Genomic DNA, 258,829 nt, shown 5'->3' with positions numbered 1-258,829 from the left:
AAAAAGGTGTTTTCTGACAATCTGAACATCAAAATGCAGCTCCTCATGGTGGCCAAGCCAAAGCAGTCTTTAGACTCAGCTATGTGGAGTGAACAGTGCTCAAAGTGGATTTCATGCTCACACGTCCTCCTTTGTGTTGGTGAAAAGAGAGGCTCCTGCCCAATGCGGGGCGGCGGGACTCGGATGCCATTCCCAAAGTGGGCTGGCTGCGAGGCTGCCGCTCTCCCTGCGCTGCCTGCTCTCAGAGAGAGACGGTTTTGTTGTCATCTGCAATTTCAATGCTTTTCAGAGAGCTGCAAATCCCTTGTAGAAAAGTCGTCGTCATAAAAGTCAATTTTACAGTCAACGGTTGTAAGAGCTCGCAGGCGGGTTGCTATTTTAGTCAGCTAGGATCATGTGGGGCTCCTGCAACAGCTGGTTTGTTTGTGGAGTCTTTTTAAAATTCAGACTTTGATATAATTTTTAAAATATTTCTTCTCATTTTTCAGTTAGGATAAGAAGAAATAAAGGGAGAGCTGGGCTGAGCATCTTCCCTAGGAAGTAATGAATTTTGTATCTTAAGCCAAGTTGTTCTCATCAAGCTGGATTTAATGATGATTTGCTTTCTGAGGGACCAGATGGTTTTGATGCCTGTCTGAACTTTGTCATTATCTTCTCAATCTCCAGGTGTAACCTCTGACCCTTCTCCTAGGCATCTTTTTGCTGCCAAACCTGAAATCCCAGTTGCTAGCTACCTCACTCAGGTTGTTTTCAATTCTAATTCCTTAGCTTTTGGGTGAGCCAGTAAAACCCAGGTCCATTTTGCTTCTTTCTGTTGTGAAGGGCACGCTGCCATTTTCCAACAGTTTGGCATTCTCAGCAAGTTCTGTTTTGTAATCACCCAGGCTAACACTCTGGAAAACCGATTTGGTCATTTCTTTCTTAAAAAGCAACTCAATTTCTTACTACAGTTACCTCAAGCAGTTCTGTGGCCGTTTCACAGTTATCGCAATCATTAGGAATGTTCATTATTTCATTCTTTATCGTACTTGGCGTTTAGTCAGACATTAAATACACATCGCTCTCTGAAACTTTGCAGCTCTCTTTGTGCGTTGTGTGACCCCATACCTGGACCTTTAATCAGGCTGTGGGAGTGCTCTTGTATTGCACTTCCTGAGATGAAGAATAGGGCTCTGTAAGAGAAAGTGACTCAGGATCAAAGATTAATAATCACCCTTTCATTGTTGCTCTTGCCATTTGTCCATTTCAGAATAAAAGGCATAGGATTCAAGGGGAGGGAAGGCAGAATTTCAGGCAATGTGATTTATTCCTTACTGTATTTTTAGATTTCTTTATGTATTTTAGTCAAAAAGCTAGAGCTCACAACCAGCTCAGAGGTAGAAGTCCATTTACAGTAGAAATATTCTGGCTCCTAAAGGCAGATCCAGATCTAAACTTTTGCAAAGCTTTGAGGTGGGCTTTGGTTCAGACTTGTGGCCAGTTATTATTTGCTATTACAGCAGATATTGGCCCCTGCTGAGATCAGAGCTTCCTTTTGCTAAGTAGTTCATATAAATTAAGAGACAGTTTCACAATATGAAGAAAAAGGACAGAACAAGAGTGCAAGAAAGGAAACATTATTTTCCTTTGTGTATTTGTAAGATGACAACTGGGTCTGAAAGTTTATGAAATATTTGGGAACTGAACTTATGTCCCCAGGCCAGTGTTCAATCATAAGATATCCTTCCTCTGGTTTTTTTTTTTTTTTGTATTTACTGCATGGTTGAGATGAGAGTAGAGTGAAATAAGCTCTGAAGCTACATTGAGTGTGTTTGGCAGCTCTTTCTTGAGCTCCCTTCAGTGTATGTGTTTCTCTTTGCCCTTGGTCCCTGTTCCCATACATTGAAATTTCACTGCTGCAAAATATCAGTGCTCCAGTAACAAACAAAGTTGTTCTGAAAAATGACAAGTGACAGATAAAGTAAAGGTCTCTGTCTGGCCTTTCACCCTGCCAGAATTTGTCATTTTTGTCTGCGAGTAAAATATAAACTTGAGGGGTTTTATTAAACTTCACATTCTGCTGTGTTAGTTCTTAGAAATAGAATAATTTTGGCTGTTAGCTTTATAGACTATAATCCTGAATTGGATATCACTATGTATGTTATACTCTTCTTTTGCCCCCACCCCTTTTATTCTTATTGGCCTTGAGTTATGTGATTAGGCCAGACTGCCAGATTTTGTCTGAAAATGAAATGCTTCCAGTTCTCAGTAGGGTGGTTAGAGTGCGAACCTAGGGCTTGAAAACAGAAAGCCCAGAAATCAAAGATTCTCAGCTTTTTATTTTTTAATCAAAAGATTTCTAAACTGTTACTGTTGTTTTCAGGGACTGACTCAAGTTTGAATACGCAGGTTTGGTAATACTGTGTTGTATGTCCCTTCTCAAAACAGTGCCCGAAATACAGTGACGTGTGCTGGGCTGTGACCCCTTTATTTCATGTAACACTAGGGCACGAAGCGGGCACTGGGCTTCGCTGGTGGATGCCCTTGACACAGAGTGCTCCACCACAGGGCACTGAGCCTGTTCTAGCAGCTCATCCTTCACACAGCAAGCCCAGGCAGGGTGGGACAAGGAGAGATGTTAAGAGCAAGGAGCAGCCCAGCTATGGTATCTTTGCTTTCCTATGCACAACTGATAAAGCCAACTGCAAATTACATCAGCCGTAGGGGGTAAAAGTTTTGGCTAGAGTAGACCACAGTGTTTGTATAAAAATGAGGAAAAGCTGGGAATGAGTGTGTTCAGGCAGCAAATACAGGTTGTGTGTCTTGCCAAGGCAGTGGAAATATCTTTTTTTCCTAGATGTCTTTTCAGTCAAGTAATAAAGGCAACCTCAGGCAAATGGTTTCTGTTTCCATTCATCTAACGTACATATTTTAAGACCTACTCTCATGGGAAGTTTTACCTGCCTTAATAATGTCCCTTTTATTGTTGTCTTTGTCCTCTGTGTCCCCTGTCACCGAGAGCAGTGTGCCAGGATAATGGGAACTGGGGCATGGATCACATCACAGTTATCAGTGGGAATTATGTTCGTGCATCAGAGGGAAAACTTCAAAATCTTAGAAGCAGAGATATTCTTGATCTCCGGTACAGAAAAGTGCATTGTATTTAATTTATGTTGTCATCTCGCGTTGTCCTCACGTCCTCACAGTATCAGGGAGGGATAAACGCTTCTTTCAGATTTACCAGACTAAACCCACAGTAGTTATGCTGAAAGTGTATGAAACTTGACCTAGAATATGTGCTAGTGTTGGGTCTCCGTTAGCATAGTATATAATCTGAGTGCTGCATATGACAGGAGCTATAGGGTAACAGCCTTGCAACAGGGAAACTTTGCTTAGAAAAGTTTTAGAATGTCTTTTCTCCTGCTGTCTAAGACTTTCCCAGGGGCTGGTGTCATGGATCGTTAGAGAATACACTGAATGCACCTCATGTAGGCCAGCAGGTAAACTGATGTAATTTCAATAAATTGGCTTGGATAAGCAAGAACAACAGCAGGCAGTATCCTTTGCTAACCTTGGAACTGATTAGTATGGAAACTATGTATTCATCTCAGAAGGTGCCTGATAACCCAAAATGAATTCACACCATGATCATTAAGTAGAAAATTAGATCTTGGAGAGACATTTTGGCATAGTCATGGGTAGGATTACTCAGACATACCATTGATTGTCCTCTAGTTTTACATACATATACCAAAACCAGATTTCATATTGCCTCTTCCTCTGATTGGTGACATAGTTTCTTTGGTTAGAGAACATGACAATGACATCTTCTGAACAGGGCACTCTGGCAAGCCCTGTTCCCTTTGCCAGGGGTTTCAAGGAGGTGCAGCTGGCCTGCCTGCCTTCCGCAGCATTACTGGGGGAGCCAGCGACAATCCAGTCCTGCTAGTGTCTTTTTAAGTGTGATGCACTAAGCTCTGCAAGGGGTGCACATGCTGCTAGAAAACTCAGCACTGCCCGGGTGGAAGACTTCAGCAGAGGGAGAGCTGGGGACTTTGTACTCGGCAGCATCAGGGCAGCTGCCCCAGAACAGTCGTCTCCGCAAACCGAGATGCCAGGACTCCTTGGCTTCTTGTAGATGCAGACAAGTCAGACCTGTGTAATGAGCTTTGGTGTGTTCACATTGTGTGTGTTGTGAAGGGATGAACTTTGATGGGCTCCTAAAGTGATAGTATAGGTCCACATGTGAAACAGGTACATGGGCAACTTTTGAACTGTTATCTAGACAGCTTGTTTCACTGAGAGGGAGGGTGGGTTTCTGATGACAGCATGAGGTCTGTTTTGTCCGTAGATCTACATGTACACGAAAAGTGTTTTGCTATGACAGTTTACTGGATGAGTGAAGCAATTCTGTTGTGCATAAAGCCTTGAACCTCCTTGTCTCACAGCATGCAACATTTTACTTTTCCGGGAACGTTTTTACGTGTATGTCTGGATGGCAGCTACCAGCTGCTTGGCTCTCATCTCACCTCTCCTTTTCTCAGTCAGAGGAGGTGCTGGGAGTCTCTGTATTAAATCTGCTTCATGAAGGCAAAATTACAGTTGGTCATGGCAAGGAGTTTGCAGAGTGTGGCTGAAAACAGTCTTGTGAATTTAACTAGGACGCTAGCTCCTGGGCTGCTGCTTAAAGCCCACGGTAAAAAGCTGTTGGCCAGTGCTGAGAGGTATTAGTGAGGGTGGACCATAAGCTTTAGGTTCATTGCATATCACTCCTTTATATTATTCTATCTCCATGAGGCCTGGTGGTGCAATAAACTCACGTTCTTTAATCATCTGATTTACATGCCAAGTGTTTTCACTTGGCTCATTAGAAGCTGCACTTCAAAACCTACTTGTTATAGGGAAAGAGGATGTAAGAATTAAAACTAGTAGCAAATCAGGTTTTCTGGGCTCTACTCTATAAGGGTCAGTGTGTTCCTTTAAAAACAGATATTGTGAACTTCAGGCATAGGAAACTGGGAAAAATGCCAGTACAGGATAGAATGAAGATTAATGCAGGCAGCTCCTAGGCAGGTTTTCCACATGTCCTTTACAGGATGTCAATATGCTAAAATTATTTATGAATTTATATAGGATATTATTGTAAAGGCTGCCAATAAAGGCTCTGCTTCTTAACTAAACTGTAGCAGTTCTTATGTTTCAGTGTGAGGCTTCTCCAGCACAGAGCTGCTACTGTGCTGAGCAGTGTTCATGTGAAGAGAATACATTTCTGAAAGGATTATGCTGAAATTGCCCAACTTGTTTCCCTTAGGCTTAAGCTAGATTTAAATTTTGGCTTGTGGATGTGAAAAACAAACACATTGATTTGCGGAATTTCTTCCTGTTCCCAGGAATAAAATAAAGATGAAATTCTTTTAACGCTCTTTTGCTCACACCCCTAAATATAGGGGTGAGCTCCTATGAACAGAAACAAATCTGCCACGTTAGGATAAATATTAGCACCTCACACGTACCATGTCCCAGTTTTTTGCAGATGCTCCAGTTTTTCTATTGTAACCAATTATGTTTGAAACTAGCAGTTTGTCCCAGTTTCCCTAAAATAACACATTACATTTATGAAGTGCCTGTTACCTCAAGTTCTTCCAGCACTTTACAAATGACAAAAATACCTCTTAATACCTGTACAAGCTGGTGGGAGATGGAGGTGGCAATTGGAAATGGAATTACAAAGACAATAACACTGATAAGAAAAACCAAAGTATGGTACTTTGAATTGTTGGAATTAATGAATAAGTTTGAATCTACTTGCATTTTACAGTGTCTGAGATCAAATACTGAGTCAAAGTCTAGAAGAGCAGAAAATGTTAAGGTTCTTTCTTTACATTTCTGTCAGAAATACCTTTGATTGCAGGACAAAAAAACCCAATGAGGGTTGCCAGGATTCCCTGTGGATTTCTATTACGTCTTCTAGTAAAAATCCATTGTTCTAACGCTTTTTAACTATGGGATTTCTTCACTTTTAGTCGATTTTATCAGCTTAATGAGAAAGCTACTGTTCTGTCTTTATTTGGCAGACTGTGTCTGCCAAATGAAAGTTCTTCACAAATTAATTAAAGATTATTTCCTGCTTTGCCTGGCATTCCTCAGTAATAATGCCATTTTTTTCGGAATTCATGCATGACCTTCTCAGTGAAGCTCTGTTGAGCAAAAAAACCCCTAAAGCTTGTCATAAGTGTATCTTTGACTCAGTGCTATTCAACACAACACAGTTCCATTTCTTATTTTCTTTATTCATTGGTGAGACAGGATTATGCTTAATCCTCTCAACAGCCTCATATTTGTGATGTGCTGGCATCTTTTCCATGTATTGTGCTCTGTCAATTATTACAGAGGCTATTAAAGAGATGTGTATAGGACATTTCAAATTGTTGAGCTGGCAAATGTTTACTCCAAGTGCCTTTTGATTCCTAAGGAAATTCCAAGGGGATTTGAATTGGTCCTTCGCTGGTTGCCTTGCATGTTAATTTTCTGCTGTGGTGGGGTTTTTTTGGCAGGGGTATACTAAATATTTATGTCAATGAAACTGTTAGATGAAAAATGCCACCAAACGTAAATCAAAGTGTTTTGCAAAGCAATTTTAGTAAAGCACAAACGAACTTCACAAATAATCCACAGTGTAACCACCCTTTTGTAGCTAAATTTCTCTTCTATCCACACAGGAACAGTGTTATCCCACTTCAGAGATACTAGAAATTGTAGGTGGCCTTAACACAGCTGTAAAAGTTGCATTTAATTATTTTCAACTTGAGATTTGAAATATTGTTCAGCAGAAATGATATGGCGAGTTGCAGAAGGCCAACAAGGCGATGGGTTCCCTTTTCAGTGAAAACAGCAGAAATATTGCTTTTTTCACAGAAACTTCTCCCCACTTCGCAGAATTTCCCAAATCTCCAAGAAGGTTTTTAGTATGTTTGAAACCGTTGCTTCAAAGAATGAGCCCATTATTCTCTTCCTTCTTCCACCTCCAGGCCTGTGGAATACAGTTTAGAGCTCAGTAAATATTGTACAACTCTTTCCTGGGAATCTCTCAGATCCTACAGTGGCTGGACTGATGTCCTTCCCTCTGCAGACGATCCGCATGTTGCTCCTTGGTTCAGAAGTTCTGCGTTGTTCTGTATCTATCCCTGGGTCCTGATACCTGCCAAAATCCAGTTGAAGTGGACTTCCACTGAATGGTTTTTGAAGAATTGAAGGTGGAAGGAAGAGAAGTGAGCCAAACGAGTGAGTTAGTAGAGAGGGCATCCTCCTGACATACACTCAGGAGGCTGCATTTGCCTCTGAATGGTAACACACCTCTTGGAGCAGTTCCTTTCCATCTCTATTCTTGCTTTTTGTCTAGCTTGTCTTTTAAAAGGCATATACTCTTCCAAATAGGAATGGTCTATGTTTTCATGGCTCGTTGTCAGTAGCACCATGATTGCAATTAAGGTCTCTAGTCACTATAGTGCCACAAGTAACAGCCTGCTCTGTCTCCCTGCTGCTAGGAATTGTGGATGCATTGCCATCCCTGAAAATATTATCTCCCTTCTCCTTCTTTTTCCAAGATTGTTTTGTGTCTGAGAAATGGAGTGAGGATGGAGAAGAGTGGTTTTTTTAATCCTTTTCTTCTTTCTTGCTTTGTGATATTTTCTTATTCTCTTGGCAAAGGAGACGTTACGTGGCAGTGACTGCCCTGGCCCTGCTGGCTCAGGCGCTTGTCTCCAAGCTTCAGCAATCCAGCCACGGAAGCCACGTAGGAGCACGTGTGTTGGCTAATGTGTAACTAGCATTTTTCTGCTGCTGTTCTTCCTGAGCCTCAGCTCCTTTTTTTGCAGGACTTCAGTGTTTTCATTTTCTTTCTTTCTTTGAAATATAGGACCTCTTGGATCATTGCATCCAGCCTACTGCTATCACAGGTACAGCAGCATTCAGTCTTTTTCCTAAACCTGCCAAATTGTGTCTTAAACCCAGTTACAATTACTCCCACTGGAATGCTGTTATAAAACCTGCGTATCTCACATTTGTGAGTATTATTAGTTTGCACTGGTGCAGCTGGGATAGCAGAGGGCCATACCAAAGATGCGGCATGTGACAGAGGGAAGTATTTCTGCTGGGCTTATTTCCCCACTTTCCTGAAAGCCGTAAAGTAAGCCAACAAAATATTCTGTGATTTTGCCACTGTAGCCATATAAGATAAGGTGTGGGGTTTTTTTCACATTCTTAGCTGACATACTGTACCATCAAAGCTTTGCAGAATAGACTGAGCCTTATCTGCAGATAACAATGGTACCATTTTGCAGCTGCATTGTTTTTGGAAGTTGCTTCAAGGTATGGGTCAAGTCTGAAGGCAGGATTTCTCTGGGAAGGAAGGGGATAAGGGAGGAGAGAATTTAGGTCACTGTAAGGTGGAGAGAGAAATGTTGGAGTGCCTCAGGTCACCTGCAAGGACTGAGAAATGCCACACAAGTGGCCTGGGGAAAGAACAGCAATTTTTTTCACTTGCAGGTAAAGTGGAGATGCTGTTTAGCCCCCCAAATCTTTTCTCCATTGCTGTGCTGGTGTCACGGGCACATTGACCAAATGGGACTGGTAACAAGCTGTAACTGTGCCCTTAGCTTGCCTCAGCTGTATATTGCATTGCTGTCATAACTGGATCCTCCTCAGTCGTGTGCCTTTGCTCTTGGTAAAAACAATACATCTGTTTTTTCAGACCGTCTTGAATAATCTGACATGCCCCCAAAGGAGGAGAATAGCACTTTACCAAATAAGTTGCTAAACAGATTTACTTACATTGACATTTCTTTATGTGAACAAAGCCTTAGTAGATGCTTAAGCTTGAAATGTTCTAGAAAACATTGACTGTGCTCTTTGGTAGGCATTTGATTTTTCTCGTTCCTTGAAGAAGCCTTTCAGAGCTCATTGCTTCAGGGAATGGGAAAGCAGGAAGCTGATCAACAACAGTTTTCTGACATTGATTTACTGCCTCTTTAGATGACGGCTACTTTCACTGAGAGGCTTTCCTGCAGGAGCTCAAAAGCAGGTGCTAGGAATGACAAGCTTGCTTGGGCAAATGTCAAAACAAGAGGATTTTCAAATTGCAGAATAAATTCAGAACATGTAAAACTCAAAATTCAAAGAATGTTGAAAATCTGCCTGAATCCCCCTTGTGTTAGGGAGGAGCTGCATTTCTCATCCTGTTCCCCCTTACCTGTCCTGAAAGCGCTTTCCTCACTTGTCGCTCTGCACCTGCTCTTTGCTCTCAGGTCATGAGGCACCCCTTGTGTGACATGATTACAAATATTTGCACTTGTTGTGCCAATATATATTGCATTGATCAGTAGAGACAGCTAAGCTTGTGTCTGCTTTTGTGGAGGCTGCATCTTTAAAAGCACCCACAAGAATGAACCCTGGACACAGAGCTGCAGCACATGCTGGTACCACAAGATGCTTTTAATCACCAGAGGTGCCAGGAGTGCCCAGAATACACAGAGGAATGTAACTGAGTAATCTTTAAGGTGTGCAAAATAGGTGTGAAGTTCCAAAATTCTTCCCCCGTGCACCTGATACCTCTGCCAGCCGTGGCCAAATGTTTTGGAAGGTGCATAGCACAGATTTTCTTGTAGGAGAATGGAAATAAGTCACAGAATCCTTTTATATGTTGGGAGACAATTGAGACCGTGAGACCCTGATGCTCTAGGCATCTGTATGCATACCTTGTGTTACCTGGGTGAACATCCTCATTGACTTCCAAGGCTGAATCTATGTAAAGTTAATCACGCACTTCAGTGTCTCCAGGGCTGAAGACAGCTTTGGTTGTCCTAACAGTAAATTTAGAAAGACTAATCATGCTGTCTTTATAGCAGATGAGATAAACTACACCTCGACTTGTTTAAGTCAGGATGAAAAGAACTTCAGGTAAAGTTGGGCTTTTTTTTTTTCCCCCAGCACTGACTACTTGTGTTTAATTGGTTAACTCCCTTCATTTCAATCCCTCTGTGAACTCAGGTCAGTAATGTGATTAATTAATATTACTTAGAAGGGCTTGAGACTTATTAATATTCCTTAGATGGGTGGAATGTGCTGTGTGTTATCTGCTACTGGTAATAGTAGACACAGACATATTCTGAACAGATTCATGACAAACCACTGCCTTTTATTTAAGCAGATAAATTGGTTGCATGTCTTTGTGTCTCTGCCTATCCATCTAACCACTCTGATGTTCTCCACAGAGTTTCTGCATATTTTCAAAATATTTTAAAAGATGAGATTTGAATACACTTTCTCAACAGTGGTCAGGATGTTCCCACCCCCCAAGGAGTTGAAGTGAAGGTGGTGGTTATTTTTTAATTCACATCTCATTTGTCTGGAATACTTTAAGTAAGTGATTTTCTGTAAAATGTCATACATGCTTTATTATGCATTTACAGTGTGATTCAATATTAAGCATTCACAAGGAATTGTATATTTGTCACAGCTGTGGTAAAGCAGCAATGATGCAATTGAGAACAGTGTTGGGCTGTTACAGTAATTTATCCTGGGTATTTGGAATGCTGGAGTATACTGGTTATCTGGATGCATGGCTTTTATTCTGGACTGATGCAAAATTAATTATAATTCCTGATGTTTTATGTGCAGCTGTTTTCCCTTGAGAAAAAGATAATCCCTTTGGGGGCAAAAACTTCAAAAGAACACTGAAAGATCATTGGAATTGGCACTTGTGTTTGCAAGAATCTGAATAACTTCACAAGTAGAACAAGAATAAAAATCTTTAATGTTCCAATTGCAAAAAGCAGTAACTCCAAGAGGAAATCATTAGACATGACCTTCTTGCAAACAGGAATTAATAAAATGTAATCTTAGGCTACAACACATTTTAATTAACTTAATGCTTCTTTCTGATAGATGCTAGTTTCTATAAATATTATCTGCATATACATTACTGCTACGGAAATTGGTATAATCTTGAATTCCAGTCATGTTTCTCCTGAGCAACTTTTTTGATATTTTTATTTTTCCTTCCCAACAGAATGCAGTCTCCACACTGACCCCTAGTTATTAGATTATATTTCAGCCGAACTAGTTACTATGCCTGGCTAACGAGGAAAAATGGCATTTAACTTCAAAGTTGCCTATTTAACAGAAAGAATGTAACAATAATTTGTATCTTTCTGCGTCCATAAGGCTGCCATGAACCAGTAACAACTTTACTTTTTGTTGGGACATTGGCATTGATGCATATAATATAAACTGTAGGTTCTCTTGTGTCCCAAGATGCAGTAGAAGCCACGTATGAGGAAAGTAGGAGCTGCTGCAGAAATAGCCACCATTTACAGGTGTGGGAGAGATGAACTAATGAAAAGAAAGGTGTGAGATGTTAAAAGCCAAGGTTCTGCCTTTCTTGACTTCTCATTTATTGTGCACAGTGAGATGTAGAAATACAGTGTTTGGGCAACAGTTAGTTAACATGGGAAGAAGGACTACTTAATTCTGCAGTGTTTAGTGTGCCTGCTGTTTCTCTTTTCATACTAAAACCTGGTCTTATAAAGTCTTGGATTTCCTCTAGAATTAGTGTAACTATTCTTCACTATCACCAGTGTTATATCAGATTTCGTCATTAGTGATAATGGAACTATCATAGTGTAGAAAGAATGAAAAAAAAATTAGAGCTTAAGAAAACTACCATTTTGGAAATCTTATTTTTTTCACATAGATATTTAACTAGTTAAAAAGGCATAGAGCATCTTTAACAGATGCAATGGTGTTGCAACAATGGGCAAGAGAATCACATCACCAAGCAGGTAGCACATGGAAACATGAGATCACCTTGTTTGCCGCTTCTGCTGGTAGAGGTCTGTTGTATGTCATGCACTTTCAGAAATCTCTGTTCAGAAAGCTGATCTTCCAAGCAGAAACATGGCCATGCAAGGAACAGTTGACTTCAGTAGGGTGCCAAGGTGGTAGAGATGAGCTGAAAGAGCTCAACTCTCCTGGTGTTTCAGCACTTTGTTCTTGATGTTAGTGACAGTGATAAAAGTGCTTGAACTCATGGGACATAGAGAAGAGATTTGGACCGTGTCAGTAAGACAGCTATCATTTTTTAGAAATGAAGAAAAGCTGTTTCCAAAGGGAGAGCTACTGCTACTTGTTTATTCTCTGAGAAGTTCTTTGAGATGTGATGCAGGATTGCCCCATATGGGGAAAATAAGGGTGAAATGGGGTGAAAATAAGAGAAGAGACAAAGTTTCACGACTTTTCCTTTCTCTCTGCACTTCAGAGTGGATTCAGTGGGAAGGAAGCACACTTAGCCTTTCAGCTGGAGAGAACGTTAACAGGGGGCTTTCCTTGCTGGTGAAGTAATACACCCTTCAAATGCACATGTTGATGAGCTTTAGTGGCTTTTTTGAACCAGTAATCTACACTACTTCATTCATTGTAAATGGTATAATGTTTTGCATTTAGAGAGTGCATTTCAGCCAGAGCTTTACAAATACTCATTAAGCCCCGAAACACTGCTCTGGAATAGATGAATAAATTATATGGGGAAAGTAATCATTAGAAACGGTGTTGTTTTGTCGAATGGTGTACAGTTTTCATGTAACCAAGGACTTAAGTGCAGCAAGTCCTTGACACCTATTTTCACTTTCCTATATGAATATTCATTTGGCTTAAGTTAACATTTCATCCCCACATCTTATCAGAATTAAACTTCATCCTCCTCTAATGGAAACTGTGCTGTTTCACTGCTACAGATAATGGTTGGCATCAAATAAATTTGTTCTTTGTTCCAAAACTATGGTTAGAATTCAGTGACTAATCAGATGCTGATAGCAAACACTCAGTTTCCTTTACATCCACGTGACAATACAAAAGACAATTGATATGTGGCTAGCATAAGATTCACTCTTGACATTCCAGGCACACTGGGCTTTGTCAATATACCAATATACAGCTTGTCATTATATGTCGCCTCACTTGGAGTTGTGTTTCTTTTCCCTAGTGCAAAACAGTTGTGCACTGAATTCTATTATAGACGTATCTTAAATACATATATCTTACATATGTCTATATATCTTACACTTGGCTAGTGCTACGTTTTGTTCTTGAAACCCCTCTAGAATGTTAAAACCAAAAGAAAGGGTGCTTCCAGGGACATATGGTGCATTATTAAATGGTTTCTTCTAAAAATCCAGCCTGATCTGGATCTCTGGATGTTTCTCATTACATTAGTATCAGCTTAAATGAAACAAGGTTAGCTGGGTACTCCTATTAAGAAAAAAAGTAGCCATAAGCGTATAATTTTTACTAATTTTCTCAGTGAAGCTAATATTTGAATGGCTGGAGTTGTGGGTGCACTTGATCCTGCCATCAGGTCTTATTACATTGGAACTTAGATGTTCACAGAGCTGAGGGTAAAAGCCTGCAATAACCTAACTCATCTTGTAACTGCTTTATGGAAGCAGTATGCTCTATGTATAATACCTATTTATCTTCATCTTGATTCATTAGCAACAAAATAATCTTAGAAAAGCAAATATTCTCAGAACAGCTACAACTGAAAATTGCAAAGTTGATTTCCCATGTACCAAACTAATTCTTTTCCAGAGTTTACATGCCAGTATCATCATCAATACCATCAGCTGTTTTTTCAGCACTTCCAGAAGGACATAATGCTGATAAAAAGTGGAATTTTTAACGTGATTTTATCTGATTTGCTTCAGCAGCAACAACCCCAAAAGCAGGGTTAATTGGAATAGTGACCTTCGGTTGAAGCATTTCTTGGGAAATTCACCAGAAAGTGGAGAGAATGGCCTGAAGTGAAAATGCCAGCTTGTTATCAATCTCTGGGAATGCCTCAGGCCACCACTGCTGCTGCTCCAGCAAAGCTGCACCCTCCACTCTGGAATTAGCACATTCCCTACAGATTTGCATATAATGGAAGTAGTTGTGATAGTTTCTCAAAAAAGTCTTTGTTTTCACCATGCCTTTGCCAAACCTGAGCCAGAAACGTGTCATCTAAGGAGTCATTTAAGTATTTAAAAAATGAGTACTGCTTTTACACTGTTGCCATGGGACAGCTATAGCAGGAAATGAGCAAAACACCCACATAATTATTGTTGACAGAATACAGTTCCAATTTTATCAACTGTAACCACTATGTGATATGTTGTTAAGGCAGCCATCAACATCTCAGTGAATGAAATACTGATTTGAGAAATGTGCAGTGCCCAAAAGAAATGTACAATTGTTATGCTTGAAAAACAGCACATGTGGAAGACGTCTCCTTGACTGAGATGATACGGGAGTAATTACTGCTAAGTCTCTGAAGAACAATTTGAGTTGTTTTTTATTAAATTTTCGTGTTATGATTGACATTGAAACTGAATGAATCAATATGTAAAACCAGATTACACTGATCTAATGAGATATTGAGAAAGATGATACTTTACAAAACAGTTTTTCTGTGGAAAAACTACACAGTGTAGAGAAAAAACCATAAATTTATCATTTTGCAAACTGCCTTGCTTTTGTTCTGTTTTTGTATTTAATCTGCTTAGCTACTACTTAAATTAGATTTCAGAGAACTCTGTAATTAAGAAGTGGAATATAATTCATCATTTGTAGAGATCACATCCATTAAGTATCTAAATAATAGAAGTTATTTATAACCGTCTTTTATCACAACCTTAGAGAGTTTTAACCATTAATCAGTAACAATGCAGGGATGTCAAAGTATAGAACTGAATCAGGTATAACGATATTCCAGTTTGACAAATATCAGGATATAACTGGCTGATATACATAATTCTGTCTCCTTACTTGCATGGTTACTTACCTCACTGATTAGAAGGAAATCTATTTCAGGTGGGTTTTAGTGTGAATAGTAACAAATTTGTATATTTAAAAGATATATGGAATAGTGCTACTCCCTCAAGAAAGGAAGTCTCAAATAAGAATGAATAATTTTTTGAAAGGTAATATTGCGGTAAACGAAGGTTTCATTTCTTTGATTTATATAAAATAATGAAGTTCACTAGACATCTTTTTGGTACGAATTGAGTCTGTATTGTTTATTTCAACTAGCATATTTTAAAAAGTGGGAATGAAAAGGTGTAACACACATATAAGTGCATTAAATTACTGAACAAAGTTTTGCATCCTGCTGACCTTTTTAGTGGTAAAGTAAGCTGAGGCACTGAGTCTATTTTGGTCTTTTCTGTTGAAGTCCACCTACACAGGCTCTAGAGGAATGAAGAATAGATAAGGGTTAAAAAAAGCATCTGTTTTTTAATACCTTGACTCAGTCCAGACAGATTCAAGAGCTCTTCTCAAGAACTTGCAGAAGGCTCTTCTGTTTGTATCTGTTAAGTTACCTATGCTGTTTTGAATTATTAGAAATTGCTCTCCAGGTTTGTGCAACAGTGAATTGGGTTGCAAGCATCAGCTCATGGCCTTACTGCTTTGGGACCTGAACAGATGTCTTTGGACAGCACAGCACCCCACTGGGGAAAACGTCCTCTGTCCAACCCTTGTTAACCTCCCAAACTGCTCCTGGGGCTCCCTGGGGATCTGCCCCCCCGGTAGCTCCCACTGAGTGGCCTGAGGTGGGGAGCTGCATTGCAGGGGTTGGCTGTGTGTGCACCCAGTGACGCTCAGAGGCTCAGCTGTAATTCTCATCCACAGGGCTGGCTCCTGTGCTGGGCACCATGGCCCTGGGAATCCACCTGCACCCTGGGATTTGGGACTGCAGGTGGAGGATGTGCAGCCAGGCAATGATGCCAGCCTCCATCCCAGGTGAAGCCTTTGGGCGGTGCTGCCCTGAATTCTAATTTGTTAGCCCAAAAGTAATAGCCACGCATCTGCATCCCATCCATCTTTTTGAGGAATATGAGTAACTGTTCAGCCCTGTTACATCTGAGATTGAACTGACTTGCAGACTGAAAGGCGTTGGTCATGCTGGATTGCAGGAAGGGAAGATTACTAAAAGAACAAGACAGTAACAGGGGAACGGTGGAAAATAATTTCACAGCCTACAAGGGTCCTATGGCTGAACCTGTACCAGAAATTAAGGCAGAACTGGGATAGTGACAATTTTGCTTATCCCGGGTTTGCAATTTACGGATTTATTTTTTCTTTTTCTGGGAAAGAGCTGATCTTTTCTTTCTGCTTTTGTTGTATGTGATTATGTATTTATTTTCCTCCTTAAAAGAGGCAGAAGAAAGTTTTTTTTTCTGTCTCACCCAGTTTTGGGTTAGGGGGAGATACAATTAGGTGAAGATGTGCAGGAGGATATTTATGGAACCCTGCAATATTTGGGGATTGGGGAAAAGGTGAGAGATACCTCCCAGATTTTTTTTGTTCCATTTTTGTTTAAAGTATGCTTTTCTGTTACTATAGCTACTGGCTGTGTCATGCTTACATACAGATGCTTTATCACTTTGTCTTTAGAAACTGACTGATTGCTGTTGCAAACCATCGAAGCCAGGAGTGGAGGGGATACAGATGTGTAGCAGGAGACTGGAAAAGCACAGAAGGACCTGAGTCCAGCATAGCAAGAGGCAAAAACAGATGTGGAGGATTGGTAAGAAGGCACACTTGCTAGGCTTGTAACAGAGAAAGCAGGAAAATACAGGAAAGAAGTAGGATACTGAAAAACCTGCGATGAGGTATGTACGCTTTATGTTACCAGAAAAATCGAGTAGCCTTGTTAACCCTCAGTTATCTCCTTCTGGGGACAAGTAGATAACCAAAATTTTAGATTCTCCTGCAAAGGAGTCTTTGAAAGAGGAACTGGGAGACCACCGGGAAGAGATTGCTCTGCCTGGCAAAAGCTTATTTAGGGAAGAGGGCTGAGACCTTGGTGAGTTATAGATCTGCTGAGAAAATATGATCTCTGGAAAGACAGGGCAGAAGATGCTGAAATTGAATCTTGTTTGAGATTTGTGTGGGGATTGTTATTAAGGGATTTCCAGGGTGGGGTCTTGGGATCTTGCAAAGCAAACGAGGAACAAACTTCAGGAGGACCCTGGATACTGATTTCAGGGGTCTTTATTTTCTTTAGAAAAAATGTCTTAGTGAAGGTTACTGGAAATATGTGACATTCTGCCTGCCCTGAGTGTGGTATGTAGTTGCAAAAAAAAAAAAAAAAAAAGAAAGGCAAATATGGTAACGGCAGTTGCCAGAGGTGCTGGAAAAGGGTAATAGCAGTCATGGGCTATTACACAGGATAGCGGACTCAAAACTGGGGAAAAAAGCTTTGACGGGAATACAGAAGTGAGATATCTCATGTTGGGGAAAGGAGTAAAGTGCATAATCAGTGAGGAAACCTTAGAGAATTCAACAGTTCGATTTAAAATTTTAAAGCTTTTAGTCTTAAAGGTCACAGATCTCCATCTTTCAATTTGTCCCATTTCTTATAAAAGGATCTCCTCTTCATTCGCAGGTGCCCATGGCTATGGGATGACATTGAGCCTATTTGTGTTCATAAACATGGAACTGACTTCAAGTGTCTGTTTTAAAACTAACCAAATGTTGATAGTCACAGGTACATAAAAACTGAAGAACTGAGGGTTTTCTCAATGCTGTCAGGCCTACAGTGTCCTATGCCACAAAAAGTAAGAAAAAGACCCTCAACTGTTCATTATAAAAATCTTAGTTAAATTTCTGGAAATTATCCTGTAACTGACTTTGGCATGTAATTGTTTCTTTGTATTTTTTTCCCTTCTACAAATAACTTGAACACTGTGCCGCCATTTCACTATTTCCACTTGTGTTTAGAATGATAACACGTGCCATAACAAAATGATGACTACTTGTTATTTCGTTTAATCATCGATTACCAAATTTCTGTGTGACAGAAAATTGTAAATTACGTAGTCATTAGGAAATGGATTCATTAATTTTTGCTTTTGCATGTATTTTTGTGCATTTCAGGGGACAAGCCTAACGATTCCTGAAATATAAATCTTTGGGGCAACAGGATATACAGGCAACAGAGGTAATTGGATATACTCAGATACTAGCATCTAAAAGGTAGATCAGTAGGATGTCTTTAAAAATGAAGGAGATTTTTAAGGAAAATAGAATTGGTTTGGACATATCTTCTGGATTTCACAAAAGGTATTTTCAGCATGAACACACTTTTACATACTGACAGTATTTTGGAAAAGAAAACTTTTAACTAAAGATAATTACCATTTTTTCTTACTCCTAGGAAAAGTTCAGCATGTTTTGGAAGGAGAAGTTTGGATTTGTTATGCAGCACGATTGTTGCCTTCTCAATGTCATTTTCCCATCTGTCTTGCTCAGCAGTGTAACAGTCTCGGCTGATCCATGTGTGCAGCCATCAGTCAGATCATACTGCATAGTGATACAGTGAGCCTGAAAATTATTCTTGTACAATGTCTGCCACGCTCCATAACTTCCTCAAAGGAACTGTGGATACAATTTGAACTTGTTTATATTCTTTCCAGTGGCCAGGAAAATGAATAATTCCTTTTTCCATATTTGTAATTCCCTCAACAATAGATTTACCATTATTTAATCTTTCTTACTTTATGAGCTATATTTATCTTCTGGTACTCATAGAATTCTTTTGCCTGACACTAGTTCCAAGGAAATTTAGGGAAATGTCTCAATCCTGTGCAAGGAAAACAGGCTCTAAAAATCTTTGTCTAAAATTTGCCATCACTTTCCCCACAGCATAAATTGCACTGTGCACAAAATGCAAAAGATGTTTCATTTAATGTCAGTGCTTATAAAAAGATAAAACACAGTCTATTAGTAACAATGGCTTTCCTGTTCCATTCAAGATTTATTTGGCACTGCAGGCAGTATGTATTAATCCTGTCCTGGAAAGTACTTAGGCTGGAAATGGGTGATATCTTGCAGATGGTTTGCCTAACTTCTGTACATGTCTTGTGACTCTTGCCACCCTTCCTTGTGTCTAGCTCTCCTGAGTTCTGTGGATTGTGTGGTTCAACTGAAAACGTTCCAGATCAAGAATGAGCATGTGCTCTATATTTAGTCATGTCATCAGTAGTACCATTGTGCAAGTTGCTTATCTTTCTTAATTACATCAGGGATTGTCCTTCCTCTTCTTGTAAATAACAGAGATTTTAAAATTCAAATGGTTGCCATGTATTCTTCCTGTGAGCTAGATAGCCACTCAATAATGGTGCTCTTTAGTAGATGATGGTGACGCCAATGTGATGTCATCAGGTGATGACAATTTTTGATGTTCACCTATTTCTAAAAATCTTAACATTTTGAATCAGCTTCTGTTTTCATAGAAACCTAGGCTAAAAGGGATCTTGTGAGATCATCTGTTCATAGCTCCTGATCTGAGAGTTTTGTCTGGACTAGCCTTTAGAAATTGGTGATGTAAGGAATACCATGACATTCCTACTTAGTCTCTTTTACTACTAATTACATTTGGGAAATTTTCTATGTAGTATCCATCTACAAATTTATCTTGGCATAAATCAAGCTGATTTCTACTCGCCTTGAAATGGATGAACATGGAATAAAATGGATTGGTATGTATTAAAAGCCAACAACTATATTTTTATTTTGAAAGAATACAAGAATGATCTTTTTGTCATCTTGTTTGCTTTCCCTACGCAGTAAGGTAATATTTGGTCTTTTGCTTGAATATTCTTAATTTGTCCTCTTCTTGTCAACAATTTTTGGACCTCAGACTTAAAAAAAAAAAAAAAATCTGACTGTGTGTTTGATCTATTTCTTTACAGTGTTCTTTTACCCTACAGCATGACATTGGCTCTAGCTGTTCATGGCCATTTTTTGTTTTTCAAGTTATTGAAGTGTCCTGTTGATGTCACTAATATTTTTATTCTGCACTGAGATACTGACATTAAGTAATCAATTACATATATTCTCTTTTTTTCTTCATAATTCCTTCCGAAGAGACCCTATCCAGAAGTGTCCTAAGTGTCTGAAGTCTACCATTTTTGTGGGTTCAAACTTGCAGCAATCGGGGACTTCAGAATGTCTTTGAGTTGCCTAGGGACAAGGGAATCCATTATTCTTATTGTGCTATTTTTGGAATCATTGATACTGTTTTCTTGAGACGACTTTTTCCCATGTTGTTTGAGAGTTCAACAGTGAAAGTCATTTTCCCTAATTTGAACAAATACACCACATCTACTTAGTGAAGTTCCTCCATCAGCTGAAAAAGTGTTGCAGTTTTGGAGAAACAGCATCAGAAATTTTCTTGGAATGTGGATTTGCCTAATTTCTCCAAGATTCTCCAAGATCTCTTTCATATTTCCCTTGTTATCTGATTAACATATTCTTCTACCTATGTGAATCTGTGTTTTGACTTCTGGTCTCTTAGGCACTTGCCACTGCTGGATGGGAATCTCACAGCACAATCTTGAAGAATAATTCAGTTGCACAATCTATATCTGAGCAATCAGAAAAAGAATTGGGCAAACTGCTCCAAAATTGTCTTGCAAATTGATCTGTCCTACTGTGAAACCTTTTGTGATTTTAATTCTCAGCTGTTCTGAGCAGAGCTGGTAAATCATGCTAAAAGGCATATTAACACATTTCGCATTATGGCTTATGAGCATTCTTAACCATGTTTAATAATTCAGGTTCATTGCTCCTCAAACGCTCGGCCTCTGTCTGGCCTCACACCTTTTACAGGTTGTGCTTGTCCTTTAAAAGATGTACAGGCCTGATGAAAAAGTCCTAACTAGCAGGCTTTTCTATGCATTGTATCTCACTTTGGTTAAGTTTCCCGAAACAGCAGCAGCTTTTGACCTCTAAGACCATCAAATTCAATTATACTCAATTCTCAGGAAATAGATCATTAGAGTACACAGCAGCCTGAAATCCAGCTGTGATTCTGTAACCTCCTAGACACTGGATCTAATTGTGACTGATGGAAATTATACTCCAGGTTTCTTTGGTTGGAGATTCTTATATAGTGTCTCCAGTACTATTTCCAGATTCCTACTCTATGTTTTGTTGAAAAGTTATGGCATATGAAGGGTTGAAAAAGTGCAGGGAAACATGCAGACCTGAATGCGGCAGGGGGTAGTGGTGTGTGTAATAAAAGTGGAAAAAGAGGAAATGAGAAGATTTGGATGTTGGCACTAACAGGGTGAAGCTGAGTTGTAAGGGCAAGGGCTAAAAGAAAGGAAAGGGATGAGGTAGAAAGGATGTTCGTGTTCAGTTGTTTGATTTTATTCCAGAAATAGCAAAGTGTAGATACATATTTTGGCATACTTTAAAATATATCGCTGTTCTCCCAAGGCAGAAGAAACTTAACGGAGTCATCCAACTAAGTTCTACCAGGGGATGCAGACAGAGCAAGCAACACTAATAATGCATTCATATAAAGCTGCCAAATGTGGGTTCCAACTTGCAGTATTCGGGGACTCCAGCATGTCTCCTTGAATTGCCTAGTTATCAACAAAGGGAGCCTTGAATCTTCTAGCTTTTATTAGACCCTTAATCTTGTCAAATGGTGTATTTCACTTCCTTTAGCTGGGTTGCTGATATTGTGGCCTGCAACTCCTAATTTAACCCCAAATAACTTCTTCCAGATAGTGCCTCTAGAGAGCAATGAATGATGTGTAACAGAAAATAAAAGTGGCTGAGATCAGCCAGGGAGGACTGGAACCAGAGCTTGAGAACCAGCTGTATGCAGAAAAAAAATAAATCAAAAGAATCTGGTAATCTTACTAATGAATGATGCCTGGAGGCATTCTTCCTGCAGGGCTCTAAATCACAAACCTACCTGCTGATGAGCCCAATGCAAAGCCAGCTTGTGAACTTTTATGAATTTAGAGTAAGTTTTCATCTTGATCTTACTTTTAGAATAGAGCTCTGTGAGTTACTGTAATAAAACATGCTTTTTCAATAATGCATTTATCTGAAATTAACAGGCACCATGATGCATAAACTCAAAATCTGGTCATGTGACAAGGGTGAGAAATTGAAACAGGGATCTTCTCATTTGATGTAAGGAAAGCTTTTTCACCACAAGAACATGGGAATGAGTTGCTAAGAGAGGCTGTGGAATTTCTGTCCTTGGAGGTTTTTAGATCCTACCTAGACAAATGCCTGAGCCACCTGGTCTAAATTCAGTGCTGAGCCTGCAGGAGGTTACATCAGATGACCACTGCCTTTCATTGCAAGAACTGAAATAGGAGCTGGGTTCAAAACAAACAAAAGGTGGTGATTCTTCACACATAGTTCAGGTAAGATCAGCACTTTGCTGCTGGCTGTTTTGGATGATAGAAGTTATGTGGGCTCTAGTCTGGACAGATCCATTAGGAGTTACATATGGAAGCAACATCTTGCCAGCACAAGCACTAGGTGTAGATACTAGAGTTAAGGGAAGAAACTGGGGAGTTGCATATGATTGTCTGGCTCTTGCACTCTTTTCTGGCACCTACTCTTGTTGAGATCTGAGACAGAATACTAGGGTAAACAGACATTTAGTCTGACCCAGTACAGATGCTTTTAGGACCCGAGATCCACAACACAATAATCTTTATTCAATTGAGTTACTATTCACCACAAGTGGAGAAGCCTATCTTGTCATGCTGGTCTAGTGGCCAAAGCGTGGTGCAGTTACAAGCTAACTTCAATGAGTTCATGCAGCTGACACAGCATGAAACACTTGCTTCAGAGCATCAAGGTAAATTAATCTCTTCAGAGCAAGAGTTTGTCTTATGTCTTCTGCACAGATCTAAACATGCAATGACACTAAGCAACTTGTATTTGATTTGCTCTGTAACTGCATGAGAACTGACCTTATTGAGGGTTCTGTGATAACTCACATCTAATCAAAACATTATCAGAGTGACTCAAAGTGTTAGGGTTTCAAAGAAAAGCAGCACAGAAGTTTTAGTTTTAGAAGTTTTAATCAAAATTTTGATTTAGGATAAAGGACTGGAAGACACTCTCTCCTGCTTTTTAGTTGTGGATTAACTAAAATTCTGTGAATTGTTGGAAGATGACAATATTGAGGAAGAATTTTTGATGGTGCAGTGCAGGGAAATTAGTCTATAGAAGTCAGCAATAGTTCTGCAGGTGTAAGACTCTGCTAGGCTTTCACAAAACCCCCACCAAACTCTTGATTTCAAGCCTATGCTTTCTCATGTGCAACCAAAATCAAACCAACATCTAGCATGTAACATGTCCCACAGTAATGACTATTCTTGGTCTAGTATAGCATCATCTCCAACAGCAGCCAAGCTGGGAGCCCCACACAATGCCATCCTGAGGCACCATACCTGCATGTTGTCTGCTATCAAATAGAGCAAAGTCCCCCCCTCTTCTCATTGCTCCTGCTTGCCTTGCCTCCTACTTTCTTCCGATGATGTCTCTGGGTTATTTAGAAGAAAAAGCACACATGTGTTATTCTCCCTGTGCACTCCCCCCTTTTACACCCTCCCTACTGCATGGGTTCTCCCTCCTCCCCGCAGCCATGCCCTCAGTTCTCCTGTTTTCGTTTACTCACCTGCCCCTAGTCAAGCCCACCTGCCCTTTCCCACCCCTCTTTGCAGCCTGTCTTTCCCCCAGTTAACACTCTCCTTCTATCTGGAGCTAGTGAACAGCCCTTTTCCTGGCTTTTTGATCCTTCTCTCTCCCCAGTACCAGAACAGCAACCCCCCCCCCAGAGCCATGCTTGGCTCTACCACTGCTGACTGTGGGGCTGCTGGCTCTACCACCACCTCGTTGAGAGAGGTGGGTGCAGATTTCCTCACCCTGAGCCCCCCTTGGCTTTCTCAGTCCCCCTCTTCAGCAGCAGTTATTGTCCTGCCGAGGCAATGCTGCGTACCCGGGGCCACCATCGCTCTGCTGGCTGGCACGAAGGGCCAGAGGAAGACGTGTACGGGCCCTGCTGTGTGGCCGCCCTGCCACAGCACCCTCTTGCCTGTCCCAGCTGCTCTGTCCCTAAACCATACTGTCCACCGACGGCAGCTTTGCCTGGAGCACTTGACTCCGTCCTCAGCTCTAGCTTCCCCCTGCACCAGCACCGGCAGCGATCTTGATGTCACAGGTCTGAGCTGGGAGGGCATAATGCGTAGCTTAAGTTCCCCGAGCAGGCTCTCTCGTGTTACCGCTGCCTCCTTTTCTAGGTCATTGAGGAATATGGGGATTGGCCCAGGTCCCCGGCGATATGGTGACAGCTCTACTTTGTCAACTGGCTGTTATTGACTCTCTGCTATCTTTTCACCTTGCAGCGATCGCCCCTTGTACCCGAGGTTCAAAGACCCCACGGCCTTTCCCTCCTCACCTTCCACCCGGGTGGGAGCGCCCCCGGCACGGTGGGAGTCAGGCGCTGTCACACCCGCGCTCCTCCCGCCCTGACACCTCCGGGCGGCCGCGGGGGTCCCGGCCTGGGGCGGGAGCTGCTCGGACTCTCCTTGAGCGGGGAGCGCCTCTGGGGACGCCCCGTCCCCCGCGGTACGCTGCTGGCTCCCGAGGCGTCCCGCCGCCAGGGGACGGGGCCGCCGGCCCACGCGGGACCTGGCGTGAGGGGGCGGGCGCGGGGCGGACAAAGGCGGCCGGCGCCACCGGGGGCTGCCGCCGCCTCCCCCCGCGGCCGGCGCTGCCTCCCGAGGGGCGGGAGGGGTCGCCCCTCGCCCGGGCGCGGCGCCGCCGACGGCCGCGGGGGCGCTGCCGAGCAGAGCCGGGCGCTGGGCGCCGAGCGCCGGCCGCCCGCCCGCCCGCACCCCCTCCCCGGCCGGCTGGCTGGCTGGCTGCGCGCACGGCGAACATGGCGGCGGCGGTGGGGCGGGACACGCTACCTGAGCACTGGTCCTACGGCGTCTGCAAGGACGGGCGGGTCTTCTTCATCGAGTAAGGGGCGCCGGCGGGCGGGGGCGCCGGGGGAGGGCTGCGGGGTTGGGAGGGGGGGCCCGCTCCCGCCGCCCGGCACTAACAGGTGCATGTTTTCCGCTTCTCCCCCGCAGCGACCTGACCCGCACCACCACCTGGCTGCACCCCCGCACCGGGGAGCCCGTCAACTCCGGCCACATGATCCGCTCAGGTGGGTGCCGGGGCCGGCGGGGAGGGGGAGGCCGCCCCCGCCCTGCCCTCACGCCGCGCACCGGTGGCGGCCGCTCCCCCCCCCGCGGTCAGGGAGGCACCTCGGCGGCGCGGGCGAAGTTCTCACCCCCTTCCCGCTTTCTCTCTCCTCTCCCCCCGTCCCCTGCAGACCTGCCCCGCGGATGGGAGGAGGGATTCTCGGAGGAGGGCGCCAGCTACTTCATCGAGTGAGTACTGCCCGGGCGCGGGCCCGGCCGGCGGGGCGCCTCGAGCGGGGGCTGAGGGGGCGCCGGGCCGCCCCCCGCCGCCTCTGCCCCCAGCCTCGCCGAGCCGGCACGTCCGCCGGGTTAATTAACGGTCAGCGCCGGGGAAAGTGACACCGAGGTGTGCGGTTTCGGCGGCGGATGGGGGAAGTTGGGCGGCGGGATGCGGCTCCCTCCGCCCGCCCGCCGCGCTGGCTCGGCGGCTGGCAACAGGTTTCCCCGGAGGCGGCTCTTCAGTTTTTGTTGTTTTCTTTTTTCCCCTCCTCTCTTCCTGGTATTTAAAGTGCGGTTTGTGGCAGGTGGAGCGTTGCATTGCTGAGCGCCGGTCATGGTTGAAGGTGAAGGGTTGTTATTTTATGTTAAATGGCTCGTGGCTGTGGATGCAGCACTGGGAAGTTTTGCAAGAGAAAGGCTTGCAAGTGTTTCTTCCCAGAGACCGGGCTGAGCAGATGCACTTGCCTTGCCTGTGCTGGTGGTGGCTGTCGTATCTTTTACGTAGGATATCTTACTCCGAGAACAGCTAAAAACTTGAGATGTGCTGCCTGTTAAGGCTCTTTTATTCCCTGAGATGCGAGCATGATGCAGTAAAATAGGATAATTAAGAGAGCTTCTTCAAACATTATATATGTCAGGCTTTTACAAAGGTAAACACTGATGTGAAAGAGATTTAATCAAATCAGTGAAACTCTGGTACACCCTCGATATAGAGTTGTGTGTCACTTACGATGTGTTTGCATTTTCCTGTGGAAATCTGAATGCCCAACAAACTCAGTGAAACTAACAGAAAATTCAGACCATCTATTGCTTCAGTGCTGGACTGGAATAGGTAACCCAGGTCATTAAGTATGGTCCCCTATAACAGCTGACACTGTGTCACAGATGTCTGGTTGTTGTGAAATGCCTGCAGAACGTACCCCAAACACCTTTGAGAAACTTGAGGTTTTTAGTAAAGATCAAACTTCAGAACGATACTGGGCCAGGTGAAGGAGGGATTGACTGAAGGCATCATAAATACCTCACATGGTAGGATGTTTGTTAAATAAAATTCTAGATGATCCTAAAATGTCCTTTTTTTCCCTACAAAAGAGGAAAAAGCCCATCAGTCCGTGCTTGGCTGAGCCAGAGAATTCCTTACAGTGCTGGAACAGGCAGTTTGTTCAGCCCTCGACTAATGAACAGAATATAGCAGCAAGGCATTGGAGAGCAGCTGCATACTGCTTAGAGCAGCCACCCTTTAACCTGTCACCAGTGCGTTGAAAGAAGGGAATAAAAGTTCTTCTGGTTACATAGGTGACTGGTGGAACTCTAAAATATGATAACTGTATAGTTTGTAAATGTAGTGCAAACAGATCCTCTACACAGATATATCAACATAAACTTCTTTCTTCTTTGTAGGAATACATCTATTCGTTTTTCTGTCCTTCACAGAAGCTTACTGGTGGAATTTTAGAACAGCTTAGATTCCTTTTCCCAGCTGCTCTGTTTGAAACACCGTTCTCATGTCTTGTTTGTCAGGCAATTACAAAACTTTTAATTTCTGATCCGTTAAATTATAGTTGTGTGTAGTGCATTGTCATAACTTGTGTTAACGGCATTCTTTGGCTTGACCTGGAATTGCTGCAGGAAATGAAATCCACAGTGGAGTGTATATTTTATAGAGCAGTTGGGTAAATTCGACTGTCTTTAGCCAAGCAAAGTTTTGCAAGGAGCAGCAGCAATTTCTTGACTTAGATCTGTTCAGCTGTACTGCTTCACACCAAAGATTCACCTGATACAGTATCCTCTTCAGCAGTGATACTTCCCCTAGAACTGCTTTAGCCTTCTCTCTATTTTCAGCTCAGAGGCTTCCTGAGCCAAGTGGAATTTTCTCAGTTTTTCTTCCATGAACATATTGAGCTCCCCTTCTGCTCATGTAAACATCAGCATCCTTAGACGAGGATATTCATACCTCATTGCTCTGTTCATTCCTCCTATGTTGCTTCCTCGTGATGAGTTCTCAGCTTACAGAAAAGGCTACTGGTCCCTAAATGCATGATTTCACATGTTGTACTACTAAATTCCATTTTCTGGCATTCCAGCTCACAAACCCCGTGAGCTCTTCTGTGTAACTATCCAGTCCTCTTTGCAGTGGCGATAGTTTCTGGTGTGGTGTCATCTACAGAAATTTCATGAGCATGTTCTCACTTCTTGGTTACTAAGTTATTGAAGGGTGTCAGGATGAATGCTATGAGTTAACCCCTCTCTTGTGATAATTTCTGCTTTTAATACAGCCTATTGTAGTTCTTCCTCTTTGGTCAATTTCTTGATGCATCTTGTCTTATTTAAATATTATTTCAGTATTATTTCTTTAATAAAATTATTACTAAGGATGACTTCTATTTTAAATAATTTCACATGGGGGACAGTATCAAACATTTTATTTAAATGTGTATTGGCTAACTCCACTTACATAGCTCATTTCTGGTAGAGCAGTAATCAAAATGTTAGATAAAACATTGGATGTGAGCTGTCTTTGACTTAAAAAATGAATTCTGTGTCCATTTACTTCCATGTCTTTATTACTTCCTTCAATATTATGGACAACCGTGAAACATCGTAGAGTAAAACAAAGGTTTGTAAGCTGATCAAGCTTAATATCAAAACCGGGTAAGCTTTTCTCCCCTTTCTACATACCAGGAGTTTGAAAATTTCCAGAACTCTACTTCTGATGGATAGAAGCTTTCCAAATGAATGTGCTCTGGTTTAGAATGTGGTTTTTTTTGTGTCAGTGCTGTTCTGAAGTTTAAGGGAAACTATTTTCACTTTGGTTATTTACTTGAGATGTTTTTATGAAATCACATCCCCTCTTAGTCATATTTTGCTCAACTAAATAAGCTGGGTTCTTTGTCCAGCCGTTTAAGAAGGGCTCTCCATCTGTTTGATTATCCTGTAGTTCTCTGCACCTCTTGCAATATGAAGTCATCTTTGTTGCATGTGGCTGAACAGAATCGTATGCTGGAATGAGCTTTTGTGAGACTCTCAAACAAAAAAAGTGCTTTCTTGGCTCTAGAAATTTCTCAGCTTTCTGCATTTTAGCTTGTTTGCCTATTTGGGGAAGACACCCACACTGACAGCATATGCGAATGCTACAAATTGTCTGATACATCCAGATCTTTCCTTTACTGCTTTAACTTTTAAGACTGTGATTTATATTAGGAAGCCATGTATGAAGCTGCATTCTAGTTCATCCCATTTATGCACATCTACATCTTCCTGAATGATTTTTCTCTGTTCTGATTATTCTTCAGGTTTTCTTGATAGTGGCAAACCCTATTAGCACAGTCCTGCCTTTTAGCCTAAAATCACTAACGAAACATTAAATAAATGATGTATAAACTGTTTTTTCTGGTTCTCCATTTGGTAATTTTGGTAAAATCTTTCTGTTTCTTTTGCAGCTTATCTGCAACTTAAATAGCTTGTTCTAAGTTAAAAATGGGATAACGTTTTATACAATTTTGTCTTTCCACATACGTAGCCTCAGCATCTTTGTTAATCAAATGAAGACATGGCATAATCAGCTATACTCGATATAGATAGCAAGTATGAAAAGTTGCAATTTGGTCACCACTGCTTGTGAATTGTTAGACCTTTTTCATCAGTGTGACTTATTTCTGCTTTTCTTTGAGCGACAAAAATGTGTAAAAACAACAATTTAACTCTTTTTTTTTTTTTTTAAACCGAAGAATGGAGCCTTCAATTTGCTTGGTATGCCAACCTTCGATCTATTTTAAGAGGAATATTGTTTTAGGCATGTTTCTTTGTCTAAAAGTATCATGGATGTTGCATTTCTAACTTTTGAGGGCTGGGGACAGCTTGTACTACCTCTTTTCCATCTCTTGTTTGTTTTCCCTGCTTATGTTTTTGAAATATGTTGTGTGTGTTGGGCAACTGGTTTATGTTAGAGTCACTGCAGAAGGAATGTTGTTGCTGAGCATATATGGAATTGAATGAGGACTAACACTTGCTGTGGTTTGTTTCTGGTAGTTGGGTTACTGATGTGAAGTGATAAGTGGGATTGACAGACTCTTTTTGGGGAAGGAGATGTAACATGCAGGAAAAATAGTGACTGATGGAAAAACAGTGGGTATATGCATTGTAATTCGGGGTTTTGTTTCCATTTACTTATTTTTCTGATCACCCGAAAGACTTAGGGATGTTGGAAAGCTTTGAAAGTCTGGAATGCTTTTTTGTTGCTTTTTTGTTACCTTCTTATAGCTTTGGAAGATTGAGATGAGCGTTTATGTGAAAGGATCCATTCTTCCAGTTTTAGATACTTAACTGGCTTGTATTGATGTACATTTAAAAAAGTGAACTGCTGCTGTAGAGGTGGTTTTAGAGTGCTGCAATAATGCACATCTCAAGGGTAATTTTGCATTCAAATTGTAGGCTAAAATTAAGAACAAAAAAGTGGAAATAAGAACTTAAATATATGAAATTAACCCTTTGTGTATTTCTGAAATCAGTTTTTTGTCCAGCTTGGCCTCTTCTTTGGGTAACAGTGGATGTACAAGAAACAAAACTTTTTACGAAATCGCCATTGTTCATAGCAGTGGTCTGGAACTGTTTGCACCTGTTATTCTTCTTTTATTTAGCTTTTACTCTCTGTGGGAAATATACATGGTATGTGTTTCAAGTATATGGAAATAGTAAACAAGCAAAGAATACAGAAGTTTGTGAACACCAGACTGAAGTCTGCCTTTGTAACTCTGATTCTGCTGTGCCAAATATGTACATTTAGATACCATGTCAATGAAAACCATACAAGAGCTCAGATTCACATGGTGTGGGCTCTAGATGATACTCAATTAATGATTATTTAATCACAGAAGCCTAAAGGGGACGGGACCATCTGGATTATTGAGTTCAGGCCTTTCAATTATCTGAGAAAATTGTTTTATAATCTCATTAATAACTTTAATCAACAGGTTTCTTCTGCCCTGCAGAAATTCCTGTCCTCCCTGTTCCTAGTAGAATGTTGAAGACTTTCTTTTTAGTGGCTGTTTAGGTGGGCTGAAGGACTGTGTGTGTTTTATGTCCTGCTGTAAATACTTTTTTTTTTTTCCTCTGTTTTCCATGATGCCTATTGCTGTAGAAGCAAAAGGTATTGGAGCGCTTAACTACTGTGAGTAAGGAGTAGTGATGTTCCACATAGTGAGATCTTCAATATAGATTATGTCCTTTGTGGTTCTTGAACCTGTGCTTAGATAAAAGGTCTCAATTAGTGCATAAGTAAGTATGTGAACTGATATGAAATCCACCCGTGAGGAGCTGGCCTGTGAAGTACTTCACTCTGTCGTTGCTCTGTATAACCAGTTTGAGTTGTGTGGAGTTCTTGAAGCGGAATAAAAATTATGTAGCTGGAACCACATGAGAACTTCACCAGCCGAAAGTGAGGGTGTTTACACCGTGACTGGCAAATTTGAGGACAGTCTCTGGCAAAATGAAAGGACTTTGTGTGCTGTAAAATGTCATGCAGAAACTTTTAGGGAAAGAAACCTGGAGTGGTTCTACAGCAGTAGGGAAATCTCTAGTTTTGGTGAGTCTTGAGAGGCATCATATGCAGCAAGCTGTAGGTTATGACTGGTTACTAGAATTCAATCAGGAGTTGCCCTTGAAGGGACTAGACTTTATTGAGGTAATTTGTACGGGTGGAGAAACGGATGTGAAATTGAGAAGTGGAAGAAAAAAGCTCGACCTGGCTTGTGTGTTGAGATGGGAGGTGAGGGGAGCGGTCCCGCCCGCCGGTCCGCAGCAGCGACGGGCGGTCTTGGGCGGCCTCTGCTGGTGCAGTGGCGGGAAATTAGGCCGCAGGGGGAAAGCTGCCAGGAGGGGGGTCAGTCTGCGTTGGGGCTGTTCGTTATTATTGTTTAACCTTCTGTGAGAAAGTGCTCCATTTGGGCAATGGGAAAAAAAGAGCTATATACGGTAAAAGTAAACAGCGTTGGTTGTACGAGTTTCTCTGTATCTCTCCTCCTGTCCTTTGTTCTCCAGGTCTGGGCTTGATCAGACAGCCTGTTTAATAAATTTTGTCCTCCTGGATTGTGAATAGAACTGAGCTGGGAATACTGGACCTGCTGGGTAGATACAGTAGCTACGTTTCATTCAAGTAATTAGGTGTCCTTTTTTGATGGCAGTTAAAATAAGAGATCATTCGTTAAAGACTGAAGTAAATGCTGATAGATTTCTACTCAAGCAGAGGTTGCTGACAATTGCAGACAGCAACAGAGGTGCTTTGTAGTTTAGCTCCCAGAAAGCGGGAAGAGGGTACATAGGTTCATGCTGCCTGAATTGCAGAGTGCCCTCTGGAAGAGCAAGCCTGGAACTGTGCGTAAGGAAAATGCCATGTGCGGTTTGATTCAGCGATGTATATGAATGAAGAGGAACGTTGTGTGCATTCCTTGGAGGGGGGAGGAGTGTAGAAGGGGAGGTGCTGGGTTTTGTTTGTTTTTAAAGCAAGGCTGCACCAAAAAGTACTTAGCTTGGTTTGTCAATCCTTGTTTGCCTTTCTTCCAAAGTACACACATGTTGGAAAACTGAATTTTGACTACCTTAGGAGACCAGCAAGGATAACATACACTTAAACCATAGTTCCCATTAACTTGAGACATTGTTTTGGGTGGTGAACTCTGGGAAACAGAGGAACATTCTTTTGTTCTGCTTCTGGTTGAAACTCAGTTCTGCTACTTGAGTTGTAGCTCAGAAACAAGGGTACGAACTGGTTCTCCAGAGCTGCCAGCATCCACATTTTGTTCAGTACACATTCTACCTTCTTTAACATGAATCTGTCAGAAAAACTTCGTTCATTCAGCCCCTTTCCTGAAATAGAGTCCACTTTGATTTCATTGAATCTTTGTGCAGGTAAACATGTTTTAGGAAGCTGCATATTGCAGTGAGGGTGCCAATATTTCTGAAAGTCCATCTAAAATGTAAAGACTAGAAATAAATACAGTTGTACCAGGTAGGTATTGCTGTAGCCTTAAAAATAGTTTTCAGAAACTGTGTTACATTTCAGACTGATTACTGATTTTAGAAGTGTGCAGTATGTCTGCAACATCAGGTGAGGAAACAGACAATTTATTCAACACTTTTAATTTTAGTTGTTACCCATTATCTACCAGAAAACAGAGAATCTCAAATATTTGGGACAGCTTGATCTTGATATTAATACTACACATTTTGTTGAAGAAGGTTGCTTCTTCAATCTATCAGTAGCTGTTAAACTCTCTAGCAACTGGACCTCGTTAAAAGATTTACCTATCTACAGGCAAAAACATCATGCAAGATGTTTTTATAATGCAGGAAGCAAAGAAGTACCTTTTCCAGGTGAGTCTGGCAATACTAAAGAATCTTATCAAGTGCTTTGGTGAAGAGAGAAGCGTGTGCTGTGAAGTACATGGGTGCAGGTTTTTCTCCTGGGTTCTATGCCCTGCATTTTCCCACCATTCTGTTTGCTGCAGATGGATTGTACTAAAATGAGTTTTCACCTCACTACTAATCAAAGTTTGCCATCATCTCAAATATTTACCTGTCATTGGTACTGATAAAGAGTACTGCTTCAGTATTGTAGTGCTGCATCCCTGCAAAGACCTACTTGAATAATGTGGTGTCAGATTTACTTAATATCACATCTGATTCTATCTGGTATGACTGTAAATTCTAATTTACTGTTAAATCTAATTTGTTTTGTCTTTGCCTCCTAGATGTGCTTTTTAAAAAATGTTTTTTTATGACTTTGGCTAGGATAACAGTAAAGCATGGGGCTAAAACCTCATTTTATTTGTAGTTTAATTGTCTTGTCCTGCAGCATTATTAGACAGTGTTACAAGGTCTGCTCTGAGATATTGTCCTTAGAAGCATAACTTATAATTTAAAAGCAGATTTGTAATTAAAGATGTTAAAATCCAAGAAGAATCTGGTTAAATGCCCAACCCTTTTCTTTTTGATTGTCTGCCATGTAGTACTTGGCAAGAACGTCACTGACTTGCCTAGACAGGTACAAAAGCTTGTTACCAATACATAGTAGGTATTTGCTTTTCTGCCTGAAGTTTTCTGTTTAAACCCTTGTTTTCCTTATTGCTTATCTATATCTTTAAAGGTTTTATCTTTAGTTAAGTTAAAAGTACAACCAAAACCACCCAAACTTTTAAGTTGAGGTTTGGATAGACTGCTGAAATGAAGCATTTGAGTAACACTATATTTTATTTACAATTCTTTTGTCAAGTGAGGACTTTATTTCCTAGAGGCCAAATATCCTGACCTAAGAGCCGAGTACTGAGCTTTTTGAAAATACGTGTTGATTCTGCAACATGCAGTTGATTTTTTTTCCAGGAGCTCTGTATAAACTGTGATTGTCAAATATGACTAAGCAGAAAAGCTGCTGTTAATTTTCTACTCTATTTCATCTGTAAAAAGGGAGAGTTACTAGCTTTCTGCAAGCTGCATATTTGTTCAAAATGTCATAGTTTCACAGTCATCTTCAAACTAGCAAAATGCTTGAGCAGCAACTTTCACTCCATGTTTACTTGATTCTTTGCTTTTTACGTTTATTTCTCTGTCCCTTTTCTAGGGAGAAGAAAGACTGATTTTGACTGGTATTAATGTAATGGAGACCAGTGGAAACCTAGAAGCACTGTTTGTAGATCAAGCAGTATAAATCAGAGGGCAGGAAGCAAATGTTTTCTTTTTAAACAGATGTCTTTAAGCTGATTTTTAGGTGTTTAAATGTGTGCTCTGCAGGTTAACTTCTTAGTGCTTGAGTTCAATGTCTACTTTGGATCAAAGGAAAAGAAATGGGGCTTATCATAATACCTAGAATAATAAATCTGTTAGATCTATTTCAGCAGAATGTTTAAACACATCTGCAGACATAGCTATGCTAATGGGTGTGATTCACTATATGTAGTTTTCAGTGGTTGATAAAGCAGCATTAGTAATATTTTCTTTATATTTTTCTGAAAATCAGGGGTTATGATATTAGGTGTTTGCATGGTGAGGTAAGACTGACAAAATCTAGATGTAGATAGTTGTTTCACAGAGTACATGGTGGTTCAAAACCATGTTGAGTTGCCTGGACTAAATGAAAATTAAATTAATGGAAGTTAGCTGCAAAATGCTGAAAACCCTTTTTGTTAGATGACAGTTATCAAACACTTGATATTATTGTTAAGATCTCAGGATATCAGCCCTCGCTTGTTTATATTTTATTTAAAGAGAGTAATTTGTGAATATGCCAATTTTTTTAATGTGAAGTTGTTGCTTGCTTTCCAGTTAAGACAATGATATTGTCAAGTGGCTTGAGAAAATATTTTTATTTCCTTCCTTGCAAATCATAGATTGATGCCATTCTTTAAATGCTACTTTCGTGCTTTCCTGTTTTAGCCCAGAAATACTTGAATACCTAAAGCTATTTGAGATAGCGATAAGATTTATTAATTCAACACTGTGCATGTTATTACTCCCAGTATTCAATTTTAAATAGCATGACCTCTTTCCTTTTGCTCTTCCAGTTAGCTATGTAGTGAGTTGCAGTTTGAGCTCCTTTATATTTAAAAAAAAAATAATCTATGACTTATTTTTACTTCTCTCATGCAAAATCATTATATGAAATTCTTTTAATAAACAGATTACAGATATCAAGTTGGGCATTGGTATCATCAAGGTGTTAGTATCAGTGTAACAGGTACTCTTCAGTGTCACTGGCTGGTTTTTCTCCTCTTACTGCTAACTTGTTTGAGAGGGTAGACAAGCTAAATCTCCATCTGATAGAGTCTTTCTTCAGAGTTGCATTTCCATGCCTGTGGAGAATATTGAGTTCTCTAAGGAAATACTGATACAACAGAATGGAGGAAGGAAAATTAAGATTACGGGGGTCTATGACAGTGTCCTCTGACAAAGATGCAAAACAGCATTAGCTTTTATGACTCTCAGTAATTTTCCATGTGTGGCATGTGATTGCTGGGCATGAAATTCAGGTTTCGCTTATGCATTTTTGTTGCAGTTGAAGGATTAAAAAACCAACACAGGTAGAAACATAAATTGCAGTTATTCCTGAAGTAAACATTACTAACCCAGAACATCATCCAGTGTCAAGATTAAACACAAGATATGAAAATACACGATTAAGGCATTCAAACATAATACCCAGTATTTGCTATGCAGGAGCTGTCATATTGATGCAGAGTAGTCCTTGTTTGGAGATCTACAAATACTTTTAAACTCTGGTAGTTTCCCTTTCCCTTACTGAGCAGTTTGAAATGCTGCAACAATATTACTGGTTTTGTCAGGTGATCCAGAGAATTTCAGTAGAAGTGTCTTGAAGTTCTGCATGAGATTTGAATAACCCTTGTACTTGATGGATTTCTGCACTGTAAGGAAACATTCACTCCTGTATACTGACTACACTAAGGAATCATAGAATTGTTAATGTTGGGTTGATGGTTGGACTGGATGATCTTCAAGGTCTTTTCCAACCTAGATAATTCTGTGATTCTGTGTTTAGGTTGGAAAAGACCCTTAAGATCATCAAGTCTAACCGTTAACCTGACACTGCCAAGTCCACCTCTAAACCACGTCCCTAAGCACCACGTCTACATGACTTTTAAATACCTCCAGGGGTGGTGACTCAACCACTTCCCTGGGCAGCCTGTTCCCATACTTGGTAACACTTTCGGTGAAGAAATTTTTCCTGATATCCAATCTAAACCTCTCCTGGTGCAACCTGAGGCTGTTTCCTCTTGTCCTATCTCTTGTTACTTGGGAGAAGAGACTGACACCCACCTCGCTACACCCTCCTGTTAGGTAGTTGTAGAGAGCGATAAGGTCTCCCCTCAGCCTCTTCTTCTCCAGACTGAACACCCCCAGTTCCCCCGGCTGCTCCTCATAAGACTTGTGCTCTAGACCCTTCGCCAGCTTCGTTGCCTTTCTTTGGATGCAGAAGATGGGATCTCAGCTGTGACTCCCTGGGGATGGCTGCAGAGTCAGGCGGTGGCTGAACTGCAGTGGCAGTGTCTGAAGTGGTGGTTCCCGGGGGCTGGCTGTGCTGGCCGCACGCCAGTGCCAGCAGTGGGGGGCAAGGGACAGGGTGTGCTATGTGCCGGGCCCAGCGGCTACTCTGAGGGGTAGCTGGCCACTCATGCTGGGCAGGCAGAATCTGCTGTCACAGTTCCAATAATAGTTCTAATAATAATAGTAAAAATCAAGTCCCAAACATTAGAAGTTTGTGAAAACACTGTTTAAACTGAGTTTGCATGAATAAGGTAATCAAGGTTAGCAGAAGAGAAGGAAAGATGAAAAGTAAATTTGGAAATATAGGTAAGTAGTGAATTGAAAGCCTTTTGACATGGATATTTGGATGTGTCTATATATTCACAAAGTAGAAAACAGACGAAGCATTCTGAACAGTCAGCAGTATGAATTTGAAAGGGCCAGAAGCAGGGTTTGTGTTGGATGCTGTAGACAGTTTCAAATACAGTTTCTGGGGGATTTAAAATAGCCCCCACAAATCAGTGTCCTCTTACTGCAACTTCTGTTGCATCAGCAGTGCTTATAAGGAAGCTCACAGTTTTTTATTTTTCCCATTGACCAGATGCAACAGTCAGCTAGCGTGCCCGAAATGCTTGTCCTTTCACAGGTCAAGCCTGTGGTTCTGGTAGCGTAGGGTAGCTGGGTGGTGAGGTGCTTGGAAAGCTGCAGAAAAAGACAAGCAGGCAAGGCGGAATGAGTGAACGATGGAGCTATATATATCAGCCATCTCTGGGGAGAATAAATTCTCGAATGAGCAATGGACAGGATGTAAAATTTAGTGAAGTGGGAGGGATGGAAAACATTGGTTTAAACTAGTTGCAAATAAACTGTTAAATGGTGCTAATAAGATAGTCTAAAGAGAGAAAACTAGGAAAATTGAAGTTTCTGTGTATGGATAATGTGACTTTCTCCTTCCTCACCAGAAAAGTAGCAGTCAGCAAGGAGGGAGCTACAGGAGTTCAGTTTTCTAAAGCTTGTCTCCCTTGATAGGGGCCCTACAGTTAGGAATTTGAGGGGTGTCTCTGATCGCCAGTGTGCTGTTCCTGTGTCACTGTGGTAGGCAGGCAGCAGAAGCTCAGGTAGACTGTCGTTTGTGGAAGTCAGATTACGTGTTGCCTGAAATCTTAAAAAGAAGTAGTTGTGTTTTTAAGTAATGTGAGTGGTAAGGCTACAAGAATTTTTGAATTATTGATGTACAGAAGAGAATTTTGTTTGTGTAGGGAGATGAGAAGACTTGTAAATTTATGTTTAGGTTGTCATACAGCTATTTCCTGAGTGGTTTCTTTAACTATGATGAGGTACATTGTAAATGGGCATGTTAATTTTTTTTTTTTTGGTGGGAATAGGAAAAAAAATTAATTTCACAGGTAATGGCCTGTTAGTGAATATTATGTTTGTTTCCTTTAGAAAGAAAATTTCAGATGCTTTATTTCTGATAATTTTAAAGATTTCTGTGATTAGAAGCACAATAAGAAATTCTATTAATGAGCTGAATAAACTGTGATAATTCCAAATGAGGTAATATAGATGGTGTCAGTTTAAGAATGAAGTTCAGCATCAATAATTTTTGTTTTCCCCAGAATGTTAATGATAAATTAACTTTTTTCCCCTTTCATCTCATCTTTCAGGAGTTCATTAGTGATAACTAACATGTTTTCTACCTGTTATTTTGTCTGTATAATGGTTTTGGATGAAACTGAATTAGAGAAATGTGCTGAGAATGCTGTTCTTAGTGAATTTCAGCATCTGTAAAACATGTAGGTGAAAACATAAAATAAATTGAGCATGATTATATGTTTGATTGATTTAACAAAGTTCGTAAGTGTTCTGTGACAAGGTTTCCTGGTTCTGCTGTAGTACAGAAATCTGAGAGATTGCTGACCTCTGCAAATATATTAAAAATTCTACCCTATTATTGATTTTTGTGTTCTATTTGGCTCAGCAGCTTCCATGCCAATTAATGACATTCCATTTATCTTGGCTACTGAAGTTTGTAGTGAAAATGCTAAATTCCAGGGTAAGACTTGTCTACAAAGGGAGGTAAGTAGAAATACGAAGAAGGTATAAATTCCAGGTTGCTATGGTCTGTGAAGAGTGCCCACGTGAAGAATTAGAGTGGAGCAGTAGTGCTAGGAAACCCCCCATGTTTTCAGCTGATTTGAAGGTAGTGTGCTTGTTTTTCAGTTGTGTTGTGGCTTGCTTTAGGTTGAACTCTAGTTCAAAAGCTAGGAGAAATGTTTAGGAAACATCTGAACCTTCCATGTAGGAATGGATTATTGTAAGAAAACCCACCCTTTCTGGAAGCTTTTAACTATTTGTGGAATAGACAAAAACAATTTCTGTCTAATAATCAAAGAAATTACTGTTTGTGGGGAAGTAGAGAGTCAGTAGAAGTTAGCATGACTTCTACCTATGAAATATACCCTGCTTAACAATGGAAATAGTTTTGCTTACTTGTAGTTTTTTGTGTAATGTTTTGGATTTTTCTGAATTTGTTACAAGAAATCCTTCAGTGATATTTCATGCTGCACCAGTGTTTCCAGAAATGAATATTTGGTGATCTGGAGTAGAGGTCACGAAGTGGCTTAAATTGTGGCAGTAAATATGTGGGCCCCACTTGCATTTTACTTCTGAATTGAGCTAAAATGTCTATTATTAATATGTGATAAAAATGGATTTTTTAAAAATTTCGTTATAGACTTTTTGTTTGAGTGCTTCACATAATTTTAGATAGTAAATCTTGATTTCATTTTCTATTTTCAAATACTGGTTTTAATCTAGAACCATATAAATCTGCTCATCCACTCCTAGCAGGTTATAAATTGCAAAAAGAAAAAGGAGCTTAAATGTGGTCCTAGTAGTTTTTCTCAGCTTCTGACATAGCTGTTAACTGAATTAACTGAGTAAGAGGAGGAAATATTTTCTCTGCCTCCCCAGAAGCTAAAGCATTAAACAAACTTTTGAAAGCAGTTTAGAGGTACAAGAAATACTTTATCACTGTGTGTTATGGGCAAGTTACATTAACAAGGATGTCGTTAAAATGTGGAGTTTCTGATATGACAGGAAAGTTCTGTGTGGCTTTGTTGTGTTGAAATAATCATGGACACATACATTTTGAAAAGTTCCCGACATGGTCTTGCATCAAGATCTTGAAAGCAAGCCTTTCTACTCATCTGCTATTAAGAAAAAACCAAACACAACCCCCCGGAATTTTAAATGCTATATGTAAAAAAAAATAAAAAAAAAAAAATAAAAAAAAAAATTCTTTTGTGTCATTCCGCCTAAGATAGCAATTGCTTTTATAAATGGCTTCCATTCTTTAAGAAAGCTGCAGAACTCTAATCTTGGAAGATTTGGACAGTGAAGTTACTCTACCTAATCAGTTTGTGTCAAAATGCATTTATGCTAAAATACATTTATAATGAAGTAGCTAACAGCTGCTCCCCTCCCCCTGCAAAAAGTATTCATGAAGCTGAAGCACGTCAAAGACTTGTAGTGAAAGCTTTTTTGTATCTCATGCTGGATGGGTAAATCTTCTGAGAGGTGAGCTCTTGCCATCCTCATAAGACATAAATATGCTACTTACTGAGACAAATGACTTTGAGGAAATATTTCTGTATTGGGTATTTTTCTTGATGCTAGGAAAAAAAAGTATCTCTTTTTCAAAACCTTTGGAAAACGGTTGGAGCAATTCTGTCATAAGTCTCTCCTGGAGTTTATGCCATTTTGGCTGTTAAAAGGTCAGTCAGAAGTTTGCAGTAAACTTTTAGCTTGTAGATGTTCTGTTAATTTTCCTTCTTTTTTTAAAGTGTGGACCTTTATCATTGACTGGGGTAAAGAGTCCTTTCAGTAATTCAGTATTCAAATAGACTAGGGTAACTCGTACAGTGAAGCTTTTAAATTATTTATTTATTTTTAAAGTGGCTTATCATGAGGATGGCTACTTTCTTGTCAGCAGGACTAACAATTAGAGGAAGGAGTTTGTACTTAATCTGAAATATGACCGGAGAGGAATGTCCTTTAGAGCTTTCTAGCTCTTAGGTTGATACCTCCCCTGCACCCAGTGTTGATAGAAGTTTCTACAGGGCATGAAAAACAGGTTTATAGTTAGGTAATGCTTTTCTGGAAATAAACTGTAAAAAGACTATCCTGAAAACAGCTTTTAGAGATGTTCTATTTTGGAAAGCAACAGTTTGATTTCTTGGAAGAAAGGCAGACCAACCTACTCAAATGGGCTACTGCTTAGTATGTACTTAATAGTAATGTGTTTTGTGTTGTGGTTTTTTTTTTTTTTTTTTTTAGTAAGTGTAGGCTTCTCCTTAGAGTGCCTGCTAAAGAAGTTTATCCGAAATGTTACAGCTGCCATTTTAAAGTTGACTTACATAAGGATATTCTGTATAATACGTTGTCTTAATTGCTCAGAGTAGCTGCAAACAACTAAGGGAACTACAACAGACAGCTGAATACTTGCCGCCTTTACAGAATTGGTACTAGCAGTGGCATAGGTACTGCAACTGATGGGACAGTGTTCCTAGTTTCAAGAAAATTTAGGTACTTGTGACCTGTGTAATCAATACCGTTTGTTTAAACATGCATACATTGAAGTGAAATTGTAAATGACGGTCCCCCTTAGCATTCAACTGCTCAAGGATTATGAGGAGTTATTTCCTGTAGGGGTTGGGAAACGGTGTTCTCTGCCGGAATGGGTAGGCTGGCGCTCTGGAGAGGCGGCTTGCTGAGTCAAGATGGGTGGGTACGGAGATTGAGAATTTCCTTCCAGGGTCAGAAGACAGAGAGGCTAAGAGAGCTGCAGACATCCTGGGACAGCACAGGTTAGTGATCTGGGCTAAATTTTTGTTGTGGTATGTCTGAGGAAGGCTGCTTGAAGAGGAAGCCTCTCTCAAGGCTGCATACTACTGGTTGCAGACTTCTCTCTCCCAGTCTTAGGTGTGGCTTAATAGCTATTCTCAGGTAATAAGGAAACTTGGTGATTTCTTTTTCTTGTCTTCCCCAACCCATATCGCTCCTTTTAGATGGGTGTGTACATGTTTTTCTTACATTCAGCAGGCAGTGGAGGAGAACCACGTACAACCATATGAAAGACTGCAGCTTTGATAGGTTGGGATCTTGACCAGATAACTGGTTTTGTAGATCTTCCTATGGCTTGGTTTTACTTAGCTGTCTGATAGTTAACTTTTCCTTTTAGGTAGCAATACCAGGATGTATAACGTAGACACAAGTTAGGATGAGTCTGAAAGGAAATACTGATTTATTGCTTTCAAAAGGGATGAAAAACATGGTTGTACTTCGAAAGAAAAGGGCTGTTGGACTAGGATACCTGTAAGAATGTGTCTTAATGACTCTTGATTCTCTTCTGTTTGCAAATCTTTACTGGAAATACTGCATGAGGAAAATGATCAAAAATATCTCAAATCCTACTGATTTCCCATGTTGTCATGCTGGGTTGGTAAACTCTCTTGCCATAATCCTGTGTAGTGTCTGAACTGTCTGAGTAGCTTTGCAGCATGGCTAATAGGGCTTTGTCCCGAGGAATCTGCTCGTATGTTCAGTGTCAGCCGTGTGTGCGTTTCCATGAGCATTGTGTAAAGCGTTGTCATCTGGGGGGCCCAGGCTGCTACAAAAACATGGGATACAGATAAGCCCATAGTGCATGCGTCTGACCCTTCACAGGAAGACTTGCATCTCTGCTACATACAAAGTTTTGTGAAAAAGCTTGGTAACACTTGTCAAAAAGGATTTTTTGTTTAAGTTTACATCTGTGCTCTTACGCTATGTCATTTCACTAAGGATTGCATGATAACTTTATTTTAAAAGACACTTTTTATAAGAAGTGTTTAAAAAAAATTTCTCTGAACTTGAAACTTCAATTGAAAACTTTAGAAATGCCTTTGTATAAACCAAACGTGGGTGGTTTCTGTCTGAAAAGAATTATTTCAGTATCTGAAACTTTCTAAAATGTTTTCTAAGGTTGTCTGAATATTCTAACTGAAATTTTGGGCTTGATTGAGGATTTATAATAGGCTGTGAAAATATTTTGTGTGTTTTTTCTTGTTTTTAATTATTGCACTGAGGTAAAACTATTGGTTGAATATTTTCCTGTTTGACCAAAGTGTGTTGTTTTTTTTCCTCTCAGACGTAACACTTTCAAACTTGCCTGTTCGCTCACCTGTTCTGCTGCGCAGTGCTGCGTATGCCGCTACTGGCTCCGTCCGAGTGCTTGTAGTGGGCACGTGTTAGTGAAATACCACCATGCTCTAGGTTCTTGCAGATTAACTGGCAGCTGAAATATGGTATTCCCGTGCTTACAAACAATTGTTTCCTACTTGAGCTGTGTTTTGAAAAAAACAGAGTACCACCTTTCACAGCAGACTGTTTGCACGGGAGCAGGATGAGGGAAACAAGCTGTTGGTGACTATCCTGCCGAATAACGTGGCAGGCTGCCAAGCAGCCCGAGTTGCCATCGCTTGGGAAAATGCAACCGAGAGTGATCTGTTAAAGAATGTGCTCTTAACTGTGCTGTATTGTGGACGCGAGATGGGAGACTCTCCCCCTCGCTGGGCATCAGGATTTCAGTGCCCGCTGAGGTTTGGCTTCAGTTGAAAGGCTTTCTTAGTGGTTTTTGGCTTGCTTGCAAATGAACCACTATGTTAGTGTCATTTTGGCAGACCACAAGTTATAAAGCAGCAAAAATAAAACCTGTGTGAAAGATGCTGCTTTCAAATAAGGAAATCAAAGCTGTCACAGTCACATTTCTATTAACAGAAAAATTTGTAGTGTGTTATCTTTGCTGCATGGGAGAACAAATCTGTTGATTGTGGTTGTCTGTTGATTGTTCCTCTTATGTTCAGTGGTACACCTCTGAGAATTAGTGTGTGGGGATGAGAGCCTTGCAAGTTGTCACCTATTGTTGGAGATGTCTAAGTGCACTGCTATCTTCCCAGTGAAAGTGTTTTTATGCATATTCTTTAATAAAAGATTTCAAAGAGCATGAAGATTCCCCTTTCAGGAATCTGCCGAAGTGACAGTGCTCTGTTCCCAGAACAGCTTTCCCCAGGCATTTCATTGTGCTTAGATTTACAGGAGGGACCAGATGTTCTCACTACTTACACTCAAAAAAATGAATATGAAAGAACCACATACAGAAACTGGGTTCAAGCCTTCGTTCAAACTCTGAACAATGACTGCAGTTTTAGTTTAGCTTATTATGTGCTTTCCTATCTCGTTTTAGTTTCAAAATAAGCCCTGAGTAATACATTCTTATTTTAAAAGTTAAGTTGAAAGAACTGAGGGCAGCCTCTGCAGGGTTCTGCTGTGCCACAAGAGGGCATTTTTGGTGCCAACTCTGCAACTATTAAGGAATAAATGCATTTTTAAATGTCTCACTTTGGATGAATTAACCTTGAAAAGTGGAATTGAAGTGATGCATCTTTTCTCTAAGCTCCTTAGTTTCATAACTAAGAAAGAACAGTTTGAGATCTTTGTTTTCCTAGTTAACATGGAATTGTTGAATGATTTTTGTAATTACATAAAGCCTGAGAATTCAAAGTAGAATTGTGTTAGATTCAGAATTTTGTGCCTGTTGAAGTTTATTTAAACAATCTGCCAAGTACTGATTACAAGGAATTAAGTTGGACAATAAAGAAAATATGATGCTAGAACTGTTTTCCTTTTAGGACTAGTAATTTAAAATAATGTGGTTCAGTGTGGAAGATTGAGATCATAAGAGGTGTATCCTTCTGTTCTGTTTATATGGCATACAAGACTAATAAAGCCAGAGGAAATGTACTATAAATACAGCATAAAGTAGTTTAAATAATGCAAGATACTGTCATGCTAACATGTTATAGAGTTTGCATTTTATCACTGAATATCAGTAGTATTATAAATGGGAGAAAAAAACGTGCCTAGTAAGTTTGACTTGCCGTTTAATTCAGAGATGCCTGCCCTTTGTAGTGAGATGGTCCAGTTTCTTTCAGTAAGCCTTAGAAGACCTATGCCTGTTGCTGCCTCCTTGTGCATGAGGATGTCTGCATGAGATTGCCTCATGCCGAGCCTGGGACGTGCGTGTGCCTGTTACCGTGAGTGCATACGCTCTTAACAACACAGAGGCGTCCTCCAGCGTGTGCTCTTCTCAGGTGAGAGGATACATTCATGCACTTCAGTTGTTTATCTTGATTCCCAAACCTGTCATGTGATAAGGGGGCTCTTTACTCATGAAAGAAAGTTGCAGGAGCAGAATGTGAGAAGAGTTTATCTTCTGGTTGAAATATGTCTGGTTTTGAGCATTCGTCAGGAAATATGACCGCAAGGAACAGCATAAAAGACAGATGAATTGTTCTGGCAGGTTCGGTTTGTTATGCCAGCTCAACTAATATTCAGGGGCTTTCCGATCCAACTGAACACAAACCAAAATTGTTGTAGGATTTTGTTTGTTTGTTTTTTAAAATGTGGCAATTTAAGCCTTGTGAACCCTTGCTTGTGCTCTCAGGTTGGTGGGCCAAGCTTAGGGTGAAGACATTAGCAAATACTAGAAAAACAACATTGAGACTTTGAAAAGTTAACACAAAAATTCTATCTGCAGCAAAACTTGGCTAGATTGTTTTATGTTATTTTTACTCCACCAAATTCACATTTAAAATAAAAAAAAACCTTATTTCTTTAATAACCAAACCATGCATTATTAACGTTAAAGATAATATTAGCTCTCTGTCCGTATGAAAATACCTGTAGCTTTATTTACTTCAGTCCCTTGGCATTTTTTGCTGCCATAGCAACATTCTAAAATACTCGAATTCATAAATCAAAATTGTTCTGAAATTGTGCCTTTAAAAGTCAGTGGAATGTTCTGCATCAGAAAAACAGTCAACTGTGTTTTTGTCATTTGGTTCTGCAGCATCTCTGCATGATTATGCAAAGGATGGTTGAAGCCTTCTGAATACTTCATGTGGAGGGGTATGGTGGCACCAATAATTTTTGTACATCAGTTAAATAATGTGGACGCTTATTTTTAATAATGCTATTCAGTTAGATTTGTCATGGTTCATTATTAAAAAACATTAATTATTCTTCTGATCTAGTTACCTATTGGAAAATTTTTTTATTGTGCTGTATGTTTTTCCTGAAATTTATGTGCTTTTGTATATGATGTGCCTGTTTTTGTGGCTTGCTTGCCAGTAATTACATTACTTGATTGCTTGGTTTGTTTTTGCTGTTTTTTTTTTTCCTCCTTTAAAAGAAAATCTACTTGATTGACTTTTTTTAAAAAATAATAAAAATTTTTGAAATCACCATTGTAGTGCATGTGCTTTGAAAGAGGAAGTAGCAAACTGAGTACATGCTGACAGAAAGAATATCTTTAACTTTCTTTTTTTTAAAACTGTCTTCTACAGTGCCCCTGTGTCTTCTGACAACATAATTTTGAGGTTGTTACAGAATTTTAATCTTTTTGCAGTGAGAAAGTGTCTGTGCTGGTGACTCTATTGTTTACCTTTATGGAACAGTGTTTTAGTCATTAGAAAGAATTATTAATGCTAGAATGGCAATTAAAAACGTTCTACCTTTTTAAACCAGTCTGAAACTAAAGCTCTATTCTTTTCATAGTGTTAGGGGTGACAATAAAAAATGTAGAAAGCTGCTGGAGATTTGGGTTTATATGTGTTTTTACAGAGACTCTGCTGAATGTATAAAGACTAAGTATTTGCAGTCTTTGGCTAGCCCTTCTTGGATTCTTAAAGTGTGTTCATATAAGAAGTACTGTCATAATTGGCACCAAGTAATTGTTGTTTTGAAAGTCTTAATTGAGGCTTGGCTTGGATTACTCATGGAATCTCTGTTGTTTTCCTCTATAAATTCTGGTATAAATTGGTGTTAAACTGCAGGGGAAGCTGGTAGAAGTCCAAAGTTATACACCTATGCAACAGATGTACTTGCCTGCAGATACATACATGACTTGGAACTCCTACTGCCAATAAAACACTTTCCAAAAACCCTTCTGTTCTATATCTAGAGTCTGGGAAGTATGACAAGTTGTGCTAGCTGTATTTAAAAACAAACATACCCTCCCTCTTCCCACACATGCATGTGTAGGAATGACAGAACATTTGCATCAGCGTAGAACTACAGAACTTGTATCCATACATGTGAGGAGAAAACCATGCTGGATTTGTAGAAAATAAGACATTAACTGTCTTGTCAGAAGTCATGTTTTGGATGGTAAGGTTTTACAAAGATGTTGCTACTAGAGTAAATATTTCCAGTGGAGACCTATCCAAAAAATCAAGCAGTAGATTCCAGAGAAGTTCCATTAAAACTTCATTGTTACTTCAAATTGGTAGAGCTCTTGGATAGTACAATAAAGGGCCTGTTGTAGTGTAAAGTATTTGCAGTCAGCCTTATTCAGACAAGACAGTGGTTGCTTTTGTTCGCATGTGTAATGTAAATGGCACTTTTCATATAATGATATTTAACTTCTGGTGCCTTCAGAATGGCTTTGGAAAATAATATCTTCCACTAAGATGATTGTACTTTATGGGCTGGATATTTTTCAGGATAGTTTTCTAATTTAACACTAACTTCTTTAGAAAGATACTTGTTTGAAACATTTTTAAATATACATGCTTTTTATGTTTTAGAACTGTTAGAGCAGGTAATGGTGTGTTTGTGTGCTGCCCAAGAAATTTTTACTTTTTGCAATTTGTTACAGGAGAGGGAAGGAATTAGTGAAGGGATGTGTACAGAATGTGAGTGATTGTTTCTAAACACGTAATGTTTGGACATGAGCTTTTCCAAGAAATTGTTAGGAGATTACTTAGCTGTATACTGGTCTATAAATGAGTAAACATTGGTCCATACTGTGATTGCTGTATTAACTGGTGTGGAAAAAATACAGTAGTGATCAAAACAAACAGTATAGCATGACAGGATGTAACTAGAGCATGTCTGCTTTGTGGTTTAAAGTCAGGGCCAAATCCTGGGAATGTTGATTTGGCCGTGATGCACATGTTCTTACTTGCAGTGCTTTTGAATATGTCATGTGCTGCCATTCTATTGCAGACAGAATTGTTTGGTGTAGAGAGTACAGTACCTCACCCTATGCATCATACTTGTGTAAAATCCTCTATGTGTGACATTCCAGGGTTTTGAAAAGGAGAGACAAAGGGAGAACAGTTTTATTTAACCTGGAGAAAATAACTATTTGACTGGAACTAAATATCTTTGCGTGTATTCCTTAAATATGTGAATGGCTTGCAATTTCTGAACTTAAAGAACAAAACTAGAACAATTAAAACACCATATATATCAAAGTTTGCTTGTTTAAAAAGTGTCTCCTACAAATACTTAATAAATAGAAAAATAATGAAGTTGTTAAAACCAATAAAAGTTTTTTTTCCTATTAGTGCATGTATTTGTTTCTTTCCTCCTTTATCTCCAAATTGTTTATTATCTTTGGCACAAAATGACAGTGTCTACTGTCTACATGTCTACTGTTACAGATGCGGCAGTGCATTTACTGGCCTGTTTCCCTCGTGGTTATTATGGGAGGGGGAATCTTGAAATATAGCAGATGATGTCTGTATTGGTTAATGAATGTGAACATTATTTAGTGATGATTCAGCTGTTGACCTTGAGAGTACCTTTTTAGAAAATTGAATTTCTTTAGCAGTTAATGTTCAAACTTGTTGTCTATTTTGAGGCATTTGTTTAGGCCTTTTGTTTTTAAGCTAAATAATGAAATTAGATTATAGATTGTATGTTCACAATTTTGAATCTTACTAGAGTTGGGCTTCTGTCGGTACTTAAAAAGGTCAAATTTATATAGCTAAAATACTCTAAGAAGATAGCTATTGCTGTTTATTTCTGAAGAATATAATAACCATAGGTGTTTCTTGGGTAATTAGAACCTAGTCTGAAACTTTGTAGAAAGACAATATGTTGGTTTTGTATATGTGCATTTAATTTTATGTAGAAGACTTAATCTAAACCGTGGCAAGATGGTTTACCTAAATCATCTTAGTACGCCTTACAGTAGTACTGATGTGCATGTTTGTCCCGTCTTACCTCTTTTACTGTCACTGTAGTATACTTGTTGCTTTGTGCATGAGGATTTGCTAGGTCTGTGTAATTGTTACAGTAGCTGAAATTTTGTGTGACCATAAATTCAGTTGCACCATGTGAATATAATTAACTCTCATTATGTGTGCCTCATAAGTTCCATTCAGTTACGTGAGTTGTAATACGCTGCAAAAGTAGTGGAGATACTCTATTCGGCAGCCACGCAGAAGAAATGTAGGAATGTGTAAACAGTGGTCTGATTTGCATTGGGAAGTGCTGGCCAGCATAGAGTAGCCCTCCAGGGCAAGCAAACTGAGAATCTAGCAAAGACAGAATAGGTATCAGTAAGTCAGAACAGTATTGACTGAGATTGCACATAGAAGGAAACACACAGGAAAATGTTAAACAGCTGTCAAAATACCATCAGCAGGAGTATCTAAGTGAAGGACAAAGAACTAGAGTGATTGAAGTCAGAAAACCCATGAATAAAGCATTAAGGGTACTGCAGTACCTATTTTGAAAGTTACATTATTAAAAAACACTTCTCCATTTTTTCCTTCAATAGGTGTCTTTGTTTACCTTTTTCAGGTTATAAAACATATGGAGAGAAGAACCAAGACTTTTGAAAACAACTGCTTGGGTCATTTTGTACTCTTGTCTTCTGTTTGGTACCATTTCCCAAGTCCGCTCCCCTCACCCCGTCATAGGCATATGCATTGTGGATTCTGAGAAGTTTTAAATGGTGCCCTGAAAAGTTTTTTGTTTCCTCTTAAAACTTGGAAGGAATTTCTTTCTTAGGCTACTGTTTTTATTGGGGGGGTATTATGTGCTTGGTTGAAGTAGTTGTTGCCACCAGACAGTGGGCTACTTACCAGTGTGTGGGAGTAGAAGAGTCAAAGGAATTAACATGTGCCTGTTTTTGAGCATTTCTGTGGAAACAAAGGACAAGAAAAGTAAATTACGTGCTTTCACCACTCTAGGTCATTAAAGGTCTAATCTGAAGCTTGCTGATTTTGGTGAGTTTTGGATTACTGCCTGGCTCAGTCAGAGGCCAATTAGTTCAACTTCTTCACTTCCATTACAAGAAAAAGGTGTGAAGTTCTATCCTGATTGCTGTGGATGAGAACACCACCAATTGACTAGATAAAAAGTTTCATGAGGGGCTTAAGTTAATCTAAAAATGAGCTGTCAGTGAAAGGGATGCTACATTTCCACCGTATCTTTCCTTTGCAGCCCATTTCTGATCAGTCCTGGAACACTTGTTCAGCAGCCTGATGCTCCAGCTCACTTCTTTGATCTAGCTGAAAAACACATCCTATGGGAGACTGATTTCAGCTGAATAACTTGCCCTTCACTTTGCTGCATGGCTGCACACGCAGCAATGCTGGTGCACAGGAAGCATTGGGAAGGGAAGACATGGGACTGTTCCTTTCAGTAGCAATGGTATCTTAGTTGGACTTAAGCTCTTTAGAAGATTATACATTCAGTGGAACTGCATGGCAGGTGAGAATTAAGTAGAGCACATCTTAGAGATTTACGCCTTCCAAGAGACGAGACATTCCTTGAGATTTGGCAGTTGTCCTTAAAGAGTTTGGTTTGTATGCTTCCCATCTGAAGTAATTAATTTTACTTTACTTTTATTTCACATTCATTTTCTTAAATACCTCTTACCTAACCTTTGCTTTTTACGCCTGTCACATCACTGAACAGAACTAAAATAGCTCCAGTTAACTAAAAACAATGTATAATTAAAATGAAATAGATCTACCTGTGAAAGCTTACCTTGGATTTCATGTGAACTTTGAAATGAAGTTACTGTGCCAAAAGTCCTTTGACAGAGATAGGAAAAATTAACAATTTGCTAAACGACATCTATGTTTAAGCTTTATTGGAAGAGCATTAAGCTTTTGTTTTTAAAAATGGGCACTTTACAAATGCTTATAGACAATGAATGCCTTGTGGAGTTTTGAATACAGATATGCATGCTTTTAACATAGTTTAGGCTTTAAAGTACCATTTATGGAGTCGTGAGTGTTATATAAGGATACGCAGAAACCCAGGCTAGATCACTGATATGTTCTGATACATTTTGTGGTACACAGACTTTCCGGGGGAGATGTGATAGTGCTTGGCACTTGGTTTGCTACACTTTGAGATTGGGAAACTGAGTAAACTTGCTTTTCAAGAACTTTGCAAAATACCAAGTCATTGTTTTGGTGCATGGAGAGTTACTTTTGTAAAAAATTGGGTATTTTTGTCCTTTTTTTCCAAACAAGGAATACAAAGGAACATTCAAATCTGCAGCTGTGGTGGGAGGATGTGGTTTCTGCAGGGACACCATGTACATTCCATCTCATGGAATGCACTTGGTATGACATTTAACAGAATGTGTTGCTTAACAGCTTCGAGAAAGACCAGCTTAATTGTAAAGATGTATGCAGCGGGAGCCCTTCCTTAAGATGTCATGCCTTTCCTACACTCCAACAGAAGACATTTATTGCCAAGGTAGAGAATGGGATTGTGCTCCTGGAGAGTGTTCTCGGAGTATTTGTGGCTTAAACCAAATAACAGGAGGCACACTTCTGTGTGTCTCAGAAAGCAGAAGGATTCCCTGACCTTATATAGTTCCTGATGAGCAAATTGAAATGATTAATTTGAATAAGTAAGGTGAATTGTTTATTGTTCTTCAAATGTTTATGTAGTCATGTTGAAAACTGAGCTAATCTGCAGTCTTCTCCTGTCTGCTTTTTATGCTAATACAGTGTTATTTGCAAAGGTCTAGGAAGGACGCCTGTTATTGGGCTTATTGGTATTTGTATTGACTAGCTGCAGAATAGTTTCCATAGATGGCAAACCAAACTCGTATTTCTAACTTGAGGTGGTGAATTTGGATGTTGTCCTACTTCTTAATGAAATCCAACAAAGAGCATAGGAATTCTGAGTTGGTTTTTGGTGTTTTGTTGCTTTTTTGTTGTTGTTGTTCTTTTATAACAAACCTTACCAAACTATTTGTTAGTATTTGATGAAGTGTGTATATTTTTGTTTGTGGGAGGGGGACTGTTGGTAACAGTAACTTTTTTATCTCCAGAAAGAAACAATGTGCGTAGAATGTGGTGGTAACTATGGCACTTAATCAGTGAGACATAATTACAAATGTAAGCTCCAATGTATCAGCTGTGAGGACTTCTAAATAATAGAAGTGTCTAATGTAAAAGTAAACAATTTTTATAGGACTGATGGATTTCCTAAAGATCTGCCTGTCATGCACTCTATTCCCTGCATTTCTTCCTCACTGGAAATACCAGGCTGTAATTAATGCAAGATGACAATTATTTTAGGTGTCTATTTTGATGAGGGGCTAGAATTTTCAATATTACAAAAATAGTTCAGAAATAATTTAATAAAATTACAGAAGCAAACAAGATAAAATTTAGACAAAATCTGTCTTCAGAAATGGCAGTCAGGAAGAGTATAAAAATTGATGTTTAAAAGTGTGTCTCAAAGAATACAGGTTTAAGGCAAGAAGATTTCTTGGTGACTCTGTAGAATACAGTGGTGTATGGTTATATCTAGGGTTCATGAGTATTCCTGAGACATTAGGAGAACAGCAATACTGAAATAAGATTTAATTAAAAAAATTATTTTCCAAGCCTGTTTTAGAGGAACATCATATGTTTGAAAAGTAGAAATGACTTGTAAATCTTCATACTTCAGAGAGCTCAATGTCTGTACCTCTCTCAGATAGGCAATGAGCATCAATAACGTAATCTTACTTTCTGTCTTTGTTAAAGCTTCATTTTTACTCTGAAAGGGAACACTCAGCTTCTTGAAGATAATGGGAGCGTGCTAGTCTTCTGGAGAGTACAGCTCAAGCACTAAAGGAGCTCTGTGTGTGTGTGGGGGGGTCTTTTTAGAAACTACAGAAGCTGAACCTCATTGAAACTGATTTTTGTCAGACCTGTTTCCAGGTGATAGAGACGAAGAACTTCTAGTCGGCACAGTATGTCGAGGCTTCTGTAATTGTTTTTGTCAGCCTGTGCTTTTCTGCAAGAGCACGTCAGTTCTTATTAGTGAACCAGCTTATTTTGTTGTGCTAGTTTGTGGTTTGGAGACAAGGGCTATCTGTTTCTTTCTCCAGCTTTCCTGGTATTGCTTGTTCTAGAAGACTTAAAGGTGTGTAATAATCTCTTGGTGTAGATTCTGTCTTTTGTTGTTTGTTTTCTGCATTTCCCTGCTGTAATGTAGTGGAGAACTCAAGATCTAGAATGGAAATTGTGTAATCAATAAATTGTGTTCAACTTCTTCACCAGGACCCATAGGTCCCTTTGTACAAAGCTGTTCTCTAGCCAGTTGGCCTCCAACCTTAACTGCTGTATGGGCTTACTCCGTCCCAGGTGTATGTGCCTGCATCTGTCTGAATGTCATGAGGTTTCTTGTCAGCATATTTCTGCAGCCAGTCAAGAGACCTCCAAATGGCAGCTCTGCCCTCTGGTCTAGTGTTGTTTAAAACAGACTTTTGCAGTATATTTAGAAGGTTTATTAAGCATGGCTTTTGGCCAGCTTTTGTGTCGGTTTCCTCTTTAGTTCTATGTTGTGAAGAATGACTATAAGAAAGTATGGTAAATCAGCAGCCTTAAAGACAAGCCTGAATTTTAGCATCTTACTGCACTAGTGCACAAAGTGCTCATCTATTCTGTCTCAGGTTGCTTATATAACATAGTACAATTATGGAACTTTGTAAATTTGACAAAGATGGATGCTTGGCATATAGGATTTTTTTGTGTGTGTGTTCAAAGAATGGTATAGATCTCTAAGAGAGATTAATGTTGAAATCCTCATTGCTTACTGTGCTTTCCTGTGTATGAGCTCAAATATTTGTAAGTAAATATTTAAGCTTTCAAAAAACTGTTGTTTTTTTCAATCAAACCACTGTTACTGAAGAACTCAATTACTAACAGTGATGCTATAGCAAAACTTCAAGCCAAGTTACAGTCGAGATAGAAATGCTGGTGCAGGCATCTGTGATTGTCTTGCTCTAATTTTTCTTCAATCCTTTACTGTGCTTGGCTCAACTGGTTAGTTTTATGTGTGTGCATTTTGATCTTCATTGTGACGGACTATGACAGCTTTGTGAGAAAATCACCAAATAGCCTTTTCTTGTTCATGGAATTTGCTTGAATAGAAGTTTTTGCACTGCTTATGTCTACAGTTTACATGGCTTGCTTCTTTTTAAGAGGATATATAGTAGAGGAATGGAAATGGGAGATAGATGGGGCAGCTGAGAAACAGTGAAAGCAAAGGATTGCACTGGTTTTATTTAAATCCATTTTGAGCTACATTCTCTACAAGGTCAAATTTTGAATTTTTGTTGGGAAGGAAGGTAGAAGAACACACAAAGGAAATAGGGTTTAAGAGTTAAAAATCTTCTGAGTAAAATGTGGAAAAAGGATTTTAAAAATAGCATATTTGTGGGCCTTATTAGAATTTATTTGTGGAGTCAGTAGAACGTTTGGAATCTATACTTCTTATGTAGAATTACTTAATGGTTTCTAGATTCGCTGGGCTCTTTATTTATATCTCTTTCCTGAGCCTCTTCAGGGCCTATTTTTTCTCTCTTAGACTATGAATATTAGGAACATCTTTACAAGATGAAAGCAGGCATACTTAAGTCATTACATGATTCCAGAAGCCAAGGTCTTAATAAAGATGCTAAATATCATCACTGTTTGCAAGTGGCAGCTCAGAAGTGCCCGCCAAAACCTTTTAGTTGGATTAAAGGCAAGCCTGGCCCAAAATATTGGAAATATGTATCTCCCTGACTAATGCCACTGTACATTACTCTTCTTGCTGAAGCGCTAACGAGCAAGTGCCTCTTAGCCAAGTATATTCTGGTGTGATTGTTCTTGTCAGCTGTTCTAAGACCAAGTCTGGTACTTATGTTGGATTGGTTAAAAATATATTAATGTTTCATTTGGCTTAATACTTATTTCTAGCATAGATAAGAGCTTAGCAAATCTATCCTCTCCCCCCCACCACTTTTGACAAATGCACACTTAAGAAAACCTGTTCTTGGGTGCTTTGGGGCCTGAAGGGGCTGTGTAGGCACTGCTGTCTACTGTCCAAGTACAGCATTCACAAGCCTTCACCGTCATCCGCGATCAGCCAGAAAGGCAATTCTTCATTGTGAAAGCAATTAAACATTGGAGTAGGTTCCCTAGAGGAGGAGTGGGATCTCCCTTGCTGGAATTATTCAAGACTCAGTTTGGATGACCCTGGATCACCTAATCTAAGGCCTTGCTTTCAGCAGAAGGTTGGTGTGGTGGTTTAGCCCCTGCCGGGGTCTGAGACCACGAGGCCGCTGCCCCTCCCCCACAAAGGGAGTGAAATACAAAGCCCCAAGACTGAAATAAGGAGAGGTTTAATACAACAGTGCAATAGCAACACAACCAACAATAACAATAACAGTAATAGTGATAGCAATTAACAGAGCAAAATAGCTACCAAATACAGCAGTTTGAAGCACGATGTACAAAACCACAAGTGCACCGCGCTCTGCGCCAGGAAAAATGTGACCTGCCAGGATGTGACATCCGCATGGTATCTGAATAACCCGGCTAGAGCTCCCCCCCTCTGCTGGGGAAACTTAACCCTATCCTGGTTAAACCAGGACAGTTGGACCAGAGGATTGCCTGAAACCCCTTCCAGTCTAGGCTTTTTTATGTCTCTGATTCTTCACTGGGAAAGGGTAATGCTTATACACCAAAGTCTCCCTCAGATTAGTTTGGGGCAAGATTTTGCGTATTGCTAGTTGTCCTTTTATGGATGAAGCAGGGATTTCTTCCTTTCTCTAGATTTAGTTTAATCTTTTGAAGCTTTTAACATCCTTTTCTCAGCAGATCAGTCATGCTGGGTGTATAGGTTGAACTGCAACAAAATGGGTTTTATACTTTTGGGAGAATCTAATGATTCCACAGGAAGCTGGGATTCCTGACATTCGGGACTTAAGATCATATCAGAAGAAGGTATATTCTTAATGAGATTGTGTATGATAGTTGTGGCCCTACTTTGCCAGCAAGAAGAAAATGCCCTTTGTCATTCATCTGGTTGGAGGGTAGGAAGAGAGAGATTCCACTACCATTACTGGAACCATGTTGATGGAGGCAGGCATTCAGGTTAGATTCCTTTGCTGGACTGAAGAGACCGCAGATGGAAGATAACTAGCACTTGTTGAGTTTTTACTGGGTAACCCCATGTATATTAATTTAAAAAAAAAAAGTTACTTCCTAGCTGAGGAAGACATCATCGTTTCTCTGAGGCATCCAGCTGGACAGATGTTGAACTCTCTTGATCCAAGAAACATGCATTGCCCAATTAGAACTTTGTGTGTAAGTAGACTATTGTGGGTGTAAAGTAATTGTTTTCAGAATCTAAGCAGTTTTTAAGTATTACATAATGTAATACCCTCATGACATGGGAAAACTTTTTTTTTTTTCAGCAACTAAAACATTAAGTTTTAAGAATTTGCTGATCTCTGCTCTACAGTAATGCTTGTTAGCTCTTGCTTAGGGCTTATTTAAAGGGCAGTTTAAAAAAAAAAAGAGAAAAAAATAGAGTTAAATCTTAGTTTGCATAGTAGTTTAGCATGGTAAACTCATAACAGGTTCTCTTCTAGTATGCTACAGCTCAGAGACTTCTTTTAAATATTCTTGATTCAGAAGTTTTGAAGTTCACGAGTAGGTGTTTGCACAATTGGATAAGTTTCATAGCTTCAGAAATATAGTAGAATCCAAAATATTTATTGATATTTACAAACAGCCATGAATTCTTTGCAGGAACAGTGCTATCAAATACTAGTAAATGTATGAATTATCGTTTGATTGTAATTTTTGCAGACAATAGGCTGGTGTCTGCAAAAAGGTATTGACTCAATCATGTCGTCAGATTTTCACTACATCATTTAAATTGTCTTATGGACTAATTAATCTGCAACTGTTTTATATGTATGTTTGTTTTTTCTTCCTTTGGCCTGTATGTACCAGATTGTGTTAGAAATTTTGGGAACTCTGTTTTAAGCTCTGACTTGTATTAACTAGTTGCAATCTGGTATCAGTTGGTCTCTTGCCATTCCTGTTGTTTGACAAAGGCAACTTTTCCCTTCTCTGGTATTTGTATTACTGGTTGGTTTGTTTGTTTTTAAACAGCAGTCCTACACCCTACAAAATAAAGGGTTGAATAAGCTTCATGTTAACGCATGTCTACACTGTGCCGTGGGTTGAAGATGAGGCCCAGCTCGTATACCTGTGTAGCACAGTGCAAGTCAGTGGCATTAGTTTTCAGCCAAAAGCAGTGTAGTCACATCTGCATGATGATGTGCCTGGGCTATCAGGTGTCTCGGAGTGTTCCACCTTCAGTCAGTCTGGTTCAGACACTAGCTTGCCTTGCTTTTAGCTCAAGTTTCTGTGCCTTGTGCTACGTTTTACAGAGTAGATGTGCCCTAGCTTGTTGCAATTGGCGGAGTACTTGATGTGTCCTGATCTCTTCCCCACATACAGGAAGTTGTTCTTTTTACATGCACCTATTTGATGTTTTCTAAATCTGGATTATCTAGAATGGTGCATGATACTCTTGATATCTTCAGCAAAGTCTTGCTGAAACACAGTTAAAGACTGCTTAAAATATTTCCTTGTCTCTCTGGAAATACTTGTCATGATGTATCCTGGCACTGAATTGTGTCTTTTTTCTCTGCCATATTACAATGGTGGCTCATGCTAGGGTACCTCCTGCTTACCGATCAGTTTACTGTCGGACATACATTATGCATTGTCTTGGCATTTCTGTACTTTCAGCTGCTAGGTCATGTTTTGGATCTAATTTTGAACGTTGTATTTCCCTTGCTTTTTAAAACTTCTTTTGTTGTTGTGTGTTTTTTTTTTCCTTAAACTTCTGTTTGACTAATTATCCCCTACATATGAAACCTTTTGTCTGATAATTGAAAAAACTTATTCATGCTATATTTATTGCACAGTTGCATCTCCATAAAATTAGTATTTTTTGCTAGTCTCTACCAACGAGAGACAAGACTAGAGGAAAAAATAATTTGGGAGTGAAAATTTGTCTTGCCAAACACACCTTTTTACTGGATTTTTTTATTCTTTTTTAATTGACAGGCTGTCATGCAATTCCTCTTGCTTAAGTTGGTTGTAGGCTCTTCTGTCACAATATGGTCATGAATATTTCATTATATGTTTGAAGAAGTGCCTTGCTGAAGATAGTAGAAGTCGTGGTTTCTAATTACATCTGGGTAGTTCCTTCACACAACTCAATTGACCTCATCGTGTCACTCTTGAATTCAACTAACATTACTTAAAGGAACAAAAAGCTGTAATTCATGTAGGACTCCTGTTATTACAATGTTGTTATGTAACAATGCACACAAATGTACATACCAGCAGCAGAGTCTTGATTTTAGGCTGTGAAGTTTTAAACCTAGTAACTTTTCTTTTAAATGAATAACTTGGCTTTTTCCTCTGCTTGATCTATTCTGTTTATTGCTACTGGTAATGAGGCAATCCTCTTCTGAAGCTCCAGCTCTTCCCAGTCTTTGTTGCTCATTTGAAAAATCCTGTTAGCAGAGGAAATGTGGTAAAGTTCTGCTTCAGTCGTGGCCAAAATAGGTGTACTGTAAGGGTGTATGGAGAAGAAAATGGGAGGTTTCTGGAGGAATAATAATTCTGTTAGAAACCATAAATGCTCGGGAGATGGGCTTTTATTATAAAGCTACTTTTTCTTTGATGTGGTAAATATCTGTTTGCTATTCAGCGAGTATATTGCTTAAAAACAAAGATGCTGCTGGTTTGTTTTAATCTGCTTATTGTAAACCCTCAAATTAAGATCTTTTCAGTCAGTGTAATCTGAGTCTGATTTGAGAAAATTGGTGTTAACCACCCTCCTTACCATAGTGGAGATAAAACTGCCAAGACATCAAAAAATATAGTTAAGGAGAAGCTTAACTACAGCCAAAAAACCTTCACTGCTGCTTTTGGCTGTTACATCTGTGTGCAAGCATGTCTGTTTGCTCTGTCCAGGAATGCCAAGTCACATGAACCGCCAAGTCGTATAGGCTGTAGTATTTATTGCAACATGTGCTGCGAGTTAAGGTTCTGGAATGAATACATCCGTTCTGTGTTTCAGGGGTTAGAAACGCATTTCATTTGTGTTACTTCTAGCTTCTATTTTATCTAAAACAGACTGAAATTTTTTTTTTGTCTTTTTCCTTTCCTTCTGAATGTTTGTTCTTTCAGTCTTTATTAACATCTAGAAATAGGGTGAGTGGCAGTTTCTCTTCAGTTTGATGGAGTCTCAAGATTGCTCCCTTTAAGCAGTTGGTGATTAATCAGAGATGGTGTAAAACTACAAATTGGTAAGTTTTTTAGGTATATTTAAACACGACTAGTCAGTAATATGAAGATGAAATAAAGATGCACTTCTGATGTTTAAACTTTGTGTAGGTGTTCTAAGAGTGGGGTCCTAGTGCACTTTGAAAGGCTGTAGACAGATAATGAAACTTGCAGCTGAGCAGGAGATTGAGGTGGTCAGTCATTCTTACTTGTCTGTCTTTTCTCCTCCTCGAGTTTACTGTCCCCTTGGATTAGCCAGCATAACTCTGGGTGTTGTCTCTTCCTAATCTGGTGTCTCAATGATCTGGGTTACTTTGCACTCCATGGTTTTAAAAAACTAAGATTATTTTGATAGAACTGGGTTAAGGAACAACTACATGCACAGTTATGGTGGCTGATCTGCGGTGATGAGCTTTTGGAGGTAGTAGCCTCAGCAATGCCTTGCTTGCAGCACAGTCTGAAAGAGTGAATTGCCCTAGTAATAGCCTTTAAACAAAGTCTTTCCAAGCATGGTGATCTTTTTAATCTCAAACCTCTTCTTAATCAACACAGACTTAATTGATATAATTTATTTATAAGCTGAATTTTTGCAGATTTTGAACTCAGTGAATTTCACACTTTATAAAGGATGCAACTGGCTATAAATCTTTGTAATTTATATACTGTGGAAGGTCAGTAAGGTAAAATGCAAGATATTCACAGAATCACAGAATCGTTTAGGTTGGAAAAGACCTTGAAGATCATCCAGTCCAACCATTAACCTAACATTGACAGTTCCCAACTACACCAGATCCCTCAGCGCTATGTTGACTCTACTCTTAAACACCTCCAGGGATGGGGACTCCACCACCTCCCTGGGCAGCCCATTCCAACGCCTAACAACCCGTTCTGTAAAGAAATGCTTTCTAATATCTAGTCTAAACCTTCCCTGGCGCAGCTTGAGGCCATTACCTCAGAATCCCTCTGGCCAGTTTTGAAATTACTGTTGCTTCCAAGAAAATAACAGGGTCTTTGAAGTCATGATATTGTCGTCTTTGTAATGCAGAAACATTAAAAGCAATCAACTTGATGGAAGATCTTCTTCAGAAGAACTTCATAGATCTTGCTTGTAGCCTCAATTTAGTGATTCATGCAAACACACGGATTGGGCGGTTGTCAGACTTTTCAAAATAGGATACACAAATGATGCAGAATCTAATGGAGTGTATGGGGTAGATGCATAAAATTAAATATCACTTGTCAAAATACTTGGTAGTGTGGTACCTCCTCTATATGTGTGAAGTAGAATAATACTCCTGTGGCATTCTGGGGACTAAATAAGAAGACTGTAAAGTAGTGTAGAAATGGCAATGTGAAGAGGGAGAAAAATAAAAGTAGTGAACACTATTTCTAGAACAGTTGAGATCTCGCTGTTTTGTATGAGTAGGAATGTGTATTGCCATTTAGCACTTCCTCGGAATGGCTTATGCTGCCATCGTGAGGAAATTTTATTATAAGTAGCTACTTCTACACCGTGGTACTTGTTCATCATTTAAAGAATTCTAAGTTAAGACTGTTGAAGCTCTTTTTAAATTTCCTTGACTATGCCTACAGAATTAATAGCATATTTTGGATAATCAAATTAGTTAAAAAAAAATCTTTAAAAATCTTTCAAGTGCAAGCTTTTGGAAATGAGATGAAGTGTAAAAGAGAATCTGGGTAGGTCTGGTGTTCAGGTTGCTACGCTTTTGGTGATCTTTATTTTTTTAAAAGAAATCCAGTGAAGCATGCAGTATACTTCTCTTCTGATATTTTGAATTAACAACTACAGGACATCTGTAGTCTTCTAGATCCTTACTATGCTGGATTTAGCCTGCAATGCAGAAGGAAAAATCTTCTAGAATAACACATCATTCATAATGTGAAGTTTACGATGTATGTTTAGGCTGAACAAACACTTGGAAGTTAATGGAATTGCAGTGCTTTTCTCTCTTTTAGACGGCAAGATGAATCTGTTGAAACACAAGTAAACTGGGAATGGTGTTGACATTTTGGGATGTTAAATCAAGAATAAATCAGAATTTCAAGTATCATGTATGGTCTTAGAGGGTAGTAGTTTCACACAGTCTCTGGTGTTTCAGCTGTAATTTATTTATAGTACCAAACATGTCATGCATGAGGGGAAATGTTTTCTTGGTCTAGAGAAACCCATCGGAGCATTTTTTTTAATGTCTTTAAATACTCCTAAAGCCATTATCAGTTTAATCTGAGCTTCTTACAAAATTAGTTTTTCTGTGCCAAAAGCTTAAATCTTATGAAAGCTGTTCACAGAGCTTCACATAGCTTCAAAGTATTTCTCTATGCAGAAAAGCTGTTTGGCATATTGATACTTCCCTGGGTCTATTCCATTTTGGATGACATACCAAAACTGGGAAACAGGTCCACAAAGCGTTACAGGCATCACATCTTTAAAGGACATTAGTAACACAGATCCCATAGGTCAAGGTTCCCATCTATTAACTTATTATAATAGCCCGTTGGAAATTTGAAAATTGTATCTCATTTTATGCTTAATGTTTCCTTTTTCCTCATTAGTATAAAGACTAATGTGTCTCTTCCTCCTTTAAGTGAGAAAACCATTTAAGTGTAATAGAGTAAACACAAAGTAAGTTTGGGATCTTTATCTTGTTGAATCTAAATGGTGTGGGAGAAGTGGTCCTCTTTCATGGGATTTTTTGTAGTATATTTTTCAATTATTCCCTTTTACAATTTAAAATTAGCATATAAAAGTTGTGTACTTCTTGTTAATGAGAGAGGTCTGATTTTTGAGGAGTGTTAAAGATATGAACCTTAGCATTCTCCATGAAGCCAAAATTAAACTTGAAATGGGTTGAGAAGAAATACTTCCATTAGGAATGGCCAGGATTTCTTAGTCTTGTGTAAAAAAAATTCTGATTTGTGAATATGATAAGAAGATTTCATGTTATAGACAGTTCCTAAATTTGGAAGGTGCCAGGGACAGAAGCAGCAGCTGAAGTATTGGGGAGATCACAAGGAGTCTTGGAAAAGGGAACAGGAAAAAGAGTGAGTCATGAGGATGATGAAGTTGTAATTGGGAGAATCTGGGAAGAGAAGTGATTGCTTAAATATCCAAAATAATTGGATAGAGCAATCTAAAAAACATTACTTGGCAGATGTGTTGATCAAAAATTTCTATAGGCAAAAGACCTCCTTGCAACCAGGGGTTGTAAGAATTGATTTTACTGGTAGCTCAGTGTGGGGAAGGCATTTAGGGCCAATTCTTAAAAGTGATCAGAAGGAAGGGACACTGGGATTTCAGCAGTTATGTATAGTGCTGCAGGAAGAAATTAATCTCCTTCTGTGTCATGTAGTTTGTGGGAATGAACAATGTGGGAACTGGTGTCAGGTTATGCGAGTAATTACTGTTACATTTGTATAAAATAGCAGAGTGAAAATTTGTCAGCGCTGTGCAGCTGAAATACAACAGCTTCTTTCTGATGTTGCTCTAAACCTTGTATGCGCTTGTTTCTGGTTTTAATGTACCCTTAGGAAGTACTGTCTGGGACATGTTCCCTGGTGTAACATTATGTAAATATTATTTCAAAGCAAAAATAAGTTACTGGTGACTAATTAATATTATGACTCCAGCTTAAAATATTTTCTAGTAAGCAGAGATCAATGTTATTTTTTAAACTTTGTGAGCACCTGCAATTAAATGTAAAGTAATTAAAAACAAATGTTCAGTTAGGATGGGTTGTCACTTACTCGAGCTCATCTTCTGTTAGGCTTTAGTGGAGGTACTTGTATAGCATTAACTCCTAGAACCACTTCTTTGCATGTATTTTCATATCTCGTTTAGAAGGTAAATAAGGAGTAATGGGAGTATTTCCAAACTTTGAAGTTTTTGATCCTGTGGTGATGAGTAAAATAAAAGCTTAGGAAAAAGTTTAATTTCTCACTCCATGTTTGGTGAACTGGAAAGGAAGTGGCAGGCTTGCAAATTTACAGATTTTTATTTTATTTTATCTTATTTTTAAAATTATGTCCCTTAATAAAAAGAGCATGGTTCTTTTGCCTTTTATAGTTTGCACTGCATTTTATTTCAGTCAAATCATTTTTGTTTTTAAATGAATACTATATGTAAATATAGCTAATAGATGCTAAAGCTATAAAGATGGACCTCTTCTGGTTTTGCGTCATGCCTTGCATATTGCTTTTTTGAGCACAGCCGTAATACAAATACAGATAACAGCGAAGATCACAAGAGCTGTGAAGAGCGTTTTAGTGATGAGAGTAAAGTCATAGGAGCTTCCTGATAAATAACACCCCCCTTCAGCTCCTTCTCCTCCCAAATATGGAAAGAATTTCAGTTGTGTAGTTGTAAATGGTGGTATTTTCACAAAGGCTTCTCTGTGTATCTGCAGCATAAGAAAATTAGTATAAAATACATCTTCTGTACTTTAATATAGCACAGAATGTGTTGAGTCTCTCAAAGACTGTGGATTGCCTATTATATACTTGTAAATGAACAATTTTTTAGAGAAAATAAAGCAAACATTTCTCTCACAACTAATTTATTAGGAAGAGCTTTAAGGCAAATCTGATAGAAACAGTGTGACCTACTTCAATTAGCGTAACATGTTAGATAATTGTTTTAACACAGCATATTGTTGAGACAAAATTTAGTTACCAAGAGCAGTTACAGTGAGTATTCTGATTGTGTGGAAGTATTTACAAAAAAGTTTTAAACTTATTGAAGCAATTGGACCAGAATTCATTTTGTGATAGGCAGTATTTTGAAGACAGTTTTAAAATAAAGCATAATAAATCCTGATAATTTAGTTACTTTGCCGTAGGAGTCATGGAACATGTCAAGGCTCTTTTAATAAATTTTATATCTCACAAAACTGCGGAGATTTTTAATTCATACCTCTGAGGAGAAATTTATAGATTTAATCCACCCATCCTGAAAGTGCTCCAATTCTATAAGAACTTTCATAAAATCGTGCTTGCAATGTTTCTGCTTTGCTTCAAGTGATTAATCTGAGGAGGGATATTTTCCTGAAAGATTATATTTAATTTGGTTTTATATAACAAGATGATTAATTTGTTCTAGATGGGAGGAAACCCAGAAGGTGATTGTCTGCAAATGTAATTATGCAAATTGTAGCCATAGAAGTTGCGTGGCCAAGGACTAATGTTGAGAGCTAATTAAAATAATGCAACTCTATTAAAACATCAGTTTCCTGTTTTTAGAAATTATCTGGGATATAATATCATAATTATAGTTTCTTGATATTTCGTATTTAAATGTTTTGCCTTTATCTTGAAACACATGAAAGAATGATGGCACTAAATGGAATTGGTCATGTTAGGGCATCTCCAGGAGTGGGTGGTTTTATCATCAGTGTAAAATCAACTAACATTAAATGTTCAAACTTATATCAGTTACATAAAACGAGCTAATTATGGTTTGTTTCTCTTAAGCCAGTCTGAACACTGGAACAGATTTAGAGACCTGTTTTAGTCCTTTTTCTATGTGTGGATGACCTGTTGAGAGGAAGTGATGGCTGTGAGGTAGGCGGTATTCTGCTCTAATCTTCTTCCCTCCCCTTTCTTTCTTTCCCTAGGCGGAAAGAGAGGAGTAAAGGCGTTAATGATTTTTTTTTCAGCAAATGAGGAGAGGGCAAGTGTGGTCCTTTTTAATGATTGTGCTTCACTTTTGAGTGCTTATGAATACTTCAGGCTTAATCACGAGAATGGTTAATGACTGACTGAAGCTGATGGTCTGTAAACAGTGCTATGAAAAAGTACTATCTTCGGTATGTATCAGTGTTCAGTCCTTCCAAAAAGATTGTAATGTTTCACATTTGAAACCCTGTATTTTTTCCTGTGTTTCATGTACTAAATGCCCGAGATAATATAAGGATTTTGTACTGATCTCTTGCTAACCTTTTTCGGGTTTTCCATTCTGTAACTTTAAATGTGCAGTGTTTATTTAGTGCCATGTTTTTCAAGTTTGCTTTGTGACTAGAATACCTGCCTGAAAGTTGAGTACTGTTATCTTAAATAATTAGGGCAGTGGATGTTGGATGTTCTTGACACATACTGTTAACACTGGCTTTCCATCAGGACTTACATTCCAGGTTTGTGAAAGATCCTGATGAGAAGGGTAGGATTGTTCCTTGGTCATTGTGGACTTTGCTTTCAAAGTGATGGTTAATTCTTATCAAAGAGAACACATATTTGCATTATTTCAAAAGTGTTTAAACAGACTTTTTTACAAGGGATGAAGAGTGGAAGTATTTGTAATGCCTTCTGAAGTAATGAAATTGTTCTAGCAGTCAAAAGCTTGATTGCAAATGAAATCATGCCTTATCTTGGAAAATATGTAGCTATTTCTTATAATGGCAAATCATAGGTTTGAGTCTGTATCTCAGTGCTTTTAGGTATTTCATTTTTTTGTGTTTCCATAAATCTCATTGTTCTTTTAGGATTCTATGCAGTCCATTCAGTTCTTAACAGTGTGACCGTGATTCAAATGTGTGTTGTATTTTCTATAATTTCATTGTTAAGTTTAATTTCTTCCCTTTCAAGGTGGTGTATGATAATGGAAATCATAAGAATGTAACATAATGTAAAGGATTCCTTAGCATTATTTTATTCTGAGGTTAAAGTGACACACCAAGGAATATGCCAAAATTAAATAAATAAAATATGTTCTTACACCAGCACAGAGTGAAGAGTTTAAACTGTTGACTGTTTAAAAAGACGGGTATGAAATATTTACATTTCAGAGAATAGGTTACATTTTTCTCTACTTCAGTTCGCAGTGCTGAGTTGTCATTTAGTGGCACGTGAATTGACCTAGCAAATGAAGAAGTTTTGCTATGCAAATTAAATTTCTTAAGTGCAGTGAACAAATACAAGTATAATAAAAAGTGCCATCTGTCTAATTAAGCAAATTAAATATTTCTTCAGGGAGGCTGGGATGGCATAGACTTGATTAAAACTATGTATACAATGTTTCTGGCTTTTAACTAAAAAAACACTCACCTTGCATTTAGTAGTTCAGGTGTGCCTGTGGGGACAAATAAGTAGAATTCAGCAGATGTAATCCAAGAACTGATGGGTACGTTGTTTCTTTTTTTAATGTGCAGATTATAAAACATTAAGATAATTATAAACAAAAAATCTTGAACTGATTTAAGTCAGAGTTCTAAAATATTTTGTGTAGTTTTAGGAATGAATTTCTTAACTTTCCTGTGTCTGAACTTTATTTTTTTTTCATCCTCATAATGACCTTCAACTGGTTTTAATATGCTGAAGTCGATACTAAAAATATTTTATCAAGAATATTTCAGATTACTTGTAACTGTGATATTAACTGAATGCAGGCCAGCTCTGGTTTAGAAGTCTTAATTAGGAAAGCTTATTTTGGAAGTGGTTTCATTTATCACTCTGACCTCAGGAGTTTGTATACCCTACAGTTTCTCTTTACTCTTGTTCTTTTGAGGCACGTGGAATTATACAAATTGCCAACTTTAAAGTGAAATGACAATGTTTCCTTTGCCTCTAATTGTAATGTTTTTCTGTAATCTCATACATGATTTGCACAATTTATAAGGCATTGTAGTTACAGTTTATTTGCTAGTAAGAATCTTGAATAGGTTATTCTTATAGATAAGAATTCATCAGGGCTGGTAAGATAAAATGTCTGAGTTAAAAAGGACACTGTATGACAGTCCTCTTATGTAGAAGACTGTGTGTGATTTATCCTGAAGATGAAAAATAGACTCAGCCTTCCTTATTTGCAGTTTTACGAGATGCACATTATATACTCTGGAGCTTCATCAGGGGCCAGCAAGCTGAAGTTTGAATGCCATTAAATAGGCATCTATTTAGTTTGTATTAATGACTTATGTCTTCTGGAGAGAGAAACTTACTATGTTCTGGTAGCTCAAGTAAATTAAGATTTATTTGGGTCACGATAGAGAGGAACCTGTCTTCTAAATTCAAAGTAATTTTAAAAATTGCTTATAATATCAGCATTCTGGCTTCTACATATGTTTGTAGTGACTGTGTTTATTAAAAAAAAAAAAAAGCAAAAGTTTATTCCTTTAAAGTTTATTTGGATGACTATTTTTTTTTTTACTCAACCATGTTGGTTAGTTTTTTTTATTCAATATTTTCATGTCACTTGGCAGTAAATATTTGTCTCTATCCAGTATAATTCATTTTTAAGTAGAATAAAGTAGCTTAATCCCATTTCAGGCTCTGCATATTTTTTTACATAATAATGTCATGTCTTCATGAATGCTTTTTGTTGTTGCTGTTTAGAAGTTATTTCAGATTTAAGAATATGGAATTATTTCATACAGCGAGAGAATGTAATTTGATTTCCTGATTTTTCTTTGAACTGAGGTGTGGAATACCTGATAATTCTACAGCACACAAGATTTATACTCTTGTATTTACACAGAAAATGGAATGATCACTTCCAAATGGTCTTTGAAGATAGTCATTACCTGGTACAGGCCTTAAAAATTTGCTCTGTAGAACTGTTTGGAAAAATCTTGTATAGACAGGTGAAGTTGATGAAATTTTTATGAGGAACTAGGTGGGTTTGGTCAGGGCTTCTTTAAGTTTTTGGTTTTTTTTTTTTTTTCCCATTTTTTTCTTGGATGTGTTCTGGAATTCTCTCTTTTTCTGGCCAGTGGTGATGCTGGTATGGGTTCACGCAGCTGTGATGCAGCTCTGATGGCGCATGGTTTCAGGCAGGTGAATCCTGCAGCCTTTCTCCACCAGACTGTTATACCTGACCTGAGCTTCCTCAGTGTATTGCAGGTGCAGCCCGTATGACTTGTGTATGCTGTAAAGCTGAGGGCATGAGGTGTTTAGTCCTTAGCCACCTCCTTCCAAAGCCAGTGTGAGGGCAGTGCCAGGGCAGCCAGACTCCAGTGATGAAATGCTGTGCCACTGCTGCAGCCCATGCTGTGGCCTGTGAACCTCTTGCTTTCCAGCAAGAGCAGCCTCCTTCTTCCAGCCTACTGGCAGGTGATGGATTGCTGGCAATGTCTGTGTGGCCAGGTGATATGTTTACTTTGTTTCCTGGGTCAAGGTCATGGGGATGATACAGAGTGAACCTGCTGGTGGAAGGTAATTTTTTCTGCTAGCATCGAGGATGAGATCATCCCCCAGAGTTTACTTAGGTTAAAATTCAGAGATGTACAGTACAGACTGTTTATGTGCACAGGTACAGAGTAACTAACTCTGACTGCTGGTACCAATTAAGTGATCTTGGGTGTTAGTTTTCAATTGCAGGTTACTTGTGGCTAATTGTTTCATCTGGAATTTGCAGTTAGAGAGGAAGGCAAGGGCATAAGGAGGGTACTTCCCCCTTCCTGTCTGTGTCATGGTCAAGGGCTTTATGTTTGTGAGGTTTCATGACTTGCAGTAGGTTAATTTACAGCCCAGGTATTTCTATCCTGCCCCAGAAGACATCCTGATGTTTTATTGTTGACAAGAATTTTTCTTGCCCTTTCTGCAAATTGTGGACTAATTTAGCCAGCTGTGGGGCAGAATGGCCTGGTTGAGAACAGGATACCTGGGGACATGGCAACTTCATTGTGATTTTATGTTTGCAGGCAGGAAGATTCACTGCTCTAGTTCAACAGGACAGGGTTATCTCTCTGACAGGCAGGATGCCAACCGTGTTCAGTTGCTCATGAATCAATTGAGAACCTTTGGCCACAATAAAGAGTTGTTTAGCTTCTGCCTGAACACTTGCTAAATGGTAAAGAAACATGCATTGGTTATCTGACATCTAGATCAAGATTGCAGTTTATTAATCTCCGTTCTAGTACACGCTTTCTTCTGGTATTTGCTATCACACAATATTAGTGAGAGGCACTGAGAATTCAGTGGTAAAAGTTACTTGAGTAAGTGAAATAATTATGTCAAACAAAATGTGGCCGTTATGGCTCCAGGCTCTCTAAATGGCTCATTTTGGTCTATGAGCTTTAGGTTTTTGCTCACAATTGATTAGTTACCTATCCTGCCTCCTATGTTCAGAATAAAACTGTGAAAAATAAGTGCTGTAACTGAAAACAGAAACTGAGTTCTGTTTTTTGTTTAAAGTCTCTGAAGGTGTGATGTGTGAGGAACAGGGAAGCTGCGGTGTAAAGCACAGTATTGCACAGGAGTTGCAGGGTGGTGATTGTTTCTGGATCTGAGAGCTTCTGGTTTGGCTCTTCAGTGATGCTGGTTTTACACACAACAGCATGTCTCCTTTTGCTTTGAGGTACAGTAGTAAACAACACTGTTCTGGCTACCTCCCTGAACAGAGACTTTGCCATAAAGGATCCTTTTGTGAACAGGGCTAAGCTGCTGCTGGAATATACCTCCACATGGCCCTCCAGCCATTCTGTTTTGGTCACTGTTACAGAGCAGCGTGCTAGAACCTGGTGTCTGTAGGTGCCACGGGGCATTACTACAGAGGGGTGATGGTAGTAGTAATATGTGAAGCCTGAAGGATCCTGACTCTTGAGCACCCAGAGGAGAGTAGAAGGAATGGAGCCTTAAACTACTTATAAATGGAGAGTGGCAACTTCCAGGAAGAGTGGAAGAGGCAAGAGAGGGAGGTGTGCCACCTCCAGTTTGGGCATAAAGGCTAGGAAGATGTGCTTTCAAGTACTAATGGTGATGTGTGATTAGTACTTAAGCTGTGATTTTTGACTTGATATAGAATTGGAATGTGTCAGGTCAATGGAGTCTGTGCAGGCTGCACCGTAACTGCTTGTAGCTGGAATGGCTTTTGGGTAATGCTGTTTAGATTGTCTTGCAAGCCAGGGCCCTGGTTGTGGATTTTGGAGAATCTTTACAGCCTGTCTAGTAGTTAAAAACATTATTTGTTAATCCAAGTAAGAATGTCTGGAAGGACTAAGGTAGCAAACAGACATATCAGTCCTAGTAACTTCACTATAAATTCTCAAATGTTTAGAGTAAATTCTAGGCTTTGTTTCAGGTGTAGGAATTTTTAAAACCTAGGTTCAGACTCTGACAGAAGGACTCTACCCAGACTTAGTATTTTTTTAAATCTACCAAATAAAGTATTCATTGTGGGATTCTTCCAAATGCAATGTTTTTTGAAGTTCATTTTGTCAAGTAGTGTTTAGCTTTTTACTGTACGTTTTTAATGACTGGTTCCTGGAACAATGTTCAGAACACGTGGAAGCTGGTGTCTATGTAGAGGACTAGTTTTCAGCCAGTGCTGCTGATGTCTCTGTGTGACTTCTGTGCCTCTGAAGAGGAGCAAGGAATGAAACAGAATTGTTTGGTTTCATATGTGGCATCTTAAGATTAGGCTTCTGGATGCAGAAATGTGTCTACCTAAAATAAAACCTACTGCTGTATCTTGCAGTTACTTTTACTTCTCTAGGCCTTGAAGGACAAATCCTTAATGGAAACAAATTCCTTAAAGTTCGTATACTTTATACTTCAAGGCCCTAATTATTTCTACTGTATAGATTTCCATCACACATACTAGCCTGCATGGTCACAGAGAGGAGTGTGTTGGCATTTTGTCTTGCAAAAGATGCTTTTCTCAAGAATTTCATGTGATATGCAAGTTTCTTCAAAGGAACCTTTTAGCAAATTGAGTGATGTAGAAATAGCTGAAAGCCAGGTCCTATATGACTGTTACATGTTTTCATATCTGGAAAATTAGGTTTGAGAACACATTTTGCTTTCTTTAAAGTGTATGCAAGTGAAAATGCAGGCGTTCTGCCACTGAGAGGCTTCCCTAAAGTGAAGGAAAGAATGACCTAGAATAGCTAGATTTTAAATTTCTGTGCTCTGGTTTGCATCCCAGAGTAGACTCTCCTAACTGCTGTACAGGGTGGTTGGGCAATGGCTCTGTTCTCTGGAGAGTGCCAAGCTCCACCTGTGATGCCTGGTTGAGAGGAACAAAGAAAGACTTACTGGGACAGATGATGGAGGATTGCATAGTGCTTGAAAAGTCTTAAAACCTGTATGTTGTTTCTGGTATTTGGTAATAGCCAGTGGAGTTGAAATTTCACACCTGGCTACCAAGCAAAGAGTTAAGTAGGTCTCTCTCTCCCCACCCTCAGTACTTTTTCATCTGACCTACCCAGCGTTTCAATGGCTAACATAGGACCCAACTGCAAATTCAAAGCTCCTTCCAAAGGAGATTTCACTTACTTTTGTATCATAAGAGATGCTAACTTTGTGTTCCAGTGTTCAGTTTGAGAGGGTAGCTTTACACTCACTATTTCCTTCTAAAAATAAATAAGACAAGCTTGAGAAACTAAGTAGAAATTCTTGCTTTTCTTGGAAATCTTGCCTTTTGAATTGGTTTTGTGTCTGCATCACATATTTCAGGAGGTGACAGTGTATGGACAGAGAGTGTGGGGAAAATGTGGGGAAACTTCTGTGTCCTTGTGAAGTGTGCGGCACAGTTGTTAATCAACTGTTGCTTGCTTTTTGGGATGTTTACTTCTTTTTAAAGATCTTGCTGGGAATGATGTAAAGCTGATGGAGGATGAGGATGGGTAAGAGGCATCTCTAGGCTCGTTAAATGGGCTGTCATGCTGAACAAGCTTGTAATAGGCCTGCTGGGATAGTGCCATGCATATGGCAAGAAAGCTGCTTTAACAGCAGGAGGGAAAGACAGGCTGGAGAAATGGAAAGCTGCTGAAAGGCAAACAGAGCAACCAGGTATTAGGAGGGCAGATAAATGGGAAATTTTAAAGACTAGAAGGTGGGTTAGGAGAGGGGGAGAAGGTAGATGTGTGTTTTGCTTTCGAGAACGCAGTTTAATTAAAGTCAGAATACAAACATCTTCATGTGCTGCATATTTTCTTTTGGAGGTTGCTCACTTCTCTTTATTTTTTTCACTAGGTAGCCTACCTAAAAACAACAAGTAACCTGCTTATTCTATATCTGCTTATGTAACAACGATCACTTCAGTTTTCTTGGGAAACTAGGTTGAAAAAAATAAATCTTACTTCAGTTGTTTGACCAACAAGTTTAGGAGTGGCAGCAGAGATTATGCATTATCACTGGACGAACTAGTCTGCCTCAGAAAAGAGTGAAAGACGTGCTTTGGGACCTAGGTTAGATTGCTTTTTCACATGGATGCTTTCTTCCATGTTCTGGTGTTGTCTTCAAGTCCTCCTTCAAGTCCTTCTGGTGCTTTTCTGATATCACTTCTAGGTTGTTTTGTTTTGTTTTTCCCTATATACATATCCAGTTAGTCTTTAACTCTGGATGAGTTTTGAGTTTTCAACAATAGTGTTCTTCCTCAGTTTCAAATTTGCCATTGTTTTTCAGTGTTGTTGAATATTTACCTATTCTTGTGTTTCGTACAGAAAGGAGGAAAAGACTTTTACCATTATGTCTTCTAAGTACCTTTCAGTATATTGAGTATTGTTGTAATATTTTCTTTGTAAGTAATACTGTTATTGTCGAACTCCATGTAATGATTTTTCCTACATTTCCTGTAGTATTTTTTTCCCTTCTATTTTAGTGTCTAATATATTTTGTAGCAGGAAGGGAAAATATCAAATACAATACTTTGTATGGGAGTAAATTACTGATTTATGGTATTGATGTTACAATAATTTCTGCATGACACTTCATTCTATATTTATGAATACTAAACATTTTATATGCATTTTGATATATCATCACATAACTGTCTACAATGAGCCTGCTTTCACTTCTAGACTTGATGAACTTGATTTAGGTTCCAGTAATGAGGTTAGTTTCTATTTCTCCTTCAGTCTGCCTTTTTAGTTTAAACAAATTTTCCATTAGTTTACCAAGGATGCTACTTGTTTGAAATATCTGAACGTGGTCATGAGTTTTTCTCCAGTCTTTCAGCCTATCCTTGCTTTTTGAAGAGCCGTTACACCTCAGTTAAGTATTGCATACCTTTTCAAGTAGCAGCATTAAATGCTGTAATGGCTAATAGGTCAGTTACTTCACTATTGAGGTCACTGTAAATTCTGGAACGTACAATATTTGTGCCTCAATCTTATTTTCTGTGTTTAATTTTGTTCCAGCAAAGTACGTGTCATGCTATGCCAAACAATACTAATGTGGTTATTTTTAAGTAAGTTTGTTGGCAGTAAAACACGGAAGTAAAATTCAGACAAACATGACGGCAGTTGGAATGAAGCCCACTTGCCTCTTTTATTGGAGGTGGTGTTTGGCAAGTAGGTCTGGATCCCAGAGGTAGTTCTGTACTGCAATCAAGCCTGCATGTGGAAAGAAATGAAAGGGGCACTTGGGAAATGTTGGGTATCATTATGTGGAGGCTTTCTCTTTGGTCCTTACCAGATTTTCTCTTTCTCCGTTCTCCCTCTTATGCCACACTTTCCCTTCCTGGTTCCAAATCTGGTATGATGCCTACCAATGAAGGGTTCTGTAAAGATCATCTTAACTTTAGTTTTTGTCTGCCTGTTGTCATTTTGCTTATCCCCATCTTTAAATGCTGTGTAATGCTGTCCACCCATTTAAAAACTCTGTAGTTTCCACCACATTTTAAAATTTAAATGGCTTTTATATTTAAATTGAAATTTCAGAGCAATAACGCTTCTGTTGTGTTACAGCTAGGAGCAGGAGACAAAAAGAAAGCTCTATTCTGAATATTCCCACACATCTTTTCCCTCAAATGCTACAGCTGTTTTATCCCTTCATAAATCTTTAATCAGAGGATTTCAATACTTAATTACAAAAAAAATTTATCCTCACATCATTCCTTTGCTGTCAGCCAGTATTTTCCTTATTATGTGGCTAAGCTAGGCATTAAGGGGCTAAGTGATCTTTGCAAAATGGCATGGTGAGCCACTGGCAGCCTTTAAGACTCCTGGTTTATAAGCCTGTAATCTGCTGACTTGACACTAACATTCTTTTCAGTTGGCAAATCAAACGGAAACACCCTAAATCCTGGTTGGAACTAAGAAGAGTTATCCTGAGATGAGAATTACTGCATAAATGCGTTAATGCTGTGATTATCAGTGTCACAGAGGCACCAAATAAAAAGTGAGTAAATATGCAGGATAGAAACATAAGTGCTTCAGGGCTGTGCGCACGAGGTGACTCCTCAGGCCCAACCACAGCAGGGTGGCAGGATGGCTTACATGGCCCGCAGCGGCTGTGGCAGCAGGGGTGAAAGCCAGCAGTGCTTACCCGATCATCCTCGACTGGGCGGTAGGGAAAGGTGACTTGGACAGGCCTCGTAGCGTTTTCCTCTCACACGCGCACAACTTTTTTTGCTGTTACCTGTGTGGTTTTTTGGGTCGTGGGTTTTGGATGCTCTCTCATGCTAGACATGAGAGAGATTATGTTTATAAAAGCTGCTTTTTCAAGTCTGTTTGTAAATGTTCAGCTGATACCACAACATCATTTGTGCTTGAATTGCCTTTTCAAGCTTTTTCTTTACAGCCAGGAGAGGTATAAAAATTTCTGCAGAATTACCTGCCCAGAAGGTTGTTTGTTTCTTCCAGATATATCAGTTGGGCTAATAAAAAATATTACTTCTCTGGGAAAACCGTGCTCTCTTTGTGTTATCCTGGTGTTTTTATAGGGCTTCAGAAATTGGTACTGTATGCAGCGACCTATGATATCTGCATGTTATTCAGTGTGCAAGTGTACATTGCATTTATTGTGTAAAATGGCCAATGATTCCCCAAGCTGTAGCTGGTGGAACAGTCAATTACTTGACTGAGCTCTATGTGTGACAGTGTCCAGAGCTAATTAATAAGTATTCCTATGTTTTTGAGATCTAAGCCCTTATTCTGTAGTGTGTGATTGTTTGGGGTTTATTTTTCCCTACTGTTTTATCTCTGTTTTAAATGTTGTTATCATGTTTCACAAATAAACCACCCTTTTTTTACACCTTGACAAATAACAGGCAATGTAAAACACCACAGTGCTGTTAAAACACTGTAAAACCATCTGAGTTAAATGAACAAGAAACTAAATGTTTTGCTGTGATCAGATTTAGTTTTAAATTAAGGTACATTTAAGGTAGACGAACAAGCTCCCATTCGTTCATGTCAGACTTTAAAAGGTACCTAGCATAGTGACAAAGTTTTGTACTGTTTCTCTAATGACAGAGGTGTTGATTGCAAACTTGTGATAAACCAAGTGAAACCGATTCAGTCTTTTTCCAAAACTGAGAGACAAAATAAAATAATACAAGAGTAAATAATATGTCACAGGGTAGAGGTATTAAATTCAATATTTGTCCCGAGTTCAAACCACAACAATATTATAATGTTTTCCAGTACAGCTAGCAGAGATAATGAAATAATTTAAAAATCTGTTCTATTTTATATTTTGCTTAAACTAAGGAAGTCTTCATGTGAAGGCACTGTGTACACCTTCTTTACTCTAAGAGTAGTGTAGGTAGATAATCATTAAGTCTATTTGTCATTAGTTATGCCACTAGGCTGTACTGTGGCTGTTCACGTCTTCCTACTTTCCAGTTGTCTTTTCCTCTCCTGAGGAAGGCATGCCCAAATAAACTTTCACGTAACTTGCCATTGTACTGTATATCAAAAGAAATCTTGCTTTTGATATTTCTTTGATTTAAGCTGTAGTAAAATACTACAGGAATGTATGCACATAATTTTATTTCTATATTCAGTAGCTTAAATAATGTGGTTTAAGGTTCTACCTCCTATCTTTCCCTCCTGCTTTCCCATAGTTGAGAGCGTAGCATGACAGGATTCTTTTTTAGCAGGGGAAGACTCAATATGATTTTTCATACTACTGTAACGTGCAATGCAATCTGATGTTGCTTATAAAACAGTAGTATGCATTGTACATCTAACTGAAATTTTTAGAAGAAATTTTTGTCACTAAGTTCAAGGTCATGGATCTCATGCATTTTCAAGGAAATTCTTGTCATGGGCTAAAATCGTGTTCCACCTGCAGTCTGGATCTTCATTAGCTGATAGGAGGGATTTGCGGCATTGGCAATAAGTTCTGCTGGTGGCTGGCTGCCTGCCAAAGCAGGGCTGCTGTTTAAGACAGCAGGGCTCTGCCTTTCGCCAGCCTGAAAGGCACTGTGTTTTCAGGAAGAATGCGGTGCAGGATTTTATGTCGAGTCAAAAACGACGGGCTGTCCTTGCTTTACTGAAACAATTGCATGTTTATGGGTTTGTAGTAAGTGATGTCATGAGGGTGTTGGCTTTTAGGAATTTCACTACTGAGGAAGCAGTTTGAAATGCAGGCAGAATCTTCAAGACCTTCAAATATGCACTTGGTTTCTTTTTAGTTAGCTTTGAACAAATGTACAGATGGATACATACATACATATTTTTTTGGTAAGGAATTAACATATGGAATATAGGAGCGATTTAAGTGGATACCTGAATACCTGAAGGCAATGTCGAGTCAGTCTGGATTTTCAAACTCTGTTCCTCTACCGGGATATCCATTCTACCAGGTGTCATGCAGGTATATCGTGTTTTAAGTTTTATCTTTTAATGCACTTGCATGTATAGAGCTGTGGCATGATGCTTGTGTTAACAGATATTTTTTGTTTCCATTTCTTTGTTCTCTGAAAAAATTTATGAAATTGGACAATTAAGAAGCTGGAAAACATAAATACAGTTTTGGAATGCTTTGTGCCTGACTTTATAATTAGGTTTGAATTCATTTAAAGCAAATATTTTTTATTGCTAAACATACTAAGTATTTTGAGAGTTTTTCTAACTGTAAAAATGAAGTTGTAACCCTGGAAATTTTTGAGTTATATATTCGGATATTTCAGTCATTTATTAGGAACCAGATATCTTTGGTGTTGAGAAATGGAAATTATACAGATTTCTAGAAGCATGAATAATTTTAAGTCTTTTCATGCAGAATTGCATGAGGTAAACAAACAGAAGTACTTATTGTTGTTATGCTTTTAAGACAATTCACAAAAAATGTGCACATGTGGAAAGGTGATAAATGCTGATGTGGTGATCTAGCTTAATCATACAAGCTTTTTATTGTTTGTGTTTTTGACTCAACAGTCCTGTTTTATTAAAAATTCTTCTTTCTGAGAGTGCTGTATAACAGTTTTCTAGTGAATGGGTTGGATTCTAACCATGAAATTACTGTTCCTGCTGTGGAAGACTCTAATATTGCATAATAATTAGAGGGAATGTGTTACAATACTTCTTTGGCTGAAAGATCTCAGGTTTCTGGCACACCTTAATAAAGGAATGTAATCTCTGTTTTATTGTGTCTAAATCTGAAGTCCTTGCCTTTCATGCTGCAACAATAACAGAGGGAGGGGAAAATGGGAGTTGGAACAGGAGTTTTGTGCTATTACTCATCTTTCTGTAACAGATTTAAAGAGTAGGATAAGAGAATAAGTTAATAATTAACATGTTCCTATCCAGAGAATAAACCTGACAAATAATCTTCATAAACTGCAGCATACACAGTCGTATGGGTTAATTTTGTAAGGCTGCAGTGATAGTCGTTTGTGAATAGAAACAAAAGGGGTTCTGCATAGTGTTCATTTTACCACTTTTCTGTGTGTTTCTTGAAATAAATTCCTGCACTTATTTGCATATTTGTACCTCTGCAGTACTACCAGGCTGTCTGGTCAAAGGTACCAGTAGGGTTTTACTGAAACCAGAGTTAGCCATTTAGAGGTCAACCACAATGACTGCTCATGGCTGCTGTCCTTTGGCCTAACTTTGGAGGATGCTGAAGTCTAGTAGCCTTTATCCTTTTTTTCTGGCCCTTTTTGTGATAATAGGCATGAATAAAATGGAAATTAAAGATGACAGAAATTCAGTAAATGGCAGCTGATGTAAAAACCTCCTCTTCCCAAAAGTATGTTAGATGCTTAGTCAAATGCATGCCTTTTCACTCCTGCTCCTCCAGATAAAATGACCAGAGCCTGCCACCCAACCCTCTGGTTTCCACAGTGACCTTCTAGACAGAATGAAGGTCTTGTGAGTGAGTTCCATGTCCTCACCTCTCTATTGTGAAAAGATAGATTGAAGTTCCTGAACTTTTGCATCCCTGTTGTTTAATTGCATTTTGTTTTTTAATTCTCTCCTCTCTTTCTTACATGTTTTTAAGTAGTTATTCTGCATTTCAAGGAAGCCTGTGTTTAATAATTTTCATTTTTTCAGTTTAATTAGTTTCTGTGATATGCAACAGAGATTATTAAATGCTGGTTTATGTATGAAGAGTTGGGTGGACTTACTTCCTCTTGTCACTAAGTCATTCTGACTTTGTGACTCTGTATTTATTCTGGTACCTATAAGGAGAAAATCTTTACATTGTGTACAACCACTGATAACTTGGTAGCTCCAACTATGCAGTCATTTTAGAGCTCATCCTTAGTGCAGAATTTTCTTTCAGAATGGGAACATATGTCTGTTTCTATCTGGGGAGTAATATAGCTTACAGAAACAAGACTGAATTTGGATTTTTATTCAACTCTTGTTATATTCTGGTGAGTGAACATTTTCCAGTAAAATAAATAGGCAGTGAGGCTACCATTTATCATAATTGGTTTGTGCTCTCTATGGAATGGGGAGGGTTAGTATACATTATGCTAAGTTTGTATGTTGGCAGAGACATTAATCTAATGTGGCTTGCGACTGGGATGGCATGAAAGTCTTGAACAGAGTTCTGGAAAAGCTCTGTCTTCAGGAAACTGCCTTTTGTGTAGACAAGATTAATTTTCTAGAGATCAGAATTATCTTTGGAATTGCCTGGTGTTTGAAATGGATTGTGTTTTCTGTTACACATAAGGAGTAATAGTTTTGGTATCATATTTTTGTGGAAATGTGGTCTGAAATATTGGTGATGGCCTCTTCTGGAGGAGTGTGCAATGAGTGTTTTGTTCATTTATGGTTTTTTTAAAGATTGCTCAGGACATTGTTTATAATTTATCTTGGAGATGACCAAGATACAGTCTCTAAAACTAGGTCACTCGTGACATGGTCTCTTCGTCTCTTGGTTGGCTGTTAATTATGGAATTGTATAAATCAGGAGTTCATCTTGGGGACTGTGGTTTTGAGCCATATTGTAACTCATTTTTGGTATCCATGCAATGCAGAATTGGAGTTTCTTGGGAGTTTTTCCATATTTGGACAGAATTTACAGATTAATAAAATTTATGTTGAGCTTGATAATAAATCTCTTTTTGTTTATGGCACAACATTAGAGATCTGATCTAGATATTAGTTGTAGGAAATACTCAATGTGATTCAAAAACACTTCCTCAAGGATTTTATCAGGTTTTTTTTTTTACAGATTTGGTATTTAATGTAGAAATTCAAAGAAAACGTTACCATCTATGATTCCTGTACTTTAAGATAAGTAGCAGCAAATGCGGAACTAATATTGGTGGTTAAGCTTTGAATGGTAGCTGAAGCATGCAAGTAAACCTGCTATGTGCCATCTTACAGCGGCTCGAATGGCATTAGCCAGGTAGCTTGCATTTTTTCACCTGCTTAATGTTGTAATGTTAGGGTTTTTTCATATATAGTGTAGAAGGAAGTCTGTTCAAAAGTTTTTGAAAATATAATGCTTTGATTTTCATTAGCTTAATCAGTAGAGATTAAGAACAAAGTTTTTTCTAGCAGTGCTTGCAAAGACTGCTAAAGTCTTTTTCCAGGTTACCCTGGTATGGCAAGAGACCTTCTTTGTAAGAACACTTGCTATTTTTCATTGCTTTAGGCTTCTAGAGGAGAAGATGGTAGCCTTATGAGTTTCTCTTTGGCAAGTGAAGAGATCTAGGATCCTAGCTATGGTTGACAAGAGAAGCCAGAGCTTTCAGCTCCACTGGGATATTAGCAGATTGGAGCCATTTTAGAAAATATTAATTGTTTTTGTTTGCCTCAAAACCAGTTTTGAGTAGGAGGAGTCACATCTCTCTCCTCACATGGAAACCTGAGATAATACAAAACCCAATCGTGTCTCAGCTACGGAGCAGTTACTAGTGTTTCTGTAATGTAGTTGGAGTTCTGCTGGTGGACTGCGATACTCTTCATAAGCACATACCTCTTCACAAAGAAACTTCTTGTTTCTGTCACAAATGCACAGGGGGCAAGACATGGGTGTTCTGCATAGTTGAGAGATCTTGTAATTTTCAGTAGTTACATTCAAAGTAGCAAAACAGTTTTTAGGGTTTATCAGGGCTGTCATAGTCCTTTGGCCTAGCCAGTACCAGAACCTTCTGCGGCCCTTTGTAATACTGAAATTTCGTCTTCTAGGGAGGTTGATGGAAACCCTGTTCACAACAAAAGGCTGCTGTTCAGATCAAGACTTCCTTGGAATCTCACATGCTATTACACTTTTTCTCTTTGCTAAAAAAGGGGAGCAAAAAAAGTTCTATCCAGTGGGGGTGTGTGGACACTTGTGAATTTTGTGAATTCAAGATGAGTCAATTCAATTGCATCTGTGCAGTTGATTCCAAATGCAGTAATGCAGATCCCATCCAGTCATAGCAATAGTGTAAATAAGCTGTTGTAATTGAAACTAAGCGACAAACTGACAGTGCTTTACCATGGAAAGGGAAGAGATCTTGCAGCATTAAGCTGTTGCTTTTCTTTTGAGGAGGGAGCCACTGCACACTTCGAATGTTGGTCTTTAATTAACATCCATTTCTGAAATTAAAAAAAAAATGATGCTGTATTTTAGATAGAGGAATAAATCTTGATCACCTCCGTGTTGTAGAGTGTTAGGAGACAGCAAGTGCATTTAAAAAACCAAAACAGTTACTGAGTTTTCTTTGTAGCATAATCTGACAAGCTTAGTTAAACTAAAATCTGAGAAATAATGAGGTCAGGCACATATCAATCAAGAATAACAAAAAATTTATTAAAATATTTGCTTGTTTGGTAGTATTAACCAAAGTCCTGGGTAACTATTTTATGTTGCTGTTCTGAATATTCAGCAGTATGCATGTGTATGACAGGGATTTACAGTTTAATTTTTCTTGGAATAACAAATCAGTTGAGCAAAACTTCCTGTATTTTTTGTTCTTTGTTGGTTCAGAGCCATTCCCTTTACCCTGTAGGGAGAAGAGGAGGACAAAGGGGAGGGCAGAGTTTCTGACAAAATTGACAAATATATACAAGAACATGGTGTGCTAAATTCAAGCTGGCTTTAGAAGCTGTTTCCCCATAGAATTTGATTTTTATATATGCCTACAATAAAATGTACCTTTCACATTAGGAGAGGGAGATCAGGCTCTTTTTAGATGGATAATTCCTTTTTCAGGACTTGGGAGGAACTAGTGAAGAAAGCTGGTGCTGCTATGACTAGCTATCTCCTTTATGGCTAAAAAGAATATATTAAATTCAGTTTTAAGTAACAGAGGGAACGATCAAAATCTGAAGAAGACAGTTTTATATATTATATCCTCTGCAATATGTAAAACGTGGGCAGGCTATTTTTATATTAAAATGATATTAAACGTGATATAATTGCTTTACAGGCAAATGTAAATATTGCTTTTAAGCAAAAAAACCCTTTTTTTTTCCAAGGGGCCTCATGATTAGAATGTCAGCAGTTATTTGGGCTTGACAGAACAAACAACGCATTAAAAAGCTTCACATAATAAAAAGTAACTCATTAAGCAAGACTGAACTTGAAAAAAGAGTTTTGCTTGCAGGGAATAAATCTTAAGTACAGGGTGCTCTCTGAGAAGACAAAATGATAGGAAAACTGTTAAAGACGAGGCAGGTTGCAAGATCACCATCTCTAAACTTTGTCCGGAAGAATCAAGCACAAAATTGTGAGTGAGAGATGTTGGTTAAGGTGTGGGCTGGTGGTGCAGTTCCTGCGCGACTTTCCTCAGTTGCTTCCATGGAAAAGTGGAGCTGGGTAAGAAAGCTTTTCTTACAAAATGCCTCTGATGCGGGAAGTCTCTTCTCAATTCCTTATCTCCTACCTCTCGCCTCACCCCCACCCACCCTTTTTTCCTCACTCTATTCACCTTTTTTTCTTAAAATCTCCTCTATTTTGTCGTATCTGAACTGGAAATGAAAAGCTTCAGCTCTGTGTGAGTGACCAGTAGATTAGCACAATCCCGTGCCTGGCTCCCTTGTGATCTACAGGACCAACTGTGAAACTGCGAGTGTGTTGATGCTGTCCCGGTGTTAAACGGAGCCCTTGTGAAACTGTTGGCAGTGGTACGTTGCTAGTTTCGCCTGTGTTGAGTTGCATGCCTTCTTTAGGCATGCGTGTCACTTCTGGCTTCCTTAACACACATTACCTTCTGTCTCCTCAGGTCTCTTTCCACATTCCTAGCATGGCTCGGGTTACACTTGCTGGTAAGGGTGTAATCAGATGAATGCGTGGCAGATTGCAACAATTCATTATAAATCATTCTGTCAGAAAAGAGGAGACTCTGAGGAAAAATGTGAGCATTATGATAATGTTATCTGTTAAGTGTCCTTAAAAGGAGACAAAAGTATAAACTGCATATGATGCAAATAATAGCTCTGATGTGGATTACTTACTTTTCTAATTAATTCTGACTGAAACTTTGAATATTTCTTTTTGTTTATTTTGTGATATCTGGTATTTCAGGCTCTTATGCACAGAAATGTAATTGTAGTTCTTCTAATGACATTGATATTTGGCCAGCAGAACCAGTTGCGACAAGTTCTGTGTTACTTTTTTCTTAACAGCTATTTTCTACCATACTCTTCATGATAAAAAAAGGAAAATATCTAGTTTAACTAGAGGTTCAGGTGTAAAATCTTTTGTACTTGCATTATTCTGAGGATTTCAGCATGAAAGGGCAGTTTGTCTCTTTATTTTTGCAACATTGTGCATTATTTCTGTTGGTTTAGAGGAATTCATGCATGTTTGTGTTCCGAAACAAAATTGCTGTGTTGGTATAAATACAGGCTAATTTGGTTTCCTGAATGGTGCAGGTTGTTCAGAATTCTGTTCACTACTTCTCTTCTTTCCGTTACCATTTCTGCCTCAGCAGTTGACTGACTTACGGAATTATCATAGTTCTTAGTTCAGTAGCGTGCGTCCCAAGATTTACACTGCGATTGCTTCTCTTAGAGCTGAAGCTGCCTGGATACCTCTTGGATCCTTTAAAATCCTGAAATTTGCATGTTATGTTTGGGGGTCCAGTTTATGCAGCAAAATGTACATCAAAGAACCATCCTATAACGCTGAGAGTTTATGCTCTAAATACGTTGGTTTTGAAATTAAATATGGAAACTAACTTTGCGTCTTAGAAGTTGAGCCTAGAGAGGAAGGAGTATTGTTCTTTCTATTGTACATAAAGGAAACTTTGACTTATAATATATCCTGCGGTTTAAAGGATGGTCCTAGAAATTGTCCTGGTTTGTGCAGCATTTAGTTGATGATTTGAGAAATGTAAACTACAGTTACAGTTTGGTTTGGAGAAAAAAAAGTTGAAACGGTGGCAGAAAAATTGTAAGCCATAAATTTGCAAGTTTCTTCTTTATGCAAATTCATAATTTATTAAAACAGAAATGACAGCATTGCAGAAGCTTAAAAGTTATTTTAAAACCAATTAACTATAGGAAAATTATAACCAATATAGTGATTTATGTTAAAATTTGCATACGTGTCAGCTAATATTTGAATTATTGTTAAATATAGATAGTATGTATTGTAGTAAGATGTAGATTATATTTAGTCTCACTTTTTATGCTGTTATTTTGGCAGGTGTATGATTTGTGACATTGTTAATCCAGTTTCATGAGTCCTGAAATTCATTTGAAGGACATCTTCCTGCAGAAGATGAGCATAAATTTGAGCACTTAATAAATGGATACTTATATATTCCATTTTTAGATTTTTTTCCAAAAAATAGACTACTTGTTTCTCACATGCTGAGGAGAGCCATCTTAAATTAAAGACACTTATTTGAAACAGACGGTCAGTCCTGTTGACGTGTAAATGCCTCTGCACACTGCTGAGATGACTGCAATGCAGATAATGCTGATGGTGTTAGCCTTTTCAAAATTTACATCAGGTTTTCAGCTCCTGTGAGAGGTTTCATTTACTCATAACTTTAGGTAAGGAATAATCATCCACTGAAGACAAACAATTATAGTGGAGAAGACTGTAATGGCTGAGATTATGACCTCATGTGGGGAGCATGCCAGGACAGTACATAACCACGCTGCTTCCCCGACATGCTGCCTCAGATATGACTTGTCCCGAGTGACAAATCAGATGGCAATTAAGACCTGTGTCTCAGAAATTAAGACCCGTGTCATTTTCAGACATTGTTGTGCATTAATCTCTTTCCTTGGAAACCCTTGGACGTTGTACTAGTAAGTTTTGCTTGCTGTGACATTGCTGACGTTAGTTCTGTCTTCCCTGTGGCTACCACCTTCTTCTGAAGTGGGACAGCCTCTCTGCCTTTTTCTTTTACTCTTCAAATTCCAATTGTGCCTGCACTTTACTGACCCTTTCCTTAAAATGTTGAAGACCTGTCCCTTCTCCCTTAGGATTTAGAGTCTCCTGTTAGAAGCCTTGTCTTCCTGTAGGGTTATTGTAACTTCGTAGAGCTCTGTCGCCTTTCCTTTCTCTTCCTTATTCCCATGTAAGTAATCCACATTTTACCTACTGCTTTAACTACATCATCCATTTAAAAAATCCGTTTCTTGGCTCTCCTGTTAAACTGCATCAAGTTCAAGCTTGTCTTTCTTGCTTTAAGATGTGTCATTAGCTTTGTCCCCACTCTGGTTTCTTACCAGGTTACTCCCTCTGTTTAAGTCTATTCAAATGTGGCTGTAGTAAAAATTATTTGTTTTATGCTTGTCTGCTGTTGACTAGGTAAGATTTCTAGATTTGAAATATGTCCTGGTTTACAGAATTAGTAACTCTTGCTGTGTAAGAGTAATTATTCACTTATTACTGTTCTGAAAACTTAATTGTTTTGTCTTTCTCAGCTTACTTTAGCTTTTACTGATTTCCCTCCCTTCCTCCTGTCCCCTTTCAGGTAAACGCTAGTGTTTCCTCTTGTTTTCCTACAGCCATTCTGTCTTTTCCATTGCTCTAAAAGTTGCCAGAAGGGAAGTAAAAGAGAAACTTGGAGCATTACCTGTAACTGTGGAGTCCTTTAATTGTGCATTTGTCTTCTGTTGGCATGATGTGGGGAAAGGTGGGTTCCAGGTGATGTCAGAGATCCAGAAACATTGTTCACAAGAGTTTAGCTGTTGTAAATTGTTGACACTAATAAGTCAGCATGTGTATATTGATTAGAGAAATGTGCGTAAATTGACTTGCGGATCAAGTGGATTTTAATGAGAATGATTTTCAGGTGTGTCCACAAGATACTTTTGTTTTAACTCCCGCTTTTGTGCCATTGTTATGTCTGAAGAACAGTAGCAAGTGTTGATACAGCTTTTGGATGGCGAAAGATGCAGCCAAGATTTTGTTCCAGTTCTGGCTATTCATGTGGAAACCTTACAGGCAGGTTTGTTTTCTCACAGCACTGTGTTACCATAGATGGATAAAATACAGAATATTTAGTATGTGGCCTTTGTCAACTTGTAATACTAAAATCTCAGTTCACAATTCAGAATTGTTGCCATTGAGGAAAAGCAGCACAGGTCTATTAATGCCTACTAAGTGTCTTTTATGTTCCTGCACTGGCAGAATGTTTTTCTTTTATGGATTTATTGCTGCTGTCTGCTGGGCCTGCTTTATTTCCATGTGCTGAAAACATTAGGCAAATCTGCAGTGGATTTGCTAATGTAAACTTTTCTATTGCTATGCACCATAGGCCTTGATTTCACTCCATTGTGTTTTCTCTATATATTCTTTTCTGCCCACTCTCACCCTGCTGGGTCATGGTTTGCTGTATTTCAGATGCTAAAAGCTCCTAAAGATAAGCCCCTTATTTTTAAGCACAAGCTGTTCTGAAAATCTCAGTTGCCTAAATGTCAGAATTTTACATGTTTTAATACCTAAATTTTCCTAACAACTAAGCTATTGAATGTACTTAGTAAGTTTTCATAGTCCACTTACTGCAGTGATTTGAAAGAAACTTCCTGTGTAGTTTACTAATATTAATGTATATTAAAATATTCTTCTAAAATATTCTCTAATCTTTCTAGATTCAGTTTAAGGTTGAGTAGAGTATGGTTTATCAAAGTTCACAAGAATACTCCTGTAATCTCTCTTTTTTATATTCTGACTGTGAATATTTAGAAGTTGGAAGCATTATAGATATGTAATAAGTTGCAGCATTTATTCTTTTCTACTTCAGTATTGGATGGGTCGGGAACTGCAGTATGTGTTTGGGGTTAGGTTCTTTGAAGCAATGCTGTTGCCTAGTTAGTTCTGCTAAGTAGCTGCATCCCAATACATGAATCCATTCTCTGCTCTGTTGTTTTTAAACTATTGGTTGTTTTTCCAGTTGTGAATATTCTCATGCTGTTTGTTTTTCTTGACAGTTTATTCAGCTTCTCATTGCATCATGTATAGCATATTAAGCCCAGATTGAATACTAGCCAGAACTTTTTTGGTGGAGTGGTCATTGTTAATCTGCTGATCATTAAATTCACTGATTTGGAAGTAGAGATCAGTAAGTGCTCGGACATGTGTCTTGGATCCAAGCCATAAACGTTTATATACTTCATAGAAATCTGATGTAATATTGGCACCTTTCACTGGAGCCCAGCTGGAGGCACCATGTATTTATTGTACAAGCTTATGTGGTTTGAGTTTAGAAATACAACTCAGTTGAATTAGTTTTTTCAAAGAAAGATTCCCTTTCTGGGCAGTGGAGGGAAAAACTGCTTTAGAGCAAACTCATGAACTCGTATGGCATGAATTGTCCCATATCAATCTAGAGAAACTAGTTTGAATGCAAGAGTTGCTTTTACTGGGCCATTAAACTGTCAGCCTTCTGATACGTGACAATATGTATCTTTAAAACATGGAAGTCGGAGGTGTGCAACAAGTCAGTACTAAGGCCATCCTTTTGAGCTTAAAACATCATCATTTGTTTCCAATTGACATCTGTCGCTTCCTTTCAGCTGTTGATTTATTCTGGATTCAAAGTTGTCATCACAGGGCGCAGGTCATGATGTGCTCATTTGTGCACATTGCTGTGTTCTTGTATGGAGAATTCTCACATACGCAGCAGCTGAGGAAGTTTTCTTTGGTGATAAAGAAAGGGCAGAAAGCAGAAATAGGAGATGCCTCTAGGACACAGGTGATTTTGCAATCTTCATATTAGACAACTGTAAAGCTGCTGCATGGCCTTAATATTTTCACAAAGACCCCCATAATTCTATTCCCTTGGTCAGATGGGGTTGGTTATTTGGTTTTTGCCTAAGCAGGCATGCTCTTGCACTCTCCTGGAAAAATGCTGCCAAAGTAGTGAGAGCAATAACACAAATGGTGTTTGAAGAAGAATTGAAGGTCGCTTCCTTTCCCTGTGTCCTGAATCTCTCTACCATTATGCTTCCCATCCAACTTGCTCTTCTGTTGCTCCTCTTAGATTTAGTCTGGGTTTGGGTTTTTTTAATGAAAATGGTAATAGTTTAGTCTTAACAAATTACATGTAACACACTTTTCTTTTGCGAAGCACCAATGCCCTGCAAGCATGTTTCAAAGAATGTATAGTCTGTTTACTGCTAATTCGGATCACTTTTTGGTGCTAGTACCTGAAATTACATGGGAATCTAATCTGATAGTAAATGTATGTGCCGTCACTGAATAATCACTAGGAACTGTCTTGCTGAGAGTATCTTCAGATTAATTCCTGGAGAATTTCTTTTGTAGTTTGATCAGTGAAGAGCAAAAGCTTTTACTAAGACGTAGTGCAAATGTGGAGTCAAAAGGACTTTTACATGAGAAGCAACAGATAATATGTCTGAATACAGTTTTGAGGCAGATAGTTTTGTGGTGTAAGCAAAGGAAGAACTTTTTCTCTAAGTATTAGAAGTGCTAAGTATACAACAACTTAAAATGTACCATTTTTCTATTTGCTACTCTGAAAGAGCTGGTTATAATTTTAACTTGGAGCTTGCTTTCCCTAAAATTATGATACATGCTGAAATTTTGCACCCTTAAAGATCTAAATTTGTATTTTGCTCCTGATATGCTACTTGTATAACATGTATCCTGATGTTTGTGAATTTGGAAATTGTTTACATTTAAGATTGTTCAGGAAAATGAGATCATGATTGAAATAATTTCAGTTTTCTACTTGGGCTAGAAGTATATATTCTGGTTAATATTACTGGTAACTGGAAGCTATTGTTTCTGAGTCACTGCTCCTTTCTACTAGTAAAACTAAGTTAAATGCTCCTGTGCATAGTACAAATGGCAGCATTTATAGGATTTGATGAATTGCCAAATATGAGGGCTTTATAATTCAACAAATAAAATTGGAATTGCTTACTGGCTCTTTTTTTTTTTAGTTTAGTATTATGAGTGCATGTTGATACTGGCTTCCATCACTTCATAATTTTATCAATAAACTTTAAAATATAAGGAATCCAACATAAAAGTGTTGTAGAGCACAAATAAATGTAATTAGATATTGCTAATAGATGAGGTCTGTTTCTCAGAACAGAGGAGAGCCAAAGATTGCAGTAACGGAATCGTTCTTCTTATCCCTTTTATGTATTATGTAGATGGTATATGATTAAGGTGCAAGTCAAAGTGCTAAAGATAGTCAGCAAAATGTTTAGAATTATTTAAGCTAATAATTAGGTAGTTGGCAGGATGAAAGTTTATTCCTTTATTTTAGATATGACTTTCAGGAATGCTTCATTTTCAGTTAATTAAAGGTATAGTAAATCTCTGTGGAGCTAAGATAACTTCTTTCTCCCCTGACTTGTAATACTGGTTAAGCTTTAAATAATGTAGGAACAAATTCTAGTACCAAAAGGAAAGCGCAGCTGTGAGATATAAGTGTGTGTGCATGTGTATAAATGTTGTTATTTTTATTATCATTTTAATGGTGATATCTAAAGATATAACTCTAAAACCACTTATTACAATGTGGATTGTTCATCTTGAATTCTGATCTGTTTATTTTGCTTCACTAGAAATCTTACGCATTGTTGAAGTGAAATCCACTGCATTGTAGCAGATTAGGTGTACCATAATACAAGTAACTTGAACATCTCTGTATTTCTCCCTAGTAAGCACAGCTATGAGTGATCAGCTCTAAGACAAATAGTTCTGACACTTCTTGAAAAGGCTTGGATTTCTCAAGTGGTACTGGCAATTGATATCACTTGAGGCTTTGATCACATTAATATTTCATAAAAAAAACTCTGTTCAGGCACTGTATGTTAGTGATTTACTGTCTTTATCAATCCAGTCTGGACTCAAGATACTGATGTAAATAATTCCATTAGTCCCCCTGAGTCATTTTGATGAGAAATTTTGATTTAAATCAGTGTTGGTGATAAAGCCTCTACAGGTTTTGATCATTAACCTCCTTGACATGATGGTTTAAACAAAGTAAATACAAGTTATTAATGCTACAGGTTTTTATTTAATTGATTTTTCTAATTAATATACATGCCAGAAGTTTTTTGGTGCTAATCTAGAACATTCTGCCTGTAGAATTTGTTAAGTGTGTGAATAAGCCTGCCATTGTTAAATGGTGCATTTTAGAAAGATAATCAGCACTCACCGTTGCTTGGTCGTGATTTGGAACAATACATAAAAATAAAGGGCTTTGACTTCCTACCTCTTCTTGCCCTTGCAGTAATAAGTAATTCAACACTAACTCTTCATAGAAGAACGCCTTTTTTTTTTTTTTAAATATGTACATATTTTCTGAGAGTAGTCAACTCTACTTTTTGTCCTTTGCTATTTGATTGAGTGCATTAATGAATGCTGGATGGCACTAGAAATGATGCCCTTGATTTAGAAAAAATAACAAACCAAAAACCGTTCAGCTGCATAGGAAATTAAATACTGAGACAAGAAATTTTTTTATGTACTGTATTTATCAGCAGTGGACTACTTAACATGTACTGTTCTTCCTGCAAAAAAGCTCTTGGGATGGTGTATCTAGACAGATTTGAGGCTTCTGCAATACTTGTGAAATACTTTGCTTCAGTGCTGCACTTTTGGTACTCTTGATCAGGCTTGCTATGTATTTGTGGTATTCGTGAAACTGTATGTTTGGTTCAGACTTCAGTTCCTCAAATGCTCAATGTCATGCTTCCAAAATTTTGAGTTTCCAGTCATCTCTTTTACTTTCAAGAGATCAATAACTAATTCATGATTCTCTATCATGATGTAACACTGTCTTCACTGATGTGAAGATATTACTGATCAATAAAAACTTACTTTTTCTCACTGTATTGAACTCATTTTTGTTCCCCCCCATTGAACTTTTCAGTATTGATGGTTTCCAAGTGTCCTTGAATATTTGTTTCAGAAATCTTTCACCAGAAGTGCTTGTCTAGATTGAATCCATATGTCCTATTCAGGACAACCTGTAATATCAGAATAGGTAACTTTTCTTTGTTCCTTTGTACTTTTTTTCTGTTGCTTTGTTTTGGTCTTTGTATTGCAAGTTCATCATGTTGGCTGTAGTCTGTGCTTAAAATGTCCATCTAGGCTTCATGTCCTGGAGAATTTTAATTCATTCTCATTCATTGTGCCTTACTCTTCATCTTTTTTGTTGGTTTTTTTTTTTTTTTTTTGTAAACAACTGCTGTTGTTTACTTGTTTTGTTTGTTGAAGCAAGGGATTGAAGATGTCATCTATTCACATATTCTGTGAAGATTACACACATTTCTGTCTCTGTAAATGTACATATCAGTGTATAACAGAATGATTTTTTGGCATCCGTGAATACTTAAGAATCTGTATGAATGCAACTGTTAACTTCAAATGGGTGTGTATGTTTAAAAAGACATGGGAGGAAGAATCCTGACACTTTACTGATTAGGATAGGATAGCATAATCTAAATTTACATGCCCAGTGGTCCAGTTTTTGGGTTTGTGTGGTTTTTTTTTCTTGTGGTGAAATGTCCTTAATATCAAAAGTAATTTTTTTTTTTTTTGCCTGGGCAATCTAACTACATTGATTCATATCTCTTATTTGAATATTATAAAATTTCAAAGCAAAGTGATTACTATAAAACCTGTATAAATACAGTTTTTCTGCCATTTTGCATTTTTATCTTTATATATTTTTGCATCATAGGAGTGGGTTTTTTTTTACATTTCCTGATAGGACATGTCATGGTGGGTTTAGGCCATGAAGTACACTTTTCTTCTGTGTTCCGTGATCTAACCTGATGTTCCAAATGTACCTCGAATATTTGAATTATACTATATGAACAGCTACAAATAATGACAAATTATGAGATTATCAAACTGTATCCTTGTGCCAGCATGTTAGAGAAAAACATTGCTAGGTGGTTATACAAAATAACTCCTGTAGTTTGTGTTTTGTGGTAGCATGGTGAACAATTACCACCAAATGCTCCTCTCTTTATGCCCTTGTATATTTTTACTAGGGAGCTGAAAATATTTTCTAATCTCCAGGACTGTTTATGGATGCTGTGACTAAGGAATGGCCTTGTCAAGTTAGAGGTTTATGGTTAAGAATCTGCAGGATCCAAAACATGATGGCTTTAAATCTAATCTTTTTCAAAACAGTATCTAGAATGTTATTTTTTAAAAACCCACAGCAGCGCTTAGAATTCTTTATTTTTCCCCAAAATTAAAATGTTACATGCTGTTGGTAACAATTGGAAAGGACATGAGATGCTTTACCTCCGGTCTTTTGCAGTTAGCCAATTTGTGGTGATACTGACTGAGCCAAGTCAGTCCCTGATAAACATTCAAGATTTCCTACTGAGGTGACTTATAAAATTTAGTCTGCATTGACATGAAAAGAATTCAGCCAGCCATCCTAAAATTCATATTCACCAAAGTAGTTGGTAAATAGCAAATGTGAGAGCTAAATGTGGGGAAAAAATTTAAGAGCAGGATGTTTTTGGGGAAAAAATTGTATTATTCTTGAAATCTTAAACTGTATTTGTATTTTTTTTTAGAGAGCAGAATTTTGTTTTGCTCAAACTGTCAGTAGAATGAATGTCAGTAATTAAAATTCTTATTGTTCTTCTCAAGGCGTGAAAAGGTTTTTGTTGTTGTCATGGTGACAGTTGAGTGACATCTGCGAAGTGAGTAATTGCTACTGAGAGCTCCATTATGAACATTTACAATGTTTCAGAAAGGATATCAGGAGGAAATAGGATTTCTTTACTGGGCTTTCAAAACATCTTTTTTTAACCTGATGTTTTTGTGTAAAGTAGTAGTATCTAGGTGACTTTGTTTCTGAAGGTTCTTTTTAAGAGCCATGTGAAATATAACTGCTAATTGCTTTTGCTTGCCCTGCTCTGATGAGGAGGGCGGAATTCACAGGACCCATGAGCTGATGCTGTTGGTGAGACTGCACAGGACCCTGCAGGACCCTTGTATTGAATTGCTCTCTAACATCCTTTCCTTTCACAGCGGGGTGTGCACGCGTTTCATCCTAGAAGATGCATGTACAGCCTGTATATATACTGTTGTATTTACTGCCTTTTGATGATTTGTAATGTGTTTAAGGCGGTAAGTTTTAATGGATAATTTGTGAAAAGAATAGCATTGGATTATAAAGATTTTCTAATGTGTACAAAACCGTTATAAATTCCTTTTTGGAAGCCTGTATTGGAGAAGCTAGTTTAGAGTTATAGTTGGTTTTCAGAGCCTGCTGTGAATCCCAGTTCTGAATAGTGGAAGTTTTACACTTCGCAGAGGAAGTTCTGTATAATTGATTTCACAGTCTCCGCAGTGCTTATCAATGGAACTATCAATTCCACAATTTTAAGATTGATGAGGGAACTGAGATGTACAAGGTATAAGCGTGTTTGTAAATTGTGATTTACATTAGATGGTACTGCACTAAAGTGTGTGTTTGTCTTAAAATACTGTATGCAACAGTAATCCTGTTATGTATGTCCTTGTTACCACATACCTGTCTTTCTTCAAATCTAAGATACTTTCTTAAGTTCTGAGAGTTGTTTTAGGAAAAATATTTTAATTCCTGAAGATAGTTATTGTGTGTTCACCTGGTTGCCTGAGTTTTGTGTTCTTCTTACCATGGGTAAACAGGGATTAATTTATAGTACTTTACTGATATATCAGCTTTCTGATAATAAGCTGAATTGAAGGTTTCTCTTGGATTTTAACTGCTTCACTCCATCCTTTATAGTGATTCTTAGATTTGTATGCTTTGATACCTTTATTCTAAAAGGCATTGTATTTAATTACATGAGCACATTATAATCAAAACCTATATGCTGTTCCTAAATACGTGAAAGATCAACTTTGTGGATTTAAAAAATTTTAACCTTTAGGAAATCTGCCTAACTTCTGATGTGTCTAGAGCCTCAAAATGAAAACCTCAAGTGTGCACATGTGCTCACACATGCACACATTTTACACGTGTGTGTGTGTATATATATATATAAAAGTACAAGTAAATGTATCAGTAAACATATATTTGTTTGGTTTCTTTTTCTTCTTAGCAAAAACAGCAAAAGGGAATAATTTTAATTTTTGTTTTTGTCCACAAAGTAGTTAGGTAACCTTGTTAGCCTTACTTTCTGCAGACTGTCACTGCAGCAGTTGGAGAGCTGAACAACTACTGTGTTTGTGGAGGAAAACTCTGTTGAGACTATGCAATGACATTTTCTCCATAACTCTGAATTTGATCAAGTTGGTCAGATTTTTCTCAGAGATGATGACGTATTTTAGATCTGAGCTGTCATTCTATGCTCGGTCAACCCTGACAGGGTTTGGTTTCATGTGCCAAGGAGAAAGTGAACTAAGGATGTTCAAAGTATTTTTCTGTTTTCTTTTTGAAACTGAAACTTTTTGAGCTCAGTTTAGAATATATTCTTACATGAAAAGTACTGTTTAATAATTAGGTTGAATACATTAAGAGCACTGAAGTATTTTTTTACTGCATTTTAAGCTTGAAATACCACTGTTTTCTGTATGTTCTGTAAGTAGACTTGCGCTGTCTAAGATTCCCTTTCTCTGTTTTAACTCATCCTACGAGTATTGATTCTTAAGATGTCTTTTTACAAAAAAGCTCATAAGAATCCCTTACAGACTGACAAAAGGAAACATGCTGCTTGGTATCCATTGATATTAATTCTCCAAACAATGACAAATGTGAGTTGTCCCATTTGAAGTGTTTGTAAATTAAGCATGTCTTTAATCAGATTTTATATTGTAGTACATAAATGACATCCCAGTTTTTTCAGGTTTCATTTTTGCTGATCTGTGTGTCTATTAAGTAATTCAAATAGTATCAGTGCCGTAATTTAGACTTTCAGGGGATATCATTGATAGGTCTCAGCTATGCAAAGGGTATTATTGCACTGTTGTAAAAGTCTTGCTGTTCCTTGGGACTCACCGATTCTGTCACTGCATAAGTTTTTTCCTTCCCCATGAAGGCAATACACTTTCTGGTTAATCATTTAAACATTATTCTGTTTGTTTTAAACTATGTTTTGTATATGTGTGTTTTATTTTCTTACCAGCAAAATTACTTCTACTCATAGTGCCTGTTATAATTAGTTTACATTAAGAGAGTTTTTAGTGTGATGAGTCATTTCTAGGTGTTTTAACTCAAATAATGTACAGAGTACTGATTCAGAAAATACAGTGGGTGATTCTAGTGTTGTCTTGGATACAGTGAGGAAGAGAATGCGCACAGAAATTTGTAATTTAAAGAAAAAGAAATGGAAGTATTTCAAAACAAAGTTTCTTTTAATGTGGTGATTATATGCAATATGAAGAAGTACTGTTTTGTCATACAGTCAGCAAGTGATATGACCTTTGCTTTTTGTGTAAAATAACCATATTTCACGTTGGAAAATGCTAATAAGAGCCTATAACCCTAATTCCTTCATTTCCTGTAGGAAATCTGCTTCTTGCCAGTTAAAATAATGTGATTAGACATTTAAGTACAAAATATTAGATGGACAAAAGCACACACAAGCCAAGAAAAATTGGCATCTTACAAGTTCTACCTTAATCTGTACTTTGCTGCCTGCATTGTAGTAATTCTTAATTTATGATCAGGAAGAGTTACTTACTGTAATTCAGGTTTTTGAGGATGTTTAAGTGAATTATATGGGTTTAGTTGTAACAAATTTTATTAGCTGTTAAAATTTGTTCTTAGAAACTCCACAGTGGAAATACTGAGATGCTCTAGTAGTTTTCTCTCTTTGGTCATTCTGATTTTTCAGTAACAAGAAAATGTTTGTGACCAAAACTAGCTCAATATCTAAAATGGTACTCATAATAGAGACGAAGAAAACGGAATAAGGAAGAGGAGGTTTGCCAGAGCAATGTTATTCAGTAACTCAGGGGCTTACTTTCTGTTTCTCTCTGTACATTTTGGTGCCAGCTTGTTGCAGATGTCTGATAGTTCACGATGAGTGAAGAGTGTGGAAAGTTAGTAGGAAATATTCTTAAGAAACGTTGAGACAGATGTGTCTTGAACTTCAGCTGTTTTTTGGAAGATAAAATATGTCTCTGCAGTCTGTCTGTTTCTAATTCAGGATTTCTGTAGTGACCACAGTGGTATGACAGGCTGGTTGGACTAAAAGTAGTGCAAAGTGAAAATCCTGCTCGGAGGTGAATAGTTTGAAGAGATTGGGGATGGGAGAGTCTGGAGCAAGATGCACGCAGCATTGTTATAATATTTCTCATTTACAAAATAATACTGTACATACAGGCCCTGAGAATATTTAAGATGAAAAGTTTTCTGAGTCTATTGTGTTATAGACATTGCAGTACAAGCCATGTCGTGAAGACTGAATTAATAATCCCATTTTAATTATTTCCTGAGAAATCTGCTAATTGGTACCATTGAGGTTTAATTTGCAGAAACAGCTACTGCTGCTAATGCCCCACATTCAGCATTTTGAATATCTGCATTTTAAAAAGTCTGCTCCATTTGGAATCTCATAGGTCAATTAATACTTTGGTTTGATTCTTGAATTTATAAATATATAGTGAAGTTGTTGTGAAAGTTGTATATATATTAATATAACATATATGGTTATAAAATGATTATGATATGGTTATACATTAGTTCTTGTGTGAAGAAGAGGACAGGATATTTCTCAGAAGAGCTAGAATTACCTGTACTTCCAGCCCCAGGGAACAGTTGGGAGCTCAAGGAACAGAAGAGAAGATCTCAGTTGCAGAGGATTAGGAAGCAAGGAAAATCCCTGTAGTGCTTATCTGACTTTTTTTAGTTGCTGGAATTTGGTTCGCCTAAGGGAAAGTCCTGTGAAAAGCCAGTGACCTGGGCTGTGTGTATTGCAGTGCCCCATGTCTGTTGAAGGACATACAATTTCTTGCTAGTCCGGTCCCTCATATGGTGGTTTTAGGTAGTAGCTGGTTTCCGAGCTCCAATGATAATTTTCCTGTAATAGAGTGAGAACTCTCATGAACCTTTTTTTCCTTCCTCGGTGGCAACTGCACAGAATTCATTTTTGTCGTGGGCATTCAGCATTTTGCAGCCCTGTCTCCTTCCCGTCTCCTTGCATGTACTGTTCCTTATTGCTCCTGCATCCTCACTCTTGCTTCTTTACTCAACTGCTCCCACTGCAAGATGGCATAACTCAAAAAGTGCAGATAAAATTTAAAATCTCTAGCTGTCTTGAAAATGTTGTGAGAAGAATTTGTGGAACACCTAGTTTATGAACTGTACATGATGCTTGGATACTTTTATCAAGTATAGGAGATCTTGAGCAATCTAGAATACAGTTGTCATTGATAAGAATATGTGCAGACAATCTGTGTTACATGAACACTGGTCAAAATACATTTTAAATGAACTTTGTGAAATATCAGTGGGAAAACTGTGGTTAGCCTGTCAAGGGAGGGGATTCCCCCCCTCTGCTCTGCTCTCATGAGACCCCACCTGCAGTGCTGTGTCCAGCTCTGGGGCCCTCAACACTAGAAGGACATGGACCTGCTTGAGCAGGTCCAGAGGAGGCCACCAAGATGACTGGAGGGCTGGAGCACCTCCCCTGTGAGGACCGGCTGAGAGAGTTGGGGTTGTTCAGCTGGAGAAGAGAAGGCTCTGGGGAGACCTTACAGCGGCCTCCCAGTACTTAAAGGGGCTACAGGAAAGCTGGGGAGGGACTCTTTATCAGGGAGTGTAGGGATAGGATGAGGGGTGATGGTTTTAAACTGAAAGAGGGCAGATTTAGATCAGATACAAAGAAGAAATTCTTTCCTGTGAGGGTGGTGAGACACTGGTACAGGTTGCCCAGAGAAGCTGTGGCTGCCCCCTCCCTGGAAGGGTTCAAGGCCAGGTTGGACGGGGCTTTGAGCAACCTGGTCTAGTGGAAGGTGTCCCTGCCCATGGCAGGGGGGTTGGAACTAGATGATCTTTAAGGTCCCTTCCAACCCAAACCATTCTATGATGTGATTCTATGAAAGGACAGTCCCTAAAAAACTTCAGTTATTCCCTTGTATTTATTTGTTGATTGGCTTATTAATGATTTCATGAAAGAAATCTTTAAGGTTTTTTCTCTTCTGTTGGTAAGCAGTTAGAAACCTGGCATCTTGCATGTGTCTTTGATACATGCCACTTGGCATTAGATGAAGCTTCCTTGCTTTCAGAATTAGTTGGTGTTACATGTCATGTATATGGGCGCTTTTTTTTCCCTCAAGAATCTATTCTAAACTGTAGCAGGAAATATCTTTAAAATGGGACCACGCTCCTTATCCTGCCCACAAAATCACAAATGTAAGACCGCTTAATAAAAATAGTACACTTCTCTTTTTTTCTTCCTTCAGATAACTTCCAGGGAAGACTATTAAGAAACATAACATGATTCTTGGTCCTGCTGTCAAGATTATTTTTAATTTTTTTTTTTTACACCAATGACTTTTCAATATAAAATGCAGGGAGGTAGTCTCACAATTCATAGCAAAGTACCTGGTGATTTCTTATTTTTGTTGTCCTTCCCTCTAGGGCATACTGACTAATCAGAAACATTAGTGTTGAAACTTCAATCAAGTACATTGTTTATTTTCTTTAGATCATGTTATTTAAAACAAAAATATAACTGACTATTTCTAAGTAGAATTCTAGTGGGTTGTTTTTCTTCCCACAGTAACTCTCAGTTGTCATTTTCTAATATATCAACAAAATAACTTTGGTGTCTATTTTCTAGTTGTCATGCAGATAAAATTTACATTCATGTCAATAGAAATATTTGAGAGTGAAAACAGGTATGTAGGTATGTAAGATATGTAGGACCAGACATTTCAAGGTGCCAGAAAGTTTGGGCTGCTTTTTCTTAATGTCTTAAGAATGCAACGTCTTACTCTGCAAACTGTTCGCGTCAGAAGAATGTAGAATATGCACATGGTATTTGCAGAATTTGTGAGCTGAATAGTTAAATTCAGAGGTATTAAAACTTAAAGTCATGGCATATAACATGAAAGTCCCAGAATCCTGGATATAAACCAAAATCTGCAGCATACAAGATAAGAATAATTAATTTTATTTTTCCTAGAGAGCATGTTATTCAGAAACAGGGCATTTTCCCTCCTTCAACTGTGATTTGACAGTAATTTGCATTACAGTGTAGTGTTGTACTTTGAGATTAATGAATATTGCCACTCATCGGTTCTGGAATTTAATCTATTGTATTAGCATCGCTAATTTAGATTTAGAGTCTGAGACTGTTTTCAAAGAACAGTAATAAGATCACAGTATGTGATACCATAAAAGCAAATGTATTCTGGGGCGTGTTAGGCTGAACTTGATGTTTCAGTGTAGTTATTTATAAGTCATACCTGTGTGAATTAAGTTGATTAGCAACTAGGAAGTAAGTAACGGAGCAGAAAGATTTTGACTAGTATAGGAAAGTTAATCTTTGAGTGAATTTAGTTTTGGAGACTTACATTTGGAGATGCAAGTTTTCAGACGGCGTGTTGATTGGTTCAGTTTTGAAGAACTGCACTGGCAATTTAATCTTGCCAAATAATTTTGCTAAACTTGCTTTCTGGGTATTGTAATGCATCAGGCTTTATTATGTTTGTACAAATTGTATCCTGGTTTACAGTGTGTTACCTCACAGATGTGAAAACGTACACTAGTATAAAAGACAGTCACCTTCTTTGCACGTCCATACACTTGATACTTCAAGTGAAAAGAATAATTGATGTAGCCAACATGTTGTCTTCAGAATAAAGATGATTCTATGTTGGATATAAATATTTTAAAGAACAGACTTCTAAGCATTGGAAGATACTTTCTGTAAATCTGTAAACAATTAAACTTGGAAGGCACCAATGTGGCTTGTTTAGCTAGATTCAGAAATTCCAGCCTGTTCTCGCTTCCCAGGTTTGCTGGAATTCTTTGGGAAGGTCAAGGTAGTCCTTTCTACTATTGAAAAACAATGAATGTTTTTGCTTGTATGTACTACAGTAGCACACCAAAAGCTTCAAATGACATTAAGATTCTAAATTGGTAGACACCTTTTCTCTCTTTTGGAAGTCTTAAATGTTAATAAAACGGTGATTTTACAAAAATAGAATTACTCCACAAGGTCATACAAGCAATCTGTTTCAGAGCTAAGATCTGAATCCTGATCTCCCAAATCCCAATGTAGTAGTGCCCAAAACTATTAACTTCTTTTATCTTTTAATGATGCAGAAAAGTTTACTGCACTTCAGGTTTTGAAAATTTAACCACTTCTTTCTCTTTTCTTGTGGGAGAACCCCATTTCTCTGTAAAGACAGAGACTTCTTAGACTAGATATTAGGAAGTATTTCTTTGAGAACGAGTTGTTAGGTGTTGGAACGGGCTGCCCAGGGAGGTGGTGGAGTCCCCATCCCTGGAGGGGTTGAAGAGTCGGGTTGACCCAGTGCTGAGGGATCTGGTGTAGTTGGAAACTGTCAGTGTGAGGTTAATGGTTGGACTGGATGATCTTCAAGGTCCTTTCCAACCGAGATGATTCTGTGATTCTGTGACACATTTCCAAGTCCTGATCCAGTATCCAAAATAACTGAAATGTCATAACTCAATGAATTCAAATTGTTTCAACCTTATAATGCAAAACTGATGAATATAACCTCGACGCAGAATCACTCTGTGAGTCAGTGATGACTTACTTTGTAAAAATCAGTCACTCTTTTCTTTGCTTCATAGAGTTTTGTTTTTTTTTTTTTATAGTAGTGTAATTGCAGTGATTATTAAGTTACATTTTAGAAATAAGTGTCATTTGTTGGTCACTATTAGAATTAAATAAGTATGGGCAGCAAATGTTCAGAGTAATGATTTGAGACCTTGATTAGTTCCAATAGCTGATTCGAAGAAATTAAAATAGAAATTAGTCTGAAATTTAAGTTTCTATATGCAAAACATAAGAAGTCCTCGGGAGGAAATAATATGGGGTTTGTCCAGTTACTTAGTGTTCTCTAAGAGGAGCTGTTTCCAGTTTGGAGGTTTTGACTTTCTGTAACCAGGTAAAGTCCCAGAGAAGGTGCATGTGGCAATCACAGATAACCAGCTTCCAAACAACAGGTCTGGAGCTTTTTCGCTTTTTGTTGTAGGTTATTGCTGTAAGCTACAGCTTTTTCATGAGCATGCAGAATTCATGTGGAAGAATGGGAGTCAAGTGAGTGGCTGCACAGACAAATTATTCTAGTCTTTGTAACTAGTTAGGAAAGCAGATAGGACTCTTGAAAAAGAGTAGTTAACATTTTTACAGTTGTACAAGTGAAAAGCAAATAAACATAAGTACATTTTTGTGATGCTAAACCTAAAAATTTTTAATGTAGTGCAGCACGCTGTCCAAGAAGGTAGAAATAAATCTTAGCTTCAGTTTCCATTGCTGTAATGTCAAATGTAGGTTTGGAGAGGAGGGGAAGATCCCAAGAGTTCTTGAGAAAATCCTTGCGATGTTGATGGTTTAATTGTACAGAATAGTCAGTATGTACAAAACCAAAACAAACACACCAGAAAAACCCTGCAACAACTGAATCTTCTTTGCAAATAATTAAATTGCTAGATTATACATTTATCTAAGCATTTTTTAAAACATTGTGCATTTTCTATAATTAGTAACTTAAAATGCAACTGAAGCACTGAAAACATGAAAAGGTACTGTGCTGCTTGCAGTCCTCTTGATCAAATATATATGCATATAGTACTCATCATGTTGCACTTGAGGTTTTTTTTGCATTTTAAAAGTTAGCATTGAATAAAACCATTTTTACTATAGTGCTGGTCTGAACTTATCTGGAGTGTCTGGCTCTGCTCAGTCATGTGCTTTGGAGCACTATTTTTGATGTTGATGCATCTGAAGGGGAAAAAACCTTTTAATTCCCTGAAGAGTGAAGGACTATTTAATACCTGTATTTTCAAGAGATTACAAAGTTTTCTGTAAGTGGAAGATGCACGTTTTCCAAAGGCATTCTGTCATTGTATGTATTGTTAAATAATTACCTAAAGAACAAATACTATTTCATGTGAAGTTACTTCACGTTCATAGCTGCCAAGTTTCAGTCACGTGCTTGATAGAGACTTGCTCGTCATTGAAAGGACTTAATGCAGGATCTGAAGAAGTTTTTGGAATTTATTCCGATCTCTAATCCTGCCAGTGCTCCCCATCTTCACCCCAGGCCGTGTCAGCAACGTGAGAGCCTGCCTGCTGCCAGATTCTCTCGCTTCAGCGTTGCCCTTGCCTGCGTGTCGGCTGACTGGAGGAAAGCAGCCGAGCAGCCAGAAGTGTGAACCGGAGCGCTCCCCGAGTGGTGCGTGTCCTCTGCGCCGGCCGTGTTACCTGACAGCGGCAAACAGTGATGGTGGATTGAGGTCAGAAAGTGAACTGACATGGACTGTCCTCCCAGCTCACTGGCCGGTTTGGGGAGATGGCAGAGAACTAGTCCTTCTGTTGCAAAGGTGTGAGGTGGGTAATGCTGTAGGTCCTCTGGCTGAGGTCTTGCTTAAAGCCGTATTTCTCTGATATTCAGCTGTGTGAGCTCTGTTGTGGAGCTGTGTAGGCTGTGAAAACCCTGGCAATAAAGCAGCAGCAGAAGCAGTGCTGTTGTACTCTTGGAGGTGTTATCTGCACCGGCTTCACGCTGGTGAGAATGGAGGGCTCTGGTGGGGGCGTCAGTACGGTGGAGCTACAGGACAAGAAGCAGACAAAGCGGCTGTAACATGCTGCTCAAGCGGTGCAGGAGGAATGTAGCTGATAGCTCCACTATATATAGTGATGTGCTAAGAGCTGTCTTTTGGCTGGCTTTCGCTGCAGCCTTGTTCCCTGAACCAAAGTTAAGGAGCCTGATGTCATCTGTCTTGCCTGCTGATATTTTTGGCTGTTGACTTCCAGGCTTATTGTGAAAGGTGGTAGTTGCTTCATCCTTCCAGTTACTTTGAAAAATAATAGCACTCTTGATGTAGTTAAGGAAGGAGTTTTCATCTTTCCCAATGGGATAATGTGGTTTCACACAGAGTCTAATTGAGAGCTGATTTGGAAGTTGCATGCTGTCCCCAGATGACTGCATGCTATCCAATAATGCATATTGATGTTTGCAGATATAAATGAAACCTCCAACCACTTCATAGAAAACCAGCAAAGTAGTTTTAAAAATGTGTTTGCTAGCTAAAGGTATTTTTGAGATGGAAAGAGTGAAAATGTGTTTGTTTATACATTCCTTGTGCCATTTTCCTTAGGCACTAGATCTTCATATTGTCATCAGTTGTATCTACTGTGGGCTTTTTCTGAGCTGGCTCTTTGGGCAGTTATAATGTGTCTACTTAGTGATAGTAAGAAAATGCAAATGTTTTTTCCATGGCTGAGTTGTTTTCAGTGCCACTCTTCTCACAGCTGCCTGATTGTCTTTTATTTTAATACTTTACTCTCAAATTTTCACCCTCTGATAGTGCAATATGTTGATTCAAGAAATGAAACCCAGAATTATATAAACTCAGAAATTTATATTAAACCCAGAATTATATATGTGATTATATGAGAGTTTTCTTAGATTAGATTTATGTTTGGATCACATACTTAGTCATTCAGTACACTAAACATAATTTGTGCCAATAATGTAAATTGTTGTTAACCCATTGCTATAGTTTATATTGTGATTTGACATACTTTGATCACATAGTGCTGGGTTTCAGGGCTGCGGAGGAGATATGGAATGACTGAGAAGAATTGCTGCCTTTCTGTAGAATTACTTCATTGGTTTATGTTTAGCAAAGAAAATTCTGGCATTGTACACACCAAAATAGTTCATTTTCAAAACAGCTTGCTTGAGTTTCTGCACTGAGTAAAATAATGAGTATTAAAAGCAGAAAAGTTTTAGAGGTTGGAATTGTTTAGTACAATGTTGACATTCTCAGTGCCTTAATGTTTGTTTTCTTCTTTGGTTGTATAAAGCTTGTCTAGTAGTGTTACGTATATTTTAGCATATTTTCTGTTCTATAGATGCCAAAGAGAATACTTTAAATTAATTCTACAGATATATTTCTGTGATTGTTAGGAAATCTCTTAGGAGTTTCTTTGCTGTCTGACTTGGGGCCACTGAGTATTTCCACATCTCTGTAAGGACGAGTTGGCTCTAGGTTATTTCTTTCACGAAGCTTGACTCAAGTTGTCAACAACTGATATAACTAGAAATTCCTTTTTTAATGGTGAAGAGCTTTTTGTTGAATTAAAAAGACGTTTCTGGATAATTTATAAACTCTGTGCATAATCTAAAAAGAGAATCTGTTTTACAGTTGGAATCCCTAAAATATTAGTCTGGAATTAGTTTTAGGTTATGAATCATAGTGAGCTTCTCGCTACACAGTGAGGTAACTTACATGATGGAAACATTTGGGTAAATAGCATTTTAGTAAAGTTTTATCTGCTTTATAGATTTGGCCTCAACCATTTTATATGAGATTTGAAAGAGTGTGATTAATACACGGTAACTCATAATACTGTATTGATTAACGTGATTTTTAAAAATACATTTTTTAAGAGATACTAGTCTTTGACAGTGCAAATAACCCCTTTCTGTAATCTTTGAATTTTTGTGTAATGGCACTGGCAGCTCTAATGTGTTGGGTTTTTTTTCTAACTGGTGGGGGTCAGTGCACACAGGTATGGTGGGTGTGCTGTGGGCCCGGCTTTGTGCCTGTGGGCCTGAGACCCGCACTGCAGGCAGCAGCGGGGAAAGGCCCGGAAAGAGGGCGTGAGGAACTTCTGCTGGGAGTGGCTCCCACTGCCCCTGTTAATGGGCCTTCTGTTGGTTTTAGCTGTGGAGTGTAAGTTTGGCTCTTGTTTGGCATGGATTTGTGTGGGACTTACAGTAGCGTTCTGTGAACTGATGTAACGTCATGGCTTCCTTACGTGTCAGTATTTCTGTGCTGTAGGTGCTGGGCTTCTCTGGAACGGAAAGTAACCAGTAGGTGTGCAGTTCAGAGCTCCGAAGAGTTGGTCAGATAAACTCCGTTAATTTATATTTGTTGATCTTGTATTACTTGTCTTCTCTCAAGCAAAAGCTTGATGTTACGTGCCTTTCAGGAGTACTGTAGTCCATTTTATACTTAAGATTTGAGAGGAAAAAATTTCACAAGTGCATTTAAATTTGGAGGAGATGCATCATAATTTATCTCACACAGTGAGTTGAATGAGACTGGAGAAGGAGGAACTCCTTTAAAATAATCAAGAATCACACAAACCAAAGGAAATAACTTTGTTGCTGTAACTTTTTATTTTTGGCTTAAGCTGTGTATGAATAGAGTTTGAAGTGTTTCAGAATTAACCACAAGATAGGCTGGAAGAGTTTGTTACTAATGAAGAAACTTTTATTAATATATATGCCAGTAAACGCGAACAGCCAACACACAAGAATAGGTGTGTGCTGTGGGAATTGTGGTTTCTTCATATTAAGCGGTACTTCAGTGAATATGATGCTAATATCCTTGTTTATTCTTTAGCCTTGTGTCTGAAAGGGATGAGGTTTGTAGGATTACAGTCAGTACCTCAACAGCATTGTGAAGCAGTGGGGGACATGGGTAGGGCTAGAGAGGGACTGAGACAGACCCATGCGTGTTTTGAATGTCCTTAACTACAGGAAAGGCTTCGGTTGGAACATGCATCCTATTAGATAAAAAGCACGTAACCACAGGAACCCAGGCTGCATAAATTCTCTTCTTTCATGGAATATTTAATAGTAGAATGTAAATGGACTTTGGATTTAATTATTTGGTGATGTTAGTTAATTATTATTAAGTTATTAAGAGTTGAAGGAAGAAACCAGGTTTTAATGCTGTTTTGAGTTTTTCTTCCTAAATGATGTGGAGTTTTTACATTATTCTGTTAGCCTGATCTGTTCTGTGGAACTGTTTTGGTCGTTTTAGGTTTTGATTATGGTTTTTTGGCTTTGTGGTAGAAGTAGGAACTATACCCAACCTTATGGTTGTAGGACAACTTGGATTGGGTGAGACCTCAGGAGGCCTCTAGTGCAACCTTCTGCTCAAAGCAGGGTCAGTAGTGAGGTCAGACTGGGTTGCTCAGGTCTTCCTCCACTCTAGTGTTGAAAACCTCCAAGGATGGAGACTGCACAACCTCTCTGGGCAGCCTGTTCCAGTTCTTTACCATCCTAAAGGTGAAACAGCTTCTCCTACACGCAGTCTGAAGCTCTCTTGTTTCAGTCTGAAGCTCTCTTGTCCTACCTACTGGTAGGACACCCTGAAGCTGTCCTTTCTCCAGGCTGAGCAAGGCCGGCTCCCTCAGCCCCTCCTCACAGAGCAGGTGCTTCTGAGCATCTCAGTGACCCTCTGCTGAACTCGCTTCAGTTTGTTGATGCCTTTCCTGTATGAGGACATCCAAAATTGGATGCAGTATTCTGGACTGCAGCCCTGAGACAACTTGATGGATACCAGCTATAATTCTTTAATTCTATTCTGGGCACTCATGATATTGTAAGACAGTATTTGATTAAAACTTCATTTCCATGGCATAGGTTGTGGATAAAGTGTTTCTATTTTATGGAAAGGGGAAAAGGGCAGTGTGTTTCCATATTGTCCAAAGGCACGTGCAGCAGCCCAGCAAGGTCTCAGTCTTGCAGTATTGTCCTCTGATAATCACTTTTTCGTATTATGCAAGAAATTCTATAAATAATAAATGAGCAGTGCATTTGTCTTAAGAGATTGAAATCTGTCTTCATTAAAAAGCTGATGAAGAGAAAATGTTTTGCAGTTATATGTCTTACATGGCAGAGGAATAAAATTTTTTAAAGCTGTTTTATTCAGTTTTCATAGCTGTTGTATTAAACTGTTTCAGCTTTCTACACTGTATGAATTGCTACTAGGATGAAAGCTCAATGCTGGACAACTTGTATTTGCTTTCTTATTCAGAACAATGTGGATTGTTGTGTCTTTATTATGTAAGTCTTTGCATCAAAGTAAAATATGTTCAAATAGGACTGGTGAAGTTTTTCAGCCTCCACTGGTAAATTTAGATGTTGTGCATATAAATATCTCTTGTATTGTAACCAGTTTTGTTATGGATTAAAAACTGAGATATATAATATTTTTATGTAAAGCTTCTCTTAAATACTTTTTCCAAAGTAATGTCCTTCTGTGGCAATGCTTGAGGGCGGCTTCCTGGCTAAACTCTTAAATTGTGGTTGACATTGGAATTTAAGGTATGCTGCTTTTACCAGGGTGTTTTAATCACGTTACTTGGTGATATCACCACTTTCTTTTTTTATTAGAGAATGAATTTATTAATTTAGTTTGTGTATCAGATCCAGAATAAATAAATAATGTGATGTGTCACTCTCTACGTTTTCTTGTGGCAGGAATGGTTTATAGCAGCATTACACGTATAACTATTCTGCAGCTGCTACTGAAATATGATTACATTAGGTCTACATAGTTTTCTTCATAGTGTGTGTATTTATATCCCAGATATACACGTATATATGTGTGAAAATTATCACTAATGCATGTATTTAACTACTCCTGTTTGCATTTCAGACTTTCAGATTTTGGCTTAGATTTTCATGTGATTTGTAAGGAATGTGCAATCAATTGAGTCTGCTGTTCACATTTTGATGTTAGTGACATTTCGGTGTCACTAAGAGTCACGATTGTTTTTGTTAGGTAGCAAAGTTCCAAATTAATTTAGATAGATAGTTTTGAAGGTACTACATCTTATTTTGGAGGTTTATGGAGAGTCATCTATCTTCAAATACTATAGCAGGAAAGAAAGGAAGAGTCTTAAGCGAGTTTCAAGCTTGAATTAAGATGATGTGATACAATAATGTGGCCTTTTACCTTTCTAATTTTATTTTGCTATGAACAGAGAATTTTAAATTTATTTTTCAATTTTGAAGGCAGGGACTGTAATTTTTCTAAAACTGCAAAAGTAAGGAAATAGAATCAAATTTCACTTTTCAGGAATGTCCTCTGTTCTAAGGATTTCCTTGTCTTCAAAACTTTAACACATGCTTTCCCCCTTAATTTCAAGTTACTTCAATGTGGTCTTTGTGAGTTGTTAAAATCTTGATGGTGTCTCATGGTATGCATTAAAAGGATTTGTGAATCAGCAGATGACCTCAACCTGTATTACTCATGGAAATCTGCGATGATAGTGTATTCATCCTTTTATTGGTTCTTTTAATGACTGAAAATATCTGTAGTGATTCTATAGCATTTTCCATGTTAGCTTACCATTGATTTATTAGATCTGTTCTTAAAAGGATGTTCATTAACAACAAAATCTTTCCTGCTGATATTACTACTGGGTAGTATAATATCTCGGTTAGTTCATTAAGAAGAAGAAAAATTGTCTCAGTTCCAAAGAAACTTGCAGTTCCCTTTTAACCTCATCATTAGTGAGCTAGGTAGAAGGAAGCACATTACATGAGAGCATGACTGTTGGTTTACTGTTAGTTTCAAGCTTTTCTTGTCTGCAAGCTTTTACAAGGAAAAGTGAAATATAATACACTCTGATGTCATGCCAGCTGTCCCCTTAGCTGTCTTTATAAGCACAGGCTTGTGTTGACTGATTGTAGTCACAGACATAGCTGCTCAGTAGTTACAGAATTGTGTCCTGACTAAATAACTAAACACTTATGAATCCTCAGGGTGATAGTCTAAGGAGGATGTGAGATTTAAGAGAATCACTTTTACTCTGTGATTCTTATGCAATATTTCATAGGTTAAGATGCTAATGAAACTGTATGAGGGGGTGAAATTTTGACCTTACAAAAGTCTCCAGGACAGTGACTACAGTGGAGCAACAATTTTACTGCTATTCTGAGCAGACACTCTACTATTTTAATGTGGATAATGTTGAGTATCTTGGAAAGATGGGGGTTTGTGTGTGTCCAGCTTGCAGTGGGTGCTATTGCTTGTGTAATACAATTAGTTGGTATTGTTCCTAATTCTTTCAAATTATGGCTGTATTAAACTGCATTTTCTTCCAATAATATTATTTGCAGAACTTTGATGGTACTGATTTTCTTGGACTATACATTGATACTCTTTCTAACCAATTCTAAAGGCTAACATCTCAAAAATACTCAGAAGGCAATGCTGAAACTCTTCTGAAGCTATTGATGTGTTTCAGAAATATGTTATGAAATAAAGCTAACTGTGCTTGGCTCTTTGCCAGGTTAGATACAAGTACTTTCTCCTGTTCACAGTTAACAACTCACTGGCTGAACAGCAGTTCTTTACTGCGCGAGTTCTTCTGTCGGCTGCACCCACACCAGTAACTCTCATAGAAGTGTGGGTGCTCACCTGTAACAGTCATCGCCATTTGGGGTATTCAGCATAAAGATGTTCGTGCTTACCTAGTCTTGCAGATAAGTGTAAAAGAGTCAGCCCACATGGAAGATAAATACTGTAGAAATGGCTTGTAATAATTTATAGGACAGTCTGTCCAATGACAACATGAATTTTTCTTGCAATAAATTTGTTGGTAATGTGATGTGGACCCAATCAGTAGTTGATTCACACATTTCAAGGTTCATCTGCCTGGGCATTTAAATTACTCTAGAGGCAATCCATAAACTTGCTTGACTTCAAATGAAAGGTCATCAGCAACCGACATGTCCAAAAGTTAATTATTAAAACTTGGCTTTGATTCGAATACAAAATGAACTGAAAGGAAAAAAAATAAAAAATAGGTGAAGTCATATAAATTGAGTTCTGCGAAAGGATCTGTGCAGGCAAAAGTGCTTGCCTGTGTCAATTATACTGTAGGATTGGAGACTGGATTGTAATTGTGTGGCTTTCTTGTGTTTAGATCAGTTAAATATCATCATGCTATAGGTTGGGTTAGTGCAAACAAATGATAGGCAATGTTAACTTTGCAGACTTGCTTAATCAATTACCTGAGACGTGCTTTGGGTGGCATTCTGATGGTGAGCAGTAAGGTGTTACCAAAGGTTATAGGTGTCTGTCTGCACTCCCACCCACCCAGTAGGATCATAAACAGCATCCACTTTGTACCGTTATCAGGTTCCACCCCTGAGCCCAGGGCCAACTTAGAAGTTACATTAGATGCTCAAGCAGCGTGCTTTCACATGTGGCTTTTGTGAGCCTGATGTGTTAACATTGTCTACATCTTGCAGGTCTTGAGCCTTTCTAAACTGCTACAGTACATTGGTCTTAAGACAGGGGGTGACTATCAGTTCTTATGTTTGTACATGTTGGGTGGGCATGCTGTGAAATGCTAGAATTTCTGTTGCAGTGTCTTAATTGCAAAGAACCGTTGTTCGAACTGTGATTCTGTTATGAAAAGTCTGAGTCTGAACTATTACAAACCAACAGCAAGCCTTGGAAAACAGTGTTTTCTAACTTTGAAATTCAGGATTACTTTTAACAGTCTATAGTGTAATTTAATGATGATGGTAGTGGTAGGTGCTAATGAATGTAATTTTTGTGTGGATTTTTCGTATTTTCATACTTGCTTTGGTTTGGTGGTTCTGTTGACTAGTAATTATACAAAATCAGAATAATACAAATCTGTTAAAATGAAAAGGTTATTGCTAGAAAAAATGCTGTGATTTATCACAGAAAATTTGTAATGCTACTAGAAAAGTTAGCTAGGCATTTCAGATGTGTGGTGCTGTACTAATACAAGTTACATGACATTCAGAATTCACATGGTCAAACATAAACGTTTTCTGTTTTGTTGGGGGTATTAAGTCTTTCTCTAGTGAAAAAAAGGATAAAAGGGGCATGAAGAGTGGAGCAGCATATCGTGCCCTTTTATTAAGGCTCGTTTGTTGTGCCTGTTACACATGGTAGCTCTCTGGACAATAGAAACACATTCAGCAGCTGCTATTTGGAGGAAATACAGGTGATGAACTACCGAGATGCTTGGTTAGCTGATGTGTCTGGAGAAAAACTGTGCCATGTCTTTTCTTAGTCTGTGCCTGGAAAGGAAGGAGGACTTTCACTGCAATAACTTTACTAGATCACTCTCACTGAGACATTGTTATCATTGTTGTGTAAACAGGTATTACTATAAGCAAATGTTTAAAGGACATGAAAACAACAACAAAAAAATCATGATCTAAATCTGAAAATCTAATGTTACAATTTCTCTCTTTCTAATCAAAACAAGGTAACTGCTAATATTCTTGGAATACACCTATTTAAATACCAAGAAAGCTTCAAAGGTACTGTAAGAGTGAAATTATATTTGCAGAGAAGGATTGAGGGAGCAGCAGAGAATGACAGAACAGGTTAATCTAGGTTGGCAGGAACCTCTGGACCCCATCAGATCGAGCCCCTCCTGTTCAGAGCCAGCCCAGCTTCAAAGCTGGAACCACTTACAAAGTTCAGTTCGGTTGCTCAGGGCCTTATCTGGCCATGTTTTGGAGGTTTCCAAGGATGGAGATTCCACAGCCTTGCTAGGCAACCTCTTCCAATGTTTGACTGCTCTCACTGTGGACAAAAATCTCCCTGCTATCTAATCCTTGTTGCAAGGCATTAGCCATCTGTTGTAGAGGTTGTTTTGAATAGTATTGCTTATTCTTAATGAGTCCTATGAGGCAAAACACTTAAACTCTCACTTTTCAAATTCAAATAAACCACTGTCTGCAAAACTAATTGATAGTGGCAGTGGTTTAATTTCTCTCTTCCTAGTCAAGTCCTAAGTACTGAAGCTGCAAATCTGCGGAAAGTTTTGGTTTTGTATGCCTTCTCCTTGACTGTTAAATTGCCACCTGCATTTTGTGTAGTAACAGAACTGTCCTTCCGTTTCTGTGCTTTTACTATTCAAAGTGCAAAACTAAAATGCAATTGCTCAGATATTTAAGTTGAAGTGTTTACTTTCCAGATGAAACTTTTATTATTAGCAAATAATATTGAGTCTATTAGTAATAGACTTGCTCTTTAATTACAGCAGGAGGACTAATTAATCTTCTGAAGGCCTAGTGAATTTATTTCATGGGGAATAATAAAACCTTTGTAAAAGTGCTAGTATGGATAATGGGTAACTTCGTTTCCTAAATAACCCTAGGGCACTGCTGGAATACAGTCCTTTTTCTTAGTCTTAATTGTAGAGTGAGTTATTAAGGACTAAAAGCCTGCAGATGAGAGCTTGTTGACAGTTTGTCTGCCCCTGGAGAACATAGCAGACAAAGTACTTTCATTTTTAAAGCTAACAATGTATTTGCATTTTGGTTAGTAGTCCTAGTCCAAGTATCAAAGGTTAAACAGACTGCTTCTTTTAGCTTAAAACTGGACTGTGTGACAAACATGGAGTTCAATTGTTACTGTTACAATTCCTTTATTATTATCTTTAAAAACATCTGCAAGTTCCTATTCCTTTCTTTGGGTGTATACCCAAAATTAGCATGTAAACTCACGTAAAAGTGCTTCTTTAGAAAACAGTACTCCTCAGTCTTTTGTGAGAAAAAGGTCAGGGTTGCTTTGTAGATGTGAGCACTGCAGGCTTACTGGGAAATGCTTTCTCCTGATCTCTGATTTCATAGGAAAATTGCAGAGGTAGAAACTGCAAAGGTGCTTCATTAACCCACCTCTGTAGCAGTGGTCAGTTCTCACCAGTCTAGGGAGTGAATGCTGTCACTGGTGCCGTGGGGTTCTTGATGGCCTAATATGTTGTTCACTGTTTTTAATGGCTGTAGGTCTAGAATTTTTGTAATAGGTGAGGCTGGTAAAAGTCCTTTTGATGTAACATAAGTTGTCACAGCTTTCAGCTCATCGTTGAAAATGATCATTATATTGGTCCCTTAGGTATGACTTTCTGTAGCCAGGCATATTGGAGAAGGGGTGAAAAGTTTATAACACAGAAAACACTCTCTGCTGTTCATGGTCCAAGTGGGATTTAGTGTGAGCAATTTGTGGGTTTGGTTGTGGGGTTTTTTTGTAGGTTATTTTTGGTTTTGGTGGTGGTTTTTATTTGTTTGGTTTGCTTTTTAAATCAAGGCATATCCTGAGCTATTTACCTTTGAATGTTATGGCTGCATGAGCTGTCTGACTTTTAGCTGCCCTTTACAGAAAGAGTGTTCTCTTTGAAATTTCATTAATTTGAAACGCCAAAATATTTCTTTATGCCTTACTCTGTTTCAGGGGGGACATCCTGCTATGCTAGACAATTAGGTCAAATCTGTAAGACCTGAAATTGCTGGGCATTATGGAGGAAAAAGCCCAAAAGTTCTTTAAAACAAACAAACAAAAAAAGATGAAGTGTTTGGTTTTGGCTCTATGAGGTGTAATTCATTTAATGGCCTTATTATTTTATTTTCTGAATATACTCACAATGTGTTAATATTTTGCTGCATTTGCTGGGAATTCTAGTTTTGGGTGTTCTTTACCTAAATACCATTAACTAAACCCATAAAAATTCAGAACCTTAAATAAGTGAGCTCTTGGTTTATTACTCTCTTGAATTCTAAGGCTCCCTAACAGCATGTCAGCCATGGTCTCTCTAATTCTGAAGTAAAATCTGCAATTTCTTATTTCTTTAAAATTTGTGGTTTTTATAGATTGTTTCTTTGGATAGGGCTTAGTAGATATGAGACTCCATAGAAATTGTCTTGCGTTTGCTATACAACTAATTGAAATTATAGACTTTGGAGAGGAGGGAAGTTTATCTTGAAATAAGCTTTCCTCGTGCCATATTTTTGCATTATATGAGTACAGTTACATAAATAGATAAAATAATTGTCTTTAATGGATAGCAGTATTTCACAGCGGGTAGCAAAACATTAGATAGTACTCTGAGGGGAAAGTTAATAGACAACCCCAATTTTAATTCAACTCAGATGAAATACTAAATTATGTTGTTTTATATAGGCCATGCAACTGAACAACTGAGGTTATATATGATCCTCTGCATGGAGGTGAAAAGAAAAATCATTGAAGAAATACCATACTAGAGAAAAAAAAAGAGCATGCAACAAATGCCTTCCACAGAATCTCTCTCTGATCTCCTTAAGTGTTAAAAATTATGTAAAATGTTGTCCAGCAACATTTTAAATTATTTTACTGGTTCTGTTCTGTGAAATTTAGACATACAAATCAGTAATTTGTGTTGTATAATTTCTATGTTATGTTTAAATAATCTGATAAGTCAGGTGTAAATAATCATAAATTCAAGTGAGTCTTCCTAACTAAGAATTGCAATTAGTTTATTTTTAAGACGTTAACCTGCTTAATGATTAAATGGTACAGTGTGCCACTGGCAAAGTCAACAAGAATGCAGGGAGGAACTGAAAACATTTCTGGCTTGAAAAGTACCTCAGAAATATGTTAAATTTCTGGAGTAGCAGCAGCAAAGCATCAATAGAAACACTTCTGCCTTTTAGAGATCATAGATATATATTTTACTGAGTTTCTCAATATTAATTTCTTATTTTCTTTTTTCTTTTTTTTTTCTTTTCAGCCATAATCAGCAGACCACGTCATTTAGACATCCTGTGACAGGACAGGTTTCTCCAGAAAATATTGAATTTATTTTGCGAGAAGAGTAAGTAGTTTTATACCCATATCAAGAAATCTAAGACAGTAACACGTTTACCTACATCAGTTTAGTAGTTTGACAGTTCTTCGGGTATTGTAGCAAAAATGTCATAGAAATGGTTTATGCTTCAAAATTTAATTCTCATTGTGATAGTATGTTTTTGATTTTAGCACTGTTCCATGTTAGGGCTTGAGGGAAAATCATTACCAAATCTTCATAAAAACCCAATCAACCAAAAACCCCCAAAATAAACAAAAAGACAAGACAATATAAATAGCATACTTAAACAATGATTCTTTAGCCTTACATAAATATCAGATATACAGAACATAAATGTAAAATGTCTTTAGAGCAAACTGGAAGGTTTGACTGAGATGGAAATACACAAAATATTACTAGTTTCCATTGTAATTCCTTGGTTTTCTTATGTTTTAAATTTTCTACATTCCCTGTCTTGAGCTGGTATTTATTAGAATTTTTTTGATTAGGCATTCTTCAATTTGTTCTAGAGAAATAAAATCATATATCTTAGTTTCCAGCATATTCTGTCTTGATTGTCTGATTAAAAAAAAAAAGTGTGTTCGAACTGGTGTATCTGGGCATGTTTGGGTCACTCCCTATTTCATTGTAGGGTTTAGCTACTCCTGTCATCCTTGCTGAATGCTAGATTGCTCCTGGAATCCATTCTGTAATGGGATGACTGGATATCTTCCCTAGACAGAGTCTAGGAGAAAGTTCTACATCACACTTAAAACCACTCCAAAGGGCAAGAGGAATGGAACACCACCAGATAGCTTTTCCTTTTCCAGCGTAGCCTTCCAACAACATTTAAGCAGCCTTTAGGCCTTTGTCCCTCACAAAGGCTGGGCATCATGCTGTAATGGCCTGGATGTGTGGTTTGTGTGGCTGTCTGCATGATTCTGAACACTTTATGTTTCAAGTTATGTGACATTTAATTTGCTTTGCACTTAATTTAAATCAGTGTAGCATTAAGAAAAATGAGGCCCAGAGAAGGACCTTGTGAGGGCTTTGCTGGCAATGTCTTCTACTGTGGACTTGGAGAGGGAGGGAGAAGTAGGGCATGACTGTACAGCCCTCTGCTCAGAGCTTCTGGTACAGCCTTGAGAAGTGCTTCTCAAATGGTTTAAAAAACAAACCAACCAACCAAAACGACAATAGCAAACAAACCCCAACGAAAACGCAACTGAACAGCTGCCAGCCCCCAAGCCCAAAGCAAATCCGAGGGCTAATTCTATGTTAAGGCCCCTGCTGAGAACCAGAACGTTGAACATATCAGTGTGTGGGAGAGGCTTGAGATGAGGTGCGAAGACTGTGGGATAGCTGCTGAGCTGGAGGTCACCCCAGGTGTTACGTTGTACGTGGGTGGCTTGCTGCTTGGGAGGGGTTTGCCTCCTTACAGGTATGCATCAAGCTGCTTCAAGTCATTTAGTGAGGAGAGCAGGTATCTTGCAATGGGGCAAATCTCAAAGATAGTATGGACAACCTGCTGTGCATCTGTGCTCCAACTTCCATCCATTAATTGATTTTTACTTAATCTGTTGTAAAGGTTCAATCTAATTTAATGTAAAGAAAATTTATACATGTGTAAAGGAAAATAGGTGTTTGGATAAAACTCCTTGGAGTGCTTCCCTGGGTTAGTCACAATCCCCTGGGCTGTTACTGGTTTTGTAATCATGGTAGCAGATAAAATATTAAAAGCAGAATTGAAAGAACAACTTGCTGGTGGCACATGGTTTTAGTGATCTTTTGTGTATGTTAGAAACTTTTTGGGAAGAGAACTGGAGGTGTTTATTTGGAGGGCAATCAGATGAACAGGCATAACTTGTCATCTCTAGATTTCAGTTACACTGAGATGGTATCAAAAGCAGGAAGAAGATATTATAATGTAGTAGAATTCATAGAGACAGGTGTGTTTTATTCTAAAAGAAGAGGGAATGACTTGAGGGTTATAGAGAGGAGTATATGTTTGTAGTGACTACTTGGGAAACAGTCTTCGCAAGAATATTTTTCTAAGCTTTATTATTGGCCTGAAGTACATACAGAGTGTTTTAAAAATTAGTTGATTTTAATATATCAGTTACAATGGATTTAAAGATGTCATTTTCAAGTGTGCGGGATGCTCTGGTTTCCTTAGTTGTGTATCACTTCTGTGCGACAGTGTGGGTTTTACACAGATGCTGTTCATCACAGTCATATGTGAGTTCCTGTCAAATGATGCTGTTGACGTATGTGGATATCTCTGCTGAAATCAAAGGAGCTGTTAGCAGCTCCCTGTCTTTAGTCCTAGGAGCTGTAATGGGACTGTGCCATGTTTTCAGTTCTTTTCCCTCAGGCATCAGGGATTTGTATGGAGTCAGTGTTGTTGATAGTGTATGAGTTTGGAATCAGTGTTGTTGATCATCTCTTATGATGAAATGAGTTTCACAAACAGGATGCAATCGAAAAGATAGTCTCTGGATTTGCATGGTCTATGGAAACTTTCCATCATGGGATCCTTTTGAAGTCCTTTTCTCTATAGCTGAAGAATCTTGTCTGAAGTAGTAGCACTCTTAGGGTTTCATAAAATGCGATTTATTTTTCAGTGCTGTTGTGATGTGATTTATTACTTACGGGTTGATTTTAATTTAAGATTAGGGCCAAAGCCAGGAGTTGTCACCAGACGTTGACTTGGGAGCTAGTGGGGAGACATAAGCACAAACTTGTTCAGGCTGCAACAAACATATCTATTAAAAGGACACATTTAACATCAGAAAAGTAGTTTACAGTAACCTAGAAATGATGAGTGTATGGACTGCTCTGGCTATTTCTCATCCAGGAAGCAATGTTCTGGAAGAAGATTTGAAAAGAAGCTTTGGAAAATGATGTCAATAAATGATGTAATCCTAACTTGATTATGAGTCAGTTGTGAACCAAACACCCTTGCCTCACTTGATCAAATGAGAACTGGTTACTGTCAGTAGTAGGCTGAGTCTGTATTTCACTAGTCTTTTAAACAATATCACATCAATTTTGCTTTTTAAGCCAAAATTTGATTTCCTCAACTCCATAGTAACTGAAGGATAAAAACAAAGGGCAGTGCCTGGAACCCGTAACTTCTCAGTTACATTATCTTTTGATCCTTATGTTATTCCTTCTTCCTAAAGGTGTTCTTATTTAGATTTATTTTTTTTTGAGAAATAATGATTAATAATTCCATATTTCCTGACCCATTCTTAGCTGAGACCACTGTCAAATTCTTCCCTCTGGTTCTGTATTTCCAAACTTAGCAGCTTTGGTCACTTAGTGTGTGGGACGTGTGTTCTGTACCTTTCACAGCCCTGCTTGAGAGCTAGATTTTCTGTATGATGCTTTTAGATTTGTCTTCTTTCTGATGGAGGGATTGATTATACATGAATGCAGTATTCAGCGTATGAGCTCATTGGTTTTTATAATAATTTAATTGTACTTTTTCTTCTCTATTTCTTTCCTAATAATTCTTAACAAAATTTGACTACTGCTACTTGTTGTGCTAAGATTTAAAAACATCCTTTCCTCAGATTGCCAACGTTGTATTGAGCGATAAAAGCTGCAGAGACGTTTTTAATTTCTTCCTCCTTTGAATTAGTCTTCTGTTATTGACACTGAATTCAGTTTGGCATCTTATCACATGGTTACTCATATCTGAAGATTATTTTTCTATCTGTTCCTGTCAGAATTTCAGTTTTTGTTCAGAATAATTTTTGTTCTCTATTGATTTGGTGACCTCACAGTTTTCAGGATCACCTCTAAATAATTTGAGCATCTTGGCTGTATGGGAAGTCCCTCTGGTAGCCTCTCTCCATTTCACAGTTCACACTTCACAACTGTCTCTTGATTTCTGTGCTTTGCTTTCATGTTTTTAATGAACCCCTAATCCACAAAAGGTCCCTTCCTAAACAACCAATGGAAAAATGAGTATTAATGAAAAGGCTGTCAGACAGGTGTTAGATCTCATTTAACCACATCATTATATACACACTTGTCTGAAAAATCTGTGATACAATTACATGATAGATGTACATAATGTTTAGATTTCTTCTCTCTTATCTTTCTTTAAATAATTGTATGCAGAAAGGAAGAAGCAGGCCCTTACAGACATGTATCTAATTGCATCTGTTGCCAAACACTAGTAGTTGTGTATTAAAAGCTTTACAATATATTTGTTACAGTGGTGTGTTTGCAAATGACAACATAATACTTCAAAGTTAAAAAAGGTAAGGCTTGAACATAAATGTAGAAATACAGAAAAAAAATAATAATTGTGCTTAATCTAACGAATGTTATCCTCATCTGCCTGGTTTTTATGCAGTTGATAAAGCCTGTATATCACCTCTGGGGAAAGAGCCATCTTATTTTGCCTATTGCATTTGGTTACTATAGCAGCAAAAATCTCAGGTGGAGAGAAAAGAGGAAACCCAAACAACCTCAAAATAAATATTCTATGTTTATATATATAGAAATACTAGGACAGTTGATTTTTTTATCTAGCTGAATAGGAGTAGCTGAATAGGAGATTTATTAGTATTAAAACTAGATTGATGTGTTGTTATTGCATCATATTTTGTTTCAACAATATAAACTTTCTAAGTTGCTGGTATGAATGTGGATCTTCTAAGTCAACTAATCTACATGATTCTTTAGGAAAAGGAATGTTCTCTCGTGAGTATTGCATTTTCAGTATGGGCTACTGGTGTAATAATTTTTTGGTGTTTTTTTGTTCCTTTTTTTTTTTAAGAAACTGAATATTGCCAGTGTAATTCTTTTAGCTGGTAAATGCGATTTCTGTAGACATAGTAGCACTGTTTAAGTAGAGTAGGGAGCTGCTTGAGAGGAGATACTATATAGAGGGTTGTTTGCAAGTATTTTAAAAAGATTTACAAGGGACTGGAGCTTTGAACGTACATACTGTGATTCTCTGTGTGTATGCACATGCCTAGGAGGTGCAGTAAGAAAGCTATCCTGAAAAAAGACGAAAAAGGTCACTATGAAGACAGAAGGGGGTATATTGGATAACAGATATTATCAAACATCTTTGGTAATAGTGAATTTGAACTAATGTTTCTGAATGCACAGAGTTAATGCTATAGTCACTTATTTTTAAAGATGAATCTGTAAATACTATTAGGACAGCGTTAACTCCATTAACATGCTGGGATGTTTCAGGTAATTCTGCATATTCTGCATATATTTATTTGCTTTTAAAAAGAAAATGAGAATATTAATTAGCTATTAAGAGACTTGAATACTTGAGTTTCATTATGTTCTGATTTCATGCAAAAAATCTATTGTATCCTTGAAATACTATATGCAAATACTTAATTTTCAGTATTGTTTGGTGTTTTCTGTTACATCTCAGGTACAGCAAGTTTGGATCACCAGTGTTTACTGCCAAAGATGTTTTCTTAGGAGAATAATAATGTATATTCTCTTTTGATGGACTTACTGTCTCTTTTGCTGGCTATTTGAATTCTTCCCTGTGGCAAAAACCTCACATTTTTTAAAAAACATTTTTCTCCTTGTGAATTTGAAGTTTATCATTTATCTTGGCATTGCTAGAAAAAGAAACTTGATTTATTGTCAGTGATCACTTTGGAAGTGAAAGCAAGTGGAAGAGAAATTGCTAAATGGCCACATAGTAAATGCTTAGAAATTATGCATTTATCATTCTGTATTGCATTATGATTTTCTGATAGTGAAGGTCTTGTTAAAAGCTTATCTTCCTCTGTAGTTGTTGTAAATATTTTTTATTAAAAACTGCAGTATGTTTAAGATACTGTGAAACAGCATTTTATAGAACAGGGAAAATCTGTCCAAACTGAGTTGAATTTGTAGATTAAAAACCATTCCTCTGGGGTTATTTCTCTTTTTATATTAATGTTTTTATTGAAAAAAATAATTTCAATTTGTTGAACCTTAAATTGTGTTTTTCATGTTTGTCTTTCCTGAGAAAGTTAGCTCTCTATGAAATAGCTACTCTAGAAAATAAAGAAACATAATCTAATCAGATTATCTGTAGTCTAGAAAACCTACAGATTTTCTGAACGTGTATGTTATGTACTCTTTCCTCTTCTCTCCACCTTCTCCTTTCATCCCTCCTCGCCCCAGTGAATATCTGGACAATAGTGTGCGACTGTAGTGTCCTACAGTATAAAACTCAATAGTTTGTGGTATGGACACTGTAGAGAATCTAAACCTCAAGGGAAAAAGAAAAGTTTTGTATCTTCTAAGGCCAAACATTTTCCTTGGATGGGTTTTGTTTTCATACTTTTGCGACTTGTTTCTAGCGGCCTTCTTAATGATATCACATCTAATAGTTTAGATTCATTTTGAGGAAGCTGTTAGTGTTCCTCCCTCATCGAAATACCTGCTCTCAATTTAGTTGCCTTGAGCAGGGAAATGGAACCTTTTTCATAAGTATATATTAGGAAAAGGCAAGTAAGATGCAAGCACGTTTTTCTACCTGTTTTGAAAGTTTACAGAGTGGAAAGGGAATAAGTGAGAACAGAGTCAAAAGCAGATAATAAAACTGGTTGATTGATCAACAGAAATAGCTTAGTCAGGCAGTGTTATATATGGGAAGTGTCTTAATCTGCTCTTTGCTGAAACTGGATATTCCTAAAGCTGATTAAATGCTGAAGTAGGATACCTGGTCCATAAGAGGTAAGGCAAGTTGACTCAAGCCGATCTGATGAAGCTCTCATGCATGAAAGGCTGGCCAGGGATTTTAGGGCCTTGCTGTAGTTTGTTCTTGTATCTCATATCTTGGACCTGAATGTATGTATAAAAGCTAGAAAGAAGGGGTTTATGCTAGATAAGCAAGGCATAAAGGAAATGGGATCAAAGTTGTGTTACTTCCTTGAAAGCTTAACTGAAACTGTGTGGTCACAAATGGAAAAATGTGTTTTCCCTGACACCAAATCAACTGTAAAAGCTTTTGGACAGGTAATTGTTCAGGTTTTAACTGAGGAAGAGCAATGGTGGCAAACACTTTCTCCTCAGTTAAACCCTGTGTTGTGCTACTACAATCACAAACTCTTCTCTGTTCTTATGAGTGGTAACTGCTCAGAATTACTCTGTTACATTCAAAATTGGGTTGAATTTCAGTGGTAGCAACAGTAGCGTTTGGCACGGCTTGTGTGTCTTGCCTCTTTTTTTTTTTTTTAAATGGCTTTGGTGAATTATTGAGATGGGAAAAGAAAAATCACAGCTTGTTAATTGTTTTGTTTTTTTCTGATGTGACTGTATTGCTACTTGTTCCTAAAATACAATTCACTAATCTGTGTTGTTAATGATTTTTGAAAAGTCCACCTGTGGGTTTAATTCATAAGTTGGTTTTGTGCTTGGCTGCTAAGGCTTCTCTTCACAACCTGTATGTGGGATTCCAGAGGATTTTGCACTTGTGTTTATCTTCTCATTTCTTCATCTGGGCAGCTGTACTGAATTCTTACTTGTTGAACAGGTTCTTATGGTAGGATTGATCTCACCTATGCTTTAAACAGGTATCTGCATCTGAGCTAGTTATGAAGATGTGTTGAATCTTAGTATGACTCAGAAGTTATTTATTTCTAACAGTATGTGTCATGAATTACACCATTTTGCTTAAAAGGTATTTTAATAATTCATATTGTAGTATGAATCATATTTTTGGCAGGTTCAAAGATCTAACATTAAGTTAGTGAAAGATCTAACAGTAGGCTAGTGTCACTTTGATTTTAAGTAAGAAGCCTGTTACTGCAGTGCTGACTCCTATCCTTCCCTCCCCAATACTGGCCGTTTCACATGTTTGCAGCCAAGCCTCTACATTGGGCACAATTTAGTTTCTCTGCATTAGCCTTATCTTCTCTGAGTGCTCTTTGTTATGTCTTGATTCTCTGTTGGATTTGCAGACAATTTGGCAGGTTTCTTTCTCCTGATACACAGATAAATACCAATCATCAGATGTCACTGGCAGCATCTATTTGAGAAATACCTGAAATCAAAGTAATAGGGGTGATGCAAAGGATGTTGCAGATGTATGGGAAATGTTTGACTAGCCTGTCATTCATTTGCTCGCTGTGGATCTTAAATATAAAAAGGCAAAGCTGGCTGTTTGAAACAATGTGCTTTAGATTATCTGGTTTTGTTTGTTTTCTAGACAGAATTCATCTATGTCCAAGCAACAAATAAACCAAAGACCTTCAAGCATGGTCAGTGAGACGTCCACTGCAGTAACTACATCTGCTGTTGATGCAAAACCTGGCTCTAAGGTAAAGGAAGAAGGCTATTGTTTCAGCTTGATGATTAGAACTTCACTCGCTTTAAATCCAATACTCTTTTAATGCTAATTTTAATAGTGCCATGGGTTTAGCCTAGAAGTCTAGTAACTTACTTAAAAGAAGAGATAATATCTTCTACCTAAGCAAAAACCTTTTACAGCATAGGAGCACCATATACCCACAGGATAGTGTTGAATGATAGTTTGAAAAATAGTGATTATTGTGACATGGAAAGTTTGAGAGGGGTCTTGTGAACAGAAGTAAGTATATGGAATACTAGTATTCCAACAAGTCTTTTGATAGTCCAGTGCATATGGCAAAAAGTGCTGTAGAATACCAGGAATTATAATTTGCAGTGCTTACTTTTCCATGAAACCTTACTGCTGTTGCTCCTTTTAGTCACAACTTAGATCCTTTTCTACCGTCGCTGTAGTGCACAAACAGTGCAGGCACCAAGTTTACACACAGAATGTTTAATAATAGAAAACCCCATTATTTGTCATTGACAAAGGGCCTGTGTTTATTATTGCACAAAATATAATAAAGCTCTGTACTTGAAGTGTCACCAGCTATTTTAACGCTTCTTTGACCTTACAATAAATTACAGTACATTGAGAATGGGAGGGGGCTGGTTAAAAAGAAGCAAAACAATACTGGAAGAATTAGCAGAGACAATATAGATTTCGTAACTTTGCCTGCAGTTTTTAAACTTCTCAGGTATTTTTTAAAAGCAAAAGTGTGAAGCCTGTTAAGTAACTGAGTTGAAGGAAGGACATTGCCAAATTGATTGCAAAGATATTTTTGTTGGGTTGCAATCACTTAAAATGTTTTTCTAATGTTTTGATATGCTTGGGTGAGTATTGGAGAAGATGAAAACAATTTCATGAAAAGGTAAAAAAGAATTTTTTGATTTTTTTTTTTTTTTAGACCCAAAGTGTATAGGTTATTGGACCAACATAAAGATTGTCATGTCCCAAATCTCAAACATACATTTACCTTTGAAGTGCTAGAGGAAGTTATCACTAAAACCAGTAAACTTAGGTTACCTGAATTACTCGATACAATTCTTTTTGATCTTCTAACAGTTGAATTTACCAAAATACTTGGGCATTTGTGTTTACTGTATTTATCTTCCTTATTCTGTTTTTTTTTTCCTAAGCCAGCACTAGAGGCAGAAGGCCCATTTTTTCACCCTTAAAGCCAGCAAACTTAATGGGGATCTGATACTCTGCTTTGAGCTGGGGATTTCTACAGTGGCACAGTTGACTTTAACTTAGCCAGGATCACACTTCTGCCAAAAAGTGTGTATCCTCTCTCACCTGCTCCTGCTTCCCCTTGTCACATGTTCGCACTGATCTAATCAGGCTTTGCAAAGCAGTGAGGTCAAAAATGGTGACTGGATACAGCTCACAGGGCCACCTAAGTGTTAGAGACTAGTTCACTGGAGATGTCAGAACTGCCAGCTAAAGGTGAGGGTAGTGCTCTTTCCACCACAGCTTGGAGAATATCCAGAATCACCTCCCTCGATCTTCAGTTGATCAGGTTTTGGTCTCTGCTTCTGTTTTGTTTGCAGTCTAGTATAAGTGTGGACATGCATGCTTCTGGCAGGCTCCCGGGTGTGACATTTTTTTAATACATGGCAGCTTTAGACTTTGAATAGAGTTCTCGTAGAGGGCTTGCCTGTACTTTGCTTCTCCCCCAAGTTTGTTTATATAAGTTCCATCCTGCTGTGGGCCTTCAATAAATAACTTTACCGGAGTTTTGATTAAGACACAGAATCAGTGTCTTCCTTAACGTATGTTTTGTTTCATCATTGCATGTGTTTCCAGGCTTGAAATCACTCCTCTTGTTCTGTAGGGTCAGAAAATCTGTTGAATTCCTTCCCAGCCTAACACAAAATTAATTCAAATGAACTAGCAATGAGAACAAGGGGTATGAAGTGAATAACCTGTCCTCCATTTTGAGGTTGACTTTTGACACATTGAGAGTAGATTTTAAGATTCTTTCATCTATTTCTAAATGTTTTCTTCCATTAATTCCATGATCATTCTTTCAAAGAGTGAAGTTCCCCAGTGCAAACTTGAGACACAGTCACGAAGCCAGAGACATGTTCTCTTTGTCTTGGCAAAGGTCTCTAGCTACCAATAGCTAAACATTATCTTTTTATGAAATGCTTTCCTAATTTTTTCCTGCAAATGCCATCACAGAACTGTGTAGGTATAGTGTTGGAATCCTTGCCAAATTCAAACTAATTTTTATATAGAGCTGTGTATTGAAGTAATACCAGATCATAAAGTGCAGGAACAGGTACGTGGCTTTCTGCTTGATTCTGCTGCAGAAAGTTGACAGCTAAGAATTGCTGCATTTGGGGTGGAGGGGGAAGGTAAGCTGCCAACTGTACAGCGGATTTGTCATTCTCAGTTCCAGATGAAAGAGATGGAAGACTTCTGGCTTCCTTGTTGCAGTGATCAAGTCTGAACTTGGATTGAATAAAACTTCTGAAATAAAAAGTAATTGCTTGGAAAGAGAATTTCATATGTTCTCTCCAACAATGTCAGTGTAGAGCAAGAATAGCATGTTGGAAAAAAGAAAAAAGACAAAATGATGCTTATACTTAACAAAATGTCCTTATGTTTCACTGATGTGCATATAAATATATAAGACTTCATTTTGTAAGACACATGAGATGGGCAGTTTCGCAGGAGCGCACATAGATTCTTGGGGTGGGTCCCACCATTTTGATGCTGGCATTGTCTGAATAAGTCATCTGAAGACTTCAGACCGATGCAGCCTGCCCTTCATTTTGAAATTTGAGGGGTGTGGAGTTGAGGGAATAAAAAGCAAAAGGGCATTCTGATAAACCACAATTGTACTCTGTCCCAAAGATCTGCTTGTTTGTAGCCAATTCCATTTCATTATTAACCGTATTAAAAGCCATTTATAATGATTACAAATGAAGGATATGGAGGAATAAAGATGTTTCAGTTTGAGAGTAAGGTATGTTTGGAATTTAGTCTGTTAAAGCATCTGATGATGTGAATGGAAGCTTGTAAATGTTACTGTGCTACACAGTACTTTGCCAAGTCAAAAGCAGAAAGGATAGCAGTGTGATGTGCTTATTGCTATCTATGTTTTGAGAGTGTTTTGGATGGATTCTGCGCAAGAGAAGTAATTGAATTGTTGATGACACTGATAGTTGCTGGTATTTTTCCAGGGTGAACTGGTGAGGTTTCCAACAAGTAAATAAAGATCAGGTCTAGCAGCTAAGAGGAACAGGCAATGGTGCCAGCTCTGTGGGACTGTCTGGTGCTGGTGTAAGCACAGGGGTTAGTTCAGGGCCACTGTAGATGAATGCTCAATATTAAGAGCAGGAATTTTTGTGAGTTTCAGTTTTTCGTGTCTGAAAAATAAGGATTTTCTCTAACTTTTTTAGAGATACTGAAAGGATTCATGAGTTCATTTGTTAGTGAAACATTGAGATTTTTTTTAATGGAGGAGTTTGACTGAAACAGGTGGGGTTTTTGTGGGCTGGTTTGGGTTTTTTTTTAATTCCCTGTAGGTTGAAAATTAGGTATTCTCTTATGTGTATATATTTGCATAATTTTACCAAGATTCAGTCTTCCTTTTTTCTATGTAGAAAATCTGTTCCAAATGAAAGGCTGTCTATATTTTCTTTTGACTGTCCAGTTTTAGAAAAAAAAAATTACATTTTATAATTAAGTTAGCAACTTTCCTCCTCAGCTAGAGGCTACTGCAAGGAAGATGACACAGTGATGAAAAGTGATTTCAAAATTTTGACTCTTGACATTTTGAGGTTTTTTTGCAAAAACTTATGAGTCATTCACAAACAAGCCAGCGTAACAAATGTACTGAAGTCAAAAGCAACTTCTTTGTCTTCAGTGACACAGGTGGCTGCTCTGATCTGCATTTTTCAACACACAGCAATGATATCAGAGGATTTTTAAGTTAAGAAAAGACTACTGCTGTACAGACAAATAGTTTTAAAAATATACCTTTTCTTTTAAACTAACTTTTTATTCTAGCCAATGGAAGCAAGGTGTGACATTCAGTATCTGTTATGCTTTGTTTTACTCCAGAGCAGAATGAGATGATTCATACTAAAGATTATATTTAAAGTTTAATTACATAAAGCACCATAAAATGATTTTTTGTTTCCATTGTGGGTATTGTATTGGTATAGAATACACAGCCTTGGGAAAACTTTTCCCCCTCCTGTGTATATAGAAATAGTTTGGTCTTTTGATCAAGTCCAAGGATCACTTTTTCTGCATTGTGGTCTGCATTTTTTTTAAATTGAATCAAGTCAGAGGATCAAAGTGCTTGATCATTGAGAGAGGATCTGATGGAAAAAAAGATTTAAACGCTGCTGTAAGGCTAGATCAGCTATAATTTTAACTGTTCTCAGTTCATCCACCCTTCCTAGAATAAATATGAGAGGAAAAATTAGGAAACTAAATTCTGTACATTTTGTAAATTGATTTCTGTTTAGGTGCAAAGCATAGATTTTTTGACTTTCAGAGCCTTAAACAGTTGGAGCCTCATTATTTTCATCACCCTTGTAGCCGTTGCATCTAACATTTGGCAACAGTTTTTTTTAAATCTTGACTGAATTGATTACTTCTTATTTTTCTTAAAAGAAAATATATATACCTTGGCCTGATGATCATACAATCATGCAGAACTTGGCTGTCCTCATGATACATCTTTGTGTGTTTGTTTAAAGTCATACTTGGACACAGGTTCACAAATTACCTTTTGAAGTATTTTCAATAGCAAACACAAAATGCCTAACATTTTATTTCTTCCTTCCATTAGTGTCAGACTTGCTGCTTGTAGGTCTGTGAGTGAGTACTGAGGGAGATTTTGTGGTCAGAATTGACACGCTGTGTTTGCACAAAGCTGGTGCTCTGCAGCCTGTCAGCTGAGTGCCTGAGCACAGGTATGGCAGAGAAACGGGCTGGGAGATCTTGGTAATACCATCCTCACCTGGCGTTTACTGTGAACCGGTTATGGCCAGCGGCATGGCAGGGCCATCTGCTCAGCAGCCTGTTGCTGGCTACGACCTGGCTTGTTAGGTTTGTGCTAGCCCTAGGGAGCTGCGCTGCTCAGGCGATCTCCTGGGTAAGTTTCATACAGACTCTCACTGAGGGGTTGGGTGAGGTGTCACTCCTAGAGAAAAGCCTGTACTTGGCAGCCTTCCTGGCTCCTAAGTGTCAGGGCATTTCACAGAAATGACCCTGACATGTGGCTCACCTGACTTCTCAGCAGAGATAAAAGCAGCGTGCTGCTTCCTGGTAAACAGACCTTGGGGAAGGTACCTAGTAAAGTCTGCCCTTTGATATCTCATTATAAGCATTAAATCTGTGTTGCTGTTTTATATGCTATAGCACCAAAGAAAAAGTGGATTTTTTTTTTCTTACTGATTGTTATGATTTTAAACCTGCATTAAAATGAGTGTTTATGTCCACTGAAATGTGTGAAATTTGGTGCAGGTTGGTAAAGCCTGGCCTCAAAATTAGCAGAATCCATTTAAAGTTATCATATATTGCTAGAATATTTTATTATTATATATGCTGTCTTCTAGTCCAGATGTTGCCTGACTGGCAGAAGCAGTATGCTGAGATATTTTTATGATGTCATCCCTTATGTATGACAGATATGCTGGTTTCCAGAGCTGCTGTTTGTCTGCAGCTGACAGAGCATCAGTACCCTGACCAGCTGAGAGGAGAGATTCAAACAAGAGAGACATTGTAGGCAGGAGATGGGTGAACCTGGACAGCTCTTTCCTTGGAGAAGTTGGGAGCAACTGTAAGGGTAGTTTGTGCACCTCAGGTTCCTAAAGCAACTGCAGTAGCAAACTGTGCTGACATTGGAAAAGAGCAGACAGATTATTCATCCAGAGATTCTTGCTGTCTTTTTCACAGATTGATAGGCTTTCCTTGTTTGTTTTTGAAATGGTTTTGCCTGTGTGAGTCAAAATGGAGGTTGCAGTAAAACACAAACCATGACCTAGTCCTTGTGATTTCCACTTACTGCTGTCTAGGTCTCTTCCTTAGCAGTGTCACTCTGTCGTCTCCTTTTGTTTACAGGGTCAAAGTCCAAGCATGTTATTAAGCTATCAATGTTGTTTGAATTTAAACAGGAGAGAAAACCAAAACCAACAAAAAAACCCCAAACCAAACAACGAAGAGCAAGAGTAGGATTCATGTGCACAAAGTCCTGTGCGTGTAAGAGACTTGCACCATGTTGCAGAGAGACACTTGCATGCAGCTCTTGTAGTGCACTCAGAAATACTTCCCAAGCATGCCAAGACTTCAGCAGTTCTGTCTTTCTGACTTGAATCACCAGTGCTGCTGCTGTTCAGCTGGGAGTTGGCAGACAGTTCTGGCACTGATATGTTGATAAAAGTGGCAGATTGACTTTGCTATGATGTAAATATCATTGTCTATTTATTTGCCCTTGAAAATGCTATAAATACTTTGTTACTGTGTAATGAAGTAGGAATTACTGCAGTGAGTTATTTGTAATATGAAATTAGTCTCAGTACAGTTTAAAAACCACTGCTACATTATACTTCTTTACAGTTTGTGAAGGCTGGAAACAAAGTTCACAGCTTTGGAAAGAGGGAACAAGCTATCAGGAGGAATCCCAATGTTCCTGTTATAGTAAGAGGCTGGCTACACAAACAGGTAGGCATGTAATCATCTGTTTCTGTTCATATACTTTAACACAATCATCAAGCAAAAGTAAGTGCTTTCCAAGTAACTGAAAAAACAGAAGCTTAAATGTTGGTGATGCAGGGCAGTGCTGGGTACTCCCACAAACTTCTGTAATGAGGGCCTTGTGCTCAGCAAGTGCGAAAACCCAAGTTTTATGTACAGGTTTGATCCAGAAGTGGAAACAATGATAAACGGACATCACTATCATGGTTAAATGTTGAGGCTGTAACGTTGTTGTCTAAATATGGTTATTTTTCCATTTTTTTTATGGTTACCGTATTATAAAAGATCCTGCTGCCTTGCTCAGGTCTCCCTCAGAACACACTATAAACCTGAGGTTGGCTGTGAAGGCCTTTTTCCATCTGCTTGCTTATTCCCTTATACCCTGATCAAGGCTTAATTCCAACCCATATGCCTTTTGTTCTCCAGAAGCAGGAGGGAGAAAATGGAGACAGGAACCCATTCACCACATATTGCCGTCACCAAGCCCAGTGTCCAAGCAAAGGCTGGATTATAGGATTTCATCCAACAAACAGAATTTTACAGCTGCTGCATCTTGAACTCTTAAGCTGACAGGAGCACAGCCTTGAGTGCAAAAAGTAAATAAAGCTGTTTGTTGTATGATACTTCCCTGCTTCTAATTTGGCAGTCAGCGTCCATCAGATTATCACCGGAGATCCAGCAGCTAGGTTTAGGGATGAGTAGGAGAAGGTTGAAATCTAAGGCTTACAATTATGATTCTACATATGCAGGAAAGTGAATCTGGTGAGAGCCATCCGCTTCCTCCGGCACAGAGAGCTGTGTTCTGCTACCAACTCTGTTGACATGCGCTACCCAAGTCCATTGACTTTAGGACAGAATCAGAACTGAGACACAGTATGTGTTGATAGTGTTGTAGCATGAAAAAGGAAAGGGAAAAAAATCCTTGCGTACTTAGTATGCTTGCAGAAAGGAGGAGGGAAATAGTATATACAACATTCCTCTAGCTATTTCCTTCTGTCCCCTTATCTCTACTTGCAAGCGCTTAAAGCCTGAAGATGCTTTCTATGCTGCTGGTCTCATCAGAGCCTACCTCAGTTGAATAAGTTGTACTTGCTTAGGTTACAGTCTGGCAATTTTACAGGCTTCTAAAATTAATTTCAATGTAAATATTACTCATTTTGACAAGGTGATATATATATATAGATCTCCACAGGCATGTTATATTATACTTCATTAAAATTTGCACATTATGCCTCCTGTTTTATTTCCTAAGGAATATTTGATTAAATTACATTTTAGGCATGGGTAACATATGGAAGATCGACTGTAGAATTATAGGGGATCATAGTCTGAAATGTGAGGTCATACTTCACAGCTGTGTAGTGATTTTCATCTTGGTCTGCAGGCAATCCTTGTTGGAGTTTGTGCCATCCAGATGCATACTTTGTTTCTTTATTGCAGATAAAGCTGTCTAGATAAAATATGCATTGGTTGTGTATAAGGTTAATCTGAATGCTGTTTGGATGTGAGTTTAATTACTTAATGAAAATTAGCAGTTTGAATATTTTAGCCTGATTATTTTATAGCTGGATGTTTTCCCTCTTACCTTTCTTTGTACATAATATTTTGCTAAAATATAAACCACTTGTTTTTGCAATTAATTCCATATTTAGGTAAACTACTCACTGGTACAGTATTACTGTTAACTTTCCTTAAATGAAAAGTGTATCACATTTCTTGTATTTCAGGATAGCTCTGGAATGCGATTGTGGAAAAGACGATGGTTTGTGCTTGCTGATTATTGTTTGTTTTACTACAAAGGTGGGTAGATACTAGTTCTTAGTCTGTAACAGTTCACCTGTTCAAATCACACTGCAAGCATAAACGAATTGAACTCTTCAGATATAGTTAGACATTTTGAGAAGATGCATAGTGAGACAGTTACTTATCCATATGTGTTTAATGTGCAGCAAATTTCAGGCCGGAGTTGGGGAACAAGGGGGTGCTGTATGATCTTTTGTCACATAATTTACCTTTGATCTATGCCAAGGTTTATGTTGCAAAACATTTGGCAGCAATACCAGTTTAAGATTTATCCAGTCTCTGGTCTGTGTTGTGTTACCTACTTTCTTGTGCTTGGACAGCTGATTTTTTGAGAATGCACTAGGGCCAAATCAGGGCGTTGATTCAGCTTTAATCCAAGGGACAATGTAAGAATGAGAACTTCAAATCCGGTAATTTACCAAAAAAGGTTAATGTGATCTTAGACTGAACTAGGAATAATGGTATAACATAAGGTTATTCTGAAGTTTTGAATATTGTGTAGCATGTTACAATTTTTGGAAAGCATTACAGAATATGAAACTTGAATTCGTACTTCTAGGCACTGCATTTCTGCTGCTGATCACTTTAGAGCCAGCAGTAATAGAGTTTTCCTGATTATAGCAATTAGCCTAGATGTAGAATGCGAAATGGAAGGTCCGTCATGTTATACAGCCTGTCAGAGTTCATTTGTCACAATAAGCTTTATTCTTGAAGCATATTTTTCTGTCTGAAGCTAAAAAAATCAACCCCCCTCCCCCAAAAAACGCTAAACTGTTTGGTTGGGTTCTTTTCAAAAAAATTCAATCCTGTTTTTTTAAAAATAAAACATTTTTCTGCATGTATTATTAGTGTTGAGTCATAAGAAGATTCAGGTGAGAAGGGACTTCAGGAAGTATCTAGTCCAACGGCCTGGTGAAAGCAGGGCCAGGAAGGAAGTCAGTCTGGGTTGCTCAAGGCTTAATCTAGTCAGGCTTTGGAAACCTCCAAGGATGGAGATGGCACAGCCTCCCTGGTCGGCCTGTTCTGCTGCTCTGTGCTCATGGGGAAAATTATTTTCCTTATAGCCAGTGTGAACTACTCTTCTTTCTACTTAATGCCTGCTTTTTGTATGTCCATAAAGGAGAATGTATTGTTACCCCACTGAAAAGTGCAGTGGATTAGATTCTGTCTTTTTTTTTTCATTCAACAGACAGCAGAGAAGAATCTGTTCTGGGTAGCATACCACTGCCTAGTTACGTAATATCTCCAGTTGGACCTGAAGATCGCATAAATCGCAAATTTTCTTTTAAGGTACAGTTACAAAGCTTATTAGCTAATCATATTTTAAATTTTTTTTTTCATTAGAAAAGCTGCTGTTGTAAACAGAAGCATCATCTGCTTTCCTTTTTTTTTTTTTTAAGTAGACAGGTTTATTGACTGCTCATTCAAATATGACATAGCACTTTTTTGTTGTAAGTGTCTTTAGGGATTAATAACGTGTCTGTGAATAAAGATCCTGTTCTAGAATCAGAAATCAGACTTGATAAGTTGTTCCAGTACTGTTTACAAATTGAAAGAAAAGTTTTGTGTTTTTTTCTTTATAGGGTACTTGATCTCCTAGTGGACTGATGGTTGCTTAGTTTTGGTTTTGCTGGGTTTTTCTAAAAATAAAACAATCAGTTCTCACAGTTAAAAAATGACAACACCGTAGCTTTTGAGATTTAATTTCCTAATGTCAAGGGGAAAAAGGGTAACCAATTTTTTTCTCTTTTTGGGGGGGCGAGCAATAGTTAACCTAAGCGACATGGACTTTTTTAAAGAAAAAATACTCTTGTTTGATATAGTTTGAGGTTGGTTTTGTGTTTTTTCTATTTTTTAAAAAAATTAATTGTATAATTTACAGTTCTATTCTTTGTTATAAAAACCTACAAAAAAGAAATAAAACATACATTCATTCTTGACAGTGGAAAGACCTGACTCCAGTTGATTGTCTGAGCTGCAGCACTAAGGCAAAGTTTAGAAACTTTAGTGTATGTTGCAGATTTAAATTCTACCAATACTTGGAGCAGAATCTGTTTTTCTATCAAGTAAATGATTTATGTACTTTAAAAAAATAAATTTAGAAATCAGGTTTTGATCAGGTATACTTTAGGAGATCTAGAAGGAAACTTTCTGTTTAAATCTTTCCTGTGTTGAAATTACAAAGAACCTTTGCTCAGCTTAGACTTTCCCATTTTGATTTTTGAGGTGTTTTAAAATTGTAAACTGCCTTTTTATTGTTTTTTGTTTCTATTTTCAAGTGTATAAAAGTTTGAAATTTATTGAACAAATATTAACTTGGGAAATGTGTTTAAAAAAAGACCAAGTGCACTTTGTGGAAATGTTTATTGTACTTGTTCAAATGCATTGAACATGAGATAGCAGGACAAGCTACAAAGGAACCTTTGTTTAAGAAAAACATTCACGTAGTTAGCGAGTGTAATTCATAAAGCCCTCCTCTTCTGGAGCCGCCTTCTAGGTAGAAGCACATACTGAAAGAGGAAGACCCAATGTACTTCTAGGCTTCTGGTTCTCTTGAATAACTATTGGTGCAGACTGGGGAAGGAGATAAAGTAGCGATAGTATCTAGTTGCTTCAGAGTTTAAAAAAACCCCCTGCTTTTTATTTAATTGAAAGGGTGTTTTTAAATGTTAATTGAATGTATATTAGTATTGTTAATGAGTTTAACGCTATCAGTGTTAAGGGAGGGGGGGGGGGAACCCCTGTGTGTGTATACATACATATGTAGTTACCAAGCAGTGTGTTCTATAGGCAAGATCTTAAGTCACCACTGCCAAGTTGTGCCTCTCCTTTCCTGTGGAGTAGAATTCATGGTGTGATCATGGTTAAACATTTTCAGAAGCAAATGCAGACTTCCCCTGTTCCTTTTAGGACATCATACTTATATGAGCTCTACCAAGTCTTTAATCTGTGTCTTTTTCAGAAGAAATCAGCTTGAGCCAGTAACCTGAGACTTTCAACATAGGGTCATTACTAAAATGTTGATGTAGAAATAGGGAGTTGATAGCAAAAGGAACTTTATGCTAGAAATCTATATTAAAAAATGTATAACATATATTTGATGTATTGATTTGTTGGGCTGATCTTCTTTTTAGGTGTTTGACAATTGACTGCAGACTTGATGCTGCAGTTTCATTTTATTTAGAACCAACTTCTAGGGCAGCAGGAGGATTTAGTAAGATTCCTGTTTCATGAACCCCATCCAACACTGGTGTTCAATGGTCACGGAGTCGGCACACAGCGACCGGAGCATGGCCATACTGGCATTCCATCACTCACCAGCCATTACCTTATCTAATCTCTTCAGTACACTTTGATATCCAGAGCATAGATGGACATTCTGTCTCATGATGTAGTGCAGCCAGAAATAGAAAACACAAGCAGATTAAACCCAAAATAAAGATAAGACTTTTTTGCCTTTAAGTCCTGAATGAGTGGGAGAATGTGCCATGTCACATTTTACATTTGGCCTGTCATTTATTCAGATTGTTGTAAATCCTCTGTTACAGTAGAGGTATTCCTCTACTATTACAGTAGAGGCTCCCATTTTAAGTGGCTGTTTTAAGTAACTGAGTTTTTGAAGCTAGGGAAGCAGTCAAACTGTGAAAAATTTCAACATTTTGGTTTGTAAAACTAAAGGAAGGAAATCAACTTAGCAAATACCTGGATGCTTTTTGCATATGAGTTAGAAGGAGGTTTGTAAAATACATGCTCACTAGGATATATTTAAACCCTGTTAAAATGTACACCATAGGAGTTCTCAAAATTCTTTTCCTTTCATCATCCCCTGAGGCCCGGCTTTAAGCTTTTGTGTCCCTTTGGGTGTTTAACAATTACAGAACTGCAGAACTGCGTACAGTCTGTTCAAATGCAATCAGAAACCTACTTTGAAGTGTAGCAGTATGTATGTTAAATTGTTTTGTTTAGAAACTCTGCTTTTAAGTTTTTATCTTGACGAATTTTTCACATTGTTTATTTGTCCCAAGCAAAGTGCTGTGACTAGCTGTAAGCTGCTGACATTAACTTGTGTGACAGCATTTTAGAACTCGGGATCCATACTGCATATTGAGTTCGGTAGCTAACATCTTAGATACTTAATCTAATTGCTATATTTTAAAATATAGTAAATTTTTGCTGATAGAAATATGAGGAAACATAAATCCAATGTATAGATTTTAATATGAAAAAGTTAGCACAACATTAATATATAGCTGGAATTGACTGTACTTTTTAGTAATAAGATAATTTTAAACATGAATAGTATCAGTTTATGAAGGTTCATGTCATCGCTGTCTCTTTAGAAGCCTCATTGTCCTTAATCATGAAAACTATTTTTAATTGATCTTATATGTGTTAAAATATATGAGAGAATACTGAAAGTAAACTTATATCAATCTGACAGTAATACAAATTGAGAAACTTGGAAGGCCTACCAACATTTGCTGTACAGAAAACAAAACTTCACACAAAGACAATGTATGCAAGTATGCGTTTGTATTTAGGTTCATATCTTGCTACCAAATAAAGTCAATGAAGGATGTTCTGATGTTCTAGTAAGAGGTAGGAATTAGTGTTGGAGATACAAATTACTCCTTTTTATTTTGATACTACCTTTTACATATTTTCAGAGATACAGCCTTTCAACATGAGGGCATTCAGAGCCTAGGAAGCCAGGCCAAATTATTACTTCCAGAAGATGCTACTGGAGCTTGTTTTTAGACATCTTTTCATTATTAACATTCTAAGATTTACTAATGGAAGCACCTGTTCATTGTGTAGACCTACTGGGACTGGGGCAAACTTCTTAATCTGTTTATTTGGTCTCATGATTTTCCTAAAAATTTTGACGTAGTTTGTTCCTTTATGTTATCTGGTTCATTGTTACTTCCTTAGGCTCCCGTATTGCTTACAAAACTTCTCTGGATCTGGGGAGTCAGGTGAACAAATGTCAAGGGCCATAAATTTAAGAGGTGCCAGTTCAGAATTTGGAAGAGGAAAGGTTCTAGATTCTAGAAGTCCTGAAAAAGCTCAGCATTATTTGAGAGTGAAAGATGAATTAGATTGTAGTGTGCTGTTGCTGTGTTCATAGCGAAGGCTCAGAGTATTATTTCCATTTTTGTTTATAAATGGTTCATAAATATTGAACTTCAGGAGAAGGGAGAATTTCCTCTGTGTTATAGCCTATTGAGAGGGCTAACTTCAAAAGATTACAATTTTTAGAAAACTGATCCCCTCCTCATCCCTTTGTCCTATGAACTGTGGCGGCTTCTCTCCTAGGACTTTTGAATTATTGGAGGTGAAAATAACATGTTGCTCTACGCATTAGTTACTTTTAGTATAGTCTTTTGTTAAGTATTTTCTTTGGAAACATGATTTTTTTCATGATTTTAACTTGTTTAACTTTTTGTCCTTGTCTTGTCCTATTGATATGCTCTTGGGGTTTACTGTCCATTTCTCCTTCTGTGCATTATGGGAGAGAGACTGCTTTTCTTCTCAATCTATCCACATTAAGGCATCTGAATGCATGAATAGGTACCAGTATTATTTTTTCCCCTGTTGTGCGTATGGTGTACATGTGCGCATGTGCTGTGTTTTAGGCTTTTTAGTATGCTGTAGTCATCCTAATAGCTATTGCTTTTAAAAAAACCAAAACAAACAAAAAAACCCCCAGCTAGCTTCTGTGTCTGCTAGCAGTGACAGCTACAGGACATTGGCACAAAGTGGCTTTCTTGCATATAAAACACGCTACTAATAAATAACTGAAATATATTTGAATTTTCCTTTAACCGGTTTTATATATTATAAACTTCAGAATGTCATGTTTGTTGATAATAACACACCATCTCCGTTATCCCTGCTGAAGCTACGAATGTTTATGGCTGGGATCGCTTCAGTCTCTCAAGGGAGAATGGTGCAACATACTTTGCATTTTTATACCGTTTTCACCTACAGCCTCTTAGGCAATGCTTTCAGCTGTGTTCATCGTGCGCTGCTGAAAGAGAACCTGAAAGGCAAATGGGTTATGCTAATCAGGATGTACAGGGCAATTAAGACAGACTGCTGTTAAATCCATTTATTAACATGGTATGCAGTCTCTGCAGTTGTTACCAAAGGTTCTGTTTTTTTTTCAGCAGGTATATAAGCAGTAAATGGTAGGGTCCTACTGTGTCATCGCAACGGGGCATTCGTAGTCTGCTTTTATGGAGGAGTCACTTCACTTCTGAATTCCAGCATCATCTTCTATGGGCTCAATGTGGTCTGTGAAGGAGCCCTGCAGTCATAAGTCTAGTGTTAAAATCACTGTTTTCCTTTACACCTGGAGCTGCCAATTTTTGCTCTCTTCTTACACTGGATGCTAACCATAAATTGCAATGAATTAAATGCTTCTAAATCATATTTGTTTGACCATTTGTAATGGTCCCAAAATGACAAAAAAAAAAAAAAGACGCCAATAACAACAAAGAAAACCCAAACCCAAAGAACTCAACCAGGGAAACATGAAAAAAATCCTTTGATTCCTAAATACCCAATTGATCAGAGCAACTGTTTCATGTCTGTAAGTCCTGTTATCCAGTGTTAAGTTAGGCAGCTAATGGTGGGGAGGGAGAAACCACCTTGTGTTACCTTATTGGCCGAGTGCTGTTGGGAAGCAGAGACTCTTTTGAGGAGGACTTTTTTGTGGAGTTCTCCACATCACCCTTTCCTCCTCTTCCTTCTCCTCCTCCTTTTCCTAGCAGGCTGTTGTGCTGCAGTCTCAGCCTTTCCACTACAGGTGTGATGGCAGGCCAAGGGACTGACCCCCGTGGGGACACTATTACCGCTGTTTTCAAAACGAACTGAGGCTTCCTTGCTTGAGCCGCAGAAAGGAAAGGCCACCTTTCACACGTTTATAAGAACAGATTGCAATAGAAAGGGAGTAAATTTTCCACAAAACTTAAAGCAAGCAAATATATTTTGCTCTTTGGAGTTGTTGATACAAGTCTCTAAGATTATGGTAATTTGGGTAATTCAGGGTAAACAACTGAAATGACAACATTTAGGGAGGCCTGAACTGGATTAAATAGCCTGGGTTTTGTCAAAACTATTGCTGTGTTTCTGAATCCATCTGTGAGGATAGAGTAGGGTTTTCTTTTTTTAATTTGGAATAATGAGGGGGAGAGGATTTCATCAAAATAAAAAGATCAGTCATTTAGGGAAGATTTGTGAATTATGTTTAACCTTTAAAAGATGATGTATCCAGATTAAAAAGTTGAGATATTTTTTTTCCTTTAAAAAAAAAATGCTGTCTCAGCGGTGTTTCATGCCTTTAGCTTTTGTGTGTGATAACAGGTTTAGTTTTATAAAAAGCAGTTTAAATTATTAATTTTGTTTTAATATCATTACAAGAGCTTTCAAGCCAAGTATACTGTCTTCAGTTTTTTGGAAAGTAAGAAAATTAGTCTCTCCCTACTAATCTGAAACACATCTGTAAAGTAGCCGAGGAAATATAGCCAAGTGTTTCAGGACTGATATGCCTTAGTAATACCTATGCTATTGCTTATACAAATGTGGATGAGATTTGATTAAATTCAGCTAGCCTAGAGTTACATTCCATATTGAGTACATTTGAATATTGAATATATTTGTAGAGGAATTTCCAAATACCTCTAGTTTGCAGTGTAATTTCATGGAGTATTTTGGTGTGCAGAGGTACTTGTCAATATTTTATGTGCTGTGATAATTGCATCAGTATTACTAACTTTATCAGTAAGTCTTGTGATTTTTGCAGCTAATACAGAGGTTCAAGTGCACACTTTAACCAAAAGATCATAACATGCATTATAATGACTTCTTAAATAAGCAGCTTAATTGCTTGAATTGTAAGGTTTTTGTCTGTGTTTTGTCTGAATAAATTCCTTTATTAAATGAGCTGGGAAAATTGGCTTGCTTATGTATGTCTTGGTGAGAATTTATTTAATTTGTTTTGTATGGTAATTATGGCAAATGAAATGTGTCAGTTAAAAGAAAATGAAAAGCTGAAATTTCCTACTATCAAAACCAGAAGAGCTGCACTTTTAATAGTGCAAGAGAGAGAGAGGGGAATTTCAGTAAAAATCACAGTGCCATTTGAGTTTGCTGCACTATATTCCATTGTGGCAATGTAATAACTTTACCCAAAATTAAAGAAATGGTCAAAAAAATCTGGAAGGATTTTTTTAAAAGATATCAGGAAAAGTAACAGCAAATTTTCTGGGGGAAAAGATGAAAGGGCTGTCTGACTTTTTTTTTTTTTTTTTTTTTTCCTTCTCCTTACAGGCTGTTCATACAGGTATGCGGGCATATATTTATAATAAGAATTCTGTTATTGGCTCTCAGGCAGAGCATTCAGGGATGCGGACATACTACTTCAGTGCAGATACCCAAGAGGATATGAATGGCTGGATCCGGGCTATGAATCAAGCTGCTCTTATGCAAACACGCTCTTCACTGAAGAGGCAAGTTCAACACTGAAACTGTTAGCTTTTAAAAACTTTTTAAATTGGTCATGATTTCTGAAAGTGATATTTGTAAATGTGTGCATGAAACTCATTCCCATTTTAAATAAATAATTATTTTACTATTACGTTCTATTGCAAATCAGTTAACTAACATTAAGAAAACCTGGTGTTCAGTATTTGCATCTACACACAAATTGTGTGCCCACATTTAGTGACATGGATTAATATAGATATAAACAATTTTTTAGGAAATTTCAGTTAAAAAGTTATAGTTTTTGTGAGCAAATTCATATATTACAACAGCCAGTTGACAGCCTTAAGGAGAGATAAGTAAAAGGGAAAAGACAGAAGAGTAACGAGTTTTTTCAAATGAGTGTTTAGAACTAGGATTAAAATGGTGTTAAGAGGGAAAAGGATATTAAAGATGGATAAATCATAAAGTACATACAGTTATGGATATTAACTAACTTATGCAGGTATTGACTGTTTGTTTTTTGTTTTTTTTTTTTTTACTTAGTTTGGTGGCCTTTAGTACTTGTAGGCATTTTGTATGTTTTTCTCTGTATAGAAAAAAAGCACTGTTACAAAAAGGAGGATGTCCTTTGTCCCGTTGTTCTTAATTAGTGCTAGAGGCAAACAAATTCAGCTGTGCCTTCATGTGCTTCCAGTTTTTCCCTTTTTTTAAAATTGATGTAGCCTCCTTGACATTTTGACTTTGGAATGTGATTTTTTTTTTTTTTTTTCCCTACAACTCCTTGTGAAAGAAGACTGTACTGTAAGACAACCCTGCTCTTAACCCTTGGGGCTGTGAGGATTAGAACGTCACGGTGCAGTTTCTCAAGAGTATCTCACAGTACTGCTTGCTTTTGGAAAATCAAATAAAAGCAAAGGATTAACATCTCATCTAGAGCTTTGCATCCTATATGATTTTGTGTTAAGATTTTCTGGATTTAATTTAAATTTTAAGTAACATGTAACCTGTTACCTGTTTTTTTCTTATCTTTTGTATAAGGATAGGAATAATTGAAAGAAAAATTGGGGAAGTCTGGCATGTTAAAAGTATTGATCCAGTGTCCTTCCTCCCAGTAGACTATTCATTTTGAGACACTAAATAGGCTGAAGTGAAAACAATTGTTTCATTGCACTTACTCAGAACTCACCTTCCATGAAGCTTTAAAGAAGCTGAACTTAGTTTCAGAGAAAGTGAGGTGCCACTCTGACATCAATGATACTCCATTGAATTGTAAGAGAAAAAAATGTTGTCCAGAAGCTTATTACTATAAGGAGATGAAAAAAATCGCAAATGAAGTACGTTATATGTCAAAAGCAACATAAAACTTTTAGGATCCTTAGATATTTATAGTGTGTTGTAAGTTTAATATCAAGATTTCTGGTATGGAATTTTTTGAAATATTTAGACAATAAGGTAAATAAATTCATGTGCATTGCAGCATGTATTAGGAGCAATGGAGAGGGTTTTTTGTTTTATTTTTTGCGGGAATAGTCCCTAGGTTAGAAATTCTGTGGACAATGGTTGTACTGACTCAAATGTAGATTGATTTCCACCCCCCCCCCACCCCGTCCTCTTGGCCAGAAATGACTAGTCCCTGAGGCATCTAGAAAGATATGAAAGACATTTTTGACTTTGAAATGATCAGTTGCCAGTTTGGTTTTGGTTTTTTGGCTTTCAGTGTTTCCCAGGATAGGAAGATTTTCTTCTTTACAGTTGTTTGTACACAAGTTAAACACTTCTTTCATACAATATTAGTATTTTCAGTCACTTTTACACATGCATGTAAACGACTTATTCCTTGATAGCACTGTAAAGGTAACTTTTGTCTAACTGGGATAACAACTGAGTTTTGCTGAGCGTATCTATTTTAACATGTCAAATTTATCACAGCCTGGAGAAGATGCTTTTGTGGGTATACTTTCTAAAATAGTAACAAGACCACATCAAGTTTTTACAATTAAGCAGTGTTCATTACTGACTCTTTTTTTTTTTTCAGAGAAACTGAAAAAGTGGATCAGCAAGCTGTTCCCCAAGTCAATCATGTGGATGCTTGTAAAGAGTGTGTGAGGACAGAGATTACAGATACAAAAGAAAGTCATCAAAAATCAGCTGAAATGCTTGGATATGATAAGCGTGAAGAGATCAGAAGAGAAAAAGAGGAGGAGGAGCGTTATATCCACAGAAAAGAAACTCTGGAAACTAAGAAGGGAAAGGCTAAGCATGCGTTAACAGAAGCTGATTCATTATTTCCAGACTTAACGAATGCATCGAGGTCCCAAGTAGCTCAGCCTCAGCCAGCTGAGAAAAATGGAACACTTCCTAGTTCATTAAGTATGAGTGCTGGCCTGGTGGAGCAGAATGGTACCAGCTCATATAAAAGAGGGTTTGTTCCCAGAACAAATCCAGATAAACAGTTTCAAAGAAAAAGTAACATGGCTCAAGTGGAGCACTGGGTGAAAGTCCAAAAAGGAGATACAAAAAGGTTAGTAATAAGCCCATCTTTAAATAGACTGCCAAATGGCATTTTCTTAAATTAAAGGAGTATGTGTATGAGTGATACATTTAGTGCAAATCAGAATTACAGAGACAATATATAACAAAACTTACTCTCTCCTCCAGTGCAGAATGGTATTTTTTCAGGTGTTTTTCTCACGGGAAAGTCAATATGGGATTGGCTAGTCAAATCCCTTTAGTGTTGTCACTGTATTGCAAGTAGAAAAAGTGAGATTGGAGTGCTTTTTTTTACTGTTTTTAACCACTGTGGATGCTTAAAACTTCTTATAATTTGCTACAACTGAAGAGCCAGAAAGTGAAGTGCAGCTGTCACTTACCTCTTATTCATAAACAGCTACACTGCATAAATTATAGATTATTGTTTGTTTTCCACTTAAAGAATGTTGATTTTTTTTTTTTCCACTCCCTTCTGTTCCTGTTCCAAACATCCAATTTCACTCCTCTACATCAGATCATTGCACTCAAAGTCACAGTGTGTGCGTCATATATTGAAAGGTCTCTGTATATTCATTTAGTTAATCAAGAGGTCCTAGGATGTTCCCATGGTCTCCAGGATTCTCTTTTCCCTTTTCAGTCCCTGAAAATTACCTGATTTGTACCAAGAAGTTGAATGCACACAGGAATGCTTTTGTAATTTGAAAATCTCATAATTGCATTACTTTCAAATTGTGCAGCCACATGAGGTATCAGTTGAAAAAATGAAGTGATGTATGTATGTGTCTGTTCAGAATGTCATCTTGTGTCAAGTGGTGGGAAAGACAGTTGGACTCTATGCTGCATGTGAGGATTTTTCATGTATGGGTAACCTACTGAATTAGTACCTTAGAAATCTGCTAAAACCTAATTATAATAAAGAACAATAGGGGACATTAGCATGTGGGTTTTAGGAGGGAGAAAATATTTGGGGCATTTTTTTAACGCTTATTGAAGCTAACATTTGTCATTTTGGATCCAGTAAGAAATCTAAGTCTTGCTGATTCTGTTTGGAAGTGCATTCTCCTACTCTCTTACCTTTGGAATTACCCTTAAAGAAGCTCTCATACTTCCTGATTTTATTTAACATTCTTCTAGACTGCTAGAGTCAGTTTACTTGCAGCTTTTTTGCTTGGATACCAATCAGTGCTTCCCAAGAGAATATGACTGTAATGAAAACAAGTACTTGGTATGTTAGTTCTTCTTACACCCACACATGTATTAGTTTAAAATAATACAGAAAACTATTGAACTAATTAGCCAGTGCTTAAGAAAACTTCTGTTGATGTTTTTCACATCAAAAGTATAGGCAGTGAACAGGCTTGACTAATAGCTAAATAAGTATTGTTTTCTTCCTAATTACTTTTTTCCAGTAAATCAACTTTAGGCATATATCAGGTATAGTGTTAAGACAGTGCTCTTGCAGCTGCCAACTTTTGTTCTAGATAAAACCAGCTACCTCAGCTGGAGCTGTTAAGTACTCAGTGAAACCTCACAAGAGTCAACTGCAGTGATGTAACCAAAATCTACCTTTATATATAAATTTTCTTCTTACCTTAAGAACTTTCTTTATGTTCTGTTTTAGCTCAGTTGTCCTTGTTTTCTTTGTCTTTCCCTGACAAATGCCTTTATATTCTCTGCATTCAGAAAAAATTGTGCTTTACCTTCCCAAAGATTAATGGATTAATTTTTTTTAAATGGCACCTTCTCTCAACCTGCTGAGATCGTTGCAGTGCACTTAACTGATGGATGAAAGTGGCATATGAGTTGTGAAATGGCATCTTGATTTCAGGATGTAGAAATATAGAGATGATAATTTGATTGACATTCCATTTAGATTTTAGTAAGTATTAGTGGACCACTTAATTTCTTAATGCTCCATGTTTACTGTTATTTCACTTGAAACATTAAAATAAAGAACCTCTGAGGATTTAGAAGGCTTTATAATTTTTGAACACAGAATGAGTACAGCTTTATTTGTTTCCTGGCTCAGGTGTGTGAAGATGCAATGCCTGCCAGCAAGTTGATTATGACAAGAAAGAACTCTTTCAGCTAGAGGCTTCAGACAAATACAGCAGTTGTTTGTATAATTATTTGCAGGGATTGCACCTTTTATATGGATATTCAGATCTTTCAAATAATATTTTACATCCCCTTTTTATAAAGCACTCAGAATCAATTGCTAACCAGTAAATGTTAGCTGTCAATTTGGAAATGCATCTCTTGGACAAGGAACTGCATTGCACTGCAGCTGTGCTGCAGTTACATCCAATGTAGTCATGTAACCCCCTCTGTTCTCAGGAGAGGGGAATACCTGCTTTGGTAAGGTTCATGCCAGCCTTTGAGAGAGATCTAGAGAATTGAATGAGGGTTTGAAAGGTGGCTTTCAGGAGACTTCGGTTTTAAGTAATTAAAGTTCAGGACCAGCAAACAGCAGCTGTCCAGAAGTTACTAGTCTTTGATCTGATTCCAGTGCCTGGATAGACATAGTGAATGCATAATTGTAAAGAATCTGCTATTTTTAACACTTAAAAAATAAAAAAATATATGTATTAACCTGATAAATGTAAGCTTAATATTTCCCAACTAAATGCAGTCATGTTGAGGAATTTCCTTCCTTGCAAATACAGTGTTAAACATTTCTTGTCATGCAGAACTTTCCATTCCTTCCTGATTTGCTTAAGGAAGAAACATTACTTGTCTTTGTTAGCTTCTGTGCATTCCCATGAATGGGCATAGTGTTTCCAATAATTGTATTTGTTTTCTTTTGAACATTTATCTTCTCTTTTTACAGTATCTTCTGTGCAGTTGCTTCCCATTGCAGACCCTGAATGATTTTCATTGCAAATAATCATGTAATATAGCATCACGCCATTTTTTCAGTCTTCAATGTCTGCTTTCCTTTTTATATTCTTTATATGTCATCATTCAAGAAAGGGAGATTCTCAAGAACAGCTGCTTTTGCTCATTTTTACTCGTGATCCCTGAGAAAGCAATTGTCCACAGTCCATTGTGGATTAATTTGAGTCATTCAGGACATTGTTCCTTTCCTGTTAACAGAATTTGGTATGTCGTCTTAGTGCCTATTTTTATATAATGCAAATTATTTTTAAGGGTCTGAAACCTTGTATGGTAGAGATGCCACCTGCTTAAAGCCTGTCATCTTAGCTGGAGGTTTCTCCATGTACTGAGCAATTGCAGCCTGCCTGTATGTAGATAGCCTCAAGTTCAGCTTTCCCTGTGCAATGTAACACACATGCAACTTTGTTCTTTTTTTCTAGCCAGCTGAAGTATTGCCATGAAGCCCGCACTTCCCAGCTACTCAAAGTACTGTTTTCATCCAGTTTTTAGTTCCTCTCAGACAAATTAATCCTTTTCTAGAAGAAAGGGGTGATTTTATTTTTCCCCTCCCCAGATCTCATGGGGTCTTTGTTTTGAGACTGGTTTTGTGCCTAAGGCTGCTAGCCCTGAGTAACTTCATTGACTACCATTAATTCCTGCTGATCTCAATACTTTACCCTTTCATGTTCAATTAGAAAATAACCACACACAGGTGGTTTGCAACATTCAATAGTTTGCTGATGCCTTCACGAGGGCTCCACTAGTTTGGAGTATAGGAATGGTGAAGCCCCCTTCCCTGTTTTTCCACAGAGAAATCACCAAAAAGATCTGTCCTAGCTTCATTTCTGTCTCAGATGTCCTTTTGAAACATTACCTGCTCTAAGCTTTCTCAGTTCTCATTCCGATCCAGAGAAAACACGTTTCTACCAACTGCTTTTTCATGTGGAAAGAATTGGCAGTACAGTACAGAACCTAGAGTACATGATGCAATGAGCTAGACAAATAAAAGAGGTTACTTGACCACTAAATGCTGAATTTGTGAGTTGCCTCTGTTCATACTGCCTGCCTGCTTTAACCTTCATTGTGAAATTCGAAGTAACATCAATCTTACCTCGAATTGTGGTGTGAGAGAGCAGAGCTTTTACAAATTTGTAATCCTCCATGCAGCGCAGGGCAGTTAATTCTGCTTTCTGGTGTGAGGAATTACGTATCCTCTCAAGAGCATCCATATTTCAAGACAGCCCAACAGTGCCAACTCCTGCGAGTAGAAGGAGACGGAGGCAACTACTGAGCAGCAATTACTGGTAGCAATTCTTTTCCCCCTGCTTCTGTTATTCTTGGATGATGAACAAAGATGTTCCTTCCCATCCTGCCCTTTCTTTCATGTGGAATTCCTGCAGTTGCCACACCATCAGGTCTCCCTCTCGTGCAGAGAGTGGAGCCTAGTGATTGGAGTGATGAACATGCTTTGAGTTTCTTTGTTTGTGGTTTTTTGTTGTTTTGATTTATTTTTTGTATTATTGCTCTGTAACAAGTCTAGCAGAATGGTTTTCTGTTTGGAGATCCTGAATCAATGGGCAAATGACTGCAAGTACGTAACGCCCAGGTGTTTAAGTGGAGAATCAGAAATTAAGGCAGGAGAGGGAGCTAACTACACTTTGTGAAAACTTTTGCCAATTCTGTCTTAACTCTCTATCTACTAAAAGATTTAATTTCAATAGTTTAAGTGTATTATGGATGCAGTAGTAAAGTCTCTTTTTATATTCTGGTTTGTCAGTGAGTTTTGTTGCAAAAAGCCTTGTGGTGCTTAAAACGGTAGAATCAGTAGCATTAGGTCAGATGAAAGTAAATCACACAGACATGGGGACTTTGAGCAGTTTCCTACTTTTTTTTTTTTTTGCTTCATTCACATGAACAAAAATTATCTGAGATACTCATTCAGTGATTGGTGAGATTTCTTGCAGTTTAAGGTAATTTTTTATAATGAGCATACATTTGTTGTTCGTAAACTGCACCACCTAGTGGTGAGCAGGCTTTCAGGGAAAAAAAATATTTTAATTCACAGATTTGCTCTTTAAACATAACAATAATTCCTTCCTTCATGTTCTTGACGTTCTTTTTGGTCCAAGTACATAATGCTGCTGTCCCTTAAGTTTATTTCTAGTAGGTCATCCTAGGTTAGACACTAAATTAATTTAAAAGCCTGTATTTATACTATTTGCATCTTTGCATGAATACAGTGTAATGTTTTTGTGCAAGGTAGATTTCATTAATATTACTTTGTTAATATTTCTGTAAATTCTATTTTAAGTGACTCTGGTATCTTGTGTCTTGCAGTTCCTATGCTAATGTCATTAGAGATTTTTTTCTTAACAGTCATTCCTGCTTATCAATGTATGCAAAAATTTACCCTTTTTTCTCCCCTCCTTTACAGCCTCACTTCTGATCAGACTCTTACACGTCAGGGTCCCAATCTACCTTTTCCTGAAAACTATCACACTTTGCCAAAGAATACCAGGCAGCCTTCAGGGAGCTCACCACCACCACCAAACCGCAATTTGCCGAGTGACTACAAATATGCACAAGATCGTGTTAGCCACTTGAAGATGTCCCAGGAGGAAAGGAAAGCAAATAAGGATGGAACTGTTTGGCAGCTGTATGAGTGGCAGCAGAGACAGCAATTTAAACATGGCAGCCCTACTGCCCCACTTTATGTAGGTTCTTCAGACTTTATTGATCGTGGTAAGTCAAAAAGTTCATTAGATGTTCCACGGTCAATATCTGTTCCGCCCTCTCCATCTGATATTCCTCCACCTGGACCTCCAAAAAGCTTTCCCTCAAGGAGACCACATACTCCTGCAGAAAGGCTTACAGTTAAACCATCTGATGAGAGACAAACTGTAGACGTTCCTTTGGCTGGATCACCCAGGAAGATACGAAATCATGCTGTAAAGGTTTGTGTACAGTATAACTGACTTCAAACTATTCTGCATGTGGTGTCATACATTGATCATGTAATTTAGCCATTTTTCATTGCATCCTTCCTATGTATGAAAGATCGTACAAGTTGTAAAAGTTGATACAGTGAATCATTTTCTCCTAAAATTCTTTCTGATCATTTCAGATTTATTAATTTTTGTTGGTTAGGAAAGGAAAATTGGTGGCACATCATGTTGGTTTGAAATATTTTTATTTAAAAACTGGAAGGCATACGTTTATATGTATAAAATACAGAAATTGTAATATTTTAATGTATAGAGTAGGTAGGCAAGAATATAAAACTTAGCAGGATGAACTCTTCCTTGATTATTTACTTATGCTTGACAATTCAGTGTTTGCTGTGTCTGTTTTCTCTACATGTTTTACTACTGTACAGCTGATTCAGTTACTATGTTTTTAGCCATAACTAAAAATCTTTCATGCATTTGATAGTTTAAGCCTTTTGCAGATTCATTAACACTGGACTAACCAAAATCAAATAGTATTGGTCTGAACTTTAACCTTCTGCAGAATTTCAGTGGGGTTTTTTTTGTAAGCACTGTTGAACTCTGTTATCCAGAGGTGACACAGGTTTCCCTATTCAGTACTCCACATGGCTCTCCTTGCCTAAGCAAATTAGGGAGATTCAGGACTGAATCAATATAGAATTTACTTGTCTTAGTAGCTCTTACACTGGAATAAGTGGAAGTGAAAGCCTCTGTATTCACCTAATTCTTTGGCCTCAACCATGGGCCCTGATGGGGAAAGTATTTGCAAAGAAAGAGACTTAAAAATTCAGATACCCAGCGTGAGTTCAGGACCATGACTTTAGGTTGCATGCCAGCTTCATGCAGTTTAGATTTTTTTTTTCCTAGTGTATATGCAGTGTAGCTGTCGGGTGTTTTTCGGTATTTATAGATTTATAATATTCTGTCAGAGGATGAAATAATCTAGTGGTGTGCAGCACTGGAAATTAATACTTTTTTAAGCTCCTGATTATATTATACCAGACATTGGTTTCTCTATATGTAAGTTGAAGGAGCATTACATCCCTTACAAAGGAATGTACAGCAGTCTTTTCCCTTCCTGTGCAATGTAGGTGCATAAATTTTACTCGTGAAATAAAACTCTTTTTATGTCATACTGATTTTACCAATATAGGGAAACACAGTTTTCCTCCTCTGGAAAACTTTTCTGTGAAACTTCTGTAAAAGTTTCTGGAGAGAAATGCTCATGGTTTTATATGTAAGCACACAGCATCATTTTACATTTAAATGTATATGTCTACAGAAATCTGTGATAATCCCCCATCCCTGGAATGCTTTATTAAATTCCATCCAGTTAGACTTAAAAAGAAAGAAAAAAAAGAAGAAGCTGAACAAGACAGCACTTAGTGAAATTCGGACAGGAATAAAAATAAAATAAATTTAGGCTGCCTTGAAGAAAGAAGAAAGCCATAAAAGTTTGGCATTAAGAGAAAGGTGAAAGAATGGATGTGCAGTAGGTTTTCATATTATAAGCAGAAAGGGGCAAATCAAATATGGTTATTTAAAAAAACCCCGGTATTAATGGAATCCATTGCCACAAGGTGTCACTCACGTCAGTAGCTTAGTGTTCCCTGGCTGAAAGAGGCTGTTCACAGTTGTTACTGTATGGAGTACAAGCTGCTCCTGGAGGGTGTAAGCCAGCCAGCCTTTCTCTGGGAAACATTAGGTGGGGGGAACTTGATGAATTTTGTTTTTTATATGCTGGAAGCTACTTTGCCTGTTCTGCCAAAGCATCTTGTGCTGCCGGAATCCGCTGATCTGCCCAGCATCACAAGTGCTAAACTTGCATTTGTTCATTCATAAGTTTTACTTAATCGTGAAAGGATCTGGCTGGCCCGTGAACGTTACCCTGATCTAAGCATGCCGTGAATCCAAATAGAAAATTTGTGGCAGAGGTGCATATCTTGCCTCAAGTGCAACATACCTCTCACTTGAGACAATCCTTACAGTTCTGGCTGTGGCTTCTTACAGAGCTCAACTCACATTGATCGACGCTCTATGCCTGCTATGGGCTACATGACGCATACTGTGAGCGCACCCAGTTTGCATGGCAAGTCGGTAAGTTGAGAGAGCAGTTACTTTTCTTTTGGGTCATCATAGTGTTGTAGTTAAGTTTTAAAATCCTGCTTATTCCATGGTAGCTGTATTTTTATTAGTTAAAACATAAATAACTTGAATGAGAACTTAATCTTAACCAGCTCCTAGTAAAGCCTGTAGGAATTTTGCTGTTATCTGCAATGTGAACAAGGGTGAGCTGTCTGTTATTAGAGGATTCAGCTTTTATTATGTTTATTTGACCAAATGCAGAGTTAATGAAATAATTGCTTAATCATGTCAAGTAACTGCTTTCTGGGCACTGAGGTGAAAAATGTAATTACAGTTACTCTCCCTGAAGACTGCTAATTTCCTCTTTACAATGTGTCTAAATACCTGCAGCCTGAAGAGCTAACATTGCTTCTCATTCGATTAAGGAGACATCAGGCTAAGTTGGCTAGTATACGAAATTACACAATCGCACAATTACTGCAGCACTTGCCAACTAATTCCACCTATCAGGTCAGCTGCTGCGTGGCTCATCTGTGCCGTATGACATTTTGTGACTCTGCAAATGCTTCGTTAGTGGCATGCTTGAGTCTGTGCTTTCTTGCCCATTCTTTGGTATTCTACAATTCCCAGGTCGTTTGCGGTTTTTCTTTGCTACTGTATTTGCTATAAAAGATGAGCATTTTAAGTTACAGGGCACCATGCATATGTTTCAAAGTTTTATGTATACTTCTTTTTTATACTATTTCTGAAATGCTGCATCTTCAGAAATGTGGGTTAAAGTATTAGATAAGTTCATTCTAAAGCAAAACCATTTCTTTGTGCTGCTTTCATGATGGGATTGGCTCCCTGTGCCACATGCTGCGTCACCTGCAAATTGAAATGCATCAGCCAGTTTGTACATTCATCTGAGCTTGTAAGTGTGTCAGTTCTGCAGGTGAATGTTGGTACATAAAAGCTCAGGGGCACCTTGGATCATCAACAGTGCTGTTGATTGCACTGATGTATGAAACTTGTAAATGTGAGATCAAACAGAAATGTACTTACAGAGCTCTTTGGTTCATATTAGAGTCTCAAAAATGAAGCCACCTGGCGATAAAATGTGGTAACTCTTCTTGGAATTGGTGAAGGCTTTATATTGGCCCAAAACTAAAGGAATTTTTGGTAATTTGGAAAAGTTTAAGTTCCCAACTTACCTCACCTACAGAACAATTGCACTAAGATGGGCGATAGTAAGAGAGATTTCTCCAAAAATGGGCAGACTTTCTAGTTGAGTCCTCAGCCAGACTTACAAGCTGATCAGACAAGAATTGTAAGTGAACACCTCTAAAGAAATGCAAGTGTGATCTATTGATTTTATGGCATAAAGGGTTTTCCTTTTTTAACTACACATTCTCATTGGCTCAAAACTTGAGAAAAGGTATAGTTGCGTTTTTCTTTTATTCTGAAATTTAAGGTACCCAGGATATAAAATCCTGTTCAAATAGTATTAAAAATTCTAGGAATTTTGGGGCATTTTGTCTGACTACAAAGCACATTTGCAACAGTTAAACTTTATTTTGTTCTGTATTGCAAATACCTCTTCTGAAAAAAGGAGAAATAACTTTGTTATGACTGCTGTGCATGCTTTTCTTGAAGTGACTGTAATGAAGATGTTGCTAAGTGAATATAACTATAAAATTAAGCTGATAGCAATTACAGGTGAGCCAATGAAAAATAAGGATCAGGTTGAATGCTGTTACTTAAAAGACAAAATGGATTCTCTAATCATATAACTGACATCTTTTTCAGTATTTTATTCCCAAAACTTATTTCATACTTTCCCTGAATAAAGGAATTCATATCTTAAAATGTGTATGAAATGGGATCAAAAGTATTCTAATGATTTTTTTATATGATGGCTTCTAGTTACATCTGACTTTTCTTCTCCCAAAGAGACATATTTGCTAGGGGACAACACCATAACTTTTTCAGTGAAGGGATAGTCAGTAGAAATTGGTCGTGAAAAAATAACTTCTGAAAATCTATTGTTTCAGTTACGTGTCTCATTAGAGGTGGAAAACTCAAATCTCTGATTGGAGGGTGGGCACAAGGTACTAATATTCTTGGGAAATATTTTGCCCATTTTTCAGCTGTAAATAGCAATATGCTGGTGGAGCAAGTGTGCTTTTTTTATGTACTTCCTACCCTGTTGTTTTGTTTCCTGTTTCATCCATTTTCTTATATAACCAATCCAAGTATTCTGAAATTGTTTCAAACATTCAAAGACATTGCATTGGTTTTTTTCCCTATGTACTTACCTGAAGGCGGATGACACTTATATCCAGTTGAAAAAGGATTTGGAATATTTGGATCTAAAGGTAAGAATTTTATTTTTTTTTTTTTTAGGAGTCTACTTCCATTGGTTTTTTTTACCTTTGTACCTACAGGTTTTCGAATCACCTTCTGTTCAGAGATGGAAACTATGTCTTTTGCCAGTTGTGCTTAGAATATTGAGTGTCATTATAGTAGTGACTATACAATTGAAATGCAAACTCAGAAAATGCAATTGCTTCAGCTTGTAGGATGAACTTGTGTTGCTGGTACTCAGATGAATGATATTATGTGGGTTTAGTGAAATCAGAGAAAAAAAATGATTCAAAATGTTTGCCTGCTGTACCATTAGAACCAATATGAAATCAGCTCCTCAAAGTTAAAACAGGGTGTTCTTTTAATCCAGCTTTTTCCCTTTAAATCTTCTTGAGCTGACTTTTTCCTTGTTTTTATCATATGCTGTATTTATAGTGTCTTGCTTTCTTGTGAAAATGTGGTGATTAATTAGCACCTATCATTTTTTTCATATTATTGTAGCTAAGAGATTTCCAATGCACCCATTCATCCATCCATCCAGAGATATAATCTGCCCACCTGATATTTTTCTTAAAAAAAAAAAAAGATAGTGATCATCAAAGCATCTGTCTAAACTAGATTACTTCTGTATCTGGTGCACCTGATAGGTGGCAATTTGATAGCAAATCTAGACTTATTAAGAGCAGGTTTTGAAGAAAAAAACCCAAAAAATATAATCATTCCACTTAGCAAAGCGGTCTACCACTTTCTATGGTGTATAGGATATCGCACCATATATAAAACATATGGTGTTTCTGATAATCAAGGTGGAGTGAAAATTGACGCCTTGTTATCCTCATTGTTTGCATGTACATAGTTCTCACTGATGCCGTGGGCCGTTGCCTTTGTGCAACTAATGAGCTGAGTGGACCTGTTAGTATGCATATTTCAATTTTATCTGATGTTTTAATGGCTGAATATATAACCAAATATATCAATGGAAAATACTAATCATCCATATTATATAAGAATGATGTAATTTCTCAAAATGGGCATTTCTTAATAACGTTCCTTCAGTAGTGGTCTGGAAATGTAAAAATTCAGGTCAGGTTGTTGAGAGATTAAAGAGACCACGTGAAACTTGAGAAGGTGTCTTTGTATTGGTTAAATTTCTGCTTTGCCACTAAACGTAGAGATGCTTTGTTTTGAGTGTGAGGAAAAAAGAATAGAGTGCTGGATGAACTAAGTAAATTACATATTGAATTGGTAATGGTGCAATATGGCAAATTCACAGTTAATATACTTGGTACCTTTCATTTAAGACACTGATGGCTTAGCTAGAAAGCCTGTTAATCCAGGTCTCTCTTTTTACTTCATTGGGCTTTGAGACAGACCCACTCTAATTAAACAATTTCAAATAGGACCAAAGATTTTACAACTGGAGTTAAACTTTTTTTTTTTCTCACTAAATCCATTATTTCTGAAGATCTCTATTCTTAGAGGTTTCAAAATACAATTCTTCAACATGGAATAATGATTAAGCAATTAACTGCATAATGCATGCCATAGTACTAAAACTGATTACAGTAACTGGTTATACAACATTTAGTAATTCATCATTACTGACATGTTTTGTCCCCCTCTTGCTCTTATCCTCTTATATGAGCCTATTTTTTATTATTTAAGTTTAAAAATATTATCTAATAAATAATTTTTATGTTAATAACAAGATTATATTGTTCAACATTATAGTGTATTGTCATAGCATAAGTATAAATTAAATAAAAATGCTTTAGAGATATTAATCCATTTCAGTAGTTTTCCATGCGAGCTAGCTCTGACATTAAAAAAAAGTCTAAAGACTGTTTACTCACACTGTGAGGAAAAATTATTGATAATTTTGAACTTGCCAAATACCACATGTTGTGGAGGTTTCTTTTAACAGTATTGCCCTTAGATTATGAACGTTTTTTTTCCCCCAAATTGTTCAAATATATTCTTTTTTCACTCATGAAATAAAGGTATGTTGGAGCATGAAAGAAATAGTGTACGTGTATGCTATAGCATAACCATGCCTCTTCTGGAAACAGATTTCCACAGTTGTGTTTCCACAGTTAATTTTTTAATCTCTAAAGTGGGTAGACCCTGTATTAGAAAAGCAGACAGGAAGAGCAAAGGAAAGAAAAACTCAATTTTCCCCACAAGCTTCTAAGATGACTTTGCAGATAAGGGGAAATACAAGTGATGAAGCCAGCTTCCCTTTTTGTGACTGTGAAATCAAGTTGTTGAAGGCTACAGGAGGCATGGACGGGCATTATATATGGGCAGAATACTTTGCTGACATTCCCAAGCAGGTTATACAAAATATGGATGAGGAAGTATAGGAAAGTTTGTGTTGCTAAGTACAAATTGTGCAACCAGTCGAAGCAGATCTGGGGCCCTCTAAGTGGTTCAGCAGTGGTCCTGCTTTGTCCTTCTGCAGTCATACTGTAATATCTGAAGCTGCTTAGTTTCTGCTGTAGTTGAAAGAGGTTGCTAGTGTAAGCTTGTGCCACATAGATAATGAAGGGAATAGTGAATGGCAGGTATTTGTTATGGGAAGAAGGGTAAGTGTGATTGAAATAACTTTTTTCACTGAAGTTTTAACTAGGTTGCTCAAATTATCAATATAGAGCTCTTGGTGCAAACGTTACTACATATTACATGGCAGAAAATATCTTACTGGAATTCCCAACACTCTTGAAACTGCAATTGGACAAGTCTGAGCAAATCCTATTTTGTCGTGTGTTTGTATGTATGTTTTGCAAAAGTAAAAAAGTCTTATGGTTGTATGAACAATCTACCCACAACATAACAAGATAGGTAGATATCCAGTTGTAGCCTCTGTAATGGCAGATTATATAGACTATAAACCTCAAGGATCAGTGTGATGTAAGAGCGTGTGATTACTGCTGCTCATGGAGTTTTGAGTTGTAAGGTTTGGGGTTTTTAATTTTTACATCTGTAACAAGCTATTACTAAACTTTTGTTTGAAACAGATAGAAAATAATGGACCTCTGATCAACATGATATACAAAGTGCTAAAGAACTCAGCACAAGGGTTACTATCCAGTATACATGTAAGACTGCTTGCATCTGATATGCACTCATCCCATTGCTTTTTAAAATAGCAGTCAATGTTTACATATTCTGGCTTTTACAGGTGTCTTATGGTAAACAGTAAAGCTTTCTGCAAGACTTTATTTTTTTTCTTTCCTTTTTTTTCCCTTTCCTTCCCCCCCCCCCCCCCCATTTTGGAGTCTGTATGTGAAATTATGGCTGAACTCAGTGTTTGGTTTCATTTTATCATGTTTTGAAAATGATTGTGTCAAGTAGTGATTCCTATGTGTAATTTTGAAAAGTGAAAGCATGCTAAATCTTCATTATGTTCTCATGTTCGCTGCTTGATAATTAGCAAATTCTTTACAGTTCTGATTATGTAATTTAAAATATCCCCAAAATCTGTAGACTGGTTTTTATGTTAATTGCATTGCTTTGAAAAAGGTTTTTGCATTCTCTTAGATTGCAGGTAATTAAATATGCAAAATTATTACTTTGACATGCTAGTATTTATGCTTACATTTAATTATTTGTGGTTATTAAGTAATTCAATTAATACTTTTGAAAGAAAGGCTTTTTCTTATATAAAACACACCTTCGTTGAAAATATCCAAAAATTGAAAGTCTTGAGAGTCAGTAAATGCTTTTGATTTTGGTGGTGGGGAAGTAACATTTCATCACATGAAAACACATAAGTCTTTGAATGGAGTCTGCCATTGGAGGAGAGAAGATGGTAAACCTAAATGATGACCATATTCTTCTGTCTTAAACCTACTTTGTTATTTGAAAATACTCTGTGTAGATGGCTAACTTCATGTAACATGGTAGATGAGAAACTGAGGTTGTATCAAAAATTTATCTACACTTACAGTAAAATTTAATTACTTTAAGAATTAAACTGGCATGATCCTGTTTGTTAAGTTAATAAGTAAACTATGTAGCCTCAAGTCTGGAGATTGCCACTAAGCAACAAAGCAAACTACCCCTTCTACCCCACCAAAAAAGCCAACAACTTCTGCTTTTACATTAAAACCGCTGCTCTTATATTATTAAAGACAATATTTAGGTGAATTTTTCTTCATTAACTCTCACCTTTATATGAATGGAAATATACTGTATATGAGTACTATACTTATAAACACCAGGTGTTTCTATGGTAAGATAGTATTTGCTTTAATGAATCTTTAAAAGTGTTCTAATTTAGTAATACAAAGTCATTAGATTTTAAGGCTTTTAAAAACTGTATGATTAATGAGATGTATTATATTACCATTTTCTTAATCTCATTTATTCACAAAAAAGGTCCCATGTAGACAGTGGAAATAATAAACATTTCTACAGAAATAGACGTGCCTTCATTTTAAGATTGTTGTGAAGGTTGGAAGTATAAAATAGTATAGTTTCTGTACTGATTTAAAAACTGTGTTACGTGAGAAGATAATCTTCGCACCAGAAATTGAATATGAAACTAGTGTTTTATGGAATGAGAGATTTGGTATATTATAAACATGTCAAAATAATTAATTACTTTTAATTCCATTATAGCACTTTTATAGCAGCCTGTCTTTAATAAATTTCACCCTATACTATGGAAGACACTATGCTTTGTAGAATGAAATAGTTGCAAAAAAGTTGTATTTTCAGTCGTTGATTAATGCTGCTATTCTTGCAGCCAGACATTTAAAGGAACTTCCAAGTCCTTTGGCTTCAAGGAAGCCATTAAAGTTGAACTGTTAAAACTATTAGGTTCTGCAGGAACAGAACCTTTGTGACCGTAGACAGGTGGGATTATAATGTTTTGTACAGAATTTTAAGCTACTCTGAGTTATTAAATAACCTCATAAAACCACTAATCCTTTGTGATAACATTTTTTTAAAAGTAAAACCATATTTAGAAAGACTCGTATCCAAAATTTTACTCATCTTTGTTAATAAACATGAATATTTAACAAAACTTTTCATTGTTGAAGCATAATTAGGTTTTAGTTTGCAACAAATTTCTCAGACCTTTAAAACTTGTTTCTCTTAGGTGACAGGGCGTGACACGTTAAAAGAACGAAGTACAAAACCTGTCAAGATTGCAGAAAGTGATACTGATGTAAGTATCAAATACCACTTCAGAACCTCTTGCATTATTCTGAATATTTGTGTTGTACTGTTATGTGTTCACATTATTATGCTATTTGGGGCAAAATATTGCTAGTGGAGACTTTTCTGCTTGGTTTTTAAAATGTAACATTATTTATATGATTTCATTTTCAGGTCAAACTAAGCATTTTCTGCGAGCAGGACAGAATTCTGCAGGATTTGGAGGACAAAATAAGAGCCCTTAAGGAAAATAAAGTTAGTAAATTAAAAAGAGTTTTATAAAATAAATAACAACTTTCATCTAATCATAAAATATGGTATTGCAAACAAAAAAATTAAATTACAGGATGCTGCTTGCATTGTTGTCATTTTCTTTGGACATGTGTATAAACATATAAGGAAAAGAATTGCTTTTTATGTTAGGATTGAGTACCCGCTTTTAGAAAAGATGTTTTTAAAAATGAATGTTTTAAAACCATATACATCTAATTTTCTGGTATTTATTACAAATTGGGGTACATACACTTTCTCTGTAGTTTTGCTTTATGTCTTAATATGTATATGGTGAGAGGCTGAGTCATGTTTCATTTGCAGTTCTGCCCGCTTGCACAAAAATTGTTTGCATAAGTAGCAGCGTGCTACCATATTGAGCTCGCTCTGTAACTTGTGTGGTGTTTTGTTGTTTTGTTTGTTTAAAAAAAATAAAAGAAAAATGAGTGAGAGAAGGGAGAGATTTTCAAATTAGTAAGAATTTCAGAAATGTATGCTGGTTTATATATAGTATAGACTGAAATGCTGAAATATTTTCTGTGACAAGTTTGTAGTTGGAACCCCCCACCTTTCTGCTGTGCCCATTCAAGTCAGAGTTCAAATAGTAAACAATAACAAAATGGTTTGCCTTTCCTAGTCTTTCCTTCCTGTATGTATCTTTATCTGCTTCACTGCCTATGAGCTATAGGTGTCAACAAATTGAGGTGGTGCAGAAAAAATCTATTTTAAAATGAAAGTACTGTCCAGGTTGATCCTTCAGAAGAGCTACTGTGCAAAAATGACTCGGTGTTACTTAGTCCTGACTGAATGAATTGGGCCTACTTCATGTTTTAGACAATATTTTAATCCCTCACGTGGCTAAATCAACTATAGCAGTGAATGAACACCTATCATTAAATAAACAGCTAATGCTGTGCTGTGGTAGGGCTGTCACAGTTCTGCACTGCTTAAGGGAATTTTTCTGAAACTGTAAATTACAGTTTTTTACAGACTATAAATAGAAAAATTCCCTTCTCAGTGCTTTGTGTTTTCCACATTTGGCTACCTAATGGAAAGATTAAATGGAAAATATCAGATAATTTTGGTTATAATAGTTAATTAAGGCTCTTGCACTTTTTCATTTACATCTTAGTCTCCACAACAGGAGGCCAATCCTAACCTCTAGTGGCTTATAGAAAAGACTGGGGGCGTGGAAAACAACTTCTATATTTCGCAGGTAGATCTGTAAAATTCCATGTAAATGTTGAAGCTTACTGCCATCATCTTCTTTTTAGGATCAGCTGGAGTCTGTTTTGGAGGTTTTACACAGGCAGATGGAGCAGTACAAAGACCAACCACAACATGTAGAAAAAATTTCTTACCAGCAGAGACTTTTGCAAGAGGATCTCATACATATTCGGGCTGAAATATCCAAAGTTTCAACGGTATGTGGTTTTGGTTGTTTCAAGAAAACCATAACTAAAACACCAGTTAAGAGTAAAACTGTATTGTTCATTGGATAGGGGAGTTAAGTCCTGTTCTGAACTGATTTGGTTAAGGTACAGGATACTAAACCAGAACAAAAAAATTTAAACGATCTCTCCAGCTTTCCTTTTCAATGCTCCCTTCCCACCGCCTCCCAAACAAAAGCTAAACCCCCTTTTTTATACCTTTTTCCATTTATGTATGGGGCTTAAATTGCAAATCTTTCAGCTAGTACTTTGAAAATATCAATGTGCTTCCATGGTATTTTTCCAGGGGAAAAGGAGTTGAGAAAGTCTGTTGATATTTTAGTCAAAATTTACTGTTGATGTTATGACTTAATAAAATTCAAATGCAATTTCATGTTGCATTTTAATTAATAAGATATTTCTAACAATTGGCCATGAAAGAGAGTATATTGAACCTGGGTGTTGTGTACTCATTATATTATTCCTACTTCTTAATGAATATGGGACTAGCTCTTCATAAGATTGTTTCTAGAATTGCATGAACACTTTTCCTAAACTAAGATCTGATCATTAAAATGCCAATGTTATTTAAATGTGTATATGCAGTATCTTGTGCCTGTAGAAAATGTATGACTTCCACAGACAGCATTTAAACTTTAATCAGGGGTGTAAATAGCAAGTTTACAGAATGGCTGTACTGGTCCAGTCCCAGGCTCCTTCTAGCCCAGGGTTCTGGCTTCAGAAGTGGGCATAAGCAGATGCTTAGGGAAGAGTAAGGATAGGAGACGTGGGTAGTATTTCCTGTCATAACCACTCCAGCTTTGAACTGTTTTCTACTTGGAGAATTCCTGAGATTGGTGGGTTTTTTGTCTATTTAGTAATCCTCAGTAGATCTCATTTCCAAGAACCTGTACAGTCTGCTGTTAAATTGTGTGAATCTTTTGCATCCAAAACATAGTTTGAAAAGGTATTGCACAGATCTTTTTTCCCACTACATGGACAGCCACTTTCTTTTGTTTGTTTTGAGTATGACTCGTACATGTTTCATGTGATAGACCCTTACTCTTGTATGAGAAAGGACGGGGAACAGTCAGTCGTTACCTACTCTCTCCATGCCACTCATGGTTTCAGAGAACTCCATTATTTCTTCCCCTCAACTCCCAAGTGATCTCTTTTCTAGACTTCAGAGAAAAAGCCTATTCCATCATCCCTTACATAAAAATGCTCCAGAAACTTGATTTTTCTCAGTTCTGAGTCAGAAGGCAGACTGTGGTGCCATGGATGCTAGAAATAATCTAAGTCAAGTAAGAGTGATTGGATGGCCTTATTTTCCATGTGTCTGCTTGTTTATTCTCTTCTAATGCCATTACAACACAGCCTGTAGATCTTTTAAAGGGTGACCTGCTTTGTGTTTCAAAACATAAGTTCTGGCTCAGGTGACTGGATTTTAATTATAAACTTGTTTTAAATAGAGAAGTAAAGTAAAAGGAAATGGAACTAGAATAGACTTGATTCCTTCATAGCATATTAGTCATAGTTCAGATTCTATCACATGCCAGTTTTATACTTAAATGGTTTTGTGTGAGGGAGCTGGCCAGAGTTTTTTTAACTAGGAATTCTTGATTTGATCTTACAAGCTATAAAGCATTTTGAAGTTTATCATCAACTCTAAGCAAAAATGTAGACTACAAAAAGGATTTTTTGCTTCTTTTCATAATAGAACACCACCATCTTAAAACCACTTTGGCGCTCAATTAGGGAATGGATAGTGATTTCAAAGTTTATTGTAATGAATTAGAGTATTCCCTCTGTTAACAGGAAATGGAAAATGCCTGGAATGAATATCTGAAATTAGAAAAGGATGTGAGCCAGCTGAAAAAAGCCTTACAGGAACAGATGAATAGTTCATTGGTATCTCAGGTGAGTCCATTTCCAGACACTGGTTTACTTATGAGATGATTTTGTCTGAACTTGAAACAATCATCTCATAAGGGAAATTCTCTGCAATTTTTGCACTGTATTCAACTGTCACGTAGTTTAGTTTGCAAAGTTCAGGCATTGTAACAGTATAGCTGTGCAGTAACTAGCTATCTTGCAGCATGTGTAATAGTTTCTCCTAAATTGTCTATGCAAATTTGTCATTATTTTATTATGTTTTTATTGCATGCTGACATCTTGACATTGATAACGTATTTAATTTATAAGACTATGCAGGACTTCTTAGTCTTCCATTTATTTGATCTGACATTGTTGGCTTCTTTATCCATTTTGAAGAACATCAGTCACTAGCTTGCTATTGTCATTACTTGTTCTTTGTCGTGTTCTTCTATTTATGGAAGATTTATCTCTGTAGATTGTTTTGTGAAGTGGTGTAAGTGTTTAACAGCCATCAGTAATTGAAAGGCATCTTGGTTTTGAATCAGTTACTCAGTTTTGAATCTTACAAAGCTTTGTTCGAAGCTAAATTATTCTGTTTGCTGAACTGGATGTGGCATACCGGATTATTTCTGCACACCTGCTTACAACTGGTGATTTTATTCTTAGAGCAAGGAATACAGCTGTGTTTAAGCCGAACAGTTTTATTTAAAATACAGAACACAAGGAACAAAGCTAATGTATGCATTTTTCTCAAACCTTAGCTTACTTTTCCAAATATCCTGGACCAAAAGAGCTCACCAAATTTATTCATTTGCAATGAATATCTGATCAGATATGAATTGAAGTCTATTTATTTTCACTATTAATGGATAAGTGTTTTGTATCAAAGCAAGAGTTGTAAAACTTCTTTAGATTGCATCTTCAAAGTCTATTTTAGTTTACTTTTGATTTTGGGAGGTGGGGGAGAGTGATTCAGTTTCTAGAGCCAGAATATTATGTAATTGAGTTCAGCTGTAGAATACATACCTCCTAAAATACCCCTGGGATTTTTTGAATAAAATCATCCCTGTATGAAGTTATTTTGTTTAACAAAGGGAAATTACAGGTTTAAATAAAATATACTTTAAGTACTTTAACAAAGAATTTTCAGTTGTGCATTGAGCATGCTTAAAATACTGGATGTATGGATGCGATTCAACACATATAGAAGGGAATGCAGTTTGCACAGGAAATATGTTAACTCAGTTTTATTATCTCATATCACATACATGCATAATTATAAAAAATGCACATGCACACACACACATGCATGATGTGTGTTTTGTGTGTGTATACTTACATATATATGTGTATATATATGTATGCATAGGTAGGTTTGGCTAAGACTTTAAAAAATGTTTCTGAATACCTATTTCAGGGGTACTAAGGGGAGCTGATCTTTTCAGAAAGTACTGAATATTCTTAAAACTCACTTGAAGTATCCATACTAGTTAGAGGGGTTTTTTGATGTCTGCCCAAGGGTATGTAGATTCAAGGTTGTTTATCTAGTATTTTCCAATAGCACTAAATTAATACACACTGTATTTTAAAAGATGCAGTTTTCATGGAATATTATTAAAAATTCAGCAAATTTGCAGGCTCCAGTTGCTGTAGGAAGCAGCTAATGTTATTTCTGTGTAGCACTAGTTAAGAGGTTCAAATCTAAACGTTTCAAGCAGCTTGGTCAGAGTAAATCTTGCTCTTAAGAGTGTAGCTTCATTGTCTTTTGCTTAAGGATTGGAGAGATCTGGGCATGATGAAATTAACTGAGATGTGGTATTTTGTCAGTGATAACTTTTTAGTTGGTGTTTCTCCTGGTTTTATAAATCATTCTAAATTATGTTGCTGTGTGAAGGAAGTTAGAGAAATCGATTTATCTCTGCAAGTTACCTTTTCATGCTTGCCCATAAAGTATATTTATACCCTTATCGTAAACAGCAATCTTGGCTTTCATAATTTAAAAATAAATTCATCTGTTTATCTTTTAGATCTATTCCATTTTTGATCTAAAATATTCTCTTCACATCAATATTTAAGTAATGGGAAGAAATAATATTAAAAGATCTCCTGGCTTTTTGTACATTACTTATCGAGCAATTTCCCAACGGTTTTAGAAGCAGGATTTTTTGTACATGTGGGTTTTTTTTAACCAATTCTGAGGCTTGATTATTGTAAATCCATCATTTGGTTCCTTGTAGTGTGATTAATCTCAGAAAAATGAAATGAAATGTGCAAATTTATAGTTTGTATCCTGACAATCTTTCAAGATACATCCCATCTATCGAGTGAGTTTGCTACAGGCAAATAACATTCTCCATCATTTAAATGTTTGTGTTCTTGGCACCCTGTTTGCTGATCTGTAACCTGGCTGAACATATTTTCTGATCTAAGACAGAAAGTGGAAGGCAATTTATATGCCTTCCTTAGCTCTATGAGGTGTAAAAGCTTTTACTAAAGTTTTTCTCTTTCAGGCTTATAGGATTAATTAGCAGTTATTTTGCAGCTCATGGCAAGTGATGGGTTTCTAGAGTTCTTGAGCAGTTTGTAAGCAATTCTTAACTTCTGCTTTCTTTAATAATATTGTTTTCCTCTTGGTTTTACTAAGTTTATTCGTAATGACAATTTCCAAAGACAGGATTACCAGGCTTTGATTAAATAGATGAGAATAGCTATTTATGATGATTGCATTGAACATCTGACTGAAGTCGTGGCTTCAGTAGCCAAGGCCTCTGGCTGCAAGATGCAGTCGAAGGTAGAGTTCACAGAGCAGACAAAGCTTCCCTTCCTTTCCTCCTGGAAAGCCTCTGCAAAGCACATAGGATGCAAGATAAGACCAAATCCTGGAACAGCAGCAATATATTGTTTCAACCTATAATTCTCATCATGTCTAGTAGGCCTAACCACCCAAATATAAGCAGAAATTAAATTTGTCAGCCCTTCTGAGTTAGCTTGGGTTTTATATTTCATCTATTAAAAGCCATTAGGAAGTTCATGGCAGTATTTGGGGAGATGATACTGATTTTTTTCTTTTTAAATATTGGACATTTCCCCTAAATGTATTAAGATGAGTTTTGCATGGCTGAAGTAGCAGTCTTAACTGTGTTAGTATAGGATTTAAGAACAAAGTTCAAATGAAAAGGTTCTGTAAGCTCTTTTTATGTAGAACATTAAACTAGGTTTTTGTAGCTTGAATAATATTGTAGAGAAAAAAGTAGAGGTGTGTCTTTCCACCAGTCTTCTATAGGAAGTCTTGGGGAGGAGTGGCTGGAGAGCTGTCAGTCAGAGAGGGACCTGTGGGTGTTGATTGACTGCTGGCTGAACATGAGCCAGCAGTGTGCCCAGGTGGCCAAGAAGGCCAAAGGTATCCTGGCTTATATCAGAAATAGTGTGGCCAGCAGGGACAGGGAAGGGATCTTACCCCTGCACTCGGCACTGGTGAGGCTGCACCTTGATCACTGTGTTCAGTTTTGGGCCCCTCACTACAAAAAGGCCATTGAATGACTCGAGCGTGTCCAGAGAAGGGCAACGGAGCTGGTGCAGGGTCTGGAGCACAGGTCTGATGGGGAGCGGCTGAGGGAACTGGGGGGGTTTAGTCTGGAGAAGAGGAGGCTGAGGGCAGACCTCATCACCCTCTACAGCTACCTGAAAGGAGGTTGCAGAGAGCTGGGGATGAGTCTCTTGAACCAAGTAATAAGCCATAAGACAATAGGGAATGGCCTCAAATTGCGCCAGGGAAGGTTTAGACTAGATATTAGGAAGTATTTCTTTCCAGAAGGGGTTGTTAGGCGTTGGAATGGGCTGCCCAGGGAGGTGGTGGAGTCCCCATCCCTGGAGGTGTTTAAGAGTAGGATCGACATAGCGCTGAGGGATCTGGTGTAGTTGGGAACTGTCAGTGTGAGGTTAATGGTTGGACTGGATGATCTTCAAGGTCTTTTCCAACCTAGATGATTCTGTGATTTTGTGAAGACTCAGAAAATGCTCTAATAAATTTTATGGGCAAGATATGTTGGTTTGTGTTGGTTTGGGGGTTTTTTGTTTGTTTGGGGTTTTTTTTAAATTTTAAAATAATTATTTAACTAATGTCTAGACTCCTAGGTTTTCGTGTAAGTTCTGAAATGTTAGTTTGGTTTTGGTATCAGAAGAAGCATAAGCCCATAATAAATTAAAAATGAGATATAATTGATTTTTCTCTTTTTCTTTCACTACAAACATCAGGAGAAAATGCAAATACAGAAAGACTTGTGGAGAATTGAAGATGTTACAGCTGGCTTGAGTGCAAATAAAACAAACTACAAAACCATAGTAGACTCTATCAAGAATCCAGGTAAGGAGAACATAATTAAAACATAAAAAATACAGAAGCGTGGCTGAATCTGTGGGTCTGTGCAGATAGTCTAGAAGTTTGTTCTGCTGCAGAAAATCCAGTTAATTCTGCTATAAGAGAATCTCTGTTGACTGAGCACATTAACTTGGTATTTCTTTGACTGAGGTGGCAAAAAGGTTTTTTGTTGTTTGTTTTCACATACTAATGGCACTAAAATGTAACAAGCCATAAAAAAGGGAACGATAAGAATAAGAATAATGGGCTAAGTTCTTCAAGTTGCTGAAGGAGTTTCTGTCACATGCCAAGCTCATACCACTGTAGTATCTATTCTGCATTCTGTCCAGGAGCTCCAGTCTGTGTTGTTCTCTGCCTTCCCCGCCCCCCCCCCCCTCCTTGGATGCTGCCCAACTGCCCTTGCTGCAGTTGCCTTCCCCCTCCCTCTTCAGGCAAGTGTTTGGTGGGCAGAGCAACAACATCAGCAATGGAAAAGAGTAAGGGAAAGTGTGTGTGGTCTGCATTTTAATTGCTTTATTATGTTTCAAAGAAAAGACCTAATGCATTGGGATAGCAAGAGACTGTTAACGCCTACTGTAAATTCACTTTATATTTAAAGTATCTTTGCTTACCTTTTACATACAGAGATAAAATAGTTCTGAGATGGTGAGATCTTAAATAAAATAAGATAAGGCTATGAGTGCTTAGCCTTGTCTAGATCTATAGGCATCTCAAGGAATCTGTGGCACAGGGCCAGATACAGCCTGTGAACTGATTTTGCATGACTCTCGGGCTTTTCCTTCCTTTCCTCCCACTGCCCTCTCCAAGGAATTTTACTGGATGATATTAAAGTGGGTGTTTTTATTTTTGGCCTGAAAGACTTGCTTGATCCTCATCAAAAAGATGTTTTTCACCTCTGCTATAATGCTACAATCAAACATTTTAATGTCCCAAAAAACCCCTGTTTGTGTTCAAAGCAACGTGCAGAGTATTAGGGCTGTGTTATGAAGTCTAAGGATGTTAATTGCTATTCTTATGAACATCATCGATAAGAAATAACATGTAATACATTTGCATTTTTTTCCTCTAGAGAGAAAAATAGTGCCTTCATTTTCTCAGTCTTCAGTGCCTTCCTTACCAGCTTCCCTCGCAACTGCGGAGGGCAAACTTTCAGTTACACAAAGCCCTCCTCCCAGTCCGGTTAAATCCCCTCTGGAGGTTAGGCTGTATCCACAGCCTTATTTCCAGGCCAGACTGCAGCACCAAGCACAGCAGCTGAAAAAAATCGAGCCGCCTCTTCAGTCACCCATTAAGCTCAAGCCAAAGGTTGTAAGTACTGCTCTTGTGAGATTCATTCACCAGTGTTTCCATTTACTTCTGGAAGAAACAGTGACAGTTTCCTGGTTACAAAGTGCACCCAGTGTGGAGGCACAACAGGGAGACACTTAAGGTGTTTGTATAGAAATTGTGCAATAGCACTTACAGGAGAATACATGTGCATAACCTGGGGCTTTACGTACAGTAGCCATGTACTGTTTTAGAACATACCGATGAAGAGCCTTCCTTGCTTATGCTTTGTGGTTGATTAGTTGTTTGCTTTCTTGGGGCTTGTTTGGTTTTTAAAGCCTCAAGCTCCTGGCTTGGACAGAGCAGAGCATGCTAAAGCAGTCACCAATAACTCATATCATGTAATGAACCTTCAGTCAGTTTACACCAGATTGTTTTCAGACTGTTTGCCAAATACTTGTGCTATCCTGTTACCAGGAAGATGAAGCACCGCCCAGACCTCCTCTCCCTCAGTTGTACAGTCCTGATGATCAGCCACCAGCTGTCCCACCTCTCCCGAGAGAAGCCACTGTCATCAGACACACGTCAGTGCGGGGCCTGAAACGACAGTCAGATGAAAGAAAGAGAGACAGAGAACTCGGACAGTATGTGAATGGAGATTATAGGGTGAGTGCTCGTACACCTATACACCTGCACTTTAAAGATATGTGAACCTATAATAAAGGATACTATTGTCTGTAAAATACATGGACCTCTAGATCTTGCAATAAGGAGAGAGATATAATGGCAGAGAGATAGTAATGGCAGGGAGAGATCCCTGTCGCATAATAATGGCAGAGAGATTTAGTAATCCAGAAATAAAGCTTTAGGATTTGTTTTAAGATTACTAAGACTTGCCTGTGATTTCATTTGAGCTGATGAATATTTTTCCATATAGGTGGAACTGCGCTCATACATGAGTGAACCAGAACTAGCAACAATAGGTGGTGACCTCAGCCAACCTTCCAGTGGTTTAATAAGCTCTGACAGTGGGTACCAGACATTACCTACCCGTGGTAAGCCAGGAATTTATGTAGCTGATTTTTAACAGTGCTGTCTGTATAGGAGCTTTTCTCTCCTAGGATTTTCTGGAGGTGGGTCTTTATCATCAGATCATTATTTTTAGATTAACTATAATGTGCTGTGAAAGTCTAGAGATTTTGTGCATTTTAATGGTACCATTACAGACAACCAGCCTTTTGCAAAGCAACTTAATATATAATGCTTTAAAAAAGCATAGCAAAACATGAAATCAGCTATTAGAATGTCTCCTATATTCAGAGTTATTTTTCCTCTTACTTTGTGTGATCTTTTACAAACTCAAGTATTTTTTTAAGCACTTAACATTGCCATTGAAATGAAAGTGATAAAGAATATGAATATAATGCCCCCAGACACTACATGTGACTTGACACTTGATCCCCATTGTGCTACAGTCCTGTAACTGTTTCACAAATGAGGATAGAGAGGATATTTGGGAAAGAGCAATTGATTTCTTAGCCATTCTCTTCTTATTTCTTTCCTTTCTAACTGTGAATGTTAAAGTTTGATTTTATTCATACAGATGTGATTATTTGAACAGCTTATCTACTGTTGTACAGCTGAGTTCACCCCACACCTCATTTAATATAAGCTTCTCAATTATTGTACATCTTTCTGAATTTTGATCAATAGTGACCTGAAACACATTACTTCTGGCTGAAATGAAATTTCATGCCTCTCGTGGTCTTCTGAACTACAAACTCTGAAACGTGAGCTAAAATAGTAAGCAGAATGCCATAGAAAAAGTGTGATAATTTAAAAAATATGTGACACTTGTCTTCATTTTGTCTGTCATTTGGTTTTAAAACATTCTCTTTTTCTTTATAAAGGTTTATCTGGATCAACTTCCAGATTGCACCAATCATCTACCATTTCATCATATGCAACACTACGAAGGGATAGGTCCAAGGTAAGTTTTAAATCAACATCCGAAGGCAAATGTCTGAACTGTTCAAAACAGTTAGGCCCAGAATATATTTTGCATAGCAGGAAGTGGGACTATAGTAGCATGGGAGAGGACCAACACCTGTGACCTAATAAAATCTCCAATTTTTCACTTTCTTAAATGAATCAGGAAGCAGACAGACAACTTTATTTGAAATAGATTTATAAAACAACATTTAGAACCAAAAATTAGCACTACTAATAGAAAATATAGAGTTGAAATATGCAAATTAATGCAAAAATAATAGAACAAAATCATGTTAATTTAGTAATAAGGTAGGAGAAAGAGTTCGTTTTTTGTATACTTCTTATAAAGTATTAATTACAACATGTGTTTTGTGTGCCTTGTGACTTCTACAGGAGAGACCAAAGAGTGCCTTGGAACGTTTATACTCTGGAGACCACCAAAGAGGCAAGATGAGTGCAGAGGAGCAACTAGAACGAATGAAGCGACATCAGAAGGCATTAGTTCGTGAACGCAAGAGAACTCTTAGCCAAGGAGAAAGGCAGTCTGTTTCATCTCGGTCTTTCATCAGGCCCATTTCTGCAGACATAGGCTCAGTATGTTAGATATGCCTTAAAAGGACTAAACTAAAAATATCTTTGGATTTTTTTTTCCTAGCCAGCACTTTGACTTGAGTGTGTGTGATGCTTCTAGTCTAATTAAATTAGTGTTATACAGTATAAAATGAGTTCAGAGAGTGTGAGTAACAGGTGATTTTTTTTTTTTTTTTTTACTAGTAGTTATGGTATATGTAGCAGGTTCAGCAGGTAAGTTGGTCAGAGGTTGGTGTGCTGAGTGGAGATGTGAGTATATTGGAGTGATTTCAGAGACATGACTGCCTTTTATTGGAATTGTATTTAGAAAGTGTAAGAAGCTTGTACAGTTTTAAAACTGCTTCAAAATGGAATGGGCCTTTTAGAATGTTCTTATTCATCATGGGTATTTTTCTTTTTAATTCATAAATTAGGCTGCAAGATAGTCGTGGTAATATCAGACCAAGGTGGTGTGTGTTTTTTTTTTTTTTTAAAGAGATGATAAATGAATAATCAGTTTTAAAATCTAATCATGCAGATTAGAAATTTATGTAAGAGCTAATGTATTTTAACTGATACAAATTCTTCTTTAAAGCTGAAAATGTAGAATATTCTAATAAGGCTCAAATTTAAGCTGCTGAAGAGAAAGATTTTTGTTGCGTTCTGAGATTAAATGCTGTACAGACGATAAGTTTGTAATTATACATTTTGGATACTAACCAAAGCAATTCTAATTGGTGAAGTTACCCAGTGGCTCACTTGGTGCTAAACCAAGATTGTACTGTAATTGCACTTATGCTGTGGTCTTTTAATTTATTTTTTTATTTGGTCCACTAGAGCTTTAGAATGATCACCTTGTTTTACCTAATTCATTGCACAAGATCTCTTGCTTTTAGATTCGTCACTCATCATACCTAATGCCTCTTTTTTTGTTTGCTTGTTTTTAATTTGCAGAATTTTGTAGCTATTTTAAAATTTCTAACTGGACTACTCAATTTTTACCAGGCTTAATTGCATTTAGTACATCGTGTGTCAATTGCTAGCATTAAAAAAAACGTTTAATATTCAGCCTTTCATTCCCACTGTTCAGTAGCACTAATTTACAGCCAGTTATTTGTATTTACTTTCCCAGTAAATACGAGTGCACTATTTGGAGACATTCATCTATTTTGTCTTCTGTTTTGCAATCACAAGTTTACTAAAGATAGTGCATAATATTTGGGAACTGTAGAACTATAGTATCACTGTTATTTTCATATTTTAATTAGAAGTAGTAAATCTGAGCTGCTTATATTTCCTGACTCGCATAACATACGCAAGTTGAATTTAAACATTTTCGTAACACTCCTTATTAACATTTGTGGCAAACACTTTATCTATAAATTTGGGTGCCATCTTGGTCTTTTTCTTGCTGTAAAGAATTAGAATAGACTCTTTGAGCCCTAGCAGTGTTTTGTAGAGGTCACCTCTTGTACATATAGGGCTTCGATACGCAAAAAGCATGTTTGATAGCACAATTACAGCATTACAATTATTTAGCAGCCAAAATGGCAAACCATTAAATGTACAATTGAAGTGCTGCTCCGTATGTAACATTTGCTTTAAACATACATTGTATGTGTAACTCTAATTTTTAATCGGTCAGCTCTCAAGTGTAGTATGGCATTTTAAGTATTGATCACAGTAGATGAATTCATTTGTTATATACAATGCCTTTTTAATGTAAAAATTGCAACATCAAAGCCAATAAAAGTACTGCTTCGTAAGAATGGTTTGATGTTTTTCTTACCTATATATAATAACTTGAAAATGATTCTGTGTATTTAAAATATACTATGTCAATCAGGCCTGGTTCGAATATGAGTAGAGGAATGAATTTGGAGTACTCGTATGAGAAAACATTTTTTTCTCTTTTGAGTTCTGTAAAGAAACATCCTAATTTTTGATACAATTGCCTTTTAGCTATTTAACTTTTTTAATATACATGGAAGATATGTATCTTGTGAGTGAATATTGAGAGCTTGTGCATGAATAGGTTTCAATTAGATTTATTAATGCAAGTAGCATAATGAAGTCTAAGGACTTCACGTCAAGTTCAAACTTCAACCAAAACAAGCCAGAAATTTGTAACAGAAATACTGGAGATATTTTAAGAAAGATATAAAGCACATTCTCCTACTGATACCCTCAAATGCTTGAGGAGATAAATTTTTTGTTGTTCTTTTTGTCCCTTCTTTTTCCCACTGCTTTTAATATCGTGTTTCAGCTCTGTATGGTAAAGAGATCAGCTGAATGGAATGATGCTGCAGCTGAACTTAATTTTTTGAACAAAAAAGTGTTGGTAGTGTTTTTAAGCATGAGTTTATATGCGGCTGTATTGCGTGTAGTTGTGAAGGAGCTACTATGCAATGATATTGGAACTCCCAAATTATGCTGCTTATTTGCCTTGTAAAGACAGAATGTGAAAGCTTTCTTTGTCTTTGCAGGTAGCTAGTTACTGCTTTTAGTAAAGTCAGAAGAGCTTAGAAGTTACAAAATTATTATTTTTGAATTTAAGACAAGTTAATGCTGTTACATAAAATATTATCAGCTTTAAACACTAGGTATTATTCTAAAAAAGATATATCAAATTTTCAAGTTGCAATTCTCAACCTGCAATATAAATACCCTTTCTGTGCAGTGATTCAAAATCACACAGCACGGCCTGATTAGGATGCCTAGGGACGAGTCTGTCAGTCTGTAGACTCGCTTGCATTGACATCTGTGCTTCCAAAGGTGTTCGTGCTTAGCTAGTTCCATGTTAATCAGCATTTGTGAAATTGTGATTAATACATTTGTTAGAATTTAATACTGCTGAACGTTACCTGTAAAATTAAACAATACTCTAAAATCTGTGCAGCAGAGCTAGAGATCAAATCTCCCAACCATATGTTCTAAGACATAACAGTTGTATTTTCTTTTTCTTGTCAGTTAAGGGGTTTGCTCTGTGGATTCTTTCAGCAGTATAGCATTTGCAGCAGTAGTAATGTACATTGCTAAATGATAAATTTGGCAGTATGGTTGAATGCTGTTAATTGTTTTGTATCTATTACCAGTGGAAACGAGAGCAAGAATTTGATTTGCAGTTACTTGAGAGGGCAATTCGTGGAGAAGACAAGGATGAAAATGAATGGTTAAAAGTTCAGCCAGTAGCAGTGACAGAGACAGACCTGGAGCCTCAAGACTATGATTTAGATATCAGCAGAGAGGTAACACTCATCATTTGTCTGCCTCCTATTCTGTGCCCCAAAATATTAACCTAAGTTTTAGGTAGTGAATTCTCATCTTTTCTTTCAAAAGTTAGCTGAGAGTTTGAACTAAAAGAGTCTTTTGGGTATTGAAAACTGATGGCCTGGCACTTAGAATCTCTGTATGGTTCGTGTTTGTATTGTGTTTAGTGGAGAGAAGAAATTGAAAGGTTGACTCTACTGTTTGAAATATATCTCAGACTTTATAAAGGAAAAAAGTTATTAAGTCAGGGAATGTTATATAAATTGGAAAAAAAGATGAGAGAACAACATCAAGAGCACTTGAAAATAAGAAACAGCGATGAAGGAAAAGTTAGTTCCCCAGAGCTACCTTACTCTTCATTTTGACTGGCCAAACATGGTAGAGAAGAGGGACCACTGCTTTATTCTGATAGAACAGAAAACACCTTTTTGTCAGCTTTTCAAATGTTGGTTGGTGTTCTGGGCACTCCTAGATCTTACCGAGTAAAGCATTTGTTTGAAATGCGATTGAGCCATCTGGTGGAAAAGAAGGAATATAGCAAGTGGAAAGATTTCGGGAACAATGTATTGTGTAAAATGCCAGGGTAGATGGAAAATTAGTAAAGTTATTAATACTAATTAGACTAGTAAGCACCTCTACTATTCTGAAAGCTGTTGGCAATGAATCATTTTATAGAGAGAGGTATTTGTAAGAGGTTGAATCTTTGAGTCATTATCTGTTGATCTCTGTGAATGAATGTATCTTTCAATTAATATTTGTATATTTTCTACAGACAATGCAGTGCTCCTGTACAGAAAAAATAATTCTGTTGTATTGCCTTTCCTTGTTGCACTCTGCTATTAATTTTTTTTCCCAGAAAGCCTCCAGGGCTAAGCGAATCACTTTGTACATCCAAATCAGCGCCCTAAGCCTAGGGTAGGAAACATTTTTGCTTATAGGCATTGCTGTCCTACTTCAGAGTAGCTAAAGCAGGACTGAAGCTCTGAATGTAAAGCTTCTTTCTCAGGTTACCCAGGTTGTCCTTTTCCATTTCATGTACCCATCCTCTTTACCTGGCAGGTACTTCTGTACCTGAGGTACTTCTGTGCCTCATAAGGAAATGTACTTAGTTGTGTCTTTAAGGCCACTAAATCTGCTGTTCACATGATAACTGAGTTGTTGTTCTGGAAGTGGCAGGAGAGCCAATCTAAGCTAGTTATAGTAGGGAGATAGATACATACATTTTAAATAAAAAAGAGAATGTATATACATATAGCTGAGGAGCTGCAAAGGAGCTGGATTTGAAGGCAAGGAAGTGTAGTGGAAAATGAGGATTTTTCAGGAAGCATTGGCCTTGAGTTTACTGAGAAGGAAGTTTTAAAAATTGAGGTTGTGATTTCATTGTGGTTATGTGTGCCAATGACTGTATTGTATGCTTTGGGCCTATGATTACTGAGCCTAATCACTGGGGGTTAGGTCAGGCCACTTTACATATGCTATTGAATTAGTGTGAACTAAATTCAGTGGTGAAGAATTTAGGATTATTTTTATTTAAAACTTTGAATTTTGAAAACTCATCACCTCATGAGTGTTTTAACAAAACTCCAAAAAGGAGAAGAAAAAAATTATTCTCCTTTTACTTATTTATTCACACATCCTCTATTTGTGCTTTTCAGAAGCATTCTGTTCTGTATAATAACCATTCAGTGTCCATTTGTAAACTGAATTTTCGTTGGGTGATTTAGATCTCATGTGGAGCAAAATTTTCCTACAAAGAAACTGATTCTAACAAAAACTTGTTGCTAGCTTTTGCACAATCATATGAAAATTTTCAATCTACATAATCATGTGTATGCAGTGTGTTGTTACAGTTGCACAATGCTAGTGTATTTCTGGATCAGTTCCCTAGACAACTTTTGAACACCTAGGATTTCAGATTTTATAGTCCAAGAATTTCCTAAAATGATTATAAACTGCTGGTTTGTTGTTTGGGGTTTTTTTCTCCACTGCTCACAGAAGAAGATCATGCAGTCTCAAAAGAATGATATCCTAGATTAAAATTTCGGTGATATTTCCTTTCAGTTGTAGGAAGTCCTCACTGGCATGACATAAATATTCTGACATTAAAATCTCAGGTTGTTCAGTCAGTCTTGTAGTGGTTGCTTCTTTCTACTTACACTTTAGGTAGTGTCCTGCGTTGGACTCTAAGCCTGAGCTGAAGAAAAGTTCACTGTTGATTCTGACTTCTTTTGTAATCCCCTTTAATGTTTGTTCGATCTATCTTCTTAAGTAAAATGAATCAGAGGGAAAAGACACTGTTAAAAGGGCATCAGCTCATATCCAGGGGGAGTGTTTAGCATCAGGTACATGTATTGGCTGTGAAAACCCGTGCCTTATTCTTTTTACTGTGTTCTCCCATTGAGGAGAATTTATCTCAATTTTTTAAAAAAACTTGATGCTTGCTTTCTTTCCACAGTTGTCAAAACCTGAGAAGGTTGCAATACCCGAACGCTATGTTGAACTGGAGCCAGAAGAGCCTCTTTCTACAGAAGAACTGGCAGCAAGACAGCGTAAAGCAGAAAAGATAAAGAATATTCTTACTAAATCAAGGTCAGTTGTTTTGGGTTTTTTCCAAATCTTATATGAGGGCTGGTGTTAAACATTGGGAACTAACTTCATATAACAGTCTTAATTCCTATTTGAATTATCTGAATGTAGCTTGTGGCTTTTAGAAAATGCACACAGAATTTATGTAGTATACTTAAATCTCCTTTTAAAAACAGGGTAGAAGAGATAATGACAAATTTTGTATATGTCCGTTTTCTTGTTCAGAGCATCCTAAAATAGTAGTGAGTCCTTACCAAGCAACTTGTAGATGAGAGGAGGAAGGAAAGGCACTGATCTGGCCAAAAGCAGAAGAGAAGTCAGTGTGAGAAGAGGTTCTGTTGCCTCCAGAAAGCTGGAGTTCTGAAAGAACGCTTTTGGCTACTTGCAGCTGATGTAGCATCAGCTGAAACATTCAGTTTCAAGAATTAGATTACCTGAAGTATCTGCTGTCTCTTTGGAAGACAATTAAAGAGGCTGTGCCTGAGTACCACCAGGTTATATGCCTTTTCCTCTGGGCACTAACATGAGATTTTATTAACAGCTTCAAATAAATAGTATTTTTTGATAGTGCTTTCATGTAAACGGTGTATTTACACCAAAGGACTTTCAGATATACTCAAGGCTACGCAGAAGTTGTGACTGAATGTGTAATGGCTTCATCCTTTGTCCCTGTATGCTGTAGTCATTCACACACAATATCTAACACTAAAGAACCTCAATAAAATATGGAGCTTGATAGATGAGATCTGAAAACTGCTGTACGAATTCAATCTTGTTCTCATCTGCATGGTGGATTCTTCTTCATGTTTGCAAATGTTAATGTTGTTTTGCACTTTCCCACTAGTATGCACAATCTACAGCCTACTGTTGCCCAGGACAAACACAACTCGGTTGATTTAGATTCACAGCTGCAAGAGCAGGAGCGCATCATTACCATATCATACGCTTTGGCTTCTGAAGCCTCTCAGAGGAGCAAGGAGGTAGCAGGTAATACTTAGTTATTTACAAAATAACAGCTATTTCTTACCAGCTTCTAAAGTTATGCAGAGTTGTTGCTGAACTCCTGATGTAAGAGAGAGTTTTAGTCATTCATATTCAAAATAGCAAAAAGTGTGTATAGATAGCGAATTTATAGAGACTGGAGATTTATGTTGAGTATTTGGCCTCCAATGGACAGTGTGAAGGGGACAAAATATTATGATAAGTACATTCAGAGCTTGGAAAGTTGCTCTTACTAATAGTACTAAAGAATTATCATCTTCAATGAATTCTCTGTAATTATATTAAGTGAGGTATTTCTATATTCATTTTTAGAAAGTAAATTGATCTGTGACTTAAAAAAAAAAAAAAATCAAGACAGAAGGATTGTTAATTTTTTAACAGAAAGATTCCCTGGTCTGGTGATTGAGATTAGAGTACAGTCATTTGCAGCTTGAGCCGTATGACAACAGGCTGAAAAAGACATTGTAAAATGGGTATTGGCATGTTTCTGTCTGGTGACCAAGATTAGAGGTCAGAGCAAGACAGCCATGCATAAATTCTGCTTGATGCCTGGAAATTAATAGATCCTTTGCAGTATGTTACTAAAAGTGATAATTTCACTCTTGATTGCTTTATAGTTGAAATAAGTAAGAAATGTCAAGAGATTTGTATGACACAGTAATACATGCAGCAGCTATTCTAGCACGTGTCTGACTGGCCATTTATAACTGGCACAGTTCACTGTTCCAGTGGAGAATGGAAATAATGGGAACTTTAACTATGATGGAGAAAAAATGTGCACATTTCTCATCTGAAGTTGTCAGTTTAAACTTATGGCACTTGCGACAGAAACCCTGAAGACCTTCCCATTAAAGGCAGATTATTCAATATCCAGATGCGTAACATGCATCTGTAGTAACAGACTGTTGATTGAATGTGGCTCTATACTCACAGATGCAGTGGCAGCTAAACCTGAGGGAAATGTGATTTTTTTTTTTTTTTTGAGGGGATGGCATACATTTTTAAGATACAAATCTCGAGACTTTGGAGACATTCTGTGGGTAATTTAACTGACTGGAAGGGATAAAATGGTTCACTGAGGAGGCTAGACAATATAAAAACCAAAACAAATAAAAAAAACCCAGAACTGTAAAATCTTGGGAGCACTGCCTTCAGGCATCTGTGCATCAAAACAGCTTCTCTGCAGGCAGTCTGGTCCCAGTTCTAGTATCCAGGTCCTTGTAACTGGGACTCGTGCACTTTGGTTATGGAGTGGGACTTAGTGTCTCAGGAGATACGAACCAACGCAGCATTTTGCCACAGGAGTTCTAGCTTCTGGGAACAGGTAGCACCAAAGCAAAGACCAACGAAGGTGAACGCAGCCCATACTTGAAATTATTCCTCTGTGTCAGCACAATAGCAGAGTGCCTGCCGTACTGAATGGTCTTCATGTGGCCAGTTACCTTACTCCTTGGTTTGTGTGAAGTTGCAGTAATTGAAATATGTTTGATCTTTTTATGTTGTATAGTGAATGTAGTAGCTATGGTTTCATTACTACAGTTTTTTTGGTTTATATTTTAATTTTTTTAACTGTAATTATTCCAAAAGTTTGATCGCCACATATTCTTAGATATACACAACCACAGAAATATTCTTAACTCTAGTTGTCCCCAAAGAGGGAATTGAAGTGTGTATTGCCACCAAAATGTTTAAATGCTGCTTGAGAAAATTTGCAGTCAGTTGTGAGATGATTTTTAATTTTAATTTTCTTTGTGAAGTATAGCAGCTAGCTCTTTTTGTCTTTCAGACACTTAAAAAACCCTAACATAGTAGTCAAGGACTTGATTCTTTAAGGGAGTCCAAACCTTTATGTCCATGTGCAGTTTTCATTGCCACATTTATACCTCACTTCTTGTAACATGTCCTCCTTTGATTTCAATTATTACTTACTCCTTTCAAAACAAAAATATAGACACCATAAAAAGAGTTCAGGTTTTTTAGTTACAGCCTATTTTCTGATGATCTAAAGTGATGTTGTGATTTAACCCCAGCTGGCAACTCAGCCCCACACAGCCTCTCACTCACTCCCCACCAGTGGGATGGGGGAGAGAATCGGAAGGGTAGAAGTGAGAAAACTCATGGCTTGAGATAAAACCACTTTAATAGGTAAAGCAAAAGCCGGGCGCACAAGCAAAGCAAAACAAGGGATTCCTTGCCCACTCCCCATGGGCAGGCGGGTGCTCAGCCATCTCCAGCACAGCCGGGCTCCATCACGCGTGACGGTGACTTGGGAAGACAAACGCCATCACTGCGAACGTCCCCCCTTCCTCCTCCTCCCCCAGCTGTATGTGCTGAGCATGAGCCATGCGGTGGGGGATACCCCTGGGGTCAGCTGGGGTCAGCTGTCCCGGCTGTGTCCCCTCCCGAGTCCTTGTGCACCCCCAGCCTGCTCGCTGGGGGGTGGGGGGAGAGGCAGAAAAGGCCTTGGCTCTGTGTAAGCCCTGCTCAGCGGTAACAAAAACATCCCTCTGTTATCAACACTGTGTTCAGCACAGATCCAAACCGCAACCCCATACTAGATACTGTGAAGAAAATGAATTCTAAGTCAAAACGAGCACAACTGATTAAAAAGAAAAGCAATTGATGCTTTGCACAGCTGATTGTACCTTCTCATTTATTTTGACTTTACAGATTCCTTCATATTCTTATTTTTGTGGTTTGATTTTTAAAGTATGGGTTGTCATTTGCTCCTTGTTGATGAAGCAGACCATATCTGAAAACCTAAAACTTAAAGGTCTGGATTTTTTGCAGAGATTTGCTTATGAGAAAGACTGCGAAGCTTAACTTTCCCCACTTTTCCGGGGGAAGTTGTGTTAAGATGCTATGATAATATAAATCTCTTACAAACTGTACATTTATCTAAGCTTGTAAAGCAGCATTTTATTGCTCCTCTGTTCGTAGTAACAACCTTCTAAATGGAAATCATGCCAAGAATCTGAAAGATTACAATCAAATGCAGGAGTGTCAAGAAGTCATTTCCTAAATTGTATGTTTTGGAATTAGGTCGACCTTTGCCCCTCCAAAATGTAAAAGGAGAATTTAAGACTCAGTTTCAATCATAGTTTTATGATTATTGTCTCTAATACTCTACCTTTATTCTGTTTTATAAACAAGGATAGTTTTAATCATTATATTCTTTATCTTGAAGTTTCAATCTGAGATCTCAAAATTTTTTTTTTGTTTCTTTTGTTGTATGCCAATGAGCAGAAACAAAGTAATATAGAGAAAAATTATTCAAAAAAATATTTACAGTATCATGCACTGTACTAAGCAAAATGCTATATGCATCTGTAAATATTTTTTTGAATAATTTTTCTCTATATTACTTTGTTTCTGCTCATTGGCATACAACAAAAGAAATACTGAAAACCTGTACGACCTCAGTGAAATCTTGAAACCAAATTAGCAAATACAGGTGCTATTCCAGAACTGCAGTTTTAAAAGCAGGGCTTGATGAGGGTGTATCAGTGTTGTGTGCCTTAAAATGTTCCAGTGAAACATCATTTTAAGATCGATTGTCCATATTCTCATCAAAACAGGAATGTTTATTTGCATAATTTATGCAACTAATAGAAAAAAACAGCAGGTAGAAATGTTGTTGTTTGAGTTGTGTTCTATGTAGCTAAAATAGTGTAACACCTCGTTGCATTACTAATCAGGTTTCCTATTCACATGATAGAAAATTAAGGTGGCTCTGTTATAATATGAATGTTTGATTGTGCGGCCTAATTCCTGTATGTGATCCCTTCTAGCTCAGCAGTTGACCTATCCATCTAAAGCACCCTCACCTTCTGTACCACAGCCACCTCACTCCCCCTTAAGCAATGGATTTCACTACACATTTGTTTAAACACCTTAAAAGTAAGAACTAACTGCTCTCGGCATGTCTGATTTGCCATTGTACCTTTGCTGTGGCTTGCTGAATTTTAACATTTTTACTAAACTGAAATTAGATCCAAATGAACGCATGCATCTATTTTTCAGAAACCTTTTATTCTTGTAAAGATTGCTTCTAATGAGCTAACATGTGGGCTAATAAAGTCTTCAAATAACTGCTGTCGCTCTACAGATAAGATGCTTCCATAATCTTACTGTGGTGAAGGATAGAGATATCTATACTCTCAGTAGCATAGGGCCAGATTTTCAGCAGCAGTTTGTACTCCGGTGGCTAGTGTTGTGTACTCCTGTGGCTACCGCAGGGGTGTGTAAGGTATTTTTGCCTGCGTGTGGCATCTATAGTTGCTGCACAAGAGAATTCAAAGTGCAAAGTTGTATAAGCAGGGGGTTCTTTTGTGGGCTGGTGTCTCATATGTGAACAAACATCAGAGTCGTAATTGAGGTGAGCTGAAAATTTGGCCCTTTATAACTAATTCTACAATATCATGTTTGACTCTTTCATACCTTTGATGTGTTTTTCATTTAATTGTGCTAAGAGAAGAGTTGATTTTTGTCTAAAATTAGGTTATTTTGCCATTTCAAGTATTAGAATTATGATCATTTAATTGTCCTTATAAAGAAATGTGTATCATCCCTTCCCAGTAGAATTTTCAGAGTCTTCTCTATTTGAAATAGGAAAACCTGTAAATATTATGGTACTTAACTGGTAAGTGTACCCTTAGTTAAGACACTCCCCATACTTTCATGGTTTCCTTTGAAATTATTCTCACCTTTCTGATTTCCTTTGGCCTAATTTTATTGCCTGATGTTGGGCAAAAAGATAAAACATAAATGAAATAGTAAAAAGGGTTGACTGAGTGAAGACCTCAAATAGTATTAATCTTTAGATACCTTTGTTTTCATTCTCACTAATCTTAGTCAAATATCTGTGCAAAAAATGAAAATCTGAATAAAAATGAGCACATACCAGAAAGGCCCAAATGATCTGCCTTCAAAAAGGCCTGTGAAAAACAACAAATTTACATCAAGAGAGGTGTATAGACATTAGGAGCCTCAACAGAGCTTGATGGAAATAGCTATTTGCTTTTCTGGTTCAGTTTATCTTTCTGAGAACCAGATTTTACCATCTTTGCTGTGTTTGAATAACACTTGAGTCTACTGTTATACCCAGGGAGATGCTGGTTGATTATCACTGTCACATGAGATCTTTGCGCATGAACGTGGTGCCTATGTGTGGCCTCAAGAACCCAGAATAACCGTATGGTCCCGGGCTATTAGAGTTGAGCAGGGGGCTTGGCCCAGATGACCTTCAGAGGTCCCTTCCTACCCCAACCATTCTGTGATTCCAGACTGATTTAAAAACGTGTATCGCATGCCTGTATAAATATACATACATACATGTGTATGTATAGATATATATTTACATATATATGTATATTTTTAAAAGCCCTACATTTTCTTCAGGAAAATTATCAAGAAAATAATTGCAATAACCAGCAACATGCAGGGGACACGGGAGTTTGAGCATCAGTGGCATCATGAGATAATTGTTCACTTGATGTGCCTATATGAATTGTTCATTCTGTCAAACTGCAGAGGCTTTAGTTAAAGTTTCCTGAACGTGCTTAGGGCTTGGCATTAGTGTATTCACTTTAATATTTAACCATGTTTTATTTTACTTCATGCTAGCCAAAGCAGTAAGTGAACACTGACATAAGACTCAAAGCAAATCCCACCTAGTGATGCCGCGTGGAAGAAAGAGGAGATTCATTACCGGCTTTCTGTGAAGATACTCATCGGCTGATGACATGTTCTTCTGGAAATACATTCAGAGAATAATAGGGGGATTTTCTATGAAAATGAAGAGAATTGCAAATCATTTTATTTTTACTTCAGTTTAGTTCAGATTTTTTTATATGAATAAATGGCACTTTTAATAAACTCTGTAAAATACTGACAATGTGTTTTTAGGACAATATGGTTTAGATTTTTTTTTTTTAAATCAAGGGCTGAATTCATTTTGAGAGAAGCTACTTGCATAGATCTTAAAAGATGCTGTTACTTCCCCCTCAGGCTCAGATGCACAGTGTAAAGTTTCCTGAAAAAAATGTAAATTTGAACAAACCTAGAAGCACATTCATAGGGTATGAGTAGAGCTAATGCAAGTGAGAGGTTTGCCGAAAGGGTGTTTTGGATTGAGTATGATTGTAGAGTTAATCACCCGCCCTCTTGCCCATTAAATAATATGTTGCAAGGAACATTTAGCTTGAATTTCTAAATATCAGTAACCACTGTATAGCTGAAACTTTCCATGAAAGCCATAATGAAAGCCAGTTTTAACTCCTGTTTCCTTCTTCAATCCCATATGATTAACTTGCTGGTATCAGGTCACAGTATGCTAGGTTGCTCTTGACCATAGTGCTGTCCCCTCAGCAACAGCTAACAAATTATATTTTTTTGAAAGTTGAAACGTGGAAGAAGAAAACTTTGAACTAAAATATGTGAACTAAGCAATAAAAAAATGTAATAGGATATGTCATTTTACTAGTAAATATGTATTTTTCTTTTGATTTTTTTTCCAATAAACATTACAATATGATGTATTGACTAGTATTTATCCTGGAGACAGCAAAACTAATGAGGCACCTGCTAATTTCGTATCTATATTCACCTGGTGCTTAACTTTGCCAAACTTAGAAATTCAGTGTTTTACTCATGTATAGGGCAAAGGGTGAGGTACTTAAATAAGGAGAAAATAAGATTAAATGAATTGCTGCAACTACTTTACTTGAAAAAAACCTGTGTATGGATTGAATACAAGACATGCAGAAATGTCCCATTATGTAATTATTGGCTGAGTTCAGCTCTGGATGAGATATGACTGAGAAATACTTCTGCAGTATTTTGTGAAACCACTAACTTGTTCATTTGCTGTATTCAAATAATAGCTGTAAAACCCTTGAAATTGACCTTCAAGTTTCAGACTTTAAGACAAATCATATTATATTAACACTATACTCAGAAATATTCTTAAAAGTATATATTTAGCTAATGCAATCTATTTTACCTCAGTACTGCCAGTATCAACTTAAAAACCTTTTGCCAAAATAATGATTTATTTTTGCCTTTATAAAAAGTTTTGAAAGCATAAATGAATATTTTGCAAGAAAACATTAATTTAAATAAAATGTAACAGTTTGGAAAATGGTATATGTACAGATTAAAATATTAACATAACTGCCTCCTCTTGCCTCTGTCTTGCCTGCTCTTCTGTCGGCGTCCATGTGGTTGGAAATCCGGAGTCGTTTGTGCTGTTGTCACATTTTGCTCTTCTTTGGTTCAAGTGCTATTGAAGTTCCTCAGTTCTGCACTTCACTGGGTTTTGGATCAGCTTCCCCTTACACCAAAGCTTCTATTTTATTTTTTTTAGAAATGTTTCTTAGCATTTGATTAAATCTGTCTTTATTCTTGAAGATTTTTCAGGCTTATCCCCTAAACAGAATGACTACACTACTGTCCTTTCTGTGCCATAGATACATATGTTTGTCTGACACATTCTTAGCTCTTTAGTTTCTGGTGAAATAAAGCATCAAAAGTAACTTCAATTTAAAAAAACAAAAAAGCCCCCAAAACCTGGAGGCCTCACCTGGTAACACGTGTGTGGTATGTGAATGGGGTGTTGCCCAAAGAGAGGGTGGTGGGCAGCCAGCACAGCAGTGACATCAAGTGCCATCAGTTTGATGGAGACCAGTGGAAATGTTTAATTCTTCTGAAACTTAATCTCTAGAACAAAACGTAAAGAAGCAGTTAGAAGTATTTCTGTGGCTTAGTGTTGACTCTGCAAACTTGAGAACGAATATTTGAGACTCTGAGTACTTGACCCTTAGATGCATGCAGCCAAAATTCAGAGCTGAGCTGCTTCCGACATGCTTGTCCTATTTCTCAGGCACACAAAGGAGCCTTTGACCACACGTTTCGTGGTTCAGCGGAATGGCATTCCTTCTGCAGAAGCTTTGTTACGCGGGAGGGAAGCGCGTGTGGCCGTAATTGGTGGGTGAGGAGCCGGCCCAAGGGATCCTGGGCTGCGGCGGCCCGATTCCGACCGCTGGCCAGCAGTGGGGGGAAAGGGGCGCAGGCTTCTGCTCTGCAGGTTGTGGGAGATGTTAATTTCCTTTCCTTTGATCACACACACAAAATCTGTTCCTTCAAGCTTGCATGAAAGAAGGATTTTGCCCTAAATAGTTATGCCACTAATGTTTTTAACAAAACTGGTCTTTCTAAAGATTTTGGTCTGCGTCTGTAGTTAATCCAATTATCAAGATAATTTTTCTTCCAAACCTTTTTATTGAATGTGTGGAGTGCTGTTCTCTGGTGACCATCTCTTTTGCAGGGATGGGTGTGGGTTTTCAATAATTAGGGCTAATTTTCATGTGTTTGTTTTGTGTCAATTTCCTTTTTCAGTTCTGTTTTTTTGAATCAGGATGCTCTTTTCTAGGTGTTACACCCTACTCTCTAATATTAAGACTAGAAAAAAATGATGTCTGTGTACAGATCAATATCATTTCGGTCAGAAAGTGGCTTTGTTTTTTTCCTCTGCTTATTAAGCAGTGTAACTGTTTGGGACTGATTATAATTAAAGAAACAGAAACTCATTAGAAAGCAGTATCAGTTCTTCTTTCGAAGGCGCTGTTTTCTAATTAGTGTTTTGTAATGTTATATCAAGCAAAAAATTATGCAGACTGACTTCCCATATACATCTGTTTTCAATTTCTTCAAGTAAAGTTATTAAAATTTTATTGTACAGCTGAATTTATAAAAGTACAGCCTGGTACTCATAAGTAGCACTGCTTTCACCTTTTTGAACTTGCGTAACACCCCCCACCCCTCCCCATTTTTCACTACTGTTATTTTGAGTTCATTTGTGTTGCTGGGCTGCTAGGAAATCCTGTTGAGCTATAGTACTGTTGCTTGTCTTTGTACATCCATATAAACCTATTTATTTCAAAGGACTGGACAAGTAGCAGTAGTTAGAGGCATCCAGACTATTTTGGAACAGTTGGAAAAAAAGAATAGAAATTTCAGGAAACAACTGTATTAAGAGATTCTATTCTGGAAGGTTGCTAAAGTGTGGAACTAAAAGCTGCTGAAAGAGACTACTGAACTTGTGTGCTGCTATTTCAAAAACATTGTTCAAGGTCAAGCGAGGTGGTCTCAGGTACCCGTAGCCTTTGGAGGGAGGTTGGTGTTTCAAGAAAGCAGGGCACTCCCAACAAGTTCTGGTGCTGTTTACACCGTTATTTTTCCACCTGCACCAGTTACCAATCTGATTTCCAGATCTTCAAATACATGTGTATGTATTTTATATCACCGTTTGTTCCACTCTGTAAAACCACATATTTCTTGTGGGTCTTAGCAATTAACTTCTGGATGTTATATGAAGGAAAGACCAGATTTACTTAGTGTCAAAACTTAGAAGATATAGGAGGCATGATCTGATGATACCCTTCTGATTTATGTCAGTCTTTGGGTATTTTAAAGTGTTTGCTTGTGCTGCGTGTGTGTGTGTCTGTGTATTGCGTAGTTAGAAAAAGAACAAAGCAATGCACAAGAAAAACATAAAAAATTGCTATATTTTCCACACCTAGTAAACATTCCCATTGGTTATTTGGCAGTATTCAAAAGGCTAAGACTTTTATTGCTCTACTAGCAAAAGCAACCTTTCTTCATAGTGGAGCAGTACAAAGAAAGAGCACAAAAAATACACACATCACAGTGCCTGAAATTCTGTTTGAACAACGGTATTGATTGGGTCTGACCCCTTTACATTTTTTTCCATTATTTGAAAAGGTGCATCTAACTGTAGCTGAATTGAACCAACCGAGATGAACTTTCCATGAAAACTTCTTGAGATATTTCTTTAGTTCAAAGCTTTGGAATTTTAAAGAGCATTTTTAATACAAGTCTGTTGAGGTATTCTGTGCAACAACCATACTTTGAATGTTAAACTACAGGTAAACCTAAGAGGAAGGTAAAATTATAAAGCCTGCCATGAAATTACTGGGAGATGGCAGAATAACTTCGAGAACTAATTATAAAAGTAAATAAAACCAGGAATTATTGCATACGTGCACATTTGTGCGCTGTTTACTTGTTATTAACTTGCCAGTGCTCCTGGTTGACTTACAGAGAGTGCAAAACAGCCTCCAATGAAAACGCTAACAGAATTAGACACCATTGTTGGAACAGTTATTGGTGAAATAGTTATAAGATGTAGGCTTAAAGGATAATGCCATTTTCTTGTTGCCCACTAGAAGAAGCCTTATACCAGGAGCTCTAGCATAAAAAAGCACCAAAGGAAGGAAGAGATAAAGAAAACCAAGGTGAGTAGTGAGTTTATAGGAAATAGTAGCAGAGATGTGTCTGTAAACAAGACTGAGAGGCTGAAGGTGAGAGTGGAGAACAGCCTAGGGGTGTGAAGTGAGAGGTAGTAAAAATATTGAAGGTGCTGGAATGCGTGGGCTCGGTCAGAAGCAAAGTGCTTTCATGAAGGGACTCAACTGAAATTGTAGAGGTGGAAGTAAGAAGAAAGAATAGCTGGCAAGGGAGGATGTAAGTCCAGTGTCCAAGTACAAAAAAATAGCTTGTGAGTGGGATAAACAAGAGAGTGTTGATGGTGGCAGTGGGTGAAGGAGAGAATCACTGATACCTTTAAATAGTGCTTTGGTAGCAGGACAGTTGTCTTTTCTATTGGCAGCAGCTGTGCTCTGTTCTTTTAAGCCAAGTTGCAGTTAAGAATAGCTCGTATGAGCGAAACTCTCCTTTTCCCTGTAGAAACAGCTTGCCCCAGAGCCAGGGGTGGATGAGGTTGGTCCTCCCCAGCACAGAGCCTGGCCCGAGCGAGTGCTGTGCTCTCAGCCGTTGTGATGTGCCAGTGCAAGACTGAGTGCTGTGTGGCCTGCTGGAGTCTCTGCCCTCGGATCTGTTACGTTGTCAGGGGGTTGGGCTGGCTTGATTTTTGCCTCTAGAGCCAAAATTGAGAAAAGCCTTAACGTTGTTTTCCGGTTCATCTCATGAGACACGGGAGGTTTTTGGAGGTTTTTTTGAAACCCTGGCTGATGGCTTATGCAAGATGTAACCCTAAGGAAAGGAAGTAACTGGTGACAGTTACAGTGAGTTGTACGGCTCTGGGGGGAAAAGTTGACATCAGAGAGGTCACTGCTAATTCTGTTTGTCTCTTGTATTGTCTGTACTGTTGGCTTCTCTGATTACTTAGTTCATGCTACACAGGTCTTCTGTGTCTCTGCTCCGCTTTTTCTGTGTTGTGCCTTTGAGCATCTTCTTCTTCCAGTATGGAACAGGATTTTGTCTTCTGCCCAGCACGGTTGCAGTGTGTCCTTGTGTACGTGTTGGGGGGCATGAGCACGTACCCACGCACGCACGTTGATCCCGTTCTCCTCTCCTTTGGTGCTGAGGCACAGAATCGGCAAAAGCTGAGTGACCGCTGTGAGATGCGTACCAGAACTGGCTGCTCTGCTCCCTTTCCACATCTCACCTGGACGAGAGGGTCAGCGGGAAGAGAGAACAACATCTCGTGAGTGTAGCTGTGTCCCCTGGCTTTCTCAAAGCCTTCTGTATGCCTGAGGACTCCTCAGCTGTCTTCACTGAACCCAGATTAAAGGTTACTTTATGTAACCTTTAATGGCAAATGATTTTATACACAGATTTTATTCAGGATCTGGGTAGTGGCTCCATCAGTTGACTATTGAGTAAATTTGATCTCTGTTTTTTGTGTGTTCAGTGTAGATTTCTTATGTTAAGAAATCTCTTTGACAAAAAAAAAAAAAGGTTTTGGAAAGAGATGTTCTGTTACCACATCCTTACAAACAGATCGTAACTATTAGATTTTAGTGACTGTAACAGGAAGAAGGAGACTTGGCCTCAACCAGTTAAGGATCAAAAGCTTCACCTGCATTGGTTTTAAAGTTTTAGCAATAAATATGAGGGTGTAAAGGAGCCAGTTCAGATTATCAAACCTTTCTGCAGTCTTTAGTGTAGCTTGACAGTCTTGTGATGAGAAGAACACTTACTTACGGTAACAGTTTGAGAGAATTCCACTACAGGTCAAGGCGGGCATCTGTGAAAAAGTTCAAAGCAAGGACTTTTTTTATATGAGCCTCCATATTGCTTGACTGGTGATACAAAACTCCTCTTCTTATGTATGTTACTTTTCATTCTTTTTTTTTTTTTTTTTTTTTTCCCCTCACCTAGATCTTCCTGAGCTGTGGACACCATAAATGGTACTGGATTTGGGTAGATAATAGCACAGACTGTCAGTCTGATCTAATTCTGCACCTGCATGTCAAATCCAAATCAAATTAGATTAAATCACTAAGTATTTTGTTTCTTTAATGGTGTGCAAAAACTAAGGAAACTTATATCTACCCATCATGATGCTGTACACCTGTGTACGACTCAGATATTTTTCTCAGGAAAAGTGCAGTTGAGGTGGCAGTCTTAAAAACAAACAAAACCAACTCCTGCTTTGTCCCTCCAGTGAGGGTACCTTGACACATGTCCTTTCACTTAATCCCCTGACAGCTTCCAAGAGACTGATGCAAATAACCGTGCCAGGCTTTGATTATGAGATACTGCACTGCCACTTATTCTCTTTGTCTCCTGCAGTTTACAGAGGCAGCTTCAGTGCATAATTTAATCCCTGTACTGGGGACTGTAGCAAATCCACAGAGATTTCTACCAACCGTCCTCTCTGGCATCGGAACTACATGTGCACGTCGTCTTTGATGTGAATTCCCCAACCAGAGCCTTAGAAGGACCTATAGCTTTGAAGCTGGCCTGTAAATTGTGCTTTCAGGAATCCAGTTGTCAGCCTCCTCTTCAGGAAGAAAGGGAGAGTAAACTGTAAAGCAGTTGCATAAAGCTACAGGGCAACTTACAGATCTGGTTTTCTTGGCCTCGAAGAGTTCCTGTACGAATTTGAGAATCCCTTTTTACCTGGCTTAGAAGCATCCGCGTTTGTGACTGCAGGACCCTGTGGGCAGTGGGGCTGGGGTGGGACTCGGCCTGACGGGTTCCCTGTTCCAAGGCAAGTGGAAGGGGAACTGACACAGCGGTGCTTTCGACCTGTCCAAGTGTTTTCAGGCTTCCAAAGCCAAATGGCACCTGCATTGCCCTTTGTGTAGGTAAATCTTCAGTGTGGTTTAGAAACATGAAAACTTTTACCAGATGCAGTGGAGGTTCTGTGACAGATCTAATGTTCCTCAGTTGTTTCCTGAGACGTGCAGGAGTACGGGCAGACTTCTGCCTTTCTTTTGAGATGGAAATAAGCTGGTCTTAGAGTTGAGGAATTTCAGTAGCCAAATCTTGTTTGAAAAGACAAATGCAGTTGCCCTCTTCATGATTCAGTGCCTGCTTATGTGTTCTGCTGTCATCTCTGGGAGCTCCTCCCGTACCACCCTGGAAAAGCAAAGACCTGACTAGAATCAACCAAGACACCAACCTTGATTTTTCCTGTGTTGTCTGTCTCCAGTAAGTATGAGAGCTGAAACCATTCTGCTCCTCTCCACACCACTACTGCTGGTGCTATTATACCAAATGTTGCTAGAACTGACGTCTGAATTAAAACATTTACTGCATAATCTACAGTGAACTAAGTCAGCCTTTCTCCGTATACATGGAGAAGATTCTTAGGCTGCTTCAGAGGTGAATCTGCAAGTTTTTAATATGTTTAATACTTATATTACTTAATATTCTTAATATAATAATATTAAGAATATGTTTAAAACACAGAAACAGACACCACTGTGTAGAACTCTTTCTACTGTGAGCAGATGAGTCTTAGGTCAGCATCATAAGTAGCACCAAACCTCATCAGCTATTCACAATATTGCATGTCATACTTTTGGGGAATGGAAGTTAATTTTTTTCTGGTCAGAGCTGTTACTAGACTAGTTTAATTCCAGTTTATTTTTTATCCTTCTGAGGTCTATTTATTTATTTTTGGAGCTGATGGCCAAATCTGTTTCCCAAGGCGGGAGGCTGTAGCAGTGGAGGGCAGAGGCCTGTGAGGGTGCCCTGTGCCTGGCCGGCGGCCTCTGCAGCAGGGGAGTCCAGCTCCTGCCCGAAGCGAGTCTCCGTGTGGCTGCGCGCTGGCAGGCGAGGCCTAGAGCCGGGTGGAGGCTGAGCAGCTGCCGAAGGGAAAGTTGGGAGAGCAGCAGCAGCTTCTGCACTGGGATGAAGGTGAAAGGTCAGTGTATATGCTGCATTTTGCAGCCTACACCTTAATTTTGTAATTGCACTCAAGGCAATAAACAGCCAGAGCCGCATCTAAAAGAATTTAACAGTGAAATGCTGGTTTAAGTGTAGCTCGAGTGTCTAAATACGGAAAACCTGGTATCAGCCTATGGGGAAAGTTGATCTTTTGGGGAGAGCCTCTCTCACTCCTGGAGGCAGAGCAGCTTTCACAAGTCATGGTGAGGTTTCCTTGCTTCACAATATACAAGCCACTTCAATTTTTGCCTACGTACTAGAAGCTTGCAGTATTGGGAAAAACAAAAAAAATCCATACAAATCAAGTCAGTATTGGGAAAATTAAAAAAATCCATACAAATCAAGTACAAATCACTGACCGTTAGTGGCTGCTGTAACGTTCTTCAAGTGACTTTTTGAAAATTTTTGTATTAAATGTAGATATAACAGATTAATCAAAATCTATACTCAGTTTTTATTTACAATCATAGTACTTTTATTTTTTCCATAATGTAACTTATTCCAAGTCCTCCCCAATAACTGATGCTGCAATGTTTACGATCAATAAACCTACACAATGATAGTACAGACTGCTGCTTTCGCGTAAGCCAGCTGGCTTGCAAATGTTGAATTGTGTACAGAAATGGGAGATTCTCCACAAGCATCTGGAGTGTTTCCTGAAACACTGTTGTGGCAGGAGGAGGCTGTACTGGGGTACAGATCAGACATTCTGTTCTCCCAGCAAGGAGAGGAGTGGATCTGTCTGGTGTACCAAGAGGAAACAAAGTCAAAGTAGTTCTGATATTTTATTAATTACTTGAATACAATAAACTATAAATTTGCAGAGGAAGGAGTTCTTGCTGGAAGAATTCTTGCTGGAGTTTCTGGAACTCCCAACTCTTTAAGCATATCACCTTTACTTAAGGTGCAACCTTTTTGAGATAATTGACTTAGACCTCCAAGTGATGCGTGTACGGGGAGAAAAGGAAGAAGGGCTTGCATACTTAACTCTGTATTCTATATTTAAAAAAGCTAAATGATTTGTATATCCTTTTCATTATCAAAGTATATTTTCTCTTTCAAAGTAAACTGGTTTCTTCAGGAGGAGTTATTTTTAATAACAGCTCAGTGCTCTAACCAGGAGCCAGTAATTCAAAAATCACTCTTTTCTACAGAAAGGTCTAAGAACTACAGCTTATCCCCCCTCATTATAAAGCCAAAGCAGCACTTAAAGCCTTCTGTTCTATTACGCATTTCTAAAACATCTTCTCCCATGCAACTGCTGTAGGACTTCAGATGGATACAGGGGTTAGTACTGTCACAAAAGGGAGTGACTTCTCTCAGCCCTGTCAACACTAGCATCTATAGACAAAATCATTGTTTAAAGCTCTAGTACGTCACAGAATTGTGCTGATATTGGTATTTTACAACTAATGCAACATCCAGTAATTCACATGTAATCTTAAGAGTTAAAAATTCAAGACTGGGGTACTAACTAAAGAAACCACTAACATGAAGTTTTCCTATCTGGCATGGAATAAGAGGAGGGATAGTTTAGATAACATTGTAGAGATTGGGCAGGAACAAAAAGAATTTATTTCTCCATCCAGTATTTTATACACTTTACAAAAACCAGGAATATCACTGTGCCCATAAAAATGTTATCCATGGCAACAGAAAGCAAATACTACTTTTTGTCATCTAACGGGGTCTTTTTAAAATCATAATACAAAGATTTGTGCTGTAGCAGTCCTCCACTTTGCACTGTAACAATAAGGCTTACTGTACTTTAAATACGAAGCTGTTACATCTGCAGTTATGAACCACTGGCTTTAACAAACATCATTTTATAGTTGCTTTTTGCTTCTTTTTTGTTTTCTGGAACCTCAGCTTCATCATGTTTTTCAGCAGCTTGTAGCTCCTCTGCAGACTCCTCTTGCTCTGACTCAGAGCCACTTTCCGAGTCCTCTGAACTCTCTTCAGAGGAGTGTCCAGCTGCCTCTTCTTGTTCATCACTTTCCTGAAACTAGAAGTTCAGATTATGAGACAGATAAACCATTATTTCCTGGCAACTCCATTGCAGCTTTTAAAATTTCCCAGCAAGAGTGTTTTGCTTAATGGCTCCTTGAATTTCAGTACTAGAATGGGCTATGTTGCTAAACACAGGTCTTTAACATGCCACTATTAGACAGAAAGCAGCTCCACTGAAGTAGTCAACCACACCAACCATGACATCCATGGGTTCATCACCACATTCTTATTTAGTTACAGCAGAAATCCTAAAGGCACTATTAAATGAGTCTGAAAAGTTTCAGATCACATCAGTTTAGTAACTCCTTACTTCAGTGTACACAGTACATAATGACACTTGAGTATTTGTCATGGAGTGAAACATAATGAAACTAACAGCTAGACCATTGAGAATTCACATTCAGGACTGATCTTTGAAAGTAAGTTGAGCACACTGCAGCGTGAGGAATGCTGAAATAATCCAATGATACTGCTAACGAGCAATCCCAAAATGGCATTTTGTTCATGGTCCTGAACAGCAAAGCCTCCATGGCTGCAATACTAAGAAGTCCCAGCACTGCACAGGTGGTTTTACTTGCTCTGGAAACATCAGTTTTTTATTCAGTAATTGGTGCTAAAAGTTAGCAAAAAATTAATTCTTGCACCTTTCAATTGGCAGATGAAGACACGTTCCTAATAACCTAATTCTCCTGGGGGCTGTCGTACTTCTCTTCCTGCTCATTCCTATGAATTCCTTGCAAGTACACGACCAGTCAGGTGGCAGCCCGTGGGAGGACTCTGCACAGCACGTTTCCCTTCTCTGACCCCTCTACAGCCACTTACTTCTCAGGACCACAGAGAGGCAGGTATGTGCCTCACTGCAACAAGAAGCTGAGCTCTCAGCAACACTGCAGATCGTTATCCTGCCGCCTTATGCACTCCTTGGCAACACCCGCATTTAATATACGTGTCACTTTCTGTCCTACTCAGTCTTGCCTGCTATGGAGCATTAAGCGTGTCACACACCACTTTGCAGAACAATGAGAAGCATCAACCATTTCCAGGCGTCTAAATGGCCACCACAGTGTACACAAATGGGGGGCAAGTGCCTGCAGTAAGTTTGTCCTTTAATCCAAACTGCGGAAGTTTGCCCCTAGTTGTGGTGATTGGATTTTTAAACCACGTATCATCCTTAGTGAAGTGAAAGCCAAATCATTATGGAAATAAACAACTTACTACCTCACTGAAACCAAGTCCACAGTGGCGCCGGTTTCGTCCGGACATCGTGCTGTCCATGCTTTGCTGGTACTGAGACTCCAATTCTTCATTCATTTTCTTGTCTTCTTCCCCTGCATTGTCCAGTGTACTTTGATTATGGTTCATTCAAATTAACAAAGACATCAAATTACATGAAGTCACATTTTCAAAGTTTATCAATAGATATGTGAAAAAGTTTAAATTTAGCCATCTTAAATTACTGGATTGAGTATTACTGCATACAAACCATCAGATTTATAAGCAAGCATATCAAATGTGCAAGCAAAACTGCTTTGATACAAAGATGGCTTGGTAAATTCCTAAGACCTGACGCATTCAGAGAGTTGTACCATGCACAGCGTATGTTCTACTAAACCAGGTAAATGGAACCAGTGTGACTTCTCTGTGCTTCCTGACAATACTGCAACATGTCACACCAAGGAGAAGGTTTCTGACCTTCACTACATAACGTGTGATTACTATGATTAAACCAGGATTAATATATAGCAGCAGAAGTCAGGACAATACTACCACTCTTGTTCATAGAGCTGTTATCTGAAACTACTTCATGCATCCTGAATTATCAAGAGCAGTTACTACAGCTCTACATTTTTTCATCTTTAGGAATTAGCAGAAAAAATAATTTTCCTGAGCTACTTCTACATGCCCCTTACTTGTTTGAATAAGTAAATAATTGTTTTTACTGGGGGAAAATACGGTTCAAAATAGTTAAGAATCCTCTGTTCTTGTAGAAGGTAGGAATCTCTAATTCTCCCCTGACAGGTCTACAACACTCCAGTTTTTAATTTGTATCTCTGTAAAATTAAAAGCTTGTATTGCAAATTAATGTTTCCTCATTTGGAAGTGAGAGCTGTATGTTATTATAAAAGGACAATAACTGTATGCTGGACAAGAAAATAAAGTGTTAAGAAAACAGCTGTTCTGATTTTTCATGAAAAAAACAGCATCTTTTTGCTAATAACAAAGCAGTACGGATTCTTATGACTCCTTAAGGGGAAGCATCTTCTCCTTTCTAGGAGACTCAGGTATAAGGAAGAGATTCTCAGTCACTTTGCAAGCCAACAGCAGAACCTGGAACCAATCTTCAGGTTTCTTTTGGCATTTTGGTCCACAGATTATTTTTTCTCCACTGAAAAATCACTCGTGGAGCATATCAGAAAAAGGTTTTCTGGAACTCTGACAGCTGCTATTCTATACAGCTTTACCAAAGTTTCTCTCAGACAGTCAAGCCCAGCTTGGTTTTGATGTACTTTGACTTACTACCTAAGCAAGTATGATAAGAAATTACCAGGGTGGTACGTTAAATGACATCAAATTATTGATGATTGCCAAGATGACCTTGCAGATCTTTTCAGCTTCTATCTCACTGCTTTAAGGCAGAGATCTTTCTATTCAATAGGTGATCAGGTGGGGGAAAGAAATCAACCCTGTTCTTTTCCATGGACAACAATTGAGGGGTTTGGATATCCATACCTGGCAGCGAGGAAGTAGTATAATACTGCTAGGTACCAACAGCAAGAAAACTTTACTTTCTTATTTTGATAGCACAATAGGACTGAGGACCTACAGGCTCTGATTTCCAGGGCATTTGTGCACAAGTTTGACCATCAAGTACTTTGCTGAACCTGGACTTTAGAAGACAAGTGAGTGCTGTCAGAGAAATTTTTTATCAGTAATGTAACGAGAAATTTGGAACTCCCACAACTCCACAGCCTGACCGGTCTTCAACTTCAGCCACAAAACCTGAAATCCCTCCCTGCAATATCTGTGAAGCTCAAAGTACTGGGATGTTCCTACGTAAGTGTTTGATTTCCAACTTTGTATCAGCTGTTGGATAAACTGACCTGTCCTGAAGTGGGAGGTTGATCTGTGGTCTCCGATAACAAGGCGGCCAGTATGTTCTTTCTAAAAGAAAAGGCAGTTTGTTTTGCAGCTTTAGGGTACACTGACAGCTCTGCCAACATTCTGGAAATCTTGAATGGAAAAGGTTTGCTGTCAAACCTTGACAACCAACTGTAGGACTGTAAATTTACTAGCTAACAACTGCTGCCTCTTTGTTTTGTTGAATTTTCTGAAAAAGAAACCCCAACAACTAGATACTCTTTACTCTTCCCACACCCCAAAGCTGGTTCTATTTCATTCTGTTTCTTGCCACTGATATGAAAACTACACTACACAATGCGAGACAAGTGTGACTTTAGGTTCTGACAATCTACCCTTTGGGTCTCTTTCTCTGGTGCCAGGCGGTAGTTCAGCCTGTGCATCTTACGATGAGCCCACTTTTAGACTGGTCACAGTACCAGGTGAGACCTTCACAGTGCTCGTTGTTTTACTGGCTCAGTAGTACATTAGCAAATGTATCCCTATAGGCAAGAACTGGCATTACAGAGCAAGCAGCATTAAGTATCCAAGTAGATGTTAAGATTAGTGGTAGTGGGATGTTTTAATAGGGTATTGTATTCCTATTCACTAGGAAGTATTAACTTTCACCTCTTTAACACAGTAAAATATTTCGACTTACAAAAATACTGCATTCAAGCAAAATAAGCTAGTACAAGTGAAATTATTTGTCTTGAAGGTAAGTAGAATTGCAGTACTAAACCATCACTTTGTACATGGAAAAAGCATGTTTTACTAGTTTTGCCGCATTTTTTGCAAAAAGCGTAGTAGTAATCTAGTTTTAGAGCCTTTTCTCTTTAAAAATGTTTCCTGGATTATTTAATTAGGTTTATTATTTTGGTGGTTTAGTCTACCGTTTTTTTGAATATTTTCATTTTTTTTTTTTTCCAGTGAAAGAATTTTACTGACCTAGTGCACAGGTTTTGTTAGTTTGTACCAAGGACCCTCTCGGAGGTGCCCACAAATGATTTTATTAATTGGACTGAAAGTATAAAGGCGTGGGGAGCAAGCTGCAGAGCAGAGAATTGACGACTTCTGACCGATGTTTTGCGCTACACCGCTGCTGCCTGTGAAACCCAAATTCTCCTTAAAGGAGAGTCCCAAAGCGCGGCTGCCTGTGCGTGTTGGCTTTTTTGCTCCGAGAGCCCTGCGGCCCGTAGCGACCCTCCCCTGGGGCGGCTTCCCTGCACCGCACACAGGAGAGGCCGCGCAGGGGGCGGGGGGGCTCCTCCCGCTCGGTCCCCGGGTGCCCGCGGGGGAATGGCGGGGGGGGGGGGGGGGGGGGGGGGGCGCGGCGGCCTCACCTTCCCAGCGCCCATCAGCCGCAGGAACTTCTGCTTCCGCTCCTCGTTGCCGAGATCCGCCGCCTCCCAGCTGCTGGAGCCCTGCGGGAGCACACGCTGACTGCGCCCGCCCGCCCCCTCCGCCGGGACGGGCCCTGCGGCCCCGCGCGGCCCCTCGCCCCCCCCGCCGCAGCTTCCCCCCGCGGCGCCTCCGCCGGCCGCTGCCCCCCGGGCGGCCGTTAGCGCCAGGAAAGGGGCGGCTGGGAAGGCCGCGGCCTTCCCTGCGTCCCGCCGCGGGGCTCGGGCGCCGTACCGCGGCCTCCTGCCCGGCCTCCCCCTTCCCCCCCCGCCCCCCGCCGCAGCGGCGGCTGCCCCCGGGCCCCGCGCCCATTTACATCGGGGGAGGCCGCTCGCTTGAGGCCGTGGTGGCCCTGGGACTCCCTGGCCGAGCTCATGGCTGCGGCTGGGTGACCGGGCCCCGCTGCCGCCTTCCTGCCGGAGCCGCTCCCTCGGCCAGCGCCGGGTCACAGCCGCGGCCGCCGCGGGGCGCGCCGGGACCGGGAGTTCTCTGCCGGCGGCTGGCAGGGCGGCGCGGCCAGCCTGGGACTGCCGGTCCCAGAGGCCTCCGCGGCGGCGGGGCCGCCCCTGCCCGCTGATTGGCAGCGTCGCGGGCCAGCCCCGAGCTCCGCCTCCGGGGGGCGGGGCCGAGGCGCGCGGGCGCCCTCAGTGGCGCTCGGGGCAGCGCGGGCTCGTGGCGGTGGTGCCGTCGCAGCCGGTCACCGAGGCTTCGCCGTAGTGTGGCGGCGGGCGTGGGGCGCTGCTGGGGGGGGGGTGGCGTGAGGCGGGCGAGGGGCTCCCGGCCCCAGGGCTGCGCTTCTGCCGTCGTGTGAGCGCGGCCGGCTGGCGGCCGGCTCGGAGCCTGAGGAAATGCCCGCCGAGGGAAGGCGAGCGCTGGCCGCGGCTCAGGGAGGAGCCGCCGGCGTGGGGGCGGCGACGGTCCCGCCTGGGTGTGCCGGTAACGGCCACCGGAGGGCCGCGGGAGCGCCCCCGCCCCCCGCCTCCTTCGCACCTTGGGTAGCGGCCGTAGTCGCGGGGGCACTTCCCTCAGCTCCCGGCACTTCCCTCAGCTCCCGGCGCTGCACAGTCGGGATGGAGATGAGGCGCCGCTGCCCCTCTCGGTTCACTCGGTAACCCTCAGCCGCCCGCCAGCTCCAGCCTGACCCGAAATCCCTCTCAGCACCGCACCCGAGTAACGCGGGGCTCCGCGCCCGCCGGCCGGTCCTGCCGCCTCGTGTGGGGAATGGCAGCCGGCCGCCTGTGCGGAATCCCGTGCTCGGAGCCGCAGATGTTTCCAGTTAACGCTTCGGCTGCTCTGGCCCTTTGCCATCACTACCGTTCCTGCGGTCCCATCTCCTACACACAGATGCCCTGTGCAAAGCAGAAATTTACTTACTACCCAAAAGTTAGTGTTTTCTCACGTCTGCTTCAGAATTAGCCTAGTTTGAATGGGTTGCCATTGAATGTTAATATTCTGGAATCTTTGCTTAGATTTATTGCATGGGAAGATGCACAGTCACATCTTTAGGTCTTCTCACCTTAAGGCCAAGATAATCCCTTCTGTTTTAATTCCTCGATTACAGAGTGACTTTGTCCCCATGATAAAGTTGTAGCAGTCCACCTAATCCCAGAAGGTTACAGTGCACGTGCTGGAATGTGCAAACAGTGTGTGTCAATTCATATTGCAGCTTAAACCTGGCTAATTTAAGGTTAAAGTTGGTTGTTTATGGATTTCTGAAATTAAAATGAGGTAAACTACTTGAGATGAAGACAGGTATGAGCACACATAAGTGTATGTAGTCTTACTGAATACCTCCTTAACAACTGATTTAAAACAAATGATTGCAATTTTCTTGGTTCGTCAAAGAGCTGTAGGGTCTTAGTTAGATCTTTTTGGGGTAGTTGTCAGTCTGTACGTTCCTGTTGTCCATGTGCATAAAGGCAATCACTTCAGCCATGGACTTTTCATCTCCAGCAGTACCGCTAAATTACATGTGCTTGTTCCCTCCATCTTCTTGCATGCTTTGCACATACAGTATAGGTGGTCAGAATATGCCCCAAATCTTCAGTTCTTAGTAGTTGGCTTGAATCTGAATAGAATAGAATAGAATAGAATAGAATAGAATAGAATAGAATAGAATAGAATAGAATAGAATAGAATAGAATTAGACTATTTCAGTTGGAAGGGACCTACAATGATCATCTAGTCTTACTGCCTGACCACTTCAGGGCTGACCAAAAGTTAAAGCATGTTAAGGGCATTGTCAAAATGCCTCTTCACCACTGACAGGGCTGGGGCATCGACCACCTCTCTAGGAAGCCTGTTCCAGTCTTTGATCACCCTCTCAGTAAAGAAATGCTTCCTAACGTCCAGACTAAACCTCCCCTCACACAGCTTTGAACCATTCCCACGCATCCTGTCACTGGATCCCAGAGAGAAGAGATCAGCACCCTCCTCTCCACATCCCCTTCTCAGGAAGCTGTGGAGAATGATGAGGTTGCCCCTCAGCCTCCCTTTCTGCAAACTAGACAAACCCAAAGCCCTCAGCTGCTCCTCGCAGGACATGCCTTCCAGCCCTGTCACCAGCTTTGCTGGCCTCCTCTGGACACATTCAAGGACCTTCACATCCTTAAACTGTGGGGCCCAGAACTGCCCATGGTACTCAAGGTGAGGCCACACCAACGCTGAACACAGCGGGACAGTCACCTCTTGTGACCAGCTGGTCATGCTGTGTTGGATGCACCCCAGGATGTGCTTCGCCCTCCTGGCTGCCAGGGCACGCTGCTGGCTCACAGTGAGCCTGCTGCTGACCAGCACCCCCAGATCCCTTCCTGCAGGGCTGCTCTCCAGCCACCCTCTCCCAGGTTACACTGTGCCTGGCGTTACTCTGTCCTAAGTGCAGAATCTGGCATTTGGACTTGTTACATTTCATGCCACTGACCATTGCCCAATGCTCCAATCTATCTAGACCCTCTGCAAGGCCTCCTGTCCCTCAAGAGAGTCAACAGCACCTCCCAGGTTGGTGTCATCAGCAAACGTGCTAATGGTGCATTCAACTCCTGCATCCAGATCATTGATAAATATATTGAACAGCACTGGCCCTAGAATTGAGCCCTGAGGAACACCACTGGTGGCCGGTCGCCAGGCAGATGTAGCCCCATTCACTGTAACCCTTGTAGCTCTGTCCTTCAGCCAGTTCTTCACCCAGCACACTGTGAACCCACTCATCCCACAATTGGACAACTGGTCAGAAGGGTGCTGTGAGGGACAGTATCAAAAGCCTCACTAAAATCCAGAAAAACTACATTCACAGCCTTCCCTTCCTCCACCAGGTGGGTGACCTTATCCTAGAAGGCTATCAAATTAGTTAAACAGGACTTGCCCTTTGTGAACCCATGTTGTCTGTGCCTGAACTTTTTTTAAATTTGCAGTGATCTAAGCTGCATTTCTTTGCATCTATTTATCTTTAGTGGTTTGTTTGGTTTAGTTCCTTCTATTCACAAGTTTTTATTCTCATTTTTATTGTTTTTGTCACTACAACTGTTAAATATTTTGGATTTGAGCCATTAAGTTTATCCACTCACCTGTCTAGCTCTGTGTTCCATCAAGGAAAATTTTGGATTTTGAAGGTTAGAGGGAGGGAAGGCCAAGGTAGGTTATGCCTGCTAATGCCAGGTGTAGTCATCTGCAAGGGGGAAGACTACACTCTGCATAGAGTGATTAGGGGCAAACGTAATATTGAAAAGGTAGCATGTAGGTCCCATAACACAGAGGTCTACACAGAGTGTAAAGATGCTGGTGGACAACAATCTCATAAAGGAAGGTTGATCAGTGCCTTGCCAGTAACTTCTCACGCTGAAGCAGCTTGGGGTGGGTAATGGTGTTGGGTCTGTGTCCATTAACTCACTTTTAACTGAGGTGATCTGACTGCTGGTCAGAGCTAGGTCCAGCTTTCAAACAGTTTGGGGAAGATCCTGCAGTGGTTACCTTCGGTTTTCTCAATGTGGTCTTCCTATGGTCTCTCTGTACTGAATGAGAAAACTCGCTGAGGAGACCAGCTCCAGTGCGGGTAAGCCCGCACTGGGGGGAGGAATCGCGGCAAAAGGGACCGGCAAGGAGCTTTTTGGGGGGCTTTTGAATCTTTTGGTGCCAAGAAGGTGGCTAGCCAGCTCTAAGGAGGCTGGCAAGCTGCTGGGCGGGCAGCTAAGGCTGCATGGGCTGAGGGTGGAGCCAAGTGCTGGTGGTGCCTGTTCTGAACGAGCTGTAACCACACCTGCGGTCACTGCCGAGGAGACCAGCTCACACCCCTCCCTCGGTAACGAGCTGGGTGGGCTACCGAGTTAGTGTGGGCGGAACCAGCACCACCCACCCTTGGTCAGGTGATAAGAACCCTGTGGGAGGGCAGCGACTGCCCCCAGAGCTTAGGGTGATCAGACAGTACTTGATTGTGAGTGCACCGAGGCAGCTTGTAGGGCAGGGCTGAGTCTTTGCTACTGGACAAGGTATGTTTGATCCCTGCAAGCCATTGTCCAGTGCTGGACAGAGGGGAGGGAAGGAATAGCACTGCAGGGACGTGAGAGCACAGCATGTGGGAAACAGCACCCAGGGATTAGTTCCCTCCTGACCAGAGAGAAGACCATGGTCACAACACGGCCAAAAGGCAGAGTGATGAGGAATGTAGGAACCCAGATAGAGGTCCTGCACAAACAGGCGGCTCTGTGCAGGTCTCTGCCTGCCGAGAGTGCCTGAGCCTGGCACTTGAACCGGAGGGAGTCAGAGACACCGTTTGTGTGCAGTGTGATCAAGTAAATGATCTGCTCAGGCAGGTGGTTGAACTGAGGGAGGAGGTAGAAAGGTTGAGAACGATCAAAGAATGTGAAAATGAGATTGACTGGTGGAGCCACACTCTGAGACAAAGGCAGCAGGTAGAGGCTCCACAAGAAATACATGGCTCCCTCCCCTCCTCTCACCAGGCAGAAGGAGGGCTTGGGGAGGACAGGGGGGAATGGAGTCAGATCCTTCCTCGGAAAGGCAAGCGAAAACCTTCTCAGCCCCCCTCACCTTCCCAGTTGTCATTATACAATAGCTATGAGGCTTTGGAACTGGCCAGCCAAATGAAGATGGAAACGAGGACCCATCTGGTGAGTCACCCACAGCTTGTCCCTCAGCCCCATGACTTGCAACTTCTTCAAGTAAGAAGGAAAGGAGGGTAATTGTAGTAGGTGACTCTGTTCTGAGGGGTACGGAGAGGCCCATATGTTGACCAGACCCATATCATAGAGAGGTCTGATGCCTCCCTGGGGCTCGGGTTAGAGATATTAAAAGGAAGGTCACTGCTCTGGTGCAGCCCTCTGATCACTACCCCTTGTTGGTTATCCAGGCAGGTAACAATGAGGTGGTAGAGAGAAGTCTTAAGTCACTCAAAAAGGACTTCAAGGCACTGGGATGGCTAATTGAAGGCTGGGGATCTCAGGTCGTGTTTTCATCAATCCCTCAAGTGGAAGGGAAAACCACTGAAAGAGAGTGGAAAACATATCTGATTAACACGTGGCTCAGAGACTGGTGCCACCGTTGGAATTTTGGGTTCTTTGATCATGGCGAGGTTTATAAGGCACCTGATCTGCTGGCGACAAATGAGAAAGGTGGGATACAGCTGTCTCTGAGGGGGAAAAGGATTCTGGGGCAGGAGTTAGCAGGGCTTATTGACAGGGCTTTAAACTAGATATGAGGGGGGACGAGGAGATGACTGGGCATATTAGGAACAAGCTCAAGGGAAGCATGCCAAAGCTTGAAGGATGGTGGACTGGTGAGGGCTCTCCCTCTGCCACTTCATTTGAGAGAAGGGAAAGATGTTTAGGAACCATGGAAGCACCTGAGAAGGGTCTGGTAGGGAATGGGGCCCACGCTCACAAAAAGGTGTTGGATTCATTAGCTCATCTCAAGTGCATCTATATCAATGAATGCAGTAATGAGCAACAAACAGGGGGAGCTTGAAGCCATGATGCAGCACGAGAACTATGACATAGTAGCTATAACAGAAACATGGTGGGATGCCTCATACAACTGGAGTGCTGCAATCGATGGCTACAAGCTCTCCAGGAGGGATAGACAGGGAAGGAGAGGTGGTGGAGTGGCCCTGTATGTAAGAGAATGCTATGACAGCTCAGAAATCAAGTATAGTGATAACAGGGCTGAGAGTGTTTGGATTAGGTTAAGGGCCAATAAAGCAGATCTTGCTGTGGGAGTCTGCTATAGACCCCCCAACCAAAGCAGTGAGGTGGATGAAGCTTCTACAAACAGCTGGGAGAAATCTCGCAGTCACTTGCCATTGTTCTTGTGGGGGACTTTAACCTCCCGGGTATCTGCTGGGATCACAACACAGCAGAGGGTGAACAATCCAGGAGGTTCCTGGAATGTGTGGAGAATAACTTCCTCACACAGCTGGTGAGTGAGCCGACCAGGGAGGGTGACCTCCTGGACCTGCTGCTTGTGAACAGGGAAGAGCTTGTGGGGGAAGTAAAGGTTGGAGGTCGTCTAGGGTGCAGTGATCATGAGATGATTGAGTTTTCGACCCTTGGAGAAACAGAGAGGGGTTAGTAAAACTGCTGTCTTAGACTTCCGGAGGGCAAACTTTGACCTGTTCAAAAGACTGATTCACAAAATCCCTTGGGAGGCTGCCTTGAAGGATATGGGAGTCCAGAAAGGCTGGACATACTTCAGGAGTGAAGTCTTAAAGGCACAGGAGCAGGCTGTTCCTGTGTGCTGAAAAACAAGCAGGCGAGGAAGGAGACTGGCCTGGCTAAACAGGGACCTTTGGCTGGATCTCAAGAACAAAAGGAGAATCTATTGCCTTTGGAAGAGGGGCCAGGTCTCTCATGAAGACTATAAAGATGTAGTGAAGTTATGCAGGGAGAACATTAGGAGAGCCAAAGCACAGCTAGAGCTCAACTTGGCTACAGCTGTTAAGGATAATAAAAAATGTTTCTATAAATTTGTTAACCACAGAAGGAGGATTAGGGAAAATCTCCCTCCTTTACTGGATGCAGAGGGAAACATGGTAACTAAGGATGAGGAAAAGGCTGAGGTGCTCAATGCCTACTTTGCCTCAGTCTTTAGCAGTGGAACTGACTTTCCCTGGATGCCCAGCCTCATGAGCTGGGAGATGGGGAGGGGAAGCAGATTGAGGTCAGCACAGTTGAAGAGGAGGTCATCAGAGACCTGCTACACCGCTTGGATGCACACAAGTCTGTGGGACTGGATCGGTTACACCCAAGGGTGCTGAAAGAGTTGGCAGATGTGTTTGCCAAGCCGCTTTCCATGGTTTACCTGAAATCATGACTAACTGGGGAGGTCCCATTGGACTGGAGGGTGGCAAATGTGACACCCATCTACAAGAAAGGCAGAAAGGATGATCCAGGAAACTATAGACCTGTCAGTCTGACCTCGGTGTCAGGGAAGGTCATGGAGCAGTTCATCCCAGGTGCCATTAAAAGTCATATAATGGGCAACCAGGGGATCAGGCCCAGTCAGCATGGGTTTATGAAAGGCAGGTCCTGCCTGACAAACCTGATCTCCTTCTACGACAGGGCGACCTGCTTATTGGATGAGGGAAAGGCTGTGGATGATGTTTACCTTGACTTTTGTAAGGCCTTTGACACCCTTTCCCACAGCATTCTCCTGGCGAAACTGGCTGCTCGCTGCTTGGATGGGCACACGCTTTGCTGGGTAAAAAACTGGCTGGATGGCCGGGCCCAAAGAGTGGTGGTGAACGGAGTTAAATCCAGTTGGTGTCTGGCCACGAGTGGTGTCCCCCAGGGCTCGGTTTTGGGGCCACTCCTGTTTAACATCTTTATTGATGATCTGGATGAGGGGATCGAGTGCACCCTCAGTTGGTTTGCAGATGACACTGAGTTGGGTGGGAGTGTTGATCTGCTCGAGGGTAGGGAGGCTCTGCAGAGAGATCTGGACAGGCTGGAGCGATGGGCTGAGGCCAACTGTATGAGCTTCAATAAGGCCAAATGCTGGGTGCTGCACTTGGGCCACAACAACCCCCAGCAGCGCTACAGGCTTGGGGAGGAGTGGCTGGAGAGCTGCCAGTCAGAGAGGGACCTGGGGGTGTTGATTGACAGCCGGCTGAACATGAGCCAGCAGTGTGCCCAGGTGGCCAAGAAGGCCAATGGTATCCTGGCTTGCATCAGAACTAGTGTGGCCAGCAGGGACAGGGAAGTGATCTTGCCCCTGTACTTGGCACTGGTGAGGCTGCACTTCGATCACTGTGTTCAGTTTTGGGCCCCTCACTACAAAAGGACATTGAATGACCCGAGCATGTCCAGAGAAGGGCAACGGAGCTGGTGCAGGGTCTGGAGCACAGGTCTGATGGGGAGCGGCTGAGGGAACTGGGGGGGTTTAGTCTGGAGAAGAGGAGGCTGAGGGGAGACCTCATTGCCCTCTAAAACTCCCTGAAAGGAGGTTGCAGAGAACTGGAGATGAGTCTCTTTAACCAAGTAATAAGCCATAGGACAAGAGGTAATGGCCTCAAATTGCGCCAGGGAAGGTTTAGACTAGATATTAGGAAGTATTTCTTTCCAGAAGGGGTTGTTGGGCGTTGGAATGGGCTGCCCAGGGAGGTGGTGGAGTCCCCATCCCTGGAGGGGTTTAAGAGTAGAGTTGACATAGCGCTGAGGGATCTGGTGTAGTTGGGAACTGTCAGTGTGAGGTTAATGGTTGGACTGGATGATCTTCAAGGTCCTTTCCAACCTAGACCATTCTGTGAAAAGTTGCTATAGGGTTTCTGAAGTTAGGCTTCTGCTCTGAACTCTCTGAGAGGAATCTTTGTGCTTGGGGGATGAACTGCTCCTAGCTAAATCTGCTGTTACAGATTTCCTCCTTACAGAGCTAAAAATATGTCATTGCAATGTTTTTTGTGAGTATGGCAATTAAACTCTTCAGTCACTTTGATACTTTTTTAACACTTACCCTGAGCCTTGTTATTCAGATGTCACCCATTGTTTTTTGGTAGGACTGAAATACAGTGAAAGAAGAGTTGATAAGAAAACATTCTGGAAAATGAAGCACAAAAGTTCAGCAGATCTAATAACGTAGAGATGTGTTGGTGTAGCCCTTCCACTCCTGGGTAGGTAGATTCAGAGTTAAAAATATATGTAGAATATAATTGTTTTCAATTATTATTTATACAGAATAGCACTAGGATAGTGATGTTTAAATTAATGTTCACATACATTGCACTGCTTGAGTGTGCAAAATCACAAAGAAAGGCACAGCTGTTACACCTGCTTGCTACAACTTCTGAAGTTATTGTTTGAAATGATAAAGAGCAGCAGGGAGCATTAATATGAGATAATGTTATACTTACAGCTTTAACTTAATTTTACTGTATTTAAATGTATAGAATATTATATAATGACTATAATAGTGGATTACTTTAAATTTCAGTATTTAAAAAATTACTTCTAACAGAAGGGGAGTAAAAATACAAAAAATATAAAAATAACATTATACATTAAAACCCTCAATTTTTAGGAGTAGTGTCTAGCAGCATTTGTAGTCTGTTAATAGAAACTGTGGTAATCTAATACCAGTGAAATTGTACCTTTTCCATTTTTTTCAGTTAAGCTTTTATTAGAGTTTCTGTACTATTATGCCTAAAGACCTGTTCCTTAATAAAAACAAGTGTGAAATTTTAGCTTCATGGCTATGGTTCCTTTATAGGACAAATTGAGGTTTGCCTTTGGAGAAAAAAAAAAAAAGTGCAAGAAAATGAGACTGTTAAACTCTAAATCAGCTATTATAATTGGGTCTTAGTTGTGGCTTAGTGTTAAATTCAGGTCTTTTTCAGGACAACTGAAATGTACTGATGTTTATATGGCTGACTAATGGTTGGGTAATTTTGTTCTTGTTTACATTTTGAATAATGATATACTGATGATATTTTAGTGAGAGGCTTTTACAAAATATCTTTTTCCTTACTTTATTGCTCACTTGGGATAAAAATGCAGAAAAGAGGTACCTTAATAAACAAATACATCCCTAACATTAAATGGCATCCTTCTACTCATGGTGTAACTTAAGAATGTAGTATTCTGACTGCTAACAAAAATGTGGCTTCTCTCAATAGCAGACTGGTTATGTAAAGGTTTCGCTTGTCTTTCTGGAGATATTACAGATAATTCTGAGGATGTGCGGCTCATGAGCTTTCTATAATTCCAGTAACACTAGTAAATGATAAGAAAGGAGTTCTGAAAATCCTGTCATGCTGGGATTCAATGTTATATTTGCTGTATTCTTTTGAACAACTGAGAAATATAATGAGTTGAAGGAGAACAAGACAGATTGGGTTTCTAAGAAGAAACCTGTCTTCTCCAATCTGTGAGACTCTTTTAGAATATAAACAAAACAGTAGGTAAGGATCCTGGGCAATATTTGTGTGAGTTGTCCACATTTCTTTGACATAGACCCTCTGAAGAGACTATCCTGAACTTGGCAGTTAATTCACAGGAGGGGAGGTTTCTTCATGAAGCAGAAACTGGCTACAATGCAGAAATCTGACCTCAAGCAAATGACTGTCTATTCAGTATAGCTAAAGCACAATAGGGAGGAACACTGAGGTTTCTTGTTGGAAATGAACAGAGATAGACAATAAGGTGAGAGTGAGATGAGGTGAAATGACAAATAAGGTAACAAAACTCTTCAGTGTCATGTACAATTACACTCTCTGTTTGACTTTTCTGTATATTCCTGCTTCTGCAGTGAGCTCCAGCCTGTGGATGAGAATGATCTTTGGGGTGGAGGGTAGGTGAACACCAGCACTGTTACAGGAAATACCAGAAAATCTACCTTAATGAAGGTTTTCCACTCCAGTCCAATTCCAAGTTTTGAACCTCAGCACTCTGTACGACGAAAACTTTCAGGCAGACAACAGCTTAGGAGAGCTAGCCATGGGAAAGCTGAGGCTTAACTAGGTCTTGCAGGAGCAGTTTCATGTTTGAAGAACCTGATATAGAATCTTTGAAAAAAATATTTTTTTTGAGCTCTCTGTGTAGAGTTAGGGTAGATTAAAGTCTAGGTCTGACAGCCAAAAGAATTTTTTGATTGTGTAATGTGATAAGGATGTCTTTGCCGGGCAGTGACCGGCTAAGCTGCAGTAATAAAACTATCATATGGTGCCCAAGATGTTGGCCAGCCCTGGCTTGGAAGCCATGGATTCAGAGTTGAATCTTCCCCTGTTACAGTGCTGGCTCCACCCAAGACTAAGTGGCCTTTGGCAAATTATCTCACCTTTCTGTTTTATCTGTGAAATTAGGATAATATATCTACATGCCAGCATTACGAATTAATTAAGAGTTGCACAGTGTGTGTTCAAAGTAATGTATAAGTGCTAAATATTAGCTATAGTGTAATTGGACTACTGTAATTTATAATATGCTAACTGACATTGGCATATGAAATAGGATCAACCTCTTCTCAAGTGCTGTAGAATCTTTAATTGTTACTAATGAACTTCTGATACTCAAAGTAGCTATCACCGTGAGACAGGGAATGCTGCCAGTATCTGACTGTAGGAAAGCTTAACAAGGAAACCACTGAATTTTTTTAGCTTGAAATAAAAAAAAAAAAAGTATGTATGTACACATACACCTACTTTAATAAATTTGTTTTAGGCAGAAAGCTTTATTTCTTTTTAAATGGAAACAGGACATTACCCTAGCATTTCAAAACTGTTTCATCTCTTCCAGCATATTTTAAGCTGAAAATGCTTCATGTTTTCTGACCAGCTTTGCTTAGTAGTTGTGACTGCAATATGTAGAGGTTGCCACAGGGAAGAGTGGAAAATACTCTATATATCACTGGAGATGGGGAAAGAATTTTTTTTTTCTTGAAATCTGACTTATGCAGCGTACTTATTCAGTGTGTTTTAGTGGCCCAATGTCTGCCAAAAGTTCAGTTCCAAGCTCTTGCTAAGTTTTGTTTTAAGGGGTTGGGAAGAAGCGGAGACAAGCTAAGAGCAAACAAAGAGATGTCAATAGAAGGACTGCTGAGAAGGGAGCATCAGTTGAGGGAAAGCAGTCATAGCTGTTAACATTTAAAAAGCCCTTTCAAGGACTAACAAAATAAAGGATAGAGATGTCCTCATCCTGAAATGGCTTTTATATTTCTGAACCTGTTATAAAAGCTTTTCTTAGAACACTTCCCTTCTAAAAACAAAATAGTTTCTATCGTAAACAAGACAGGCAGCACATCAATACAAAGACTATCTTCACTTACTTTTATTTCTGGCCTAGCAGAACAGGCCATTATTCAATACCACAGAAAAAGAATTCTTGCCCCAGTCTAACGAATGAAGGAAACAAAGAATGGAGAAATAGTGTCCTTGAACCGAACACTCTGCAGGCTTACAGTACCATTGCATACACTAGGCTTTGTCTTCAGTACAAAGATTTAAAAAAATCCCCATTTTTTTAACATCATAAAAGGTACGTTAGGATACCTTTCTCTAGGTACGCTCCTAGTGGAGACAGGACCCAGGTAGTTTTTATATCAGTGTAGCCAGTCAAGGCCAACCATATATCTCTTACCTGGAGTTGGTGTGAACAGCTACATCAAAATAAGGATATATAGTGCTTTGCTTCCTCTAAGATTTTACATCATATTAGGCTGACTAGGCCTCTTCATTTACCACTGTACATAGTACAGTGCTAGAATATTGTATGTGAGTAAAAATCATTTTTATTGCAATGAAGATATAGCTTCATATATCTCACTACTTTTCCTTATTTTTCTTTTGTGCTTGCTAACGCATAAAAGCACCAATAAAGACATTTCACAGAAAGTATCTGCCAAATTCAGTTATTCTACTGTGAGTCTGAATGATGAGACAAAATCTTCAGTATTATCAAAATGAATTGTGGTTTTTTTAGAGTGAAAACTCAGTGGTTCCTTCCTTTGGTATATCTTCTGTTTTATCCATCTGTAGTAAAGCAGAATACTTTACGGAAAGGGGGATCTAACATTTCCATCTGTTTCTCTTAGGGAATTTAAGTTATCGGGTAGTTTGAAAATGGCGCGGACAAACCACTCCTTAGCATACTTCAGTGACTAACACTCTACTGAAAAAGGTTGAACAAAATTAACAATGTTCTTTTTTGAGTCATGTGATGCTGTGAAAGCCAAAGTCTGAAGTCAGTTGAAAGCTGTCTGTATGCAGAATTTGTCTCTTCTTATAATTATTCCTGTTCCTAACACTTTTGAATCTTTTTACTGCATGGGCAAAGAAAAATTAGATAGAAATGTATGGGGAAAACAGTGGCTCTGTGTGCTCTCCTTCCTAACCCTGTATGATCGTAGCAGTTGCTCCTCCACAGGGACTTCACTAACATTTGTGGAAGTGGTCAGTGGAAAGGAATGAGAAATAACACCAGGTGTCTTTATACTGCTGGTTTTCACTTGATCCGAAATGCTTTGAGAAAGATTTGAAAGCTGTGGAAAAAAATGGGTGTGTTAAAACTCTGCTATCTCTGCATAGCTCCCAAGTCCAAGTTCTTTTCAAAATGTTTCTGCTTAACTTTCATTGTCAGTGGGGCACATAGACTTTTTGTATGCACCCAATGTCCAAATAAACTTTGAAGACTGATGAAGATTTTTCTTTTCTGACAACATCTGCACCTCCATGATAGAGCAATATCACAACACTGTCTGCTGCCACCACATCAGATTTTTCCTCCTGCAAAAATATTTTCATTAATTTGTGTCCCTACAGTATATGCTCCACATATGTGATCATTCATTACCCCTCTTATTTACAGGAGCCTATAGGAAGATGAATCAGGTCCATTGTAGCCAGTTTGTATGTGTTCTGGTGACTTGTGTTACTTAAAACATAGGCAGCATGTCTCCTTGGCAATGCTGATTTTTGCTCATTTTAGCTACTTTACAATCTTTACTGTACAAAAGGACATGCAAATACATGTTTTCTTTGTCCATGTACTGGTCTCATGGATTATTAATTGTGTGTCAGTCACAGCCTATTGACTTTGAGTGACTGCAATAAACACAAAAATAAAAGGGAAATTCATTACCCTCTCTTACCTGTTTAACACCAACATCTTATTTCTTACATCAGGTCTTTAAAATTAATGTAGTGATCTTTTCAAGCTATACACTGTATTAATAAACTATAAACTATCTGGCAACTTTGCCAAGAACCTGTGGTGCACGCTGCCTACACTGAAGTTGACTTTACCATTTTGGTATTCATTCTCTTATAATGAATAACATTAAGTTGCAGGTGCAGTACTGCAGCAGTTTATGTACATTTTTACTTTGAGCATAGAAATTTGTAGTCCAAGCATATTTTTAATAGTCTGAAATAATACATTTTATATAAGTTAACCTAGGTATGAAAGATCATGTCCTCTTAATATCATGATATTTATGATGGATCTGAGTCCGTCATGGAATTGTGATATCCTGCCTAGAGGCAGGACAGTGTCCTTTACATTAGGACAGCGGTTGTGACATACAGGCACAGTGTGCCAGGAAGAAAAGTATGCTGTTCTACTGACTTTATGCCACCTTCCTTGTTTTTCTGGGGGAATAACAGGTGCCTTTTTCTATTTTAAGTAATGCATTCTTTCTAAAGCATTTGGGATCCAAAGTAGGAAGGCTTAGTATAAATGCCATGTATAATGCTGTTAATTTATTAGAAGTAAGTTCTGTACAAAAGACTGAAGCCTTTGTTTGAATGAAAAGCTGAGAAAAGCAAATGTAAAGCTGTATGCTGTCCCTAAATAGTTTAGCAAGTGCCTAGAGTGCGATACTCACAAATGTTCCTGTATATGGCATTAAAAGAGGTCTGTGTATCATACAAGATCACACCACGTATATCATAGAAACAGAGAATGATGTCGATGGGAAGGGACCGCCAGGGGTCATCTAGTCCTACCTCTTGCGCGATGCAGGTCCAATTAGAGCAGGTTGCACAGGGCCATCTCCAGTCAAGTTGGAGTATCTCCAAGGATGGTGATGCCACGCTGTTTCTTGGCAACATGGCCCAGAGTTTGACCACCCTCAAGGTAATTTTTTTTTTCTTTATATTGAATTGGAATTTCCCGTATTTCAGCTTGCATCCATTGCCTCTTGTCATTTCACTGGGCACCTTTGCAAGGAGCCTTGTTCCATCTTCCCTACACCCCCTTACTAGGCAGCTGCAGGCAGCAGTAAGCTCTCACCTTCACCTGCTGTTCCCTGGGCTGTGCAGACCCAGCTCTCTCAACCTCTTGTATGCCATGCTGCAGCCTCCTAGTTGTCTTGGTGCCTCTGCCGGACTTGCTCCGCTGTTTTAATATCTGTCTTGTACTGAGAAGACCAGAGCTGGAGACATTGCTCCTGATGCAGCCTCACAAGTGCCAGAAAGAGGGAAATTATCGGCTCCCTCAATCTGCCGGCAATGCTCCTGTTCAAACAGCCCAGGATGCTGCTGGCTGCTTTGGCTGCCAGGGCACACTGCTGGCTCATGATCAGCTTGTTGCCCACAGGGACCTCCAGTTTTTTCTTGCAGATAGGCTTTCTAGCCAGTTGGCCCCTAGCCTGTACTGTTGCATGGGGTTATTCCATCTCAGATGCAGGACTCTGTATCTTAATGTATTGAATTATAATTATAGAATTCAATGTATCGAGTTATAATTTTGTGTAGTAAGAATTTGTCATTTGGGGATAGCAGTGGCATGCCTTCTGAATAGCCTAAATAATGCAGAATTATGCGTAATATGACTCTCATTTTTGGATAGTCAGTTTAACAAAATCACCTAAAGCTCATGGTATATCAGGTGCATCCTGGGAGAAATAGATTACAGAAATCATAGTAAATTACCAAAGAAGGGATAGTGAATTGCTTCTTGAAAGCAGATAATTTTTTTAGACTAGCAATGCTTCATTTTTGTTTTGTGCATTTATAAATAAAGTAGGCTACGATAATTTGGAAGCAAAACCAACACTACTTTGTGGTTATTCTGTTTATTGATTAACCGAATATTTAACTTTCCTTTTTAGATTAATTTAGTGTGGTATATTTTCATTAATGAAAATTTTCAAAATATACTGTATTTTGAGAATATTGAAACACCTTTTCATATATTCCCATGTTGTCATTGTATGCTGAACAGTTTTAGTATAATGGTTGTTCATGACTAGTGTGCTTTCATGTGTACATGAATTGTCAAACTAAAAGCTGACTTAACTTTTTCTATCGTATGTCAATTTTTATAATAAAATATAATTCAAGAATTTTAGAATTATATGAACAATTTGGTGGCTGATAACAAGTGGTTTTGGTTTGGATTTTTTGACAGTGATAATAAAGGTAGTTTTCCCTGTGTTGTTAGCAAACTCCCTTAGAGGTAACACAAGTCTTTACTTACGTCTTTCCCGCACTGTTAATTCATTTGCCCTTTTTAAGAATCTTGGAATTTGTCAGAAATGAATCTGGGAGGATGAATTCAACAGATCTCTGTCCATGGTCTGTTGCAGCTTTCTCAAAAGGGCTGTGTGTCCACAATGTTGGGAAAATTTGGTGTATTGCAAATAAAACCTCAGTGCTGAAGACTCTCAGCTAGGAGACATTTTACAGAAAGCCAGTGTTTCTGGTGCTGCCTATGATTTTCAGCTGATGACCCCCTTTGCTAATGAAGCATGCAATCCTAATTTGGCATGGGTCAGATGTAGGATGATCTTCTTGCAGGTGAAATGTCATTTGCCACATTTTGCAGAGTATTAGGCTGAACCTATATTTGGTTGGCACCTGTGCTCCAAAACTGGCATCCCACCTTGTGAGAAGGCAGAATGCCACTCTGACAGATGGGGAGGAATGCAAGCATGCCAGCAAACCAGTGTACGCATCAAGGGGTCACATTTCTCTCCAGGAATGTTGAAATACCGGTACATGCAGAGCTTCTGTATCTGAGGCACACGTGTTTCTTGGCAACGATCAAAGTTCCTGCTGAATATCTTGGCACAGTACGTAAGGAAGCTTAGTGAATTTTCATGGCTTTCATAGGGTTTCTACACCATGGGAGCCTACATATAATTTCTGCTAAGAATGGCCCTATGAATATAAACAGAAGAGGGAATATATTTTGCAAATTATTCTTTCTTATTAATAGATTAAGAACTGTTAAAATGCCATCATAGCTTTCATGGATAATGATTCTTTTGATTAGTTAATGGTTGGTTTATCCTGGTCTGAGAGCAATAGAACATGTGGTTTGGTAATCAACCCAGAATGTGAATATCACAGCTTAAACTTCTACCATTTCTTTTTTGTACTTTATTTTAACTTAAAAGTAAATTCTGGAATCCCATCACACTTATGTACTTCATCAAGAAATTAGTTTTTTCTGTGTTCCCCCAAAATGTTAAAATGTATTAAAATTAACTCTGGGGCATTCCCTTCTTTTGCTGAAGGTAATTCTGAATGGTTTATTTCAGTGTTTTTACTTTTTTGCCTCCAGAATTACTGTAAAGCTTTTCTATTTCATCCATTACAGCACAGTGTTTTTCACATTTGAATAGCTGCATCAACATGAATCCTTTATAAGGACCTTAAAAACAAACTTTGCCAAGTCCCAGAATACAGAAGCTAATTCACATCCCAATACTCAGCTGCCTCATGAATAAAGGAGAGTCTGTGCCTGACACTTTGAAGCTGTAGCTGTTAAACCATACAGACTATTTACCTCAATAAATCATTATAAGAAACTAAGGTACAATTATACCCACAGAGAAATAGAATTCAAAACACTGATTTATGTGGTTCAGTGCCTGTTCCCTTTTCCATCATGTTTTGAATTTTATGCATGTTTGTCATCTTTGGCTGCTTCCATGTATCTTTAAACTAATGGGTCTTGCTTTTTTTAACATTCCTCATTAGGTTTGTTATTTTACTTGACATACAGACATGATTTGCACGCTGTACAAAGTTTTGCATTTAAAATTAACTATCTACTTTCTTATGCTATAGACCAAAAATGGAAAATGTGAGTAATTTGTTTAAACTAACATGCACCCTTCTCTGGTTAATTTGTGACCATCTAAGCTGAAATTCCATATTAACATTTTTTTGGTGCTTATTTGTGGGATCTGAAGAGAGACCACTATACAAAGGAATCTCTCATTGTGCTTTTCAAAATGCTAATCTTAAAGAGATTGCTATCATAAAGAGATGGAAGCCATATGAAGTTACATTTGGAGTTAGCTCCTCAATTTCTTTATCCCTTGAAAAGGCAAAATGAATCTAAAAGATAAAAATTAAATAAAATGGAAGTGCTGGCTCGGAGGAAGGAATGGCACTGAAACCAGCAAATCATTCCTTATGAAATGGTAGAAGTAAGGTAAATATATCTAGCAAGCGAAGTCCGAGAGCAGCCACAGACTCTGTTAGGCCACCCAGGCCTTTAAGAGTGTTGTCCTGTAGAGCAACAGGGTGGGGAGTGATTTAATAACCAATAAACGTTCCTTAATAAAACTTCAGAAAGGAGATTTTAAATATGAACAATAGTAAATATACGACAGTTCCAAATGCTTTATGCCTTAATAATAACTTTCAGTGCTGATGCTTAGGTGGATCTAAACAGTCCTGAGTGAGGGTGTGTCATGCAACCTGTCTGATCCCAGTGCTTTGGATTAGAGTAGCACTTGTCTGCACTATTGGGAGGCAGTTATAAAGCCATTGTTGTTTCTGAAGTGATTGATAACATGAAAGTTTTAAACCATGTGTAGCATTCATATATCTGGTTAAAAAAGATGTATCTGTTGAAGATAGGTTTTGCAATTTCAGACTATTTTTGTTCTGCAGTGGATAACAGAAATTAGAATGAGAAGCCTAAATGCTCATCTGTAAATCTATCTGTATTTTCATTACCTTACACTGAATTTTGTAAGATATTCAATTCACACATGAATATGCATGCATATATACTCTGTATATACTACATGAGTAACAGCACACAATCTTTTGCATGCACTCTCATTCGCACATATCCGTAACTCTTACACTTCAGTGTGGTTTTGCCTCTCTGAACCTACAGGCATTTTGTGAGGAAATAATATTATACCTAAAAATTTCCATATGCAAACAATGTTATTTATCCAAAATTGAAAACTCATATAGGAGATTCCATAACCTGTTACCCAGTATTCCAGTAGTCCATAACATACTGCTTTTACAGTTTGATAGCATTTAAAATGTTTCTGTCATTACATCATGTGGTTAATAATGGGTTTATGCTACTGAAGTAGAGGATTGCTTAGAAATACTGATGATGGTGGAATCTACCAAATCTGTGGATATAGCATTCTACTATCAGCTATTGTGATTGCGCAACGTGAGGCCTCTTGTATTATCCAGACATAGAGTAGCAAAGTTTAGGAATCTGGGAGCAGAAAAGCAGGACAACCACTTGTCTCCAGAAAAATAGATATATTTATGTTCATTATCAGGCGTATTTCAATTTCGTTTCTGATACAAACACATCTGCAATGTCTGTGCCAGTTTGTATCTCAGAAAATGTAGGCTGATTTCAATAGAATTTGACAGTGAGGCAGTGTCTGAAAAGTTTCAAGTTTTTACAAGCTTCAGAAAAACTGGTGACCAGAGAGGGGAAGAGACTGATCCAAAGAGTTCCTCTGTGCAGCTAAGACTGCAGAGTGAACGCAGCATTATCTATAGCCAACCAGGCAGAGTGTCTTCATTTCAGTAGGAATCACGTGTTGCATCTTGCCCAGCTCCCTGGTGAAGCGCTAAAGGGAACCAGAGCTCGTGGTGTTACCTGTGCTCAGGGGAAAGGAGGGAGAGGCCACAGGACATACGTGCAGCAAAGGGCAGTTGTTGTGGTTGGACCCACATGAGTGTGATACAGCACAATTCAACTGGTAGCCACACTGTGAATGTTTCCGTTGCTTACTGAGCAATTTGTTCATTAAACCCATATATATCTCTTGAAATTCCATTAATGAAACTACATGTTCTAGGTCTTTGTAATACCTAAATTTTGTTTTTCCTCTGTTCTTACTGCTCTAGAATGGAGATCCCTGCTCAATGATAAAAATAGCAATGTCATCAATGATTAAAGTTTCTTATTAGATATTTCCATTAAGAAAATTTCAAATTATTAATGTTTCACATTGTTTTTATAGTTCAGTGCCAGTGCTACCATGTAGCAAAGAGTCATTCTATTTTGCAAAGTACTGAAAGATCTCACCCTAAGTTGAAAGAAAGTCTGGGACATTTTCAACACTTTCTGAAATTTCAAATATTTACTAGGATTTCTTGGCTCAGATGACTTTGCATCTTCAGTCTTTCAATTTTCTAAGCAACAAATATAAATACATCCTGAATGCTGTTTAAAAGTATCCAAAGTTAGGGATTGTTTGCCATGAAAATCGAAGCACCTTCTCAGCTATTGGGATGCCACAGAAACTTGGGAAGCTGGTTCTGCCAGTACTTATGCCATTTTCTCTTCTGATAGAGACTATTATATCTGGAACTTTCCATCAGCTCTAAAATAGTATACATCAAAAATAAGAGTATTTTAATTCCTATTGAAATCTCTTACCGAAATTTCCAAGGACCACCTACCCTTTCAGATGTGTGTTCTGTTCTAAACATGGGTTCTAGAGCAGTGTATGTATTTTGGCTATGCATTCTGTTTGATTGAAACAATTGTGCAGGGGTAACCTAGGTGTGGGTGCAACTGTAATAGTATAAAAGGCTGTGTCCGTCTTCCCTAACAAGAGGAACTTCACAGGTAGAAAGCAACCTTATGATCTCATCACAGTACAGGGCTTGAGCTGATTAAATTAAATCAGTGTAATTAAGCATAACTTTTGTATGTAGACAAATCTTAAGCATTGCATGAACACAGACCAAGAATAAACTTGCTTAGTTTACAAAACAGACTGTTAGTTGCAGCCTATCACGCAAATAGGGAGAACAATTTTTAAATAAACTTAATGAGTTAATGATGCAACTCTCTATGTGTTAAGGAGGGCAAGATATGTCCCAGGGAAGCACTGTGACTGTTAATCTTAGGCACCTGAACCAATTTGTTGAGGTTACCTAGCAGATTTTTTTGTGGCTGGTTTGTAAAAGTAGTAACAGTGAAGAAGTACAGTCTTCTGCAGTTTTTTCTAAGCTTTTCTTCTATTAGCAGATGCCTTTCATTCACTGAAACTTTAAGTTCAAACAAAGGTTCTTTAATTTTAGCAATGATTCTTCAGAACATCCAGGGATTACATGTAATAGATTGTGTGTATATTGTGAGCAAACAAGGCATCAATAATAACCTTCTAGCATGGTTTTATCTGGATGTACTGAATTACAAAGAAAACAGTTTTGGATTTTTTCCTAAGTCTCATGGATCACAGATTGCATGTTTAAAAGTGAAAAGGGAGTAGCCAGACAAAGGAAAAGGAACAACATAAAAAGCCTTAAGTTTGCATGAGTTACACTATGCTGAAATCCTGACCTCAAATCAATAAGAAATCCTTTATCTGACACATATTGAGGGATTATAGACTCAACATTTTAGAGGATGTGTTTGAACAGCATTGACATCAAAACCTTCTGAAAACTCCAGGTGGATTATGGACTGTGTACTGTTTATATCTGTAAGTATAAGCAGCTGAAGAGTTGTTTCAGTCTATCTATGCCAGAGTTTTGCAAGTATGCTACGTTTATTTCTTAGGAAATAATTATTACAGAGCAGGGGGTGTTTATGTTGGTCGAGTGGTTAAGGAAAAAGGACTCAAGAGGTCAGGGTTTTCCTTGCAGTTAGGCTACAGACATTCTTTGTGAATGGGGTAAATCGAGTCCCCGTTCTGTAGCTTGTTTCTCTGTAGGTACAGCAGAGATGGTATACGGGCAGCACTGCATGGGATATTACAAGATTTGTTTTATTATTTTTGAAAGGTGCATGCAATTGCTTTTAAAGATACAATACGGCTGCTTTAGGTGTTGGGATTTGAAAAATAGTTCATAGCAGCTCTTCCAAAAAGGTGGTATTTTTCAGTAATCTATGCTTGGTGAGTCTGAAAACCACACTGATGGCATGCTGCTCAAGTAGTTGTATTTTAGATGATTTAGAGTGATCTCTACATTTTAAACTGTTTAAACAAATTTGTTTTGCTGTGAAGAGTGTTAAAGATGCTGAACACTTCAATGCAATAGCTATCTATCTGGGTGTTTTGTGAGCTATGTAACCTATTTTAGGACATTTGGAAAACTGTTTATTGAATAAGTTCTTACTATATAACCTGGGAGTTAAGAAAGGAAATAGATCCAAATGTGTACTAAAGACAAAAAAACCCCCACCAAAACCCATGAAAACAGAAGGGAAGGGAAATGATTGTAAATGAACAAGCCATTGGACTGTATCTTGCATGTTACAAACTCAGGGAAAAGATATAATATTTGATTTAGGAGACACCCATTCAATAAAGCCTTTTGGAGTCTGAACAGCGTCCTGTCAATTATTTTAACAGTTTCAACCCTTTGTTCCCTACTGATGGCCAGCTGCCCTTAAACACAGAGAAATGTGGGGGACCTGGGCTTTTAAAAAGGAATTTAGGTAATGAATGTCTATTATCTCCTTGATATTTAGGAGGAAAATGTTTTGCATATTAAAGAAAACCTGTGTGATATACTTTTAGAAGGATGCTTATGATATTCCCAGAATTAGTCTTCTGTTAATTTTCATGTCAAGTGCAATAGCAAAGAGACTTATCAGTGGCAGGAATCTAGTTAATACAAATCAGAACTGTGCACTAGTGAAAGTAAAAAGGAACAGCACTGGATCTGCTGTTATAATATTCCTTCTGTTTGACAAGACTATGCGTTTTATTTCATATGTGTACTTTCTGTTTCTAAGTGCATATTCAGAGTGTTCTCCTTGAGCACCACTGAGAAATAGGATATTTCCTTCTGTTTTACAGTGATGGGACTTTTTTTAAGTTTTAAATCTAGATTTCATCATGTTTGTGTCAGGACAAATGAAAACTTTCTGTTTTAAAGACTGACAAAGTTCAAACACATTTCACTTGTGGGGCTTTAGCAGGTAAATTTTTATCATGTCCATTGCTGTGTAAGGGGAATTTATTTGGAATTGTTTATTGTTCTGGCTGGTGCCCTTAGGCAACAACAAAAATAACAACAAAATCTCTGCTGGACAAAACAAACAACAAAAGATATAATTTGGTGATAGATAAATTACAACAGTGGGCAAATATGCCTGCAGAAATACAGCAGAAAAATAAGGATAGGTTATGTCTAAAATAAAATCTTACCTTTGGTTGAAAGACTGTTCTGAATTTACCTGTCAGAAAAAGTAGGTACAGTGCTGCAGAATTCTTTCAGGGCTTTGGGGGCTTTAGTATTATATGGAGCTCAACAGAAAAAATAGTTTATCTTGTTTAGCATGTCTGCTAAACAGTATTGCCATTATTTTAAACTATCAGTTTGTGAATACCTGGCCCTAACAGCAGTTTGATTACTGTAATGGTGATAGCTGTGCACATTTGGAACAGAACAAAGATGTTGGTCAAAGATTACAACACAGAGGTGAGAAGGGAAGCTTTGTCTGAAGTCATGTTAAAGCATGGTGCTGGATCTTGGAGTGGGTTTTGATTTCCTCATTTTCATGAGTGTTTTGACCTTCTCTGAGAATACATCTGTATTACTGATTGGTTTTGCTTTGAGTGCCACAAAACTAGTAGCTTCTGTCATGGAGGCAAGGATTAGGATTACAGAAACAGCAAATGAAGCAGAGCATTGCCCAGTCTGACATAGGAAGAGGTGTGTTGGAAAGCCTATAAAGAATCCAATTTTTTTTTTTTTTTCTGTGCTGGCCGCTGTTAGCTCTTTTTATGACAAACACTAATTTGACTCATAAGTGCTAGAATGCTGTGAATTGTGTTTACTTATGTAGGTATTGTTTTTGAGATTATAAATGTTAAGACACTTAAACACAAAGATATATCTATTATTCAGATAGAAAGAAAATATTTAGTTTATATTATTGAAAATCCACTGAACAAACGTTTTTCTTTAAAACAAAGTATAGTGAAACTCATGACTGCATTTTCCTAAGAAAACTCTGAATTAACAGATCACTAACAGGTAATGAATGTCACTAACAGGTAATGAGTCAAGCCAGGTATTTTTTTCTTCTTTCAAAATGTTTTGATTTCTTCAGAAAATATATATATCCATGTGTCAATATGCTATATATGTATTTGTCCTCCTGTGTCTCCATGCACATAAATATACATATATAACCAGTTAACAATGCACGTGGGTGTGTGCTCTAATACAATTATTATAATGCAGTGGGATTATATATATTGTATGCTATGTAATTCTTGTTAGGTGAACGTGTGAACTAAGAACTAGGAATGCAATGAGGTCATGGAATTAATTTTCCTTGTCATAATTATGTGATTCCCATTTTAAGATGTCAAAAGAAACTTTCAGATTATATTTTCTTCCTTTACTCACTGGATGAAAATTTGTTACTTTTAAGTTTTCTTCCATACACACTGAGCGAAAGAAAGCTATTAGTAGCAACTAAGAGGCAAGCTCACATTGTCATCTTGACAGGTGATGCTTGGGACTTCCTACTTAGCCTATTAATGATCAGATTTTAATTTGAAGAAGTCAGCAAAGGTCCTAAATATCTTGTTTATCTCACTCTGAGTTTTAATAAGGCCCAAGATCTGCAGTAAGGCAAGCAAAGCCATATGCATGCAGATAGGAGTTCTTCTGTGTTAGAGGACAATGTGAGATCTGGTGTAATTTCTGGCTCTGCCATGGTCTCCCTCTGCTCCCATGAACCATTTGCTTACTTCCTCTTTGCCCCACATTCCATATTTTTGTTTAGATGTTATATTCTTTCCTTACACCTGTTTCTCTTGTCTGTTAAAATTCAGACTATTGAGAACAGAATTTGCCTTTTACTGTGTGTCTTCTGTCTGTATGAGTAGTGCCTGGTAGAATGGGATGTAGTTGTGGGTTGGGGTTTCTAGTCTTTGGTCATTTTGTAACACAGCAAATGACTAAATTTATTATGTTGGGGCCATAAAAATGGATTATTAATTTTGAACTGTTGAGCAATTGAACAGAGATAGCATAATTTTTCAGATACGTAATGAAATTAACCTACAAAGACTATTTTTTATTTTTGATGGTGGTTTTGTTGTTTGTAACTTGGTTGTTCTTGGATAGCAATATAATTAATTCAATTTTGTTTTAAATGAAACTAATATTCACAATATTACTAAAGAAAATTATGTTAAAAGTATTTTAAAGTATTTTTTGTTGGTGGAAAAAGGTAAGGGATTCTAAATTTAAGGTTACTGATTTGGAAGTGTGTGATAATATATTGAAGTAAATTATATTGAATTACTTGAGCGTGTCCAAAGAAGGGCAACGAAGCTGGTGAAGGGTCTGGAGCACATGTCGTATGAGGAATGGCTGAGGGAACTGGGGTAGTTTAGTCTGGAGAAGAGGAGGCTGAGGGGAGACCTCATTGCCCTCTACAACTCCCTGAAAGGAGGGTGCAGAGAACTGGGGATGAGTCTCTTTAACCGAGTAATAAGCCATAGGACAAGAGGTAATGGCCTCAAATTTCACCAGGGAAGGTTTAGACTAGATATTAGGAAGTATTTCTTTCCAGAAGGGGTTGTTAGGTGTTGGAATGGGCTGCCCAGGGAGGTGGTGGAGTCCCCATCCCTGGAGGTGTTTAAGAGTAGGATCGACATAGCGCTGAGGGATCTGGTGTAGTTGGGAACTGTCAGTGTGAGGTTAATGGTTGGACTGGATGAACTTCAAGGTCTTTTCCAACCTAGACGATTCTGTGATTCTGTAAAGCTGCAACATGAAAGGCAGATTGTTGTATAATTTTTTTGCAATCCACTTTAATGAAGTCTCTGTGTGCAATAGATACTTGGAAACAAGGGAGGAAGTCATTGATAGTGAAATTGTTTACCTGATTTATAGACCACCTTTGCAACTTTGGTTCATAAACTTCTGGTCAGAAAAATTACTTGAAAATGTTTTTCTTGGTAAAGGCTAATATAATAAAGTACAGTGCCTACTGGAGTTATGTATACCTGTTATTTTTGTATGTTATGAGTAGCAGATTGGAACCATAACTGTTTCCATTTTAAAGTACAACTTTTCAACATGTAAATAGGCAACGACTGTGTTTTAAAAATTACTTTAAAATTGTAAGACACCAAAAGACTAGTCTGTAACTATGTGTAACAAGAATTCTCAACTTCAAATATTCAAACTTATAATTCCTGAGAAACGTGCAGAGTATATGTGTACTTGAAAGTACTTTTAATAGTTGTGCAGGAAAAGATATTTATGTCTGGTACAGGACAGCATGCATGAAAAATGAACCTTCAGCGTAGAACGGTTTTAAGCTTACACACTGCCTATAAGCAACCTAGTTAATATTCTTCCATTCTAGTTAGCTAATTTGTAATCCTGGTGACAATTTAGGATAGAGGAATTTGTTTGGGTTTCTCTTTGTTGTCTAGGGATTTAACCTTTTATATGTCTTTCCACAGGAAAACTAAGATTTTGAGTTGAACATGACTTCAGTCTGCTTAAAAAAAAAAAAAAAAGCAACCTTAGTCCTAGTTTCTAGTCTCCTGGCATGATTGTCTATTTTACAGTTTTTATAAGGCAATTTATACTTGCTGCACTGATATGCATTTGCAAATATTAAATTCACTGTGATTTTTTAAATCAATTGTCTTTTTTGGTACCAAAACATCTAATCAGGAAAGGACACATTTCTTAGGGTATTACAGGAGGTGAGTGACAATCCAGCAGATTTTAAAAGATAATTGATTACCCATGAATTCTCCCAGTGACCAATATCCAATAAAGAGGACATGTGATGTCATGAACTCATTACATAAGGACACCAGTGGTCTCCCCCCACCAGTAACAATCTTTTAAATTTTAGGTAAGAAATGTGTCATTATTCTGGAATACTGTATGTGATCTAGTAAATTAGGGTGGTTACTTCATTATTATGATGTTTTCTGTTATCATATCATAATTTATTGTGATGGTAGAGATGTGAGGAAGCATGCTGGATTGAACAATCCTATGGTACACAGGATGGGGTAATGGCAAAACATTGCCTGAATCATCTGCTCTGAAGACAGCAGTACCAGGCTTCACTCAAAGGTGCACAGTTGTATACCAACACATACTGATTAAAAAGACCATCAGTTAAAATCTGGGCACTCCACTCTGTGATGACTGACTTAGACCAGGCTTGTAGTTTCTAGGTTAAAGTTCTGTAGATAGGAAAGACATTCTGTGGTCCTTATATTCTTTTTCATATGTTTTACTGTCTTTCTGCTGTTAAGATGAAATGGTGTTTAGTTTGGGGGGAGGGGGTTTGTTTTGTTTTTTATAAAAATAAAAAGACTGTCTTGTCTCTGTGGCAAATTCCATAAAAAATATGTTCAGATGTTGAATCTAATTAAGTCTAGCCACTAAGTGTGGTTGAATCCTCGAGCTATGCTTCTACAGACAGTTTGAGTTCAACTGACTTGATCTGCTTGACTAATGAGAACTCGGTTTTGAGGACTGCTACCAAATCTGTATAAACAAAGCAGACCAGAAGACATGGGATTTACAGGTGTTTTTACAGTTGTATCATCAAAGCTCATGTTTCCTTTTCCCAGCCTCAGAGATACCATCCTATTCTTCCCCTTGCCATATATCTTTCCCTTCCCAGGATGCTTTCTCTTTGCCCTAGAAGACAGAAAGTATACCATAGAAATGCTGCTAACAACAACAACAAATCAATATACATCCAAACTGGACTAACCCAACCAAACTTTGGTTTTATTACCTCAACCAGGGTAGGCCAGTAAGCAAAGTTTCAGAAATCTAATTCTTTACCTTCCCTCTCCTCAATATCTGTACAGGGGGCCAGGGGACAGACACATGAAACTTTTATTTCTGAGAAACTTTTATTTCTAGAAAACTGTCATCCAATAATTCTCCAAATCTAAAAATGGGTTGATTGCATGTGAATTACTTCTGCTTGCTTTTCTCTTCTTTGAAGTCCTTTGTCAGCTGTTTTCCAGCATTTTCGCCTTGAAGTGTCCTTTACACTCTTCCCTTGCTGCTCTCCACTGCTGTCCTCCAGAAGCAAGCATTTTTATCCCATCATGTGTTCAAATGTTTGTGTTAACCCTTAACATACCTTAACCATTCTACTTCTGGAAATCTTTTTACGTCGTCATGTCATTTATACTACTTTCCTAAGTTATCAGCAGAGGACCCTAGAACATATATAATTCAGTACAGAAAGACATTATAAAAGTGGGAGCACAAATGTATCTGTAAATACTGGTTTATCCTAGTTAGATTCAAAGACCTGTTGCTAGTTGATGTATATTCGTGGGAACAGAGGTTTCAGTCCACGTGTCACTTTGTTGTCTGTTAGTCCTTCATTCTGGGCCTTCTTGGCAAGTCAGGTGGTCAGTATCAAACTTTCTAATCTTTTCTTAGATGTTTTCCCCTAAATCAGTGACAGTTTTTATCTTCCTTCCAAGCAGTCAGGTGGATGGGAAATCTAAACCTACTAACTATTTATTTATTTATGTACTTTGCATACATAAACTAATTAAATATCTCAGTGGTCTGAGTCAGTCTCCATGTAGCTGGTTTACTGATCTAATCAAAGTTACTTGCAATTAGCCTATTCTCTTTCAGGAATTAACATGCCTACCCTTTATATCTTCCCTTCAGCTTTTGTCTGCAATTTCCAAAGCTTTACAAAACTCTGTCTGTTACAGAGATATTTTTTCTTAATATTGTTACTGTAGTCAACATATTAGACTTTGTTTCTTTTATTTCCAGTGTGACTGTAATATTAGATATCTTTTTGATGTTGATTTTATTTCTCCTTGAATAAAGATCTTTCCCCTTTCTTTTAAATTCAGTTCTCCAACACTTCATCATGTCTACGTAGCTGTCTCTGTCATCATGTCCTTCTTAAGCTGTCTCTACCTTATCTTCTCATCTCTATGATGATTGCATTGCAAAAAATACTATGTAGAATAATGTGTTTTATAATGATGATGACATGGAGTCCTGTAAACTATGAGTAGTGCTTTCTGAAGCCACTGCTAATGTCTTCCTGTCAGCCCCAAACTACACAATGAAGGCTTGGAAAATAGAAATCTACTCAGAAGTGTGGTCTGTATAGCCCCAGTACTCCAGTCAGGAATGATTTGTCCTTGGCTGTTACACTCTACAGAAACTCTGCTAGATAGCTTTAAGACCATGGGTTTTTTTTCTTGCTTCTTGTCTTGTTCAGTGTATAAGTAAGCATCCTGATTTTATTCCTTTGGCATCTTGGTAATTTAAACTCTGTGTACTTACTCATTCTATCATAGTGTTTTCAAAGAAAGTGCAGAGGTTTTAGAGGAAGCTTGTAAGCGGTCAGGCTGGCTCCGGCTCTGGGTCCATCACAGCTGGAGTTGATCTAAGTTTGGGCTGCCTTGTCCTCTCCTCTATTGCCTCTGGCTCTGTGTTTCCACCTTCTGCGCTGTGCTGGCACTAGCTCTTGTCTGATCATTCTATGAATTGCTCCTTGGAGCAGATCTGGCTGAAGAGTTTTTTTGTTTGGTTGTTCTTTTTTTTTACTTTTGTGGCGTTAGCTTCCAGACACGTCACCTCCCCGAGCTGGCTCCTGCACACTTATGTGGGTGTTAGTGCTGATGCAAGGGAAAGAATAGAAATGCTTAGTTGGTAGAGAAAGGATGGGAGGCAAAGCTCTGTCAACCGGAATATTTGTTGGTTTAAGGTGCTGTAGGATCCCACCCGCAGGCTGCAGTTCCACTCTTTCTTTAAGCTGGTATGATCTCCATACCAGCACCCATTCACTGCTCTCCCCTCTTGTGCCAGCACTATTTTTTGTGTAGCTGCGCTATTCCAAATCGCAACACACCCCCTCTCCCTGCCCCCCAAATCCAGAGCAGTTTCTTCAACTGACTGAATATGTAGCCACTTAGTGTTACTGCTGGCAGTGAGGATGGAGCAAGAAAAGTAAATTCTGTGATGCCAGCCATTAAGCCATGTGAAGTAACCATGGAATTGCAGCTTGTGAAGTATATATCTTGCATTTTACAAATGAAACCAATCTGTTTAGCCTTGATGTGACTTTTAAGGAGACTGTTCTTGAATGGAAGATTGTTTCCCCCCATCTATTCCTCCAACACAAAACTCCCAGTTGAAGTCTTTTTGCAGACACCTGTAAGTCTATGTCATTATAAAGCCCAGATCTGGCATCTTTCATATTCCGGAAGTTCATGATGTGTTTTTGTACATATATACATGTACTCCCACTTGTACTTACATAGAAAATTAAGAAAACAATAGGGTTATGAAAAACAGGGCTTTAACAGGTTTTCATTGAAAAATAATTTTACATGCTTCCCTGAAGGTGGAACTAAATTCATAGGGGAGGAATAGGTGGATCCATATATGGCACAAACGATCACCGTTCCTTTATCATTTTACATAAATTACGGTGTGCCCAAGATTCCCGTTCTGAAGTAACACAAAGCAGGAGAATGACAAAAGGTAAACGGTAAGACTAGACAAGGGTTGCAAGAGTCATGCAAGATAAGGTAGTATTCATCTCACTTGCTTTAGTCACTAAAAGACAGGTTTTTAGCCTAAATTAATTGTTTCTAGGTCCTTTTTAAGTTGGGAGAATGGGACAGAGTCCTCCAATGGCCTGTTTGTTTCTTCTACTTCAGTTATTCATGGGCAAAACAGGGCAATATTGAAACATGTTATGGAGATACCTCTTTGTGTGTGTGTGTATGTATTTGATTATAAAGGAATCCTACACAATTAACATAGACTAGACAGCTACTTTTAATTTCCTAAACTTATATGAGATATAATTGAGCCTCAATGTTAGTTTATCATATGCACAATTTTTTATCCCCTTTAAGTGTGGAAAACCTTTATATGACTGACAGCTTTTTTGTATTAACAAACTTCAATTATTTCATCAACTTATCACTGACTCTTTACACAAACAGAACTACATCCATTTTAAGAAGTTCTGAATTTGTAAAAAGTGTAGTGATTTGACCCGGAAAGAAATTTTAAGCAAAGGTATGAGAAAGCATATAATTTTTGAGGTTTTCACAAAAAAATCTAAAATAAAATAATGCTGGAGACTTAATTATATTTTGGTAATAGTTTGCTTATTGAACATAGAGCTGTTCATTTTGTCCAGTGAGTATGTTCATGAAACCTTAGTAAATTTTTGAAGTAAAATCTGCAAGTAGCAAAAGCTCTAGCTGGCTAATAATAGGACATCTTCTGCATAAGTGTACTAAAAAAAGAAAAAAAAAGTATCCAGATCTTAAGGAGTAGTATCTCTGCATCTAAAGGGCAAGAGTCTAAATCTGAATGTAAGTATAAAAGCTGGAAAAGATTGAACATATGTTATTTCCCACCAGCACAATATTAAATGCAATTATTTTCTTTCTGCTAAAATCTTGAATATATCTTGCAACACAACCTCAAAGAGTCCCCTGCTGCTGTTGATTATAGTGAATCCCACTTCCTGCCACCCAGTAAGTCTTTGCAATTTTCTCTTTTTCGCCACCCTGTGGAGATAAATAATGTATATTAATGTGAAAATATCAACAGTAAAATCCCTTAATATTCTCCACAAAATAAAGCTTCTCTCTAAATCAAAGGATTTGTATCTTTCATTAATTTTTTGAGCAAAAAGAAACAAGTTCCTCATGTGAGGGCTTTGAAAAGTTTGAATCTCACTCTTGGAAAGCAAGTGTTCCAAATACTGTATAGGAGAGGGTTGGGTTTTTTAGAATTGAAAAAGGATTTAGTATGGTGTACCACATTTAAAGCACAGATTTTAGTCTTTTTCCTATCTCAGTCTTTCATTAAATAGGCCTTAACAAATCCTTGTTTCACCTCCTTTGACCCAGAACCTTGGAAAGTACGTCAGAGTATTTTGTGTTGTTTTTTAGGAACTGCTACCTGTGCAGTGATTACAGAGGATATTTTGTAAAAGGTTCGTCATGTGTGTCTACAACAGACGTGTGCATTCCAAATCTAATACACTGCTAATTCCACACTCAACTCTCCCCACTTTTGTACAGTACAAACTGTAACATGACAAATTTTCTTTGCAACTCTGAGTTCTAGAAAGGACAGGAAAAGCAAAGGCAGAAGCTATGACCCCTTGAATACTGCTTTACAATCTAGGTTTAGGTTTCAGTGCTTAAGTGGAAAATTACCATACTGAAGAATTATTACTCACTGATCCTAAGGGTTGGGGATTTGGGGGGTGCGTGACCATATTGATTCTAAAGTGTTCTCCTTTTGCTCAACATATTTTTCTTTTTAATTTCAATTTCCGTGAGCATGGGTTGCTTTGCTGAACACTGTGAACATTTCCTAAGTTAATTTTTTTAAAAAAGCTACAATGTTCACCTGGGCATACCTTTCTATTGCATAAATTAGAAAGCTAATTGAAAGACGTGTTCCAAACAGAAAAGAAGGAAGAAGAAAAAAAAAAAAAAGAAAAACCCACAGAACAGAAACCTTAGTCACAGACATTTCAGATGGTAGTCTGAGAAAGCTAACCATTCCATATTATTAAAATTCCATCAAATTAAAATAACGGCAAAATACTGAGACAGAGGCAAATTGTGTCCCCTCCTCTGTGGTTGTGGCAGGCCAGCATTCAAGGACCCAGCCAGGAGTATAATTTCTGTGGGAAGAAGGGGAGGGAGAAGGGAGGATACCTTTTGTGTCTCTGGGCTGAGGAACGTGGTACTAGAAAAACCAGGTGGTTGTGAGCTGCATCGTGTTAGCTGGTTCGGTACTTCGCGTTAGTGCAATACCAGAGCAGGCTATTACAGACTAGGCAGAAGTTGTTTCCTTCTTTTGTCCCTGTCTGCTCTACCAATAACAGCTGCTGAAAAGGTATTTTCCCCATGGTGTTTTTTGAAAGGTATACAAAATATTTTCAATTATGCCTTGCCGTTAGATTTCTGTGTAAATAATTTGTGTTATGGTAAAAATCCATCCAAATCAGGAAGACTGTTTGCTGCTTTCAGTCCCAATTCTATAAACATTTATATGCATGTTTAGTTTTAACCATGTGAGCAGTATCCGTTTGGGTGAAGTTAAGTATGGCTGTAGCTGCAAGTTGGAAACTTGACCTACTTTGCATATCATTATGTATGTAGCATAATTTTAGTCCAAGAGAGTAGCCTGTAGTTAGGAAGTCTGAGTTGCAGAAGAGTCCATCGAAAACATGAAATCTGGCCAACTAATATGAATTAAATATTTTTGTACTTTAGTGTAATATATTCATTCACAACTGAGTAAGTAGTAGGAATAGCATAAGTATTAACAGAAATTAGAATTTATTCAGTGTCTGAGGCTAAAACCAAAACCAGCTTGGATGGTGGCAACACACAGGTGATTTATGAGTATCTTTTATGATTAAACTGAAGTTTTTGGAATTATTTTACATGTCACAAAGAGACTTTTGTTTGTTTTGAAAATGTCGACATGATAAGATAGCAAATGACAAGTTGCCTATGCATCCTCTTACTTGTGCCAGAACATTATAATAGCAATATCTTAAAAATCCTTCTATTGAATGTGACGTAGGGCTTTAAGAATGTGAAACCTGAACCTCATTACTAACTTGTATGAGTATTTTTACACATTATCTATTCCATTAACTCAGTTCCTAATACTGCAGAAGTTTATATGCCTGGAATTATACAGAGTGAATAATTCCGTTAGAGTAAATTGGACTACTACAAATGTGTGAAGTGAAATGTGCATATGAGTCTTTGCAGGGCTGGGACTTTTAATGGTAATCTTGTTATGCATAAATATAATTGATATGTGAGGATTCTTTTATGAATTGTCTCCCAACAGTCTCTCTCCATGTAGAGAAATAAGATAAGAAGATGAAAAGTCCAAAAAGGGTAGGCCCCAGCTCTTCAGAGACATATGCCTACATTCGCACACATCCAATATAAGCAGATATGGATCTGTCTAAATTGAGCTCGAGGCAGGCATTCTTTGAATTTTTTCTACTCAAGTGACTTGGTGTAAGTGACTTGTTCAAAAACACTCTGTAGGTTTGTAGCACAGCCAGGAATAGAACCCACATCTCCTGACTCACAGTTATAGACCAGACTTCTTAAATTTGTGTGAAAAGTTAATTTGCCGTGTTTCTATATGAGAGAGAATTTATTAATATGGTTGCTACCTTCCAGTGTTTCATAATTTTCTTGATCTGATCCCATTCAATAAAGGTGTAGAATGTGGGCTTACCCTGTGTAGATGCAGAGCATCTGCTTTATACAAATGGTTTCCCACCAAAAAGGAAAACTTGGAACTGTAGATTTTTAATGCACAGATCTTGTGCTGTTGCAATGTTAAGAAGTCCTTGTTGTTATGAATGTGCATTATGAGTATATTGTACACAGTCCTGGTATGCAAATGTGTAGCATTCAGAGAAGTGAAATAATTCTGTGTTATTATTATCTTTGTAAATTGCATCTTAAGAGTTTGTTGAGGACTTTATGACGGCAGTTTTCTATAGTCACAGCCATACAGCACAAAGTGTTTCTTTCATTATTAACAATAACTGAGCCAATGAAAATGCTTTTAAATATACACCAGACAAGCAGTTATCCAGCTCTTCCTTCTTACCATCCACAAACCATCTTTTAGCATCTTATAAACGAGCATGTAAAATAGCTTTGTAAACATCTGCTTTTCATTGTTAATTGTCAGGGAAAACTAGAGATTTAAATGCTTCTTTTGTAGCATTCCTTAATCCTATCAGAAAGGATAGCTCTAGATGCTTCTCCTTTCTCACTGCAGATAGCTTCTCTAGGCTGTGGGTTTTCTTTTTTTTTTTCTTTCCCTTTTTTGTTTTGTTTTTAATATTGATAGTTTTTATTTACTTACAAATAGCTTGTTTCATGTCTCAGTTTGAAAGGTCTTGCATACTCTAGTCTGTGTGGCAACTCGGTAAATTTAAACAAAATATACTATGTAATCATTGATTACTGTGTAAAATGTGTTGAAAATTACATTTTTTTTTTCATTAGGATCTGCTCAGTATTTTCTTTCATGTATAAACTATCAGATTAGGTATTGTGTCATACATATGCAATAAGAAAACAAGAGTATATGTTCATACTGTCCTATAGCAGCAAAAATAAATAAATAAATGTTATATTGCTACAATACAATTATTATTTTTTCAGAAACACTGCTTTTATTTTGGTTAGCTTTTCTGTTCTAATAATCAAGTCATTAATGTCAGTTGAGTGTGTCTGGCAATGATTTACTTAAGGTAGCATTCATAACACACAGTAGCTGTATTATACAGGAAAAATAAATCTATTCATGTTACATTTCCTACCTTTAAAGCTTTTTTTAATCTTGCATTATGGTCCTGGATTTGTAACATTTGACTTTTTGCTTCTTGCATACACAAAAGGAACATTCATGATTTAAAACTATTTCATGTTTTATATGCCTTGAACAGGAATAAATCTTTTTTTACATATTTTTCCAAATCTGCTTTATTGGGAAAAGATAGGTTTTTCAGTTAGAGTTTGAATGTTTCCGTAGCTTTCGTCTTTTAATTTCGGTGGTTTTGAAATCAAAGTCTGCTTAACTAGTTTCTCTAGCTCAGTTATAGTTTTAAAATAATTTAGAGTTCTCTCTGTTTTGTTAATTAAATAATTGAAGGGTACCGTTTCCTGTTCATATTTTTATTCCTGCTTTTCAATATTTACTTCTAGAACTTCTTAAAAGAATTGTTACACGGACCTCAGCATCACTGCATGTAAAATTAATTGAAATGACATATTGTTGCAGTTTCTATGACAACCATACCATGATGCCGATGTTCTCAAAAATTTATAAACTACAATTTCAACTATGCTAATACCACTGAGTAGAGTTAACATTTATTTACTTAATATTCTTGTTAGAATTAAGCTTTTAATACTTCCTTTAAAAAAAAAAAATCAGAAAAAGGTGTATGTCAGTGTTTTTCATTTGTTTGATGTTAGCTTTTTTGTAAAGGAGTTCTAATTTTTATGAGAACATTTTTAAAATCCAACTCTGCTATGTAACGTTGATGAAGAGCTTATTCACGCCAAACAAAGAAAATGTATATCATCAGTCACAAACTTTTAAATACGACATTCCAAAATAACTCTTACAGTGTAATCCACTACAACTGATTTGCAGATAGTCTTGTTTTGCTAGTGGAATATTTAAAGCCAATTTATTCATATTTCTATTGTCCTAGATGCTAAACTTCAAATGTTTGTGACATAAGAGCACTGATTCACTGGCATGACTTACATAAATAAAGTCACAAGCATAAGTGTCTGCATAACCAGGCACAGAATTATAAACCCCCTAAAAATATCTACTTATATTACTGCCTTATTTTATTGTAAACATTAAAAAGCTTTGCCTGGTAACTTGATTTTTTTTTTTTTCCGTATTAAATACATACCTTTAGTATACTCACGTTATTCCATCAATCTGCAGGCTTTTAGAAGTTAGCTGATTTTAACAGTTTGACAGGGAACTCTATTAGTCAGGCAACACTCATATTGGAATCAATGAGTGTTTTACTTGAGGAAAAAATTTAGGACCGATGTAAGATGCCTTATTCAAGTTACTTCATAATTATATAGATTGCAATGACTTAAAAAATAGTGAGTTTTGCTCTCAAAACATAGTTATTTTATTCGATCTAACTTGCACTTATTAAAAAAGTGTGGTTTATATACAAAATGCATGATTCTCATGTATAAGACTTATTGATCATTGATTCAAATAGGAAATAAAACACCTTGATCTTTCAGTCATTTGTCTTAGGAAGATTCCAGAGCAGTCAAATCACATTTACTTTACTTCAGTCTTAAATCTGATATTACGTTGGAAAAACATTTCATATAATTGAATGTTCAAATATGTTGAGATCATGTCGCATTTTAGTTTTTAACAGTCTGAATACTTTCAGCAGTTTCTACCCAATGTTCCTGGTTTAGTAAGCTATATTTAAACATGTTTTGAAAGATTTATACAGTGATTTGCTTCTTAGTCAACTTTGTTGCAAGAAGTTACTACTGTGTATTTTGGTTAGAAAATGTAAAGTGTTCTAAGAGGTGATCAAAGGGAGGACACAGCCATGCTACCCATTCAATATGCCATGATATTTATAAGCTCCAGGCAGAATGGGACAGTCTGAAAAAACTTTGTACCCCAAAATTTCTTTATAGACATTTTTACCTTTTGTCTTGATATTTTCTAAACAGCTTATCCTTTCCAGCATCATAATTTTGATCCTCTTAATAAGAAGCATACATGCATTTTATATGGACTTGAGCTTCTGGGTGAAACAATTGACGACGACACGAACCTACAAGGTTAGGCCGTATTATCACAAATCCATAGGAACATCTTAAAACCAATGCAATTTATAAGTGCACAGCGGTAGTAATATAAAATACAAAATCTTGGCCAATTATTTCTGTTCATGTGGCATATATATGTGGCTTAGTGGCAATGCATTTATTTGCAATGTGGGCCAGTCCTCAGGTCAAAGACAGCTTTGTATATTTATTCTAGCCTTCAGGGTTTTTTTTTTTTTTACAGTGTCCTGTTTGTAGCATGATAGTTAGGCCAGGAACTTTAAAAATTGTGCTTTGTTGTTGGGATTTGGGGGGGGGGTGGGGGGGTGGGTGTATGATGAACTGTGGAATAAATACAGTGTTATAATATAAAGTCTATACATACTCTGTTGAATCCCAGCATGTGCTGTCAGAATGGGACATTGCCAGCGAAAAAAGAAAAGCACCGTGGTGTGCTGGTAAACCCTTAGAATAGTTCATAGGGGTTTTCAGTCGTCAAGTTTAGTAAAGGTTTTTATGTGATTGAGGTTCTATGGAAAAATATCCAGCAACCTTCATGTTTATATCGCTGACCTACAATTTACTCTGGGCTGTAATATAAAATAGGACAACTGCGGGCTGTAAGGGGTCTTCTAGCACGTGTCCCCTCCCAGCTCCTCAAACGTGTGTGCGGGTATAGATATGCCAGTGTATCTTCCCATCCTTCCTCATTCATAAGACGAGCTCAGCTATTCCTGGCTGAAGCTGGGAATATCAGTGTAACACATGAGGCCACGCAGGTGTATGCTCTTAGTGGGACTGTGATAATCCTGTAAGCGACTCTTGCATGGCTTTGGGTTGCCTCTGAAAAAGTACATTTAAAATCATTGTTAATCTTGAACTGCTTTTTCGATATGTTAATGGTGTTCTATGGTCATCCTATTATACAGAGATGAGAGTAGAAAAATGATTAAGATGACAAGTAGGCAAATCCAGCTGTTAGCTGAAAAGCCCAGAACAGGAGGAGCAGATGCATTCCAGTGGAAATGTTTGCACCTTCCACAGTCACACTAACTGCTTTTCTTTTTTTACTCTATACCTGCAAAGTATCAGGTACCCAATCTTAATGTGATTTCTAATCACAGCCGAATGTAATTGCTATTTTTTGGAGCTTGTTAGTGTTCTCATGATTCATTTGCAGGGCTTACTCCGCTAGTGCAACCTGTAGCCAAAAGTTTAGCGACTTCAACTTTGCTGGTGCAGTTACTGCTCTTCTGGGTGCCGGGGTGCCCTGACATGACGAACGCTCTCCAGTGGCTGGGGGGAGCATCAATCTCGCCGGCTGCTAAAAGCCCCACGAGGGGACCCCTTCCTGTGTAAGGCTTTTCGTGGGAGCAAGGCTATGAACTGCAATGTGTTGTGGTGCACTGTGCCCTTGCATAACAGGATCTGTCTCCTAAAGCTGATCTGCTCCTATAGCTTTCTTGCGCCTGGACCATGCCCAAAAAACTCACCGTGCTGAGTCTTGCCCACAACTTTTAGCAGGGTCACCCCACGTACTGTTCACGGGTCATAACAGCCTAGTCTCTCTTTCTTTTTTCCATTCCCCCTCCATTAAAAAAATAAATGGAGCGTAGATTATAAACTATAAACCCAGCCTCTGCCTTGAAGTCACCTAAAAGACTTGAGAAGCAAAATCCCCCAGGAAAGCCTGGGCAGTGCCCCTGGCCTGATTTGGGCGGGGAAGGAGGCAGGGGGGTTGCGGGCAGAGGGCTCGGGAGCGCTGCCTGGCCCCGCTCGGGGGGAGCTGCCCCGGGTAGGGCGGTCGGAGGCGAGCGGAGCCCCCCAGCCCCCGTGGGAAGGAGCGGGGAGCGCTCCGCGCCGCTGGGAAAGGCAAGGGAAAGGGAAGCGGAGGGACGCGGGCCGGATGGTTAAGGAAAGCGCCGTTGCCGGGTTTTTGCTTTGTGTGTTCCCGTCTCCCTAAACTCGCCTTAAATTCCGCCCTTCCTTCCCTCGGCCCCGGGCAGCGCTCCCGCGGCGGAGCCACCGACCCCGCGCCCGCCGGCAGCGGATTCTTCGATGACTTTCGCGCTGCCGCTAACGCTGTTTGTTTTGCTTTGCGAAGTGCTAATCCGAGAGCTCCTTGGCAGGCGGTTTGCTCTCGCTGCTTTGTTTGCACTCGCCTCACGGTGGCGTTTTAAGCACATAAACAAAGCCCAAGTGAGCGGAGAGGCAAGTGTGTTTGCTAGTTTACCTTTATTAGAATAACAGTTCCGTTAATGTTTTGGATAAATCAAAACTGTCTATTAAAGCGGTTCAAGCACAGGAGATGCGCGATGCTCTACGTCAGTGGAAGGTGTTTAATCTCCCCGGCCGGCACAAAGCCCGGCTGAGTCAGAGCGAGAGCCTGGGTCATCTGCACAGCACCGTCTCACCTGGGGTTGGTTCCCCCCCCCCCCCCCCCCCCCCCGCCCCGTCTCTCTCCTCCCCCAGCCCCCCAGAAGTTTACAAAGAATGTGACTGAAAGTGTAAAGCAGCAGATGCCGACGTTAAACTCCAGCTTGGTTTGGGTATAACGACCCGAGGCACAGCCCTGAGCCGCCGCCCTCATCACTACAGCAGCATGCCCCCGGGACCTGAGTTACCCGGCGAGAATAAACACAATATAGAGTCTCCTTACCTCCGAGCCGAGAGAGCCGCCTTCGAGGCAGGGGAGGGAGCGGAGCGGCTCTCCTCCAGCCCCGCTCGGCCGGGCTGTCGCCTGCCCAGCTGGGCTCGGCTCACCAGCATGCTCCCCCGCCCCCCGGCAGGCAGTCCCCAAACTCAGCCCAGCGCAAATCCAGCACTCAGGGGCAGCCTCTCGAGTCAATCCCTGCCGGTGCAAGTCCCCCATGGCTTCTCTCCGCCAGAGCGTGGAACAGAAGTGCCGGTTGCCCTGAGTTTTTCTCAGGCTTTGCTGGCAATCTAGGAGCAGGTAAGGCGGCTGCTGGCTGCCAGCGATTCCCGTTGCACTTGCAGAGAGCAGCAGAAGCCGGTGGAAGTGGGAGTGTGGTCTGCTCTTCGTTAGGGAGGGGGGAACGGACCCTGGAGGTGATGCAGTGAAACACTTCGACTTCCTTGCATTGTGTTTGTTAGAGATCACGGGCGCTCTCCTTTTATAACATTCACTCCAAGCATTCTCAAACCCAACTGGAATAAGTTCCGATCCTCCCCTTTAGTTTACATTGGGGTTGTCAAAGGATTAAATAAATGAAACTTTATTTGACCGTGGAGTTTACAGACCCTGGGATCCCTGCGCGCTCTGGCCTTATTCTAATTCTATAGCGGTAATTACCCTTCGTTTCTTTAAGTGCAATAGATTTATTGCCTTAGAGACTATGCACAGTTTGATTGAATTATTCATTTTTTTTCTTTGGTGTAGACTGCATCTGGGGACTGATGTGACGTGTAGATTTTTTTTTTTTTTTTTTTCAGGAACAAAGGGAATGTGGAAATGAAAGAGAGAGGGAGAGAGAGGCTGGCAGATGTGATGAGATGCGGTGAAGGTGTATCCAGCTTGGCACTCCCACTCCTCTCTTCTCCTCTCATTGCAGCCCTGGGTGACTCTCAGGCTAACACAAACAGCTTTTCTTCCGCAGCCTGCCCTCTGTCACTGTAAGTACAACAGCCTTCTCTTATCAGCATGCAAATTCCAGCCACTCACTACCTTAGCCTGGTGTTTGCACTTTAGATTTACAGAGGGGACCTTTAAAATGAACTTTCTGAGACAGGAAGGGGTTTTCATGTCAAACTTGCTATTATTTTCTTTGTAAAAGTTTATGTGGTTTTTCCAGTTCTTCCCCCCCCCCCTTTTTTTTTTTTTTTTTTTTTTTTTTTTTTGGAACGGGGGGGTGGAGCGGGGAGATTGTTGCTGCGGCTTTTTGCTTCACTATCGAGATGATGCACAGTTTCAAATGAAATTAAAATCTCCTTGATCCTCTTTCCACCAGGACAATACATTGTGTTGGCAGATGACGCTGTAAGGAATTCAGAGTTTTTGTTTTCAGTCAGATCTTTAGCTTTGGGCGTTATAAAATGCAAACGTCCCCTAAATTTTGAGGAGATCGCCAGAGGTTCTTGTTCTAGGGGAACTCGTGTCAGCTGATGGGTTTGCTTATGAAGAAACGTGCAGTAATATGCTTCTATCTAGTCTAACAAAACTTTCTCCCAATCGGATGATGAGGCTTTAACTTCTTTTCCTTTAGTTTTCTCTCAGATGCTGTTGATTATTTTGCAAAAGTTTCTCTGAACATCCTTACCAAGCCTATGAAAAGTCTTCATGGTCGGAGAGTGTCAGCACAGGGAATTTATAAACGTGCCTGCTAATTGTCCGGCATTGAGTGGGGAGAGAGGGGAGTTTAGAATTTGGGTGAATGACTTTTAAGATGGAATTTCTTGCCCTTTGAATCCAAACTTCTGGGACTGTTGCACCAACTCTACAGGAGTTGTAGGTTTGCTCATCACGTTAAAGATGCGGTACGTAAAACTTAACACACAGACAGGTTGCTTCGCTTGTTGAATGTTCCCTTACTTTAACGTGCTGAAGGCGAGAGACGGCGCGAACCGCAGTGACAGCTGTGAGCAGGTAAGTGCCCCGACGTGAACTGGGCGCTTCCGAGCCCGTCCCTCCGCAGGCACCCACAGCAGCTCAGCATCCCTCCTCGACAGCTGCCTGCGCCGCCTGCTCTGCCTGGTTTTAGCCTAATGAAGCAAAAGCGAGGGAAGTAATTTAAAACGCGGTCTCTAAGCGTATGGTAACGCTAAAAGGAAAAGCGTTTTCTTGGTTCTCGGCACGTGTATGCGTATCTACACGGCGGGTGTTCACTTATGCAAACAAAGAGGGAGCACAATTATTCCTGTGCAGTGCACACACACACGCACATTTGCATACAATGCCCAAGGAATCTGCTTTTTCAACCGCGGAGAAGTTGTAGCGCTCTGGCCCTGGGTGTTACCTCTGGAAGTGAATTGATCAGGCAGGGGAAGCAACAAGCTGGAGATCCCTGCGCTCCGCCCGGCAGCGTGGGCGCCCGTCGCGCTGTCCTGCCCCAGCCCAGGGGCCGGCCCTGCCGGGCGGGCGGGCGCGCCGCGGGCTGTCCCCCGGGCTGTCCCCCGGGCTGTCCCCCGGGCTGTCCCCCGGGCTGCGGCTGGCTGGGCGCTCACAGCCACCCGATGCCTTATCTCTTGTCCCATTACCGCCTCGTACTTCATAAGGCGGACGCTACATTGAGGAGTGGGTTTGGGTTCGGCTTTTTTTTTTTTTTTTTTTCCCCCCCTTTCCCCCCCCCTCCTGTTTGTTTCTTGAAAGAAAAAAAAAAAAAAACCAAACAACTTCCAGTAACAAATTGATGGGGTTGCAAACTCGGGCAGGGTAGTTCGTCCTTGTATGCTGGTTACCTCTTTTCTTACAGTGCTCATGTTTTTGCGCGCCAAAGCTACTAGTTATGCAAAAAGTCAAGGTGTTGCCTTTACTTGCAGCAGGTTTAAATGTGTTACAAGGACCAATCACGGGGATTCTGATAATTAAAGATTAAAAAGGACATGGCAATATCTGGAAAGGCAGCTATTTCCTGTTGTTAAATCCATAGCCCAGATAACTGCAGCAAGGTGAACACTTTGAATTAGCTGAACGCAGGTGAATACAAACTCAGTATTTACAATCCTATAATTTACCCCCGTCTCCGAATTTCAGTTTTTTAGTATCTTTTATTAAAATTGAAAGAAGGCACGGAAATTAGCTACTATGCCTTCAGCCAGCTAATTTGATGGTAAAGCTTCACTAGCTAATTTTGAAGTTCTGCTTGAAGGTGTTTGCTGCTTGCCGAATAGGACTTGATTGCTCCTTTTATTGTAGTGGAATTGCCAAAAATACTGTATAAAATGGGTCCGCTATTCCAAGAGGTTCCGACTTAAAACTCATTTTCCCGGGACTCGACTCGAGAGGGATGATAGTACCTCGGATAGCAAGGTAGAGGATGCACTGTGCACGACTCCAGTAGTGTGTTGAGTTTTACAGCTTGTTAACAAAATGAAATAGAGCCAGATTAGATCAGTCCTGTGCCATCACATTAATGCTCGATTTTCATCACGTCCTTATGAAGCAAGGTTCATTCGTGGTGGGGCTGAACATGCTTCTGGGTCTAACCTATTCCGCAAATTTCTACTTGAGAGAGGAGGAAAGCGAAATCAGGCTTTCTCCTCGTCTTTTTGGCCTCTATAAGTTATGAAGCTATTTTAAAATTAAAAAGTTTCTCTGTTACTAACTGTTCCAGGCGCCTTCTGGAAAATGGGGAGAAAGTGCCAAAAATACAGAGATGAATCAACAACTTCTCTCTCTCTCTCTCATTTTGTGGGCTTGAGGTTGCTTTCCGCACTCCCATCTTAACAACAGTTTAGCCTAGGTGTGAATAATATCAAAAGAGGGAGACGTTAGCTTTGCAGCGCTGTTTGCCCACCTGATCTGCGGGCCCCTGACAGTTTGAAAGACTCTTTTATGTTTACCTTTGGCATGTAAAAATACAGCAGAGAGACTTTCTTGGCTTTGCAGTACTCTGTGCCACTGGTTGATTTTCTCCTCACCTCCTCAGAGTTTTCCCTTCTTTCTCCCAGATTCCTCCCCCCCCCCCCCCCCCCCCCCCCCAATTAGCACTTCCAAGGGAGCGTGAGTTCCTAAATTGGTATTCAAGCTGATATTCAAGTCCTTATCTGTTGCCTTTTGGTAGGCAGGGAGAGAGATATTTATATATTGCCGCTGCTAAAATCTCTCGTCGTCGCCACGAGAATCCCAACTTCAGCTCGAGTCCGTCCTAAATCAGTTTTTCTTCTCCGGTCATACCTGTCTTTCCCTTTTATCCGTGCTCACGTTTTACCTTTCTGTTGAATGCATCGCTAAATAGTTTGTGGACTCTGAGCGCCTACTCCTTCCTCATCTCCCCTTCCTCTCCCCTGGGTCCCCGTAGCTGGACTCCCATCTCTAGTGTAATTTATACTTTACGTTTCATCTGTTTTTTACCCCGACCGGGCTGTGGGATCGGGCTCCTCAGAGCCCCATTTATCAACTGTCACTAGGCGCCTGCTGAGTGCTTTCCCTCTCGTCCTCCCCAGGTCCTGCAGATCGTCTCTCTCCCGCTTTTTTTTTTTTTTTTTTCCTTTCCCTGCTTGCCTTTTTTTTTTTTTTTTTTTAATCTAATTTGCGAGCAGGAGCCCGGTAGGACTTTTTCGGCGTGTGCCTCCCCACGCACTCCCCGGGAAGCGCCGTGCGGGCGGGGGAGGGCCGGCGTGTAACACGCCGCTCCCCCCGCGCAGCCCCGGCCCCGCGACCCGGCTCTCCCGGGACCCCCCCTCTCCCCCTCCTCCTTTTCCGGCCCCCTCCCCGCCCTCCCCTCCCCGCCCTCGCACCCCCTCCCCGGTAACTTTCTAGTACCTTTCCTCACCACTCCGGGCAATCAGTGGTCATTAGAGGAGCGAGGTTTAAGGTTTCATTTGTCTAATAGCACTGTGAGTGGTGATAGCTTCTCGGGGATGCGGCTGGCAGCCCGGGGTGATTTCACTTTCTGTTTTGTGCTCACTTTCTCCGCAGTTGTTGCTCTCCCCGCTCGCTCGCTCTCAGTCTCCCTCTCTCTCCCCCCCTCTCCCTCTCCCTCTCTCTCTCTGTGTTGTCTCATCTTGCCTGTGCTGTCTGGGCGGGGGAGCCCTGCCTCCTTTTGCCTTCCTCAGATCAATGCCCTGGCCACTCACTTTCTGATGTTGCACGACGGGAAATGCTTTGAATACTTACGACATGGCCGCTCACATTGATTGCCAAGATTGACAGCAGTAACCATCGCCTTCACTTGTTTCAGGAGGAAAAAAAAAATAATAATAATGAACCTGATTGTAACCAAATCTCCAGGCAACCCATCCGCAAACTTCTAACGATCGGGATCCTGCACATCCATGGCCCGGAGAAACACCAGCAGACTCTAGTTCATTTATTTTATTTTATTTGATTTGATTTTATTTTACCGAATTACCACCCATTTATCCCTCTTTCTCTCTCCCCTTTCACCTCCTTCCCTCTCTCTCTCTCTTTTTTTTTTTTTTTTTTTTTAATGAAAATTACCGAAGCGCGTTGCAAAAAAAAAAAAAAGGAGGCTCTCCCAGTGCTTTGTGCCACACTGGATCCCGAGGAGGTAACCAGGAAAAAAAAGCCCTATTGTGTTGTATACCTGTTGTTTGCTGTGGTGTGTAGTGCTGCGTGGCTTGGTGGCGGTGGCGGTGGTTTAATGGGTTTTCGCTGGATTTATGTCGCTTTGCAGGAGAGAATCCGGTTCCCTCTGCGCTGTCTTTAATGGGTTATTAGTTGCAATTGAGTGAAGCAGCAGCGTCCGGAGGTAGATCTGTTGTTTAGCTTTTAACATTGCTGAATTCACCCCTTCCCCCCGCCTCCCCCTGCACGATTATTTACTTTTATACCACGAGGGTGTTGTTGGTCGGTTTGTTTTTTTCTTTTCTTTTCTTCTTTAGGGAAAAGTAGTTATAGTCTCGTCCCCGTGCGAGTTTCCGGGGCTGTTTGAATCCCGAGGTTTCCGAGACGTTTGGGGACCCCAGTACCTTGAAATCACAACACTTTCTCATCCTTCCCGAGTAGAGTTTATTTTAAAATGTAGTGACAGATCAGCGTTGTATTTTAAGATCACCCACGGCAGGCGAACACATGGTGCTGGGAAGATATTGTACGTAAGGAACTAACACGAGAGGGAGAAAGAGAGAGAGAGAGAGGAAAAATAAAATCCGAAATAAATCTTTGAGAGCAGAGCGCTGCTGTCATTACTCCGGAGTGCTCGCGTGGGTTTCTCTTCACGGATAACCCCAAAAGCCACGGGATGGAGAAAGGCGAAGGGAGTTTAGTGTTGCTTTTCAATTCTCCGTTAAGTTCGAGGTGGGTAACCGCTTTGAAGTTCGCCACAAATGAGTGCTGTCCCCGGAGCGCGGCACGGCGCGGAGCGGCGGGAGGGGCGGCGGCGATGCTGGGGGTGGCCACGGCGGGGCACTGTCCCCAGGAGCTGCTGCTGCGGCGGCGCCTCATCGCCCCGAGCGGGGGGGCTGGAGAAAGTTATGCTGAAAACTTTAAAATTGATATCGCACCCTAATTTGTGATACACGGGGAGGGGGGAAGAACGCAGTCCATCATCAGAGAGCTCTGTTTACACCGGGAAGGGGAGATGTGTGCCGCTTTGTGGCAACATTCGACTTGGGATTTCTTGCTGCCTTAGCTCTTTGCCGGAGGTCATGCAAATCGACCTTAAAAGAATGCATAAGCCATAAATTAAAATAAACCCTTAGCCAGAGGCTGATCCATAAGTAGACAATACCTAACCTGGACAAAACGGCTTCCTTTGCGAGCTGAAAAAAAGAATAGTGCCTAAGCTAAATGCAAAGTAAGTTTTCAGGAAGTATTTAACTTACTATTATTATTATTATTATTATTTTGAAATAAAATAGGGGCAGTTGCAACAAGCTAGCGCAGCTGTTTACAGACGGTGCTGTAGGATACGAGTAAGGCAAGGTGTGCCTGGTGGAGGGCTTGTCTTTTCCTGGCTTTCACTACCTTGGAGGCTGTTTGGTTTTTTGATGGGGGATAAGGAGCCTCTTTAACCGTAGAAGCAATTTGGTGTTTTATCTCGGATAATGCTGAAGAGTTTATGAACAAATCTGGGTTGCCTGCAACTGTCACATGCGCGCACACAAGCTGTGTCTGTATATAATAGTCTCGGGGCTTGTTTTTTTTTCCCGCAGTTTTTGACAATTGTTCCATTCATGATCCTGAAAGGAATCATCAGTGGGAGCTAATGAGGGTGCCTCTGCGGCTTGCCCTGCGCCGGGGAGGCGCGGGCACCGCCGCGCCCGCTCGTGTAATGCATGCACGCGTGTCCGGCGGCGGGCTGGCCCCTGCAGAGCGCGGCTCGGGGTAGATACGTGAGGGAGAACGTTTAGGCGTGATGTGAGCAGGTACCTCCACGCGTGCATCACCAGCCGCGCTGCCAGAGAGCGGCTCCTCGGCCGCAGAGCCCCCGCTCCCGTGCCGAGCGGCGGGCGGGGAGCAGCCCCCGCTCCGCGGCGGGGCCGCCGGCTCGGCCAGCGTCGGGCCTTCAGGGCAGCCCCGGGCACCGGCCCGGCCGCGCCGGCGGCCGCCGCTGCCTTCGGCGGAGCCTTCCACGGCGGGGGCTGGGGGGCTGGCTCGGCTTTTTGCAGAGGACGGGAAGGAGTGAAAGTGGCAGCGTGAAGAGACAATTAGTGTTGTGTCTGAGTGGCGGGGGGGCTGCAGGGAAAGTCAGCCTGGTGGGAGCCTGGGGACCGCAGATTAGTTCTGTCCTAGGGGTGTTTCCCAAAAACGTAGACGGTGAAACTTTCTGCGATAAAGTGAGATATCTTCGCCTGCTGTTTGTAGATAAGGTATATGTTTATTAAGCTAATTTAAATAGCCTTCGGCACACGAGCGGCACTTTGTTCCTGCTGTTTTCTTTTACCCTCATTTTAACATTTTTGGTATTTCCATCTTCAGTGCTGATCGTGAGGGCGGAAGAGCAGTTTTATCCAGTCCCCAAGCAGGGCTTGAAGTCCAAAAATTAACGAATTTCCCTTTCTGTATTCGTGTAATGGAGTAATTTTGAAACCTGTTTTGAGACTTCGACTTGACTTGACTTGTTTTATTGACGTGCTTGTGCCCACTCATTTAATTAAGCCATTATACCATAAAGTAAATAATAAGAATGAATGTGAGATATGTGCATGTAGTTTGCCATTACATACAAATATTTCCCTGGAAAAGACGCTTTAAAAAACTTTTTTCAGCACACCATGATTCCTTGGCAAGATCTTATTGCAGGTTTTTGTTTGGAGCCAGGATATTTCGCGTGTTTCTGTGCTCACAACGTTATAGGCGCCCTCCACTCGGAATCTAAACAGCAAGCGTACCTAGCAGCTCTTTCTAGTAAAACTAAGGAATAATCTATTTATAGTGAGTACATTTAAAAGAAAATAATGAGGTCATTTGGAGTATGCTGCAGTTTGAAGTGGCTCGACACCTGGCAGAAACTACATACGCATTTTCTTCAGACTCTGCACTATCCATAACTTTTCCTTATAATACATTCTTGTGTTAAGTGAGAAAGGCTGTTTGTAAAACAATCCCCTGGCTGGTTCCAGTGTTGGGTGAAGCTGATCCTGTAATGGCATTTTGTTTTGAACAGTTGCTGTAGTTGAAGTTCCCTCATAAGGTAAGGTGGCACTGGGTCTGAAAGGAGGTCCAAATGCCACATTTATAATTAGACTGCCAATTCAGCACATTGTATCTATTGCTATACAGGGATATACTGCTGTGTCTGGTCTCTCAATAGACTGTATTCAGAATTAGCCAATTCAACTGCTTAAACTTTGGAGTCAAATTTAGAATAGGCAATGAGAGAAGGAAAGAAAGAAGACAATAATGCTTTCTTTTTTCCTCAGCTAGCTATTAAAAGCCAAAGAATATACGGAAACCAACCCAGGCACTGCTCCTGGAATCCCCGCACCAGGCGCAGCCCGGCCAGCCTCGCCTGCGGAGCCATTTGGAAGCGCGCTCCCGGGGGGAGGGGAAGGGGAGCCCTGGGCAGCGCTCCCAGCGCCGCGCTCCGGGCCGCTGCGCTGCCGCCCACCGGCTCCCGCCGACGGGGGCGGGGGACGGGCCCCGGCGGGGCCGCGGGCCGGGGGCGAGGGCCCGGGCGGTGCCGGCGGTCGCGGGGGGCCGGGGAAGGGGGGGGGGGGGGGGGCGGTCTGCCCCCGCCACAGCGCCCCGGGGCGCCACCTCCGGGGAGGAGGGGGGGGCTGGCGGCCCTCCGCGCCCCCTCCGCGCCCCGCGGGGCTCTGGCGGCTGTCGGGGGCAGGCGGAGCCCCGAGGGGAAGGAGCGGCCGCCGGCGGGGGACCCTGCGCCGCCCGGGGACGCCGGGCCGCGGGCTCCGGCCGCTGTGGCGTCTCCCCGCGTCGTGCCCGGATTTACGGCTCCTGGCTCCGTCTCTCCTGTCGTACTTGTTGTTTCGCTCACTCCGATTTCTCCGGCCTCCTCCCCTAGAACTTTAATTCATTCAGCGATGAGAACGTAAGAGGCCCTTTGATCTGCAACCTCGCATCCTCTGCGAGATGCATTATTTTCTCTCTCTGCCTTGCGGTTCAGTGCTGCGGGGAGACTGAGCTGGGCTGCCTCAAAGCGCACTGTTCCCCGGCTCCTAGAGCGCAGGGTGCAGCCTAGTGCCATGTGTATAGCACATAGCATAAAGGGAGTGAGACAGATGGCTGTCTCTCCCTGCACATTACCGATTCTCTGCTGAACTTACGTAACTCTGCTTCATTTTTTCCTTCTTAACGTTTATACACTGGTGAAAGCGAGAAGAGAAACAAAGCGGAGCGGAGTTTCCTTCGTAAGGCCACTAGTGCCTGACTTGCAGAAAATAATAACTGATGTCCAAAGTTAGTTGCCTTCACTTGTCAATTTGGTTTTGTTCACAAGTGGGAACTGCCAGTGCTTGTTCCCGAGCCAGTGGTTTTTAATATGTGCCCGACAATTGTTCATGGTCACTTCCAGCTGAACTTCTTTTGCTCCATGGGGAAAAAAATCCCTCTGGACATGTTTTTTTTGCATCTTTGATCATATTTTTAGTCAAAAGCATCCACGTATGTCTGCAGGTCTTAGAGGCCTTGAAATACCTCGTGGTAATAAAGGCCAGAGCTTTGCATGATGATAGCAAAAACAAATATGCTTTTTCTCAGCATGAGAAAGTTTCTTTAGTCATGACCTTATATCTGCTAAAGACTGTAATCACCTTGGGAGATACCACTTCAGGAAGCATATCCATTAATCTTTTACACTTGGTTTGATTTCCCCCTTAAAAGTGTATAGATCACACTTAAAAGGCTTCCATCAATTTATTTATTTATTTAATGGAACAAAAATTACTTAGGAAAGAGAAGCTGTGATGCGCTTTTCTTTATACCCCATACAATGGGGGGATGGATATTTCTTTTTGCATAGTGTGACTTTAAAGATCAGTGGGCTGGTTTGGCAGAGGTTGTGTGTAATGACTAACGTTTTAAAAGTTATGTAAATAGGGGTGTTTGTGTATATATAAGCTGTGTCAACTGAAGTGATACAACGACATATTTTTAAAACATTTCAGTTAATATAGTAAATCACAGAGACAGAGCTTTGAAACATTTCTGCATGATGTCAGAACCTGGGAGAGAAGTACAGCTTTATGATGTATTCGGGAGTTCACATATAGCTTATTCGTCAAGTAGCAGCAAAGCACAAAGGTGCGCATTTCAAGTTTGTGCCTTAGTAAACAGATTTCTGTTCGTCTCCTTCAGTGTCTTTTTGTGTCATTTTTATTTACACCCTTTTCTATTTTTTCCTTAGGTAGAACAGCAAGAATGGGAACTTTAGGGGACTTGTTACCAAACCACAGAAACTGAATTTCCTTTTTTTATGTGAGCTATTCAGAATTTTTTAGACACGCGATTCTCCCACAGTATTTATTGATGTATCGTTACAGGCCATGATATCATATTGTGAAAAGAACAGAATATGGTAAAATCCTATCATTAGTAAGGTTGTGTACTGGACCGGTGTGATGTCTGTATGAAATATGTGTATATTTATTTAGATGTAGTTCTGCGCAGAAGTGAGAAATCTGATAGACGTATTTGCTGGAAAGCAGCCGATTTCTACAGTGATAAAACTGGATAATTACATGTTCCCAAAGCCTTTTCAGCACAGAAGTAGGTGTTCTTTTAAAACATTATTCTGTGGCAACAACAAATATTTGTGACATCATTGTAAGAGATTTCCTGCCAATTTTTAGTTTACTGTCTTTCAGAAAGTCTAGAGTTCTTTGGCACTGGTGAAACTGCTACACATACCCATCGGATATTCAAGTATTCAGTGAAGTTTTAAATAATTCTCTTTCAATTAGTACAACAGGAACCTGAAAAATGGATTTTCTCTTAAAGAAACAAGAATCAGTACATAGACATTTCTTTCCTCCTCTTGTATATTTTAAAATGCTCGTATCAGTTTTATGTTTACTGTTTTGTCTCCTTAAATTACGAAGAAAGAAAACAGTATCCCAAGTTTGAAAATCACTGATTGGAAATTAGTTTAATCAAATATTTCTTGAGCCTTGTGAATTGAAAGAAGTAATATAAAATTAGATATATCGGTAAACTAGGTTAATCAGAGTTGTTTGTTTATAGTGGAGAATAAATATCTATCAATCGATGTTTTTTTGAAGTCAGGCGAAGCCATTCCATCAAGTTAATGTGTTTAAGGGTATCATATCAGGGACAGACAGGTACTAGAAGTGATAAAAAACAGATAACCTGCAACAAAATGATTTACAGATGGGTCATTATCTTCTATAGAGAGCTTACACAGATCATATTCTTTATAAAAAGAGAATGTATTTGTATAGAGCTAGAAGAAGTATCTAAATAGGTCTGAATATTTAATTTTTTTTCGAGTGACTAGTAGAATTTGTCAAAGCAAAATTTTTTAGCCTTCTTACAGGCACCATATTAATGCAAGCTATGCAAAAGTACCGGGTTTGTATTTTAAGTATTCTTCATGTTTATTTTACCTGTTTGATAAAGTAAAGCTCAGGAAACATTTTGCTTCTTCCCATGTAAACTTTGTAGTACATTCCTTTAATTTGTATATAACATTTTTTTGCATATTTAAGAAAAAAAAAAAGGCTGGAAAGTTTGACGTTAGTGATTTATTAGATTTCGGAACCTATTTCATACAGCAAGTGGCTAAGTTGCATCTTTTCTATTTGGTGGTAAGACAGGTTGACATTTAAATATTTTTTTCTTTCTTCTTGAACTAGGCAGAAAGGTGTACAGTCAATTGTTTCTCCAGTCACTGGTAGACTGATATAAGGCAACAGGAAACTCTAAAACCTCAGAGGTGCAGTATTGATTTGATTCCTAACTGCAAATCCTTCATATCATTGCTCCAAATATCTAACTTTACACCAATATTACCCATTCTTTTTATAGTGACACCATGCTTAGTAAAAAACTTCTAAGCACTGAGGTCAGGTGTTGAGATTGGATTCTAGTTTATTTTTTATGAATCAGATAAAGATTTCTGTGCATGAGACCGTATGTGAAGATGAGAGAACAAGAACATTTCCATATCAAAGGCAATATATCTGAGGCTGCATAGTAATTAAAATGCAGTGGTTTGGACTCTGCACTAGCACTTAGGCAGAGCGTTGTTGGGACCTTGTGCAGCATGCAGGCGGTTGTCTCTTGCATACTTCTAGAAATATACTTATAATTTTGTACAAACATTTATGCCAGTCCACACTTTTCTGTGGATAATTTGTATTTCATCCAAACCATTCAAAGTAGAAGTTATTTTTTGAGCAACCCCCTCATTATGGCTTTTGTGCATCAACTATTTTTATTCTGGTTGTTTGTATTTCCTCTTACCAGAATGATGGCTTGTTTATAGTCGTATTTTTTTGTGCGTTTCTCTAAGACCCCTTCCATATACCACTGAAATTTTACTAGTTGCTTGAAATATCTTGTATTAGAAACAAAAATGTTAATGTCTTTTTAGATTTATTGAAGATGGTGTGATTTCTTACATACCATACTTTATGACAAATTAGATGCATGTGCTGGAACAGTGTGTATTTACTAATTCCAACTAACTATTACACAACATAAGGAGAATTAATACATTGCTCCAAGGACCTGCCAATGTGGGAAAATTGACATAAAATACTGCAGGGTGCTCCCTATCTGGATACTCTTTTCTGGAATAAATGTGACTTTAATTCCTGAGTAGATTGCCCTGGTGAGGAGCTGTTCCGGAAGGGCTGCTGTTGAATTGTTTACTTCATAAACGGTATTGGTCAGTGTCCCAGTGCGGAGGAGGCAGCGAGTGCTGCAAATTTCCTTATTACTCATAGATACTCTTTCTACAGAGGCTCTATCTGTTAATGCTCCAAAACTATTGAGGTGAAGCTTTTAGGAAGTCCTCAGATTTAAACAGATGTTTGTACTGTGAAAGTATTGTATTACAGCAATCTTGCTTCATTTTGTCTAGTTTTAGATTACAACTGGTGTATGAATACGCGAGTACTTTGAGCTAGAGTATCACACTTCCAGAGATTGTTCTGCATGCTTTTTACATCTGTATTATTGTTGTGGATGAGCTTGTTAAACTGAGTTCCTGACCATTTGTGGTTAGTAAAAACCCGTGGTATTTTTGCACAAGTAGGGGGGTTAACCTCAATGTCATGGCCTAATTCCAGCTAAGATAGGATGTAGTTGCCCATCTACATTCTTCTTATAGTTTTAACTGGCTCAGTTAATCCTCACTTCCTTTCCTAAATGCAGTGGAGTAGTGTGCTAAGGACACTCGCAGCATTTTACCTTAGAAGTACCAAATCCAGATATTGGTGGAGCTAGATAATGAATCACATTTTGGGAGCTTTCTGGATAAGGAGGGTGCCGTGTGCCTGCCTGACTTATTATTATTAGAATGAACATTTTGAAGGATTTAATATATATGTTATTTGAATGTTGAGCTATTTCAGAGGAATATTTTGATACAATTTGATATTTGACGGATTCTCAGCTGGCATAAACTGGTGTTACTCCATTTGCTAAGGGGAAGGGTGCCATTTTACTCTAGCCACTAGTGCATTCCTTAGGACATGATACAGTTCCTTCTGGATTCGATGGAAAGACCTTTCTGTGACTGTGCTGGGAGGGGGGTTGCATGTGAAGGTCCTGTTTGCACTGGATTCACTGTGGAAAATAACTTGGTTTTAGCTAAGGTGGAATCAGGTTTGTCTACATGATGTGGGTTATGGCTTTAAGATGACATTAACAGGAATTCATCTCATGTAAACTACATGCTAGATCAACTGTCTCAATAGCTAATCTTCCAGTGGGTCTTCTGGTTTAGTATCTGCAGTGTGTGGGGATTCTGACTGCTGACTCCCTGTAACGGTGGAGGCTGTGGCTGTGCATTTGCTTTTTTTTTTTCTTTGTCACACCTGATCTGCTGAGGGCAGATTATCTTCCTGCAGATGCTTTCATATTTTTCTTCTGCTGAGGAATTCATGTAGGCCATTACAGTAAGAATGTACTTTACTCAACCTTTAGTGCAAGTGTATGTAGATGTGCACATGAAAATTTTTGATGTACATAAGCAGTATTTTAGTAGTATTTTTGTTATGGTAGTACCTACAATTGAGATTTTGTATTCACCTCTGGTTTACATGCGTGCGTTCTTACATTCTGCTATCTATAGCTATTCTCGTTGCTTGTCCAAAAGGTCAAAGATGAATCCTAGGAAAAGCCTTTCATGCTTTCTGGTTGCCTTCCATAGGTCCTAGTTCCCATTATACTACCTGTTCTTTCCACACAAAAATTATGGTACCTGTCATATTTCTCTTTGAAAGTAAAAACGGAATGTTTTCATTTATTTCAAACCAAGTTAGATATGGTTAGCTTTTCATCTTGATTTCATGAGCTAGAAGGTAGTTAACTGGTGTTGGGATGGGATGACGGCTACAGAGGCCGTGAGGGGTAAATTTAGAGAAGTGTAATGAGATAGAAAAATGTAAAGCAGAAGAGATCAAGAAAGAAAGGTATTGCCACCTAATGTGCTAGAAGAAGGAGTAAGAGAAAACATATTCTCATTTCTGCTGAGCAGTAGTACAACAGATCTTTTGTACTCTTCTTAGTGGTGTTATTTATGTATTTTGATCACTCTTAGAATACCTCAAGTTACAAATCTGTCAGCATACCTGCCAGAGAAAAAAGGAATGTTCCTATGCTAGAAGGTCTGCCTAGATTTAAAGTACTGAGTGGGCAATCACTTTGCTGCCATTAGTTGGAAGAATGTGCTAATATTGGCTGTTCTGGCATCTGGCTACCTTGGACTTGGAGAGCAGATGCTATTAGCCTTTCTACTTCAAAGCTATATTATTGCTGCAGGTAAATAAATCACAGGCTCCCTTTATTCTTCAAGAATGACTTACAGGAGTCGAGGATACGTTAGTTTATGCATTATCGTGCCTTTGGGCTCCTGCACCATATGCATGATGCTGCTGAGGGATGGCAAGTTCCAGGTAGCCCCCGCTAGGCGCAACAGTCCCTCTAACTTTTCACCCCTGCTGTCTCTGTGTAGGAACTCAGAGAGACACAGTGGAGTCAGTTCAGGTGTGTCTCTATGCTCACCCACCACGCTCCACCTAGACTTCAAGGGACCATGTCTACTGAGCATTCAAGCAGTCAAGTGGCCCTTTGTTCCCTCCTCTGCAGAACTTCCCTCAGCCTTTGGTGAAAGGCAAAAAAGTTTTCTTTCCTTGCTTGTGTGCACAGCCTTTCCTTGTGATTCCTTTTTTTCCTGTCAGTGGAAACTCTCATTATTATTTTAATCTTCACCATTGGTTCTAAACAATAATGATTCAATCTGTAATGTTTATTTTAAGAATGTAACAAAAACTCCAATTAGTGATGGTAGTGGAGATACACTGGCGTGTATTTTAGTGCCGATATACTGCCATGCATTTTATGGGATGAATGGGTGTGTCCACTAGCAGTTGATTTGAAAACACCATTGCACAACACTCTGTGATGGAATGGGATCAAATTACAGACTCAAAGTCAAGATGATGGTGCAAAAGTGAAAGACTTCGAATGCTGTGTCATACATAGTCTTTTCAGGGAAAGAGAAAATGTGGGTAGGAGAGAGAAGGTAGCTGAGGGACCTAAAGAGTAATTACTGAGGATTAGCTGGAGTTTCTAATTTATGAAGTCCTCCCTTGGACAGGTTGAATTCAATATTTCATGATGTGAGTATGTTGTATAACAAGACCAAAAGCAAAAGCAATGGGAGGAAATTGTTTTGCTGAATAGTATGTAAGGGTGATTTCTTATAGAAGTGCAGACTTCAAGGCAAAAGCTGTTGCTGATTCTACTTCTGATGGATTTTCTTTTTTTTTTTTTTTTTTCCCCAGTCAGAGTGGCACAGAAATGCCTAGGATAAAAAATAAACCAGTAAGAGACAAATCCAGCCCAAAATTGGTTTTGATTACTGCGTTCATCTTGTGGAAGACTTTCAGTAATTCAACACGGGTTGATTAGATAAAGAAGGTGAATGCTTGCTTCCCCTCACGCTGTCTAAGTGTGGCTCCCACATGATACTTCCTGTCTTTCACATATTGTCTCTTTAGTATCGATAGCAACTAGATGCAAATCAGCATGGCATCTGCTAGTTTGTTTTCAGCTGACCGGGCTAAACAGCAGATATGGAATTTATCACCAGGAGGCTGTGACCTCATCACAGACAAGTGGCATTCCCACAAGTAGGTAATGAAGCACCCCTATTGAGTGTAGCTAAAGTCCAAATCCTCAGTAGAGTTATAACATATTCAATCTAAACAGCTCTCCCAAACTTTAAAGCTGTCCCTTGATTTTTTAAAATCCACTCACTGTGGTAGCTGGAACAGCAGCTGTTGCTGGTCTCTGCCGATACCACACTGTGCTGAATTGGGCCTTCTTGAAAGTGTGTGGGAGAAAAGAAGGGATGAAAAAACAAAGGGAGAGGAAGAGGAGGGGAAGGGATATGAAAGGACAAAGATGGGAGGGAAGAGTGAATGGGTCCAACTGAATAGTAACTGTAATGCTCTTCTTGCTGTTGAACACGCATAGAGAATATCTGTACTCAGTGTTTGGTAATAGCTTGATATCTTTAAATTATGAAAGCTGAATATAGATGGCATAATGCTATCTTTTTAGGAAGATAACATGCAGTGGCTAAAAAAGTCCTTTTTAGTGCGTGCTGTATTCAAGACTGAACTCCGTATTCCCTTTCTGTTGCTCATGAAGTTGTTCACAACAAATACTTTGGGACATAAGTTTTCTGTCCTTGCTGTCTGAGAAAAGGTAGGCTTCTGGGGAAGGTTTGAATGGAGCAGTTTGGTAATTTTTGCGTTTTTTAGCATGACTTGTATGCATACATAAATATTATTTATATGACTGGCTCGTGAATACTTACCATGAATCTTAAAGGTTTTTGTGTTTTATTGATCCTTCTAACAACTCATTGATAGCCAATATTGTTGAAAAACCTTACAGATTCTGAATTATCGGTATAAATTAGGAATCCCAATACACTTGCACACGAATTTGTGGTCTGGATGTTGAAGGTGAAATGAAATTGTATTTTATGTCTTTAAAATAGTTGCGAGTGGAAGAGCGGTAGCTTTTTGATCTTGTTAGTGATGAAGGTTTGAGACTAGCTAAAAGCAAAGCAGAAGAGAAATAGATGCTTTAGAACCTGAAATGATCGGTTTCTGTGGATGGGAAGGGAGGGACAATACTTGAATGAGAGGAAACGAGAGGGGGAAAAGGAAGAAAGGGAATAGGGTGAGAAGCAAAGAGACAGAAAAAAACTAGCATGTGTGGGAGCAGATCAGCATTAGTGGATGCAGCCTTTCAAGGCATACTTACTGATTTTATTCTCCTTCTTCACCTATACTCTTCCACTTTCCATGAAACGGAGGATGAGATACCAAAATCAGCACTTCTGTCATTCACAATCAAATGGGATATTAACTGAGCTTAGAGTGGGAGTAATGACTGAACAGCTGTTGATAACTGGGATGTATAACTTCCAGAACTGGGAATATTGTGTCATGTAAAAGGGAAAAATAGTTTTCCTATGTTCTCAGCTTTTTTGGAAAGTTGTGCAGAGAGAGGTTTTTTAGACTTCCCGTGATAGACAATTCTTTTAGAAGAACTAGACCATGCCCTGCAGTCTTCCAGTTGTGCATGATAGGCTGGGCTGGACCCATTGCACCATGTTTAAATAACTGAGACGCAAGCTGGCCGGCTAGTTGTGTTGTGGAGGTAACAAATAGGGAACCGGCCCAAAAATACAAGAAATATGAAGCTTTATCATAAAAGGCACCAAGCCACTGAAACTTCTAGGGAAGGATCCATATATCCTCAGGGTCTCTCCTAAGACTGTCCAGGGTTAATAGGATCATCCATTACTGTGGCTTGACTGGAATTCTTGAACATGTAAAAATATGCCATGGTGCATGTCAGCTCTTCTTCTTGGTGAATGCTGTAGGCCAGGGTTCCCCATAGCAGTGTTCTGTCTAGTTAAAGCTGCTAGATCGTGGCAGTCGACTGTCTGATAATTTTAGGGTCACTCTGTTACCAGTTATGCATGTTCGCTATTTCATTTCTATGCCACAAAGTAATATAGTGGCATAAAATGAGGCACAGCAGTCACTACACAAAACAGTCTTTCAGAATTTGTTTTGAATCTTGTTTCAGATATGGAAGTGCATGTGGTTCTTTCTATTCCCTGTAAGTTTCTCTGTGCAAATTCTCACTTGATTAATGTGTCAGTATCTTACTAAGCTTTTTTGAAATTCAGATTCTAATAGAATGCCTTTACTTATGTTTAAAAATATTTGGTATATCATTTTTTTGCAATGAATAGGGCCCTGAAATTAAAAAAAAAAAAAAAGGCAGAACCTAAAACAAACAACCCCTTTTGCACACAGATAAGAGGTTGCCATTACTCGTTTGATGTGAGAAATTAATTTATTTGCATTTTGTTTTTCTGCTGTTTTGCTTGTCTGAAAGTACACTTGGTGTCACACCAGTTTTCATAGGGCACACTTGGGCCTCAGTCTCCTGGCAGTGAATTCCAGAGCTGTGGTAAAGGCAATCACTGGGTAAGAGACTCTCATTTGCCAGAAGTCCTTGACAGCCTGTTCTCTGGCGTGGGAGCCGGAACGAATACGATCAGATGTGTGACGAGCAGTTTGCCTCTTATCACAATTTTGGTATTAAAATAAATAGCAATGATGAATTGGATAGTTGGCATTTATTCCCAATAACTCAAGCAATGATGATTCTTTCAACTGAACTCAGTAGCACGTTTTTTCTCAGCCAGAGGAGCTGATAGGCTGTGGTCCTTTTTCTAGGTCTATGGGAAGAATATTTTTTTTTCTTTTTTTTTTTTGACACCCCAACAAAGAGAAGATGCTGCAGTGGACCCCAGGAATGGCTGCTGAGCCCTCATTCTTCTACTTGAAGTTGTGGAAGAAGGGTAGTCTGAACTCATAATCTCTGAATGATTCACATCTTCAGAATGAAGTTTAGAGTTATTGACTAAGGCAGATAGAAAATTCATTTGCTTGAGCTCTTTCAGGTCCAGCTGATAACACTCAGGGTTCAAGCCCTGAAAGACACCAAGTGCTCTGGTCCTAGTTCAACAGACTATATAAGCACATGCTGAGCTTTAAAGCCTGTGAATAATCTCAGTGGGAATGAGACTATATATGTGCTTAAAATTCAGCATGTAGTTAAGTACTTTGTTGGATTGGAGCCAACGTGTTTAGCACTTTGGAGGACTGAATCCTTATTCACTAGTGGTGGTTTATATATTTTTTGGTTTATGAATTTCCTCACTGACCTGCTCCTTTGTTTAACGGTCAGCCCGCAACATGGTCAGGATTAAAAACTTCTGGGGCTTGTTTTGTCTAGAAGGCTATGGATAATCTCTAGGGGGAATGGCTTATTTTACATAATTACTGATGCTAAATAAATATGTTCTTTATAATCAATTTACGTTTAATATGAAATTGCTAAGATTTTTGATCGGGAGAACAACATTTGACACAGATTTTATTTCTTCGCTTGTTTAGAACTGTGTTGTTTATCTGCAGAAATTAATAATATCTGTCTACGATAAGTATATCAAGTTCTTAAGATAAGTTATATTTATTTATAATGACTTTTTCTGTTTCCAAGTTCTCTCTGCTCTCTACCAGATTTTTTTTTCTCATTCTGAAAGAGTGTTCTTCAGGGAATAATTAGCAGTGGGCTTTATCTGAACTGAGATCTCTAGGCAGTTCTGTCAGATATTTGGTCTTGACTCAAAATGTCTTGGCCACATAAGGTAATGGTTCTAATTGTCTTCTTCCTCCTCTCACCTGTTCTGCTACAAAGCATAATCTTGGCACTAACTCAACCGTGTTAGAATTACAGAAGCCAGAGAATCTTTTTCTGTTATTGTATGATTATTCCCAATTATATTTTTAAATTTTTACCTGCATATTTGTCCATTATTCTCTCTAAATTCATGACTAAGCATCAGAAAGGATCAACTGAACAAACTGAATTAAAAAAAAAATAAGAAACTCGGGAAAATCCAGGATGTCTCAGGCAAAGGTAATGGATGCAGTTTCTCCGGTAGGAACAAACCTTGGTCTTTTCATACCAGTGAGGAAAGATAATTTAATTGTCTCTGTACGGAGTTTTTGGTTGCTCCCACCAAGATGGAATAGGGGTACAGTTAAGTGCTAGGTTAAATCTTGACTGTTTGTTTTTCTTTTTATGCTCCATCTTTAAAATAGCTGAGGTAAAGTGTATATATATAGCCTAGATTAGAGTGTAGACAGGCATGTTTTTGCACGTCTAGCTGGAGGGACAGAAGAAATCATACGTTTAGCTCTTCTTTCCTGCCTCTCAGCTGAGGTGCAGCAAATCACTGTGTGAATGCTTCAGATGTAATGTCACTGTGTGGCAAAGGGAGTTAGTTGAAACCACAGCTCAAACCATGTAATGTCTAAGTGGAGGGACAGTAAGTTCTAGCAGGGAGAGCAGTGGCTTCTTAAACAATTCTAGTTGCATTCATAAGAGGAGGAACAACATATGCCTGTCATGTAGCTCAGGGAGCAGTGGGCGCCAGTACTTAGGGCACTGGCTGGGGAGGTAGGAGAACTTGGCATTGTCTGTTGTTTTGATGCTGCCACAGACAGTGATTACAAACATGTTACTTTACTCATAGTACCCTTCTTTCCTCTTGTGTAATCTACTTAGACTACAAGGTGTAAAGAATGTCTCTAACTCAGTGTTTGTACCACGGGTATCGTATTTAAGTATGTTCTGGCAATAAATACTGAGAGTTGCAAGTGTATGAGCAGATAGTTTTTAATGCTGCTGTATGGATATGTGCTCCGAATCCACACGAAGAATCTCATTTCCAATTCAGTGTCAGTAAGGTCCTATGTGATTAAAACACTAAGAATTATTTTTTTGCTAGCTACCAGAGATTCATTGAAGGAGGATGGTGAAGCATAGATACTTTTAAAAAACCTTTATCACTTCATGACTTTTAAAATTAGGTGGCCCAAGAAGGCTTTTGAGAAGTCTGTATGATAAAAATGTTCCCAGTCCTGTATGTACTACCAAATACATCAAAAATTGTGCCACTGACATTTTTATCTCAATCTGAGTTCAATTTTCTGTTAACGATGACTGGGTTTTTTGTATTTTTACTATTATTCTAAAGGCTTATTCAGCTTGACAGTTGTAGGATTAAGCTTTACAAACAAAAGGATAATATATCCTATGTTTACAAGTTAGCCAGAGGCCAGGTTTTATAAACTTTAAAAATACAGCAATTGCTAGTTTATAAAATAGACTAGTCAGCTTTTCAAGAGAGAAAATAAATCCAGCAATGGAGCTGATTTTCATGGGAGCTTGGTGCTCTCATGTATAATAATATATTTTGACCTAAAGCAATGCTACATACGAATCTTAAAAATGTTTTGAAAGAGG

At 38.8% G+C, this 258,829-nt stretch overlaps 3 protein-coding genes and 5 long non-coding RNA genes across 16 annotated transcripts in view; 2 read left to right on the top strand and 6 right to left on the bottom strand.

Moving 5' to 3' along the window:
- Positions 1–24,750: 24,750 nt before the first annotated feature.
- PLEKHA7 (pleckstrin homology domain containing A7) lies at positions 24,751–182,993 on the top strand. 7 transcript variants are annotated; one of them, XM_074842565.1, is made up of 27 exons: positions 24,751–24,861; positions 24,975–25,051; positions 25,220–25,277; positions 113,815–113,898; positions 122,066–122,177; positions 128,792–128,896; positions 130,657–130,729; positions 131,922–132,022; positions 139,127–139,245; positions 141,258–141,743; positions 147,024–147,543; positions 149,587–149,673; positions 151,965–152,018; positions 157,115–157,183; positions 157,348–157,428; positions 158,718–158,867; positions 160,692–160,793; positions 165,006–165,114; positions 166,199–166,437; positions 166,873–167,061; positions 167,333–167,450; positions 168,306–168,385; positions 168,781–168,981; positions 172,053–172,205; positions 174,683–174,816; positions 175,658–175,800; positions 181,441–182,993. In XM_074842565.1, exons 1-27 carry the CDS (start codon positions 24,779–24,781, stop codon positions 181,461–181,463), a joined length of 3,750 nt encoding a protein of 1,249 aa, XP_074698666.1. In that variant the 5' UTR covers positions 24,751–24,778; the 3' UTR covers positions 181,464–182,993. The 7 variants fall into 7 exon arrangements, with proteins under 7 accessions (XP_074698666.1, XP_074698665.1, XP_074698672.1 ...); XM_074842564.1 differs by having other exon boundaries at positions 139,067–139,245; XM_074842571.1 differs by lacking the exon at positions 181,441–182,993 and adding an exon at positions 179,607–181,418 and having other exon boundaries at positions 139,067–139,245.
- On the bottom strand, positions 60,558–65,997 carry LOC141930987 (uncharacterized). Its single transcript, XR_012625467.1, has 2 exons — positions 65,900–65,997; positions 60,558–60,695 (listed from the first exon to the last, which is right to left on the bottom strand). It is a non-coding gene; the product is annotated as an uncharacterized LOC141930987 (long non-coding RNA).
- Positions 136,830–145,853, bottom strand: LOC141930986 (uncharacterized). 2 transcript variants are annotated; one of them, XR_012625466.1, is made up of 3 exons: positions 145,701–145,853; positions 140,409–140,525; positions 136,830–137,042 (listed from the first exon to the last, which is right to left on the bottom strand). It is a non-coding gene; the product is annotated as an uncharacterized LOC141930986 (long non-coding RNA). The 2 variants fall into 2 exon arrangements; XR_012625465.1 differs by lacking the exon at positions 145,701–145,853 and adding an exon at positions 142,787–142,916.
- Positions 182,994–185,362: 2,369 nt separating the features above from the next.
- Positions 185,363–189,219, bottom strand: LOC141930702 (uncharacterized). Its single transcript, XR_012625385.1, has 2 exons — positions 187,839–189,219; positions 185,363–187,303 (listed from the first exon to the last, which is right to left on the bottom strand). It is a non-coding gene; the product is annotated as an uncharacterized LOC141930702 (long non-coding RNA).
- A 1,592-nt stretch (positions 189,220–190,811) lies between these two features.
- C16H11orf58 (chromosome 16 C11orf58 homolog) lies at positions 190,812–197,035 on the bottom strand. Of its 2 annotated transcripts, none has more exons than XM_074841965.1 (5): positions 196,883–197,035; positions 196,509–196,589; positions 195,150–195,210; positions 193,264–193,376; positions 190,812–192,043 (listed from the first exon to the last, which is right to left on the bottom strand). In XM_074841965.1, exons 1-5 carry the CDS (start codon positions 196,940–196,942, stop codon positions 191,834–191,836), a joined length of 525 nt encoding a protein of 174 aa, XP_074698066.1. In that variant the 5' UTR covers positions 196,943–197,035; the 3' UTR covers positions 190,812–191,833. The 2 variants fall into 2 exon arrangements, with proteins under 2 accessions (XP_074698066.1, XP_074698067.1); XM_074841966.1 differs by having other exon boundaries at positions 193,267–193,376.
- A 40,841-nt stretch (positions 197,036–237,876) lies between these two features.
- Positions 237,877–243,059, bottom strand: LOC141930984 (uncharacterized). The gene is made up of 3 exons (XR_012625463.1): positions 242,349–243,059; positions 241,565–241,972; positions 237,877–238,842 (listed from the first exon to the last, which is right to left on the bottom strand). It is a non-coding gene; the product is annotated as an uncharacterized LOC141930984 (long non-coding RNA).
- LOC141930985 (uncharacterized) lies at positions 239,828–240,747 on the bottom strand. The gene is made up of 2 exons (XR_012625464.1): positions 240,643–240,747; positions 239,828–240,538 (listed from the first exon to the last, which is right to left on the bottom strand). It is a non-coding gene; the product is annotated as an uncharacterized LOC141930985 (long non-coding RNA).
- The window catches only part of SOX6 (SRY-box transcription factor 6), a 375,244-nt gene continuing 358,646 nt past the window's right edge, over positions 242,232–258,829 (top strand). Inside the window, exon 1 of the mRNA XM_074842580.1 lies at positions 242,232–242,312. The gene's annotated coding sequence lies outside the window, so the exon portion shown is untranslated. The remainder of the gene's footprint in view (positions 242,313–258,829) is intronic.

The sequence above is a fragment of the Strix aluco genome, chromosome 16, assembly GCF_031877795.1.
Source record: "Strix aluco isolate bStrAlu1 chromosome 16, bStrAlu1.hap1, whole genome shotgun sequence".
NCBI classification, from domain to species: Eukaryota; Metazoa; Chordata; class Aves; order Strigiformes; family Strigidae; genus Strix; species Strix aluco.
This window is presented reverse-complemented; position numbering and strand designations above follow the sequence as displayed.

Bases quoted from the DNA above. Each gene is read 5' to 3' on its own strand.
- PLEKHA7 (XM_074842571.1), top strand. From the start codon at position 24,779: ATGGCGGCGGCGGTGGGGCGGGACACGCTACCTGAGCACTGGTCCTAC. The intron at 167,451-168,305 runs GTAAGCCAGGAA...TTCTTTATAAAG, and splicing joins CCAGACATTACCTACCCGTG to GTTTATCTGGATCAACTTCC. The intron at 175,801-179,606 runs GTAATACTTAGT...GATCCCTTCTAG, and splicing joins GAGGAGCAAGGAGGTAGCAG to CTCAGCAGTTGACCTATCCA.
- C16H11orf58 (XM_074841965.1), bottom strand. From the start codon at position 196,942: ATGAGCTCGGCCAGGGAGTCCCAGGGCCACCACGGCCTCAAGCGAGCG. The intron at 196,590-196,882 runs GTAAATGGGCGC...GTGCTCCCGCAG, and splicing joins AGCGAGCGGCCTCCCCCGAT to GGCTCCAGCAGCTGGGAGGC. The intron at 192,044-193,263 runs GTAAGTTGTTTA...CTGAACTTCTAG, and splicing joins GACTTGGTTTCAGTGAGGTA to TTTCAGGAAAGTGATGAACA.